The following is a 234,198-nucleotide window of genomic DNA, read 5'->3' as shown; positions in this document are numbered from 1 at the left end:
GTCACCTCTGTTTCATCCACAGTTCCTTCAGTACAGCAGCTCAGGGGTTTAGATTGCTCTGCTTGAATGTAACTATCAAAGTCCATGTTTACTAATTTATTGAGACACCTTGTTTAGATGGCAGTACTCTTGTGATAGTAATTCACTGTTGCTGGAGGTAGGAATACTGGCAGCAGCTGCTGCTCCGTATTGGTCACACCCAAAAAATTGCCACTGTACCATAGACAAGTGAAAGGTGGTGGGGAACAAAAATATGATGTACATATAATTCTGGTTTTTTTCTAAACACTTGGGAGCAGATTTTTACTTTGGCTGTACTGCTATCCAAGCATTTGTAGACGGGATTTTTGGCTCTAATTTCCATCATGTTCCTAATAGAAGCACAATGTGTGCAAAAGTAAATAAAATAAAAAGTAAAAGCAACACCTTTTGAAATTCTCTAGGTGGCCAAAGACCCTTATTAGTCATCCATAGGAGTTCTGTAATTCAATTTGATTTATTCCACCACCTCCTCTCTAAAGGACTATACATAACATGTAGCTTCAAATTTAAATGTATGGGACTTACTGTTAAACATCTCACATTGACTGTTTAGGTCTGTCTGCTGTTTTCAGAGGCATAGTTTTTCTGGCAAACCGTGGCTTTAGAATTTGTCTAAATGCTATGAACTCAAAGTTGGTGTGTAGAAGTCATATGACAGCACTGTGTTCCATTTACTGAGGCTTTTTAAAAAAATTGTCTTTATTGAAGGATTTTCATAGACAACAAAGGTACATCATACGTTTCTGTTCTCAGTTCATAGACCCCTTTCTATAGGTCAGTTACATTCAGTGTAAGACACCATTGTAATAGACATTGTGAGGTTTGGGGCGGGGAGAGAATGAATTGGGGGGGGGGAGAGGGGATAATGATTTCCCGTTCTTTTGCTTAGTGTATGTGCAGAGTATTTGTGTCAGCATCACAAGGATAGGTTCTCTGTCTGTCGTCTGTCTTGGCAGTGTGAGAGGTCAGAGCATGGCTGGTTGCATCCAGTTGATTGCAGTGAGTTTTGCTTGTGTGTGTAAGGTAGTAAGGGGTTGTTGGGTGAAGTTAGCCGTATTGATTTGTATGCTATTGGGTTTGGTTCCAGTGGTCCATGTTTACTCCTGACAGATCCCACCAGTGTCTAGTTATGGCACTCCTAACTACTTGAGAGTAAGTGGCTTATGAGGTCTTTGTAATGTGAATGTGCATTGTTGATGTGGAAGAAGTTTAATAGGGCCAGTTCTAGAATTGCTTCTAGTACCCATTTTGTTATTTTGCAGGTTTCTTGTGGGACTTGATGTCCAAAAGGTTTGGATTTGGGGGCATTCCCATCACATGTGGAGGTATTTGCCTGTAGTGATACAACCTCTCTAACATTTAGTTGAGGTTCCTTGGTGTATCAGCACCAGCTTCTGAGTTCTTAGGTAAGTGTGGTTGACCATCGGGTAGGATTTTGCAACCTATACCATGTTCCCATTAGTCTTTGATTTTGGTGAGGGATTTTGTCGGGTCTTGGAATAGTATTTTGTATATTGTGGATACCATCACCTTGCTGTGTCCCTCTCTTGTCAGCAGAAGTTTTTCAAAGGTGGCCAGAGGCCTGGTGGCTGCTGATTTGATTACTGGGTTATTTAAGAAGGTGTGTTGTTGGTGATGGGTCAGCCAGGATATTTGGGTGTCCTCTAGTTTTGTCTTGTGTTGCCATTCTTGTGGCAGTATAAGCCTTTGGGCTTGCCAAGTTTCCGTTCGGGAGCTTTGGGCTGCATGATGGGGCAGGAGAATTAGTGGGCATGAGGTTGGGACTGTTTTCCTGCTTTAAGCGTGGACTGTGCTTAGCTTAACCTGTGGTGGGGGTATTTCTGATTGTGTCTATTGCCTTGTGCAGCCATTGTTTCGTTTTGTCCTCTAGAATGTAAGGGATTATGTGGCACACTTGGTTGGCAATGTAGTAGAGTTCTATCTTAGGCATTCCCCAGCCTCCTCCTGGGGGTGGTGTGGGAACTTGGAGCTTACTCCTGGCTTTTTCTGTGAGAGGGTAAATGAGTGTTACTGTGGCATTTTTAAAGTGTGGTAATCAAAACATCACCATTTTCTTGGCTAAGAGATGGGTGAGCTGCTTACAGTAGGGATGGGAGACAAATGTTACCTGTCTAGGCCTCTTTGCCTGCCTGGAGGGAGGATAGAGATGGCTGTGTTAAGAAACTTGCTAACTGTACAAACACAGAAGTCACATTAGTTGTTCTGCCCACCCCTGGCATGTGGGGACTGATCAACACAATTGCAATGTAGAGTCCTGCCTCTGGAGGGCACTATGTACATACAGCTGTGTTGTTGTTTTTTGCTCTGCCAGTAAGGCATTTACTTTCTGTTTATGACAAATGATTCCACTACCAAGCCCTATGACTAAACATAAACAAACAATAGTCTTTTCTGGATTTAAGTCCTGACCTTCCTTCCCCCTTAGCTAATTTTTTTAAAACTCTTGGAGTTAAATTGGGTTTCCTTAATGTTAGCTTCCTACTGGCTGCTTGTTTGAGGTGAAGGGGCCTTGTGGGGATTAGAGGTGAATTTGCAAGCCATGAGTATTAAGCTTTGTAGAACATCCAATCTGATTATGACTTTGCATTCCATTCAGGTTCAAATTGTTTTTCAGCATTTTGCTTTGAACCTCAGTTAACTGAACAGGCTCTTTTCTTGATTTACTCTCACAATATGATCCTGGTGAACAGCAGGTGTGTTGGTGTAGGTTCCACAAAGCCTGTTTTTGAACAGTTTAAAATTTGTACTATCATTATTAAAAGACAGTCAATACCAGTTACTATTTCAGTTCTTCCATGCTTTATATGGGCAGTATTAAATTGCTTTAATTAACAAAAGGAAGGAAAGTGCTAGCGGCCTTATAAAAACAACAAAAGCCCATGATTTTGCAAACATATACAAATCTTTACAAATACTTTTATGTAAACAGAAATTGCAAGGTTTATACTGAAAATGAACACACTAGTATGCTTTAGGTTTAAATTTCTTAAATAAGGCTGCCAGCTATGGTAAGAGTGAATATATATATTTTATGTTAACAATTCAGATAGAAAAAACTTCAAGCTGTTAATTTCTCTCAAAACACCTTTATAATAGTGAATTGATAGTGAACATACGGATTATGTTTCCTGAATGTACTTCTCATTATAATGCTTATCTTCTCTAAACAGAGATACATATAATTTTCTGTAAAGCAAGGCATGATAAATACATTATACAGTGGCACATACCTTAGAATATTAAAATAAATAATCATTTTTTAAAAAACAAAAACTAGAATACATTGCATGAAGAAATGTTGCTCCTAATCAGTATCACTATTAAAATAGGTATACTTACAGCTGTACACTGATAAATCATAACTTTTATATTCACCATACTGAAATCTATGAATTACAATGTACTTTTATCTGCCTACCAGCACCTAAAAGTGTGTTTAGAAGCAGCTTTTAAAAAGTGCATTATTGTTATGTAACGCACTACAGAACATCCTCAACTTTCATTTTCCCTTAAGATGCCTAATTATTATTATTTTTAAAGGCAGATTTCTGCTTGCAATGGACAATATAAGTTGCTTACTTTACCTCTTGTCCAAAGGTAGTGAATATGAAGACAAAAAGGAGGAAACAGTTTCCAATGCTTCCAGGGTATTCTTCCAAAGCCTCAAAAACATAACTTCCTTCACTGTTCACAGAATTGGCTCTTGCCAGGAGAAGTAGCAACTAGATTGCACCTGCACTGGTAGCAGAGATTCAGCTGGGCCAGCCAGTTCCTTAGCAGTGACTTGCTCCACTGTACGAAGGTTTGTCTCTTATTTAGACACTTTCCAGTTACACCCCCTGTCTCCCCCCAAAGCAAGACTGCGCAAAGAAGCTGAGGGAGTGAATCCATCGTCATTTTCTATCAACTTCACTGCAGCTTTTGTCTCTTGTATTTAAGGCCTTTGTAATTTCCTAGAATCAGGAAGAAATGCCAAGAGGTTTAAATTCATTTTAAAACTGAGTTACTTCAATATTTTTTATAAAAAGATTTTGAGCAATTAATCACTTAAATACTGCTGCCATATGTTGAATGAACAAAATCTAGTGAAATGTAAGTACAGTGGTGCCTCGCTAGACGAATGCCCTGTAAGACGAATTTTCCGCTATACGAATAGGTTTTGCGATCGGAGGTTGCCTCGCAAGACGATGAGTTTTTTTATGGCCACCGCTTCGTCTTGCCAAGTGTGGCCATAAAAACCTCCGATTGCAAAACCTAGCGAAAGGGGCATTCGTCTAGCAAAGGGGAACGAGCTGCAGCACAGGAAGAAGGCAAAGGAAGATCAGCTGAGAAGCGCTGACAGCTGTCACCGCCTCTCAGCTGATCTTCCTTTGCCTTCTTCCGGTGCTGCAGTTCGTTCCCCTTTGTGTTCCGCTGGTCTCTGCCGGTGAGGGGCAACCAGCAGAGACCAGCGGAACACAAAGGGCTGTAGCGTGGGAAGAAGGGGGGGAACAGATCAGTTCCCCCACTACTCCTCCCACCACCACGCCATGGACACCAGGGAGCATCGGACGGGGCTTCGGAAAAGCGCTGCGCCTCTCTGAAGCCCCGTCCGATGTCGGCTTTGTGCCAGGCGGCAGTGGGAGAAGCGGAGGAGCCGCTTCTTCCACGCCGCCTGGCACACAGCTGCTTGCCTCAGGCGGCGGCGGCAGGAGAAGCGGCTCCTCTGCTTCTCCCGCGGCAGCCGCCATCTGAAGCCAGGCGGCGGCTGCCGAGGGAAGCGAAATCGGGTGGCGATAGCGGCAAGAAGGGGAGGACCCCTTCTTGACGCTGTCGTCAAGCCAGACCCCAAGCCAAAGGCAGTCAGAGCGGGGTTTTTTCGTCGTTTGCCTCCCCCTTGGGGGAACGCAAGCGCCGAAACCCCCCCGCTCTGTAGGTGTCCCCCGCTTGCCTTCGCCGAGAAAGCCGGGCGCCTTCTTGGGGAAGGGAAGTGCCCTACGATCCCCCGTTGTGTGTTGGGCAGGATGGGGGGGGAAACGCAGGATCTTTCCTGTCTTTCCCCCCCAACCTGCCTGTCACACAGCGGGGGATCATAGCGGGCTTCTAGATCTCCACTGTGTGACAGGCGGGATCCCCCGGCATTGAAGGAGGCAGTGCCTTCAGTGCTGGGGGAGGCAGGCAAGACGCGGCGGCGGGGAAAGACCTTCCCCCGCCGCCGCTTCTCGCCGGCATGGGGCTTGGCAGCGGTGGGGGGAAGGCACAGGATCGTTCCTTCGCCTTTCCCCCACCCCGCCCGACAAGAGTCGGATCCGACAAAGCTTCTGAAGCTTTGTCCAATCCGGCTCTGTTGTTGGCAGCAGCGGCGCTTGCTCTCTTGGCTCGGGGAAGCGCCTGCCTGCCTTCCCCGAGCCAAGAGAACAAGCGCCGCTGCCGCCACCAGTTCCCCCGGAGCCCATAGGAACGCATTAATTGACTTTTAATGCATTCCTATGGGAAACGGTGCCTCGCTAGACGAAATTTTCGTAGGACGAATTGAGTCCTGGAACGAATTAATTTCGTCTAGCAAGGAACCACTGTACTGAGGTTCCATTGCTTAAATTTATCCCCTTAGACTTAAATGGGAAGCTCTTATGCTGTTGTCATTAAATTAGTTCAGAAAATGGCATTTCCTTGGAATTACTGATTAACTGGAAAGAGAACCTCTCATGCATTTCATATCTGGTTGCCCCATTTTAATGTCACAAGCCTAACCTGATGGTTTAGTGTGAATAATGCACACTGCTCAAAAGTTCCCAACTCTGCATCTTCCAAACCTAGGCTCATTGTTTGTTTCTTCCATGAGCAATAAGGGAAGAGCAAACCAAGGTTAACAATTGTTGCTTGTTTGGAGAAAGCAGCCTGGCTTGCTTTATTCACCGAGCACCAGAAGTGGGGGGAAAGTGCCATGAGAACTTTTAATCAGCCTGCATCAGCACAGCTTGTTCACAATAAACCATCTTTCAGCTCTTCTACAAGTAAACCTAGTAAACAGCATTGGTGGTACAAGATGCTACTGTTACAGGTGTAGGAAACTCACTCACCAACCACAGTGACCTGCACAGTAAAGTTCCTGTGACAATCACAAACTACACTGTACACTAGCAGATCTGTCCTTGAACCAGAAGCACTTGCTCAACGGAAAGTATCTTGATCCCATGCAACAAATTAGAAGCAAGCACACATATACTGCTCTATATTCTGATTGTCTGGAAAAGCCGTTTTTGGGGATTATGCTCGGCTGGGAGCGTGAGAAGTTGCCATCTGGATGCATCCTAAATTTAACTCAATGGCAATAAAAGTCTACCAGTTTTTTCCTCCTTCTCTCTTATAGGGTAACTAGCTGGAACAGCAAAAATGAAAGGGAAATCTGTATTATCACTTAATTTGTTAACTAAACCATTCCCCTACTTCATCACTGATTATAAAAGACAAGGCTATTTCAAGGAAGGCTTCTCAGCATTAAAAAATTAGCAGGAGTTTATTACTTGGGTAATTGCAAGCTTAGCAATGTTTATGTAGTTTAATATGTACACTACGTTATTTAGATCACTGCCAACATGTCCTACCTGAATACAAATCTCTGGAGGTTATTCCATCGTGTCGCTGTAAGTCAAACTGCATGCAGTCTTGTCATCTTTACTTTGCAGACCCTCTGAAGACGTTTGCAGAGATGTGGTTATAAAGCCCCTGTATTGCTTACTTGATTTAGTTAATTTCTTAAACTCATTAGCAAATGAAATACCTTTTCTTTTATCATCTCGGCCTGCCTATGAAAAGAGAAAAAGTCAGGCAAACCAAAATGACCAAGCTGCAAAAACACTGTCTATGTTAGCTTGGCTTGTGGGGTGAACAGTTCTACAAAAAAGAACAGTTCCATATTAAACCTCTATTATCATTTATGGCAGGAAAACGTCACCACATGGTGACTTTGCCCTACCTCCCCCCCCCCCTTTCCTTCCATAGTGAAACTTTCTCATGGGTAAACTTCCACAGAATGAGATGAATATTCAACCACACCCTGAAGAATGCTTAAAAAAGGAATTGAAAAAGCAAGCTGAGTCACCTTTAATTCTAACAAATGTCTTGATAATCCAAAGCTATTACCATATATTCTTGAGTATAAGCCGACCCAAATATAAGCCAAGGCACCTAATTTTACCTCAAAAAAACTGGGAAAACTTATTGACTCGAGTATAAGCCGAGGGTGGGAAATGCAGCAGCTACTGGTAAATTTCTAAAATAAATAACATCCTATGCTTTTCCCAGCTGTTGGCGGCAGGGTGGGGGGAGAAGCGACGAGGAAGGATCCCTTCCTTACCTCTTCTCCCTCCCTGCCTCGCACAGAGCAGGCATAGGACGGGGGTTCGGAGAGGCGCAGCGCTTCTCCGAACTCCCGGTCCTGTGCCTTTCTCCGCCGCTGCCCGCCTCACTCAAATATAAGCCGAGGGCGGGTTTTTCAGCATATTTTGGTGCTGAAAAAGTAGGCTTATACTCAAGTATATATGGTAAATGCCAATTTAAAGGTTTTGTTATGAATCTTCTGCCCATAGAATGAATATAAAACTCCTTTTGCCATTTTTGCTAGAGGTGATAGTGTGTTCATTTTCTAAATTTGCAGAGCTTTATTAAACAGCAAAGTTTATACAATTTTTTTAGAACTATTTACTTACTTGGACTTGTTCTTTAAGCTTAAGGATAAATTTCCCAGCTCCCTTCCACCTGTTTTGAGCCTGAAACACACATTCTTGGTCGGCAAGGATCCTCCGAGACGTTTTGGGTGTAGAAGACTTCTTGTTTGCTGCCTCCTTTGTCACTTCCTCCAAGAGAACATAATCACTTGGGTTGGGGTGGTTCAGAATACTGTAGGAATACTTAGCCTTACATAAAGCCTGTTAAAGAAAATTAAAATGCAAAACCAAATGCTATTTAGTTACCATTCACTTCTAAGGCAGATCTCACCTCACAGAAGGGATAAATCATTCATTTGCTGGATGTACATTTCGTCTAACCTATGGGTAGGCAAACTAAGGATCCGGCCCAATTTCCACCTTAATCTGGCCCGTGGATGGTCCGGGAATCAGCGTGTTGTTTTTTTACATGAGTAGAATGTGTGCTTTTATTTAAAATGCATCTCTGGGTTATTTGTGGGGCATAGGAATTCGTTCAAACCCCCCCCCCAATAGTCCGGCCCCCGACAAGGTCTGAGGGACAATGGACCGGCTCCCTGCTGAAAACGTTTGCTGAACCCTGGTCTAACCTAAATCATTTACAGACCAAAACACATTTAAAACCTAGTCCTGTGGGCAGAAGTGTGTTAGCAATGACAGCCAGTAGGGACAATCCGTCTTTTTGACATGATATTCTGCTGCTCTTTCTACAAGAGACAGGTGTAACTCTCAGCAAGTGAGGGGGAAATGAATTAGGACATCCTACCTGTTGGATGACATCCTGGGCAGTACTGAAGCGAGATGCTTTGATGACTGTACGAGGTTGCTCTGGGGAAACGTCATGAACTTGAACAAAAAAGCTGTCGTCCTCAGAGCTAGCAGTTGCATCATCTTTCTCCTCCAGAAAAAGATTTTTGTTGTTTAAGCTCTATAGAAAAACATCAGAAGCATGCAAAAATATAGGTTTCCCTGACTCTGAAAAGGAGACCTGTTGCTTAAGGAAATGTGGAGGTAGCTTCTTTGAAAACTAAAATTGTGGTATTCATTCCTTGTTTTCAGACTTGATGTGTTGTTTCAGACTTAATGTGTTGTGATGGGTGGGGCTACTGGGAGTTAGAGCCCAGCATCATCTGGTGGGGGCCGCACAGGTTCTCCTTAGCTGAACTGATACATCTAGGATTCAGTATTGGTGAGTTCAGTAGGTTCGTTGATTCACAATGCTATTAAAATATGTTTGGACGGCCAGACAGCATGACTTGTGGCTGATGTTTCACACCCTTGCCCTCTGCCTACACTCTCCAGTTCCTTATCCATCTCCCCTCATTAGAGCACCTTAAAGGGTAATAAATTTCATTATGGCTCATGGACTAGAATGTGCTTCATCAGGCATTATTTAAAAGGCACACAGTATTTTCTCAAGCCCTCGGCTAAACCAAGGTTAACACATGTAAAGTCTGTGAGCTGAGCTGCACTCATCCTGCCAAAGCTTCCAAGTCCACACAGATTGACAACGTTGACATTTGAGGAGCTCTTCTTTTCACATTGTATAATTTGGATAAATCTCAGTTGTTTAATCAAGCTGTGATGGCACTTTGGGCACGGCCCAATCAAAATTCATCATGCCTAAGCACCACTGCTAGCACAAATACAGTATGTGCAACTATTCACAGGGCTTTTTTTTTTTTTTTGCTGCTGCTGCTGCTGATCCCTTTCTATACATCGTCTTTCCTACTTAAGCATACATATAGTTTACTGTATAGATCTATCTATAAATAAATTTTGTAAAATAATTGCCCTTAGGATGAGTTCATGTATTTAAGTGCTTCAACAAGCCATCTTTTCAGTGGTGCGTTGTAAAATAATAATAATACACCATTAAACACTGCTGGGCTTCTCTGTATTACTTCCTTTTCTAATGCTCTATGTCAACACGAACAAGTTCCAGGAAGCCAAGCAATGAATATGTTCTTTTTGTCACCTTCTTGATACTATCAGCAAGCAATATATGTCAAGGCAAATAGACTCACTTCCTCGCGGGTTTTAAAGATAATTCTGCCGACGTAGCCTTCTTCTGGGAACCAGCTGTTCAAAAGCTGGACAATCTCTTCCTCGGGACTGAGCACTCTTTGGAATGGTGGCTTCCTGTACTCATTTCTTTCTTTAGATATAAAGCATTTCTCCTCCATCAAAAAATAGTCTGTGGGATACTGTCCAATACCTTTTGTAGTCACCAAAATCTAAAGCAAAAACATGTTAATAATTAGAATGGCAGAAGGTTGCATGTTCAGTAAGCTGATTGTATTGACAACAAAAAACCCTTTATGATCGATTTATCTTGTGTACAAAATATGCTTTTGCTGTATTGCTAGCCATTCAAAATGTCTTTCCTGGGGCTATGTACTATCTGGGTAGCTGACTATTTCAGCGGAGGCAACTGCTGCTTAATCTTATTTCTGTCCAGCTTGGCTTGCCAGACAGTTTATTCAAATTCCCAAGACAGTAGAGCATTTTCCCACTGCTGGAAAACAGCCTCCGCTGAGATAATCAGCTGGAGGCTTTTCCACTCATGAACTTAGCCCTTTTAACTTTTATTCTGCATTTCAATGATGTTTGAGAAAAAGACATTCTGCAGAAAAGCCTGGCCCCTGTGACAAGGGCAACCAGCTTGGCCCATCGTTCAGAAAGCAGCCCCCTTCCTCCTTAATAGACATACTTCTAATACAGAACATGCTGTCCAAGCAAAACTTCATAATAATAACAGCAAAAGCTTTATGACTGTCAGTGCAATCCACTTTCAGCCTGTGCTTGAGGGATCTGGATCATTCTGTACCTGAAATGCTTTAGCTTTACAAATGGTTTTGGCAACAAAACAAGCCTCTTTGCCTGCAAAGCTCCAGTAACTAAGGAAGTTAGGATAGGATCTGTATTTGTTAGTAGGCTTTTGCATCAGTCCCCATAACAGTAAATTGGGTTTAGTTATTTTGGGGCTTAGGCTGCCCAATTCCAACAGAATTCTTAGGGAGCGAGTTGCACAGCACATGGTTGGTTACTATAGATTTGAGTCTTGAACACATGAACATTTCAAAAGTGCAGGCTTACTTGATGCAAAAGCTGAGCTGCTGTGGTTCCTTGCCTTATCGTAAAAAGCGTGAAAGGTTCTGGTCCTGGAACTCCGTGTATAGTGACTTTGTACACTGCAGCCTCTCTCCTCTCTGCAGTACTGAACCGCTGTTTAAAATAAACACGTATCTTTAACATTTATTTACTATTTTATGATTTAACCAATAAGTAACAAGTTCATCCACCACAAACATGGCCAGAGGGTATTTGAAACAGTAGGAAGAATAAGAAAGATAGCAAATGGATGCAGAAAACGTTGAACTGAAATAAGTTATGAAAAATGATCACAGATGGCCATTAGCTAGCTTCCTTGTGGTCTAATAGCCTGTCTTCAAATAATATCAATTTAAAGACACAGCCAGGAAAAGCTTGAGGGTAAGCCTCTGCGCCAAGCTTCTGAAACAATGTGCTGGACTGAATGGAGAAAGAGTGGGCAAAAGGAAGCGAGACACACAACAGCTACTTTGATTTTGTCTATATAAATAAAATAAGGGATGACTCAGTAGCAGTAATAAAAATAAATGAGGATGAACAAAGGACAGAACAGCTAAATAAACTTAATTAATTCAAATTAGAGATGAATACATTTCTCATATCAATAACTCATGGAGATAAACAAATAGAACTGTCTGCTTAACAGTAAGGGCTAGAGGAAAGCAGACAGACCACAGTCATTGGAGTTTCCGTAAGAACTTGTGTCATGATCCAGACAAAGTTATGCTTATCTAAATCCCATTGATTTCACCATTAGAATAAAAGAAGATGCTGAACTCTTCAACTGAACTGAACTTACAAGTGCTTTCCTTTGCTAGACTGCATTTCTCACTTCTTTTGCTGAAGTGGAAACATTAGGATTAAATACAACACACCTGCTATAGCTAGATTTCAGTCAGGGGTGTTGCAAAGAACATCCTTTTAAGAAAGAGCATGATATGTGTGTGGACCAGAATATGGTCTTGTAGGCTGGGCTAAACCTGATTCAGAAGATGGTTCACCACCATATTGCCAGTTCAGAGGTACCTTGTAATGCTCTACAGGTCAATGTCTGGGTCCAGCTCTTTCATGTTTTCATTAACTTCCTTGAATTAAAGTGGAGAATGAAGGCATGCTCCAACCTTGCAGATGTGCAAGTAGGGAAAACCAAGGGAGGATTAAATGGCATAACAGGCGCTAGGAGTCAAGTAACTTTGGGGCTGTAGCTCCATAAAGGATAGCAACAGTGGTCCGACTGTAGGGGAGGCGCTTACAGACTTGGCAGTCTAGGCAACAATTAGTGCAATGCAGTGTGCAGATGATGGTCAGTTCACAAAGGGAAGAGATGTCCATTGGGCTCATGCCATTGCAAAGCTGCATGTGTGTCTTTGCCCATAACTGAGCCCTTAACTATCAAGCAGACATCATAATGAGTACAACTGTCCAACCTGACCACAGTGGAATCCACTGTTCTTTAAACATAAATTTCAAGTTAAGCTTACAAAGGTTTCTTACACCCAACAGAATAAATAAATATAAAGCCTAAGGCTGAATATAAATATACCTGAAAAAGGGGTGGCTGTACAGCTCTGGTTCCCCCACCATTGTTCCTGAACTGATCATCACATCATAGAATTGTAGAGCTAGAGGGTATTCCCGGGAGAAGGAGTTTCCTCTGTGACTGATATTGAACCAGGGCTGTGTACAGCCCCTCTCGAAAACAAGGAGGGGCTTCCTGACTGACGTAAAGACTGGCCAGTCAGAGCACTGTAAATCCAGCTTCTGCTCCAACCCAAAAGAACAGTATGAGAGTGAAAAATGCAGCCAGTTTCCATATCTCTTGTGGGTTTTGGACTTGCTTATCTAAACGATATCATTCTTATGCAGGCTTCCTCAACCTCGGCCCTCCATATGTTTTTGGCCTACAACTCCCATGATCCCTAGCTAGCAGGACCAGTGGTCAGGGATGATGGGAATTGTAGTCTCAAAACATCTGGAGGGCCGAGGTTGAGGAAGCCTGTTCTTATGCTTATACAGTGGTACCTCGCAAGACGAATTCGTTTTGCAAAAAATTCATCTTGTGAATTGCGGTTTCCCATAGGAATGCATTGAAATTTAATTAATGTGTTCCTATGGGCAAAAAAAGAAATTTCAATGCATTCCTATGGGAAACCGCGATTCGCAAGGCGAATTTTTCGCAAAACGAATTGACTCGCGGAACGAATTAAATTTGTCTTGCGAGCAACCACTGTAGTATAGCTGTACAATTATATTCAGCTCCTATGCACAGTATAGGTGGTGATTTATTCTGATAGTTTTTACTCAATTGGCGCAACATTATTGAACATTCAAAGACACATGGAAATTCAGCACTGGAGTTGATTTACTGTCCCTCAGGAGATACTCCCCACCACCACCACCACCAGAGCATTCTCATTTCTCACAATGCAGGAACCAAAGGCATCCTTTGCCTCCTTGGAAGAATCTTCTACACTGACCAGGAGAGCATGCTGACAAATCTATTAGAAATAAATTACCAAAGAAGCAGGCACCATGTTTCCAGAAGGATGCTCTTCCATTCTTCGACTGTTAATAAACAAACTCGAGATTTCTAGTGCTTCATTGTGCAGGCTCCGTAGCTGCAGGTGCCTGTATCCTTAAACGACATAGTAACACATAATTGGAAGGTGGGAGAATAAACCAGTCAAATAGACTACATGTTCCTAGGTTATGTACGTTGCAAAGACAAATGTAACAGTAGTAGCCACTTAACTGTCCCTGAAGTCTAAGGAAGCTTGTCATTTCCTCTTTCATAAAATATCTATTGGCTACAATCCAGAGAAGCTCTGGGAGTAGACAAGGGCTGGTGAGTGCATACCAGGACATTGCGCTATTTTGTTTTGAAACACAGCTCCCCAAGCCACATTGAGGGCTACTGTAGAAGTTCCTGTGAGAATTATTTCTCACGTAGCATATAGGGGCCTGCTTGCTATAATGTACTATCACCCTGCTCAAAACATGCTGTATTAGGTGGGCGAAAAACTGAAATAAATAAACACAGGTCTCCTGGTCTATTAAAAGTTGTTTTGAGTGATTTACCTTCATAAGACTGATTTTAAAACATTTGCCCCCTTACATTACAGAAGCACCAAGGTATTTAGACTGGCCATTGCAATTGACGCTGCTTCACGTGAATGGCTGCACTGAAAATTATGAGATTGACACCAGCTTATATACATGCTAAAACTTGCCTAAAGATTGCACAAATATTGTAGACACCTGCCTGTGCTGTAGAGGGTCCACTTGCACAAAGGTCTGGTGAAAGACGACAAGGGGCAGCTGTTAGGATATTTTGGAACTAATTGCCTGTTAGCTAAGATTTCAACATACACATACTGAGGTTCAGCATGTTCTGTCTATACACATACACCAACAGGTGTAATGCCAGAAAAGTCTGGAGCCTGAGAAGTCCATTCACAAACAGACACCATGTCCCTCCTAAAACATTAGTGTTCGAAATGCTTAAGTTCTCTTTTTTTAACAATACACTTCTGCTGAAGCAGGGGTGGGGGTTCATTTCCTTAACCACCTGTTCCATCGGTTAGAATCTCAGGGCAGCGTACACACAAAATAGTTAAAACAGTACATTTAATAAAAGTAATTTACAACCTCAATCAATGCTTTCAACAATCATCTCAGAGTAGCAAAACACAGCACTAGTGTATCTGACCTAGAAACAATTAGGCTCTCCTGAAGGTCTGAGTTAATATATGTGTCTTGAGACTTACAGAAACACAATGGAAAACCGTAATAGATCCTGGCACCTCTTTCTGAGGTGTAGGCAATTGTTAACAAAACAAAACCCAACATAAATATTTAAACATCACATGTTAAGATGTTTAGAAAGGTGAGTTAATTTTTAATCTGTTTTGGTATTCTAACTTTTGTATGTTTTAAAGTACTGGTTATTATTTCCCCCTCATTTTCTTGTTTTATCCTTTTGTAAACCGCTTTGAAGGTTTTTCTTTTTTTACTATCAACCAGTATATAAATTTTATGAAATAAATTATTTAAAGAAGAGTCAGTTTTAGCAAGTTGTGTATGCATGCAGCCCAAGCAGCCCCTGCTTCATCCCTCCCTCCCTAGAGCGAGGAAGCAAAACACATGAGCAGCTCATTAAGCATTATATATGATCCAGCGCTTGTTGGGTTGCTTCTATCAAACAAGCTATGAACTACGAGCACGACACCCAAGAACAAACCCGGGCTTCTGACTGTGGTTTGCTTGCAGGAAAAACAAACCACACACATTGGTTCGCACATAAGCAAGTCACTCAGTGGTTTGTTTCCCTGCTGTAGGAAGGGAGGAGCAAAGGAGGGAGTGCTGCGGTTAACAGTGCTCAGATGGTGCACACACTAATTCTCCTAACCACAATGTACGGTCAGTCCTACATGCAAAAATGTTTGTTGCATAACAGAGCCCTAAGTATTCAGCAGCTCTGCCTGGGCCCTGCATGCAAACTTCAATTTACCTCTTTTTAAAGCCTTCAGCGGAATGATTCTTTGAGCCATCACAGCTGAAGAATTGTTTTCAACAACTGCAAAACGAAGGAAGACTAGATCTTCAAAGTGAATCCGGAAAAGGAACTGCTCATTCCACATGGGGTTGAGAGTATTGCGATGAATGGGCTTAGTGCGGAAATGGCAGCTATCCAGCGGAATCCCAAGCACATCAACTTCAATGCAGGGGCTTCCTGTGCTGTTGCTAGGACAAACATTCTGTCCAGACACAATCTGAAAAACAAAGGCACAGAATGAAAACAGTGTTGTTCTTGTTTTAATAAACTCTCAGACTGAAGAGTGATTATGCTTTAAAGAACAAATTAATTAAAAACTGGTTTCAGAAGTAATAATAAGTAGTAACATATCTATACATAACTAAAACTGAAATGGCAGTCTGGTAATTGCTACTTGCTTATTCTTATGCAGAAAAGCAGCTGCATCTGGGCAAGGAATCAAGTGGAAAACTGCCACACTCTTTGAGGCCAGATGTCCCCCATCCAGCATCAAATTCAAAAATATGCTTCTAAAAACTGTCATGCACTTTCTGTGCTGCATCAAGTTGAAAGTTTTGTAACAACTGATGATTGTCTCCTTCCCTCTCCTTGGTCCCACATTTAATTGTAGCAATCTTACTAGCAATAATAATAATAATAATAATAATAATAATAATAATATGCTACATGTTAAACAAAATTATGTCATGTATAGAGTTGACTGGTTGTGTTAGGCTTATTAAAAAAAGATTAATATGAGTTTTCACTTACTGTCAATGAATAAATAGCTGGCTCCATATTGTCCAAATCTCGCTCTAAAGGACAAAAGTGTTGATACATTGGACAGTTCTTATCCCACAAAACAGGTGGTTTCATAACATACCCACAGCCACCATTTGCTTCAAACATTGCTGCATTTAGGTGAAGAGGGAGATCTATAGGTAAAGCATTCAAAGTGTTAACATTGCCAAAACTTGATTGTAAGATAATGCATTTTTAAAAGAACATGGTGATTTTAAAGTGTACCATTTCATTCTGGGCATGTACAGTTGGCTTCGATTAACTGCCAAAAGGCAACGGTAAAACTGAAACTCGAACTAATCAAACTATAAGAGCTTTGAAGAAATAGAAATAGTTCACAAAAACAGATTACTATGCAGTTAAGGGCTCTTTCACACAATTAGGTTTTCACAATAACATCAAGCGAAACCATGGCTTAGTGAAAGCATGCAAGCATTCCCAAAAAGGAGATTGCTGCTGCTGCATTCCTCCACCAGTCCTGCTGCTGCTGTGAGCTAAGCAGAAGTTTGGCTTAACACAGCATCTGAATTTGGGATCCTGGTTTGTCTCCTTCAGGCAAACCACAAGCTGCAAACCCATTGGTAGCAGCACATGGTTTGTCTGAAGTAAGACAAAATATAAGTCCAGTTCATAGCTGTCAACTTTCAGATTTGAAAATAAGGGATCAGCAGCCTCACTTGTCCCGGGGACAGTCTATGGTATATCTAACAATCTAGGATAGCAGCGGGAAACGGCGCTGGAATAACGGAATTTCCAGCAAAAGGAAGGTTGACAGCTGTGGCTTGGAATAAGGGAGTTTCCCACAAAAAAAGGGAGGGTTGACAGCTATGGTCCAGTTTTGGATAACACACGAAACCAAACCATGGCTTAGCTCACAGCAGCAAGAGGAATGCAGTAGCCACAATCTGTTCTCTGGGCACTCACAAATAAACGTGTTCACTAAGCCACATTTGGCCTAGTGTTATGGGTGAACCAGCTTATATCACTCACATGGCCCAGAAGCTGTAGTAATACACAAGATAGAAATGACAGTATCTAAAGCCAGCAATGGCCGCTCCTAAATCTAGAAACGTTTGGGGTTACAGAATGACACATGCATTTGTGTGGATGCATGTATTGTTTGAAGCCACCATTATTTTTTGCGAAACTTGAGTACCTCAACGTATATTCATTTTACATCTATAATGACGCCAAGCAAGGAAATGCAAGATATAACCAAAAAGGGAATGGGTTTCTTGTAATGTTTCAAGCGCACATATCTTTTAAAGGAATGAGTGTGCCCCTACCATCCGTTTGGTAGTTGAGTGCCACCAGCTGTACCCCATGTAACCAGAACAAAAGGGGATGAGGATTGGATGAGTCAATGCGGGTAGCAGCCGGGTATGTCCTCAGCAGCTGGCAGGTGGTATGTTGTATCAGCTTCTGAGAATATCGCCTGCACAAGCGCTTGGCAGCATTTTCATTCAAAGAGGAGATATGGTAACACCGAGGTGTCCTTATTATAGAACTGAGAGAAGTTGTCGGGCTAAGAGCAGGTGAAAAGGGCTCTTCCCAGATCTGCCGTGCACTATCAAAGGCACCTAAAAAAACCAAAAACATACAAGTTACAGATGCACAATCTGGTAACACCACCTTGTCTTCCCCCCTCATCGCCAAGAAGAATATACTGGTACTAATAGGAAACAAATGCATGGTTCTCAAGGAACCATGGCCACAATAGTAAGGAAATCTTATGCATCACCAGAACTCTAAAGACTTCTCTGCAGGGAATTCTGTTCCTCAGAGCTATGGCTTCATAATTTGGAAATACTGCAGATGAATCTTCAAATAAACTACAACAGGATGTCTAGTTTTCTTCTCTGTGACTTAACTTTGAAAAAAATATATTCCCCCCCCCATTCCTATATTTTGGTAACGGTAATGAGGTAAACATTAGTAGAAGATAACTACCAACATGATCTGAAGGAATAGTGTAGCAACCTTGTGGAAGCTAAGCAGGTCTCGAGGCAAGATTTTCTGAAAACCCCATATAAACTGCCCTGAGTTCAATGATGGAAGGAAGGTGTAATATAAACCTAATAATTTAAAATAAATAAATCTGCACATACATACTAAAAATAATAATAAAGCAGTGCAATGATGAATGAATCTCAGTGCAGACACAGAATTCAGACAGATGTGAAGTTGCAAATTTCTTGACCGTGATTTAGAAATTTGGAGCGGGCTGCGGGATTGCGTACTTCCTATTCTACTCTTACCTCCTACCTAGAGCAAACATACCACTCTGTTTGCCTTAAACTCAATTTTTAGTGTAACATTGACCATGGTCAATGTTGATGAGGTTCTTCCACTTAATTTGTAATGGATTTGAAAAACGTGGTGGGTGTTAGTGTAGACATGATGGCTCCATTGTCTGGAGTGAGAAAAACCACAAGCCTGGATTTTGACAGCATGCAAAGCCAAGCCATGGCTTCGCTAGCAGCAGCAGCAGCAGCAACTGGGCTATATAAAACATTGGTTTCTTTCTTTGGCAATTGAAATATTTTCATTTTACCATTCCCTTTCTGAAAAGGGGGGGGAACACCTTAAAAGTGATGAAGGGCAACATTTATCTTGCTTTTCTATTGACATCTCAGAACTAAATGGAGAATATCACTCCCCTTTAGTCAGAAATCACAACTGAAATTGATGGACTATGCTGAAATGGCTAAACTCACAGAAAAGATCAGAGACAATGATAATGAGAAATTTAAAAAAGAATGGGGAACGTTTATTGTATATGTACAAAAATACTGTAAACAAGTAGAAACATTGGCAGGCTTTGATTAAACATTTGCAAGCAGTTAAAAATGAGATAAAGAAAGGAAATTTGAATTGAGATATTAAGGTTTGGTAGTAATCAGTTAAATATTGATAAAATAATGAGAATAAGAATAAGAGGTTTAATTATGCAGAAAATGTATACATTCAATGAACCAGAAAAGGAAATGGAAGGAAGTCAGGAGGTTAAAGAGAAGCTTCAAAAAGAAAAAGATGATGTTTATATATTGAAAAAGTGTTAAAGTCTTATGTTTATATTGTTTGTGTGTGTGTGTGTGTGTGTGTGTGTGTGTGTGTGTGTGTGTGTGTGTTACTGTTTTCTTTTTCAAGAAGAAGTTAAAACTGTAAAATTAATAAAAAGTTATTCATAAAGAAGAAGAAAAAAGAAAAATGGTTTGCCAATCAGTAAAATTTAAATTACAATGATTACATTTATATTTCTTGCAATTAAACACTGTCCCAACAGTTTATTGCTTTACAGTAGGTCTTTTATTTACAATGAAGTCATTTTAATTGTTGCACTGCTAATGGAAAATTATTTCAAACCCTGCGTGCTGCATGTGCAGAGCAATACGTTTGATCTTTAACTAGTAGGTCTGCTATATGTGTTGGATTACACAGTCAGTCCCTGTGATTGGTAAAGGAAGATGCTGACTTTACCTTTTCCAGATGCTTTGGCAAGCATTGCTGTCTCCCCTGGGCTCAGCCTTCCAGGATTGTTGCCAAAAATGGACTTCCTGCTCTTTCTTTCCTTTCCTCTACTAGAGCCAGATGGATTTAGAGTTGACAGACCTAATTCCATACAAAATAAAATAAATGGACTGAAAAACACAAGCGAGTGGGCATGATCCCCCCTTTCAAATTTTCAGTTTATTCTGAAGGCTTTATAATCTAATGCTAATGTCTTTTGCAGGAAAACGCTAGTTTGTACTGCATACGTAGACAAGGCGACGTATAAAATCGTACACCAACGTTCCAATATGGATGTCTTTCAAAGGCATGTGAGCTTCAACTCACACGCTAAACTCCCTCGCTTTCAAGAGCTTTCTCATTCCCTTCTGTTTGCAAGCTGAAAAAATGTGTTTGTGTATGAACCGCCTTGCTTGTGTCTTGGAGCAACACAGGGATCTTGATTAGGGCAAGAGAACACCGGGGCTTGGATCCTAACTTCCCAGAGTTTGACTTGTGGAAATGGACTTTCTCATTCCCCTCCTGCCTTGTGGACCTTCTACAATAGAACTGCGTACAGCAAGGGGAAAACTTTGCATGATGGGAAAAGCCTTCCCACTCACGGGTATCTTTGGACCCAAGCGTATAGGAACAGCAATTGTCTCAGATTTATTTCTGAAACAGGACGACAGGTTACCTTGTGCTTTCATCCCCAACGCACCATATGGAAGTAACCCTGCCCCTGTAACTGCAACTGCATAAGGACATGCATGTGTGAAACAGGCTGTATACAAATACAGTCAGCAGCAATACCTATTTATCAATATACTTACGTTGGGGTCAGCTTCTTCAATGAAAAGAAAATGGACAAAAATGCATTACAGCAGGGGGGAAATTGTTGCTTGTAAGCCTTATGCAGCATTTCACTATAACACAGCAGCTAAATAATGGAGTATTTCATTCCTCCACAGTGGCGAAGCTGCATGCTCCAGCCTCCGGCACCGGGGGCAGAGAGCAGGCGGGGGCGTGACTGGCGCGTGTCTTAGGGGGGTGGCATGTCGCCTACGGGGGTGGTGGTGTGCATCCTGGGGGCGTGGCACACCCTCGCGGGGGCATGGCACCCAGCACAGTGGGGGGGTGCGTGTCCGGGGCGGCCGGGCCGTGATGGAACCCCTCCCTGATGGTGCTGGGGGCGGTGTGCTCCCCCCCGCCCCCTGTTCCTCTGCCAGTGTTCCTCCATACAACAAAATCAAGACATGTCTGTTCTATCTACAGTGGTACCTCTAGTTACGAACTTAACTCGTTCCGGAGGTCCATTCTTAACCGGAAACTGTTCTTAACTAGAGGTGTGCTTTCACTAATGGGGCTTTTTGCGGCTGCTGCACTGCCGACACACGATTTCCATTCTCATCCTGGGGCAAAGTTCTCAACTCAGGGTAACTCTTCCAGGTTAGCGGAGTTTGTAACCTGAAGCGTTTGTAACTTGAGGTACCACTGTATTTCTCTAGTACTTGTGCAAATCAATCCTCCTTGCCATGGGTTTTTCCTATAACCAGTCCACTGTAGTATGGTTGGTTCTCTACACATTGTCTATACTTGCTCCATTCCAATTTACTGTTTGTGCTCCTATCCCAATGTAACCCACTCCTTCGGTTCCCTAGTTGGACTGTAGCCCAACCTGCACAGAAATTATTAGGGGTGTGTGTAAGAGATAAATGGAGACCCAAGTTTGATTTTCCACAGGGCATTTCTTATTCCTATTCAAGACATCCCTTCTAGGGAGAAAACACTCAGAATCAAAGCTAGTTCTCAGCCGCCATAAAATGGGAAGATAGAACCCAGTTTTTTCCCTTTATCATAGCTTGTTTCGAAACTTACCAGGAAATTTCACAGCTTGGCAGTAGATGACAAGATCTGACAATTCTGGTGCTATTTGTCGGCTTTCTTTTTTATTTTGAGAAAGATAAAATTCTTCCCCTAATTCCATGTCATAAACCTATATATCAAGTCAAGTGAAAAAGAGAGGATTTCATCATATTTAATATATGTGCACAATGCAGTTTAATTATAAGCAACATCACTTATATGGTAGAACACTGTTAATTTGCAATAACAGTATAGATGTCCCCAGTCTTTTAACATTTCTTCTTCCCCACATTCAGCCACCAACCCTTCCTCTAGATTCTAAATCTACTTTCCACCAGCCAGCAGGGAGAGATTACATAGGAACTCTACTGCCTCTAACCTCTTAGCAGCCGGAGACAGGATGAAATTACCTTAGTGGAACAGGGACACTCTGCCTGATCCTACAGTTCCCTTCTCACATGCTATACCTCCCTTTCCACTGGCCTGGTGAATTATATGTACTTTCCCCATTGCAGCAACTAAATATTACTACACAAACATATGCCCGAGATCTAAAAACAAATCAGAAAAGGATAGGCTCACTTTATTAAAACAAATTCAAAAATATTTAACAGCAGTATTCCCATCTTGCCTATATATATATATATATATATATATATATATATATATATATATATATATATATATTCCTATATGCATATGACCCCTGTTTAAAACAACAGGGCAGTGTTGTGCAGTGCAGTGCAGCACACTCACAGAAAACAGCATGAAGTCAAACCATCTGGCTTAAATGGTGAGTTTATTCTGGCAGACAAACCACAGTACTATTATAATTCTCCCCTGGAAAAAGGGTCTGCTAGTTCCAACATTCTGTACACTTGTGTACACAAACGGGTCTCTGTGGTGGAATTCATAGACGTCAACAACATCCACTAAACTGTATTCCAAATACTATTGTACAGGAAAATGCAGCTATTTTTTTTTAAAAAAATGCATACATGCAGTGGATAAGCCTCGCAACCTGAAAATGCACAGTATTTTAAAAATACATGGCATTAGAAATAGCTTGTAATCACCCACATTACTTTTTAAAAAATAAACAAAGGTCCAAGGTGAAGACACAGAGGAAGGCAAGGTAGCTTTAGCCCATTTATCAGCACAGCTCTTTCCAGGAGAATCTCTCTCTCTCTCTCTCTCTCTCTCTCTCTCTCTCTCTCTCTCTCTCTCTCTCTCTCTCTCTCTCCCCCCTCCTCTTAGTGCATTCTGTAGCTGTTCTTTGCAATCGCAGGTCTGCACCATCCATCTAAAGCACATGACTTCCCCCAAAGAATCCTGGGAACTGTAGTCTTCTCCTTACATAGCTACAATTCGCAGCACACTTCACAAACTATGCTTCCCAGGGTTCTTGGGGGAGGGAAACCCTATGCTTTAAATTCAGCTCAGCCCAGTGTTCTATACACATTAGTGTATTATCACGCCAATGGAAAGCAGCTGGCTTGTAAGGAGAGGGGTTTCACTGGCTGAGGTCAATAGAAATGCTGTAAAACAGTAACGATGCCTCAATGGATAAAACACTAAACAGACTGGGGAAAACAGCAGCTTAGGATGCAAGCAAAGCCAGTCCCACTATCAGCTTTCCTAGGCAAGAATCTACTTCATCATACATATAAAGTAAATTGGGAGGGTAATAGGTGTGTGTGTGTGTGTGTGTGTGTGTGTGTGTACACATACACGCTGAGCAAAGTGAAGACAAAGTAGTATTTGACAAAGTGAGACTGAAAAACTTTTGTTAGGAAGGCAAAGAAGCTGTCCAATATTCAGCCTAAACAAAATTACATCTGTTGAGCCATCGAAACACTACTAAAAGAACAGCTGGACATCAAATGAGGTACGATTTATTTCTGAGGTGAGAGAACCACCCTTATTTAAACTATGAGGTATCTTTTATGAAACAAAAGAGAGGAAAAACCTCAGAGGGGCACAAGAAACAATAAAGTTTATTGTGGAACAAAGCACTAAAAACACTCAATGGTGCAAACGTAACACATGTCTACTCAGAGGTACGTTCCACGGGGCTTTGCAGCCTAACACATCCTTTCTTCCTCAGGGGCAAGTGAATGGCACACCAGACATGAAGGGAGTAGATCAGGGCATTTAAACGTGGATCTCTGATGCTGCAAGAGGCTGGTGTGTTTTTAAATTTCTTTGTAAGTTTCCGTTCTAGACTGCAAGCCACTCCCTGTATGGAAGCTTGGGGAAACAGATATGAACAAGTACTACCTTTCCTTTGTTGTTGTATATAGCGCTTTCTGTTTTCTTTATTCTCTTTGCAGTTTCTTCGCTATATTCAAATTGAAGCTTATCTATGGTTAACTTATTCTCAGGTCGGTCTTCCAAAATGTTATCTGGAAAGTAAGCATTATCTGACTGAAGAGTTGAAAAGGCAAATTTTATTTCAACTTAATGCTTTGAGTAAAAGCAGCCAATATTATTATGAATAATCAAAATATTAAACAGGCAAATAATTTCTCCTTCAATGCAATGCTCTTATAAGTGCGAGTCAGTTTTCATCCTACCTTTTTGAGCTTAGCCAGTATTCTCTCAAGATGCAAAGCAGAAGCTGATTTTCCACTTTAAACCATTTGTGGAATGATATAATAAATTAAGCTGCATCATCATTATTTTTTAATTACAAATGTTTTAAAAGTTTGCTGCCTCAAATTTTGTACTCAGCCCTGTACATGAGACATTACTTTGCAGATAAGGGAGTGGGGTGTGACAGGGGACTGAAGTGCTTACTAAAAAGTTATTCTCATTGTTCTACCCAAAATTATAACCAAAACAGAAAACTATATTTGTGTATTTTAAGTCAATGTACATAAACGTGATTCACCAATCTATATAGCTATAACCAAAGTGTATAAATAAGAAACTAGTGTGGAACATGCAAACATTGCGATCCTCAAAAGTAAGTAATGGAAAATTATAGAAATGCAAAATTGTGTTTTTACTAAAATGTGAAATTCAAAGAATGCATCTAAGTTGGGAAATGCAGTGCTGAAATTCATGCAGTTGTTATGCTTGACCAAGTGGCCTTTTACCTTCCTGGCTGTTAGGAGCAGGAGAAGCATTAAGGACATCAGCTACAGGAAAACAGAGTCAGAAAGGGAATAAGAGTAAAGGAAATTAAGAAATAAAGCCAGAGAAATGGAAATTACATTCAAACTGTGTAGAAGCATCATCTTCGACACAAAAACTTGAAGAAATGCTGCAGGGATATAAAACTGAAAATGCTAACTATTAGAACACAGAGTGTAAAGATGATGTCAGACTTTATATAAACACATCTGAATCTAGGTTAACCCAGAATGGAGGTGATTTCATAGCGTGAGAATTTAGAAAACCCATGGAAACAGGCAACATACTAAGTATGCTCAAGATCTGGCAGAGAATTTCATATTATAGATATATGCTCAATGTACGTATCATGAAACTAGCTGAAAAAGGCCCCAACTTGAATGAGCCAATCGACACATACTATGATTCAAGTCGGCAGGAATCCAATAATACAACAAAATGTGCCTTCTGTTAATCTGTTTTGCGCTGTGTGTCTACCTATTCAGATAGATTATCAAGTATAAGACGGGCACTATTTTCCTGGACAGTATAAAACATGCTTCCTAGCCACGGTGTTTTTATTTATGGTACTGAGTAGACTTTCTGAAAAGCTAAGTCCTTAGAACAAAAGCTGCTTTGTGTTGCTGGAATACAGTTCAGAACAGACACAGTACATATAGAAACCCAACTTTAAAATATCCTTATTTTAGTACACATATCCAAACAACCACCTTATGCAATAACAGAAATGATTGCTATGTTTCCTAATAACATTCTCACAGCTACGTCACTATGATGATAAAACATAATTCCTTTCCCATCCCTTCCCAGAAATCATAACCTTTTCTTATTATTTAGAATGGATATGAAAGACAAGTTAAAAATGAGTCGTGTAGTGACAAATGCTTAAAGGTTGTAACTGAGTAGGGGTTTTTTTTTGGAGGGGAGGGGAGGTAACTTTAAGTGTGGTTATGGTTGAAACTGTGCCCATGCCATAAATCCAAAAAATGCAACCCTATAATAAGTACGTTTGTTTACCATCCGACAGAGACTCATAGTCATAGTCATATTCATCTTCCTCATCTTCTTCTTCTTCGTTAGCAGTGGAGGGGTTCCCCACATTACCACCATTGCTTGCCTGAGCCTGCATGTATGCCAGCTGATGAGCCTATTATATTAAAATAACATTGAAAAATACAATGGGAAATTCATTTAGCAAATGAATTGGGTAGCCAAGGGTGCAATTGACAATCCAAAAAAAGGACTGAGTGTGGCAACTCTCAAATATTTTTCCAAAGAAAATTCGCACCTTCTGTTTTAATATATCCACTGGAGTCTGATGAGCTTTGAGCTTTTTGTTTTTAAGCAGAATCTTTCTTCGCAGTTGGTGGGGAGAAGGTAACATTGGGTCGTCGGAAAAATCGCTTTCAAACAAAAATTTAGTCACCAGCTTTTCTTCAAACGTATTCTGAAACATCAGTTAAGATATAAAGTTAAGATATAAAATCATATAAACATTAGTTAAGATATAAACTGGATCAAAATTCCTATGCCATGCTGAATGGCATTATTCTCTCTCTCAACCTACCTTGAAAATGTCAGCCATCTTTCGCTGCTGTGGCAAGGAACAGTGGTTCTCAATCGATATGATAACGGGCATGTCTGAGGTGGTGAAAGCATTGCGGCCGATAGCTTCGACAACTTCCTGTAAGAATGAAAACCAAAACAGGATTACCTAATTATTCTATGCCATTCTGCCCCACAAATTATTGAAGGAAATATAGCATTAAATATGCTACCCCCAGACAGAAGGAGGAAAAGTGATGTGCAAGTGGGTGACAATGCCCACTTGTCAAACTTGGCCTGTGGAAGGTGGAGGGAGGGAACTTGTTCTCCACCCCTGTTCCAGACAGAGATAGCCTGACATATTGGCAACCTCTGATTTAGGCCACTTTAGTACACTGTATATGTTGGGTCATCTCTGAAGTCTATTCAGAAACTTCAATAGGCACAAAATATTGTTGCTAGATTGGGAGTAGGCTATACACCTCACCAGTCTTGAAACAACTGCACTGGCTCTGGGTCCATTTCCTAGCTTAATTCAGAATGCTTATTCTAACCATAAACAGCTGGATATTTAAGAGACTATGAATTATTGGATGTCCCCAGTCTGAATATTCTCCTTGGAGGAAATTCTGTCCCCACTACAACAGAAGTGAGGGGAGAAGGGACTGAGGACTGGGCCTCTTCAGCTCTGGCATTTTGATTGTGCGATGCTTTCCCAGTGGTGACTCTTCCTGCCATCATGCCATACATTTTTGGTGGTGCCGAACGGAGAGAGGGGAGAAAGAGGGTGGACAAATCTCACATTAGAAATATTTCCATAAGAAATGATGGAAATTGTGTACTCGTTATGTGAACGCTTGCCTAAGGAACATTTCCCAAGGAACGCACAGTAAGCAGGACCTGAGTGTCTTTTTCCACAAGAATAATTTCTACTACAATAGACATTAGTATGAATATACATCTACCTTAAAAGGAATCTTCGTAGTTAGTGTGTGGCCATGATAAATCACAGGCATTCCATCATCACCGTCCCAGCAGTCTAATTCCACACTCCGACAGCCTTGCAACAGAACCTGAAACAAAACAACAACAACATGGTGTTACATTGCTTCTACAGAACCATACATTAATTTAAAGGGCTGAAGTTTCAAACTTTTCAGTGAGCATACTATAAATGACATACAAAGGATAGGGAGATGGAATACAGTGAAGTGCTGTAAAAACACCTGATCAAATTCCTGCACCACTGACAAGTGTTGCTGAGATGGCTAGAGCACCAGTGGCGGAAAACTCACTCTGAATCGGACCAGATACGGGTTAGAGCTCAATGTTGAGCCTACTAAGCGGTGACAGCAAAGAGGACCTTCTTCGCCGCTTCTATTGCATCTGTAGAAAACAGCAGCAGGAGACTCTTTCAGGTGGTTCGCAATCTATCGGAACCACCTTCATCATCGGGGCCTGGTAGGGACCCCAAGATCTCCTGCAATGCTTTTGCAAAGTTTTTTTTTGCAGATAAAGTTGCTCAGATTCGGAAGGAGGTAGACTCCACCGTGGGAGAGTGCCGGAGCCCTGTCTAGTCATGTTATATGGGATCAATTTCAATCTGTTACATTCGAGGATGTGGACAGGCTACTTGGATGAGTGAAACCAACCACCTGTCTTCTTGATCCTTGTCCATCCTGGCTGATAAAAGCAAGCCGGGAAGGGCTGGGCGATGGGCTCTGTGGGGTGCTGAATGCTTCCCTCTGTGAGGGAGCCTTCCCAGGCCCACTGAAAGAGGCAGTTATTAAACCGCTTCTTAAAAAAAAAAAACATCTTTAGACCGAGCCAATATGGCCAACTATCGCCCAGTCTCAAATCTTCCATTCTTAGGCAATGTGATTGAGCAGGTGGTTGCTGAACAACTCCAAGCACGCCTGGAGGATGTGGACCATTTGGATCCCTTCCAATCAGGATTCAGGCATCACCATGGGACTGAAACTGCCTTGGTCGCACTGGTCGATGATCTCCGGTGGGATAGGGACAAAAGTGAGAGCTGTTTCCTAGTTCTGCTGGATCTCTCAGCGGCTTTTGATACCATCGACCATAACATCCTTCTGGACCATCTTGGGCTGGGAGCTGGGGGCACTGTTATACAGTGGTTCCGCTTCTTCCTCCTGGGCCATGTCCATAAAGTGGGGGAGGATGAGTGTTCAGACCCCAGGGCTCTCACTTGTGGGGTGCCTCAGGATTCCGTCCTTTCCCCCATGCTTTTTAACATCTACATAAAGCCGCTGGGAGAGATAATCAGGGGGTTTGGGTTGGGTGTTCATCAAAATGTGGATGATACCTAGCTCTACCTCTCTTTTAAATCAGAACCAGTGAAGGTGGTGAAGGTCCTGTGTGAGTGTCTGGAGGCGGTTGGAGGCTAACGGATTGAGGTTGAATCCTGACAAGACAGAAGTACTGTTCTTGGGGGACAGGGGGCGGGCTGGTATGGAGAACTCCCGGCAGCTAGACTGGTGACTGGGAGCGGCTGCCGAGACCATATAACACCAGTCCTGAAAGATCTTCATTGGCTCCCAGTACGTTTCCGAGCACAATTCAAAGTGTTGGTGCTGACCTTTAAAGCCCTAAATGGCCTTGGTCCTGTATACCCGAAGGAGCGTCTCCACCCCCATCGTCCAGCCCGGCCGGACATTGAGGTCCAGCGCCGAGGGCCTTCTGGTGGTTCCCTCGCTGTGAGAAACCAAGTTAAAGGGAACCAGGCAGAGGGCCTTCTCAGTAGTGGCACCTGCCCTGTGGAACACCCTCTCACCAGATGTCAAAGAGAAAAACAACTACCAGACTTTTATAAGACATCTGAAGGCAGCCCTGTTTAGGGAAGCTTTTAATGTTTAATAGATTATTGTATTTTGATATTCTGTTGGAAGCCGCCCAGAGTGGCTGGGGTATAAATATTATTATTATTATTATTATTATTATTATTATTATCATTATACACAAGATATAACTCAAACTATGGAAAGGAACACTTATCTTCATGTGGGTTACTGCCCAGAAACAAAGTCTAAAATATTATGTAATATTCCTAGAAGCAACAAACACTTTTCTGAGTAATGGTGCTGCTTCAAAGTCATACTTTCAGCAGAACTTGCATTATTCTGAATGGTGCTTTGACATTTAAATGAACCAACGTATTAGCTCAAGTCTTTCCTGTGGGAAAGTCTAATTTTAGCAGGTTAGATCAGACTGGCTAGTGTCTAAAGCTGTGACTCTCAAACCAACCCACCCTTTTTTGTGCCTTAAGAACAAAGCTTAAATATATTATTTAAAAAAGCATCCGAGCACAACTGTGCACACAAGCAGTTTTTCCCACAGATCTTGTTTTTCCTATGCTTTACAAGCAAGTATTCAGGACATTTAGGTTTAGAAAGCAGGGGGAAGGTCATGCTTTTTTTGACATTCCAAACAAACAAACAAATTCTTGGAAAAAAGGGGAAAAGGCACCTGGCTGTAAAGTTCTACTGAGGATTCTCCTTTAAGCTGGTGTCCCGTGAGATACGTATTGTGTGAAGACTCAATGTAATAATATGACAGAGGGAATAGCAAATCTTCAGCATTCTCTTGAGACTCGTTGTTCATGGACGCAAAATTATCTTTGTCCATCAAAAACCTAGAGATACAGAAGGCTAAAATTCATAAAAAGAAATGCAAGGTAAGTTAAGAAAATATCAAAGCGATCTTACAGGTGATTACCGTGCAAATCCTTCAAAAGACATCAGTCCCTGCTGGCACATGCTGATGCTGGGTTCAAACTTCTGTAAGAGGCAGAAATGTCGATAAATGGACTAAAATAAATTGGCATTACAAAAATAAAATGCATTTAGAATGATGCTATACACAGTTTTGGCAACGTAATTTATTTGTATCCAGCTAATGCATTACTGAGGGCAGAATTAGGCATGATGGTGTCAAATTCAGGTCTTCAAATGCAGGTCATGCCCAACACCTGTAAAGCAAGGCATGGACCTGGGAAAAATGACAAATAGTAGACAGGACGGAATACTGAAACTTTCTTCCATTTGCCGGCCCCAGACAAAAGTGACTGTCAGAGAGGCAACCAGCACACAACACAGTCACTAATGATTCGTGCCACATGCCCCTTACCTGGCCTGCCCCACTTCTAACACCATAACTCCAAAAACTATGGCAATGCCTCCGCCCTGCTCTCTCCTGGCTGCCAATTTATAACTAGGCAAAGACCACTCTCACATGAGAAAGGAAGATACAGCAAGCACAGCTAATATCGGTGGGGGGAGACGCTACCCACATTGGTCCAGAAGTCAAGCCCAGGAGGTTTCTCGGCCAATCAGCCAGCAAGGGTGAGCCAGCTTCTCTCTGCTAGCGAGCGGTGGGGAAAGGCCAGCTTCTTAAGGAAGCTTGCATACATCAACTTGCGCAGAAACACTCCACAAATTTATCGCAGGTCTCCCATTAATGCTTATAGTGATCCCTTAGTAAAAACTCCAGATTCAGCTTAGATGTCTTTAAGAGCAACATCTGTGTGATGTCTGCATCCTCCTGGAGCTTTCAGGGAGTGAGCTGACCGAAAAGGTTATGTTAAATTGGTACACTGGTGAGATGTCACCAGTTCTTCCCTTCCTAACAGGCTTGCTTGCAGCTGTTTATTTCAGTGCCCAGTATGAGTTTTGGCCATATTCAGCTACACTCCCAACTTTTTACTGCTGAAAACAATTGGATTTAACAACATTGAACTTTAATTGGACTGGGGAAGGGCCATAGTTCACTCTCCAGTATCTCGGGGTACAGCTGGGATTGTCCCATTCTGAAACCCTAGAAAACACTGCCAGCCAGAGTCAACAATACTGATGGGCCAATAAATATTCCTCAGTACAAGACAGCTGTGTGTGTTCCATATTCCCTATGTTACTGATGCTGCCACACCAGTTTAAATATGGTGGCTGCTCCTGGTTCTAAGAGAGGAATTAAGAAGCCCTGTGATTAGCATCCCAATAGCTTAGCATTACACACCTGAATAATACTGAGGATTTCATCATATGTGTAGTGTTCTCCTTGGCAATTTACTAAGAAGTCATTGAGTTGCTGGATGCCCACTCCAAATATACCCAGAGATGTGCTCTCTACTCCAGTGCCATTAGTAACAATGCTTGCGGCAGCAATAGCGTCAGAAATTTGTCTCTGGTTGTCCGATAGCTGCTGTCTGCTCTTAATGAACAAGCCCAAATCAGATATGTTCCTAGTCAGTAAATCTGAAAGATAAAAATATGAACACAAATGCTTTATACGATGGTCAAGCTGCTAGTTTTAACTTTTAAGTCCTAAATGGTCAAAGAACTTTGAAGGAACACAGCTGTAGATTTATTCTCTCTCTTTTTTTCTGGAGACGCATGTGGTGCTGTGGTCCAAACCATTGGGCCTCTTGGGCTTGCCAATCGTAAGGTTGGCAGTTGGAGTCCATGCAATGGGGTGAGCTCCCGTTGCTCTGTCCCAGCTCCTGCCAACCTAGCAGTTCAAAAGCATACCAATGCCAGTTGATAAATAGGTGCCGCTGTGGTGGGAAGATTAAATTGTGTTTCTGTGCGCTCTGGCACTTGTCACAGTGTTCTGTTGCACCAGAAGTGGTTTAGTCATGCTGGCCACATGACCCGGAAAGCTGTCTGTGGTCAAACGCAGGCTCTCTCAGTTTGAAAGTGAGATGGGCACCACACCCCATAGTCAAATTTGACTGGACTTAACCATCCAGGGGGTCCTTTACCTTTTTATTTATTCATTATTTGTAGAACATTTTTTTAAATCTGTGAAGCGCTTTATAAAACTTAAAAATATTTTTCTTTCAACAACTGTTCAACGAGGCATGCCACTGTTCATATCTTACAGAAATGGAATTGAGAAGGTGACCTGACCAGTACTAAACGCTTAGCTCCCAGGTTCAACTCCAACACACGAGCAAGTCAAATTAATTTATCTTACCTAAATCTGGCTGAAGTCCATTTGTGTTCTCATCAATCTTCAGAGAGGTATACAGTGGAACGGAATCAGAACCCAATCGATTGCAGGGCACAGCGTATACGTCAAAAAGATCCTTCAGATCCTTGCGGCTTCGAACGCTGTTCATATATGATGCATTGTATTATCAATTATTGTTAAAACATTGGGGGGGTGTGAGGGACAGGGGATATCGCGAAGTCCCTCCCCTCCTGAGTTCAAGCCCGTCCCCGAGCAAAGGGGAAAGCAGGGAGAGTTCCGATTCCAGTGGGGAAGCAGGAAGTCGTGTCCGAGGCTCAGGCAAGGTAGAGGAGCCAGGGTCCCAGGTGGGACAGGAAGGGGCAAGCAAGGGGGGAAGACCCATCCCTCCAACTCCAGAATTACGCAGGAAGAGGAGGGGCAAGAGGATGGGTCTGCCAAAGCTTTTGTGTTGGAGAAAGACGCGCCAAAAGCCATTAGGAGGTTCTGAAACCGACTGACAACATCGCTCCGTGTAAATAGCAATGACTTGAGCACTGTAAATACGCAGCACCAATAAAAGAATAAAATGCAGAGCTGCGTAGCGTCGTTACTCTGAAGTAGTCCACTCCGGCCACTGTGACAGCAACCTCCTAATCATTTTTGGGCTACTTCGGAGTTGCCGGGATGAGCGTGTCCGAGGCGGAGAAGTGGCGGCAGATCGCTGAGCAAGCCCAGCTAGAACTGCAACAGCTGTCGCTGCAGGCGCAGGGAGAATTGAAGGCAGCTAAAGAGGAGACTAAGAAGGTCCAGGACGACCGGCTACAACTTGCGGAACAGGTGAGAGAGCTCCAGGAAAAAGAGCAGCATTTAAGGGCGGTGGCGGTAGACCTCCAAAACAAGCTGGATGCAGAGAAAAACAAGGCGGGAGGGGCTCCCCAAGTCCAAGTGCTGCCAGGAAGGAGAGCAGGGACCCTTGTAAGCAAGTTCAATGGAGACCCGAAGGAGTTTCAGGGCTTTGAGACTGAGATCGTGTATGCTCTTGAGCTGCACCAGAATGAGTTCCCCGATGATGAGCACAGAGTAGCGTTTATTGTGGAACATCTCACCGGAGCAGCCAGGGAGTGGCTAAGACCATTAATCGCAACCAAGAATCCTTGCATGAAAAATGTCCAACAATTTCTAGAAGGTTTGAGGACGATGTATTCGTCCGATAGTCATTTGGACCAGACTAAGGAGGAACTGCATAATTTACGCCAAGGAAATATGACAGTTCGCGCATATTGGGCGAAATTCACCATGCTGGTGCACAGACTGGGGTGGGTTTTGGATTCGCCTCCCATGCAAGCTGCGTTTTACTTGGGTTTGAGCGAGGAGGTGAAGGATGAACTCTCGAGAGGTCCAAAGCCCAGTACTATGGATCAGCTGAGCAAAGCAGCTCTGGCGGTGGGGGTGAGGCAGGAATCCCGGTGGAACGACAAGCAAGCGACGCGCGCAAAGCGGGCTTGGTTCCCACGGTCGCAGGAGAAGCCACTCCCTCAACAACCCTTTCAGGCCACGCCTGGAGCCAGCCAGGACCAGGAGCCCATGCAGATTGATAGCGCGCGCGCGCGCGGGCTTTTCAAACCCCAGCGGCGCCAAGACGCAAGGAGGGAAGGGGCGGGAATTGCTTTCTCTGCAACTCACCCCAGCATCTCGTCAGAGACTGCCCACATCGCAGGGAGTGGCAAGGAAAGGCGGGAACGGTGGTGCCCTCCCCCACTGACGCAGCACCACAGCAGGGAAACGGGAAAGCCTGGCTGCAGGAGACAAGGGGCAGCAGCCAGGCACAGTCAGCAGACAACAGCCCCAGCCCGCCCACCCGCACAGAGAGGTGCAGAGCCAGCCCACCCCTCCCAGAGCAGGAGTGGTTCTAGAAGTGACGCTAACGCTCCCAAATGGCTATCCCCTGACGGTCCTCGCCTTAATTGACAGTGGGGCGTCCGCCAACTTCTTCTCGAGAAGCTTTGCAGAAGAGCACCAAATCCAGCTTTTGCAGTTGGATTTTCCTCTGCACGTAGCAACCATTGACGGCAGGGAGCTGCTGGGAGGGGCCATCACACATCAAACCCCCCCCATGAGAATGACGGTGGGAAGGCACTCAGAGACACTGGCGTTCAACGTCACCACCATCTCAGACCCCCCCATCGTCTTGGGCATGAGCTGGCTGGCGCGCCACGACCCCTCCATCAGTTGGCACCAGAGGTGCATCACGTTTGGGTCAGACTTTTGTCTGGAACATTGCATGCAGCACCAACCAGGGGAGGGGCCTCCGATAGCCACGGTGGCCACCATGCATATCAAAGGGGGTGAGGCAATACCCAAGCAGTACTGGGACCTGCAGGAGGTCTTCAGCGAAGCGGAGTCCGACCACCTACCCCCGCACAGGCCTTTTGACTGCCAGATCAACCTGGTGCCAGGGGCGACGATACCCCCAGCCAAGCTGTACGCCATGTCAGACCAGGAGCTGGAGGATCTGCGCGCTTTCATCGACAAGAACCTCAAGCGGGGGTTCATAAGGGAAAGCAAGGCAGCAGGGGGCAGCCCGGTCTTCTGGGTGGACAAGAAAGACACGCAACAGCGCCGTCTTGTGGTGGACTTTAGACGGCTGAATTCGGTGACAGAGCCCGTGGCTTTCCCCATGCCCAGAGTGGATGATCTCCTGACAGCGGCACGCAGGGGCAAGATTTTCACCAAGCTGGACCTAAGGGGGGCGTACAACTTGATCAGGATCCGGGAAGGAGATGAATGGCAAACCACGATGTTCACGCCTCTGGGCTCTTTTGAATATCTGGTGATGCCCTTCGGTTTGCAAGGGGGCTCAGCATGCTTCCAGGCCTTCATGCACCACGTCCTGGGGTCCCTCCTCTTCAGGAAATGCTTGGTCTTCCTAGATGACATCCTTATCTACTCGAATGACCCAGTGCAGCATGTGAAAGATGTCAGAGAGGTGTTGCAACGCCTGAAGGAGAACCACCTGTATGTGAAGCTGGAGAAGTGCAAGTTTCACACCAAAGAGGTGGACTTCCTGGGCTACAAGCTGTCAGACAAGGGGCTGGCGATGGACAAGGACAAGGTGCAGGCCATCCTGGACTGGCACAGCCCCAGGACGCGCAAAGATGCCCAACGCCTACTAGGCTTCGCTAACTTCTACAGGAAGTTCATCAAGAACTTCTCTCGCGTTACGGCTCCCATCACGGACTGCCTGAGAGGCAAGCAGAAGTTCAAGTGGACACCAGAGGCGCAAGCAGCGTTCGAAAGCCTCAAGAGAGTGTTCGCCTCAGACCAAAACCTGTTCCATGTGGTGCAGGACGCGCCCCTACGCATTGAGACAGATGCTGCTGAAAAAGCTGTGGGCGCAATTTTGTTGCAACTGGACGCCAACAGGGAGTGGAGACCCTGTGCCTTCTTCTCCAGGAAGCTGACACAGCCTGAACGCAACTACACAGTGTTTGATAGGGAACTTCTTGCGATCTACGCTGCGTTCCAGCACTGGCGACACTTCCTGGTGGGCGCGAAGCACCCCATCCAGGTGTGCACAGACCACAAGAACCTGGAGTTCTGGAGAACTGCCAGGGTGCTCAACCAGCGGCAGATACGGTGGGCAGAGTTCTTCTCGAACTTCAACTTCTCCATCCACTACATCCCGGGGGAGCAGAATGTCAGGGCGGATGCCCTCTCCCGCAAGCCAGAGTACATGGAGGAGGAGGCGCCACCAGCCCCAAGGCACATTTTCCCCCCGTCGGCATGGTCCTGCGGAGCAGCTGTGGTGAGCGAGGCAGAACTCACAGCACTGACGGCAGCGGATGAATTTGCCAACCGCATCTTCAGAGAACTGAGAGGGGGGAGGGAGCAGGCAAAAGACTTTGCAGAACGCAGAGGGCTGCTTTTCTACAAGGGTGCGCTGTACCTACCCACCACCCAGCTTCGACGTACGGTCCTCAAGCAGATGCACGACAACCCTACAGCGGGGCATTTTGGAAGGGACAAAACCGCTCACCTAGTCATGAGACACTTCTGGTGGCCAGGGGTGCGGGAAGATGTTCGAGACTATGTAAGGGGCTGTACCACCTGCCAGCGGGCGAAGGTGGTCAGAGCAGCGCCACCAGGGTTGCTGGAGCCCTTAGCCACACCACACAGGCCGTGGGAAGTGGTGTCCATGGACTTCATCACAGATCTGCCTTCGTCCAGGGGTAAGACTGCAGTGTTGGTGGTGGTGGACCTTATGTCCAAAATGTGTCACTTTATACCGTGTGCCAGGGCAGTCTCGGCAGAAGAGACAGCCAAATTGTTTGTTGATCACATTTTCAGACTGCATGGATTACCTTTAAGGGTTATTTCGGATCGTGGCCGCCAATTTGTTTCCAGGTTCTGGCGGCGGCTCATGAACCTCCTGCAGGTGGAGGTCAGCTTGTCGACGGCTAGACACCCGCAGACCAACGGACAAGCGGAGAGGGTCAACGCCATTCTGCAGCAGTACCTGAGATGCTACGTCAGCCAGCGGCAAACGGACTGGGTGGATCGCTTGCCACTAGCAGAATTTGCCTACAACAATGCAGTGCACGTCTCCACAGGGGTGTCGCCCTTTAAGGCCAATTACGGGCGCGACCTCAGATCTTTCCCAGAGAGGGAGAGGGAGGAGGAGGAGGAGGAGGGCCCACAGGCTGAGGATTGGGCAGAGGAACTGGAGACGGTGCACCAGCAGCTCAGAGAACACTTGGAGAGGGCCAAGGAAGCGTACAAAAAGGGGGCAGATCGCCACAGGCGACAAGGGGAGGTCATCAGGGTGGGGGACAAGGTGTGGTTGTCCTCGGAGGGCCTTCCCACCAGAGGGAGGTGCAAAAAGCTGGCACCCAAAAGGCTGGGCCCCTTCACGGTCACGCAACAGGTAAACCCGGTGGCATACAGGCTGGCACTGCCAGAGGACATGAGGGTGCATCCGGTGTTTCATAGATCGCTGCTGTCGCCGTACAGGGAAAGCAGCAGGCTCCGAGACGGCGAACAAACCCCCGAGGGAGGGGGGGAGAGGGAAGGCAGGGAGCAACTCAATGAGGCCACGGCCATCCTGGATTCAAGGTGGGGGGTGGGGGGACTGGAGTACCTCATGGCATGGGAGGATGCTCCACCGTCCCAGAATGAATGGGTCCCAGCCACTCAGATACAGGAGGAATTCTTGGTGGAAGAATTTCACGCCCTCTTTCCCCACAGACCCAAGCCCTGGCACATGGAAAGGGAGGGGGAGGAGGAGGAGGCACGGGAGAGCAGCTCACCATGGCGCTGGGAAGCGGAGTTTGAGGAACCAGAGGATGAGGTATGGGTGTCACCGAGATCCACCCAGTCAGAGGAAGGAGCAGATTGGCAGAACGTTTTTACCCCCACCAGCTCTGACGCCACGGACTTTTTGGGATTCCCGTCCGCCCAGGCGGAAGGGGGGGGCTCGCAGGACTGGGGGGAGGTATTCACACCAACGGGCTCGGAGAGCACTGAGTTCTTAGGCTTCCAGTCGTCACCGACACATGGGGGGGGCCTGGGGAGGGGTGAAGGAGAGCTTGGGAGGGGGGTGGATGTGAGGGACAGGGGATATCGCGAAGTCCCTCCCCTCCTGAGTTCAAGCCCGTCCCCGAGCAAAGGGGAAAGCAGGGAGAGTTCCGATTCCAGTGGGGAAGCAGGAAGTCGTGTCCGAGGCTCAGGCAAGGTAGAGGAGCCAGGGTCCCAGGTGGGACAGGAAGGGGCAAGCAAGGGGGGAAGACCCATCCCTCCAACTCCAGAATTACGCAGGAAGAGGAGGGGCAAGAGGATGGGTCTGCCAAAGCTTTTGTGTTGGAGAAAGACGCGCCAAAAGCCATTAGGAGGTTCTGAAACCGACTGACAACATCGCTCCGTGTAAATAGCAATGACTTGAGCACTGTAAATACGCAGCACCAATAAAAGAATAAAATGCAGAGCTGCGTAGCGTCGTTACTCTGAAGTAGTCCACTCCGGCCACTGTGACAGGGGGTATTTAAAAAAAACCTCTCAGGTAAGAATCAATAAAAGAGATCTCACCTGAAAGACTTGAAGAGCTCTACAAACTCAACAAAACTCATGTTGCTATCGGAAACCATACAGGTTTGGAAGCCCTTCAGCCCCCCTTTTCCTCTTCCATGCCAGCTGCTGCTGCTCCACGTGCTAAAGAAATAAAGGTATGTAATGGAAACTAACACTGTGTCTACACACACACACAACTAAAAAAGAAGTCCATTGGTTTGCCAGCTAAAAGTAAGTCACTTATCGACTGCTAATGGGAAAAACTATAAAGGCATTCCAGATGAATCTGTGGGTTTCAGGCACCTCAATCTCAACTTCGCAGCCAACCCTCAACATGGACTAAGGAGATATCTCGGTATAGGTTTTAGAATTTCAGCACACAAAAAAACCCCACATGTTCAGTGATGCTTTCTCTTACCTGGGTTGACCTTTTATTGATGATGACATCACAGGAGAAGACATCGGCCTGACAGGTGACGAGACCCCGGGTGTTACATTAGGTGGTACTGAGCTAATCAGGGATTGTGTTCTTCTGGAAGGCAGAGTGTTGGTAGCAGGAAAAGTAACCAGAAGAGTTGGTTCTAAGGAGGAAAGGAAATTTGTATCACAGCATTTACATGTCAATAATACCCCTTTTTTAAAAATAATAATTAATAAGAGCCCTCTTAGAGCAGCAAAAATGAAACTCTCAAGAAATAAAATATAGCTAAATGAATATATTTTACTACAGTTATCACCAGTTTATGATAACGTGGCCAAGTTTTCATGTTGCACAAAGTCATTCGTCAGATATGAAATACTGAAGAAGAAGGCAAATGATTTTTTAATTTATTTTTTGCAACTCCTACGCTTTCACCCAGGACTGGGTACAGAGGGTAGTGATGTTGCTGGCCAGCAGCCAGCAGGACTCTAGACTGAGTTTTCTTTTCTTTTCTTTTTTCAAAAAAGCAAAATTATAGTCTTCCTAGAAAGAAAGCTATACACACACATCAATGCTTCGACCCCCCCTCCCAAAATACTGTAGTCTCCTACATTGCCCCCAAAGCTGTTCCTAAACACTGGAAGCAGCTTGAGAAGCCACAATCAAACAACAAATAAGGGATAACTCACTGCTTGCAGATCCCCAAAGGATTATTTGAGGTCCTTTGCAAAAGGAACACAAACAAACGAAAGCACTTACCTGCTTCTTCCTGCTCATCAATATCCTGAGGGTCTGAACCACTTCTACTCCGATTTTCCTTAAAAGGTCTTGCTTTTCGGGTTGCCATTTCATCATCAGTGCCATCTCCACTTTCACCCTTAAAACAGTGACCTTCGTAATGAACATCTTTAGAAACAGTGCATATTTAAAACCAACATCCATTTTGTAAGTTACAAAGCTGTATGATGAACATTTATTCAAGAAAGCTATCATCAGTTTGCTGAGACAAAAGGGATACAGGCAGCACATCAATGAAAATTATCATTAGGTATTCATTTGAGGTCTAAACAAGGTGTTTCATCCATGGATGAAACCATCCAGAGATCCATGGATGAGAGCCCATGGGGTTTTTAAATGTAACTTGAAGGAGGGAAGGGCAATGATCTAGACTGGAGATGCAATACTTGTGGGATGGGGAGATTAAGCCTTTCCTCTGTGCACTTTGCCATGGAAATTAATCCTCAAAGCTGCTGTTTGCCTCTCAGAGCAAAACAGACATGTACCAATTTGATACCTGTATATTCTTCCTCACCCTTACAGGGCAAAGTGTAGTTTGGGTGGGCTTCTCCCTAAGAAAGGGGAGAAATGGAAAAAAATGGCTTTTTAAAAGCCTCCCCTCCCTGCAAAAATGCCATAGTCCTGATCCAAAATGAAGGGCTCCATGTTTGCTACTGACCGTTTTAAAACACAAACAAGCCAACCCACAGGCAATGCCCCTGAATGGATACAGGAACGGACCATTTTATGAAGCCCTTCAGCTGGCTGGCTTGCCCTGTCCCATTGTCATAAACCAGCTGAATAGGTTATCAATTTGATAAGGAATTTCACTAAATCTTACTCTTTGCCCACAGGTTCAAGCCTTGATTAAGAGTCTTGCAAAAACTTAGAAACCGAATTTTCTACATATTATCCATGTTTAGATGTAATGCTAAATAAACCATGGCTTAGTTCTATATGAATGAACCAAGCCTTCTCCTGGGCTTCTATGTTCCTCTGTCCTCCACTGGAGGCATTCAAGGGTGGGGAACCTCCAGCCAGTGGGCCATTTGGGACAAGCCACACTCACCCTCCCTACACGTGACAGCATACAGGTGAGTATGGGGTTTGACCATATGGCTGACCAGCTGGTTGTTGAGAGTCTTGGAAGCCCTATGCAAAGCAGGAGCCCAGTACTAAGCATGAGCACGCTCTCTTCACCAACAGCCAATGTAAAGGGAGAACAATCCTACTTAGTGCCGAGTTTGGGAGCACAAGAGCGCTCCAGCCCCCTGAACCCAACACTAAGTGGGACCCAGCTGCCCATTGGCTGATGCAAAGGGAGACCAATCTTGCTTGGTGTGCCAAAGAGCTCCATGCTGGTGGGGCTGATCCTGCTTAGCATGGAGTTTGGGTGCGCCAGAGCTCCCCGAAGGAACTTCCTCTGTATGTCCTCAAAGTGTTACAATCTATTAAGAAAACGCTTTTGAACTTAAAATTTTTCCACTGCCTCCTGTTTCAACCTTCTTCTTTTTTTGCAACTCCAGTACAGAATGTTCATTGGCAGGTGACCTTGATTTTGCCTTTCCTACAAGTGCTTTTCTCATTGAGTTATATTTTCTGGATAGGCAAAAATACTACACATGCTTCAGATGTAAGATACTTCCCTTCTCTTTGCTTTCCATAATAAAAAGTCTCTACTCAGATGTAAAAAAGATACCACCCATAATATTCTATTTCAGTTTAAACATAGGCAAACCTCTGTATTATTATGCAACAAAAAAACCCACTGTTTGGAAGTAAATTATATGCAAAGAACCTGAAATAGAGGGACAATCCCCCACCCCACTTTCTGTTCTGGAGGTTCTCCTGACTCCCCCCCCCCAACAAGCCCTGTACAATAAACCTTCAATCATGCCTCCAACAACATTAAATAACAAGCGTCCTACCCTCATGAGCACTTTCTTCTTTTTCTTAGCTGTGCTGATTCCTAGTGTGTTGTTTCTCTGCACACTTGGCTTCTCTACGTTTTTTGTCAGGCTTCCTGGGCTTGTATTTCTTGTACTCCAGCGCCTCCCTCCAAACAATTCAACGGCCTGAGCCAACGTTGGGCCTTCATATCGACCGTCCTCCTAATAAAAGTCCTCAGCTTTATTAAAATGCACAAGATACGGGATTTTAAAAGAAATATAATGGTGTGTGGTGTTTTTTTAACTGCACAGAGCAGTTAAAACTGCACAGGGACTAACATGAGCAGCTAATAGAATTATGGAGTGAGTAGTGATGAGAATGGAAAAGAGATTGCTCTAGGGAAGGGTCCCCAAACTAAGGCCTGGGGGCCGGATGCGGCCCAATCGCCTTCTAAATCCGGCCCACGGATGGTCCGGGAATCAACATGTTTTTATATGAGTAGAATGTGTTCCTTTTATTTAAAATGCATCTCTGGGTTATTTGTGGGGCTACCTGGTGTTTTTACATGAGTAGAATGTGTCCTTTTATTTAAAATGCATCTCTGGGTTATTTGTGGGGCATAGGAATTCATTCATATTTTTTCCCAAAATATAGTCCGGCTCCCCACAAGATCTGAGGTACAGTGGACTGGCCCCCTGCTGAAAAAGTTTGCTGACCCCTGCTCTAGGGGTTCAGTGGGCGAATTATGGCATGTGTTCTGCCTGCTAGGGAACAAGGAAAATCAACAGTTTACCTGGTAGAGGCTGACATATTGTTTCCGCAGCCACTGCAATCTCTGATCAGGAAATCTCTTCATCTTTCTGATAGCATTCATTAATTCCAGCAATCCATCAAAGAGCATTTTAGCAGTATATTTTGGAGCAACGAAGTGCAACAACTTATTTTCAGTCGTTTGAAGACCGTATAATAGTGTCACACCATTTTCTTTAAGGGACATGTTGCAAAGTTTGTTCTGAACACACACAGCATGCATATCGATGCCAGAATGCCCCATATACACAGCCTTTGTGGAGAACAAGTCTAAGCAACCCTCCACAAGTCCATTTAATCCAGTATTGCCGAGAAACTGAAACTTCCCAAGGTCAGCTGTGCTACCCAGCATGCTCAGCTTCACTTTAGAATTTGCAGCGCAAGCAGTGGTGGGTTTCACCCACGTCAACGTACTACTGTCAGGCTGAAGCTGAAGGAAGCACCGTGCTGAGATGTGTGTCTCTTGGTCATAATGTATGACTGTTGCGCCTTGCAGCATGAACTGGTGGATGTCTGCTCTGATTGACAGCACATACCAGGGGATAAGTTCTATTCCATGACTAAAAGCTTGCTGCTGCTCCTCAGCTGCCTGGGTAGTCCATTCTTTGAATTGCTCAAATATGTCGCTTTCAGAATCTGACAGATCTCCTGTTAGAAACCTGAATAGAAGCAAAGATACAACAAGTCTTTCTTTAGCATACGTGATCACAGAACAAGCTATTTCATCATGGAATCTCTGTGAGCACACAACTGCATTCCTTCACATATGCGAATGAAGGTAAACCATTCCTAACCTGAATCTCAACAATGACTTTGTTCTGTCAGGAGGAGGAAGGACTGGAGTAAACATGCCACACAGGTGGACGGTATTGTTCAACTAGATGGCATAAGTTACCCTTATTCCAGGCAAATGAATATTAAATCCATGGAGGCAAAACTGCTCCAATAACACATTCGTGCCCAAGGCTATGGAGGTCTTCCTTCCTCTTCCCTGCTTATGCCCTACTGGTCTCCCTCTAAGTTTCCAAAATAGGGCTAGAAAACTCCCACCCTGTGAGCCTAATTAGACACAGCAGGAGTCATAATTTGGCCCCTGATGCCATTTCTGTCCAACTACAACCTATTTCCCCACACCTGATGTCCCAGGTTATTGTTCTATACATTGTTCCTTTGCAAGTAGGGCCTCCTCTATCAGTATTTCCTCAAACTTTGATCTCCAGCTGTTGTTGGACTACAACTCCCATCATCCCTAACCAGCAGTACCACTGGTCAGGGATGATGGGAATGGTAGTCCAACAGCAGCTGGAGACCCAAGTTTTTAGAAACGGTGCCTAAGTGTTAATGGGGAGCTCCACTGGGATCAGCTGCATTAGGGAGTTCCTGGTGGGACTGTTTGTAAATGGTCACTGGCAAGCAGACTTTAAACGGCCAGCTCTCTGCACCCATCAACTGATCAGCACGGAAAGCCAGCTCTTTGAACTCTGCTGGCATTTACAAACATGCTCCAGAGAGGATGGCTCTTCCTGCTGATTAATGCAGGAAACCAACCCTGTGATCTGAGTTTTCAAGTGGTTTGGACAAAAGGATTTCAGAGGGGATGGCTTTCCCTGCCTATCAGCTGATGGGTACAGAGAGCCAGCCCTGTGAATTCTTTTTTTGTGGGTGGTTTGTATTCAAAATGCTTGCAAAGGGATCTTAGAGGAGAGGGTTCTCTACACCCTAAACGACCTCGGTCCTATACCTGAAGGAGCGTCTCCACACCCATCGTTCAGCCCGGACACTGAGATCCAGCGCCGAGGGCCTTCTGGTGGTTCCCTCATTGCGAGAAGTGAGGTTACAGGGAACCAGACAGAGGGCCTTCTCGGTAGTGGCCCTGTGGAATGCCCTCCCAGCAGAAGTCAAGGCAATAAGCAACTATTTTACTTTTAAAAGACAACTGAAGGCAGTCCTGTTTAGGGAAGTTTTTAATGTTTGATGCTGTATTGGTTTTAATATTCGGTTGGAAGCCGCCCAGAGTGGCTGGGGAAACCCAGCCAGATGGGTGAGGTATAAATAAATTATTATTATTATTATTATTATTATTATTATTATTATTATTACACCAATCAGCTGACTGGTGCAAAAAGCAATCCCCTCGAAAGTGAGCTCTCGGAGCCAGACTCTTTGAAGTTATCACCTGACGTCATGATGGTGGTCTTCCCCTCCCGTCAAAGTTGGCCCATGAAGGGTGGGGAAAGGATCAAAAATGAAAGCACAAGAGGTGGGTATGCAAAAGCAAGAGGAGAGGGGTAGCCCCTGCGACAGCTTCCAGAATGGGCAGACTGAAAAGGTTTGACAACTATCTGTTCCCAGCTCCTAAACTAGACAATAACTGCATGCACATTACAAATTGTTCAGTACATTCCTAAACCAAAATTACTGTGTAGCAATATGCCAATCTGTAATATGGTTTTTCAGCAATAAAATAAGAACAAAGAATGGAGTCCTATTCTTCTGTTGATATCACTCACTGTGTACATCCACACACACAATAATTATCAGCACACTCTCTCTATATGCCTGGATGCAAGTCTGTCAAGGAAAAAGAGTGGCTTCACAGAGGTCTAGTCCCCTTTCAACTGCAAGTACAAAAAATACTGCAAGATTCTTTGGAATGAAACAGCATAAATTCTTCCAAGTGTTAAAGCTACCCCCCAAAAAATGCTATCGTATAAATCAAGTTGCTTGATGAAAAGCTCTGATCAAAAGTGAAAGAATGTGAAATTTAGCCTGAGAAAAAAACATGACATGGAAAACATTATGTCACTAAAACTCCCCACTGTCATATTAGAGAAGTTTCATTTACCATAAAAGGGTATTACTATCACTAAAGAATGAACTATAGGCAGTTTACAGATAATAGTTCCTTGGCACAATCAATTGTCAGTATATTCTTTAGAAACTTATTACAAAGGCCAAGATATATGAGTGGTGTCTCTCCCCACCCCACCCCATGGCACCCACTGCTCACAACGCAGAAGGCAGCTGTCACTGAATGCTCCTTACAGACTAGTTCTCACAACCCCATAGCTAAGCAAACTCTTAAGTTACTTGTGTTAAGTACCATATTTTCTTGAATATAATGCTCATCTTTTTTGGCCAAATTACATTGTGAAAATTAAGATGAAGATAGATTTGATGGCACATTTACATTCACGGGCAAACACTTCCTTTGGTTTCAAGGTTCTGAAAATTGAGGTGTGCATTAGATTCAATGGTGCATTAGACTCGAGTAAATACGTGTGAGATTATCCATAAAAAAGTACCCCTGTGTTTCCTTTGGGCCCTGATGGGTACAGTATAATCATTATATATGAATCACATAACTTGAGATAAATAAAAGCTTATGTTTACTTTAAAACAGCAATATTTACATTACTGCAAGATATAGTACAGGTAACGACCAATTTAAAAAGGTAAAGGGACCCCTGACCATTAGGTCCAGTCGCAGACGACTCTGGGTTGCGGTGCTCATCTCGCTTTACTGGCCAAGGGAGCCGATGTACAGCTTCCAGGTCATGTGGCCAGCATGACTAAGCCGCTTCTGGCGAACCAGAGCAGCACATGGAAACGCCGTTTACCTTCCCGCAGGAGCAGTACCTATTTATCTACTTGCACTTTTGGCGTGCTTTCAAACTGCTACGTTGGCAGGAGCTGGGACTGAGCAATGGGAGCTCATCCCGTCGCGGGGATTCGAACTGCCAACCTTCTGATCGGCAAGCCCTAGGCTCAGTGGTTTAACCCACAGCGCCACCTGCGTCCCAGCGATCGATTTAGGCGCATCTAAATGACGTGTGATTGCACACACACACACACACACACAATGACACCAAACCTCAAAGTAGCCCCAAAACGTCATAACAATGGCACAAAAAGAGTTGCAACGGGGCAGAATGGGCAGGGTAGAACAGGAACATGGGTGGAATAGGGCAGAGTGGGCTTACACATGCTCCGCTGACATGGGGGACTGGAACATAACCCCTGCACAAAACAAGTATGGCCTGTATGGGAGCACAGAACACAACCAAAAACACAATAGTGGCAATTGTAATAAGCAAAAAAAAAAAACCCTTTCAAAAACTTTCTAAGGATTCTTTAGGACTAGCCTTCCTTTACCCAAGTGATCTCCTAAAGGAGGAGGCAAAAAGCCACCTCTTTATTTCTAATCCTCACTTGTCAAATAATCAAGCAAACCAGCACTCTCAATGGTTGGTTGTTTTTTTTAAGGTGGAGATTTGACAGATCAAACTAAAAACTCCATCTGCTTCAGCAGTCTGCTTCTGATATTGGTCAGTCAGATATCTTTGGAAAGGTCACAAGCAAGTCACAAATGCAACAATCTTCCTTTGGTATTCAGTTGCGTATTAGCCCTGCTTTTCTGTTCTACTAACAAATGGAAGATTTATACTCATTCAGTTATTATATTATAGAGGAAAGGTTTAAAGTTTAGGATCTGATTTTTTTTAAAAAAATAAATAAATGTAAAGACGTTAAAGATTGAAGAAAAGAAATGAAAAGATATGAATCATTAAAATAATGGTATAATGAGGCTTTCTAAATACTTTTCAGTTGTCAAAAGGTGAAGTGAAAGGCTTGCTCAGCATCAGATGTTGCTCAACCACCGAGAATGAAATAATGCCAGATGATAATAATGCTATTAGAAACTATTTTGTCAGGAAGCAAAGATGACTTCATGCACATATTAAGGAAATAAGAAAATTTAGAACATGATGCTGGTGCTACGTGCGGAAAAAGGCATTTACTGGATGTGTTGTCTTAGTGGTTCAGGAAGTCTTAGGATCGGACTGTTAAGAAAAGTCATGATACATAATTGAACAACTGTGATTCTTTCCCCTCCGACCAGCATTGTGAAGTCTAAGGGCCAAAGTACTCATTACATTGCAGCTCCTACCTCCTTGGGATGGTGTTTTGCAATGATATTGCAAAGCAATTTCCATCATCCCTGACCATTGGTCATGTTAGCTAGGGATGATGGGAGTTGTAGTCTCAAAACATCTGGAGGCCTGAGTTTGCCTATGCCTGATTTAGGAGCAAGTTCTTGAGTATACTTAATCCTTCTCCTGTCAGCTGCTCCTGTCCCTAACAATTTTTATTCTCTCCAGTGTCGCAGAACCAAGTTTACCCTGCAAACATGGATCCATATGCCAGGAAGAGATGAATTATCCAGGGGGAAGTATCTGGCATGGATATCTTTACCCTTCCAACTTTCTGCTCCAAGTGGTTTTGCAACAGAAAAGGAGCTACGCTACATATAGCTGCAGTATAATATATAATCAATATACCCAATAGCCTCTGTTAAGATAATTGCGGTGCTCCATGTAACCAGAACAAATTTACGCCTTGGATTTAATGTATACTGGGCAAGAAAGCAAAATTAATTTAATATGTATTTCCTTCTTAGGGAAGATGGCAATATATCCAAACCAAATTATAACACCTTCTCAAACAGCTTAGACAGAGAAACAGTGACCTTCCCCAGGACCACCCACTGAACTTTACAGATGAGCATGATTTTGGACCTGGGACTTCTTGTGTGGCCAACTGCAAAATGCTATTCATTATACATCACAGCTGCCGACCTTTAAGAAGTATCCTTCATGAAGAGCCACAAACAGATATTATAATTCTTCTTGCGAGTACAGATCTAATAAAATCTTTCAAGCATTGCCCAATAAAGTCTCCACTGCTCTTATATAATTTGCATTTAAGTGCACCGTGTTCTGGACTTTTAAGTGGTTTTCTCACAACACAGAGAGAAATTGGGGATCTGAGGTCAGAGAACATGAGCTTTCATAATTAAAACAACACCTGTGCTGAATGGCTGCACTCTATTGTGAATATTCAAAGAGTTTATTCGTCTGATAAGCTTTCCCCAAGATAATTTATGAGCCTCAGATAACTTGCCCTTAAAAGTAGTGGGATTACGAACAATAATAAATAACCTTTATTTTGACTGGGTCAGAATGCTGTTCCAACAGGATATAATGTTCTGAGCTAAGATCAACAGAGATGCCATAGTGCTATTCCTGGCATCACTGAACAAGCCCTAGTTGCATCTGTAGCTTTCTAAAAGCTTCATGCACAAGATGAAACAGCTTTGTCTGGAAGTAATTACATCATGCGGGAAGATAAAATTTAATGAGAAGGATTCTAAACGTCTGAGTGACATGATTCCATGCATAACTGAGAAATATCTGGAACTGGAAGCAGTCCAATATAGCAGATATTTGCTTTAAAGAAGCCCTCCCCAACTTGGTGCCCTTCAGATGGTTTGGACCTCAGCTTCCATGGCTGCCAGCAAGCGTGGTCAGTGATCAGGAATGGTGGGAGTTAAGAGGACACTAGATTGAGGAAGGCTGCATTAAAATGACTTATTTCCAAAATTACCGTAATTACTTTTATATAGCAAGCACATTAAAATAGGAAAACACATATAAAACTGACACGTCAGGGTGGTTTACACATAGTCTTGGGCCTACACGCTACACTTGTCCTCCTCTGGTCTGGTTGTGAGGAGGAGTTCAGAAGCTTCTGCTTTCATTTAAGATCAACCACAGTGTAAAGTTTACAATGTCATCTCACCTCCAACAAACTCCAGTCAACTTTTAACTATGAGATTAGTTGGGGGTGGGGGTGGGGAATCAACTTCAGATCATAGTTTATGAAGCAATTTTGCTTCATTTTAGTACTTAAGTACATTTAAGTACTTAAGTAACATTTAAGAAGTACATAAATTGCATGGTTAGATGCAAAAAGCCTTTTAATTTACTGTAATAGGCAATTTGATTAGACTGTTCCCTTCTAAATATTGTTATTGGAATTTTTAGTAGATGTGTTATAACAGAATATATACAGAATACTGTAAATAGTGTTGTTGTTTTTTGTTTAGCAATTTGAAATGTTTTGGGTTTTTTTTTTGTTTTTTTTTAAAAAAACCCAACCCCAAACCATAAAGCCTTACTGATAGCGGTTTCTGTCCTTCAAAGAATTTTTTCTGGAATTTCCATTTTCATAGTCGATGAAATTATCTTCTCCATCTTCAGATTCCAAGCTACGGTTACAACTCCGAATGGTTTGAAAGATGTAGTTAGCCGTTGATTCTTTTTCTGTATTATGTAAGCCGTCTGGACCTATCCGTTGTAAATAGTTATCTTGCCCATTGTACTCTGCAACAAACTAAAAGAAAATCCATGCACATCAGCATTGTTTCAGTAAGCATAATTACTTCAGATGGGCATTTCAGTCCAAAAGATAACAACAACAGCATCTTGTATGTGGGAGGTGATTCAGGTCATGCTGTAGTGCCCTGCCAGCTGGAATCCTGTTAGATCTACTTGCATACAGTAGAAGTCTACACATGCCTGCTCACCAGCAAGTCTCATTGAGTTCCATAGGGTTTGCTCTCAGGAAAATGGATATAGGATTGCAACCTTAATTACTACCATGTTTTAAGACACATGCTGGCTCTATGTGACCAAAGCACTGTTTGCATGGCACACGTAGTAGGAACTTTGAATTATTCTGTCTCCGTCTCTGTCTCTCTCTCAACAATTTTGCCCTGGAATGACTGAATTTATTGCCTCCAATTCCATGCACATATTTGCTGGCACAATACGCAACAGATTGTTTTACAAGACAGGGAGGATTTATATTTGCATTTAATATCTTATACCATAATTCTCTATATATTTTAGGCCCTAATTATGAGCACACGTATTTGGAAGCGAGTTTAATTAACCAAAACAAAGGCCCGTTCCAATTACATGCCCAAGGCCCACATCATTTTCAAATTAACGCTACGATAGTAAGTGTCTACCTTTATATTTAAGATAAAAGCTGAGGTCTTTAGAGTACTTCATTTAAGCCGCAAGCTGTGCGTTATTTCATAGGTACATATTGCATGCCAGTTATTACCGAAATCAGCCTGCATGCTTACGGTGTCAAACATTAATTTTGCTTTAACTGCTTCACCACATCCACCTCACTGCAGAGTAGCTATCTATACTTGATAATAGTGATAGTAAAAATGTTAACAATGAAATCTCTGTGTAATATGTGAATTTGAAGGCATAAAACCTGAATATTTAACAGAGGCAATATTGGGAATTTAATCCTCAGACAAGATCCAAGGCATGATAGACTCAGTTCCATGAGCCTCAGGGAGCTTTGTCCTTTGTCTCTCCCCATCCCAAATGGGTGCCAGCTTTTCAAAGAACAAGAGTAACAATGATGACGACGACAACAACAACAAAAGCAGGTCACAAGCCTCTTGAATACGTTTTGGATCTTAGTCTAGATTCCCAACACTGAACACATACACACCACTGTTGGATAACAAGATTATGATTAACAGTAGTAATCTTAATTAATTAATTGTAATTTGGCATTGGGAATTTACAGACTTTGTGGAGGAAAAAGGCAGCAAACAGCACTATAAAGTGGGATCGGTAATTCTCTAATCACCTAATCCGGAATAGTCCAATTCAGCTGCTAGACAAGAGAACGCTATTGGAAGACTAGGGGCTTCTACGTTACAGATCTATTTACTTTAGAAAAGGGACAGAAGGATCTGTCATATAATCATTGAACTGTAGAGTTGGAAGGTCCAATTTCACTTCCATTTTTCCAATCATAAATTCTCCATATTTCTGCATCAGTTTCCATTTTAAAAAAAAGTTTTTATGAAAATTCACCAGCATATTAATGTTCATTTCTCCTAACGCATCCAAAATCCACCCCCATCATTCCTGTAGGATTGCATGTATGCATATACATTTTCATATTTGGACAATTATTAATAAAAGCAGGGATTATTGCTGGTCTTTTAGTGATCAATGCTCTCTCTCATTAGTTTACCTCCAGTGTTTCATCCTGAGAGTTATACTGAGGACAAAGTCTGATGAGGCTTGCAGTCCCATCCAAAACTTCACAGAGTTCTTTTAAAAATACACCACAGAAAGGAACGACTTTACAGCCTGGGATATTCAGAGCTCTGTTGACAACTTTTCTATATTCAGATGATGATTCGTGTTGCGCCATTGCATCTTTCAAACTTCTCATTGTTTCAATATCAGACTGGTCCATGAATTGCCACATTTTTAAAACTTTTCTTGACCTATTTGAGAAAAAAGCAAGCAAATCATATACTGAAGTTTATTAATTCAAATCAGACTGCTGCATGCGAAAAAGCTTTCCTTCACAGTACATTTACACTGTTGCAGTTTTTTGAAAAATGAAACTCACATCTACTTATGTTACTTATATATGCAAAAATGGATAAAAAAGCAGGATTCCTTTAAAAATCCTAACTAGAACAATTTGTATAAAAAAGCTACACACCTCTTGTAACCACAGGATTTGAGATTATCAAATGCTATGCAATGTAGTTAATAATAAAAATAAAAAGTATCACTGCTTTTGCGTGATGGGTCTTTTAAATTGTCAGCAAGACAAGCTGCTTTGAAAGCAGAGGAGTGGCTTGCCCTGTTGGCTGCAAGAACTGTGGCTGTACTGAAAAATCCAAATAAAGCCTTGGTTACATGTGCAGTTTCTTTACACACACACACACACACACACACACACACACACACACACACATGTTGGAATATTGGGGTGTAAATCACCAATATTCTTACTACTGCCACTGGCTTCGGTAAAGAAGACAGCAAACAATCGTAGGTGCTAATCTACGTTTATTCAGAGAGTGTGTGTTCAGCCATCACTCTCCAGTTCAGAAGAAAGTGAAAGTAGAAAAAAAACAAAGAACATCACATGACAGGAGATCAGGTTACAGCTTGAGCTCCTGTGTGGGAAAGTTACAGCAATCACATAAAGTAAACATTCATCCACATGCAGCATCTGTGCCATGCAGAGGATTTATGCTAACATCTCCCCTGAATCCTGAAATGGAAAAAGATGCAAATGTGAGAGCATCATTAAGAGAAGTGAACAGACAGTTGTCATAAACAAAGTAGGACTTTCCTGCTGTGGAACTCTCTGAGACTGGATTGACCAGCTTTGGCTTCCAGGGGACCAGAGCAGTTGCTCTGTTGACAGAAACAGTGTTGCGTTTGACAACCTGTTGTTGTGGCTTAGCCTGTGTGACTGCTGCCTGTTTTGGAGTTCGAAGCACAGCTAAATTTGCAATTGCTGTGTTGGCAAACTCCTGAGAATACCTCTTGGGTCCTCTTCTAATCCTCTCAGACCTGCGTGAGAGGTGCAAATCCTGTTTACTGAGATTCTCCCCCTCAGGACTTTTGGGAGAACTCATACCAATGGTAAACAGTGGATCTAGTGCTTCAAGCACTTTTTCATCATCCGATGAAGGTCTGTTAAAAACAGCATGAGTTCCTTTGTGTATGACTGTCTCCCCTGTGTCAGAGCTACTCGGGGTAGAGCCTTCAGCAAAGGAATCATTATCACTACCACTTGTGTCAGTGTAGGAAGCATCAAAATCATTGGCACCTATGGGAAATTCATCAAGAACATATGTTTCTTGTGGCGTAGGAGTGTGTTCTACCTCTTGAGTAAGAATCACCTCATTGGAAGAAGACAACATAACTCTGTATTGACCTTCCTCAAAACCCAATAGAATGCCTTGGACTGGCTTGCCCTCAAGCGAAGCCACCCACATTTTGGTTCCAAAAACCTTAGTGTTGCTCACATCAGGCTTATGTTGGAACAGAATCTCATAAGGAGAACGCTTCTGTCCTTTAGGAACCTGTCTGAGCCACTGGTAAAGGAAAAATGAGATGCTTTCAGCCCACAGTTGTTCAGACAATCCTGAACTCAGCAGTTGCGCCTGCATGCCTGCTTCTAACTCAGTGTTAACCTTAACACATAAGCTTTTGTCCCAAGCTGCCTGGGTTTTGGCAAACTTGTGGTGAATGCCTTTGTCATCAAAAAAAGCTTGAAACTCCTGTGAAGTAAAAAGAGGAATGTCATTGGTCAATAAACATTCAATTTTACAACCATGTTTCAGTTCAACCTTAGCATGAAATTCAGAAAATTTCACAATAGCCTGCTGAGGCTTTTGCAGAGGATAAAACCACGTATACTTAGAGAAGTGGTCAGTTATCAGAAGATAGTATTTGGCCTTGCCAAGGGACTTCGGCATAGGACCAAAAACATGAGCAGAAACGATCTGGAAACAACGTGTTAGACCTTTCTTGCTTGGTTGCTTCTTTGCCACCTTAGGCTCCTCTGGACCTGTTAAACAATCATCAACAACATTAAAACATGCATCACTTTTATCATAAGATAATCTGAAAAGGTTATCTTTGTCTCTGTGTCCCGTCAAAAGAACTTCTCCATCTTTAGAAATCACACAGGTGCCCTTGTGAAAACACAGCTCAAACCCCTTTTCATCAATTTGAGAAACACTGAAAAGGTTTTGCTTCAGCTCTGGAACAAGATACACATTACTGATACTCAAATTTAGAGATTTCAGAAAAATAGTTCCTTTTCCAACGGATTTCAAAGAATTGCCATCTGCCTGTGACACGATGGAGTCCAGCTTCTCGAAAGTCTGGAACAGTCTCTTGTCGTTGACCAGATGGTGCGAAGATCCCGAATCTATGATCAGATAAGACCCGTCGTCGTCTTGGTCATCAAGCTGAGTGAGCATTACAAGCATTTTGCGTGCTGTAGGGCCCTTGCTGCTGCTGCCGCTGCTGCTGCTGCTGCTGCCGCTACCGCCGCTGCCTCGCCCCTTAGGCCCAGAAGCCTGTTGTTGACTTCCTGAGTCCTTCTGGGGTCGTCTACATGTCTTGGCTGTGTGCCCAGGAATATTGCATAACTGGCATCTGACCACAGTTTTAAGGGCTTGTGCAGTCTCTGCAGATGCACTAGGTGAGGGTGAGTAGCGCTCCCCGTTGGCCTCCGCCTGTGCGCGGGTCCTGTCCTCCTCATTAAGCAATGAAGCATAAATTCCTGCTGCAGTCATTTGCTGAGGGTCTTGAGCCCCCAGCTGGGCTGCAATAGCATTATAGGACTTGGGAAGGCTATTTAGCACTGTAAAGCAATAAATGTCGTCATCCAAATTGACGTTTCTGTCAGCTAGCTCCTGGCGTAGTTGACGCATCTGATGCAAATGGGCTCTCAAGTCTCCTCCCTCCTTCAGACGCAAATTAATTAATCTCTGAAAGAATAATGTTGTTGATCCGGCGCGCAACCTAAGGTGCTCGTCCCGAAGATGAGTCCAAACATCATAAGCATTATCTAAGTTCCGAATATGAACCAGCTGTGATGGGTCCAAATGCAGAACTATTGTTGCCCTTGCCTGTGCGTTGCGATTCAACCACCTGTGGCCTGGCAAAACGGGCGGTGCGTTCTGAATCAACTCAATAAGTCCTTGCCGGATAAGAACACATTCCATTTTAACACTCCACGTTGCATAATTTGAGTCATTTAACAGAGGACACAAACTCTTGGGTGTTTGATCTGAATCCCCGGCTTTAGCCATCTTGCTACTGTAAGCGTACTGCTAGCTTCTGACTTCAAAGTACAAAGAAGCTGCAAATTAGGCTTTCGGCAGGCATCTGCAATTAAGCTGCAACTTTAGAGGTTTTATTGCCGCTATAAATCAGTCCCGGTTACTCACTGCTCCATTGATAAGGAACGCAGACGTCCGTGCTCTTCCTCCCCTGGAACGCAGGAACCGGTGACTCCCAAGCAGGCTAAATTCCTCAGGATCAGCTGCTGCAGATTGAGGCCTGATTACGTGCCTGTTTTCACGCTTTTCAGAGGTCCGTGGATCGGAACCAGAGCTCTGCCAGAACTCTGCTACCACTGTTGGAATATTGGGGTGTAAATCACCAATATTCTTACTACTGCCACTGGCTTCGGTAAAGAAGACAGCAAACAATCGTAGGTGCTAATCTACGTTTATTCAGAGAGTGTGTGTTCAGCCATCACTCTCCAGTTCAGAAGAAAGTGAAAGTAGAAAAAAAACAAAGAACATCACATGACAGGAGATCAGGTTACAGCTTGAGCTCCTGTGTGGGAAAGTTACAGCAATCACATAAAGTAAACATTCATCCACATGCAGCATCTGTGCCATGCAGAGGATTTATGCTAACAACACACACACACCTTTTTTGCTATAGTTTAACAATTTATTCATAAGAACATAATAAGAGCTTGTTTGAGCAGGCGAAAGGCTGGATCCGGCCCAATCGCATTCTAAATCCGGCCGGCGGATGGTCCAGGAACCAGCGTATTTTTTTACATGAGTTGAATGTGCCCTTCTATTTAAAAATGCATCTCTGGGTTATTTGTGGAGCATAGGAATTCGTTCATTCCCCCACCCCCAAATATAGTCCGGCCCCCCATAAGATCTAAGGGACAGTGGACCGCCCCCCTGCTGAAAAAGTTTGCTGACCGCTGGCTAATCTAGCCCAACACCCTGTTTTCACAGTAGCCACAGTGCAATAAGACCTGTACCAGCAGTTGGCATTTCCAGGACGCTAGGGAAGAGACTCATAATTACCTTTAATTCTTGCTTTGTATTTACCGGTATGTACTTTTGATTTTCAATAACATCAATAAAATGTTAATGAAAAATGGTGTATGAAGGGTTTTTAACATTTTTGAGTTGGGTAAGAAACAATTTCTATAAAAAGTTTTGTAGTCTTCCTTTTAGTCTCTAGAATGGCTTTTTCTGTAATCCATGCTCTTAGAAAGCTGGTATTTTATTTTATTTTTAACTTTCCATGTTTATTGTTTAGAAAGATAAATGATGTGGTCTCTGGAGAATTGTGAGAAAAGACCTGTCTTTCGCCAATTTTAACCTCTGTCATCCATCTTAGTGAATTTTCCCAAAACAGCCTGTCATAAACTCCCTGGACAAGATAAACGAAGCAACTTAGCAACAGAATACTATTTAGCACAGTGACTGACGGAGTGTAGTCCACTGTTTATTTTTCTAAAAGGACAGCTGCAAGTAACAGAAGCTCTAGTTTAATCTATGATGAGTCTCCATCATTTGAAGAATGAGCTGCAAGTACCTTAGGCCTGCCAGGAACTCCATGACAGCGTTGTAGTTGCCCATGTTCCAGCAGCATTTTGCCACGTGTACCACATAGGAGAAGACTTCTCGCTTTTCCTCCATAGACCCAGCAGTCAGAATCAGCCATGTCACCCAAGAACTCACCTTAAAAAAATACAATACAATACAATAAACAAATCACTCATATTTGTATCATATTCTTTATATTCACATAACCTATTTAATCCCCCCCCCCAATTCAATAAGTTATCTCAGTTTTCAAGCAACTGACTTGAAAGGGCTGCATGACTAAGCTAACTTACTTGGAAGTACCTCTCAAATCAATAAGACTTTCTTTAGAGTAAACATGGGCAGGATGAAACTGAACTCCTGCAGAAGTAAATCACTTTAAGTCCACATCAGGCATAGCCAACATGATACGATATGATAATCTTTATTGTCATTGTCCCATACAGAACAACGAAATTGAGAATCTACATCAAACTTACAACAACCATCAGCCTACTATCCAAAAAATGCATGTCGACTTGCTACCCATCCCGCCTATACATAATTAACCCCTTAAAAACTCCAATACCCCTCCTGATTTGCCCCCTAAAACTGATGCCCAACAACTGAATACAGACCCTCCATCACAGACTGCCTTTTGCTGCGTTCAAAACCGAAATCACTCTTGGATAGCAGCTATTTCTCAGGCTGCTTGTTCTGGTCTTTATGACCCTACATCTCCTTCCAGAAGGCAGAAGCTGAAAGAGATCATTTCTGGGGTGCACACTATCCTGCACAATATCTGCAGCTTTCTTATAGCACCTGGAGGCATAGATTTGCTCCAAAGTGGGAAGAGTGCACCCAATTATCCTCTCCGTAGTCTTTATGACCCTGGACAGTGCTGTTCTTTCCCCAACCGTGCAACTCCCAAAGCACACACAGAGACCATAGGTTAATACACTTTCTACAGTACTGTACAGTGGTAAAATGCCCTCAACAGGTCCTTTGAGAGATTGTTTTCTCCGGAGGATTCTCAGAAAGTATAGTCTCTGCTGTGCTCTCTTTATCAGGTCTTTGCTATTTGCTCCCAATATTAGATCATCTCTCAACTCCATTCCCAGAAATTGAAACACCGAGACCTGTTCCACACACTTCCCCTCGATAATAAGTGGTTGAATATTCAATTTACATTTCCTAAAGTCCACAATTATCTCTTTTGTTTTCTTTAAATTAAGGAATAGATTATTTTCCCTGCACCACTGCACCAACTGCTCATCTTCCTTCCTATAGGCCGCCTCCCCCTCTCCAGCCGTAATTAGACCAACCACCGTTGTATTGTCTGCAGACTTAATGATCTTGTTACTAGGGTACTTGGGAGAACAATCAGGTGTATAGAGCGTATATAGAAGCGGGCTCAACACGCACTCCTGTGGCGTCCCCGTATTCATACTGAGATCCGCAGAGACATGAGAACCCATCCTGACCCATTGGGAACGGTTTGGTAGAAAATCTAATATCCACCTGCATAAGCTTGGCGGAAGTCCCAGGTCTAATAGTTTGGGCACCAGTCTATGCTGAAGAATAGTATTAAATGCAGAACTATAAAAAACAGTCTCACATAGTTCCCTTGTTTCTCCAGATGAGCCAGGACAGCATGTAGTGCCATTGCCACAGCATCCTCCATGGATCTCTTCCCCTTATATGCAAACGGGTAAGGGTCATGTCCCACTGGCAAACATGATATAATGAGATTCCCACACCAGTTTTTCAAAGCATTTCATTATGACGGGTGTAAGTGCCACAGGGTGAAAATCATTCAGGCTGACTATCTTTTATTTTGTTTGGCAGGGGTATTATGGAAGCAGATTTCAGACAGGATGGAACAGTGGCTTGGGCTAGAGACTGATTAAAAATCTTTGTAAAGATTCCTGACAGCTGGTCCGAGCAGTCTCTCAGCACCCTGCCAGTTACACCATCAGGGCCCATGGCTTTCCTCGTATTTACCTTCTTTAGTACTCGCCTCACTTCTCCCTCTTCCACTCTTAACTACATTCCCTATGGGGAGTGACAACAATATCTCTGGCATCACTACTGGAGCCACTGCTTGTGTCACCTCAAATCGAGCAAAGAAGGTATTCAACTCCCCCCCCCCTGAGAAGCAGTACTCTCTACAGCTGATGGACTGCTAGGTTTGTAACCAGTCAGATGTTGAACTCCCTGCCACATTTGTCTGGTATCATAATTTCTCAGGTGGTCCTCAATTTTTTTCTCTATACGCCACTTTTGCCTTCCTGATACCCCTCTTCAAATTCACTCTTTCTATCCCATACTGTAAGGGTGACTCCCTACAGGGAGCCAGCCCCCATCATCCTAACGTCCACCTTGCCAAGCACAGAGAGCAGCAGTGGGTCTGAAGCAGCCAGGGGGGAAGGGAGAGAGCAGCCAGCATGCAGAACAATGGGAAAGCTCAGGGGAGGAGAGATGTAGGCAAGGGCTCCAGGATGCTGAAGAGCCATTACACCGCCCTGACCAGGAGGAGGCTGAGAGGGCATCGCTCCTTCCGGCGCAAGAGTTAAGGAGAGCACCACGACACAGGTCAAGGGGGAGGCGTTTTGGGGTGCCCCGACTACTTTGCTGGCGTAGGAACAGACGTACGCCATTGCCGGATTCTGGTTCGGACTGAGAGGTCATATTTTAAGCTATCTCTGCACTGTAAATACTACTGTATATTCCTGCGTATAAGACTACTTTTTAAGCCAGGAAAATCTTCTCAAAAGTTGGGAGTAGTCTTATACGCTGGGTCGTATTTCTTATACGGCGAGTATATCCCAAACTCTGTATTTTAACTGGAAAAGTTGGGGGTCGTCTTATATGCCCAGTCGTATTATACGCTGGAATATACGGGTATGCACAAAAAAAGTCTTTAAAGACAAACTGGACTCAAGCGGAGTTACTCTAGAGTAGCCACGACTACCCTGATCTCCAGTTCTAAAAGCAGAGTTCCTGGCCTTCAACAGTCTCCTAACCTCCCCCGTTATCCAGGGTTTCCTGTTCAGGTATAACCTAACATGCTTTTCCCTGATGACGTTTGCTGTGCAAAATCTAATATAATCTAGGACCGTTGATGTGTATGTTTCCATGGTAGCACATGGTATCCTCCAGATATTGTGCATGATTTGGTGCTTCTAAATAGTGAAGAGAAGGGCAGATCTTCCCCGAGATCTTGCAGGGCCTCGCAATCTCACATGGCCCCGTGGCATCTTTGGGAAGGGAGTGTGGCATCAGACACATTAAAATGCCAGGCCACCTGCCACTACAGCCTCCTTCTCCAATGGCCAGGTTTCCCACCCCTCCCTACTTTTATACTACAGTGGTACCTCAAAATTGAATGGAATCTGTTCCAGAAGTCCATTCAACTTCCAAAACATTTGGAAACCAAAGCGCAGCTTCCGATTGGCTGCAGGAAGCTCCAGCAGCCAATCAGAAGCCGAGGAAGCCCCATCGGACGTTCAGTTTCCAAAGAATGTTTGCAAACTGGGACACTTACTTCCGGGTTTGCAGCGCTTGGGAGCCAAAATGTTTGAGTTGCAAGGCGTTCGTGGTTCAAGGTACGACTGTAGAGTCAGGAAGAAATTTTAATTTCCATCACAGTTGGCCCTTGGGTTAAGAGGTTTTTGCCTTTTTCTCAGTCGGTAGCCATTTATTTAACCTATTTACCTGTCACAAATTAGGCAGGTATGACACTGGGGTTTTGAGAGGATGCACCAGCTCCTGGCCTGAGCTCAGGTGGCCAGGCATGGTGTCATTCACCTCTGGTTGATAGTGAGGTTCCACTTGCATTGATCTCTGCGGCGCTGGGTCCTTTATGCCCACTAACTCCCACAGAATTCCCCAGCGGGTGTGCTAGGATGGTGTATTGAACTTCATATCAGAAGTCTTATTGGGCAAACAGATCCTGGCTCCAATGCCATACCAACCTCACTTACTGCACTGTCAATAAATCTGTGGTCTGTTCCAACCCACACTCATGTCCAATCAATTGGGCACCCTCATTTTGGCTCGGGTGAGGAGTGTTCAATATGCCTACCACACAAACGAACTCTAGCTCCCATTAACCTTGACGACTGGCCATACTGGCTGGGGCTGATGAGAAGTGGAAACCAACAGCATCTAGAAGGCGCATTGACCAACCCTCGTCTGCATAGTTTGGGGGTTGGAAAACCCCAGTAGCAAATATTTTATAATGAGATCTTCTCAATCACACTGTCCTGAGGATGCAATAACTGTAAAGAAAAAATTAACAAACCCTCTTGTTTTTGAGGAACAAAGAGCAGCATTCTTTCCAAAAGGAAATTTAAAATCATGTCACTTGTAAAAATGTATAATGATGCTCCTCCATCTATACCTTTTTGATATACTTCACTAAAAAAAAAATCTTGTTCAATATCGGAAATAATTTAAAATAAATAGATTTTGTCTACAGGTTGAGTTCTCAGAGCTTCTTCTTCTTCTTCTTCTTCTTCTTCTTCTTCTTCTTCTTCTTCTTCTTCTTCTTCTTCTTCTTCTTCTTCTTCTGTGATCACTAGAGCTATACTAATATTAACATGCAAAAAACCCCAGCTTCAGATTGATCTAAAATCCCATTATCCCACTGTAGACTACTTGCAATTCTCATATTTCATTAGGCTCAGTGAGAACAACCATCTTCATATATATAGATTTTTGTGTGTTCAAACCCTGATCACATATAGATGGCTACTATTTATCACTCAGAATACGTTCCATTTACTTTCCCACAACTTTTATTAAAGGGGGGGAAGTAAGTAAGTAAGTAAAAGCTATATTTCACATGGAAATCTAATTCAAACCAACTGGACTATTTTACAACGAAATTCCCTAGGGTTTGTTTTCCCCCCATTGTGTAAACACTTATCAACATGAGATAAAAATGTGATCCCCCCTACATTTAGTTTCCTTCTTGAGTCCTGAAGGATTTGTAATTTATATTTGCAGACATATCTTCAGTGATGAGAGCTTCGCATAAAAGATAAAAACGCATTTCCCTTCAAAGAAAGAAAACTATTTTATCTTCTACTGACAGCTAAATATAAAGACACAAACCAACCTTGTAAACTCAACCACAAGAATGCGTTGAACTAATTTAAAATTATCTACAAAAAACAGATGGATTATACACTATATTATTTTACTGTAATTTAGGTAACATCTCCTGAACATCTGATTGTTGACTGCTAGAACAGCAAATCAAATACTGTACAGCAAAGTCCAAGAGAGAGGCAATTTTATCTGCTTTTACTCAGAGCTTCAATTTAATCCAGCATAGGCAACCCTGCAACTTTATTTCTTTAAAATAATATAATTTGGGGGGGGGGCAGAATGCAATGAGGCCAACAATAAAAGCAATCCACAGTTCAATCAAACCATAATTCAAAATATCACCATAAAAATCTATAGCACAGTGACAATTACAAAGCAGCTATCAGAATTTTTTTAAGGGTTCAAATTTTCCAGTAGCAATGAATTACAAGGCTAACTGCATAAAAATGGCAGTACAATGGCAATGGAACTCATTGAATAATAAAATGATGAACAAGAGGGGATGCAATAAATGCTGGATGTGCCATGATGGGGATAATTCTTTTTCCACATGTGGTGGAGGTGCAGGAAGTCTAAAGCCCCACAGATCCCTCAAGGGGCCTGTTCCTCGAGTCCCTGAGTTGTGCCAGTCTTTGCATAAAAAAATAAACTTCCTCACTTCCTATCCTGGCTGATGCAAGCCAGCTACGGTCTGGATGCAGTGACTGTCCTACTGCTCCACCCTACTACTTCCTGGGTAAAGATTGCTCTGCTTAGCACTATGGGGAATGTAGCCTGCCATTTACCAATGCCAATGCTGAACTATACTTTAAGCACTGATAAAATACTATTGCACCGTTATATCTTATAATATATTTATGTAAATGAGCCAGCACTTCCTTGGTTTTTAAACCTGTGGAAGTCGAGAGAACAAAATGAGCGCAACATATAACACAGCAGATCCTTGAGTAGAGCATAACGGGACAGTTCACATGTAGCACAAAGTCAAGCAGTGGGTGAGCAAGGAGGAGAAAATGTGCAAGTTTCCAGAAAAAAGATCATGCTGCAATGTCCCTCCTTCTGCTCCTGCTGCTGTCATGCTAGCCAAGGGTAAGCCAAGGTTAGGCTTAACATTATGTATGCACTCAAACTTGCGGTTGTGTCCTTCAGGCAAATGGTTTGGAGGTGAAGATTAGGCAATAATATTTGAGTTTAGGGGTGTTGCTTGTTGTTATTTAGTTGTGTCGGACTCTTCGTGACCCCGTGGACCAGAGCACGCCAGGCACTCCTGTCTTCCACTGCCTCCCGCAGTTTGGTCAGACTCAGGATGGTGGCTTCGAGAACACTGTCCAACCATCTTGTCCTCTGTCGTCCCCTTCTAGTGCCCTCAATCTTTCCCAACATCAGGGTCTTTCCCAGGGAGTCTTCTCTTCTCATGAGGGATGTTGCTAGCATGCCCTTATTTTTTATTTTTGAAGATATGTATCTGGCCCTTAATTTTAACATACAAAGGAAAATGCTACTGGCTAATAAATAAATTCCCTTATGATAGTCCATTAAATGCTTTGGAAAAAATCCAAAAACATGTGTATCTTATTCACAGTTTCAGCTGTGCACAACACTGCTGAGGATGTAAGCTGCAAAGTTCTCTTTGTCTCAAACAGAACAAAAAAGGGACACTGCAAGGCTAGCGAATCACCCAATTAACTACTATGCTTTCAGAATCTCCAGTTACAACTCAAGTAAATAAATCACACTTAGGCAGCTATCCTATGCTCATCTGCAGAGGAGCAAGCTCCATTGGACACAATAAGATTTACTTCTGAGCAGACTGGCATAGGACTGTGTTGCTATGCATATGCCCTATGAATAACCCATAAAGGAAAAACAAGACAAGCAAACTGGTTGATAAGTGAATTAGGAAATTAATAGACCTTTCAGACGGTTTACTTATTATATTACATTTGTTGTAAGTGAACAAAGTAAGATGGAAATTGCATAACCTAGAACTAGATCACATTTACCCATAGCAGAAAGAATACATAACTCCAGTTGGAATTATTCATAGAGCCTCCTTTAAACACTACACTAAGCACAGCATAGCTTTGGCCAGTTGTCCTGGTAATGAAAACAGAAGCTTGGAAAGCCTCAAGCACAAAAGAGAATATGGAACTATAAAAAGGGTTTTAGATTTCTTTAGAAGTGCTACTGCTTAACTATTTAACCTGTAAACAACTTGGCAATACAAATGTTTCATACTTTTACATCTAAAGCGGTAGGCAATATTCAGAGGTACATTTTGAGAAGCATCTTCATAAGACAAAAATAAAATAAAAAGAATAAATTGTAAGACTACAGAATCTCCCCCTCAAAACATTTTAAATACTTGTGATTATTATAAAGGAGCTTCGGTTCTATCCAACAGTGTCCCTCAGGTGACAGAAAGATGTATTTCAGCGGAACAAGGAGAAAAAACCATTTCAGCTCCCCCCCCTCTAATCCAGAACTAACATGCTCATGAGAGAAGCACTGATAGTCTTTTGTCACATTTTTCTTCCTATGAGGGGGGGAAATGCACAACCCTAACTAGAACTACAGTGGACTCTCGAGTTACGTACCACTATGGATACGTAACTTTCGGGTTGCAAACGCGGCAAACCCGGAAGTGTATACTTCTGGGTTTCGCCGTGCGCGCATGCACAGAAGCGCTCTATCACACCGCGCACATGCAGAAGTGGCGCCTCCAGTTGCAGACTTTTCAGGTTAAGTACGGTCGTCCGGAATGAATTTAATTCGTATCCGGAGGGTCCACTGTATTCACAGAGCTCCCCTTTCAACCTTTTACTAAGCACAATACAGCTTTCACTGGTGGTTCTAGGTTACTCTGTCTTTCCACTAAATGTGCTCTACAAGGTGGGGGGCACCAGAGCCATTGCCATGCCTACCTGCCACTGTGACTGCCTCCATGCCCGTCTGTGCAGCGGAACTGGGGCAGGCAGCATTCTCTGTTTTGCTTGAAGCTGCAAAATGTCCTGGGCTGGCCTTGATGGGCATGTTAGATTTTGTCAACCTATAAAGGCACTGTGAGGCAAGTAAGGCCAAGACAGAGTTATCTCCCCTTGACCACTTTGCTCTGGAGAAGCTTGACCATTGCTCTGCATAGCACCTTGTTCAAATACACTTAACAATTTACAAAGAAACAACAAAGGAATATAGTTGTAACCAGTGCTGAGGACACCGAGTGACAAGCCAACAACAACAGGCCATACAGTGTTTGTAGAACAGCTGCTGAGACCAGTTCCCTCCTTACTTCTTTGGTCAATAACATGCTACAACAGTTTGGGGGTGAAAATAATATGCTGGACAGACTTGAACAAGCATAGCAACAACTGCATGCACATTAGTAAAGCCAAGCTTTTATAGTGCAATGGCAAACGTGCAGTCAAACCCCAAGCTTAAGCTATTACAGCTTTTATAAAGTCACATTAAGCCCAATGATGTTATCTAGTGGATCAAAGTGTTACACCTTTTAATTTGCACCTTAAAGACCAACTAAGTTTTTGTTTTGGTATGAGCTTTCGTGTGCATGCACACTTCTTCAGATACACACACGAAAGCTCATACCAAAATAAAAACTTAGTTGGTCTTTAAGGTGCTGCTGGAAGGTTTTTTGTTTGTTTGTTTCGACTATGTCAGACCAACACGGCTACCTACCTGTAACTAGAACCTTTTAATTTATATCTTAGGCAGGAAACGTGCTTTGAAGGATTACCATGAAATAACTTGAGTGCTCTAAAATTATGCATGTGTTTTTAATTAATTATGAATATAATTGTGAGCATATTGGAACAAGTAATAGTTTTTAATAATATTACTATTACTGGCAAGTTCTTAAAGAAATGGGAGTGCCTGATCACCTCATCTGTCTCCTGAGAAATCTCTATGTGGGACAAGAAGCTACAGTTAGAACTGGATATGGAACAACTGATTGGTTCAAAATTGGGAAAGGAGTACGACAAGGTTGTATATTGTCTCCCTGCTTATTTAACTTATATGCAGAATTCATCATGCGAAAGGCTGGACTAGATGAATCCCAAGCCGGAATTAAGATTGCCGGAAGAAATATCAACAACCTCAGATATGCAGATGACACAACCTTGATGGCAGAAAGCGAGGAGGAATTAAAGAACCTTTTAATGAGGGTGAAAGAGGAGAGCGCAAAATGTGGTCTGAAGCTCAACATCAAAAAAACCAAGATCATGGCCACTGGTCCCATCACCTCCTGGCAAATAGAAGGGGAAGAAATGGAGGCAGTGAGAGATTTTACTTTCTTGGGCTCCTTGATCACTGCAGATGGTGACAGCAGTCACAAAATTAAAAGACGCCTGCTTCTTGGGAGAAAAGCAATGACAAACCTAGACAGCATCTTAAAAAGCAGAGACATCACCTTGCCGACAAAGGTCCGTATAGTTAAAGCTATGGTTTTCCCAGTAGTGATGTATGGAAGTGAGAGCTGGACCATAAAGAAGGCTGATCGCCGAAGAATTGATGCTTTTGAATTATGGTGCTGGAGGAGACTCTTGAGAGTCCCGTGGACTGCAAGAAGATCAAACCTATCCATTCTTAAGGAAATCAGCCCTGAGTGCTCCCTGGAAGGACAGATCGTGAAGCTGAGGCTCCAATACTTTGGCCACCTCATGAGAAGAGAAGAATCCTTGGAAAAGACCCTGATGTTGGGAAAGATTGAGGGCACTAGGAGAAGGGGACGACAGAGGACAAGATGGTTGGACAGTGTTCTCGAAGCTACCAACATGAGTTTGACCAAACTGCGGGAGGCAGTGCAAGACAGGAGTGCCTGGCGTGCTATGGTCCATGGGGTCACGAAGAGTCGGACACGACTAAACGACTAAACAACAACAACAATAGTTTTTTTCAATTACTAGACATAATTTTAAAGCTGCTGTTTTTGAACTGAGTAGACACATCAGTAAAAGAAAACTTTTTTATCTGAGAAAAGATATGGCACAAGCAGGAGGAAAAATTCTTTACAGAGCCATGAAGACAGAAATAAAGCTCTAAACTGTGGATGAGATTAGCGACCCGCAGAGACTAGTACAGCAAAAAGTACATATATTTCTAAACCTTACAGTGTAAACAGATAAATATAAACTTGGACTGGAATGCAAACAAAGCCTTTGAAAAGTGAAGCAACATGTCCTAGACAAAAAAACAAAAAACAAAAACTATTACAAGTAGAAATAAATGTGGTTCAAGAGATAAAACCTGAGGATCCCGAGTTATGGGGTGGTATTCAGCTAATCTTTTGGGCTAGTGCAATAATTATTGGTAGTGCAAGGGGATTTCTCCCTCTTCTCCCTCTGCACTGTCCCCAAATCTGCTCTGGAGGACTGGGGGAAACTGCAGACCAGATCTAGGAGACACACAGGAGAAATCTTTGCACTGATGGAACACTTACTTCAGTGCCACAATGAATACAAACCATGGTATTTTGTCAACTGATTCACTTTCTTATATACACCTTTTCTACCTATAATACAAAAGTAATTTTCAAAAGTGAAGATGCTGTAATAAACCACATTCTAGGGGAGTGGTGGGGCAGGGCGAGGAGAGACTTGCACCTATTCCAAATCCCATTCAGCTCAGTCATTGGACCTAGGTCTTAATCTTCAAAACTCAGGCCCAAACATAAATATTTTATAAACAATAAATAAATAAATTCATTGCATCTCTGGTTCTAATATATTATTCTATATCAGCTGGGTAGGAAATAATATGCTCTGACCTATTTGAATGTGAAAAAGACGTCAATAGGACACAGCCTGTTCCTCTTCTGAGATAATCACATGAAAATATCTCGACTTAAGCAAAATTAGCACATAAGGTACATAGCTTAGCTAAAGGCTGCTATATGAGCTGTACCTTGGTTTCTAGTGAACATTTTCACCAGCTATACTCGTGCTTTTATTAGTTACAGGTAGGTAGCCGTGTTGGTCTGACGCAGTCAAAACAAAATTAAAAAATCCTTCCAGTAGCACCTTAGAGACCAACTAAGTTTGTCATAGGTATGAGCTTTCATGTGCATGCATCTGAAGAAGTGTGCATGCACACGAAAGTTCATACCTATGACAAACTTTGTTGGTCTCTGAGGTGCTACTGGAAGGATTTTTTATTTTGTTCATGCTTTTATTGTCACTCAGTATACAGAGATGAACAGTGGATATGATTCTGTAAGTAGAACACATCTGGTTGAATGCAGTGGAGCCAGCAAAGAAAAATAATTTCAAAGAAAGAACTAAAACACCAGAAGTACGGTTTGATACTAAAAACAAACAAACAAACAAACAAACAAAAACTAGATTTGCTCTTGTAATTCAAAAGATTAAATCCCAGTTGTATACAGTAGGGGTAGACAATACCATGCCCCACAGGTGTTCCTGGACTACAACTCCCATGCTGGCTGGAGACCTGATAAGAGTTGGAGTCCAAAGCATTTGGTTCCATCATTTATACCAGGGGTAGTCAGTCTGTTGCTGATGACATTGCCCCCCTTCCAAAGCCTAAGTAGGTCAGTTCCCAGGTACACCTGTGTATTTGTAAAGCTGGTCCCCTGCTCTCTCTGCATGATTGTGTGGACAGGTGGAGTCCCCCCAACCCCAGGCGACCACCGAGCAGAATAATGACACAAGACAACGTGCTATGGGATTAAAATTGGCCACAACTTTATTAAGTTTCAGATGTAGGGAGACCTTGGCTCAGGCATTGGGCGTTTATCCTTCCCAGTCCCCAGCCGGAGATCTGGGAGACTTCAGGGTTATCCAGAATGATGTGTGGGGATTGGGCTGGCTCTGGAGAACATATGTTCAAGCAGAGAGCCCGCCCGCCCCCCGTTTCCCCACCATTGGAGGGGAGAGCAATGACAACCTCTCAGCATATGGCCCTTGCCTCCCCTCAAGACCCATTTAATGGGGGAACCCTGAGATCACTGCTGCAAATGGGGTGTGGGTCACCGCTTCACGCCTCCCCTCCATTTAGGAAGATAGGCTAAAGCAGGCATCCCCAAACTGCGGCCCTCCAGATGTTTTGGCCTACAACTCCCATGATCCCTAGCTAACAGGACCAGTGGTTGGGGAAGATGGGAATTGTAGTCCAAAACATCTGGAGGGCCGAAATCTGGGGATGCCTGGACTAAAGGATTCTGCCCAAGGCCTGAAACCGCCAAAGTCGTGACGTTTTGCTGCGGGAAAGGCAAAACCTGCCAATGCAGGAAAATTCTTTTCCGGCCCTTCAACAGCGACCGTGACGTAGCAGCACCTGCGTACCTGTGGAGAAGAGGTTAACCTGCAAAAGAAGACTTAACTGAGGGAGGGCAGGGTGGGAGAAGCTCTGGAGCCAACTGCTGCTTCGCAGGTAAGGTTCACCTTCTGTTGTGTGGGCAAGGTGGTCCCTCCCCTTACCTGGCCAATCCTCTGGCAACGCTTCCCCAGGTGGGATTGGGTATTGGCTGAGGTAGACGGAGACCTCCAGGTATCCAGCCTGGGGAGTATGAAGCCAGCCCGAACTACCAGGAGCCGCACTGGGATCTGGGGGACTGTGTGCGATCACATAAAAGGCGCCCCCCATTTGATGTGGGGAGTCATCATTTTGGCCATATGTCAGAAATGGGACCTCAAGCCTAGGGCCCAAACACAGCTTGCCAGCCTTCCCCATCTAGCCCTCTGAAGTCTCCCCAGGCCACCTCCCTCACTAACCCTGCTTTGCCCCCCACTTTATTTTTCCTAGCTGGAACATGTCCCTGAGAAGGGTTAGTACAGTCAGAATCTAGCCTAAGGCAAAATGTCCAGTAGTTGTCCTGCCCCTTTTGCTTCTGGCCCTGCCCACTAATGGCAAGAAGCCCTCAAAATGGTTGTCCAGAAGACAATGTGGCCTTCGGGCCAAAAAGGGTTACCCAATCCTGCCCTAATGACACATCTCATGCTCAAACAGAGGCAATGCTTCTACATATTAAATTATATAGGACATTCCTGGGTATAAGAACACTACAAAAGCTATGGGCAGGGGAAAAAATAGTGAAAGGCAACGCAGCACTCAGGTGTAAAAAGATTCTCTGCTCCTGTCATTGGTGAACCATGAACACAGCCATCTATTGCTTGGGAATATCCTGCACCATTGCTTTTAGCCTGAATATTCCTTAATGGATTTGACTATTCCTTATTATGGCTCTCCTGCAGTTTCCTCATGCTTTCATGCTGTTGCTACATATTATGAGTTTGATACAATGCTGTAGTGAATGAAGATTATTTTGCCAAGATTATCTAGGACATGTATCCAGTACAAACACCTAACTAGGAATATTACAACATTTTGATACATGGATTTTTGTAAGAGCTGTAATTGTCCCTGTACTAGAATAAGATCGACTGGCTAATTTGCTTGGAAGGAAAGGGATACCCTAACAAAGAACCTTCGCCGTTTTAATAGGATTATACATCACTTTAAATGTACTGTTCCAAAGAAGGGCTGGAAACAGTTTGATACTTGTACAAACATAATCTTTTCAAAAGGTTTCTGCAAAGCCAGCTAGGCATTCTAAAAATCCTGAACTAGCAGAGAGAAATATTTATTTACATTCCACTGCTGAAGCACAATGATAGTTTTTAAGACATCTCTATTTTCTGTTAAAAGACTAAAGTGGCAATTCTACCAGTCTACTCAGAAGTAAGTCCCACTGAGCTGACTGGGACTAATTCCCAATTAAGGGGGTACAGAACTGCAACCTATGGAACATACCCAAGATGGAAAGCAATAAAGATTGGGGGTGGGAGGGGGTGGAGGCCAAGCACCATGAGAAATGGTTGAAGGAGTTGTGTGTGCTTAGCCTGAAGAAGAGATGATTAAGAGGTGATACGATAGCCACCTTCAAATATTTGAAAAGAAATTACTTAGGCAATGGTCCAAATTTGTTTACTACTGTTTCAAAGAATAGGACCCAAACCAACACGTTCAAATTACAAGAAAAAGGAAGGTTTTTCTTTAATTCTTAGCACCTTTTATGCATGTTTCCCCCCCCCCCCCAATTTTCTCGGTTATTCAAATAAGGATAGAATTGAACTTACAATCTGCTAAGGGAAAAAGCACCGATTTTTCACTAAATTAATGTGGGGAGAGCTAAAACATTAAACCAATTCTCAACTGAGGACTACATGGAATAATGGAAGGCCGACACAAAAAGTATAATTTTTACAGTGCTGCTGGACAGCATTGAACCTTATCTGCCAGCTGAGAGCTAAAATGTATTTAAACTAGTCTAGAATTGGTAACAGCAGGGACCCAGGTGGCGCTGTGGTTAAACCACTGAGCCTAGGGCTTGCTGATCAGAAGGTCGGCGGTTCGAATCCCTGTGACAGGGTGAGCTCCTGTTGCTTGGTCCCAGCTCCTGCCAACCTAGCAGTTTGAAAGCACGTCAAAATGCAAGTAGATAAATAGGAACCGCTACAGCGGGAAGGTAAACGGTGTTTCCATGTGCTGCTCTGGTTTGCCAGAAGCGGCTTTGTCACACTGGCCACATGACCTGGAAGCTATACGCCGGCTCCCTCGGCCAATAATGCGAGATGAGCGCGCAACCCCAGAGTCGGTCACGACTGGACCTAATGGTCAGGGGTCCCTTTACCTTTACCTTTACCTAGAATTGGTAACGTGTACTGTCTGAATGGTTAGCCTTCAGGTTTCTAGTAGTTAACTATATGTAAAGGTAAAGGTAAAGGGACCCCTGACCATTAGGTCCAGTCGTGACTGACTCTGGAGTTGCAGCGCTCATCTCGCATTATTGGCCGAGGGAGCCAGCGTACAGCTTCCAGGTCAGCATGACAAAGCCGCTTCTGGAGAACCAGAGCAGCGCATGGAAATGCCTTTTACCTTCCTACTTGGAGCGGTACCTATTTATCTACTTGCACTTTGACGTGCTTTCGAACTGCTAGGTTGGCAGGAGCTGGGACCGAGCAACGGGAGCTCACCCCATTGCGGGGATTTGAACCGCCAACCTTCTGATCGGCAAGCCCTAGGCTCAGTGGTTCAACCCACAGCGCCACCTGCGTCCCTAAAATACTTGTACTGAGTAGCAGAATGTTTCCAGTTATCTGCACATTTCACCATTTACCTTCCTGCTGTAGCGGTACCTATTTATCTACTTGCACTTTGACGTGCTTTCGAACTGCTAGGTTGGCAGGAGCTATATGTAGCTATCAGTAAAAACTAGAAAGAAATGTATGCCATTTGCTCCTGGATATAACCAGTTATCCTTTTTTTCTGTACAAAAGCATACAATTTGTAAGACAGCTGCACAAGATATAAAAAAGTCATGCAGTATTTTCCTTCTGAATTTCTTGGTCAGCCATTTAGAGCATTATACTGACTTGATTTGATTAAAAATTCTACCCCAAGGGACAGCCCTCTGAAACATGAAGTGCCTTTGTCAGGAAGCAAAAACTATTAAGTAATATCAATTAGCACTAGCAATTATCAAAAATTTATGAAAAAAGCAGTGTTACATGATATGCCATTTGCATGCAATAATTGCGCAGTGGAAAAAAAGGACAATGGTATGAAATAGTTGTCTCCCATTAAGTATCAAGAGTCTGTCATCTAAACATTCATTCTGGCTCCCACAATATAAATATAGTGAATTATTTTTGCAGGCAATGCCAGAAGCCAGCAAGCAGTTACTGGTTTTCGCCAACCAAAGCATGACTCTTTCTGTAGGAATTTTCTTTCAAATAGATAAACAGTGATGGACAGAAAATCCCTGTTGCTAATGGAGTATGTATGACAGACATGTTGAACATGCAGCTAATATTGTAAATAATGTAAAGAATTGATATATCAAATTTCCCCCAAAATTGGAAATTACATTTAGCAAAAGCACATTTCACTATCTAGTATAGGCATCCCCAAACGTCAGCCCTCCAGATGTTTTGGACTACAATTCCCATCTTCCCCAACCACTAGTCCTGTTAGCTAGGGATCATGGGAGTTGTAGGCCAAAACACCTGGAGGGCCGCAGTTTGGGGATGCCTGATCTAGTACATAAACAGAAATAAAAAGTTTCTAATTTCTACTGCATTAACTGAAGTCTCAATGTACCATAATAAGCTTAGAATCTCAGCTAAAGCATCCGTGACAGACGGCCATCTAAACACTGCTTATAAACCTCCAAGGAAGGAGAGCAGACAAATTCCTGAGGGAGACCGTTCCACTGTCAAGCAGCTCTCACTGTCAGAATTTTTCTCTGTATGTTTAGTTGAAATGTCCTTTCTTGTAACTTGAAGCCATTGGTTTGAGTCTTACCCTTACCTTAGGTAAGTACGGTATTATGTGAAGCAACAAATGAGTAGCACCTCCAGGGTTCTTAGGGTTGAATCCAACTAAGTCATTGTGTGAACGGAATAACTTCTGTCTGAGCAACAGAACTTTGCCTCCTCTCCCCCTCAACATGTCTCTCACAACACCCCCAAATCTGATCCAGAGGATCCAGTTGCATGAGGAGAGGAGACAGAGGGGAAGTTTCACTATATGAATGGACAACCCTTAGATATTGCAAACCGTATAGGGGAGGTCCATACCTCAGTAAGAAAGGACCACGGCTCAGTAGCAGAGTACCTGCTTTTCATGCAGAAGGTCACTTGTTCAATCGCTGGCCTCTCCAAGTAGGACCAACCATTTTCCCAGTCTGAAACTCTTCGAGAGCAGCTGTTTTTCAGTACACAGTCTAAATAATACTGATATAAATGGTCTGACTTTGTATAAGGCACCTTCCTTTTTTCCTATGAAAATTACCTTATCTCAAAAGTAATATGTGAAAACAAAGGCTTAATATAGCAGAACCTTTAAAAATCAAATTTCTACACCCCTATGAACTGTTAAAAGTGGTGGAGTTTTCAAGTCAACGTTCGCCAACATACAGCATTGCTGCTGCTGCTACTACTACTACTATTTAATATATCTATACCCCACCTTTTTCCCAAGTTCAAAAGTGTCCCATATTTTAAAAGAATCACAGGTTGTTAAGAAGAAAAGGAATGCCTTATTTCAGAATAGTACCCGAAGCTCTACTGAACTCTGAACACATTAGCATGTATCTTTTACTTCAGAGTACAAGGCTACGAAAGCCAAAAACAAAAACAAACAAAAACAAAACACAAAGACTTCAAAGAAAAGATCTATAGTGTTTCTGGTTTTATGGTTTTAACATGTTCCCATCGTATAATTGACCGACTGGCTTTTGTGATGAATGGATCATCTCCTTTGAACAAACCAGAGACAGTGGTATGAGATTGCCTTTGATTGTGGAAACAATGCAATAGAAAAATGGGGGAGATCACAAAACAGACGAAACAAGCAGGGAGTGGAGGGAGGGAGGAAGGAAAAAAAGAGGCAAAGTCTCAAAAATATACAGAAAAAATATGAAATTTAATCAAATGGTAAAATGCCAAATGCATTTCAATAAAGACTTTCTTCAGGATTTTCCAGTAAAGCAACATCTCTCCCACATGTTGCCTTATAAGGAAAAATGTTGCCTTGCTAGGAAAGGTGTATTTTTGTGCCCTCAAAAGTCTTTAAAGAACTACTTTGGGCATTTTACTACAGTGTTGCTATTGTTACAGTATTAAATTTCATTTCCCTCCCAATGTCATTTTGATGCTTTGTCCCTTCTTATTTTGCTCTGCTTAATCTTCTCATGGAAAATTACAGTAGCTGCTGTGGCTGATGAGAGGTAACATAAATGTCTCACCAAAAAAAAAAAGGTCGTGCATACAAAACTGAACATGTCTCCCATGCAAGTATCCCTTTAGACACTCTTCAAAAGAATATTGCCAGCTGGAAATGCAGATGACTCACACACATACCGTATATTCCGGCGTATAAGATGACTGGGCGTATAAGACGACCCCCAACTTTCCCAGTTAAAATATAGAGTTTGGGATATACTTGCCGTATAAGAAATACGACCCGGCGTATAAGACGACCCCCGACTTTTGAGAAGATTTTCCTGGGTTAAAAAGTAGTCTTATACGCAGGAATATACAGTAAATGATGGGAACTCCTGCAATGTCTGAAGGTGACTTATCATCCTTCAAGGGCTTTGTGTTCTACCCTCATCTCTTACTCTCCTCTCTCACTCTAAGCTTTTCTCATTAAAACTGGGGAAAGTGACTACAAAATAACAAATCAATGGTTAAAATGTATGTTATTCACAAAACTTTATCTAGTACAGTGGCTCTCGCTACTGTTGACTTAGCAAAGCAAAGAGTCTCTGTTGCAACAGAATGCCACCCCGAGTCAGTTCAGGACACCTGCTCAACACAATTAAGTTATACCACTGTAATGGTCACACTCAAAGCAATTAAGCATCTCCTTGAAAAATAATTGAGAAAAAGAAACTGGGCTAAGGTTTGCTGCACCAGAAAACTACTTAGAAAAACAGTGCAGCTTCTTGAAGAACAATCACAGCATATGAAAGTGCTTAATTAGTTTTCTCCGGATTATGGATAAATACATGTGAGCTGTTAATGTAATCTAGATACCCTCGTTTCATAATGCTGCATGCAAGACCACTAAGAAGATCATGTTTAGCCTGCGACAAAACAGTTCAGAGAATTAAGCAATGTGGCTGCTTTCCACAAGAGCATGAGTTTACAAGAAACCAAATAAACTAATTTCTTTAAACCACCAGGCTCCGATGGCAGCACCCAACAGGTCCCTAGTTCTAGACCAGCACTCAGCACGGTGGTGGCAGCTGCATCTAACCAACGTTTAAATTTCTCATAATGCCCATCACATAGCGTTGCTGTAGGGCACTGTGGAAAACAACAATGGCACCCTCAGTGCTACAATACATTAGGAGCGTTGTAGGAAATTGAAATCGCTGCTAAACCCAGCCACTGCTGCCATCTGCTACCACCAGCTAGTAAACCCGCCAGGTTAAGGGCCCCATCAGTAGGCCCTATGCCCAGGTTCCTCTCAAATACTGAAACAATGCACCTTTTACCCACTCCACAAACAAAGGATAAAATAAAACAACCATGTACATATGTAATCAAAATCCTCACCCTACCTCGTTGAATCTTGCCACCAAATCTTCAACAGCATTGTGTTCCTCATTTGGGGAAGAAAGAAGAGTTGCAGAAATAGAAGCCTTAAGAGTTGATAGTTTGCTCTGGCATTCAGCATTCCCCAAATCTCTGGTTAAGAAGCAGAGGTAGTCAATGGGCAGTACTTTTCTGTAGAGAGCCTGCTCCTGCTCAGTCAGAATACTAGCAACCTCCTCTGGAAACTGAATGAGATGCTGAAGTTCTACGAGTTCTTTGCTGACACCAGCTACAGTGGAAGCAAGGGCATTTGATCCAGCCATAGAGGAACTCAATTTTCGTTCTAAAAATAAACAAAATACAAAATTTTAAAAGAGGTAGATTTTCTCCTTCCACCTATTAACCAGAATTTCACAATAAATGCATGACATACTATGGGTTTTTTTTTAAAAAAAAACCACACTTAAATATTCTATTATTACAAGTGGATAGCACCTGAAGTTCCCTTTTCAATATCTATACTTCATTGTCCTCCAACACAGCTGCATAAAATTTCCTGTGACACAGGCAAATTACACTTTCAAGCAGACAGCATCAGTCTATGGATGATGAACCACTTTATCATCCGCTAATGTAGCAATCATGGCAGCTCACCAATTGATGACTGTTGCCAACTATTTCATATATCAGGCATAGGCAAATTCTGGCCCTCCAGATGTTTTGGGACTACAACTCCCATCATCCCTAGCTAACAGGACCAGTGGTCAGGGATGATGGGAATTGTAGTCCCAAAACTTCTGGAGGGCCGGAGTTTGCCTATGCTTGCCATATATGAAGGCTGTCAAACAGTAAGTTCAACTATGATGTCTACAACAGCAATATGAACTTACTTTCAGATGGGCAGTAAAATAATTGTATTTGCTTCAGAAATGGAAGGTTTTTTTGTTTTTGTTTTGCTCCAGGGTAACTCCCAAGTGGTATAAATAATTGATATTTACTCAGTCACTCTGCAGCACCAAGTGAAGATTCCCCCACTTCTGTGTCAAGGAAACTCACAAACACACCACAATATGACATCATCAAAATAATAGGGGGATGTGAGTAAAATTCCAATGTGAACAGGAAACTACAGTGAAGAATACTAAGTAAATAGTTGGGGTTCTGTGTGCCCAACCAAAAAAAATAGGCTTGGTGAACTGAGCTGGCTGAATTTTTCCTTAGTAAATATGCATAGTGAAACTAACAGAATTTTTGTACAGCAGTGTATGAGACTGTGGCTCTGAGAAGCTAAGTCAATCATTCTTCCTTTTACAATTTATTTGCTTGTGTACCTACAAAGCTACTACGATGAAACATACTACCATAAGACATAACTCTCCACTCCTAGATGCACAGAATCATGAAATGGAAAGCAATATAGGTAGGGAGACAGGATAGGAAACATAACAATGAATTTTAATGGCTACCACCATCCTCTCAATAAGACAGAGTTCAATGGAATAAACAACTCAGCACATCTGATCTAATGGAAACTCCAAATCAATGACAACAGAGTAACATTAGTTTAGGAAGATACAGGTAGGTAGCCATGTTGGTCTGCCATAGTCGAAACAAAATAATAATAAAAAATCCTTCCAGTAGCACCTTAGAGACCAACTAAGTTTGTTATTGGTAGGAACTTTCGTGTGCATGCACAAAGTGTATGCTCCTGCCAACCTAGCAGTTCGAAAGCACGAAGTGCAAGTAGATAAATAGGTACCGCTCCGGTGGAAAGGTAAACAGCATTTCCGTATGCTGCTCTGGTTCGCTGGAAGCAGCTTAGTCATGCTGGCCACATGACCCGGAAGCTGTACACCAGCTCCCTCTGCCAATAAAGCAAGATGAGTGCTGCAACCCCAGAGTCGTCCACGGCTGGACCTAATGGTCAGGGGTCCCTTTACTTTTACCTCTAGCTTGTTCCAAAGTCTTCCTCTGTAACAAACCTATTGAAATCCTTCCTCCAGAGCAAATCACCCTCTCTCTCTCAGCCTCTCTTACCTCACACGTTGTGAGGACAAAATCAAAACGCTACAGTTTGAGAACAAACAGGCCAAAGAATTCTGAAGATCTTTGAAAACAAAGCTTTTATCTTGGTCTCCAAATGGTACTCTTTGTCCTCATATGACTGCACCTTCAATTCATTCCTGTGATGAAAATCATAACATTGGAAGTGGTTATATGCCTGTCTTGTTGCAAGTTTAGACAAGAGCTTGCATAGCAGCTCACAGAAGCAAGTACTGGTGTCAGGCCACATCTGAACTTGACTAGAATCCTCTGCCCTCATTTAGACCACTAGACAGACCTAGAACACTAGTCTGTTCCCCAGAGGTTTTTATTTTATAATAGGCCTTTTAATCTGTATTATGGCAGCTTCCATTTAAAGGATTAGAGTTTGGTTTTCTAATAGGAACATTTCTGCTTGAAAAACTAAATTGGAGGCAACTGAGGTCCTACACCAAAGTGGTACCCATACAACTAACCGGCACCACTTGTGCCACAGGCTCAAGATAAATGCTCACAGTCACTTAAAAACCATTAGCATGCTTAAATGATACCACCACCACCCCCTAGGGTATCTAGAGGAGCTAATCTAATGACATTTTCATAACTAATTACTTCTGCTCTCCATTTTGGCAACCACATCATCCATAGCTTTTTCTACATTGTTGCTCAACATCTTGCTCCCAACTTTGTGAAATCTTGGTTGGTCTTGATAAAGGCTAGATACAATTTCTGTGCTCTTTAGCTACTACGGTATGACTTTTTCTGCCTCTCTTATTTTTCAAATCTCACCTGCCTCCTGACACTGCTTATAATTTTTGCCTTACATACTTTTATATCTGCATGTCAAGCTGCAAAGCCCTTCATTTTGCTTTTAAGGTAATTTTATAAATAAGCATTCAGCTTATACAAACTGTGTGACTTTTGTTAATTCTCCAAACCAAGCACACTCATATTGACCTTTCTGGGTCATTGCTGAATTCCACAACACCAATAAGGTAATTTGGTTCACTGCAGTCAGTCTATCTTACAAAACTATCCAGTAAAGATCCCAATACTAGTGATATACCTGTAAGATATGGGTTCATGGCCTTGTAACACTGTTCTTCCCTGAAATGTTCTATGCTACATCTGATTTGTCTGCCTAAATTTTCCAGTAAGATCTTCCTTTATACAGCGGAACCTTGGTTTACGACTACCTCCATTTACGAAAACCTCCGTTTACAAACACCGCGGACCCGGAGGTGTTTACATCCAGGTTCCGCGGCGTCGGATGCACAGATGGGACCTGCACAGTGCTTGCATGCGCAGAAGCGCTCTATCGGCGCTTCGCGCACGCGCATACATTTGCCCTCGGTGAGCAAACGCCTCCGCGGAACGGATTGTGTTCGCAAACCGAGGTACCACTGTACTTCTCACAATCTGCAATGTTTATCATTAACAAGACACTGTATTCATCTGTTGAAAATATGAGAAAAGCAAGCTTTGTTGCTGGAACCCAGTGGTACAGCTCTACTGGTACAATGGACTTCTGCGCATGCTATAGACCAGGGGTCCTCAAACTACGGCCCGCGGGCCAGATGCAGCCCAATTGGCCTCCCAATCCGGCCTGCCCGCTCTTACAGCGCGCCACTTCCAGATCGGAAAAAAGTGCCGAAAATCATTTGTGTGCATGTGTATGGGCCTCTCCCAACCCAGAAGAGGTCATTTCCGGTGCACTTCCAGGTCGGGGGGAGGCACTTCCGGGTCGGGGGGAGGCCCATACGCATGCGCACAAACGATTTTCGGCGATTTTTCCGACCTGGAAGCGCGCCACCGTGCCAGTAAGTGTGTGTGCGCATGCGCATGGGCGCACACTCCCCCACCCTGCGGCCTGCCGTGCGATTGGCGCGACGGGCACCGGTCCAAAGCCGGGTAAGTCTGGGGACCCCTGCTATAGACTCTCATCTCCTCCAACCAACAACATGCCCTCCAAATCAGTTCCACAGTTGCCAAAGGAGAGGACATGGAAGTCCTGGCATGCCAGCAGAACTGAGGGTGCACCAACTTTCGTTTTCATGCTTTAAAGTTATGTTTCTTCAAGATGCTGCTGCCAATTTTTTTTATAAAAAAAATCCTTATGCTTTGCAGGCTGTGCAAATATTTTAAAAGACTAATTCTGAATGAAATGCATAAGAAAGTAATCTCTCCAAGAACAGCCTACTGTTAGATAGATAGATAGATAGATAGATAGATAGATAGATAGATAGATAGATAGATAGGTAGATAATTTATTACGGTCAGAGACCAGCATATAAAACACACTTGGGGGTACAATCCCAAAAGGAACACAAACATTTAAAACATTGAACAACAGGTAAATTTAATATTTATAAATGCGATAAGTGTAGACACACTAAAAACTTTGAGATAAGCTACCGCAGAGACATGACCCAGAATCACCCGAGGGACCGAGTTTGGGGATTTTCTTGATGAACTAGTTTGGATCAGGGGATGGTCTGTGCCTACAGATCTGTACACAGAATCTGGCGACCATCGGATCGTCTTTTGATCTTTGCCTAACAGGAGACGATCAATTTTTTGCTTTTCTGGGAGGTCAGCGAGCCTCACTAGCAGGGGGTCAATGGTCTCACTATGTGCCTTTTCATAAAAGGGACATCTAAAAATTAAGTGCTCTGGGCTTCCTATCTCCCCCAATGAACAGGCACAAATTCTCTGAGCATATGGGATTTTTTAAAAGGATCCTTCCAGGACCAGCGAGGGCAAAGCCGAGCGTCTAGCCTACTGTTTTGTATTAAGAAAGCCAGGATTTTGCTTGTTTTTAATGTTAGTCAAGTCTGCATGGACATACTGGGGACAAACAGGTTGTTCCAGTCTGATACACTATAAAATAACTTCTCTCAAGTGAGGACTGTAGGAGGGAGGGAGGGAGGGATATTTGCTCTCATAACTAACTCTTAGGTCTAATCATGCCATCTAAAAACAAAGAAAAATTACCTCAAGTTGTCGCTTGGACTGTTCTGAATCAGTCGGCCAGCAAGTTGCAATTAGTCCATGCTTGCCTAACCCTCAGTCAGAAAGCAATAGTTTAATGTCCTTGCCTTTTTAAAGTATCCACATAACTTACACATTATTATGTTATCTGAGAAATCCCATGGGATGAATGTGTCTCAGGCTTATAATTGCTAGTTACCCCCCCCCCCAAAAAAAGGCACAATGAAGGATTAAAAAAACCCTTTTTTGGCTGGCCTCATTCTCTAGTTCAGCTCTAATGTCATTTTTGTGGCTGGAGAATTTGTATGTAATTTATATAAGTTTCCCTCTGTATGAAAGCCTGGGAATTTTTTAAAAACACATGAGAGTGTGTGAGCCAAGATTTTTTTTTATTTTTCTTGTAAGCTAGGTTCTCAATACTGCATCTCTGCTCTGTCATTTCCCCTCCTACACACTGTCTGTGTTCGCTAATAATGACTGCATATCAGGGTTTTATTTATTCCTATACCTTAGCCTTCATAAACTTGGCTGATGGCCTCCAGTTGCTGGCTGGCGCTGATGTAGAGTTGTAGTCCAAAACATCTGGTGAACACCAGCCAGTTTGGCAAAGGCTGCTCTATATATCAACAGAGGAATTCACTATTTCTTACAATCTTTACATTAAAAAATCTAGTTCATCAATGGTTGTTTTTTCTTTTCTTTTTACCCTGCACACATCACCATGTTTTACCGTTCTATTTAGTGAAGTACATTGGTCACATGTTTCAGATCATGAGAGTTGGACATTTCAAGAAATTGTAATAAAATTTTCAGAAAGCTAGTATATTTAACCTGAACTTTGGTTTCAGCATTGTTGCCTGCTATAATAACTCCAACCTAGATGGTCTCGGCATAATTGCTTCTCATATTAAACCAAAGCAGTGCAGAAGAAGCTTGTAGAATTGTGACCCAGATTTAACATTTTTTTTCAATTATTTAAAAATTGCTCCATACAACAGTCAGAGATAATGAGGCACAGCAGTGTGGTAATAGCAATTCACACACTAAAAAAAGAAGTAATGGTGAAAGTCAAGCTCTTCCTGCAGAGTTGAAAATTGCTTTGCCTAATTGTTTTGTGACCCCATTTTATAAATGATGTGATATAGTGCCTATTATATGAACAAAACGTCTTGGGAAAACTGAGCAATATAATACAAAGGTGGAAAGGCAACCCAGCACTTTCTTTGAAGGTCACTTGGCATTGCCTTACGGTTATGGCCCCTAAACGGGAGATTAGTCAACTCTGATCTATAGGGTGTTTCTGAAAGGTGCTGCAACAACTTACCTCACCAAAAATTAATTTTAATAATCAAGACTGTATCTGTTTCAGCGGTGTCTCCTTTTCTATGGGGCTCTAGGATGCAGAAAGCTGAACACCCCACCCTCCAGCAACTTCATCCTTATATCCTAAATTTTTTTGTTCATCTCCTAACAGGATACAGAGAGTACATCAGTCCAGGGGCTCACCGGGGCTAGAATTCAAGATCTGGTCCCACAGCCAGGCAATATATGTCACTCAAAAAGAACTAACTAGATGAATATGTGTTCTACCTGCTTCAAGTCTTTGAACATACTCATAAAACAAATTTAGGAACTGAAGTCTCCCTTCCCAAAAAAACCTATTTCCGCTAGCTTCTTCTACTAACCTCTGCTGCCTTTTCTCCACCACTTATTTCCTTTGTCATGGCACCAATTTGGAACAACCACAAATGTGTGCCTACTCTGCAGGTGCATGGTGTATTTTAAGAGGCTGTTGTACAGAAACCAAACAGTGTAGCTTCCTTTTGTTAATTTTACTGACTTCATCAATGCCAAAAAAAAGGTAATTTTCAATACTTGGTGATTTTCTTTGATCTTCTGTCATTTGCAAGGTGTTCCAGAAAATAGAATGGGTGGGAAGGGAGAGTTACAGCTTCCTTATTAATTCAGCAGCGCTTCTGTTCACAGAGCCTCTCCTCTTCCCAGAGGGGAGGGGTTGTGAGCAGGAATAACTTCCCACGCTTGCAGGGGTGTGTGGCCGGTCCCCCTGCATCACTGGAGTCCTGGGCCTACGTCATGCCCCCTAGCCAGCCAATCCAGCTGGGTGAGGGGCATGGTTTAGCCGCATTGAAACAGCCGCTGGCCCACAAGGTCTTCCTTGTTTTGTTCCTGCTTCCTCGGATCTGTTCACAGCTGATTTAGGTTTATTCCTTGAATGGAATCAAAACTTTTATACTGAAGAAGTTTGACTACTACGGTACTCATCCTGAATCCTGCAAGGGTAAATAAATGCTTGTTGTATGCGGCACTTGAAGCAGAGAAACAGTGGGTTTGGACAGACTCCTCTACCACATTTCTCCTGTAAATCCTCTTCTCATAATGTTATTTTACTTTGAGAAAAATGTTGGGGCACCATTACAAGCAATGTAATGTGCAATGTGAGCTTGCCTCCACTGAGTAAAGTAGAATATTATAATGGCATTTCAACTGATGTGGGGACTATTTTACTGGAAAACAAAATGCTTTAGTTTTGTTTTATCAATCAGATTTTTATACTGCCTTCCAATATAAAATTATCAAGGAAATTCACAAAGTTTAAATAGAGTAAACATACAATAAAATGTTTTCAAATGTTTCTAATGGAGTTATGTTTCTACTAAGGTTATTATTGCACTAGTGAAAAGAAAATAATAAATAGCATTTAGCTTTCCCATTTAAGATGACGTTTCCTGTGCACACAAATGTGAAAAACTATCACAAACCATAGGGCAATTAAAATTAGCCTAACTTTTATGATCTCTTGTCACAATGACATCTGTTGGTGATATTATATAAGTATTATATCATGCCATTCAAGTCTTAAAACCGGACAGCTATTATTAGCCATCTTTCTGGAATCCCAAAGACAGTGCCAGTAATTCTGTAACACAACAGCTATGTAATTGAGCTTAGTGACTCAATACAGTCATCTTGATCCTGATCCTCCAGGGCATGGTTTGGATGTTCAAGAACATGCTGCAGGATCAGATATTCCCCCATTCACTCCTGCTTCCCTTCCCTTCCCCCTTCCGCAGCTTACATAACCAATGATGTCCAAATGGAGCAAATTATGGTTAGAGCCAAACAGAAATTATCTGGCATGTGAGAGAATTCGTGAGACTACCTTGAAACATGACTTGAAGGACCGGAAACATATGAACTGGGCAGTGATTGTAACAGAAGGAATGCTTCAAGTGATATCTAAACCCATTATTCTTAAGGCTTGCATTACCTACAAATGTTAACATTTGTGCCCACACCGCAACAAACAAGATATTAAGGGAGTGAAAATGTGTCACTAAGAATTGTAGCAGTGTGAAATGGAGAGAAATTTGATTCAGTTCATACTTAAGGCAAATATATCCAAATTATCATTCCTGAAACAATATGTGGACTGAAACTGAAGCTTTCAAATTTGCAGTTCTCTGAATTTTGCAATGTTGTTCTCCAACCAAGTAATATGTACCAAAATGTATATACAAAGTAAAGTGTGCATAAAATGCATTATATGAGAGAAAATTGCTTGCAAATGTATACGCTGGGCAAAATTGCATAGGAAAAAAATGTGCATATTAGGAGAAATTCATGCTAAAATGGTGAAGGGTTTATATGAGAACTTATTAGAAAAAGAATTTGCAAATTAATATGGAAACATAGAGAACTGAACTTAAGGTTAGAAAAATGAGAAACTGAAATTGACAGTATCACCCACCCCTAGTTTTGAAGTCAACTGCAACTGTATAAGTCAGCCCTTGTGATTAAATACTTGCAAATTATTCCAAATAACATTTGTTTGTTAGCAAAGAAAACATGTTTTATCAGTTAACTTGATTTTCTGAACGAAACATCCAATGAGAGTTAGCAACACCTGTAGAAAATGGCTAAACAACATTACACTTACAGTAGAGGAATGTTGAGGCTCATGCATTTCAATGTTTACCTATATTAGGTGCAAGTGTCACCTGTTTGCTTATTTTTAAGCATCAAGGCTGTGATCTGAAAACCATGAATTCACTAACAGACGACTAAGAAAAAGCAAATACTGTATCTATATGTCAGGTGTTCCTTTCCATGGAATGGAAACCTGTACACAGGTCACAGTACATGACAGTAAAAACAACCTCTTCTTATCTCCATCTCAGAAACATATTTTTTTTTCATTTTAAATTTAAAAGTCAGTGGCATATAGGCCATAGGAACATTAATCTTACCAGTAAACAGAGTTGCTCTTTTGATTTCCTACTTAAATTCCAGAAGGGCCGATAATTTCAAAAGCAGAAGAATATCACATACTGCACTTGTTTGTCCTAGCTGTCAGGAACAGCTGCTCAGTCTGAAAGTACGAACTGTCAAAATGCACAACTAGCATGCTTTCTTTAAGCCACAAAGAAGACATGCAAAAAGGTCAGGTTACCCACTTCTCAGATAAAAACTGAAACGCTAAGAATTCAACGGGAGTTATTTTACATTTAAGGACAGGTAGACATTCCTACTAAGAGAAGCAATCCAATCTACATGAAATCCAAGTCTAAGTATTTGTAAACGTGTTTGACAGTGCAATTGTATATACCGTACATGCCCAATCAGAAGCATGCCCCTGTGACTACAATGAGACTACTCCCAAGTATGGGTGTGTCGGATTAAAGTCTTAGTCACACACACAAAATGAAAACACTGACACCTCATGGAAATCAATGGGACTTAGGCTGCAATCTTATACAGTACCCACTTACCTGGGAGAAAGTCACTGAATTGAATGGGACGTACTTCTGAGTAAACATGTAGGATTGCGCTCCAAGAGCATATCTTGGAACTGCACACCTTGTAATCAATAATACTAAATTGATCTTAACATACAGGCAATAAAATATTTTAAAGCAGGGGGTGTCCTAACCTGTAGACTTCAATATGTTGTTTAATTATAGCTTCCACCATCTCTGGTTGTTCACCACTGGACACAACTTATCCAACCCTCAGTAAAAGATGCATTATAATTATTTCATGTCTAATTCATACTGGTAAATTGATTTAAATCAGCATTCATAATGTTATTTCTGTGTTTGAAAAAAAGGCATCTAGTTTCCATGAGTACAGAGTTGTTTTATCAAGTATTCCAAAATGTCTTTTGAACTCATTATTGGTTTATGAAAAAAGCTTTAAAGACATATGAAGATGAAAATACAGTCTCATAAAGGAGAGTTGCAGAGATTCACACAGAATACATCATTAATTTTAGGGCTTGTTCACATAGGATATTATTTAACTGTTAATGCGTAAAGGAGTGCACATCTGCACATATTTGAATTTGTATATAAGAAGCAACTTCAGTCTTTTCCATTCATACTAGTAGGTATCCCCTTTCTAATTTGTTGATTCTATTACACCAATTAAGTACCGACAGAGCATTCATGCAAATAGTTTTGTGAATATATCCGTTCCTCCATTCAGGAGCACACCAGAAATAGTTATGAGCATGGCTGGAAAACAAATGAGAACACTAAGGAATTAGTAGCCATTAAAATGGAAGTAACAGAAAGTGATGATTGAAGCCAGCTGCCCCAAAATACCGAAATAAATGATATGCAGCCCTGAGTGCAGCACTTTGGAGCCTGATTCCCCACCTTATCAGGTTATCCCCATATCTAGAAAGAGATAATCACCTCCTTTGATCATAGGGTTAGGAAACAGCAAACAAGGATATCACTACATAAGAAATATTTATTAAGTTATATCTTAATACGCTTAACAAGTGCATGATAGATGTTTGAGGTTGTAGAATCATTGATTTGTAGATCCAATATTAAGAAAGGCGATTTGAGTATGGAAATTGAAATGGAAGGACAGAGAGAAGCTCAGAAACAGATGACAGTCATGTTGCCAGAGCCCAGATCCTGCTTATCTGCCACAAAAATGCTGTCAGAAGGGGGCAAGTTGTGTGCAATAAACAGCAGAAAAGGATTGCTTAACTGCGGCCTCCCTTGCACTTCCAGGGTTCTAGACCTGTGTTTCTATTGCAAAATCGTGGCAGGGGGGGGAGAGAGAAGGTGCAGGAGGAGAGGATGGAGAAGCTGTAGCAAATTGGTGAATAATGTAAGAAGCATTATTCACCCACTAGTTTTCCCCCACAGATTGCCTCCTTACAACCTCCTTTGCAGTGCAAAAGCTGCAGTCAAGGTATGGAAACATAGCTTAGCCATGTAATATGTAGTTCAAGCCTTAGTAATCTACATATTTCTTTCACAAAACAAAGAGTAAAGAGCAAAGTATATCTAGGTCATTTTGTACATCAATGCATTCAGCCATCTACCACGGAGGTACTTAAATATAACAATATTCATCCATCACAGCTTCCTGTTAACAATCTATGTACTAAAAATGGAAAATGTATTTATTTGATCCCTGTTTTTAGAAATCTTTTGACAAAAGACCCGCTAACATTCAGGAACATAAACAATCTTGGCTATCTGATACAGAGACAGAAATATATTTTGAGTGTATCCAAAACAGTTATGACCTGCTCTGTTCTTTAACTCCAAACTCATTAGGGCCTGCTCTAACCCCCGCTACTTCCCCTAATGTAAGCATATTTGAAACACAGTATCTTTATATGGTGGTGTGTTGACATTATAATCTAAAGTGTTTTACAATCCTTAAAAGCAAGAAATTCTAGATGTACACCTACACACTTCTAACCTACTCAACAATGCAATGGCATGACTTGCCCTACATAGAAACCAGGATAGTTCACCCATGGACTTTTAGCTTTAGTGTATGTGCAATACGTTTGGGGTCATTAAGGAAAAGACTGCAGAGCATAAAAGCATAAAAGCAAAATCAAGCTGCCTGCTGAACGGTAATCAATGGACATTATCTGATTATGTCATCTCAGCCTTTGCATGTGATGCTTATGCTAGTGTTCTGAGCATTTCTTGTCCCCCCACAAAAAACCCCACTTCCAAGTCTCCAATTAAAATAAAACTACAAAAAACAGTAGAATCTCCTTTGTAAGCAGAGAATTATACAATCTTAATTCTGGAATGTGAAAGCCTTTGGCTCCCATGTAAGCGAATTAAAAACGTTGGGTCTACTGCTTAAGAGTAGACTCATTGAAATCAATGGGACTACTCTAAGCATGACTTAAGTCTGGATCTGACCCACTGATTTAACACACATGTAATTATTTAAATATATACAATGTTATTTTGAATTCTTAGAACTCGGGGATAGCATACAATCAATCCAATAAGTTTATCGTCTCCAACTTGGAGAAAAACTTGAGGCCGTAGGAGCCCCCCATTGCCACACTGTCAAAGATTATTAAACTTCCCTTAATTACCTTTTAGCATGGTCTTTCCAGTTGATCCTCCTAAAATATTTAGAGTACCACTTCTAGCTCCCAGTGACGTGGTTGCTTCTAGTAGAGCCCCAGTGATGAAATTGGAAAGGGAAGTCCTGCGTAAAGTAGCACAGTATTCAGGAGCTCCTTGAAAACATGGTGTTACGCAAGGGCCGTTGCCTCTGCACCGCCAATCTGCATGGTGTTGAGGTGTTAGTGGTTCCCTCACAGGGTTGCAAAAGTATTCCGAAGAATCTTCTGTTCCTTTTACTGACCTGAAGATCTGTGAAACACAAAGAGAGAGAGAGAAAATTAATTTAATACATAGTAGAAGAACAAATAATCTATTAAAATGCTGGCCTTACGTATTGCACTAAAACATTATTTGAATCAAAGGTTATTTGATCACGGCTGTAAATGAAATGAAATGAAAATCATTATTGCAAGAACAATAGACTGAGGTGGTCTCTCTGTAGCAAAAGGGGGGTTTTAAAGGAGGATTTGAAGAAAGTGAGAGGTGGCTGAAGGAAAAAAAATCCCAGCATAAACAAACATCAGGAGAGAACAGATAGAGTTGTTTGAGGAAGTAGTCTCTCTGAATGTACCTGTGAGATGCTGAGGAGTCGAGTAGGAGGAGTGGAGGTTACAGGAGGTAAGAACAGAAAAACAGGATGTGACAAACCTGAGGAGACTTTTGAAAGTAGCGACAAGGAGTTTGGAAGCATGCAGGAGGGAACAGGAAACCTGTGCAGGGATCTGAGGAAGGGCTTCACATTGGCTAAGTAACAAGCCAGGTAAATGATTTTAGCGACAGGATTCTGGAGACTTGAATTAATGACCACTTGTTTTATGCTTTTTAACACAGCTACCATAGCTGCCAAGTTTTTCCTTTTCTCGCGAGGAAGCCTATTCAGCATAAAGGAAAATCCCTTTAAAAAAGGGATAACTTGGCAGCTATGAGCTACCGGTAGGACTTAATGGCACTAGGCATTTTTATGGGCGTAGTCTCTAAAATGACACATCACGCTCTTGTTGAACATAGAGGCCTGAACTCCTCCTAGTGTCTCAAAAACCCTAGGCTTAAAAAACAACAACACTAAAATCCTAAATTGCTTCCAATAGAAGGGTTTTCACAACAGAGGAGTGCTACTCCTTCAACTTGTGCATTTCAACATACTCGTTTATATAAAATATCACTGTCTTATGGTATATTTCAAGAACTGATCATTAGTGCATTTGTTAATGTATAAAGTCAACAGTTTCTGTAAGTCCTGCTTTCTTCCATTGTCTGATGGACAGAATTGATCTGCCAACTGAGGATAGCAGTGTCTGTATTTTGTTGAAATGGACTGCGGCCCACTAAAGCCCACAGTGTGTGTGTGTGTGTGTGTGTGTGTGTGTGTGTGTGTGTGTGTATAGTCTTCAAGGAGCCACAAGTCCCTTCATTCTTTATAAAATAAATAATTCAGAATGTATTTGCAAAGTCACCCCTAGATACTGTACTGTTATTTAGTAAGCTGGAAGACAGCATTTGTGACACATAAGGTTGAGACAACCTGACTTTTAAAGATTATCTTTTTACTGCAGAGCAGAAAGTAAGGTCTCTGGTCAACCAGCAGAATTAATCATATTCTTAATTATTGCAAGATAATATATAGGGGTGGACTAGCCACATGGATTTGGAAACCTTTGAATAACAGAATGCTGAAAAGCCACATCAGAACTCATCTACTTTCTGAAATTTACACTACTGTATTTTCATAATATTTAATTTTGTTCTGTAAGTCAATTGTAGAGCAACAATATTTTCCCATGGTGGCTTTCATCATTTTAAATAATTTAGAACTATATACTGTACAAAGTAATCAGAATAATAACAAAAGTAGTTCTAAACACTTTTATTTCACTTACTTCTTTTCAATATAGCACAGTCATACTGGTACAGTCATACCTCGTGTTGCGTCCGCTGCGGGTTGTGTTTTTTCATGTTACGAACGCGGCAGACCCAAAAGTGTTTACTTCTGGGCTCCGCCACATGTGCAGAAGCGCTGTATTGTGCTTTCACGCATGCGCAAAAGCTCAGCTTGGGTTGTGGACATTTCTGGGTGCAAACGGCACCCTGGAACGGATTGGGTCCGCAACCCGAGGTACCACTGTATAAGAAAAAGACAGGATGCAGAGCAGAAGTCTCCTACTAGATCACTGATGGCGAACCTATGACACGCGTGTCACCACTGACACGCATAGCCATTTTAGGTGACACGCGGCCACGTGCCGAGGTGAAACAGGTATAGGGCAAGTGAGAGCAACTTAAGGGCAGCACAGCTTCAGCCGCTGCCAGCGAACATGCTCGGCAGCTCCGTGACGCTCTCTCTTTCCTCCCAGCACCAAGAAGGGCGGCGCATGCCTTGGGCGCGTCAGCAACCTCGCCTAGCCAATCCCCCTCCGTGTTTTTCAAGGCGGCGGCTGGATTGGTTGATGCGACCGCTTTGCACAGGTGCTGGGGATTGGCTGCCCAAGAGCAGGCTGCGGAAGGCGGCACCGTCAAGCGCTTCGTGGAGGGAGAGATCGGACTTTGGCGCGTGTGCCCCTGCTGCTGCTGCTGGCCGCACTGTGGGGCAGGGAAGCGCTCCCAGCTCAGGGGGTCCTGAGGCCGCCGCCACTGCCATCGTCGCCAGCAGCACCGCTGCCACCGTCCTCTGCCTCCACTGCGCCCAGTGCCCAGCGGCCACGACGCCGCACCCGCCCTGGGCAGCAGCGGTTCCCCTGACGGCGAGGAGGCGCGGAGCAGCAATGCGAGTGGGGTGGGCAGCGTGGCCACCACCGTGCCCGCCCTGCCTGAGCGCAACCAGCTCATGACCCAGTGCGCCCTCTCGGTTCTGGTCCTGGCCAGCACCGCGCTCATCGTCTCTATTTCATCATCCAGACCGTGCGACTTCGTCCCCAGAAATAGGTAGTTTTCATTTCCCCTTATTTTCAAGCCTAAGATTTTTGTCAAATAGCTTTTAAAATAATCTGTAGACTTGTGCACCCTGAAGATGCAAACCCCCCCCATCTGAGCCATTTTGGACTTTCCTCACAGAAGAGCTGTTTTATTGCCTCAATCTTTTTGGTGACCCTTTTCTGAGCCATACATATTTGGGCAAGGGAATAGGACAGGCATGTCCAACAGGTAAATCATAATCTACCAGTAGAACACTGGACTCCCCCCAAAGAAGCTGAACAGATGTGGCTTCCCTTGAAAAAAAACTCAAAAGTTTACCTCCTCCCTGAAAACACTCAACAACTTTGACCCAAAGCCCCCGAAAATGGGCCTTTTTAAAAAAAAGTTACCTGGTTCTTCTATTCCAGGGGTAGCAAACTCCCAAGAGACTGCGATCTACTCACATAGTTAAAAACTGGCAGTGATCTACCCCCTTTTGGGGGGTTCAGGTCAAAAGTTGTTGAACTTTTTTGAGGAAGACCCGTTGGAGGAAGGCCTGAGCCCAGAGTCCCACTGGGAAAGACCTCTGGGTTTTGCCTTATTTTTTTCCTTTTTAAATATTTTTTTATTTTAAAAAAAACTTTAATAATTTTTTTACCTCCCCTTTTCCCTTTTTAAAGGGGAAACAATTATAATTTTTTTTGTTATTTAAGCTATAAATATCGTGAAATTGTGGTTTCTTTCTTGAAGTGACACACCACCCGAGTTATGCTCGGGTTTTTTTTGGCGAATTTTGACACACCAAGCTCCAAAGGTTGCCCATCACTGTACTAGATCGTTCCCATTAGGAAGGATCGGAGCCAACACTGACTTGCAGCCTCCAGGCTCAATTGAACAAGACAATACAGAAGACAATTGTGGTCAATGGTACTGAAATCTGCTGAGAGGTGCAAGGGAATCTATAGGATGTGACTCCCTCCCTCCCTCCCTCCCCCCCACCCCACCCCCCCGGAATTCTGCAGCCTATTATCTGCCCAGAGCACTCATGATTGGTCCCAAACGACAACCAGATTGAAACAGAACTAAATACTTAGGATTCCTCCAATACTGCCTGGAGTTGGGTTACCACCCTCGTATCACCTTGCTCAAGAATGGTTCATCATCATCATCAACAACAACAATGGAAATAGGATCAAAGTTCAATTTCTTCAGTAATGACCTGACAACCCCTCTTTTCAAGACAGCAGGGAGCATACCCTTCCTCAAGGAAACATTTACTATTTCTGTGGTCCATACAGCAGGCCCAGTTCTGGCATATTTCACAAGCCAAGATGGGGAAGGATAAGAACTAAGAGAACAAGATGAAGGCTCCAAGCAGCTTGTCCACACCGTAAAGCTGTACAAACTATATCCATGTCCTGGCTACATCCATCTCTGACTCTGCCAAAAAACTGTGGCATCCAAGTTGGAGCCAATATGAGTGATTTATCTGCAAAATGCAATGAAAACTGGTCTCAGTGATCCTCTGAGGACTCTTAACACTTGGTTATCTCTAGACCTTTATACAAAAAGGTCTTCATTGCTCAAAAGTGTTCTGCTGGCAGTGAAGTAAGTTTCTTTTTCATTGCCACGATCACCACAGAATCCCTATAATTGTTTTCTATTTGTCTCTGGTAGCACTCATTACAAGTTTTCCCTATTCCTTTTCCACTCCCTGCACTGTAGCCCAGTTGTCGTCAGCTTTCCAGAATATCGGGCAGCTGACTTTACAATTGGGTCAAATATGTTTCAGAAGGATTGCACTAACAGACTAAGCCAGGCACCCCCAAACTTCGGCCCTCCAGATGTTTTGGACTACAATTCCCATCTTCCCCGACCACTGGTCCTGTTAGCTAGGGATCATGGGAGTTGTAGGCCAAACCATCTGGAGGGCCGCAGTTTGGAGATGCCTGGACTAAGCCTATCCCTGACTGTGACTAGAGCTTCCACAAAATGGCCAGCTAAACCTGTAGGAAAAGCCCCCAGAGACCTCGGGGAACCTTCTGGATCCACCAGCCTTTAAGGGCAGACCATAGCAACTGGCCCTCCACCCCTGCAAGCACTGTGACATCAGGTGTGACGTAGCTCCTACAGTGTTTGCAGGGCCTGCCAATCAGCTGATAGGTGGCTCCCGCAAAGCTCTGTGACTTGCAACAAGGCCCAAAGTGCTGTGACTGTTGGTGCTTCCAAACCCATGCCCTATGCAAGCATCGATGACCACAGCAGCACTTACAAAGGGTCTTGGCTTTGCAAGTATGACAACCAGCTCATTCTTGTTGGTGGTGCCTGAAAAATGCTGAGCCTTTCCCACTATAGTTTGAAACCATGTGGGCAAAAGAAAACAGAGTCACATGACAACCCCACAATGACCTGTGGAGAGAGATAAAGATCCAGCACATGGACTGTATTCAATTCCTCACCTCTGATCTAGCTCTTGCTCTTGTTCCAGCCCCATTCAAATGAGGAGGAATGACTGCTGGGAGGAGCACAGAGAGAAGAAACGCCATGGTGTATCTGCTGCAGCATGACTGGACGCCTTCATCTGCCCCAGCTGCAACAAAAAATGTCTCTCCCTTATCGGTCTCTACAGCCACAGCTGGCGCTGCAAGCTTCCAACAGTTTGACTTCACCTCCACAGGTGCACTCCATTGTCTCCCAAGACAGACGCCAACCAATCTGAATGCTCAAAGCGGCAAATGGTTTTAAAAGAAAACAGAACAAATCATAAAATCATCATTTTAAAAGATAAAACTGTAGAAATAAAATCAGAATACAGTGGTACCTTGGTTTGCGACCGCAATCCATTCCGCGGAGGCGGTCGCTCGCCGAAGCGGTCGCTCCCCGAAGGTACGCTTCTGTGCATGCATGAAGCACCAACAGAGCGCTTCTGGGCACGCGCGAGCTGCGCAGATTGCATCTGCGCATCCAAGGCTGCGGAACCTGGATGTAAACACTTCCAGGTCCGCGGCGGTCGCTCGCCGAAGCGGTTGCAAACAGAGGTAGGTGCAAACCAAGGTTTGACTGTAGAACCAAACTAAACACCTCAATAAAACAAAAGACCCAGAGAAATAAAAGTATGTAGTTCAGCTGGGGTTGAAAAGACAACAGACTCAGGACCAGGAAAGCCATCCTGGGAAGGGCATTCCAAAGCTGGTGTGCCACTACCAAAAAAAGACCACTAAATTCAGTCACATTCCACCTCACTTTCAGGGGTATAGAAGGCAGAGGAAGATATTAATACGTGTCAGGAAAAGGCACCAAGGTTCCTAAGAGAAAGCAAACAAACAAAAACACCAGCACTCCGGATTATGCTCAGAAAGAAGAAGCAGTGCAGCTGTTTTAAAACTGACAAGTATGTTTTTTAAAAATCTGAAATACATGGGGGGGGTTGTATATTTTCTGTTATTAGTAACAAAGCTGCACAATGGCACAGTGGTGAAAGTATGTAAAATGCCCCAGCATTTAACTATGCAGCAGTCTTCATCTCACCATCCTTTTTGCTGTATTTATATTCAATCAATCATCCCTAGTATACCTCTGTTACTTGCATAAGAAGTCTTCTTTTCTCAGAAAGTATTTGGCTAGCAAAAATACTTTCAAACGGCGGTAGTTGCTTTCCAAAACATTTTAAATGAAGTTGATAACTGTTGCTTATGCTGTATTCAAGTTTGTCTTAACTGCGAAAACAAAGAAACCTTTTGTTTGTAGAGAGAGGCGACAGTGGCTTGCTGCAAAGATGATATAAAGAATAATAATGTTAATCTCTAGGGCACGAAAGGAGACATCGGGGCACTTAACGGTCTCCAAAAAATGCGCATTTCACCAACTGTTTTCAAAATAGTGTCTGGTTTACTGCAGTGTACAAGAACTCCACTCAATTATATGCAGAGATGTAGGTTAGAGACAGGTAAATGAAGCACGTGCCAATTTTTTTGGATACCAGGTTCCAGAAGGGCAAGTGTAAGTAAAGAAAGAAAAGTATATTTTACTTGACAGAGTGTTTAACCATATAGCCCTGTGAATTTCAGAGGAGAGATTATATATATTTTAATAGATTGTTGCCTGGCATGTATCCAGTCCAACTTCAGCACACATGCCATCATCACTCTCCGTTAATGTAAGAAAAGCTATAAGGAACTGGGACAGAATAGTGGCTGGCAGTGTCAGCTATGAGCCAAGAATCTAAAGTGCTACATAAATGCCAAGAATAAAGATAAGAGTCACCAGAGGAGAGTCAATGCTAGAATTCCGGAAGGAATTGCAAACGATGGGCAAGGGGGCTACTTTCACCAGAAAGAAAATTACAAATTATTTCCATACAGTATCTGGCTAGGGAGCTGAGTGGGGAAACTCAGGGGAGCAAAAGATATAGAACAACGATATAGGGTTCTCCAAAGATCTAGCTGCACATTTCATGCAGATATGTTTAAACAAAATGAAACCCACCTTCACCACAAAACACACACTTTCAAATGGGATTATCATACAAAACAACAGCCAAAAAATTCATTCTCTCCTTGCTTCAAGACATTTCCTCAAATCCCTTCCTCTCCCAAACATGTGTTTTGTACCCCATGCAGGAGGAAGGTAGGTTGAAGCGGATTTGGAAAAGGAATAGCATCAAGTCCCCACTATCACTATTGCTGCTTATCTTCAAATTGCTCGGCCCCATGAAATGTTTTCCTGGAATAAAAGAGGGACAATGGTTTTAACTACCATGCATTCACATGCAACATGTAGTTCTGGTTACAGGTAGGTAGCCGTGTTGGTCTGGATCGAAGTAAAATAAAAAAATTCCTTCAGTAGCACCTTAAAGACCAACTAAGTTTTTATTTTGGTATGAGCTTTCGTGTGCATGCACACTTCTTCTGAAGAAGTGTGCATGCACACGAAAGCTCATACCAAAATAAAAACTTAGTTGGTCTTTAAGGTGCTACTGAAGGAATTTTTTTATTTAACATGTAGTTCGTTAGGCTCCATTCAAGTCAACCTGAATGTCATTATTCTTAAGGAACTTTATTTCATCTTTAAACAAAACAAAAATTTTAAAAAACCTTTCTTATAAGGTATTGCAAATGAAAATATTGTTATAAGTTTGTGGGTGCCAGATTCCCCTAAATTCCTGGGTCCAGTAAGCGTTAGAATTTAATTAAGGTTTGGAGTATTAAGCAGGGTGCCAGAACACTGAACCTGTGGATTTAGCAAGTGTTAAATATAAGCCAGGCTGGCTCCAGTAAGTGTTGGAAGCGTAAAGAAAAAGAAGGCACTTTTTATTTCATATGTGGTGGAATCGTAAAATAATTAAAAATTATTGGGAAATGATTTATAATGAAATGAAATGAATGTTAAAGGCAAGCTTTGTTAAAAGACCAGAAGCCCTTTTGCTAGGCATTACAGGTCAAGATCTGCCAAAAAAGCAAAGGAAGCTTTTTATGTATGCTACAACAGCAGCTAGGATATTGCTAGCCCCCAAATGGAAAGACGGCGAGATACCAACTAAAGAAGAATGGCAAGAAAAACTGGTGGAATATGCTGAAATGGTGAAGTTAACTGAAAGACTTAAAGACAAGGACAATAGAGACTTTAAAAAAGACTGGGAAACATTTATGTTGTACCTACAGAAACATTGTAAAGAAATGGACTCACTAGCAGGGTTTGAGTAAACACTTACAATTAACAAAATAAATATAGAGATTAAGATACAGTATAGTAATTGGAAAATAAGAAAGGATAAGAGATAATTTGAAAACAAATATGGTGTTAAAACGATAAGAACATAACAATATTCAATTTAAGGAATGCAATATTTAGGTATAATAAAATATGCAGGAGAAGTTAATACATAAAAAACCAGAAGAGGAAGTTGAGGGAAGTCGGGGGTGGGGGAAGCTGGCAAATTGTATTTTTCTTTTTATTTGAGATGATGTTACTGTGATGAATATAAAATTGTAAAACTCAATAAAAACTATTTAAAAAAGAATATAAGCCAGGCTAGTTTCCTGATGAGCTAATCAGATGATGAGCCATTAAGAAAACAAAGGAATTGTGCTGGCCTTATTAAGAAAGCTAAGGAAAAGGGGTTCTGTGCAAGGCAACAAATGAACGGGGCTCCTCTTTCAGCTCTTAGAAAAAGCCAGAGTTTAGTGTTTAGAGTAGGCTGTGATGTGACCTAGATTGGAAAAAGGTTTGAGGCTGGTAAAGACAGCAAGCTGGATGGTTCATTTCTGGTTGAATCTAAGGCTGCGGTGATGGGAGAAACTAGACCATCTTGGGATGTTAATGCTATGAACTCCTCCATAATAGGATCGGGTTGTATATATGTGTAAATATACCATACATCTTAAAGAAACCACAGTCTCCGCTGTGCCTCATTTCCAAAACACAGACCCTGGATGAGCGTCTGGAACCCCTGGAATCTCACACAGTTCAGAAATTGGGGGGGGGGAGGTTTTGAAACTAATTTTTACCCATACATTTTCAGCAGTATCACATTTACTGTCAAATGTTTTGCAGTGATAGGTTTCAAAGATGACACACTCAAGGCGATGGACAAGCCATTCTTGGCTCTATAAACTATCTCAGTTGTAAAAGGTAAACAATCATAAATAACTTGTGGAAGAAGAAGACTGGAGATATATCTGGCCTATAACTCTATATAAACAGGCCATAACTCAGGAAGGTGTTGCAAATCACCCACATATATACCTACAACTCAGAACAAAACCTTTATGTCACAATTATACAATGGAGGTTTCAGTGTTCTGACTGAACTATGGTGGTTGGAAACAGAATGGTCCTGAAAATTTAATTACTGAAGCCCTTTTCCAGGTGTAAAGATTAAAAATCTTCCTGAGTTGTCAAAAGTGGCTTGGCATTATAATACCTTAAAAACTAACACCATAAACACTGCAATGGAAAGCAGATTTTTTTCCCCTCTCATACTGTGCCAATACGCAGATTGGAACCATAATATTAATATAAGCAATAATATGAAACCTGGCTGGTTTCTTTTTATCCCTGTTTTCCTCCTATGAAGGAACCTGTGTGTTTCACCTGAAGACACAGACAGACTGAATAACAGCTGGTTTTTATGTTCTCAGAGAATCATGTCATGTTCCTTCTTCCCAGCAGCCATTTGATGGAACCCAAACCCACATGGCACTTAACACAGCCTATTTAAATGCCTGCTACATCTCAGTTTACCTCTTGAGACTGTGTGTAATCAGATGGAGACTCCATGGCTTCACTCACAGCCAATTTCCCCCTCTCCAACCTTCGTTTACCATTCTGCAGAACTCAAAAGCATGCACACTATTTTGTGATATTTTAGTCAGGCTCACAAAGGTATTGCCAGAAAATGGATTTTGGAATGATATTTATGGAGCAGAAGTTGAGTTTCTACATATGTAATAAGCAAAAACGTGAGATAATAAAAATCCATTGTCCTGGGAGCACCCTGTGTTCTTCATAATACTTGAAAACAGCAAGTCTTGTTTCTGAATGACACATAGGTATGTTCTGGAAACTCTCATCTCACACAAACAAGAATATTCTCTCCCTATGAAGTGTGTCAGAACTTCAAGACATACTTTTTGTCCAATGAGCAGTAAATCCAAGCAAAGCTGTTCTTTCTCCTCAAAGCGCTCTATGGCTCACATGCAGACTTTGAAAACATACAAATATGACTGGAAAAATGAATCTAGATTCAGGTAGGTAGCCGTGTTGGTCTGACACAGTCGAAATATAAAAAAGTAAGAAATTAAAAAATTGTCCAGTAGCACCTTAGAGACCAACTAAGTTTGTTCTGGGTATAAGCTTTTGTGTGCATGCACACTTGGTTTATAATGCATTTCGTGTGCATGCATTACTTCATGGGAAAATGAAGTAATTGTCTTATCCCAAAAGCTGTGAAAAGAATTCTAGCACATATATATATTGCAGTATGTTTTCCTGATTTGCCAGATAGTTTCTATAATCTGTTACAGCACTGGGAGGTGGTAAAAAGGATTTGTGAAACTGTTGCATGTACCTTTAAAGTACTAGATAGGAATGCTATACAGTATATGGGCACAATCCTATATATGTCTATTCAGGAGGAAATTCCATCAAGCTCAATGATGGTGTTATGTACTGAGCTGAATCCTAGAACAATAGGATTCAGAATCAGCGGGAGCTACCCAATCCAACTCCAGGTGGAAGTGAATCCGCAACCTGATTGGCCTGCTGGAGCAGCCAATCAGGCGGCTGGCAGAAGTGAATCTGCTACCTGATTGGCCTGTAGGAGCAGCCAATCAGGCTGCAGGCAGAAGTCAATCCACAATATAATTGGCCCACAGGTGTAGCCCTGAAGTAGCCAATCACGCAAGGCCCATTGTGTAAATAATGTATATAAGCAGATGGTTTTGGGAAAAGAGCCATTCGTCTTCTCTTCTTCTCCTTGATGAATATGAGCTGAATAAAGAGCATGAAATTCACTCTCGACTCCGAGTATATTTCAGATACTTACTCCCAGGTATGTAGGTCTAAGACTGCAGCCTTAAAATGTGAAGTTTAATCAGCCCTGATTGAATTTATTTAGCATGGGGGAGGGGAAGAATGGGAAGAAGAAGCCAACTAATCTTGCCCATCTAGTAGATAAATCTGTAACTCAAACCAGGCCAAGTAAGAGTCAGTAAAGGAAGATCATTTTCACAAGTAACACTAAACTATGGTTCAGTACTACATGGACACGTCTGGATTAGCCCGAGCAAATAACTGGGTTCACACATTCCCCACTCCTCTTGCAGTGCAACTGGGAGATTTTAGTTTCATTTTGTAAAGACTCCTGCTGCCTTAGCACTATGTTTGAACCAGGGATATTGGTTTAAGAAGCCAGGTGCATAACCCATCATTTTAAATTGGCTTGTTATGAAATTTACTAATGCAAAACAAGTTTTCTTTAGAAGCGAAACAAAACTCAGTCAAAGTCCTGCTCCTGGCTTGTTCAGCTCATCCATGTAGCACTAAACCATTAGGATGATGTGAGAACATGGTCACTGTGTAAAAGTCTACTTAAGCCAGTAATATATTAAAGGTCTAGGATAAAGCTTTTCTGTCTTCTCCTGCTGGAGTTCAATGTCATATGAGACATATGAATATAAAACATTTGGCTTAGGACCAGAAAAACAAAAATACTTTATATTAACTTCTCTTATCCTCTGGAGGGTAACGCAGAGCCAGGAACTGCAGTTCAGGCATCCATTAGATTTATTTTGTTATACTGTATATTTGTTAGTTTCAACTGAAATTCTTTGTATATTACAACTTGCTTGCAAAAATTCATGGGCAGTTGTGCTCCTTTAATTTGTAATGTTATGGTCAGTGCTATATGCCACTACTATGATAACTCCTCAAAAATATGAAGTGATTGAGTTGAACTGCCATGAGATACAAGAGAAGGGGTTAAGCCTTCTTTAGAATTAATTACGTGATATAAAAACTGGTTGACTGCCTTATATTATACATCTGAATGAGCAAACAAAGTCTGGTGGCTTGCAAAGACCCACAACTGCAGCTCACCACAATCTACCACTACACACACATAAATTGTCCCTAAAACATTTGGAGGACTATAAAGCCAACATACTTAAGTGGGGAAAAGGAGATGATCTATCAAGGATGACCACCGAATGCCTTACATCAGCTTCTTCTATTTAAATTAGAAGAATGGGCAATGTATTGCCGGGTTAGCCAAGGTGGTGTCTTCTGCATGTTGTGGACTACAAGACCCATCCATCTTGATCATAGGCCATACTGGCTGGGGCTGTTGAGAGCTGTAGCTGATAGCCATGTTAGTGACCTCTGCTTTAACATGTGAGTAGATTTTTAAGGGCAAGGCAAAGAATTTCTAAGGCAGTCTCAGATGGCGGGCAGAAGGAGGGAGCAGGAAAGTGGGATAGTGCTGCTGCTAAAACAGTGACACGGATCCAGCAGCACTCCATATGGTGTTGAATTTACATCTGGCCCCAGCCAGTGTGGCCAACAGTCAAGGATTGTGGGAATTGTAGTCCAGCAACCTCTAGAAGGGACCACCGGCTCCCCCCACCCGCATGCTAAAGGAATGTTGGCAAGCAAGATGTAGATGGGTTGCAAACTGAATTTGAATCATGTAGGGAATCAAAACTGGTGATTCAATTAGAGATTCTGGGTGTTGCCCCTTGTGCCTCCACTGGGCACACAATTCAGTCCTCCAACACATTTGAGTTTGGCACCTTGCTTTATATATTACTGCCAAATATTTATATAGTGCTGCCAAATATTATCTGCGCAACCCAAGGAGACAAGGCGAATTGTTTTTCTGAGTGCTGAAGCCGGAGGAGCACACTGAACCACAAAATAAACCCCAAATTGCTGTTGAGTGCTTTAACTGTTCCCCTAATGTTGACACTTCTTACTATTTCCCATCACATATGCTTGCCCAAACATGGACACCACCTCCTATAGTCCCCAGGGAGACAACTCTCAGTGTTTAAGCCAACAGATCACCAATATTTGCTAATATTGGACTGCCAATCAGAGGCATTTTTTTTTTACTTCCCTCATTTCAAATGGACAAAAGTATGAAAGAAAACTAAACATTTCAAGCATGTTTTGTTATTTGTATGGAGGTGGTAAATCTGTGTACAATTTCAGATTGGGACAATTTCAGATTGGGAGTTCACATGAGCTCACATCTTTTACAAAGAGGCAATTGCATACAGAAAACGAGCATGTCAGAGAGAAGCTTTTCTCCTGACATACTAGTTCTCCATGTGCAGATGTGTTTGCATGGAACAGTATTTAATCAATCAGTCAATCAATCAATCACTTGAACCTGCAGTCTGAAGCAGTACATATTAATCACCTCAACAATATATCAGATTTGATAGTTGAAGAGGACTGTTAGGGTGAGTGTATGAAATCAATATTCACAGAGGAGGAGAAATTCAGTATTAGTGCTGGGTACTGACATTAATCCTCGGTCTCTGCCTTTCCTTCTCTTACTACAGCAACAGCTTATGCCTGATACTAAAGCAGTACAGTTCATCTCTGATCCTCCTTCTTAACATATAAGGATTCATACAGTCCCAAGTACTGGGGAGTGAGGAAAACTGGCAGAATCCACCAGTTAGGGACCCTCAAACCTCTGTGTGAAGAACGGGTCTCATTCAGTCTAGTGCTGTAACAGCCAAATAGTTTACAGAACACAAAAAAACACAATAAAGGCAGATGTTTAGAAACTCCAATACTATATATTAGCTCCTTATCACCAGCTTTAAGATTCCCCCCTCCTCCTTTCTAGGCAACGTAAAATAGTCACTGATGAAAAAGTAGCTATAGAAATATTATATTACTACCAGTATATTTACTACCAGTTTAGGATGATATTTTTCAATAAGTTTACCTGTTCTTAATTCATATCATAAATATCAGTCTGTGAAACCATAGCAATGTAAACAGTCTCTTCCATGTAGATCTTCAACAATACAAGTTAAGTTACAGATTCTGGCAATCCTTTGCAATGTAATAGTAAAAAAAAATTTTTTTTAATTGTATAAAGTGATAAAAATAAATGTAGAAATATAGCAAAATGCTCCTTTAGGGATACACTTGCCTTGTATGATAGAGAACAGGGATAAGAGAGAAAGTATACTATCAAACCAACTCTGAAGTGAGTAGATTCAGTAAAGCTGTCATTCACGTTTGAGTCACAGTGTAAGAACTTTGCTTACACTACATAGAATAGGACAACTTCTCACAGTTACGGTAATTTTTCAGAACTGCCATAATGTTTAAGATAGTAAACAGTTCAATTTATCAGAATGGGTAAGTTACTATGTTAGTCATGTAGTCTTGATTACTTAAATTCCTAAAATACAGTACATATTGTAAGTTCCAGTAAAGTACACTGACATAACCATTAAAAAAAAAATCAAACTGAGCTATTTTAACTACAACAGTATGCAACATAAAGTAAGCAGATAACTTTATTAGGATTTCTATCATATATATAACAGAAAGTGCCTAGACATTTTATGCGGAATACACAAATGTTTGATGAGGCAAACATGAACAAAATATTTCAAAAGTAATCTAAATCTGATTCTGTAAAAATGTTTCAATACAACTGCAGTATGAAACCTCAAAATCATACAGAGATTTTCAGCTATCATGTTAGACTCACAGCAGAAATCCATTTCATTCTCCAAGAAACACAAGTCTATTATTACATGCAGCTTACTTAATATTAAATTTTAATGAATAGATTGGTTGTTTGAATTGCTAGCATTTTAAAACCATACCTCATTAAAAAGGTCTCTAATGCAAGAAGTTTAATTCTGCAATTGTACTATGGTTATACAGCCAGAATGAGAACCAGTAACCAGAGACTTGCAGCAAACATATTTAAAATTGGCAACAAACGACATAAATATAAACTCAAACACAAACTGGATTTAAGGCCAGCAATGAACTAGGAAACATAAAAGCATTTCTGTGTACAGAGTTTAGCAATTAGTTAGAAAGAAAGAACCTTATTTTAGAAAAATCCGTTTATCACTTTTGCACACATTAATAAATCTTGATATAAACACAAAGCATGTTTCAATGAAAACAGCATCCTGCTTATTACTGCAAAAGGTCTTTGAAAAACATACTCTTCTGCTGTTTAAAGGCAGTTCTGTAATTCATACTATGAAACAAAACCTTCAGTTACAATGAATGAACCGTACCTTCTGCAGTGTAAGTATCCACAGCCTGCTTAACCAAATCACATCCACTTGAAGCAAAAGCTACATTGGATATGGAATGCAAGAGCAAACACACACACACCAAGCAGCCCAAACAAGCCAACTGTATTCGGCTATACAGGATGACAGTCTGCTCTCGTCTCAAGAGGCTATGTCTAAGAGCCTGTACAGAAACTAATGTGTAGTGCCAAATCTAATCCTTTTGCTAAATTTCACATGCTGCTGCTTCACCTCTTCAGTTCCTAGTTTCTCAACAGTCCCATTTAAAAAAAACAACCCCACAAACAAACCTGTAAAAGCCACACAGAGAAAGAAAATCTGGATCATATCACTTGCTGAGACGTTTCTGGACCTTGCATATCTGGTGCTATTTTAATTTTTGCAAATTGAATAAGTTTTAAAAATAAAACTGAAAATGCCAATTCAGATATAATTATAGTATAGCATGAATTCCTGCAAAGCACAATTTTCTCAAGAGGCTTAATACTTGATCTCATTGGGTTATTTTAATTAGTAATTGTTTACAAGACCTATACCTGATATGTTTTTAGGTGTCCTCAAGGGAAGTAATGGTTTAAAATTAAACAGCGGAGGCTATCCCCAGTACCCAAGTCCCCCAAATCCTAAAAATATAGTGACACTTCTGCCTACTACCGTACTGAGGACAAACTTCCTCAGCACAAGCAATGCGAAGAATAGTGACAAAAGGCAGTGACTCTCCAAGACCCATGAAAGCATAGAATCGTAGAATTGTAAGAAGGAAGGGACCTAGGGGGTCATCTAGTCCAAGGCCCTGCAATGTAGAAATCCTGCCCACAGCCATCCCTGGGTGGCCTTGAACCACCAACCTTTAACAGCCAGATGGACATGAATTTGGGCAGGTCAGAAAGGGAAGTGGGACTCTGCTTAACACACAACACTGCCAAGTTCAGGGTTTCTGTTTAGGCAGAAACGTATGAACAACCTCACTCATCAGTCCATAATTCAGAGGACACAAGAATTGCACAAGTTCACCTTTACGATGTTATCTTCCTTTGCTTCTTCAACCAATGCCACTTTTTACCCCATGAGAGAAATCTAAACTGCGCCCCTGTTCCAAAATATTTAGCAATATGAAGCTACTTCATTAAAACTGACCTTGCAGTCAGCGACTTTGGCTAGTTACAGTGGAATGACTAAGAGAGAGACTGATATGCATGAGTAATAACTGCTGCTTGTATCAAAAGAAACTAAGTAGAGTTACAGAGAGAAGCAGCACAGATAAGCCTTTTGAATGGTATCCAATAAATGTCAGGCATTGTTTGGGGGTGAGGGTGGGGCTAGACCAGGGGGGGACTAAGCTCTTTTGTGGTGGGTCCTGGGCCTCCTGCCCCCTTCTCCCCTTTTAAAACCTAAATAAAACTTTGTTTATTCTAGGGCAGCTGGGAGCACTGCAAAGCGCCATGCTATTGAGATCCCACCCAGCCGCCACCTTAATTTGCCAGAAGCATCTTCTATACATATACATTAGTAGAGGCAAATCTTATATAAATTTGTGTCATGGTACTATGCTCCAAGTCTTTTAATTACTTAGCAATGACCCTATTCATCATATGTAAGTTTAGAGTTAATACTGCAATCCTAGACATGTTTACTCAGAAGTAAGTCCATTGAGCTTAATGGGACTAAATCTCAGGAAAATGTGCAAAGGACTGCAGCCAAACTGTAAGGGAAAAAAGGTGGTCTGCAATGCTCTATTAGCTGCAATAAATAAAGGATGAAAAATTTGGGAACATGCAATCAAACACTTCTTAAATGGCTAGTCTGTAAAGATACAGGATATCTTTTGTAAACCACTTAGAGGTTTTCCTACAATCAAACAGTATATAAATTTTGCTACATAAATAAACAAATCTGCACTTGAAGGGATACAGTGTCAGGTGCCGCAACATACAAAGGCATATTGGAGTACAAACCTTCTAATCGAGAGAGACTAAGGTTTCTTTATAAAAAAAAACATGTTTGAGGAATTATACTGAAGCATTGTTGAAGCTAAGTGAGTGTGGATTCAAGTACATGACTGGTAGCCCCAAGATTTTACAAATATGCTTTTTTATTTTTTCAAAAGGTGGGATATAATAAACACTTTAAAACCTATTAAAAGGTAAAGGACCCCGACAGTTAAGTCCAGTAGCGAACAAGTCGGAGGTTGCGGCACTCATCTCGCTTTACTGGCCGAGGGAGCCAGCATTTCTCCGCAGAAAGTTTTTCCGGGTCATGTGGCTAGCATGACTAAGCCGCTTCTGGCGAAACCAGAGCAGCACACGGAAATGCTGTTTACCTTCCTGCCGGAGTGGTACCTATTTATCTACTTGCACTTTGATATGCTTTCAAACTGCTAGGTTGGCAGGAGCTGGGACCAAGCAACGGGAGCTCACCCCATCCCGGGGATTCGAACTGCTGACCTTCCTATTGGCAAGCCCTAGGCTCAGTGGTTTAGACCACAGCGCCACCCACGTCCCTTTAAAACCTATTATGTGTTAGTAAAATTAGAACTGAGATCTATAAGAACAATCCATTATCATAGAATTGTAGAGTTGGAAGGGATTCCAAGGGTCATAATCCAACCCCCTGCAATGCAAGAATCTCAACTAGATCATACATGACAAAAGGTCATCCAACCTCTGCTTTAAAACCTCCAAGAAAGGAGAGTCCACCACCTCTTGTGGGAGTCTGTTTCACTCTGACACAGCTCTTACTGTCAGAAAATTCTTCTTGATGTTTAGCTGGAATCTCCTTTTCTTGTAACTTGAATCCATTGGTTCCAGTCCTAGCCTCTAGAGCAGGAGAAAACAAGTTTCCTCCAACCTCCATGTGACAGCCCTTGAGAGATTTAGAGATGGCTATCATACCTCTTCTCAGTCACCTCTTTACCAGGCTAAGCATGCTCAGTTCCCTCAACCGTTCCTCATAAGACTTGGTTTCAAGACCATTGATTGCCCTCTTCTACACAAACGGTATTCCAGCTTGTCGATATCTTTCTTAAATATTGGTGTCCAGAACTGGACACAGTACTCCAAGTTTTAAGACACTGTACAAACTAATAAGAAACCGAGAAGAGACTTTCATGGTATTAGTCACTTTTTTTGACCATTAGTACCTCCCGGAGTACTGCCAACCTAGCAGTTCAAAAGCACGTCAAAGTGCAAGTAGATAAATAGGAACCGCTACAGCGGGAAGGTAAACGACGTTTCCATGTGCTGCTCTGGTTTGCCAGAAGCGGCTTTGTCATGCTGGCCACATGACCTGGAAGCTATACGCCGGCTCCCTCGGCCAATAATGCGAGATGAGCGCGCAACCCCAGAGTCGGTCACGACTGCACCTAATGGTCAGGGGTCCCTTTACCTTTACCTTTACCTCCCGGAGTGCTTGTATGCAGCCATGTGCCTGGTGGGAAGGGCGTCCAGGCAACTATGCAGCGGTATTGTATCCAAACCTAGAGAAGTCTTTTTTTGGTGACAAAGGGTGGAATAATCTATGCCTGTGTACACATTACCATTGATCCTGGCTCCAATGCACTCCCCAACCCTGGTGTTTGAAGCACATGACATTAACCACAATCAGGAAGACTGCCAATAGACTTTCCCTCAAAACAACTTTCATCTGGTTTGAAAAACAAGCCACACTCATTTTGCAGTTAAGCTGAGGTGTGCACACTAGAGACAGCTGTGGCACATGCGCAAATAACAGCTTCATTAATATGAGTTGGAGATGCTACGGACACAGGAAAACTACACAGGTGAAGCCATCCTGGCTCCCTTCTCTGGTGTGTACAGAAGCATGCAAATACATGAAATGCAGCGCTGTGTTTTAAGCCGCTAATGTTGATAGCCTATGTTAGTGGGGAAATGTGCTAGCAATTTGTATCGACTTATGTATACTGTCTATAGCAGCTGCCCTGTGCTGCAAGCTGAACAAGGTTAGGTGTGAAGTTTTCCAGGAGCAAGCAAATATGTTTTTAGATAGGTAACATGCATACAGTCCTAAGCTATTTTCCCTATGCCCCAAATATACAGTGGTACCTTGGTTCTCAAACTTAATCCGTTCTGGAAGTCCGTTCCAAAACTAAAGCATTCCAAAACCAAGGTGCGCTTTCCCATAGAAAGCAATGCAAAATGGATCAATCCGTTCCAGACTTTTAAAAACAACCCCTAAAACAGCAATTTCACATGAATTTTACTATCTAACGAGACCATTGATCCATAAAATGAAAGCAATAAACAATGTACTGCACCCACACAATCAATCAATCAATCTGTAGTAGCTGAACTTGGTTCCCCCCCCCACACACACACAGAGAGAAGAGCTGCAAAAACAAAAAATAAAAGAACAGACAGATCTCAGAGTAACACTCAAAACAATAATGTGGCACTCAAATTGGAAGTGCAATCCTCAAAACAGCATGTTTGTCTTCCAAAAAAAGTTTGCAGACCAGAACACTTCCGGGTTTGCAGTGTTTGGGTTCCAAGTTGTTTGAGTACCAAGGCGTTTGAGAACCAAGGAACCACTATATGAGGGAGGAATTATTCATCATGCAACTGGCACAGCAACAACAACCTACCCTTCGCAGCCCACTTTTTATGTCCTCTCTTCTCTCAGCAATATGAGGCAGAGGAGACATGATCGGCAACTCACCAGCCCCAGAGCAAGAAAATTACTGCAGCTGTGGGAGAGCAAATCAGGGGTGCAGGTGGCTTAGCAGCAGTGCCTAGATGGCCCCATTAAGTCTGATAGCTTTCACATGAAGGGGAGGCGAAGCAAGGAAAGTATCTCTCAGGATTCTTGCCCTATTCCTGTAGTTCTGAAAAGCCTTCAGCTTGCTACATTAATACTTTAAAAGGCAACTGGGCAGAGTTGTTTGCTTGTGTTGGGTGAGTGGGGGGTTAAGACAAATACCATTGACAGGGAGTTACATTAAGAAAATGAAGTGGGGAACTCTGAACCACAATTCCAGAAACTAAGAGATTTCACTCCACTCCTATCTCCAGCTCACCAAAGACACTAATTGTAAGAAAAGATGGAAGCAATTTTTTTGTTATTGTAACTCCCTGCCACTTTCCAAAACCATTTTAAGCCTAAAATATTCAAGGAATTAATGAATACATAGTATTCTGAGATAAGGACATGGTAAAAAAAAAAGTTGAAGGGTATGAAGATTCTTGCTGGCATTCCTAACTTAAAAGTTTTACTACACCACTTATTTTTTTCCTTCTAACCAGCTGGACACTTCCTTCTGGATGTAGGTTATTTCGGCCTTGGCAGATGAATAAAGAGAGTTCATTTTATGAGCAGTCAGACGAATGATTCAGGCTGAAAAACAATGATGGTCTTGGAAAGGCTCTTTTTTGCCACAGTTTTGTAAGCAGCTCATAGTTTCTTGTTATTTTGATTAAGCAGTGTATAAATCTTGCTAAATAAATAAACATTCTGGAGATGTAAGGCACAAGAGGTCTCATATTAGGACTCCCAACAGTGGTACTCAAGTAAGCTTCGTTTCTGTGGCATGAATCAGTGTTGATGTTGGCACAATGCAACAGCAATGGCAGGAGGGCTGGATTGGCTCTGCCAGTGCATTTGTACCATGCTGAGCTTGTTACCACCTTCCCCCCCCCGGCTCCCCAGTAAGCAGCAGGGGTGTGCACGACTGGAGGACTGTCAGGTGAGAGGGAGTGACATGCCATACATGAGTGTGAGTGTAGCGGGGGGGGGGGGAGAGGCTGCCCCCCCATCAAGTAAATAAATAAAAATACTTAACTGACCAACTGCATCACAAATAACTCGGTTCTGCCCCCCTAATACAATGCCTGTCCCCTTAAAATAAATCCTGGCTACGCCCATGCTTACCAGAGAGTGGAACTGCTAGCTTGCTTCATTCTGTGCGACAGTTTGTAGATCTGAGGCAATCAGGTGACACAAGGATTCTGCCTAGTCCAATAAAGACTTCTTTTCACTCTGGCACAGACTAAATTCTCACCCCACCTATCTGCTTTCTGGTTCACTTGCATAATGCCACATCTAAAAGTAAAGGAACTGGAAGTTTAAGAAGTTTAATTTGCTTTGCTTTGCCAGATTTCCAGTTCCTATCCATAAGCCTTCAGCTCACATATGCTAGAGCAAGTCTGGGGAATGTCAGCCCTCCAGGCCTCTCCCAAGCCTAGGGTTGCCAGACTCAACAGAGGACAGGACTTCTGTGCCTTTAATTGCCCTGCTCTCTTTTGAGTCTGGAAACCTTAAAGAGAAACCAGCAGACCCTTTGCTTGGAAATTAAACGAGGGGCCTGCTGGTTTCTCTTTAAGGTTTCCAAACTCAAAAGAGAGCAGGGCAATTGAAGGCACAGAAGTCCTGCTCTCTATTGAGTCTGGCAACCCTACCCAAGCTACACACAAACCTCAGCCACAACCTTAAGCAGACTAGCATACATACTATTCTTGAGTGTTTTTATCAGGCTAGCTGAAGGATAAAGACAGGTGTGTCAGTGTATGCTGAAAGCTGCCTACTTGCACAAAGGTAAAAGCTGTATTTGCCACTTTGGTTACTTTTGCCTCTGGCTTGTGAGCTCTGGAAGGTTGCCCAGAAGGGGGGGAAAGTTCCCCATCTCTGCATTAAAGGCAGAAGGTGACCCAACTATCAGTGACAATGGCCAGGGTTTAATGCTGGTGCACAAACAAGCTTAACAAGGCGAACACAAACAATAATTTCTGATTCTGGTGTAACAACAAACTATGGTTTGCCAAAAAAACCTAGCAAGTAACTAAATACTTTGAGCACACGGGAAGGACAGTGTGCAAGCCCAAGGCTGTTTCCTAGGTCATTTCTGTCGTGTGAACTGAGCCGGCGCATGAACGTTTAAAAGGTTTACCTTCAAAATCTAACATGATATGGTTTAAATGCTTCACATATGGGCCAACTACCATAACTGCAGCCTTTAAAGACTGGTAATAAGGAAACTGGCCTATGATACCACAGTTTTGCCCTGGTGGAAGGAACCCTGATACCATCTAGCACAAGGACTGCTTTAGTCTCTTAAGCTCCTTTAATATGCTATGATCCACCTTACAATACAGCCAATCTGTTCTTGGCAGCTCTAGTGAAACCAAAAGTATATCAGGTTTGTTCAAACACAGTTTAAGTGCTTTCCTGGCATATAAACAATGACATTCCCTTTCTTCTTTGCGAACTTGCAGCTTGGGCAGGAGGATAGTAACAGGCTATTTAGACATTATGAAATTTGATGTTTGCTGTGGGAGTGACCTCGTGACTTGTACTCAAGATCATCTAGTCCCTAAAGATACAGCTCTGAACACGCTATTCTTTCAATGAACCTGCCTATCATCCTAATTAAATACAGGAGCCAGAATCCAAAGAGCTGTGCACCTATTACTGTGTGTCAAAGAGGGATCCAGGGCTGTGTTTTCCCCAAGGGGATATTCATACACAGTTTGTGATATGGTGTTGGTTGTGGTGAGGTCAGCTGGACAGAATGAATAAAAATCAATGGCTCCGATCTTTAGCGCCATGTCCTCTTGAGGACATTTGCCCTGCTGTATATGACACTGGGCTGTAATAATGCCTCATTTTGGGGATTTAGGATGGAGAGATATGGGTGGGTATAGCAACCTTTGACTTAATTGGAATATAGCCTACTGATTGAGCCATATCTATATTGCCACCCACTTGCTCCTCTAACCCAGTCCATGCAACCCCCCTGAAGACTGCCCACCAGAGAAAGTGGCCCTTAACCCCAGTGCTTTAGGTTCCTACCTTCTCCCACCCCCCACATGCACGCCAGTTCCCTCCTTTATTTAATGTAGTAACCAAGGGGTTAATCTTGAACTCGGCAGAATATGTAGCAGGCTGTTGCAGGTACAGTTCCAGCGTAAGGCTGTGCTTGGTTTGTGCTATGTATCTTCTTTGCAAGCTAAGCCCACATATCCCAGCTTGATCACTGAGGTCCTCGGCAGGAACATCATTTGTTGTTGCTCGAGTTGGTGAGGCTCATTTGACGACAACAACAAGAAACCAAGCCTTTAGTGTCATCTGCTTGGTCCTGTAGACTACAGTACTCTGCCAACAGAGATTCAACAGGCACCTTCTGTGCCAAGTTTTTAATGCTTGCTGAAAACCTTTCTATTCCACCAGACCTATGGAAACAATTAACCAATAAACAATGGTTAATCAGTGTGTATTTTTTATTTCTTTAATGGTTTTATTGCTGTAAACCACTTTGATTCTAACTGGTGTATCCTTCAAGGGTATTGCTATTTCAACTGCAAAGCAAAGGTTATGAGCCCTCTCTCATGGGAAAATACTGGCTTAGATCAGACAGTCCTCCAAACCATGATTTGGAGCCCTCTGCGTCTCTTGATTTCTACTCTCCTAATTGATTATTTTATCTCCTGAAGCTACTGTAGCCAATTACTCTCTGTCTTTCCCATCAACACTGGATACAAATGAAATCTTGCCACCAAAGTGAAAGAAACATAGATCCAATAGTTAAATAAATAAAGTGAAGTGTTTTAAAGAAACTTGCAAATGCATAGAAAGCTGGAGCCATATCTTAAGGTTGCTATACACTAGAACCTGGATACTCAAACAGCTTAATTGATGAACAAATTGGCTCTCGAACGCCACAAACCCGGAAGTAAGTGTTCCAGTTTGCGAACGTTTTTCGGAAGCCGGACATCCGATGTCGCTTCCGCACGAGTGCAGGAAACCCTTGCCAATCGGAAGCCACGCCTTGGTTTTTGAATGTTTTGGGAGTGGAACGGACTTTCGCAACGGATTAAGTTCGCAAACCAGAGTATTTCAAAAAGTAAAAACTAGGAGTTGTTTTTTGTTTTTTACAAAAACTCCCGCAGTTTTTCGATTTTAAGATCCAAGACAAAGTGCCACATTTTGGAAATCCCCCCCCCCCACAGGCCGGATGTCAACTCTGCCTTTGAAATCCCTGTAATGTCTGGGAAATGGCAGCCCTACCATACTTTGAATACAGAATGTTCAATGCTTAGCTTCTCCACTTTAAAAGATCCTTTTCATTATCATATCTTTGAAAACGCTCGGGTTGTTTGAGGTTTGCTTCCCTTGCTCAGAATAAATCCAGCTACAAAATAAATGCTGAAAGTTTTATTCAGTCTCCACCTGCTGGCCAGAAATTCAAATTCCAACAACCCAAGATTGAGAACAAAAATTATAAAAAGCGTATATGGCTAAAGGAAAGCAAAAAAATTATAACTCAGGATTCCAGTACTGCAGCCGCAACTGCAGTCAGCTATTTTCAAAATACTAATAAAAATCCCCTAAGCTGAAGAGGTATTTGAATATTGGTTCATAACTTTTAGTGAGAATATTTAGGCATCCAGAAGGAAGGAAATACATGTGTAACATACATATAGTACCGTATATATGGTGTTGAGTGTTAAGTATTTTTATATTACCTCAAACTTAGTTTTATAATTTAAGCCATTGTTGTTAAATCTGGACATAGTGTTTGTATCACCATGGGATCCTAAGAAAAAGTCACTATTCTCTTTTGGCTAGCTAGTTACATTCTAGTTGTTTCCTCAAATAACCAGGAAAAGAGCATAAAAACAGAAATGCAATTCAGTGTAGAGAACTGGAGGATTAGGCAACAACCTAACCCTAGCATCCTTTCAGAAGCTACAATAATAATAATAATAATGAAAAAGTGAGCTATTATTATGCCCAGTGCACTTTTTTTTGTTACAGAACTCACTAGCAAAGAGAATTGTCACCTATTTATGTATTTATTCCTTCCTGTAACCACCAATTTGTGCTGAAATGGCACCCATATCACTTTTATCAAGATACGAGTGCTAGCACCTTGGTTTTTTTTAGCCAACAAGATTACTGGTTATATCTTTAATAACAGAATGTTGTGGGTCACAACTGTTCAGCCATTAAGATAAAAGGCATTTAGTGGTATGCTTATTTACTACAACTTTTGAGTTTTACAGCTTCCACTTTTTCAAAATATATGAAACATGAAACATTTCATGTGGTTATAATTTTTAGTTTTTTTAGAAGCAGGTATCAGAGGCAAGATTTTGCCTCATACATTTGTATCCTTTTATTAACCTTTGTCTTGTGATTGGCTGATGCTGCATTTGTTTTGAGAATAGGACAAAGTTCAGAAGTAGTCCATATCATATTTATTTGACCAAAATTCAGAAAACAGTTATTGTCTATATGTGTAATTTTTTGTTGTTGTTCAATTCAAGTGTGCTTGTCTCACATATTTTGTGCTGTGTTAAGTCCCTTACAGTAAACCAACAACACAGCTATCTCTCAGGAATATTTTATATATAACTCACCATTTTTAATATGCAAAAAATTAGGAAAATCTTAGGCTAAACAAGGCTGCAATCTGAAGTCCTCAGTCATCACCAAATTAAACAAAAGTCTAATACCTGGTGTTTGTAAAAATCCAGAACATTAAACATTATGCAGAACAATTAGTCACATGCTCTAACAAACACAATGGCTTTGTTTTACAATCTCTTTTCACAATCCACATACTACTGAAAATAAAATCTCTCTCTAAATCTACCAAGACCACAGCATATCAGAAAATGTCAATGCTAAGAAAACAAGCTATTTATTATCCCAGTATAGCAAGGGATCTGTATTAATAATTTTCTCCACCAGAGGGTATATCCATCTCACTTTCAAATGAAAAGATTTAATAGGAGTCATACAACATACACATTTTATGTTTTACCCATTAGACAATTTTATCTCATTGGCTAGACAGTAGGGCTGGGCTATCACCAGTTAAACATCACAGTATTTGGGCACCCACAGTAGTGGCACCCACCCTGTGGAATGCCCTCCCACCAGAGGTCAAAGAGAACAACAACTACCAGACCTTTAGAAGGCATCTCAGGGCAGCCCTGTTTAGGGAAGATTTTAATGTTAGATGGATTTCTGTATTTAAATATTTTGTTGGAAGCCGCCCAGAGTGGCTGGGGCCAGATGGGCGGGGTATAAATAAATTATTATTATTATTATTATTATTATTATTATTATTATTATTATTATTATATCACAATATCTGAAATAAGGTTGGAGTTATGTAGAGGTGAACATGCTAATGTCCTGGCAACTGCTACTACTTATGCGTCTAACTCTAAAACTGATAATTTTTACTTACCTTTAACATATTGTTACAACTGTTATGTTATAGTACTACTGTACCAATAATAGCACATTTTCTCTAAAATTAAATCTGCATAAGCAATTAGTAGCATAGATATCATAGGTTCCCTAAAAATAGAAATAGATTAGGTATTCTTCCCCCCCCTTTAAAAAATTCAGTATGTTCTGCTCTGAAAGGGTCTAGTGCAGGCACCCCCAAACTGCGGCCCTCCAGATGTTTTGGCCTACAACTCCCATGATCCCTAGCTAACAGGACCAGTGGTTGGGGAAGATGGGAATTGTAGTCCAAAACATCTGGAGGGCTGAAGTTTGGGGATGCCAGGTCTAGTGTTTGCTGGGGAAGTGATAGCAGTTACCTGAGTCATGGAAAGCAAGGCAAATCAGGACCCTGGGCAGCTCCTAGATGACCCTCCTTAAATGGTCCATAGTAGATTTGATGCTCCTGTATGGCTGTGGGACAGGAGAAGCTATAAGGGAGTCATCCTCAGAATAGGAGGGTGATGGGAGAGCCTTACCTCCAGACAGACTGGAGGGTTGTGTGTCAAGGGCTCCCCCTCCCCTAAGTGTGGTGACTTACAAATCACATGAATCGGAGTCCTTGGGGCAACAACTGGGGCTTGGGGCAGGTCCCCCACTCCTCCACAGCTTTTGAGGCTCCTGGGAGGCCTGGAACATCAGTGCTGCTGTGAGTACTGGAAGGACTGCTCCCCCTGAGGCCCACTTCCACCTGGGGCTTGGGGCGGGTCCCCCACTCCACCACAGCTTTTAAGGCTCCTGGGAGGCCTGGAACATTGGTGCTGCTGCTGCTCTGCCAGGGAGTGTTTGGGAGGACTGCTCCCCCTGAAGCCCACTCCCAAACACTCCCTGGCAGAGCAGCAGCAGCAGCAGCAATGTTCCAGGCCTCCCAGGAGCCTTAAAAGCTGTGGTGGAGTGGGGGACCCGCCCCAAGCCCCAGGTGGAAGTGGGCCTCAGGGGGAGCAGTCCTTCCAGTACTCACAGCAGCACTGATGGTGCATGCTCTAGTTATCTCTCGCTTGGACTACTGCAATGCGCTCTACGTGGGGCTACCTTTGAAGGTGACCCGGAAACTACAACTAATCCAGAATGCGGCAGCTAGACTGGTGACTGGGAGCGGCCGCCGAGACCACATAACACCGGTCCTGAAAGACCTACATTGGCTCCCAGTACGTTTCCGAGCACAATTCAAAGTGTTGGTGTTGACCTTTAAAGCCCTAAACGGCCTCGGTCCGGTATACCTGAAGGAGCGTCTCCACCCCCATCGTACTGCCCGGACACTGAGGTCCAGCTCCGAGGGCCTTCTGGCGGTACCCTCACTACGAGAAGCCAAGTTACAGGGAACCAGGCAGAGGGCCTTCTCGGTAGTGGCACCCACCCTGTGGAATGCCCTCCCACTAGAGGTCAAAGAGAACAACAATTACCAGACCTTTAGAAGGCATCTCAAGGCAGCCCTGTTTAGGGAAGCTTTTAATGTTTGATGGATTTCTGTATTTTAATGTTTGATGGATTTTTGTATTTTAGAATTTCTGTTTTGTTGGAAGCTGCCCAGAGTGGCTGGGGGAACCCGGCCAGATGGGCGGGGTATAAATAATAAATTATTATTATTATTATTATTATTATTATTATTATTATTATTATTATTATTAGCTGCACTGGTTGTAACAGGCCTTTGAGTTGATGGAGGTCTCTACTACCTGATGCTGTTTGACACTTTCTAGGCCTGCAAATGGACCCAGGTGGCGCTGTGGTTAAACCACTGAGCCTAGGGCTTGCCGATCAGAAGGTCGGCGGTTCGAATCCCTGTGACGGGGTGAGCTCCCGTTGCTTGGTCCCAGCTCCTGCCAACCTAGCAGTACGAAAGCACGTCAAAATGCAAGTAGATAAATAGGAACCGCTACAGCGGGAAGGTAAACGGCGTTTCCATGTGCTGCTCTGGTTTGCCAGAAGCGGCTTTGTCATGCTGGCCACATGACCTGGAAGCTATATGCCGGCTCCCTCGGCCAATAATGCGAGATGAGCGCGCAACCCCAGAGTCGGTCACGACTGGACCTAATGGTCAGGGGTCCCTTCACCCTTTACCTTTAGGCCTGCAAATAACCTGTAAAAAGGCACTTAATTAGGCCCCAGTAAGGTTGTAGGGCCAGCCAGCTCACTCATCCTGAACAGGATCCATCTGCACCCACTAAAACTGTTGTGATCCACAGAGATGCCCATCACTAAGGAGTGATGGTCCAAGCAAGGGAAGATCAATTCCTGATTCCAAAGACAACTGCACCTTGAAGGTAGTCCAAGGTGTGGGTTCAAGACCACCAATATTGCTCCTGGAGCTGAAGCCTCATGTAATCTCAGCAAGATCCTAGAGCAAGCGGGTGAATTTTATAGCTAGGTGCTTACCAGAATCAGCTCCTTCTGAGGCTGGGTTAACTCTCTCAGAAGCTTTATTCTTTTTCTGTCTTTCAATGATGATAACCTACCTTTCAATAACAACAACAACAACAACAACAACAACAACAACAACAACAACAACAACAAATTATTTATACCCCGCAACAACAACAACAACAACAACAACAAATTATTTATACCCCGCCCATCTGACCGGGTTCCCCCAGCCACTCTGGGCGGTTTCCAACAAAACATTAAAATACAGAAATCCATCAAACATTAAAAGCTTCCCTAAACAGGGCTGCCTTAAGATGCCTTCTAAAGGTCTGGTAATTGTTGTTTTCTTTGACCTCTGGTGGGAGGGCATTCCACAGGGTGGGTGCCACTACCGAGAAGTCCCTATAATTCTATAATTAATTAAAACACAAGCTGTCTTAATGAGAAAAAACATAAACCACAACTAAAATTAACCAAACAGAAATAGCATCATAAAAACTATATCAGCAACAGCAGAATATCAGACTAGCCTTTTGACTGCCATCATCTCAATATAGGAACAACTATGTGTACACAAATAGGGCAGCTGCGATGTGTGTTAACTAATATTTGCATTTGTGGCAAAATAAGCTTGCTCTGCATTTTAAAACTATTAGTATGCACTTCCCCTGCCCATGTAGAAAGATTATATCAGTGTTACTGCATATGACATTGCCTCCAAGTACTCAATTACTTAAACTAAATTTTGATGTCAATGTGTTCAGCCACTAAGAAATATTTTTTTAAAGCATGCATTTAATTTTTTTTTAAAAAAAGACATAAAAGTAATCTATTTGAATCTGGTCACAAACATGGTTCATAACAAGATTTGAAAATGAAGTATTTTCATATCATGAAAGTGTGCCAGAACCAGAATTAACATACAGATAAATGTATTTTCACAGAATCACACAGTTCCTCACATATTAATCCACATAAAGTAAGACAATAATAATAAATAATAATAAAGAAGACAGAAGAAGCATATAAGAGCACAGGAACAGCCAGGGCCGTCTTAAGCATACCCGGCGCCCTGGTGTGATCCCTCTGGTGCCCCCCCTTTCCCAGAGTTGGCCCCCCCCACTGGCGGTGGCAGTGGGAGCTGTGTGGGGCTCGGCGTGATGTCTTCATTGCCTTGTGCTGCCGCCGCGGCACCGCTGGCCGAGCTGCTGGGTGAGGCGCTAGGGCGCCTGACGGCTCGGTGGTGCCCGTGGCCTCGCTCGTGGGGCTCTACTGCGGCGCCGGCAGCAGCGCAGCCAGAGCTGCCGCCGCGGCAGACGCCAGAGCCGGAGCTGAGCTGGGCGCGCAGCTGGCCGCTAGCCTGGCCGCTAGCCTGGCCGCCTTCTACACGTGCTTCCAGCCGGCCCGAGGCAAAGCTGGAGCCGGAGCGGCACCGGAGCAGCGCCAGCGGCAGCAGCGCCTGAAGATCAGCGCTGGCAAGAAGCCATACGGGCCATGTTGACAAGCGCCAGAAGGTGGGCTCTGCAGACGGAACAGGGTCCTAGTGCCTCTGCTCCGCTTGCTTTGCTCCCTGCTCTCCCGTGAGCGGCGCGGCTGGCGGAGGAAAAAGGGAGGCCGCCGCGCATCTCCCCCACTTGCTGGGGCGCCCCTCAGCACCCCTCAGCGCCCCCTGAGCACCCAGGCGCCATGGTGCACTGCGCCACTGGAGGTCTACCTAGAGCCGGCCCTGGGAACAGCCTGGCTGAATCTGACCAAAGTCCTATTTAGTCCAGCATTCTGTTCTCACAGCCTGGTTCACACATAATTCTAAACAATGGTTTATTAAGCTATGGCCTATTAAACCATGGCTTAGCATTGTATGTAAATGCTGCCTGCAGTTTAACTATGGCATGTTTACTGCTAACAAACCACAATCTGAAGTTGTGGTTTGTTGCTGAGAATAGTTGAGATAGTTAATAACCAACAACATGCACTAAAGTGCCTGCAGAGCAGTCAACTCTAGACGGTTTTGATAGCAATATATACTTTATCCACACATACAAAAAAGAAAATCAATTTTTAAATAATAAAGCTATTGCCACATTTATTTTAAAAGAACTGATAGAGATGGATTGTAATTTCTTGTTTTAATTTAGAGACAAGCTAGGTCATTAAACATAATGCAATTTTTCAGTTTTGAATTTCTCAAGCACAGGTGTGACAGGCATTGGGGGGGGAGGGGATGCTGCAAAGCTGCCCTCCTAACACCTGCCAGGCATAGCTGCCAAGTTTTCCCTTTTCTCGCGAGGAAGCCTATTCAGCATAAGGGAAAATCCCTTTAAAAAAGGGATAACTTGGCAGCTATGCTGCCAGGAGGAGGATGCCTGGATAGTGGTGGGGCAGGGAAGGGCTGCAATGTGGCAGGAGTGCTACATTGGTTCCACTGGTGCACCCCTGCAACTCCAATCTTGCCAGAACCCTGACCCAACTCCTGGCACTGTCCAGGTACATAGTAGCAACAGCAGCATCATGAAGATGGCTCCACAGAAGCACTCAACCAGCTGCTCTTGCTCAAGCACTAAGTTTAGAAAGGCATCTGAAAGTTATAAAAAGACACTTACCCCATGCCATATGGACTGCAGAAGGCAAGAACTTAATGCTTGGCTCACTGAAATCTGAAAGGCAATTAATTCTTCTGATATAATCCTAGAGTGCCTTAATTCATCGTGGGTTCTCTTCCGGTCAAGACAACTCCCGGCGACAGCTCCTATGTGTCCCGATGGTAAAGTTTTAACAATAGCTCTTGTTCCAGTATAGACCGATTTCTTAACCTCCTTATCATTTTTGCAAAATCTTCTGACTAATAAAGTGGAGCGCTCTTTCTTAGTACGAGAAAAATCTTCATCCATTTCTTCTCCGTGGCCTTCGTTGCAGTTTTGATAATGGCTCAAACTGGGCTTTGAAAGCAGTCTTCCAGTAATATTACCGCTAGAAAAATTGTGACCTGAGCATGCCATGTTGAGTTTTGGGGTTGTTCTTTCCAAATACAAATAGTTATCCACTGTAGTGTCACAGGAACCACACAACTGTTGTCCAGTTTTATTCCCACAGGTAGCTGGTAGCTCCATTGTTTTACAAGCGCAAGCTGCAGAATTATTGGTGCAATCATTATAAGCCTGTACTGGCTGTAAGCATTTGTTCCAAATGAAGCTGTTGTGCAAGGTACCCAAACTTTTTGAGATGTTCTTTCTCTCTTTAACATAATTGAAATCAGCACTCTCAGTTTCATTTTCATTTTCATTTACTGAGGACTGGCTTCTTAGTGGCTTCAACTCAACTTGAGATCCATCCATTTGTAACTGAATTTCAGCATACACAGTTCTTTCCAGTGAAGAAGGAATCCCAGTTTCTAAACATTTGTCTTTATTTGCCAAAGAGTTACATGCTTTATATAAGTGGTTATGTATAGTGTTGTTTTTGTAGCTTTTCTGTATAAGGTCATAATTTATGTTAAGAAACTCCACAGAAGCAGGGATACATATGCTTCTCTCCCAGGGTTTTCTGCTATCAGTCATTTCTTTCTCATGTGGTAAATAAAAACACTGAGCAGCTTTTCTTCACGTTTTTGGAAGAGAGAGTTGCGTGCATCCAATTTCTTTGTACTTTCATAACTGGCATCTAGGGTGCTTTATCTTTATCGCCATTTCCTTTCTGGTGGACTGAAAACTCCGCCAAAGACCAAATGCAGACACTGCTGTTTCTCTTCAGAGAGCATCTTGAAACACAGGCCTCAGACACTACCCTGCTTTCCCTCAAATACCATTAATTACATCATAGCATTGGAAGAAAAGCAAAACACTGCTATATCTTCACAGCAGACTTACAGCGTACAACACAGCTGTATTATTAATGGCCTTCAGAATGCTATTTATGGTGGATTGCCACATAATGCTTGAGTATTTGTTTGTAATAGCACAGTTTTCTTCTCTCACAAGCAAACACTTCCATCATAGGATACACCTATACCCCGCCTTGCAGCTTGCTGTATGTCTTGGAAGAGTAAGTTGGGGAGATGTAATTATTCCTTAGGCCATGGAACTTCCAGTTCATCAGCAGCCTGCAAAACAAAACAAAAACAAAACCATATTTAATACACAATGCCAGGTGTAGCCTGCATATCCATAATGAAAGAGCATGGAGTGTATTAACAGATCCTCAATGGAACTGCAGGTCATCCTTAAGAACACATTCAATAGTGCTTTTGTTTATAGCTGAAGTTTTCCCTCCAAGCTCCCTTTGAGAGATTCAGAATATGTGGGATGAACAGACATGCAACATACCACCCCAACCTTACCTCTTCAGACAGAATCTGATCAGGCTCCATTCCATCCATTTATTTGTAGATAAATTGCAGTCCCACAAGGTAGCCAAGACCTTCGACTTTCCACCGACCTTATCTCCCTCCCCCTCGAACGCTTCCCTTTTAGGAAACCCTTCTCTACAATATTATTTCTGAGACAAGTGTGGAGGAAACAAAATGGGAATTAAAACTGCATTATCCAAAACTCTGTCAGCAGATGGGACATTTGGATTAAAAAGCAACATCTTTCACCATCTAAACCAGAAGTGGTTAGCCTATGTACCTTCTAGTGTTGTTCATATCAGGTCCAGACAGCATGGCCAAAACTTAGGCAGTCCAGCAACATCCTCCCCAATCTCCACTCCACAGGAAAGCTGTGGGGGCAGACCCAGAATCCCTGCTCCCCCTTTGAAAGTGGCTGAACTTGGGTTGAACAGGAGAGATTATCCCCTCCTCCAACTCAAATTCCCACCATTCAGGGTCCTGCTCTGTTTCATACTTTTCCTTTTGCACCAAAGCCTGCCAATCAAAGCCCAATCCCAATCCTGATAGCACTGCAGGACTCATGGCAGATTAAACATTTTCATTACTTCTATCAAACAATTCACAGAAGCCCAAGACTACAAAATAAGGTGAGAATCCTTTAGCCATCCAGCCAGCTCCTCCAAGTCCTTCTTAACTCGCTTGCTTTAGCCTAGCTCAATGCAGACACATTTATTGTAGATGCCCAGGAAGAGAATGCTTCGGCCAGCACTGCCCTCTCATGGAGCTATCAAAGATCCTTTTCTTTCTTTCTGTCTGCTTGGATTTAACTCAGACCAGACACCACTACCCACTTCTCAGCTGCCTCAAGCTCTCACAGTTGGACAGAGGCTGTTATTTTAAGGGCTGGAATGCAAAGCAGAGAGCAAACACTACCAGGTATGGACAGAAGACTGGATCAAATTGATCACTCTACTTGCCTAAAAATCAATATAAAACCAGGGTGGGGCATGAATGTTTGCTTTGTAAGCAACAACCATAGACGCTAAGTCTAGTTTTGTCAACAGACTAGAAGAGTTTGTGTCAGATTGTAATAAGAACCAAGAGGAAAACCAGGTGCACTCTGACTCTATTACTTTGTTTATTTGTGGTAATCAAGCCAGCTTTCTATGTGCAAAGTAACAATGATATTCTACCAAATCAATGCATTGGTTTGATTTTTTTTTTTCTGGATCATGGTACTCACTAGAGAGGTGAAACCATGAACCAGGCCAAATCAAAATAAGTATTATATTGAACAGAGGTAGAAGTTAGTGGAGTCTGGTCTCTCTGTATGCATTTAGTACACACACAGATCTCTACCAACATAAATGGAGTGTTTTGCTACACATATATCACAGCCTGTGTTAATTAATCTCAAGTAAATACCGTACTCTGGCTCTGCAGTCCTAATCACTAACACATTGGAATTCTGATTTCATATTAGAATCCGGATTTTCTTTTTTTAAAGCATTATTAACATTTTAAACTGCTTATATTATAACTGTCATAAGCACAAAAAGGAGGTTTATCACTAATGGAACTTGGAGCTACATAACAACCCTTTTGATATAGGCATGGACATGCATTTGTTTACAAGTACAGTGGTACCTCGGTTTAAGTACTCAATTGGTTCCGGAAGTCTGTACTCAACCTGAAGCGTACTTAACCTGAAGCGAACTTTCCCATTGAAAGTAATTGAAAGTGGATTAATCCGTTCCAGACGGTCCGCGGAGTACTTAAACTGAAGCGTACTTAACCCGAAGTATGAGTGTAATTGGTTCTGGAAGTCCGTACTTAACCTGAAGCGTACTTAACCTGAAGTGAACTTTCCCATAGAAAGTAATGGAAAGTGGATTAATCCGTTCCAGACGGGTCCGCGGAGTACTTAAACTGAAAGTACTCAAACTGAAGCATACTTAAACCGAGGTATGACTGTACCTCTGTCTATCTCTTTCACATGGATATCAACATCTATTTTAGTGCAGTACCTGCTATCAACATTCCCAAGGACTCAGTTCAGTCCACTGCAGTAACTACATGCAGAGGGATCACTACAGGGTATGTATAACAAAGCTCTCTTTCTTCCCCTACAATGTGGACACCAAGCCACTGTGAGGAATCAGGCACCTCTGCTCACGCAACAAATGCAAAGCTTGGAGACTTGCCATCAGACCTAAACGTCAGGTGCACTGAATGTCTGCTCACAAAGGATGTAAGGGAGAACTGGCTCTGTTATGCCTTATGCTCCACAAGCAAGCACTGCACCCACCATGACCTGAATCAAGCCCCATGATTTCACAATGAAAGATTCCAAAGATATAATCTGGATTTGTTTAGCGCTGAAAGCACAATATCCAGTTAGTACATGGGAAACGAATGTGAAGCAATGTGCAGGCAAAGGCTCCTTTCATTAATACCATCACTAATCCAGTAAATAACAAAAAAGGCTAATTTTGATACATCAGAGAAATGCAACGCGTTCCATGCATCAGCAAAGCAAAATAAGTCTGAGAGGAAACAGATTCAGCACGGATAAATCACATTAGATCAGAGGTCAAACAGCAGAAACAATATAAAAATGATACATCATGGCAAATTGTCAGTATTCATGGTCACAACATGTTACTCTTTACAGTGAAAATTATATTTGTTGAAGCGTTGTTGTTGGATTTTAAATAACATACAGCAATAAGGTGAATTTAAAATATCTAGAGTAATATTCAATATGGCATTTCTAAAACAGAATTGGATTAAAGGTGGAAATAAATCAACATAAGCTGAAACAGGCAAGGTGCTTTTGGGGTGGCATGTGCTGCCAGTGCTGCTTCAAAGAAGGGGAAAACAGGAAACTTATTGGAGTAAGATTACACCAATGATGGTGTGTAACAGCTGTTAATATAATGGCACTTCTCTCAGGATGGGGGAAGTGGGGACAGCTACAGCTTGGAAAGCTTGTTGCCCAATTTACCGTACTTTTAAAGAAGCTCTCCATGCATCAATGTGTGAAACAACCAGGTCACATAATCTGACCCACACGTTTATTGAAATTGGGAAGAACTAGACTCCTGCCAACCTAGCAGTTCAGAAGCACATCAAAATGCAAGTAGATAAATAGGAACCGCTACAGCGGGAAGGTAAACTGCGTTTCCATGTGCTGCTCTGGTTCGCCAGAAGTGGCTTTGTCATGCTGGCCACATGACCTGGAAGCTATACGCCGGCTCCCTCGGCCAATAATGCGAGATGAGCGCGCAACCCCAGAGTCAGTCACGACTGGACCTAATGGTCAGGGGTCCCTTTACCTTTACCTTTAGACTACAGTTGTCAACACAATTCACACAAATACTCCATCAATGATGGAGTGGTGGTGAGTTGCTTACTTAGAGGTTTCGATTTCAAGCTTAGATTGTGAGTCCCATTTACCTCATTGGAGTTTACTTGTATGTAGACATACATAGGATTGCCTTGTAAGAGACTGAACTAACTTGCTGGCCTTAGGCAAGTCATTCTCTGTCAACCCGAAAAAGAAAACAACTTCCCTTCCATTGCCCAGTAATGGCATTAAGATCTGCAAATGAAACCTATGCAGTTTTGCCATGGCTGAATGCTTATTGGTTTGTGGTTTTTTGGCTTTTACACTGGTGGCATCAGTATTGTGGAACGCTCTCCCCGCTGAAATAAGAAGGGCCCCATCTATACTGGCATTCTGTTGGCCCTTGAACACATACCTGTTTAGGCAAGCATTCACCTGATCTCCTGACCTGAACTTTGTGTCTTACCTAAGCACTACATTCTAGGTGTCTTTGCTGAAGGATGTTAATATCCCCAATATTCTCCATTGATTTCAGAGTGTGTAGATAATATAATAGAGAGCAACAGCAGGGAAACCCTGATCCCCAAAATAGAACTGGAGCTGAAGGGTGGGGGGACTATCAGCTGGCTCGTGTTAAGGAATGATAGACTATAAAGTCCAGAGACTAGCATCTTGGTAGAGAGAATCTAAGTATTAAATGTCAGGGGTCTATTGATAGAGTTGAAGAGTTATTTGCATGGCTGCATATTGAACAGTGAAACACTCGGACTTAAGCAGGGCACTGAATAAATACCCAAACTCACTGAGTTCAAGCCAGATGATGTTAGTTTAACTTACCAGTATATCCATTAGAAATCAGTGGGAGTTAATGTCAACTAACTTTAGTCAGGATCCAACCCATAAAGTGTAAAGAATCTGAATATTGATTTGGATTGTGCTGTCCTTGCTAATGAAAAAACAACACTTTGGCTTTTCCACAAATTGGTCATAATAATGAATGCTGATTAGTAAGCAGTTCGGGCAGCAGATCACCTCCACCACCCTTTAAGATAGCCGGCTTGCAGTCACCTGCAGAGCAGGAGAATGCTGTGAAACTGGCTTCCCCAGTTTCTTGGGCTGAAGGGTCATGAAATCTCCAATGGAGGTAATTCAAACTAAAGGGGGGGGGGGTTAGCTCTCAAAGTCCACCTTTGTGTCTAGCCTGCAAAAACCTCTTATTGTTTGGGATCTGATGTTGCTGTCTATTACAGTCTACTGGTTCTTGTTTCCATATCCCAGCAGTACCTGGTCTATTGAAGGTAGAATAGAAATAATATTTCAATAATGATTCAAGTCTCTGTTACTCTGTTACAAATTAAATTGACCACAAGTGCTCCATCTCAAGCAAGTAGGGAGTATTATCCCCACCAGAAAAGGGCAAATGGATATCCAGTTACCAACAAAAATATCATCTTATTTTTTATTCTCTATTTTCATATTCCCACAAAGAGTCTATCTACATGCAGAGCTCATCCTACTGCATATTCAAAACTGATTAAATATCTGTTACGGAATATTTATTCAACAGCATTCTTCTTCATTTATAAAGTAAGTAAAGCTGAACTTCTGAATCACACACATAAAAGACAACTTCATTCTTTTTAATATGGTCAGAATCTGCTACTTTTTTCATGTATTTTAGTATTAATGGGAACCCTATTTAGAATGCCACAAATAATATTTGGTCAGCAAACAAGAACTGTGCTTGCTTTAGCTTTGCCAATTACATCAGTCTCTGGGAAGAAGCCTACCTCAATAACTGACTCGTTCAGAGTGTGAAATCATTTGAGAGCTCTGTTACATTAAAGCAGGGGGAAAGTCAAAACAGATTTTTTTTTCAAAAAAAAAATCATTCTTACTGCCTGATATTTTCTGGTTACTCATCAATATGGGTAATTAGACAGTTTTCCTTAATTTTTTTTTAAGTCCTTGTTTTCAAGCATATTGTTTTATACTTGTCCTTAAATATCAGCTTAAGAACAGATTTTTAAAGTTAGTGACTACATTTCAATCCAATATAATCAATTCAGAGGTGTAATTTGTAGCTCCCAGTTCAAAAGTGAAACATACCTAATCAATGAAACAAAAACAGCTGAAAGTTGTAAATTTTATTTAAAAAACCTGATTTGGGGGTTGAATAATTTCAATTGCAACTGTAGAAACAAGATATGAATAAACTATACATGCTATTTAGTTTCTTTACTGCCATTTCATAGTGGTTCATGTTTGTTTTAATACTGTGTTACTATGTCAGGAGTTTTGAGGACAATGCACGAAAATGTCACTAATTTTTCTTCATCCAAGATTCTAGCTAAAGCCCACCTTTGAATTCTGTCCTCGGAATTCTGTTTTTCCGAATTCTCATAGGAATTCTGCTTCACAACCACCTGACCACCTGGTAGGTTGAGTACCTTGGGGGGGGGGATCAGCCAGTAAACAACTAACAATTCAGCGGTTCCTAGACTGCGGCTAGCAAAAACAAAGAAGCCCACAGTCTGGTGACATTTTTGGACTATGCCCCATCTACATGATTGCAAAACACCATGTTTAGAACAGTTTTGTAACTGTACTTTTCACAAAGAAAATACCACTCACTGTGAGCTGTGCTCTGGACATTTTGGATTTTTCCAGCCTTCAAGTTGCCATAGAACTCTTGTTTTTGTTCTAAACAAACCAACACAGCTATCCCCTCCCAGATTTTCCAGAATGCATATTAGAAGGGACTGGGGAAATCAATCAAAGGGCAAAGAGTGCTAGAGAGAGCTGAGGGTTTCTGAAGTGCAGAGAGAAAGTGTCTAGGCAACTGGGGATGGGAATTGGTTTCTCTCTATAAATCTTGTAGGGCGGGGACAGGGGGGGTTAATAATACAAGCCTGGCGCAAAGGAGGAGTCAGCGCTACAGTGAAAATATTTATTCAGGAAAAAAACATGTCACAGCTTTCTAATTAGGACCGAAACTATAGATCAGAACACATCACTACAGATTTTTTAGAATAATTCTCACAGCAAAATTCAGTCGGCCTCTCAAGCGGCAGTCAAACAGAGTCTTCATGGCAATAAGTCAGTGCCAATGTCTACTTTATCTGAGAAACAATTGGATCACAATTACTTGCAAGTAAAGAACCACTACTCCCGTCAACTTTTGAAATGGCAGTCTCATTAATATATTGATTAGCTGCTAAGAGTGGGCAATAAAGTGACCAACTGCACAGATCAATAACAAAATTAGCTGGTATTGTAAAAATAATATTGGCTGAGAGGCAATGACATAAAAGTTGAAACTTGGCTTAAAGATAGGATGATGAAGAAGAAAATGGAAACAGTTTTATTATTTAAGAAATAGCAAGGTCTCAACCATACCCAAAATTAATTAATATCACAATATGGGCAGAGTCCTATTTCTAACTAGTTGAGAAGTATAGCAACAGAGATAAATTGTAGCACACAGAATTTCTAAAACAAGGAATTTACTTACAAGAGGGCTGGTGTGTTTTGCCTACAGTGGTACCTCGGGTTACAAATTTAATTCGTTCCGGAGGTCCGTTCTTAACCTGCACTTTTGCTAATGGGGCCTCCCGCTGCCGCCGTGCGATTTCCGTTCTCATCCTGGGGCAAAGTTCTCAACCCAAGATACTACTTCTGGGTTAGTGGAGTTTGTAACCCAAAGCGTTTGTAACCCGAGGTACCACTGTATTTACTAGCATCAGCCTAGGTGGAAATTAGAAGGCAGGAGGGAGGGAAGGATTACCCTTCCCACTAATTCTTCTCTACACTAGATGTATCAAGTTAATTTCCCCTTCAGGCAAATCTCAAGGCTGACTGGGGGAAATGGGGTGGGGAAGTGTTGCAAAGGAGAATCAGCTGGCAGGGCAGATTTAAAATGCCCCTTCCCATGTGCTATTTGTCTTCTGTGAATGACCCTTGCATTACAGGGCAAACATGAGTCTCTCTGTGCAACATTCCTCAGGTATTATTATTCCAAACATTTGCATAAACCTGTCTTCAGCAAATATATAATCTCTATAATATCAACTGAACAGGGTTTACAGCATACAGCACAGAAGTAATGTTATACTCCACCCAAAGTAGTTGTTAAACAAACAAACTTAGATGTGGTGCAAATAGGACTAGATGTCTACTTTAAAGTACCACTGGGTTCAAAAGTACTTACTCCTTGCTAGGTGTTTATAATATTGCAGCCTAACTGGCTCAATTTCATTTTAGACAAAATAAAAGGTGTGCTTTATATCACTGAAATGTAAATGAAGCACCATGTAAAAAAATGAGTCCATACTATGCGTATCTACATTTCAGTCCATCAGTCAAGTGTGTTATCTCAAGCACATTAGATGTTTTTGTCATAAGATATATATGCAAACCTAAATTTGGCAAAGCTATATATTTGCAGCTTAGTATGTCAGTTGTTATTTTATCTGTCTCTTCTGTCCTAAATATCTATGTTCACATTATTTCCACTTTTCTTTTAAGATAAAAACTTTTTACAGAAAAATGCATCAATACAGAAACAATTACTGTTTTGTGAATGAAAGTTTCCCCTGACCTACTGAATTTCAAGTCCAAGTCCATGTATTTTATGTGACTTTATGAAATGTCAGCATTCCACAAGGATGGCAACCCACTTGCCAAGAGAAGAACAATAAGTGACCACTCAAATTTCCTATACTGATCTCCTACAGCTACTAGAACAGACATAGGCAACCTTGGCTCTCCTGATGTTTTGGAACTACAACTCCCATGATCCCTAGCTAACAGGGCCAGTGATCAGGGAGTTGTAGTTCCAAAAATATCTGGAGAGCCAAGGTTGCCTATGCCTGTACTAGAAAATCATCTGGGTGGAAGTATATATGGGAAACATGAGGACTAGTAATAAAACAACCACTACCAAGATAAGGGCATACAAAGTCTATAACAAGCATTCATTATATGAATTTACAGCGCACTTTCAAAGGACTTTGGCTTTCCAAACAAGAGAACAGATTTTACTCTACTGAAAGTGCACTTCTACATCTATTGTCAAGGCTACCCTCTCACGCCATAAAGGCTCAGTTTTACACTTTCTTCATTTAACTACTACAATGGAAACATTAGAGTAATCAGGGGAAGGGGCATACTGTAGCTCATTTTGCAGACTGAGTGGCTGGCCTCTCCAAATATAACTTCTCATCAGGAGATGAAGGGTGGGGAACCTATGGCTCTTGAGCTGTTGTTTGACAACACCAGCTGACGAGTGGTGATTAAATCCTGATACCTAAACTGTGGAATCCTGTTCCCAGTTCTCCAAGAATTCTCCAGGATTATAGACAGAGGCTCTGAGATTACATCTGCAAGTTCCTTAGTAGCCTTGTAGTTCCTCAGACCTTGGCTATCTCATTTAAAGTTGCTAGCCTCTTTTCCTATCGGGCTGTAAGCTCTCTCTCTATACATCATTTATTCTATTATCACCAGGTTGAGCACTATTTTCCTTTTGAGTGAAGACACAAGCAAAATAGGTGTTGAGCTGTTCCTCCTTCTCTCTATATGTCACCCTATATGTCACCAAATACCATTACTCTGTCTTCTACACACATAAGTCTGACTACTTTCTTGTTCTTCCTCTTGCTTCAAACATAGTAAAACAAGAACAACACCCATTTTATTATTTCTAACCTCTCTTGCAAGCCTGACCTTCTTCTGAACTTTAGCCCACCTGACCTTCTCTGCAAATATTGGGTGGTTTTTTATATTCCTCATTCATGATTTGCCCCTTTTTCATTTTTTATATCCGCCTCTTTTAAATCTCAGCTCAAGGCACAAAAACTTATTTAGATGCCTCCCACTTTTCTTTCTTATTGGAATTGTTTGCAAATTTCAATTGTGCCTTCTCACCTTTAAGAAACTCCCATCTATCTGGACTCCCTTCTCTGAGTATTTCTGACCATGGGATCTCACCCAGATTTTCCTTAAGCTTTTTGAAAACAGCTTTTTAAAAGTCCAGAGTACGCATCCGACTCATACAACCAGCTTTTTCACATCCAGCCTTTTGTTCTACTGAACAAGATTCTCTACACCGTAAAATGATATCCAAGCAGAAAATTATTTAAATGCTGTCTGTTAATGCCCTGTCCTGGTATGAAGGGGAAGTTAGCCAACTAAGCCACTAAAGTGCTGTTCTGTAGCAGAACTCTGAAGATTACTATACATAATTCACTTCAACAGCATTTTTGCTGTCCACAGTAGCACAGATGAAGACAAACATCGTGGGAGGAAACATCACACATCAGAGTACTGCTCCTGTCTGAAACAAATAGCAAAGTCCTCCAGCATTAAGCAAGGTCACAGGCAACTGGAGAATCATCTGTTAAAAAACGATGCTATTATTAGAGGCAAGTTATGCAGCAGTTGTGCACAGGAGTAGAATTAAAACATTCTTCCAAGATAGATGCTTGAAATACTATTCAAATATACACCTCTATGTCACCACAGGAACAATTCATGTTTTACTATCAAAATAAATAAATGAACTTGGTCCATTAACTACATAATAATTGGCAACTCTGTTAACAGAGGCGTAGCATGCCCAGGTGGTACCCGGTGCAGACTTTTTTTGTCACACCTCCCCCCAACATGGCTCTGGCTCTGGCGAAAAGTGAAAAACATGAATTGCAAAAAAAATCTAGAGCTTACAGAACAAAACCGGCTTCAGATATGAAATCAGCATTGAAAGAACATATAAGAACAGTTGAAAAATCTCATGCAACAGAAAATTAAAAAAAGTTCCCCAGTGGGGGGGGGCGAGTGTCACCCCCCCTCCAGGGTGGCACCCAGGGCAACCCGCCCCCATCACCCCCCCTTGCTACACCACTGTCTGTTAAGGTAAACTGCACAGCTTTGGATCCTAAGAAAAGTCAGCTTAAGGCATTGCGGAGGGGAGGGGGAGAGGAGGGCTTCCTTCTGCAAACCCCCTTAAGTTGATTTATCTTGGAATCCAAGTCGTTATATGTAAACTACTTCAGTTCTGTGGAAGTCAGTTAGATGCATAATCCAACACACGAGTTACATCTGTGAATACATGATCTCCCCAGCACAGGCGGGCAGGCACCGCAACGTGGACCTGCTTGGCTCCAGTGGCGAGGGCTGGGCTGGCACGGTGGGCTTCAGTCACACTCTGCGATCCACCCCTGCCCGTGTGCGTGTGCCCGGCTGGCGATGACAAACTGCTTCCCTGCATAAAGTTAAAAGGTACTAGCCCACCTCTTTGCTATCAAAGCTTCTAATTGCATTAACCGGGGGGGGGGGGGAGGTTTACAAAGAAAAAAGAGAGACTTGTTCAAAACGTAACCTGCAGCCTAAAGTGGTACAGTACACCCTAGTGCAGGGGTCAGCAAACTTTTTCAGCAGGGGGCCGGTCCACTGTTCCTCAGACCTTGTGGGGGGGGGCCCCGGACCATATTTTTTTTTGGGGGGGAGAACAAATTCCTATGCCCCACAAATAAACACAGAGATGCATTTGAAATAAAAACACACATTCTACTCATGTAAAAGCACACTGATTCCCGGACTGTCCGCAGACTGATTTAGAAGGCGATTGGGCCGGATCCGGACCCCGGACCTTAGTTTGCCTACCCATGCCCTAGTAGTGCAATGCATTGTACTTATTTTTAATGGTAATGAGGTAATAAAAGAAATTATGCTCAGAAAAGACGGTTAACACAGTCAGGGGCAGAGGAAGTGGGTGCGGGCCGTCCCAGGTGTCACTACTGAGAGGGGTGACAAAATATTGAGTGGCACTCACTGCGGGGCCTGCAGCGTGCCTGAGCCACACATCTCCCCTGGGTGGCTCCGCGCTGCCCAAACGATCCGCTACCTCCCTGCCCAGGTGTAGGGCGGCTGAGTGGGAGGAGGCAGGCAGACTCCAGAGGCCCTGTGGCGCGCCTCGCCCCTATGGCAGCTCGCTCCTCCCTCATCCCGCCCCTATGGGTGCGCCACCCCAGGCGCCCGAGCAGCTTCCTCCACCGCTGAACACACTCTATGTTGGGCAGAAGTAGTATTGTGAATTCCCAACCTAGGAAATATTTGCACAAGCTTTTTGCAGCAAACACCACATGACACCAACTCTTGTGCTTGTATACAGAGTACTCAGTCAGTCACACCCTTAGCATACGTAAGTACAAGTACAGAACAGAACTAAACTTGAAATGAAAGTAGAATTTCTCTCTGCAACGATAAAAAGTGTTCTAGGCCCAACACTTTTCATATAGCAATGTGAAAACCATAGAAACCATTGCAGATTTTTTTAAAATGTGAAAAAAACATACACATTACTGCCTACCGGTATTTTGTGCCTAGAAAAACTTTCAGTCTTCATGGGCTAACTGTTTATTTAAAACATTAGGCTACATACTCTTTAGTGAAACAAAGGGCACAATCCAGATAAAGTTATTAAAGGGATTTAAATAAGCTCACATTTCTCTGAGTTGCAGCCAAATATAGTAAGTAAACAATCGTAGTACTGTAGAGTTGGAAGGGGCCACGAGGGTCATCTAGCCCCAACTGCCAGAAATGCAGAAATCTTTTGCCCATATTTCATATTTATGATGGACCACCATCTTTGGGGGGGATTATGTTAGCTTTTGAGGCATATGTCCAGTAGAACAGGAATGCTAAAGATGAGTATATGGGAAATAAAAAAATTCCTTCAGTAGCACCTTAAAGACCAACTAAGTTTATATTTTGGTATGAGCTTTCGTGTGCATGCACGAAAGCTCATACCAAAATATAAACTTAGTTGGTCTTTAAGGTGCTACTGAAGGAATTTTTTTATTTTGCTTCGACTCAGACCAACACGGCTACCTACCTGTAACTATGAGTACAGTGGTACCTCGGTTTATGAACACAATTGGTTCCGGAAGTCTGTTCATAAACTGAAGCGTTCATAAACTGAAGCGAACTTTCCCATTGAAAGTAATGGAAAGTGGATTAATCCGTTCCAGACGGTTCACGGAGTAACCGTTCATAAACTGAAGCGAACTTTCCCATTGAAAGTAATGGAAAGTGGATTAATCCGTTCCAGACGGGTCCGTGGAGTACTTAAACTGAAGCGTTCATAAACTGAAACATGGGTGTAATTGGTTCCGGAAGTCTGTTCATAAACTGAAGCGTTCATAAACTGAAGCGAACTTTCCCATTAAAAGTAATGGAAAGTGAATTAATCCATTCCAGATGGGTCTGCGGTGTTCATAAACCGAAAATTCCTAAACCGAGGTGTTCATAAACCGAGGTTCCACTGTATATGGAGTTTTTGTTGTTCTTTTAATAGCATATATTTACTGAATGTGTGAAGTACTAATTCCTCCTTGTGTATAGTAATGTGGAAAGGCGGTATACAAATTGAAAGTGAAATGAAATGATGTTCCACCCAGGGATGTAGGAAGATAGGGGCGGTGGGGGCAGGCCGCCATCGCGGTGGCCCGGCCCGCCCCCAAAACACGTGCCCTGCCCCTGCATACGGCACATCCCGCCCCCAAAATGCATGCCCCGCCCCTGCCCGTGGCACATCCCGTCCCCAAAACGCGCGCCCTGCCCCGGCGCACGGCGCGTCCCACCCCAAAACACGCATTCCGCCCCTGCACACGGCACTCCCCGCCCCCAGAACGCGTGCCACGTCCCTGGGGGCAGCGCGCCTGCTCTCCGCCCCGGTGGCAGAGCATGAAGCTCCGCCGCTGGTTCCACCAGAATCTTGTCTGGTGAAATTAAATAGCAGTTTTTCTGAAGCATTATTACAAAGCAGTTTACCAACAAGGAAGGGCAAGGGGGGGGGAATCTGTCCAGAAAACGACAGGACAAAGTGGTGGTGAAACAACACTAGTCCCGTAAAATAGCCTCTTATGTTGTGGTAGCCACAAGTTTGAGAAAATACCCAAACTATAGCCACGATTTTTCCATACTTTAGAATTTTTTTTAAAAAAGCAGATTAGCTACATTTTTAATACACTCCAACTACCCTTTCAGACTTAGCGTGTAGTTTTCCACCCTTGCAACATATGGGTGAAGTGAGGTTACTAATCTACTTTAATTACTGTGAACATGGAACAGATTTACCATCATAAAATTCATGCGTATATGACCTTGTGTTGGGGTTCAACAACCTCCTATGATGAAGAGCAAGGGCACCAGTCCAGGACTCTCCAGCAGATCTCCAAAACTCCTAATGACCTCAGTGAGCCATCAAAACTGAATATCCCTTTCCCAGTACCAAAGGCCCCCACACCAGCTACCTAGGTTCCTAGCCAATTCTCATACACTCTCCTATCTCCCCCAGGGCCATAAAAGCAGAGGTGATGGCAAGTCAGGCAGGAACTTCAGAGATACCACTGTGAGGCTACTCACAAGGAGCACATAGAAACCCCTGATCAGATCAGGGCCTGACTGAGAGCCAGGAAACATGGAGTCTTCAGCTCCTATAGCCCTTACAGTCTGTGCTCCTTCATTGCTGAAGCAAAAGTTGCTTCACATAAATTCCAGCTCCAATGTGAAAACTGACACTTTGTTTGTCATGTCAATTCACTTTTACCTTGTTTATTTTGTTTTCGTTCTTATGTTTCTTGTCTTTTGTTCTTGTGTTTATCTTGTATTTTTATGCTGCAAACTGCCCTGAGATCTACAAATGAAGGGTGGAATACAAATAAATACTACTCATAAAAAAACAATTAACTACCATCATACCATCTTCTCTACAAGGCATTTAAGTTGGCATGTTCAAAATCATTGTATTGCGGGCTGATAATAGATTTATGAAATGAAATAAAGTCTCAATGCCTATACTGTGAGGAGAGAAGAAGGGTTGTGGGAACACAGGTGGTTGTGTGTTTCATTTTTAGCTTTGAGTGAATAGGTGCAAGTATTGTAAAACTGAAAACTGTCTTGGGTACCTTGGCAAAAAGTCTGTACTGTATATAAAGCCTAATGATGCATTTCACATCCAAGTCGCGATCTGAACCCAAGGTCTCTCTACTCCAGTCCAAATCCAAAAGAGAAAAGTTCCTTCCTTTTCCTGAAAAAGCCTAAAGGAAAGCTTTTTTTGAAACTTTTTACTCATTCTTTGTGATCAGTAGGACAAAAAAAGCATCATCCATACAGAAATGAAGAAAAAGTTTAGTCAGGCCACGAATTTAGAGGCGGTGTGAGGAAGAGATGGCAGCCAACCCCGCAACAACTAGCTCTCAAAAGGGCTAGGCCTGGGAACTTCGTAGAGCTGAGGGTGGTTTTCAGCATGGGAAGAAAGGGAACATTTTTCGGGAAACTAGAAGCAGGCAACGGCCTAGTTTAAAACCAGTTTAAAACTACCTCTTCCTGTGTGTCTGTGCGCGCGCATGCACGCATATGTGGTGACAAATTCAAGTGGGGGTCTTAACTTCGCAGCAAAAAACAAACAAATGTTGATTATTGAGAACCTTAATCACAACAAAGCTGTTAGTGCCCCAAATCCTATTCTAAAGTGAAGGCTATTCAGGGTCACAATGGGTTTTACTTCTTTTTTTCTCACGTGTATGTGGGTGCAGAATATGACATTTTGACACAACTGCTTGCTAGCTGAGGCCCTAGGGGCATTCAGTTGTGCTTGCTTGCTTCTAAGTAAACACAGGACCATAGAACCATAAGAGTTGGAAGGGACCCTGAGGACCATCTAGTCCAACCCCCCGTAATGCAGGAATCTCAACTAGATCATATATCACAAACAGCCATCCAACCTCTGCTTAGATTAAACCTGCAACCTTGATGTTATCAGCACCATGCTGAGTCTAACCAAGTGAGCTATCCAGACTGACAGTGTAAAGCATGGGTAGGCAAACTAAGGCCCGGGGGCCGGATCTGGCCCAATCACCTTCTAAATCCAGCCCGTGGACGGTCCGAGAATCAGTGTGTTTTAAATGAGTAGAATGTGTGCTTTTATTTAAAATGCATCTCTGGGTTATTTGTGGGGCATAGGAATTCGTCCCCCCCCCAAAAAAAATAGTCCAGGGCCTCCCCCACAAGGTCTGAGGGACAGTGGACCGGCCCCCTGCTGAAAAAGTTTGCTGACACCTGGTGTAAAGAGTCACCAAGCATGCTTAGTTGTATACTTGGGGGGGTGGGGGTGCCATTTTGTGTGCACTTTTTGCCTTATTAGCACCAAAATGATCTCAAACACCACACCCGTTTAGGTAACTTATTCATAAGTCTGGAGGGAAATCTGGAGTGTATTCACATCAGTGTATTCAAGTAGATTTATGCAAGAGATGCTCCTTCAGGAATCCTAGGCCAAAGCAGCATTTCTACTTAACAAGTCCCATGAGCAGAGCACTAATATATTTACATACCCAATATAGAATTGGTGTTTCTAGGGCAGTTGTTCTGATTTCTAGGACGTGTAGAACCAATACACTTTTCATATAGAAGCTAAACATTAATTGTTAACACCAGTAAGGGCATTGCTGCACAAAAGGTGCCCCAAGCTTGTATTGGTTGCACACTAAAGACACCAAAAAGAGCAGCAATTTTTTTAGTTATTTAGCAATTTTATTTTCAGGGGGGGGGCATTTGGATCTTCAATCTTAGTCTAATCAGAACAAGATAACATTTAAAGGTAAATAACTTTTACGGTTTTATTTTTCTTGTGCATCCATTCACAGGAAGGGTTTTGTGCAACTCACAAACCAGTAAGACTTTAGCTGAGGGGTTGGAAATGTGTGGGCAGAGGCATACCCTAGGGCAGTGATGGCGAACCTATGACACGCGTGTCAGATGTGACATGCAGAGCCCTCACTGCTGGCACATGCGTCACACTGTTGTTGTTGTCTCCCCCCCCCCCAATTTGTTCTCCCGCTCCTCCTCACGCTACTTAAAACCAGGATCCTTTTGTTGTTGTTGTTGTTCCTGGTAGCCAGGGATTGTGTCCAGCGATTGGTCTGTTTTTCAATTTGCTGAGTCAGTGGCTGTTTCTGATTGGGTGCAACAGGTTCATTTTTAACCCTTTCTGTGCTGTTTTTATTTGGCACTTTTTAACCCTTTCTGTGCTTTTTTTGGCGCTTTGGCAAACTGTCAGTGCTGTGTGTTAGTTCCAGCAAAGGTATTACAGTATTCGTCATTTATTTCTGTTCTCCCCCCCCCAAAAAGCACAGCAGCTTTGGGGCACCCCCCAAAAAAGCAAAGCAACTTTTGTCCCCCCCCAAAAAAACCTCCAAAACTTTGGTCAGCAGCTCCCCCCAAAAAGCTCAACAACTCTGGGCACTTTGTGATAAATAAGGGGTTTTTGGTTTGGTTTGGTTAAATAATTAGTTTTGGGTTTATTAAATACACTTATATATTACAATTATACATTTTTGTTATTTGAACTATAAATATCGCAAAATTATGGTTTTTTTCTTGAAGTGACACACCACCCTTGTTATGCTTGGTTTTTTGGCGAATTTTGACACACCAAGCTCAAAAGTTTGCCCATCACTGCCCTAGGGTCCCTTGCACCCTTGGAAGGGAGATGTATCAGCATGCGCCCCCCCAAAAAAATCACTTTACTGCACTAGCCACATTAGAAATTACTACATTTTACGAGGTCCAAGCACTCAAAGCATCCGGAGTCAAGGCAAAGTGAGGAAGAGGAAGGGCAAAAAATACACACCTTTATGCCGCGGTGCAAGGATGGAAAGATTATCCCATGTTTGATCTCACAATAACGGTGGCATGTCACCACACACATATACAGTACATAATACACTCCATAGTCTCCAGTGGTCTACCTTCATACCGTCTTGCTTTTCTCCTATCGCTCAGCTCCCAGCTCTTGTCTAAATTCAGGACCTTACACAGATAACTAGAGACATTTTGGGGGTGATTTTTGCACCCCTTCTGGGCCTGCACTCCCAACAAGGGCCAATTTTGCCAAACCCTAGATATGCACTGGGTGGCGGGGCTATCCGATCTAATATGAACAATCACCTTTCATGAGCACTGAACACCTACATTAGGCTATCAAAGTACAGGCCAGACATTTGCTTTTTAATAATTACAAAGTGCTTCAGTATTGGAGTTCTAACAGTGGGAAAGATCAGTAGAGTTTTCAAATAATTCTCAAGACTCACACTTTCCATTTTCAAGGCTGAAACAATATGCAACTAAAATGACTTAATACCATGACCTCACTCGGAACTATCCAATTTTTTAAAAAATAAATTTATTTCTTCTGTTTAAAAATCTTCTTTTTTTGAACATCCAGCCACAGGAAAAGTTCTGTACAATTCAAAACAGAAATCAATACTCCATTGGGAACGTTGGCTTTAATGACTGAGCTTGTTAATTTTGTTATGGCAGACCACAGGAGTTTGAACTCCCTGGTTATACTGAAAATTAGCGGAAAATAAGTGAGCAAGATGGGAAGACCTGAGCATCTCTCATAGCCAACGACATCACTCACATTTTAAAACACTGCACATCCTACCCTAGTACAAACCCCAACAGTATCAACTAATGTAGAAGGAGAGTACCACATCTTCCAATGAGCAAAATATTGCCCACTGGAACATCCCTGAAGGACAACTTTGAGGAAAGAGATGAGGGTTGTATGCAACACATGGGATTCACGAATGTATTGTGCAAGAAATTGATGCTGAGAAATCATACCAGCAGCCAAACGTCTTCATCCTTTCGTCCCGCATTCATAATTTCCCCTTTTCCTACACAGCGCAGGAAGAGGTGGGAGAAGAAGAAGAAGAAGAAGAAGAAGAAGAAGAAGAAGAAGAAGAAGAAGAAGAAGAAGAAGAAGAAGAAGAAGAAGAAGAAGAAGAAGAAGAAGAAGAAGAAGAAGAAGAAGAAGAAGAAAGTAGCGATGCCAAAGGAACCCTTTTCTGCTCCCTGTAGGAAATCTTCAAAGACTATCACACCACGTGGGGAAAGATTAGCATCCTTACCCTGAGACAGCCGGTCCTCCTCCCTCTCCCCCTTTTTGCAGGCGACGATTCCACATCCATTGAAAGGTGACAAAACCTTTCAAGCAGACAAACAGAGCTGCCCTTGAAGCGACCCTGCAGGCCAAAGGGTGGAAAGGAGTCGGCTTCCTTCCTCTTGTTCTCGACTTTGGTCACTGAATAATCGGGGGTGTGGGAAGCCCTTTCTAAAGGGAGTTCATTCATTCATTCTTTCCTCCCACCTCCGCCTCCCCAGCAGGGACCGCCTGGGAGCGAGCCCTTTTCATTGTGAGATCAAGTGCCTTCCCACGGGACGGCAGGGATTTCCCTTCTCCGCCCAACCGCACACCTGCCAGGTGGTGGTGGAGATTAGTATCTGCCACGGCAAGCAGAGCCAGGCCAGGCAGCTAAGCACTTGCGCAAAGCTTTCCTTCTTTGGGAACTTTTACACGTGCGCACGCACATACACGTGTACTCCCCTCGTTTGACTGCAGAGACAGGACCTCCGCCGCTGTCTCTGTTGCCTTTTCTTCCGACGCATCAGCATCCAGCAGCCAGTCTGCACTGTGCAGGCTTGTCTCGTATTTCCCTCGGTCCATCTAGGTGTTTACTGTACAATGCGCCCCTCTAAGGTTTCAGTTCCGGGAGGCAACTCTCCCCCGCCCCCTCCGGCTCGAAAAGAGCGGCGGGGATACCTTTGGAGAAGGGCTCACAGCTCAGCACCTCGATACACTCATCGGATTTTGCCCGGGATCTTGCAAACTGGGTCTCACGTGTGCGTTTGCACGCGCGCGGGGAGTCCCGACCCGAGTTCGTTAATGCCCTGGATCTGTAATAAGCAGAGTGGTCGAGATAACTCACAAAATATCTGGTGTCTTTTGTGTGTTAAATCAATCCAATAATCAACACTTGCAGAACAGGGGAGGGTCAGATTTTTTGTTTTGGAGCGGGGCGCTAAAAACTAACCAGAAAAGAAACAGCTGATTCTCCTCCAAGTTTCCAATTCATCCTCTTACCTTCCAGGAGCGGGAGGCTTGCCTTTCGCAGTCCCGATCCGTCGTTCTCAGTGAACGGCGAGCAGATCCCCACATCTTTGCAGGCAAGGACCTGGTCCCGAGCCATCGCGTCCACCTTTCATTTCCACCCTCCCACCCCCAACCCACCTCGTCCCCCGATTGTGTATGCGGACTCAGGAGAGGAGAGGAGAGGAGGAGACCGGCGGATCTGCAGCTTCTGGACGAGGAATTGGCTGCCTTGCTCTCTCGTGTGTGTGTCGAGTGAGTCCCCGCTGCTGCCTCACTGCATTGGAATGTCTGAGCTGACTGGGCTTCCAGGGCTCAATGAGCGAGCCGAGCTGCCGCGCTCAGACCTTGTGGAGCTCTTAATTCACTTCCAAGCCCTGCCAACAGTTTTACACAAGGTGCCTTTTTTACACCCTGCTTTCTCTGTCCAGTGAAAAAATGCAGGCTATCGCAGTGGAAACAATGGCTCGATTCAGGACTTTGTTCAGAAGTGGAGCGCACAGCCTCGGCACTGAACCCTGCTGCCAGCTATTATCTATGGGAAGAAAGGCAGTAAACTAAAAGGGCTCTTTGGGGAGGGGGCAGTGTGTGTGTGTTTGCGGGGGGGGGGGAAGAAGTTTCCATCTGTTTTTTTGGAAAACCACAATTTGACTGGACTGGACATCTTTGCATGCAAAAGATCACACACACACCCAAAACCAAACAAGGAATTTTTTTGGAACATTACTTTCTCAAGTTGAGAAGCAAAAGTTGGCCGAAGGCAGCAGACCATTTTATTCTGGACTTTTATATATGAAGAGCATGGCAATTTTCATAATTATGGTATGTGGAGACCATATCCCAGAATTGGGCTGTAAAACTTGCAGTTAATTTACCACATTCTCTTCCAGTACAGTATCAGGAACACATTCTCACTTTAAAAAAAAACTGGGGTGGGTCTGAACTTTTACAATTCACTTTTACTGCTGTACATCAGCCATATACCAAAACATATTCTGAATACACTAGGCATGGTTACTTTATTCAGAAGCCATACTGCAATTAATGCATCTCTCTACACTGCAGTTTGAGCAAAACTATTTTCTGTCTTATGAAGCCCATTTAGTTTGAGATGGGTTGGGAATAGTTTTTAAATGTTGTACAGATGGGATACAAATCAAAGGTTAGTAGCATTTTATTAGTGCTGTGGCAATAACATTTACAAGTTAATATAATATTTAAGTGGAGGAAAATAAAGGGCAGTGCCCAGCTTTTAACAGTTAGAGCACTTTTAAAGTTGTGTTGACTTTAACAGGATAAATTTAAGCACATGCTTAACTCCCACTGAAACCAAAGGAAACGATAATTTCCATATGGGCTACTAACTAGCAGGGGACTTAAGTGTGTCCAGACCATCGCAAAGAGCTGCTCATACGTAATACCAGAAGAGCATTGCTATGCTCCTTTCTTGATATTTTTATTAAAGGGTTACCGCTTTTGCATTACCGGTAACACTGCTGTTGATTTGGTGTTTTGCATGTTTCCAGAAGCAAGTCCTACTGTGCCCAGCAGGGCTTACTCCCAGTTGTGCATAGGATTGCTGCCTTAATTTTTTAATTTATGCTTTGACTGGTCTATGCTTCTGTTTTAGGAAATTTCCATGTGCCACAGTTTTATTTCCTACTTTCCATGACCATACAATGGTCAGTTGGGCAGCTGTCAGCTAGCATACTTAAGGCAGCACACTTGCTATCTCCCTCCAAAGAGACTTTGGCAGCATCAGTTCTGGATCTTGGACTCCCAATCAACCTGTGACATACCTTACTCAGATATGAGAGCTTGATTTGTATATGTGTTACCGTAGGTGGGTCCAGATATCAGTGGCCAATGCAATTCCCTTCATTATGGTACATCAATAAATAGCTGTGTCACTAGATAAACCTTTAACACAAGTTCATCCTGAAAGTAAGCATGACAAGATCCAGTTTCATGCTTCAATTTTTTAAAAAAAATTGAAGCAACTATATCCACATGCTCTTGAGGCATTATTTTCAGAATGGCAAACCCTGTTTCAAGTTCCATCTAGCAAAAGTTTGATTGATACTCGGAGAGTCCAAACAGACACCATACTTCTGTAGCAACTGCAGATGTGTTCCTTGCTCCAGGCACAAATGCCCCCTTTGTCCAATAGATGAGCTGGCCCTACTCCAACTTCCACTGTCAATTTTAAAAGCAGACCTGTGGAGCTTGCAATTTTTCTAGCAGATTGAAATCCTATAAAGGCATTTTATGTCCATTTTCTCTGGGACTATTTAAAATAAGCTGAGCTAGTTCAGATAGTGTGCCTATATGAATAAGCCCATTTGTATAATTCCATTAGTCTCTTCACTAATCTTGTTAGGCAGTATTCTTATGTTATTTTTAGGTCCCTTTTTCATGACAGACATTTCTAAAGAACACTTATTGATCAATATGCTGCTCCAAAGTTGTAAGTCCTCATTGTCCATGTTATTTATCAGCTTGCTGTTCAGCTTACCACTTGAGACTTGCTACAGCACAAGGCTCACTTCAACTATATTATGACCATCTGTCAACACAGCAGGATCTCTGCCTGCTGGTGTGAGGCAGGCCGACTGATTCTATGCATCTTTACAATGAAGTCACCATCAAGTAAAGGTGCTAAAGGGCTGATTTGGACTTTGAAGCTGATCACCTGACATGTAGTCCCAAAGCCTTACTTTATATTGACATTACGATTACATGCATGGTACGTAAGTTGCACGTGTTTGTGTGTTTTTAATGTTAAAAGACACTGCCAATGCATTGTGGAGGTGAGGCCAACATGAATGAATGTCTTGTATACAAAGCAATTCCTTTGTGTGACTAGGGACAGAGTGGGAGGCGGGAATACACAGCAATACGGAAAGGTGGAACTACTGTCCTGTTCCCAACTTATAGGTTGCAACTTGCAGGCAAGGAGCTGAAACCTTAAGGCAAAGTGAGGAACTACGTCAGAAATATGTTGTACCAGCACTGTGTAACTAGAGGCTGTTGGATCTTTGAGGGCCTGGAACTGCTCAGGGCCAGGATCAAGAACATGTGTGGAAATTGCTGCCTTTCACTCCTGAGTAGACTACAGGGCCGTCTCGGGTAGGTCGGGCGCCCTGGCGCTGAGGCACGGAGATCGCTCCGGCGCCCCCGCCCTTGCAGCACAGCTTCTGCGCAGCTTTGCCGTGCAGAACCCCCCCTGCCGGCCCCGCACCACCGGGACTGCACCTAGAGCCGGGCCTGGTAGACTACATACGGTAGTTGAGAGACCAGATAGATGAATTTCAGAGGAGGCCCTTTTGGAGATCTTCTTGGGAGGTGAGCTTCAGCCTGGGTCCTTCAGAGCCACTGCGCCTGGAATCCTGATGGAGGGCGGGTTCCAGAGCTGAAGTGGGGGTCCTGATAAGGAGAAGTGGAGCCCCTGCCATTGGAGCTCCATCATGTAGTAGGGTATCATCTGTGGATGCAGCCTCTGGCTGTTGCTCAAGAGGTAAAGAGTATCCTGGGTCCTTTGTGCTAGGGGACACTGTACTATCTCTTAAGAGAAGGCTCTGCTAAATGTTCTGCCAACCTCAGATGGTTGGAATATGGTTGGAAGAGACATGGAAGAGGGCATCACCCCCCATTTGTGGAGTCCAAGCTGTCTGTGGAATTTCTTGCACTAAGAGATTAGATTAGTCCCTTGGCTCATGACCTTTAAGTATGAGACCAAATACCTTTCCAAGCACTTTCATTCCAGCAGACTTATGGTTTGGCTCATGAACCCTGCTGCTGTATATTAAGCTGCTGACTGCCTGCTGCAAAATCTGCCTATACCTTGTTATTAGCTTCTCCTCGTGTGCCTGGTTTGCAATTGCTGACAACCAACTTGGATGCCTCCTTCTATATGAAATGCAGAATAAAAATATTGAAATGGGTAAATAAATCGAGCATATAAGTCTAACCGCAGAACACTATGAGCCAGCACCCAGGGAAGGTAAAGTGCACACAGTGGGGTGGGGGGTGGGGGTCCTTCCAAAATACATTCGGAGGTGTGCAGTGATATTTAAATTGGGAACAGCGTAACTTGTGAAAAGTGATATTATGCAATAACTGGGTCATTCCCAAATGACAATAAAAACACTTTGAATTGCCCCTGCACCAGTGAGGCACCAACTGCAGTACAGTAGAAAACACAGAATTCAGACCATTGGTCCAACTCTGAGGTCTGGAAAGTTTGTGTAAAACAGTTTCTCTAGAACCTATTAAACTGCTTGCTCATACAAGAGTATTTGTGCAAGTGTTAAAAAAAACACTGTTGTTTTGAAGTATGAATATAAATGAACAGGTTTTTGGAGTTCCCACTCCCCTTACACAATTTAGAACTGGAAAAAACACAAGGCCGCTTTAGCTATGTCGTCTAATGGATGAACAAGAACTTAATGCTGTGCTTTTCTAATTAAAACTGCTGAACTGATGTGGTTTTCCAAGATTTATTATAATTGAAAGGGTTATTACGACTTAGTAATAATAAAAATCCAGGCAGACTTTATTAAGGAAGCATAAAAATTGCTGGTGCCATATTCCAGATAAAACTGAAAGAGCTGTAGCTTGCTCTCATTAATACAAGCTAAACCCTCTGCAGGGTTAACTAGATTGTTTGCACAAAAGTGTTGGAATGAAAAAGAGCAGATGTGGGAATATGGATTTTGAGCAGAGATGTTGCATAGATCAAGGTAGGATGGGGAAATCAACTAGTAGAGAGCATCCTCAGATTCTGACCAGCTCTTCACTCCTGGTCCGCAACAAGGCCAAATCCTTGAAGTTTTACCCTTGCAAAGTTTTAGAAGGCAACATCTACCTGGCATGATTGTCAGAGCAATCCTATCACCCACTTACTCAGAACATGGGGTGAGACAGATGCAACCTCTGCATTTGTGCGATGGCCAACATATCCTATACATGATCAGTTGGAAATCACAATCCAAGCTCACCAATCAGGAGCTATACCAGCAAAGGCACCCACCAAGTCTTGCCCACACACACAGGGAGCCGGTGAACTCGCAATGGTGGGAATATCCCTGCAGAAGGTCACCTTCTTGCATTCACAATACACACAATGACCCCATAGCATCTCCCACTCTTGTGGTGCAGATGGCAATCAGTCCATTGACCCCCATTGCTGCAAGTCTTCTGCAGGCAGAGGTTCAAATGTCCTAATGCCGTAAACAGGTCACATGCATTATTTTTTAACACAACATTCAGGAAGGAAAGATCACATGACAGCACACAGTTTCACTCAAATAAAACTGGGAACTGTCGTTCACGCTTCATAGAGCTACGATCCCCTGTACCCTGAACAAACGACAGTTCCTGGGATTTTGGGGTGAAAGCTATCGGCTTTAAACGTATGATCTTCCTCGGCCCCCTGCCCCCAATTGTCTTGAAGGAGATCACCCTTCAAAAGGAAGCCTCATTTCAAAACCCTGCACCGACCCAATAAATCCCCATGTTATTCCTATTCACGCATTAGTTGTTTAATTTGGGCCAACTCATAATCTAGAAATAGGTATGGGAAACTACTGTTTGTCTACCTATACAAAGTCTTTTTGTTCAGCCTAATGCTCTTCCCTCTGGAATAGAAGTTTTCCAGTTTTCTTTGCCAACTCCAAATGCTTTCCTTACTTTGTTGAACAGGCAAAGGCTAAAAGCCTAAACAAGACTTTAAGCAGAATCACCATTTTAAAACATCCCCAATAATGACAAGCTTCAACTGTTCCTACCTTGTAAACCATTTTTTTTGCCTGCTTTATTTGCGGACCAAAATTCCTCCTCCTAAGCTGTCTTACATCTTTAGTCTATATAATGCCAGAATATTTATATACTTTCGTGCCCAATCTTTATCTTCATTTTTATCTTGGATTAAATAAACATGGCTCCCGAATGGGGCTATTTGAACACATCACCTCCAACTTTGCAAACGGTCAAACCTGCCATCTCCTGGAACTCATTTGGTCTGTGTATCAGTCCATCCATCATGCAGTGCATCCAACAGTTTTCTCAGTGCTAGTGATATGTCATCAGCAGTAAGCTGATAGCATGAGTCTCTTAGTTTCAGTTTTAAATAAATAATAAAGCAAAGAGCATTCCAAGCCTTCGCAGAGAGAGCATGTCTATCACAGGAAGCAACCACAGCTGGCCCCCAGACTGCCACAGAGGAGAGACTAGATATTCCATTACATGGGGAAAGTTTTCCAAACACAGGAATTAAGCAGTGACAACTATTTATTACACACACACACACACACACACACACACACACACACACACACACACACACCCCAACATATATAGTAGTGACTGCATACACAGTAGTGACTTAGTAATAAATCAAATATTATTTATAGAATAGCACATGCTGGCATGCAGATTTCAAAGGTCAGCAGCCCATTCCTGAACCTGTTTTACTCAGAAGTAAGCGCCACCATGTTCAATGAGTAAGTTCCTTCCAAGAAACTGTGCGCAGAACTGCAGCCCAAGTTACATGTAGAATGAAAGTCAAACATCCCACATGATAACCTGTAAAATATTGTTGGATATCAGTTGTAAAATGTGAAACTTCAAAAGCTGACAGCGATCAGATGTCCCCCTGAGGGGTTTTCTTCTATTATTTATTGAGCAGAAATGGTCATTCATCCTATCCTCCAGCACTGGGCTGTATCTGATACTGCAACTCTACTAGTGCAAGAGACTTCAGTCCATGCAAGGGAGCTTCCTCTCCTTCTACTGTCTTCTCCAGCCCCGCACCCCCATTCAGATCTGGGTGGTTGGGTTTGGAGCTGTGCAAAGGGAGGAGAGAAAAGAGAAGAGAAGAGAAAAGAGAAGTGGAACTACATGCACAGATTACAGGTAGGTAGCAGTGTTGGTCTGACGTAGTCGAAACAAAAAATAAAAAAAATTCCTTCCAGTAGCACCTTAGAGGCCAACTTTGTCATAGGTATGAGCTTTCGTGTGCATGCACACTTCTTCAGCACAGCATCTATACTCAAAGTGTGACATTATATGATGTGAGCCCTCAAACCTATATGTCAACAGTGATGGTCAGTTTGATAAGAGAATTTCATCCTGATATGCAGTTAACTCCATCTTCTATGTTTAAAACTCCTGTAGAAAAAGTAAGCGAAGCATCCTACGGAACACAATAACGCTGAGTTTTTATTTTCCAGGAGGCAGTGACACATTTAATTCAGATTCCAATACATTATTGCTTTTCTCAGATTCAGGCAGCCTGATTAGGTGTTTTGAATGTAAGAGTACTTACACAGCTTTCCACGAAGCTTGCCAACCAATCCCTGTGCAAGGAAATAAAAATGAAATTGGCTGTACTGTATTGGGCTAGTACAATAAAAAAGAGAAGGAATGTTTAAACACCACATGTGTTATTTAATTATTGGGGATTATTAAGCATTGCTATTTTTTTTTTAAAAAAAAGTTTCATCACCGTGGGCCTGCATAGGTATCTTTTGCTCTAGGCAGCCTACTAAATTTAAAGTTTTGAGCAATCCTGCATTCTATTATTAGTTTCTGGATACTATTGAATTGTCGTCTTCTTTCTTTGTCTTTTAGAATAGAGCCACTTAGAGATTTTATTTTGATAAAGTGGTTTATAACATTTCATAAATATGAATAAAATATTGATTAAAAGCAGCAGATAACAGCAGATGTTAACATCCAGTAAAAATGTACCATAATAAGAAGCAACAGAGCAATGTATAGGGCACTAAGCAGAAAGAGGCTTTAATATAAAATCATGGAGATACAGGCCACTTTATTTTTCCAACCCTGCATGGAATTAGAAATCCAGCCAGATGGGCAGGGTATTATTATTATTATTATTATTATTATTATTATTATTATTATTGCTACAGTCTGGAATTGATTGAGTTAGTCACCATGACTTCAAGATCTTTTTCCTGGTTAATCCCAACCAGTTCAGATCCCATAAGAATGGATGTTAAATTAATCTAAACCAATATAGCCAATATAGCATGGGGTCCAGATGAATATTAAGGGATCTCCAAAGCCTAGGTGCTGCTATGGCAAGAGATCAGTTCCTAAGAGATGCAGAAAACACACTTTCAAAGTGGTTGAGTAGGCTCCTAGAGGAGAGTTAACCCTTCAAATTAACTGGCTCCAATGTGCCAAGGTCTTTATATACTAGTAAAATCTTGAACTTGGCCCAATAACAAGTCAGCAGCCAGCAGAGATCTTTAAGCAGAGGTGTAATATTTTGACAGAACCTCACTGCCGCCAGTAATCATGCTGCAGCATTCGACACCAATTGCCATTTCCAAACCAACTGCAAGGGTGCCCCATGTAGAGTCCACTGCAGTAGTCCAGCCTTAAAGTGACCAACGCCTTGACTACTGTGATCATGCTCAGGTCAAGATGAATATACAGTACCTAAGGGTGACTAAGTTATTTTACTTCCTGAAACAGAAAATCCCACAAGCGCCTCTCCCCGGTAGTGAAAATAAAAAGATAATACAATTTGCTGCCCTTTCATGACATGCTAAACAAGCTGTCTAGTGAAGTAGTCTCATTCTACCTAATGGGGGGCTTGCCTTGGTTTAAAACCAGCCCTAGACGTGCTTTTAGCTGAACTGGCTTGTGAATATCCAGAAGAGGATTTGATAGTTGTTGTACAAAATGGTTATGCATGTGGCATGTGGAGAGAGATACACTTTTTCCACCAGTGGTTTGCCGTTAAGAAAGCATCTTTATCAAGAAGTTCTTACCACAAACAACACTGTGATTTAAGACAAATCTCCAAATGGTTTTTTTTTATATAAAAAAAATTCTAGTAAAACCCCACTGCTGTCTCTTGGGAAATTATCAGTATTTTCCAGCAGTTTATAGCAGCAAAATTAGGAGAGACTCAGAATCATGAGTGATTCATAGGAAGGGTGTGCAGACAACTTGTGCTTTACCAGGAAAGCTTGTAGTGTGCCATATGGATGGAGGAGTCAGGTTGAGATCCCAGAATATGTTTTGCTTCAGAAGTTCAAAGGAGTTGTCATGAAGACAACCTTTGTGGCATCAGAGGTGCAGCTAATGTTTGATGTTTTAATTTTCTGGAAGCCACTCAGGGTGACCGGGGCAACCCAGGCAGATGGGAGGCATATACATTTATTATTATTATTATTATTACTACTACTACTACTACAGAAATAAGCTGAGGGCAGGAATGCATAGCTGTCAAGTTTTCCCTTTTCTCACGAGGAAGCCTATTCAGCATAAGGGAATTTCCCTTAAAAAAGGGAGAACTTAACAGCTATGGGGATGGGCAGGAAAAGATTCCTGTTCCGAGGGATCTTTTAACCATGTTGAATTATAATATAAACCAGAAATTCAAAAATAGAAGGAGGCATTCTCAGGGTACAATTCAGGGAGGCAGAATACTTTGCCTTTTTGAGATAATGGCAAAATGTGTTGCAGTCTCAAAAACATATGGATCGTGGACAATAAATGCAAAATTTTCTGTGCAGTCCGATCACATTTACCAACAAATTAATAACCCTACAGCAGTCAGCTTTTATGACTACGTATAAAAGTCCAGTCCTAGTAATTTAAGAGGGCCCTCGCAAGAGTTATGAAAAGCAGCCTGATATTTTAAAGGAGGAAACTCACAGTTGGAGAAAGTTTTGAAACTCTGCTTGTCACCAGAATGTGCGCTCCCCACAGGTCATGACTCAGCAATCCCTTCCCCTCTGCCCACACTGATTTGCTTGCTACTTTTACATCTGAAGAACAGCTGAAAGTGGGGCGAGATGGTCAGGAAATGTGATCACTTGCGCAACATTTCGAGCTGGCAACCAATCTGGGTCTCCCTACTGCTAAAGCCATGCATACTGAATAGACCAAAACACCATCTGAGGGAGGCGAATCAGCAGTTTAAGATGCCGGGTGCTGGAGTAGTGAAGGAGGTGTATCCACTTCACTTTACAATGAAGTTCCACAACAGAGGGAGGGAAGCCCTGACCACCCTAATTCTGACTAACAAATTGACTCACCATGTGGCTAGCAGACGGCCTTATGAAATGTGCACCACTCTCTCCTAGTATGCCTGCCTTAGCCCAGCAAAGCCAGCCAGCTCTCAAGTCCCATGGGTAGCCGTTTCAGAGCAAAGGCAAAGACAGATGGAGGTGGAATGGAGTGTGGACTGTGAGAGAAAGGCTAAGCAAAAGCAAGTTGCCATATTGGAGCAGTAGAATCTATAAACTGAGCACAAACGAGTCAGGAACTATAATCAAAGGAACTTGGATGTTGTGGATATATGGTATTGTGTGAGCCGCTGAGTTAGGATGAAGTGGGCAGTGGAAAACACTATTGTCAGACTCAGGAGTATTTTTGGCAATGGCAGTTGGATATCATTTACATCAGGGGTGGGGCACCACTGGCCTGCAGGCCAATCCTGTCCCACAAAGTCGTTTTTTTAAAAAAATGTCCACCTGCCAATCAGCTGAAATCACTCTGATGACATCCTCTGATGGGCAGCAGAGGGGTTACATTCTGCATTGGCAGCACATGCCAGTTCCCATTGGTTACATGTGCCAGTCACGTGTGATGACGCAGTATTGCTTCAGAGCTGCCAATAAAATTTATGGCTTCTGCTAAAGGGTCTTGCATTGTCTCCCCCTCTCTTAGACTCTGGCTCTGTACTCATTGGGTCATCTCTGGACCAGGAATAAGCTTTCCTGTTATGTTACAAAGACATGTTCTCAGCTGAATGAAATTTATAGTGCTTGAGTCTGTTAAATCTTATCTAATTTTGGATATCTAATTTTAGTATTTTATATTGCATAATCCTTTTATTTTTTGTTGTTTTATATTGCAAGCTGCTTTGGGTGTTATTTTAACAGAAGAGTGGGGTATAAATATTAAATCTAAATCTGAACAATTTTGATTTGATTTTATACCTTGTGAGTCGATTGATAGAGAATGTTATTTCAACATATGTCCATGCCAATAGGCTGGCTGAAGGAATGTACATATTCGTTGTTTAGGATCAATGAACTTTGCATTCAACATCCAGTCTACTATTTCCTTTCAGTTAAAAAAAGATTAGATTCTCAGAGACTGAAAACATTGTTTTGGCAAACCTATTATGGAGAGGGCCAATCCACAGGCAAAATAATTCAGTCAGAAACTAAAAGAACAAACTTGATGTAGAACAAATTCATGTGAAGTGAAGTTGACTTACATTGAGGGAGGAATGGACAAGGATAAGTGAGATACAGACTGGGAAAGAATAAATAAGGTACATTGTAGCGGTAAGAGTTTCGGATTTGGACCAGGAAGACCTGATTCCAGTCCCTGCTTAGCCAAGAAGCTCATTGTGTGTGGCCTTAGCTTAGACAAACTAGTAAGATACATGCTGCCCAAAACTCTTAATGCATCACTTGTAACTGTGTCCACAATTTTGTAGTGGTAAATAGCAAGTGCAGAGGGTATGATGGGCAACCTGAAGAGGGGATTGTAATTCTTTCTTCTACCCTTGTTGTCCTAATAGAAATTGTTTTCCATTCGAAGTTGCTGTTAGCCCTAGAAAGGAAGCTCTGTTTGGTACCAACTAGTAACTAGTAACTCTAACCTAGAGCTAGCAGTAACTTGGAGAAGGGGTTTTTTCACAGAAACTGTTGCAGAGGGAAAGGGGTGAAACTCCCCTTTCATCATATCCTATTTCATGTCATATGTAATTTGGCCCTATCTCACAGCGGTCATGGGAATCAAGTTGGGGAAGTGCACGAATGCTGCCTTGATGGCCTTGGAATGCCATAACCAGTACATAATTTCTCTATCCAATATGCTGCAAACTTCTTAGAGCTGCCTGCTTTGATTTCCCTTTGCTTATCAGAGACTCGGTTTGAACAAGGCATTTACTCATTTGCAAGACTGGTCTTTTTGCTCCACATTTCTGATATTTGCAGAAACAATAACGATGCAAAGAAAGACCTGGAAATAAGGCAGCATTTCTTTAAATTAAGAGAGTCCTTCCTACCATTCATTAGAATTTTAATCCCATCATTGCTCTGTCTTATGGTTTTCTGACAAAAAACAAACACACCCAATGAGCCAATAAGCGCGGTCAAAGTCTAGTCAAACAAAACCAAGCACCACATTTCAAAGGTAAAAGAAAACAGAGGAAAGCATTACTTTTCTCTAGGAGCACATGCGCATGTGCACTCTCAGTCTAAAAGCAACACATTTCATTCCGCATTAACACAATTGTACTTTTTAGCAAGTATTTTCACCATTTCACCATATATCCAGATGAGATAGATGATAACTGATAGATAGACAATAGATAGATAGATAGATAGATAGATAGATAGATAGATAGATGATAGATAGATAGATAGATAGATAGATATAGATAGATAGATAGATAGATAGATGATAGACAGATGATAGATAGATGATAGATAGATAGATAGATAGATAGATAGATAGATAGATAGATAGATAGATGATAGATGATAGATAGATAGATAGATAGATAGATAGATAGATAGATAGATAGATAATTTAGATCTTCTTGAATGGTAAGGTATAGGGAGCTCAGTGTGCTGCTGGCCTGGTGCCAACATCAGTCTGTTGCTCCTCCCACTGTGCACTGCTGCTTTCCCTTTCAGTAACCAGCAGAAACAAATAGACATCGGGAAGCCCTGTTACCTGATGCTGCATCAAGGAGCTCAAGGTGCATGTGGTTCCACCTCCCTCTCCATTTTATCCTTGCAACCCTGTGAGGTATGCTGGGTTGAGAGCTGGTAACTGGCCAAAGGTCACCCAGTGAGCTTCACGACTGACTGGGGATTTGAAACCCAGCCTCCCAGGTTCTAGTATGGAACTCTATATAACCACTATACCACCCTGGCTCTCTTCACTGCTCTGCTGTGAAGTTACTCTGCTCTAGGTAACTAGTTAGATAAGTAGATAGAAAGTCTATGCCTTCTGAGATAATTTTAAAAAATTATAACCAGACTTGTTTCAACTGCTGCTGTGATGCTTGATTTGCATAGCTTCAACCAAGGCCAAAATATTGTCTAATCCAGGGGCCAGCAAACTTTTTTCAGCAGGGGGCTGGTCCACTGTCCCTCAGACCTTGTGGGGGGCCGGACTATATTTTGAAGAAGAAAAAAGAACAAATTCCTATGCCCCACAAATAACCCATAGATGCATTTTAAATAAAAGCACACATTCTACTCATGTAAAAACACACTGATTCCCAGACTGTCCCCGGGCCAGATTTAGAAGGCGATTGGGCCGAATCCGGCCCCCAGGCCTTAGTTTGCCTACACATGGTCTAATCTAACAGGAGTGAGTTAGTTCTGCCCCATATATATGGAGCAGTTTTCTAATTTGTGCTCATTGTGGGATGAGTGATCCACTGTGTCCAGGACCTCCACAAGGGGAAAGGGGCACATCAAGGCAGCAGAAAGTGGGCACTTGAGATCCTGTCACTGCAGCACATGTCCCTTTGCAAAGCACCTTTGTGTTACAAAGTAGGTGTGAAAAATCACTGTCACAAGTTCCCCAATGGCAGGTGGTGGGCGAGCAGGTCATGGTTCCTTTTTTGCCTTTGCCAGTACAAAGCAGAGAATCAAGGCCCTTGCTCCACATCATGGAATTGCTGTGTGCCTCCTAACCAAACCTATTTTGGCCTCTTTATTTAAAATATTTGTAGGCTATCATTAATGGAAAAGCTCTCCCAAGGCAGTATACAATAAAAAATACAATACAGAACAACAGCAATAAATTAAGTCAGTAAAAGTAAGTCGAGCCATTTCAAAGAAGTTCCAAAAAGCCATCACATAACTACCACAAAAAACATCAGCAGGACACAACTCAAGATAAAACAGATTAAAAACAAATGAGGGAGCCATTGCTCTTCCAGAAACCTGGACGTGGTTTAGACTGAAACACTGTGAAATGATTTCAATATATGGCTTGAAGAAAAGAGTCCTTCCCTCCCCACAAATCTTTTTTTTTTAAAGGCCTATTGTGCTGCATTAAATGCAACTGGGCTGGAAATTGTATAATAATATCAGAGCAGTGCAGGCCTAGCCTACAGGCAAGTTAATAGAGATTAAGGAATAACTTTTACAACTGTCCCATATAGCTGGGTTACATCTGATAGGAAGAGGAGAATTGAAAGCACATGAGAACAAACAGCCTGGAGTCACACTGGCCCTCCGGGAAAACATCACTTCCTCCTCTCGGAAAGATAGAATCGTCACATATTAAAATGACCACGTGCATGTCTCTTGGGAACATTTGTCTCTCAGGAACTTTTAACAACGTCTTGTACAGCTACGGCAACTGATGCAGGAGAGCCAAAATGAGATGGTCTCTGCAGTTGCCATTTTCCACAGCCTTGACTAAAATATTTCAAAGTTGGATGAAATTTGATAGATGCTGCTCTCCTCTCATCACTGCATATCCATCACGGGATGAATGTTTACCTACCTTGCTACTGTTAAAAAGATACAAGCAACCTAATGTATAATCATTCCATAGACTGAAAGTGTAAAGAATCTCACCTATGAGGAAATGGAAGTACAGTATGGGTTTAACCAAGACAAGCTTATCTCTCTGTGAAGAAAGACCAGTCTGTGAAGAAAACACACTCATAAAAACATCTCTGTATAAAGGTGTTGTCACATCCTTCCTCTCTTTCATAACTAAACAAGGTCCTATGTAGTAAGCAAAAATACCATTATTTCCACTGAAATATCAAGGAATGGGTGACTCTCACCTTTTACACGCAGACACTCAAATTTGACTATTTGACAGGTCTCGGGATTCTTCAAAAAGGAAGTTCCCTCTTTTGATTGCATTCAGAGAAATAAAACTACATTGTAAACATATCATCCAATCATCCCCAGACTGGTGAAAGAAAATATCCAAAGACTATATGTAATGTCAACCACCATGAAGCAGGACTTTGATATGGAGCAAGATAATAGCAGTGAATAGTGGGTGGGCCAATTCTGAACAATAGTTTCTTGTGAGTGTCTTTCATTCTGTGTTTATCTTCTTAATTCCTTATAAAATTTGACATCCCACCCTCCAGTCCAAGTAGCACTTACAATTTCAATAGAAAAGTAAACAAACTAAAGAGCCAAACCAAGCTTAACATTAAATGCATCGTTTCAAGTGCTGTAGTTATTCTTTTATTGTTAAAAGCTGCCTGCAGGGCTCTCTAAGGTTTATCTTCTCTCAGACTAATTGTGCCTTGATGGGGGAAGAGAAATGGGATGAGAGAGTATGGGACTCATTCCTGGAGAAGAGCCCAATGGCCTGGGACGTGCTGATCTGGATTCTGGAGAGAAGTTCAGCTTATTGTCAAGAGATAGCCCCAGCTCAGTGACAGCAGTCATCCCAAGCATGGTAAAAGAGGTGTCTGATTCTGTCTCGGTTCTACCTCCTGTTACCGTAGTGAGACCTTCTCTACTCTGGAAAGGTGCCTGAGCTTATGTTGGACAGTGAACTGGCTGTGTTCACTCCATCTCCAATCACATGGCATCAGTTGTGCCAGCATGAGCAGACCCAGCCCACAGAAGTTTCTCCTAGTTTGGCCAGTCATTTGGCTCAGAACATGACCCACATGACTGACTCTGTCCACCCTGCTTTTCAAAGGGGGAGCTTGGGATGGCAAGTGTTGAGACAACATCTTAGCTCACAGCTAGCCATAAACCTTGGAACTCTGCTTTCAATGCTTGTTTGCGCACCGAACGATGTTTGTGCTTTGGAATAAGGCATTTGAAAATAATCATACCAAGAGTCCAAGTATTGTGTCTACAAGTGGGACTCAGGACATGAATGAGGGCCCACAAGGTGCCACAATTTGACAGAATCCGGCGGCTGTCAAATTCCTTTTGGGGAAGGGCTTTCTTCTGGAGTTAGAATTCCTCCCCTGCCCCCCCCCCCAGGACTCCCAAAGAACAGATGCCTCTTTCTGGGAACAAAAAAGTGTCCCTAAACCTTTTTTTAAAGTAGTAGAATGAATGAATGAATGAATGAATGAGGAAACAAACACACAAACACCCAGCACCTGTAGATGGGATTTGATCTCAGAGCAGAATGTGACAACCTACCATACTTTTCTTGTGTTTCAAGCTGGACCTGATCCCATAAGAGTAGCTACATTTCATAGAAGAGAATGTGAGCCAACCAAAAAAACTCTAGCAAACAAAGAAGAATGCGACCTTGAAAGCTAACAAGGCAACAAGGACTTGTGAAACCTCAATCTCATTCTCCCAGTTATAAAAATGAATTTATTTAATTACTAGCCGAAGGAGTTTCCTGCTGAGCAGCAATATTGTGAGTTGTTGCCTAACTGTGGTTTGATATTATTGTGCAAGAGAATTACTGATTAACTGTATGGGAAGAAAACATTCTTATCTTCCATAGGTATGCTATGTAATTCTCATACAATGCAGATGCAATCTTCATTTATGAGTTTTCTCTTTTAAGCAAACATCATGAGCGAGCCCATAGTTTTAATTCCACCAAATATGTACTCTGAATACAGAGAAACAGCAGCTTCTACTATTCCCCCACCCTTAAATGATCCAGTAATAAAAATTTAGCAGTTTTTTTAAACACACATGCACACACAAAATTAATAAAGCTGCCAGTATGTTTAGAAAATGTAAGAGTTATTTTCTTGCCTGCAGATCAAAATGTGGTTGTGGCTGGGGAAGTATAACGTAGTAGTATCCTAACTGGAAGATTTAGTTCTCCCCATTATCTTTCTTGGAAAATACAACATAAAACTAGTTAGACACTATGTGGTCAGATCAAAACAGGAATGACAAGAAAACACCTATTTTAATAATAAATATTGCAAAACTCCTCTCTGCCCCCTTTTAGAGTGGTGGGAGAATTACTGGAACTTAATAATAAACTCTAAGAACTGAGCATAATGTGTGTCACCCACCACTAATAAATTTTCAAAACCCTGAAACATAGAAACAATATTAGGGGAGTGCCTCTGAGAACACACAGAGCGTATTTGTCTAGCCATCAAGAAAATACACCTATCACCATGCAAGATTATTTCTCAAGACGGTTTCTTAGTACAGTATCTCCCTGTTTAGAACTGAAGGACTGGCACTGCGCTATTGAACAATAGTGACACCTGCTGGATAAAATAAGCTATCTTTCCCTTGGCATTCATTTTCAATTTAATAGCTCCGTTTCTCACTTCACATGACAAAATGCTGACAATGAGCCCATAAGTTATTCTGTCTATTCTCTTTCCTCCTAAACTGAAAATATGAGATTTTCTCCAAAGCTCATAAACATTTTTGGAAATCTTTGGCAGATTTCCCAAGTGGCTTTGGAATTCTAAACCACATAAACATTGGTGGAAATATTTGGCAGATTCCTCAAGTGGTTTGAGAGTTTTAATGCCCTAAGTGCTGTGCCAATAGCTCAACAACTCCTTGTGAGACATGAAAAAGTGATGGTTACACTGGAAAGAAACAGATACACAGATTGTGTTTTTGTTGTTGTCTTCAGCAGTTCTTCAAAAATCAAGTTCTTTTGGGCTTTCTTTTCAGGGAAGAGATGGTGGGAGTTATAGTCAAAGGAATTCCAAAGAAGAGAGATTTCCGAAATAAATCCCTGGTTCTGTTCTTACCACAGACCACTGAAGAATAAATCTGCATGTCATTCATGTTACAAATTTTTCAGACAAGCAATTGCCAATGTCATGGACTGGCCGGATGCAGAGGAATGGTGTGTGTGTGTGTGTGTGTTTTAATTGCAAATCTCAAAACACGAAACATAACATTTCAAAGTACCAGGGTAGAACATTATAGATGACAATCAAAGGCTGCCGTTTTTTATGTATAAAAAACCCCATCATAATCATCATCATTCATCACAACAAAAGATCATGGTGAATATACGAATATTAGAACACTGAAATTCAAGTAAGAGAAAATACTCAATAAAACTCTGTACATGTGCTGTACGTGAGGTATCTTTACAAACAAGAATATTGGGGGTGGGGGTTAAGTATTTGGGAACTATCTCCACAGCAACAGATTTTATCCCTTTGGCAAAAATGCCATACTTTTTGGAAGCAATGGCAGGAGATGAGGTCATTTTACCCGTCCAAGGAAATTCATCACATCATTGCTTTTCAGGAGAAAATTGATTTGATCGTTTCTGTAACGATTCGAAACTATTTAAAAGTGAAGCAAGCAGGGATTTTCTATTGCCAACACCAACAAAAGCTGCTTCCTGGAGCAATCTTATGTAATGCTATGCCACTCCTGTTTCAGAGTCTTAATGCACACAAAACTCCCTAAAGGCCCCCACTGAGTGGATCTATGGCTCAATCACATTCCCTGTTCCCAGTTGCATTTAATTAGAAGCCTGCCACTCAAGAAGTGGCGGGTTGGTCCAAAATTGGTGTGTGAAATTCAGCCCACACCCATATTGTTTCTTGTTCCTCAGTGCCCACCCAAAAACCAACAACTTCAAAGTGTCTCTAGGAAAGTCGGCATTTCCCCCCTCGGGGCAGGCTTTGAGAAGCCAGCTGAAGAGCGGGTGTTGTTGATTTTTTGCTGGGTCCTGTCAAGAGCCAGAAGAGGCCTGTTTGGGCTGGAACATGACATATATTTACAGAATAAGTTAAATTAAATTGTGGAACTCCTTGCCAATAGAAGTTTGATAAGCCTTTGGAACAGGTGTGGGGAAATTTGGTCCTCAAGATGTGCTGAAGCACCGCTCCCATCATCCCTGGCCATTGACCATGCTTGCTGAGGCTGATGGGAATTGTAGTTCAGCAACACTGGGAGAACCAGCTTGATTTTTAGAGCATGGCATTTTGTACCAACCGGTCTTCACTGATACATTGTTGATGTTTTTACTGTTGCTGTAGTGTTGTTTTTATGTTGTTCACCGCCTTATTATATAATTTATGGAAGTGCAGCTTATAAATATTCCAATAAACAAGGTAAATTCATATATAGACCCCCCCATAACTAAAAAAAGAAAAGAAGAACCTGTTTAATTTAAAAACAAGAGACTTACAGTGAATTCCATGGTGCTTGCTCACGCAAAAAGGCTGGTCAGGAAAGGGAAAGCGAACAGCAAGGCTATTCAGGAAGCAAATGCACTCCTGAGGCCTGGCTGTGTTGGTGTGGCCTTCAAGGAAACATCTGTGCACACCCTTGGAACTATTGCTGGTGATTCTGATAGGCTAATAGGTGCACCACAGCTGCAGCCCTACTTATGTGGTAATGAGGCAGTTTGTTAATCCCTGTATCCTGATTGGCTGGATTGCCATAATGACAAGAATGGGAGGGGAATTTGCAAAACAGGTAAAGTTAAGGTGCCTTAAGACAATACAGTAGTAAAATGCAGTTTTTCCACATGGTTTTTCTGTCTGGAGATGGATGGGAGGGATCTCCTGGCCACAGCTATATAGTTTTAGGCTGGGATTTGCTGAGTGCTGCAACAGATTGGCCAGAGACTGGAAGATACACTGAAATTATCTCCAGGAATCTCTCTAAATTCAGATTGAAGGATACAGAGTAATAATAATAATTTTATTATTTATACCCCGCCCATCTGGCTGGTAGGGTTGCCAGACTCAATAGAGGACAGGACTTCTGTGCCTTTAATTGCCCTGCTCTCTTTCGAGTCTGGAAACCTTAAAGAGAAACCAGCAGACCCTTTGTTTAATTTCCAAGCAAAGGGCCTGCTGGTTTCTCTTTAAGGTTTCCAGACTCAAAAGAGAGCAGGGCAATTAAAGTCACAGAAGTCCTGTCCTCTATTGAGTCTGGCAACCCTACTGGCTGGGTTTGATATCCCCACCCCACCCCCAGAAAAGAATAATGGGAACTGAAGTTTAAGGAAGCTAGGAATTGTAGCTTTGTGAGGGATAAACTGCAGGGTACAGTGTAGTTTCCAGGGTACAATGGGGAAAGCCGTATACTTCAAATGTATGGCATGGATCTTATCATAGTATCTGTATAAGCCTCCGAACGGCCTTGTGTGGGTTCCAGTCCTTGTTGGAGCGTAGGTTTAAGGTATTTGTTGTTTTCTGTTGTTGTATGTGATCTTAATACAGTATATGATCTATGATTTTTGGGTAATGGTGGATACCTCAATGAAAATGTCGGCCCAGTGTGTGGCAGCCATTTTTTTTTATTAAAAAAAGCAAATTGCATATTAGGAAAAAGATTGAACATGAAACTGCTAATATCATAATGCTGTCATGCAGCCAGCTCTATGATGGGGCTGTATTCACAGTGCATAGTTCTGGTTGCCACATCTAAAAAAGAATATTGAAAAGGTTCAAAAGGGGGAGGGGCAACTAAAATGATAACAGGGCTGGACCAATTCCCCCATGAGGGAAAGTTACAAAATATAGGGCTTTTAGTTGGAGAAAAGCTGTGTGAGGGACATGGTATACAAATTTAATTATTATTATTATTAATAATAAAGATGTATAGCATTTTGCATGGTGTGGGGAAAGTAGATAGGGAGATATTGTTCTCTCAGAAGAACGGAACCCAGGAATATTCAGTGAAGCTGCATGTTGGAAGATTCAGGGCAGACAAAAAGAAGTGCTTCACAAGATGTAGTAATGGCCCCCAACTTGGATGACTTTAAAGGGGTTTAGAAAAATTATTGGAGGATAAGCATCTAGTTGTAAAATGTGAGAACTGAATGCTGGACTTAGATACATCTTTGGATAGATTCGGGAAGGGTCTTCTAAGGAAACCACAGCTTATTGTTTATTCCTTCACGTCAGCTTGAATAGCTGCGAGACTCTTCTGATATCAATGAAACCAAGCGTGTATTTTTCATTGTATTTATTAGAATTTATGAAATCATATAAACTTCTTATTAAAATATACTTTACATTTCAAAATCCAGGAAATTAAAAAGTTGCCTATAAAAAAATAAGCATCTGCTACAAAACAGCAGCCGCTACAAAAACAGCTTAACAAGGTGCAATAAAGGAGATGAAAGTAGTGCAAGGGCCATCCAGCTTAGCTCCCTGATATTTTGCAAAAATAGAGATTGCATATACGGTATTCAAAAGCATTTTTGCATTGGTGGTTCTTTAACATCAGAGACACTTCTTGAAGAACCGGATTCAAGAGTTCCTGCTTCACCATGATGACTGTCTACTGGCAATATAGCAACATATTGGCATTAGGTACATCAAGCAGGACCTCCAAAAGACAAAAAAGATACACCATCTTTTCTATGTATATTTGTATTATTAGATCTATCTTATGTTGAACAGGCCCTAAACAATCTACTGTGCTGCTCATTCTGATATGTTCTCTTTGGACAAGCCACCACAGTTGATGGTCACTATACTGTGACTAACCCATAACACCTTGGTAATTGCTGAGGAAAACTGGAAAGAGACACAGGAATAGTACAATTCAAATCTACTTCCCCCTTTGCAAAGTATAATAGGTTAAAGATAATCCATTGGCATTTGTATGCATTAATGAAAGCTACATAGGATTAAAAATTATGATAGCTTAAAAAGGCTGGAGAGACTTCTACAAGACTAGCACAGTGCTACATATGGAGTGTGCATATCTGGCAGTTGAAAGCTACCCTAAACTATTTTTTTTATTTAGTTTGAAGTATTTTAATGCCGCCCCTCAATTAATCCCAGGGTGGTTTGAAAAGAAAAAAGAAAACGTAATTTAAAAACTAATTTCTCAGGAGCTTAGCACCATCCTAAATAGATCTTTTCCAAGTAATGCCAGTTTTGCATTAGGTCAGGCATAGGCAACCTTCGGCCCTCCAGTTGTTTTGGCCTACAATTCCCATCATCCCTGACCACTGGTCCTGTTAGCTAGGGATCATGGGAGTTGTAGGCCAAAACATCTGGAAGGCTGAAGGTTGCCTATGCCTGGATTAGGTAATTTAGGATTAGCTAGATTTAATTTCCCACAGCAGCACTGGGGAACTTGTCCCCACTCACCCCCCAGATGTTACTGGACTTCACCTCCCATTAGACCCAATGAGCACAACCAATGGCCAGGAATGATGGGAGCTGCAGCCCACCAATATCTAGAGAGTCACAGGTTCCCCACTCACCCTAGAGAAATATTGGAAATATGTTTGCAATGGAATAATAACCATATGCCATTTAACCAATGAGAAGGGAGCTTTACAGAGGAATCCTATTCATTACTCCCTGGCAAGTGTGTACAATACTGCAGCCTCAACAGACCAGTTCACTAAAGAAATGCACACCTCCGTGGGACAAACACATTCCGACAATTGAACTGGTATCCATTCATAGCTTTGTGCAAGGGGGTCACCAACCTTTGGGGGCCAGTGGATACCTTTGGAATTTAGAGCAAGTACTATGGAGGCACCAGCCGCAAAATGGCTGCCATGGGGATGTGAAGTAACACAAAATTCCTTCCACATCAAAAAGGGCAGGAAATGAGACAAGACCACAGAATGGTGTGGTCATGCCCATCGATGGAAAGGAAGCACCTAGGTCAGCCACTGTGGCGTTCACTCAGAGAGCTCTTTACACCTCTCCTCTGTTCAGAACAGAAAGGAATGTGGATGCCCAAAGATGGCATCCAATGAATACGGACCTGTTTGTAAGAGGGCGTGTTCAATATAGGAGAGGCCAAAGCAGTATAAACAGGAGCAATAAACAGTTTCTTATGCACTGTAGATTTTTGAAGGGATATTTGCTTGAGACCTGCTGTAGGTGCCATAGGAGGTAGTTGGGCACACTGGTGCCAGCCCAGGGCAGTGCACTGGTGACCCCAGGCTTACGCCAAGAAACATTCAACTTTTTAGCATGATGCTAAACCTCATGAGTTGTTCTGGGTAGTTATTTTATCCTTTTAGAATTTCACAATTGCTCTAATATAGTTCTGTTCTTCTACTTCTGGGACTTTTATTACTTCTATTGCTGTCCTTGTTGCTTTGCTATAGTACAGTGAGCCTGCAACTTATGTGCACATTCTGCTTTATGCGCTTGGCATAACAGTAAATAATTTTTAAGGGGGGTGGGAATGAGGTGATGTCTGGGGAAATGACTTTAGCAATCCCACCTGCCATTGGACCCAATGTGTTTTGTCTTTGGGTGCAATTGTGAAATGTAATCCTGCATATGTTGCGGTCTCACTGCACTATTCTTCCTGTTGGTTATTTGGTTCCCTTTTATGACTGTTACTCTTATGAGAATCATGAAATATAATTAAAAGCCAAAGAGTAACTAATAATGCAGTACCAGAGATAAATCTGCATTACGGTAGCACCCTGATTCTAAATAAATCAACTTAAAAGTTCCATTTGTCTAAATACAGCCAAACCTCCATTGTCAAACGTAATCCGTTCAGGAAGCCTGTTCAGCTTCTGAAACGTTCGACAACCAAATCACGGCTTCCAATTGGTTGCAAGAGCTTCCTGCACTCAACAGAAGCTGCGTCGGACATTCGGCTTCTGAAAAACGTTTGAAAACCAGAACATTTACTTCCAGTTTTTTGGCGTTCGGGAGCCGAATCATTAAAAAACGGAGCCGTTCAGGAACTGAGGTTTGACTGTATGTAGTACTTATTGTCAAGTAAAAGTGACTATGTGCACTTACTTGGCAATTAAGTCCCACTAAATATAGTGGGCCTTGCTTCTAAATTAGCATGCATATAATTGGGTTATTCAGTTAGCAAGGACATTTTCAAATCACATCAATGGGATGAAATGCTGGGTTCATGAAATCAAAACAAATATGAACCAAAAACCAGACCAACCCTTTACAGAACAAAACAGAACCCAAACTTTACCTGAAGGGATCTGTTAAACCTGAACAGGACTCTAAATTAAGCACAGAGGTTCGAGATAAGGGATCCATTCATTCATTTTTAGTGTGATAACACTCACAGGTCAAGACTTTCAGGTCCAAAGGAATCATGAGCACGTGAAATCTGTATTGGGAAGATTTTTACACATCTTGGGCTTGTCCTGAGATTTGTCCTCTTAAAAGATTAGGATGTTCAATAGTATAACAGTCTAGTGCTCTACATGTTCTATTTCTATTAAAGGCATACTTCATAATACTTAATAATGGCTGATGCTTAAGGTACAATAAACTAATTTTCTGTATAGTCCATGAACTGAAACAATTCCAGAGGTGTGCTGAACTGTTTTACAGAACTTTTTTTTTTTACTTAAACTGAATCAATTTCAGCCATAACTGGGATTAAACAAAAACAGTGAGATTGATTCAAGTTACCCGTATTGTTTAAATAATTGTCAGCTTGCAGGAGAATTTGGGAGGAGCAGAGGACAACATGGACATGTATTTTCTTTTCTTTTCCATTTTTACATGAAAATAAATGTCTATCCTGCCCAATGGATTTCTATCACCTGAAACAAGAATAGCATATGCATGCTATGAGGAGTATGAGGCTGCCATGTACCCATGTCTCTTCCCTCTGTCTCCAGGTACTATTAAGGCTGCAATCCTATGCACACTTACTTGGAAGTAAGTCCAGTAAGGCTTGTTTCCATGTGGACATGTATAGGCACACACAGTTAACTAAGTCAAAAAAACAGCATTGGTAACTAGATGGGCAACTTGTCTGAACTGATGTCAAGGCAGTTTCCTGGCTTCCTATGCCTCAAGGACCCCAATTCCCAAGAAGATCAGCTGCAGCATATATATATGCTTCTCTTTTTCTACCCTCTCAGGATGGAGAACGAGCTCTAGGGGAAAATAAGCAAGAACAGTTCCTTATTGGAGGGAAGAAGTTATATAATTTTAAAACCTAGCTAGGCTCACAGTGACTGTCTTTTTGGAAAGAAGTGGTTTCTCATACTGGAAATATTTCCAGGCTCATTGGTCAGACTTCCCCACAGTTGCAAGTGAGGAAGCCCTGCAATGCAAGTGACTAAGCTGTTTTTTTATAGACTAACAACAACTTTGTGCAATATTCTTACTGTACAGTCGTACCTTGGAAGTCAACCAGATTTTGTTCCGGGAGTCTGTTCGACTTCCAAAATGTTCGGAAACGAAAGCACAGCTTCTGATTGGCTGTAGGAACCAATCGGAAGCCCCGTCAGATGTTTGGAACTATTCCAAAAATAGTTCACAAACTGGAACAGTCACTTCCGGGTTTGCAGTGTTTGGGAGCCAGAACGTTCGGGAACTAAGCTGTTCCAAAACCAAGGTACGACTGTACAGTATATTCAGAGAGTACTGACATGTAATGACATGTTTTTATTCTGAATATTGAATATGCATTAGTAATTTTATTTATCACAATTATCTGTGCAATCAGAGTGATGTCTGGTGCTCTCACATTGATTCCACTTACTAAAGTACATTGACACCAGGAAGTTCTGGGGTGACTGGATTTGTGTTTCAATGAATGCTTCATGATATGCTTTTCACATTAGCTAGCTGAAAATAAGGTGCATACAGGGAAATGCTAGCCTAATCTGTTGCATATTGTAGTTTGTTTTAATGATGTTTTCACCTTGACTTTTCTATAACAGAATTCTAAATGAAAATAGAAATGGGGTAGCATCCAGTTTCAGGGGTCAACTACATGAAAACAAAGCCATTTGTGTTTTAATGAAAAACCAGCTCTGAGGGATGGGATTTGGAATCTCCTGAGCATTGTTCTATTTTTATATCTGGTGATGAAGACACCAATGTAACTATGGATGGGAACTTGGCTTGGGTTACACCAAACAGGAAATGTTAGCAATGAACAAGCAGTGAGGAGAAAGAAAGATACAAAACGCTGATCACACTGATACCATCTCCGTGGTTTAGCTGACCATTATTATACACTGACATGCTGCTCTCATAAATGCAACTATAACACAGTCAAATGTGAGTGCGGGCAACATCTGCAGAACAAGTTTTGTTGGTTGTAAAACCAGATTCTAGTTCATGTGTACATTTGTGGTTAAACATACATTTCAGACATTTTCATGTTATGTTGTACACGTCCATCACAACAAATGCAATACAATGTCATTTCATGTCTGAACAAGGCTTGGCTTTCTGTTTTTGCACCAATACAGTGGTACCTCGGAAGTCGAACGGAATCCGTTCTGGAAGTCCATTCAACTTCCGAACATTCAGAAACCAAGGCATGGCTTCCAATTGGCTGCAGGAAGCTCCTGCAGCCAACTGGAAGTGGCAGAAGCCACATCAGACATTTGGGTTCCAAGGAACGTTCGCAAACTGGAACACCTACTTCCGGGTTTGCGGCGTTCAGGAGCCAAAACGTTCAAGTCGCAAGGCGTTTGTCCACCAAGGTACGACTGTACCAAGAAAGACATGCAAAGACCTGCTGCCTCTGTCTTCTCCACTATAGTGAATGGGATGTCTATGACAAGCTCACAAATTCAGGGCAATAGATCAAGCCGCTTGTTGTTTTGTGTTGCTACAGTATATGGACTAATGCAAACACTATTCCAGAATTATTATGATAGGCAAAACCCACTTATGCCAAAATGCTTGGATTTAAGTTGATAGACACGTCAATCCTGAGAATGCATACTAGCATAATTTGCAATGGCATGTGGCAGTGTTGATGCATCATCAGCGTACCAGCTTATTGTGGGTCTTTGGAATGCAGTAGCTTCTGGTGCATCCCCCTCTTAGTACACAGGGGCTTAAACTGTCCACCATCCTTAAATCCAAAATTCTGGCAAAACTGACAAGTAGGTGCTACTTTAATTGCATAGTTAAACAGACAGACATTCAAAACATTTTGCATAGTACTGAGCATGGGTACAGCTGCAATACGTTCCACTGAAAAGAAATGCCCCCCTGGACAACTGGCCATTGTCTTTTCTTTTCCTTGAATCGTAGCAGCTGAATAGTAGTAGCCAATATGGCCTTTGCTCCGTCTATTCAGGCACAATGTAATAATAAAAAAGAGGGATATGTACATATATATATCTCAGTTTATATTGCTATAAATACATTTTAAGATCTGCGTCACCAAAATATAGAAAAATAACTATGCCAAAGCAACAACTAGTAGAAATAACAAAACAAAACAGAAACATTACCAAATTGAAACATTGAACTAGGAACACACTTCAGCCCTACCTGTGCAGGCGGAAGTCTCGCTCTTTGGCAGAGAGAAGTGCCTGGAAAGGTGGTGGTGAATTATTTAAAATAAATACTCATGTGATTTGCCCTGTTTCAGAAGTGAAATAACACCCCACTTCTCAAATTTCATTTCCGGTGCTCTTTTTCGAGCTTTGATACCACTTTCGAATGACAGTTCCGGAACTGCTAGCTACTACGCAAAGGGCACCTCCGACTGTCCACCACGTAGGCAAATGATTGAGGAAAAGAATTTGGAAGATAAAAGCAAACACCACGTCCATTGTTTTCATTATAGCAACAGGACCAGCTTTCTCTATCTGTAGTGCTTTTGTAAGGAATATTTGGCCACCAAGACCAAACACTCCAATTAATACCAAGAGAAATCTATCTATGCCACAGTTGGGCAAACTCCACTCACCCATTACAAAAAGCACTATTAGGCAAACTATTAACCCAATTACTGCATAATACCAAATGGACAAAAAATAATGCACCGATTTCCCCACCTTCCTTAATATAACAAAAGTTGACGCGGCAGCTATGGCACTTGCAACAGCTGCTAGTGTTCCTTTCAGGCGATCTTTGTACTCTTCTTCTATTCCAGCAACTCTGGATCCAAATAAAAAAGGTGGTCTTGCAATAAGCACCACTCCGGTGATTGTAAACAGAGTGAAAAGAATATCCCAAGGACTATACTTCTCCTTAAGGAATATCCAGGCCAACAGCGATGTAAAAACTGGGCTGCTGAAAGTAATGACTGTAGCGTCAGCAAGAGGCATCACTTGGAAAGCATAATAGAGAAGAATCATTGCACTAGAGCCGAGCAATCCTCGAAAGAAAAGAACTAGTCGTTTGCCTTCTGGTCCCAGAAATCCTGTTCTAAAATGAAAGAAGGAGAGATGTGTATAATTTAACTCATGGCTTAAGGTTTCCATATTCATGCATCAATAGGACTTGCAGTGAATTTCAGATCACTGAATGTTAAATAACACTATGATTTTTCCAACGCTGACACTACTAGGACTCATGTTCCAATAGTGTCCCCAACTTTGATGCATTTTGATCAAATGGTTATAGAGCGCGACCTCGGGTTACAAACGCTTCAGGTTACAAACTCCGCTACCCCAGAAATAGTACCTCAGGTTAATAACTTTGCTTCAGGATGAGAACAGAAATCGGCAGCAGGGCGGCAGCAGGAGGCCCCATTAGCTAAAGTGGTGCTTCAGGTTAAGAACAGTTTCAGGTTAAGAACGGACCTCCGGAACGAATTAAGTTCCTAACCAGAGGTACCACTGTAAAGGCTCTTTGGCCTTCAGCTCTTAGTTTGTAGCTTGCAGCCTGAGATGCAGCAACTGGGTGACTTGAGGAACAACTCTTTATTTCCAGGACATATGGAGATGAGCCAGCCAGCATGTGAAAGGGCACCAGCAGACATCAGGGAGGGTTGTTATCAAAGGATCCTTTGGGTCATTTTGCTGGGTGGCAGGAAGGCTGTGGATTTTAAGCTTGTACAGTACTTGCATGGGGCAGGGTGTTGGGCTTTTCATTTTTGGAGCAACTATCAGTATTATAAATATTACTATTTTTATTATACTTTCTAGAATGTTTTTGGCAGTTTCAGTGGTCTTCAACTAGTCCAGACCCAAGATTCACCTCTGACTTCTAACCTGTACCATAGGACCCACTTTCACATATAGTATTCACTTTTGACTTATACTAATAGTGCTAAAAAGGTACATTATTAATCCTAAAAATGACAATTCATAGAGCAATATACATAGTGTTACCTTAGCATTAGAAATCTATGAGAACCAGTGATTTTTACACTTGTTCTGAGCCAAAAGGCTGAGAAGCTACTGAAAACCAATAGGTTTTTTTTTTAAAAAAAAAAGACTCACAATTTACGTGAAGCACCTGGCATGTTTGTTTTTCTAGATATCGTGATAATAGATATACCAGTGACTCTACAGTAGATGACGACTGTATTTACTGTATACTCTCACACCCTTAAAATCTGCTTATTAGCTTGTTTTCCGGTGAACTATAAAAGTGAAGAATGCTGTGCTGAGCACTATGTTTGTGTTTTGTAGGCTAGATTTTAGGGTATTTGAGGGAATCACTGCGGCTTCTGCTCTGGAGAATTGAAGACACGTCTGCATTCTAATCATTGCAACAGACACTTCTGCATTCTGGTCCCCAGCAAACATCCATTGTGCAAGAAGTCTAGAAAGCCACAGGAATAGATCAGAACGTGGATGGAGCTTCCCACTCCATAGAGAAGGCTTCCTCAAACTCGGCCCTCCAGATGTTTTTGGCCTACAACTCCCATGATCCCTAGCTAGCAGGACCAGTGGTTAGGGATGATGGGAACTGTAGTCTCTGGAGGGCCAAGTTTGAGGAAGCCTGCCATAGAGTGTTCCCTTACTATGGACATAGCTACACGAAGGCAGGGCATACAGTTGGCTAGAAATATCTTTCTCTTGCTACTTTGCAGCACTCATTGAAATTGATAAAATGAGTGTCCCATCATAATGATGTGCTCTAGCCCAAACACTGCATGCAGTGCTCCTTTGGTTTGGTCAGCTGTAGCTGGAGTCCAAAATGGCAGAAGCGGCACTGTGACCCACAGATTGAAGGCCTACTTGCTTGCCTTGAATCCCTGAATAATTGCGAGAGCAGCCTTAATTCTTGTTGGCATAAGCCTCGTCTCTTCAGGCCTCTAGCCTCACAGAGTGTGGGATGCAAGGTTGGTGAGCTCATTAGTCTTCCGCCCAGGGAAGGCTTTTCTCTGCCCCTCCATTTATTGTTTCCTTTGCCGATTTATGGCATTTTGTAGAATTTTTACTGTATGTTGTTGTTGCTTAGTCGTTTAGTCATGTCCGACTCTTCATGACCCCATGGACCAGAGCATGCCAGGCACTCCTGTCTTCCACTGCCTCCCGCAGTTTGGTCAAACTCATGTTTGTAGCTTCGAGAACACTGTCCAACCATCTCATCCTCTGTCGTCCTCTTCTCCTTGTGCCCTCAATCTTTCCCAACATCAGGGTCTTTTCCAGGGAGTCTTCTCTTCTCATGAGGTGGCCAAAGTACTGGAGCCTCAGCTTCACGATCTGTCCTTCCAGGGAGCACTCAGGGCTGATTTCCTTCAGAATGGATAGGTTTGATCTTCTTGCAGTCCATGGGACTCTCAAGAGTCTCCTCCAGCACCATAATTCAAAAGCATCAATTCTTCGGCGATAAGCCTTCTTTATGGTCCAGCTCTCACTTCCATATATCACTACTGGGAAAACCATAGCTTTTTACTGTATACTTTGGCCCAAAAAGCGGAATATAAATAAATGGTAATAATAATAAATCCAAAGAGCATTTTTTTCTTAGCCTTGCCTTATACAAAGGAGGCATAATACTCACCTGAAGTATATTAAACCAGGAAGGACAAATGTCATTTGAAAAACACATCTAATGGCACTGACTTCCACTGAGTGCACACCTTCAATTTTCTTGAGGAATAAAGATGCCACAGAGAAGAGAAAGGCAGACAGCAGCGTATAGAACAGGCCAAGCCCTGGACAGGTAATTTCCCCCTTTATTCCTGAAACAAAACAGTTTCCAGTTAGCAATTAACAATTTAGCTGTAATTTCTTCAACTGAATTTGAAACGTATGTCTACTTTGAGGAGGGAAAGAAACAATTGCAATTGAAAGTATACGGTTGGTGTTTTTTTAAAAAAAGTTAACAGCAATTTTTGACATTATGGTATATGGACTGTAATTTTACAAAATGTCTGTTTATCTGCATGTTGCATTTTTGCAACTTTTTTAAAAAAAAAAGTAGTCTAAGAATGGGATGTATAAATCCATGCACCATGTTTGCAAAATAGGTCCATCTGCCACATTCATTACAGAGATCACCAACCATTGTGATAACTTTTGGCATCAAGAAATATTAACCTGCATTACCGAGGCTATGTGAATGAAAATTACTGCAGGCTCATGCATCTTTCCCAGTGTTTTCCCAAGTATTGTTGGGTAACACTTAAGAAACCAACCTTACATCATATTTGTATTAGGAAAAATCTTGAGTTTTTAAAGCAAGTGTAAAATATTAGTTTTCTTATCTACTTGTAATGAATAAAGATACAACTTACACCCACTAAATATGGTTATTTCTACTTGTTACAGTATATATACAGTGTGATACCCTATTATTTTACAATGAGCTGGCTACTTAGAGGAAGTTATCCTGCTGTGCAAATATCTTAACTCTAGTATCCCCGAAAGCACATCAAAGTGCAAGTAGATAAATAGGGACCGCTCTGGCAGGAAGGTAAACGGCGTTTCCGTGCGCTGCTCTGGTTCGCCAGAAGCAGCTTTGTCATGCTGGCCACATGACCCGGAAGCTGTCTGCGGACAAACGGCGGCTCCCTTGGCTTATAGAGCGAGATGAGCGCCGCAACCCCAGAGTCGGACACGACTGGACCTAATGGTCAGGGGCCCCTTTACCTTTAATTCTGGGTAGAGGTGGTAGAATGCCACCGCAGTTTCTTTCCCACAACTTATTTATATCCAGAACAAATATAATGCTGTTTTGTTAAAAAATAATATAAAAAAGAACCTTGAATCCTGGAACTGTTAGCTGTGTAGGGATACCATCTAAGAAGATTAGAGAGGCAACAGAGTTATCTTCAGAAGAAAGCAGTGGTTTGACAGGGCATTTCTGTCGGTTGCTAAGCAACTTGGAATCACAACCTGGAAGCTGATAAGCAACCTTGAAGCTGAGAACCAATGTTTTCTAACATTCAGCAGCTGTGAATCCAAGGTGACAGAATATGCAGAGAGATGCTTTGCCTGCCTTGGTCCCAGGATTTCAACTGCTAAAGTCAACTTTTGAGCAGCAGCTGTCTCTCTGTTTTGAAAGGGCTGAAATCTCCAAGCATTGGACACAACGAAGTTAGGCTTAATGTGAGAATGTACTTGGTATGAGGAGTTGGACATGGGTTTTACCACGGTTAAGTAGACAGGGTCCTTCTATCAGCCTTCATGCAAAAAGGTGCAAACAACTCTCTTCTAGATAAAATCAATTCCTGGAAATAAAATCTGAGCACTGCTACTCTTAGCCTATCCAAATCTAAAAGTCATTTGGTTACGTTTCCCATTCATAATATGGCATACTAACACAACACTTTCCTCGTTTTGTCCTAAAAGAGGCATCTACTTATGGAATTCTCTGGAGGCATTCCCTGGAGCAAAAGGGGAGAAATGTGATTCAATTTGCATCTAAAGGCAAATTGTATCAAATTTGCACCTTCTGAAACAATATGAGAATCAAAACATTGGCATCCTCCAAAATTCACGCTCACCCAGAATTTGCTGTGTAGTTCTCCAACCAAAGAATGCTTGTGCATATATGGGGGGGGGGAGTGTGCATACAAATGAATATATTAGTGAACATATAATGCAAAAATTCATTACATTAGGAGAAATTGATTGGGAAAATGTGCTCACTAGTCAAAACCGCACATAAAAATGTGTTAGGGGGGAAAAATCACACTAAAATGCTGAAGAATTTTCAAGAAGATTTTAAAAAAGAATTTTCACAAATTGCTATAGAAATGTAGATAACTGAGAGAACTGAAACCAACACTCCTTCCATCCTTATGCACAATAGGTCTGTTATGGAACAGCTTTTGATATATTCTTACATACTAAAGCAGTCTTCACCTAATTGGTGCCATTGAGATGCTTTGGATTACAACTCCCATCAGCCCCAGGCAGCTGTGTTGATGGGAGTTGCAGTCCAAAACATTTGGAGGACACCAGGTTGGTGAAGGCTGTACTAAGGCATATTTAAAATTCCAGTTTACTCAGAAGTGGTGCTAAAGATTTGTGGAGACTTGGCCACAAGATTACAACACTGGATCATGTAGCAACAGGATGTAAAAAAAGGATCCAACCAAGCTATTTTTAAAAAATCCACTGAAACCAATACAGATAGCTTGGGGCTCATCCTATGACGTTGCATATTCCCATCTTGCGAAATCCACCATCTCCTCTCGCAATCTCCCTATCTCAGATTCTCTTCCTATTTTCCTAATCTCTCTTGAAAACCCCTTTCATTTTCTAGTCCTTTTTCTTCCTGTTTATCTGTGGAGATGTCCTCCTTCACCTCCATATATTCCTAAACGTCAGTTCTAGCTCATGTTCAGAACTTTCTCTTTGTTTTCTGTCTACTCCTAAATTCTAGACTGCCATGGACAAACTTGGCACAACGAATAGGTTCTTCACAACACATTTGTCTTCAAAATCCCCAGAGGTTCTTAAGATGGTGATTTAATGTGACCACATACTGTTGAGATAGAAAGGCAACCAATAAATGAAAAGAAATGAAAGTTACATCCACATGGGTTTAACTTCCACAGAATTTCACTGGCTTTCTATCAGACCAGTACTTGAAGCACCAGGGCAGTAGTGAGTAACAAAGAACACCTGGGCCTCTAATTTGTGCATAATCTTATGCATGTCTATTCAGATATAAATCCCACTGTAAGTGTGTGTAATAATAAGACTGCAGCCTTAATACAGGAGAATCCCCAGTTATGTGAGGGGCCGCCGCACACATCATCGGGATATGTGTACGTGAGGATTCCCCCGTTCTGCCCCCACCCAACCCCCTTTCGGCACTGCAAATGGTGTGCGTGTCAGTGGGAAAGCACGTGCTGATTGTGTGTGAGTGGGGAGACACCTGTACAGGAATAGGCAAAATCTGAAGAACACATTTGGGGAGGGGGTTGGTTTAAAAAGATCATCTATGGCAGGTATATAAGAAAACTCCAATAACAATGAACTAAATAGGGCTGCCCACTCTCTTTCAGAAAAGCTCCAGAGCAGGAGCCTCTGTGACATATTGGAACAGAAAATAATAGATTTCAAAGGATGCTAAATCTCAAGGCATATTACTGCTTGAGGTAAAGCACACACATCTCTGTTTAATCATAATGGGTTTTAATCTAAAGTGTTATTAGAAGAACAAACGTGCCATTCTCTCTCCAAACCTACAGTGTAGCTTTTGGCAGAGCTTCACAACGTTAGCCAATACAGAGCAATATAGATTTGATCCCTTAATTATATTATTGCCCCAATTTGCTCTTGTTGTCCAATACAGACCCACATTAATGGAAATTTTTGTCTGAAATATTAGATTAAAATAAGGAGACTCAGAATGGACTGAAGCTGAAGAAGGGGAAAAAAGCCATGCTGATCTACAGAGTGAAGAACAAAATATCAAGTTTCGGTGTAGTAGTCTACTTTGGTTGGTACCTAAAAGATAAAAGTGCCAGACTTCTGCACAGACTATGTGACACTAATTCTCTGAAGTTGTTGCTGTATAAAAGGATCTTTAGGGATGCTGGAAAAGCGAACCTCTGCATTATTAACAAAACACCAAATTTTCATATTATAAAGGGAAGGTATCATAGTCAGAAAGGTATCTTTCTTTCTCTTTCTTTTTTAATAAAAAAAGCTGGGCTGGTATTCCAGACTAGCAAAGCAAACACTGTAGAAACGAATGACCTTCTTACTGCAATTAAAAAGAAAGAAAAATATTATAGGTTTTAGAGCATCTGTCCTTTCAATGTAAACTTTAAGAACGGAATAAGATAACATTCCTCTCTTCTTCAAACACTATCCCTCGTCACACAATGGCTCTCTTGGGGAATGGCCCCAACTCAGCGGCAGAGCACATATCTTGCATGCAAAGTTGCCTCCAAGTAGATCTGGGAAATATGCCTCCCGAAACCCCAGGGAACTGCTGCCAGTCAGTGTCAACAATACTGAGCTAGATGGATCAATGATCTGACTTTGTATAAAGCAGCTTCCCACGTCCCTATGTTCTCAAAGCACACTAGGTTTCCATTCAGCACTGACAAAAGTGACACCCACAATTTCTCTGCTGGGTATATCAAGTTTTAAGAAACATTGTTATTCTATCAGTATTCCATTTACCTAATGCTGTTATATGGCTAGCTCCGCTCTCAAGAGAAGGATCAAAATGGAGAACTGAAATTACAATAAATAGGTACAGTATTCTATATGGAGGAGCATTCAACCACACAAATCCTCATCCACCTGATGTTTGTAGTGACACAATCCAGACAAAGGTTTACAACATCCAAAATAAGTACTATACTGTAGGTCCCCAAAATGGGATGATCCTACAACCTACTCAACGGCTTCCAGAATGTAGCAACGCCCATACTGGATCAGGCCAGTGGCCCATTTAGTCCAGCATCCTGTTTTCACAGTGGCCAACCTGATTCCTATGGGAAACCTGCAAGTGGGACCTAAACACAACAGCACTCTCCTCTCCTGCAGTTTCCAGCAACAGGTATTCAAAAACATATTGCCTCCAACTATGGAAAAAGAGTATAGTCATCCTGACTTATAGCCACTGATAGCCTTTATCTCCCTGAATTTGTCTAATCCTTTACATTATTGACAGACGCTTCAAAAGACTGTGTGTGAGACTAGTGCCTCTGACCATCACAGGAACTTACCACTAGAAATGCAAAATAATATTAAAGACCCTCTTGATTTGGAAAAGCGGTTGTGACAGCAGCAAGGGGAAAACAAAATAGTTCATGTGTTATCCAGGCCTCTGTACAAACTCATATAAACTTGGATTAAAACTTCTACATAACAGATTTCTCCGCAAGCTTAATCCTACACACTGTGATTGCTCTTGCTGAAAGCACTGTTTCTAGCAGCTCACAAAATGCTAGGTTGACAAATCACCGCTCTTTAAAACAAAAATGGTTATGGCTCCAAGGGGTAGATGATTAGATAATTAAATATTAACATAGCTTTTCAATGTATGATTAAAATAAACAATATTAGATTGCTTTTCCATTGCCAGCCTGATTAAACATGATAGTTACATATGTTGATGTAATTGTATGTTAGCAAGAGAGGGTGCAAGCACAAATTATGATGTAGAACAAAATGTCTTTTGTTGCAGAATATATTTCATACTACAGTACTTCAGGTCAAGAGAGACGCATAGTATAGGACCATCAACAGTTTAGTTTACCCCTTTACAAAATATAACCACCCTTGTGTTTTCATATACAAGCTACACATCTTCCTATATACATAAAAAAAGCGCACCCCCCCCCATTGGTGGATTTGTTGTACCCCATCACAATCCTGGAATTACATGAAGTCAGGATGCAGTAGGGGAGCTAAAGAGAAGGCAGATTGCACAACAGCGGTGGCCATGGCATGGGAGCGAGAAGAGAGGGACACTGAGAGGGGAGAAGTGGTGGTTTCAAATAGTGGCAGAAGTCAGACTAAAGCAGGGATGGAAGGAAGAGGGAAATTGTGGTTTTAAACAACAGCAGAGGTTTGAATGAAGTACCTTCATACAATGGAATATTTGAGGGTTCCGCATCCTTTATCTCTCTCACATGAGGCAGCTGAGAAATGGAAGAGGGAGAAGTCTAAGTACAGCCAGAAGGAAGAAATGGAGTTGGGAAGGTGAAAAGCAAGTTTGTCTTTGCATGGAGAAGGGGAAGTTCTCGGGAAGTTCTCTCTTAAAGTGTGGGGGGACTAATAATAAGAATAATAAATTTATTTATACCCCACCCTCCCCAGCTAGGACTGGGCTCAGGGTGGCTAACACCAAATACAGTATATAATACCGTATTTTTCCGTGTATAGACGCCCACTATTTTTTGGGACTCAAAATCAAGAAAATGCACGATGCACTATCCGTGTATAAGACGACCCCTTATTTTAAACTTCAAAAATTTAGGAAAAAATATACTGTAGTCTTATACACAGAAAAATATGTACATTAAAAGACAAAATCAAATGATGGAGGAGTTGCGACCAGAGAAAACAGAAACACAGGCCCTACCGTGTTTCTTCAAAAATAAGACACCGTCTTCTATTTATTTTTCCTCAAAAAACAAAAAAAAACAACCACTATGGTTTATTTTCAGGGGATGTCTTATTTTTTCCCTCCTCCTCCTGCCTTGGCTGGCATTGCTGCTGCGCCTATCACTATGTCTTATTTTCGGGGTATGGCTTATATTCCTTGACCTTGAATGCTTAAAAATCCTGCTATGGCTTATTTTATGACTACGCCTATAAAATAGGGGAAACAGGGTGGTAAAGGTAAAGGGACCCCTGACCATTAGGTCCAGTCACGGACGATTCTGGGATTGCAGCGCTCATCTCGCTTTACTGGCCGAGGGACCTGGCGTACAGCTTCCGGGGTACAGCTTCCAGGTCATGTGGCTAGCATGACTAAGCCGCTTCTGGCGAACCAGAGCAGCGCACGGAAACGCCATTTACCTTCCTGCCGGAGCGGTCCCTATTTATCTACTTGCACTTTGAGGTGCTTTCGAACTGCTAGGTTGGCAGGAGCAAGGACCAAGCAATGGGAGTTTACCCCATCGCGGGGATTCCAACCGCCAACCTTCTGATCGGCAAGCCCTAGGCTCTGTGGTTTAACCCACAGCGCCACCTGCCTCCACAGCCCCTAGTACTCTATAATAATTAAAATGCAATTCCCCAATTCCTTACTCAATATCATACACATCGATTTTTACACATAAGCACAGGATTTTAAAAATTGGAAGAAAATTAAAGCTTACAGTATTAAGGAATAGATAACCTGTGCTAAGTGATCTTAGGAGGGCAAAGATGTTAGAGACCAGGGATGGGAAAGGTTTCTCTTTACCTTTTCAACTTGACACCATGATGTGTTTGGTAAAGGCACTAACCTGCCTTGACAGGGCGCTGGGAAATTCTGAAGCCCATGCGTCCTCTTAAAAGTTTTAGAACAAAGGTGAAACTTAATCCCTAAAAATGAAAATGCACCTTTTTTTTGAAAGAGAGCCGCACGTGCATGGCACTTTATATAAACAGAACCACAAATCAAAGAACCAAGGAGGACCGAGAGAGAACAATAATTGTTGTTGTTGTTGTTGTTATGACTACCTTAAGCGGATGTATTCAAGGTTGGCAAGGATTTGAGCAGAGCCTAAAAGGCGCAGCTCGCGGGCACCTCGCATGGAAAGAGGCAAGATGCAGCCGGCCTTGCCACGAGGCCAAGCGGCGAGGGCGCAGCAGGGCACTGAGACGCCCGCTGGTCGGAGCCTCCGCCCGACTCCGAGGCCGAGGAGCGCAACCCGCGCGGTGTTGCGCCTCCTCGCCCTGCCTGCTGCCAGCTCGCCACCCTCCTCTCTCCCCGCCCCGCGTCCTCCTGGGCGGCGGGGCAATGCCCTCCCGCCTGCCCTCACCCACCGGGCGTCCCGCGTCTCCAAGGGAAACTTCCTCGGAAACAGCCGCCGTCGCGCTCGCCGAGCCTCGCAGCGCCTGCTGCCGCTTCCAGTTCGTGCACCTGGCAGAGCCCGCCATCCTCGCCGTTCCCCTCGTGGCTCCCGGGAGGAGGGGGATCTTCTGCCTCCCACCGCCCTCCTCCTCCGGCGGCGGCATCGGCGGCGCCCTCCTCGCCGCCCTGGCGCTGCACCATGAGGACCGCTCCTCCGGCTCCGGCTTTGCCACAAACTGCTCGCCGGCTCCGTCCGGCGAGGAGCCGGCAACTTCGGTGCGCGTGCGCGGCATGCCGGCCGTGACGCCGCCCCCCGCCTGCTTGCTTGCCTGCCTGCTTGCTCTGCGCCGGCCGGGCGGCCTGCTTCCCTGCCGAGGGCGATGTTTACATGTCCCGGCGTGAACTGCTACGACCTCCGCGGGGGGAGGTGGGAGCCGCGGAGGGTCCGTCAGGCCGCGGCGCGAAGCCCCCTCCCCCATTTCCCCCGCTCTACCCATAAATACAGCTCTTTCCAAGTTTCCCTCAAATAATATTTTGGTGGAGGGAGGAACTCATGCCAGAAAACATGTGTTGAGGTTGTTCCTGGATTACCGAAATATTCCTTCGTGTGGTTAGCCAAGAGAAGCTAGGCTTCCTGCGGTTTAAGTCTCGCTTCTGCCCTTGTCTAAGTAGGTGACCTTCGGCAAGCCACCTCGTTCTCTTAAGACCTCCAGGTATAGGGCGGTATATAAATTCAATAAAAAAATAAAATAAGTAATGAGATACTAATAGCCAACTTGCTTTAAAAAGAATTGTACGGAGGTCTGAAATAACGTGTCAAGCGCTTTGAACACCATGTGTGGTGTGCATGTATATGTTGTTATTTATTATTATTTCAAGTATTTGTTGTTCCCGGGAAGCAATGGGTGGGGCATTTGCATCAGCTACAGCTGAAAATAGTACTTTTAGGCATGTGCCTGAATGGAAGGGCTTGAGCAGTGCCGGATTTACATACAGTATAAGCTAAACAAGCTATAGCTTAGGGACCCACTCTCTTGGCGGGGCGGGGGGGGGGGATTAAAGGAAAAAACCTGGATGCACATTTCCAAAATATAAGATAAAAACAAATAAAATAAAACCTACATACAGCAACAGTGGCAAATGGCTTTAGTTATCTATTAGATCCATAAATTACCTACCATATAGCATATATTCAACACAAAAAACAGCAACAATTTGTTGTTGACAAAGGACAGCTAAGCATATAAAGAGCCCCATTACCTTCAGTAGCTTAGGGCCTCATCAAATCTAAATCTGGCCCTGGGTTTCAGCATGCTCAGTGATGCATTTTGAAAAGCGCGCGCGCACACACACACACACACACACACACACACACACACACACCCCAAGTATATAAGCCATTTTTCAAACTCTTCAAACCCCGGTTCTCACAATATAGGCCTGGAAACTGTTTCTGGCTGGCCTTGGTTCTGTGCAGCAGCTATATCACGAAAGCTGCTCATCAGAAATATGCAGTAATAGAAACCGGGGGAGGGGGGATTCATAGGAATCGACCACCTCTTAGGAGCGCTTATATTCTTGTCCCGTAGTCCCTGCATTTTGGCACAACAAAAAGATTTGTTGTGGAACAGCCAAGTATGTAGCTGATCTTTGGGAAGTTAGCTCTTGAGGTTTGCAACACAGGGACGGGGCATACCTAGGGGTTAGCTAGGCTGGCCTCTGCCAAGGACAGAGGTCCTGGGGAGCACAAAAGTCAGGCTCCTCCACTCAGGCTTCGAGTGGCTAGGATCTCACCTGCCCATTTGCAAACTCCCCAAGCCACTCCTCTGCTGCTCTGGGCAGCCAGGCTCCTCTGTGCGCCTCAACAGAGGAATCCAAAATAAAAAAAATCCTTCCAGTAGCACTTTAGAGACCAACTAAGTCTGTCATTGGTATGGAATCCAGTCACGTAAGGGACGGTGTGTGTGTGTGCTGATATAGCTCCTTGCACGGGGATGGAAACCCAAATGGTAAATGGTAAAATGTTAGGTGCACTAATCCAATTACTGGGGAAACAAAAGTTCTTGTGGGAGGCAATCAGCTATTTATCAGTACTTCATTGTGCTGTTTGCTAAACAGTAGGTCTGATTGCTCGGTATTATGAGTATACATAAAAACTAGTTGTATTATTTATGTAGTTTAAGCAGGGCCAAATTTAGATGGAGAGAGGCCTTAGGCTACTCTTCTCCACTTGTGAGGCCCCTCCCCATCCCCCACCCTCACAACTAGAAGAAAATGGAAGAGTGTTATAAACAAAACTGAGTGAAGCCAAGGATGATGACATGCATTTAAAATTCTACAATTCACAATTTCTCCTCTAAAGGACATAAGATATTATTGTTAAATACCATGGTGATTTTAAAAAATGCATAAAATTAACACTGAGGAACTTTTTGCAATAACTGAAACCTTTTGTGGCCTGGGCAGGCCTGAAACTAGGTCCCATGTCCTGTTCCTTTCTAAGGAATCAAGTTCAGCCCTCATGGCATTTAACCATGGCTCAGAATCCTCTGGGGTTAAACTTTGGACCTCTTGGAAGCTTGAAGGTTCCCAAACCTTCTCTGAGTTACTAACAACAGCTGTATCTGCTATGACTGTTTTAGCAAACTCTTCAGCATACCTTTTGGGTGGTTTACCCTTTGTGGCCCTTTCAGATCTGCATACTGTACACAAGTCCTCCATGCCAGGCTTCTCCTCTTTAGGAGAATGGTGGGCAGGCCGCAAGTTGTCCTGCCCTCACATGAAGTATTGGGTTTGCAATTTTGGGAGAGGGGAGGCTGCGGCACTGGGGAGAGGGCAGGCTGGTGAGGCCCCCTAGATTTAGAGGCCCAAGTTGCCCTGCCCTCGCAGGAAGTCTTGGGTTTACAATTTTGGGAGAGGGGAGACAGCCTGCTGGGGAGCGGGAGGGCTGGCGAGGCCACCTAGATTTAGAGGCCCTAGGCTTCAGCCTACTTAACCTATACATAAATCCAGTACTGAGTTTAAGTGATGTTGTCAACCACTTTCTCAACTGTCACCTAGCCATTCCATCAAACTGCCTCAGTGGCAGAGGCAAGAAGCATGGCTCATTCCATCAGCTTTGCCAAAAGACCAGCTCCTCATAGCCCTGAACCATTTCCATGCCAGCTGGTCATTATAAGAACTTTTCTTTAATAAATGGCCCTTGAGTTTGCATTTTTTCCTCTTCCCTCCTTTCCCTTTTTGCCTCGTGTCACATTTTTTAGACACGTGGGCTGTGACCATCTCATTTTAATTGATTATATGTCAGCGGTTGCCTTTCTCATTTTAAAGACAAAGCAAAAGTACAATTTCAACTAGCTGAATAGTGAACAGCTGAATAGTGTTACCTCAGTACATCCCTCAGTGGTGAGAGGTTTCAGGGGTCCCCCACATACCTTAGGTTTGGGTTTCTTGGAATGATGGTTATTGGAAACTTCTGTCATTTAAGACTTATTTACACATACATACATTGAACATAATACAAAAGGCTTGCAGCATTAACACTTCAACAGATCCTGTTCTCTTATTTAGCTTTGCAGGTGGGCCCAGGTTCAAGAAAGACCACAAGATCTCTCCTCTTCCGGGAGGGGAGACTTTGCGGGCGGGACCTGCTCCTCGCGGCAAACGGGGGCGTGTATCAGCCCCCTGCTGCAGCCTATCCCTGCTGCCGTGCCAAGCCTCTGGCTGGACAATAGGGCTGGCCTGAGGGCGGGGCTTACAGCCATTTAAAAAGTGGCGCGGCAGCATGGGAATCTCCTCTCTCTGCTGCATCCCGTCGGATCTCCCACCCACCCTCCCTTTAGGTCTTCCCTTTGTGTGTGTGCTTTGACCTTGCCAAGGGGCCTGGTAGGAGTTTTTTTATCCAATTGGCTAATTGGCACTGGCCTCTTGGTTTTTTCACCTACCTCGTAGCAATTCGTCACAACCTCTTTTGGTATTTGGCAGTTAGGCATTGGAATATGTAGTTGTCTGGTGTGTTTGAGGACTGGTTGTGGCCATCATCCAACCCTCCTCTTATAGGGGTATCCCCTTAAGGGATCTGGCGTTCGTGGATCCCGTCTGATGCACTGCTGGGGCTAGGGCCATGGCACGACCCCCGGTGACATCAGGGGGAGCTTTCAGTTGTATTTGCATCAACAGGCTCCTCCCTCACGGTGTTAACCTTATATGACCCCCCGCTGAGCGGGGTGGAGTCATGCCTGCTAGGGAGTCCAATGACTAAGCCAATACCTCTCACTTGCTCTAACCAATAAAGTTGTGGCCTTATTTTACCCATTAACTCAAATCCATGTGTCACTGTGTCTTTACTTCTCGTGGGGGGGGGGGGCGGGTCCTTGAACCGCAAAAGCAAGTTACCATAGCTTTCCTTCTCCCCCTGCCCAGGCAGAGAACAAAAAGATGGGTCATCCTCCACCTTCTTGCCTATTCATGAAGGTCCTATCTGAGCTGATAACAAAAGGGCATGCACAAGTAAATAATTTGCCAGGCCAGTTCTTTGCTAATCCTCCAATCCTCTGGTTTTTTTTTAGTCCATGGAGGGTGTCCTTGAGAAATTTTTCAAACTACCCCCACAAACACATTACAATAGTCTGCCACTTCCTAGGGAAGTCTGAGATGATAACTATGAGGGTGGACTAGGGATCATTAACAGAGTACTCTCAACACTCTCATCAAATTACAGGATTCTTTGGGGCAGGAGGAATGCCATGAGAGGGAAACTGGTTTAAAACTAATGGGAATTTGTATTTTTGGTATATGTTACTCCCATCTACATGTTTGTTGACAAACTCAGGGGAATTGAAATGTTTAATGAAGCAGGACACCCCTCAGGAGAAATTGTGCTGATTTTTTTTGTCAGCAAGGCATATTTGTTTAATAATTCTTTCTTAATAATGTTGCCTCAAAACTATCCAAGGGCATACATTAGGTATTTATAATTTCATGCACTGCCCTCTAGATCACTTTTAAAGAAATGGTATTACATTAGTAGGGTTGCTGTATCCCAGTTCCCCAAACCTAGGCAGCCTAAAGTTGCATATCCATTGCAAACTTTCAACGCAAAATAAGACATGAGTTAGAAAGCACATTAATTCCTATCTTTGATGCTATGGGGTTGTTTTTTTTGTAAAGGGGGCATACTGCTGCCTAATCACACTCTAAAATACTAGATCTCTTAATTTTTAAGGGTAGGTCTCCATTTTGCTCTGACAGAGAGAGAGAAATAGTTTCAAAGAAACCAGAAAGTTCTACCACACAATCAATTTGTGGTTCATATATTTCCTAATGATATCTCTGCTTCCCTTTTATTTTATCTCTGTTTCTGTATTTATTTTATTTACATACCACCCAACTGTGAGGGTGGTGGGGAGGGGGCTATTGGTTTGCCCCCCCCGGGTTTTATTATGTATTTTGTGTTTTTATCTAGCATTTTAATGCTGTGAACTGTCCTGAAATCTTCAGATAAATGGCGGTATACAATTTTTTCTCAAAGAATACCAAGCACAGTACAATAGTTCGTTAAGGGTTGCTGGAAATTGTAACACTGTGAGAGGAAAACTACAGTGCCCAGAATTCTTTGAGGGAAACAATCTGTTCTGAATATGTTTTGTGTACACACGAAGACTCTCAGAAGCATGCCAGCCAGACTCATTAACTTTTTCATTTGCATTTTGTTGACAAGTCCTAGAACGTCTCTCTGTCTCTGCTTGACTTGTCTCATCAGATGCTCCCCTAGAAAAGTGGTTCAGGTGTGAACATCTGTCAAACAACTTCCACAGTGAGGAGCAAAGCAAATAGGCTAATTCTTGTAGCTTCTTTGTGGTCTCCCTATCTTCCTTCAACAATCATCCTACACATTCACTAACGATTCAGCAGCCTTCCTGGATTTTCTGCTTGTGATGTAAAGGAATCTGTATTGTTTGTTTGTTTTAAACTTTTCACGGTCTTGTTAGGAACGCAGGAAGCTGCCTTATGCTGAATTAGACCATAGGTCAGGCATCCCCAAACTGCGGCCCTCCAGATTTTTTGGCCTACAACTCCCATGATCCCTAGCTAAGAGGACCAGTGGTCAGGGATGATGGGAATTGTAGTCCAAAACATCTGGAGGGCCGAAGTTTGGGGATGCCTGCCATAGGTCCATATTCCTCAATATTGTCTATGCCGAACCACAACCCTTCTCCCATTTATTGGCAACAAAAACTTCCATTTTCTAGATATCGTAATTTTAATTATGCACACCTATAAAAAGACAACAACATATTTACTTTATAACCTTGTTATTACTTAGGAGGTAATATCCAGCACATCTACTCAGAAATAAGCCCCAATGGAGTTTACTCCCAGGTAAGTGTCTATCGAACTGCAGTCTTCAAAAAATTATTGGATTGCTTCTGCTGATACCAGGTACTGTGCTCTTGAGGAATAGAATCTGTTTCATAAGCCTAGGCTAATGTGAAAAGGGCTGAGCCATTTCAGGGCTGTGCTTGTTTTTGCCAAGATATACAAAGCATCCAATTTCATACTAGCCAAGCAGCCAATAAAACTGCCAAAGATGTGTCATGTCACAAGGTTCAGAAACACTTGTCCACTTGAGCCTATGTTTTGGACAATATGTTTAGACCTTCAGAAAATGTAGGTGTGCTTTTTACAAACAAATATTTACTCTAATGACAAATTAAAATATATTTTATAATAAAAAGGGGGGGAAGTGCTGCACCCAACCAATTTTACAAGTTGGACCTGTAACAAAATGTTGCTGTGTGGATTCCAACCACTCCATTCCCCCTCCCTCTGTTTTTCTGGTCGTCGTTTCGCCCCCCCCCCCAAAAAAAGAATCAGCAATACATGCCCACTGAGCTTACCAATTATCACTGGGCTCATTTGATATTTTTTTTCCTTGGGAAGTTTTCCCCAATCCCCGTAAATACTTTTGTAGTTCTGAAAAACCTCATGGTTCCCCTAAGTCTGCTGATAACTCATGTTTTGTCATATTGTCATATTCCTGCAGCCAATGGGAAGCCGGCCAGCGTCGCAGAAGACGGTCCACGCTCTGCTCCGCACCGGTTTAGCACAGCATGGGAGCCAACCGAGTGGGCAGCGGAGTTCCCCGAGCAGGCGGCGGGGGTCCATGAGCCGGTTAAATGCCTGCCTGTTAATCACATGTACACCACCCTGGGTTCCATGATGAAAGAAAGGTGGGATTTATTTTAAGAAAATAAATGTGTATTTGTAGTTCTGAAAATCTTGCACCCCTCATTTGTGCGAGGGAGTGGCATTGTGGCTACATAAGCACTGGCACAGCCTGAGCATCAAAAGCACAGCAAATAATGAGGAAATGCCGTGGCTTGGTGGTAAAGAATCTGCTTTGCATGCAGAAGGTCCCAGGTTCAAACTTGGCTTCTCCAGGTAGGGAAAGACTCCTACTTGAAATGCTGGAGAGCTGCTGCCAATCTGTGTAGAGTAGACAATACTAAGCTTGATAGACCAATGCTCTGACTCAGTATAAGGCAGCTTCCTATGTTCTTCATGTCTTCCTGCCATGGCCTTCCACAAAAGATCCTGGTAATTTATAGACACTGCAAATTCACTGTTGTTGTTGTTGTTGTTGTTTAGTCGTTTAGTTGTGTCCAACTCTTCGTGACCCCATGGACCAGAGCATGCCAGGCACTCCTGTCTTCCACTGCCTCCCGCAGTTTGGTCAGACTCATGTTCGTAGCTTCAAGAACACTGTCCAACCATCTCGTCCTCTGTCGTTCCCTTCTCCTTGTGCCCTCAATCTTTCCCAACATCAGGGTCTTTTCCAGGGAGTCTTCTCATGAGGTGGCTCTTTCATGGATCACCATGAAGCAAAGGGTCTTGAATAACTCAGAGAAGCTATGAGCTATGCCGTGCAGGGCCACCCAAGATGGACAGGTCATAGTGGGGAGTTTTGACTAAACGTGATCCACCTGGAGCAGGAACTGGCAAGCCACTCCAGTATCCCTGCCAAGAAAACTCCATGGACAAAGACAACAGGCATATCAAATTCAATGTTAGCCACCCCTAATTCCCCTTACATAAATACAATTCACAGGATTCCTTGAACAAGTTTATGGCAGTAAGGTACCAATGTTTCTGAGTTTCTTCACAGAAATACAGTACAGTACTGTACATATATTTGCATTTGCCTACACTTGAATATTTTTTCTGTGGCAATAGGCTTTTGACAGTGAAAGTGAAGGTAGGTTTTTATGAGGAGGTAATGCTCTCTCCCCCCCCTCCCCTTTGCCCTATACCCTGCAATAATGGATTGAATCTGAGTCAATATTTTCAGGGTGCCTGTTGCTCGGAATGTGGCAAGGCAACAGTTCAGGATTTGGACTTTGGATTGGAAATACAAACCTCTGATCACATTTAATATCTGACTGCATCAGCAGCTTTAAGAAATTGTGAAAAGCTGCCCAGCTCATTAACATGTGAAAAACAAATGCCAGCATTGTCCATTTCCACTTATTTACAAGGTGAGTTATCCTGGGATACCAGCCCCTGAACTGCTTTATTCCAGGAATGAATCAAAGTTTAAAATGAGTTTTAAAAGAATCAACACATCCTGGCTAGAAAAGAGGCTTTAGAGCTGCTTCTCTTTTACCCTGGATTACATGAACATATAAACAATCGTACTGAGAAGTTCGTGGTACAACTAAGTAGTTAGTTGGGAAGTCAATTGTATAGCTAGTTATAAGTACATTGCGGCAAATTTGATCTAGTTTTTATGGCACAATGTGTAGTTCCAATATTTCTTGAAGCAAACACACACACTCATACACTCATATATGTACATAATATGCCACATGGAATGCAACTCCTGATACCCCCATTTGAAATGAAAGCACAACAGGAGACGGGAGGAGCCTCTTTCCACTAAAAACACCTCAACCATCCCATGCGCACAATTTACAGTTACATTAATGGTTTTAAAAAAGTAAACAGTACTTCTGAACTGGGCGGCTCACACTTGTGAGTCCCCCCCCCCCCCACTGTGGTTTCAGACCCAACTGAGGGTTTACACTTGCTGTTTACATTGGAAGATAACTTTTCTTCCAGTGCAAACATCAGGCACAAGAGCCGGACAGTATCAGGACTGCAGCAGGAGGGCCAATGGTTAAACCCCACTGCTTCCCCTGAGTCTTAATCTTGATTAGTTTGGGGGGCCCACACCACCTATGTACTATTTAAAAGCCATTCATGCGCACATTAATCTCATCTAGTTTGGCCATGGCCGATTGCAATGTTTGATGTGGGCAGATTTCCCCATCTGACCTATCAACCTATCAGGTCAGATTCACAATGACTCAGGTTTCTCTCCCCCCCCCCCTCACAACTCCTATTGTGTGCCACTTGGCCCACTTTGTGAGTCATCTTCAGCTGGCTTGCATTCTCTTTATCAGTAGTGCAGTATCAACCGGAGGTTAGATGCTGTCTTGATATTTCCAGCTCTGGAAGTATAATTCTATCCTCTCCCATCCCTCTTTCCTGTTGTAATAGAAACCCTTCTGTGTGCCTTAGGGGCGGCCGGGGAGTGGGGCAGCAATGCATCTCAAGCCACTAAGTCTCCCTCCCTCTCTAAGTTTGAGATGCTGTTTCTTCCCCTACCTCCCCACTTTCCTGTTCTTCCTGGGCTGCCTCTTTCCCCCTAGCCCAGGCATCCCCAAACTGCGGCCCTCCAGATGTTTTGGCCTACAACTCCCATGATCCCTAGCTAACAGGACCAGTGGTCAGGGAAGATGGGAATTGTAGTCCAAAACATCTGGAGGGCCGAAGTTTGGGGGTGCCTGCCCTAGCCCCACCCCAACTCACCTCTGTGGCTCAGTGGCCTTGAAGCAGGAATGAAAATGGAATATCTCTGCCTTTCCTCTGTATATCTCTGCCTTCTCCACCCCCACCACCCACCACTCCCCTGCCTTGAGGGCTGCCCTCCCCAAACCCTTAAGCTGGTCTTAGCTATGAGGGAAGACTACAACATTTGGGATTTCTTAGTTTAGGGGACACAGGTGAGTAGGAGAGGCATAACAGATGTGTGCAAAGTTGTACATGGTGTGGCTGGGGAGAAATTTTCTCCCTTTCTCATTATTCTAGGACCTCAGACCATCCAATGGAGCTGAATGTTGGAAGGAGGGAGCTGGGGGCACTGTCATACAGTGGTTCCGCTCCTTCCTCCTGGGCTTTGTTCAGAAAGTGGTGGTGGGGGATGAATGTTCAGACCCCTGGGCTCTCACTTGTGGGGTACCTCAGGGTTCCGTCCTCTCCCCCATGCTTTTTAACATCTACATGTAGCCGCTGGGAGAGATCATCAGGGGGTTTGGGCTGGGTGTTCATCAGTATGCGGATGATACCCAGCTTTACCTCTCTTTCAAATCAGAACCAGTGAAGGCGGTGAAGGTCCTATGTGAGTGCCTGGAGGCGGTTGGAGGATGGATGGTGGCTAACAGTTTGAGATTGAATCCCGACAAGACAGAAGTACTGTTTGTGGGGGACAGGAGGCGGGCAGGTGTGGAGGATTTCCTGGTCCTGAATGGGGTAACTGTGCCCCTGAAGGACCAGGTGCGCAGCATGGGAGTCATTTTGAACTCACAGCTGTCCATGGAGGCGCAGGTCAATTCTGTGTCCAGGGCAGCTGTTTATCAGCTCCATCTGGTATGCAGGCTGAGACCCTACCTGCCCGCGGACTGTCTCGCCAGAGTGGTGCATGCTCTAGTTATCTCTCGCTTGGACTACTGCAATGCGCTCTACGTGGGGCTACCTTTGAAGGTGACCCAGAAACTACAACTAACCCAGAATGCAGCAGCTAGACTGGTGACTGGGAGCGGCCACCGAGACCATATAACACCGGTCCTGAAAGACCTACATTGGCTCCCAGTATGTTTCCAAGCACAATTCAAAGTGTTGGTGCTGTCCTTTAAAGCCCTAAACGCCCTCGGTCCAGTATACCTGAAGGAGCGTCTCCTCCCCCATTGTTCTGCCCGGACACTGAGGTCCAGCGCCGAGGGCCTTCTGGTGGTTCCCTCGCTACGAGAAGCCAAGTTACAGGGAACCAGGCAGAGGGCCTTCTCGGTAGTGGCAGCCACCCTGTGGAATGCCCTCCCACCAGAGGTCAAAGAGAACAACAATTACCAGACCTTTAGAAGGCATCTCAAGGCAGCCCTGTTTAGGGAAGCTTTTAATGTTTGATGGATTTCTGTATTTTAATATTTTGTTGAAAGCTGCCCAGAGTGGCTGGGGGAACCCGGCCAGATGGGCGAGGTATAAATAATAATAATAATAATAATAATAATAATAATAATAATATATTATTATTATTATTATTATTATTATTAACAGAAGTCATGTTGTACCAGTAGATCTCCTATATGCGAAACAATGAACTATCACGTTACCAGGTGTTGGTAAGGTGCTCTTTGTACCTACTTCTGCCACCCAGTTTCCTGTTTACAGCAGTTTCAAACATATTTCCTGCTGTGACTTGGCAGAATCCCAGTCAGGTGGGTGGGCACACCTGAGCTTGAAGCGTAGTTGTTCTCACACATAACTGTTCTTATCACTTTGTCATGTAATGCCCTCGATGACCTTTAACTATTGAAATTATAATTCTGTACTATTGAAAGGACATTAAAAGAAACTGGTGCAATCTTGGAACTGTTTATGACCTGAACAAATGTACATTATTGAACTTGGGGCATGTTAATGGACCTACCATTGCATACTTTGTTTATATGTATGGATAGAGGAAATATTTAACTGACTGAGCATAAACCGGGGAAGAAATCTGATTAGAACTAGACACGGATCGGATAGGCACATGAATTTTCGCATCCCACTATCCTTTGCCCTTCTTGTAGCAATTTAGTGAATGCTGCTTCGACAATTTGCACACATGCACTAGAGACTTATTTATAGAACCAATAAATAACACCATGAAAGGAGATGTATGTTGTTTATTTATCTCACACTTCCTCTCACAACAACCACACAATAACCCTGTGAGGTTGGATAGACTGAGAGAGTGTCTAGACCAGCCTTTTTCAACCTTGGGTCAACAGATGCTGTTGGACTACAATTCCCATCATCCCTGACCACAAGTCCTGATAGCTGGGGATGATGGAAGCTGTAGTCCAACAGCAGCTGAAGTGTAACTTTTGAATACAGTAAATGTATTATTATTATTTTTTTTATAAAGCAACTACACAAAAATGAACAGTGTTCACGTTTAGCATATGTAATTACAAATCAGAACATGTAGATGCCGTGCTCATATTCACAGTACATGTTCACATGGATGAGAGCATAGAAATGTGGATATTCTCTACTGAAATGCCAACTCTACTAAATATGTGACTCAGCTCTCAAGATGTCAAGATCATATGACTGAGATTTTGGGTGTAGGAGTCACAAGAGCAATGAGATAATCCAGTTTGTTATAGTTGAAAGCTCCATACAAAAAAAGTTAAAGCGCTTATGACTAAACGAGTGCAAGCCAATTTAAGCAAAGGAAATTGTGGAGCCCTGGAAAAGTTGGCACATGATACTGTATGTCCTGATAGTATCGGAGAGACATTGAGGTACAAAGCCTACTTTCCAGCAAAGACTGCCACATTCTTTTATTTGATTTTTGATGACATATGTGGTATAAATCTCCCAGGGACATTGTTCAGGCAATTGCTTTGCTTATTTATTTCACTATTAACCTTGACCTGGTGTACAATTACATAAGGAGAGTAATTATATTTTCTGGCACAAGAAATATGGGAAGTGTTTTATGGAGAGACTTTGCTCACTCTGGTTGGCTGTGGATATCTTAAACCTTCATAAGGAGTTTTATGAAATCAGTTTTTAATGATTAGGGTTCCTTGCCTTCTGCTGTAACAACTGTCTCTCAGAAACAATTTCCCTATCTTTGTTTATAGGGGTTAATTAAATGGATAGCCACGCACAGTGCTGTTCCTCTTCTACTTACATGTGGGTACAATTTCTCTTTATTATTGATTGGGTCACGATGACACTGTGAAGTTTGTTACATGCTTATTGAACAGCTTAGTTTCAGTAGTCTGGAGCCTCAAATAAGTTAAGGAAGTCCATGGGAGGTTTCTCATCCTGTACCTGTTCCCTCCAGTCACAAGCACCTTCAGCAAACCTTCTTTGGAGTTTGGGATATGGTTCCTTAAGGCATGGGTGAGGGAGGGCTTCTGGGGAAGGGGGAAATCGCTCCAAATCAGACTTAGATCCTAAGAGATGCATATGTTCTGAGTAAGGGACTCCCAACCCTTCATAGGGACTTTGGGGTGGGCGTGCAGATGTCCATAAAGATGGGGGGGAGGGAATGGGGAACTTCTGTGAACTGCCTGAAGTCAACTATCTAAGGTTCTAATCCAGTGCATCAAGTAGGGTTGAGAACCTTTGGCCCTCCAGAGATTATTGGACTCCAGCACCTATTGGCTTCAACCACCATGCCCAATGACCAGGGATGGCATAATCCAACAACATCTGGAGGTCAACAGGTCCCCCTCCATTGATCTGCAGCATATCATCACATACGAATGGGCAAAACAAAGGTATTTGTCAAACATAAACATTTAAGAAGATTCCTGCTGGACTGGCCAAGGTCCATCTAGTCCAGAATTTGGTTTCCTTTGGTAGTACCCAGATAGCTGCTTCAAGGGGACTTACAAGTATGACACTTCGTTGCCCCTTTCATCTGATATTGAGAGTAAGAACATTCAAAGAGCCCTGTTGGATCAGACCAAAGGCTCATCCAGTGCAGTATTCTGTTCTCACAGTGGCCAACCAGAGGTTGGGCGCCTTCATTTGCTGAAGCGTGTTAAACTTGCACAGAGGGCATTTTTCTGTAGTGTGGCACTAACTTTGGAACACCCTCCCTATTGAAGCAGAACAGGATGTCAATGTTACATATTTTCAGTGCCAGGTTAAAACCTGTTTGCTCAGGCATTTAAAATATTCGATTTTGGTCTGCTTATGCTTTGCTCCTTCACCCCACCCTATTATTTGGGTTTTATAAGAGAGAGAAAATAAACTGATTGCCTAATAATGCATATAATTTCATGTAGACTGCATCAGATTTTGTGCTCAGAGGCTGCAGTGGGCTATGCCACACATACAGATTATGGCTAGAAAGGGCCGTAGCTTAGCGACGTATCAGAGTATGTGATTTTTTGTGTGCAGAAGGTCCCAAATTTAATCCTCAGCATATCCAGATCGGACTGGGGAAGACTCCCGTTTGAAACCCTTGAAAGGCTCAAACAGCAGCCAGGGTATATGATGTCTGGATACACATCCACTCCAGCTGCATCTGAGAGCCACTTTTTCAATTTACTGGCATTGCTGTCTCATAATGTTGATCAAAGTGCTTCTGTTGTTACCAATAGAGAAGCCCTGAGGAGAAATCACCAACTGTCACTGTAGACAATACCGAGGTAGATGGACTCTTAGAGCAATGTTCTTACAGAGTGGAAGATAGCTTCCTATGTCCATGTGCTGCCCATGTGAACTATCAGCAATCAGCATAGGAACCAGCATTGCTCTGGTGTGGGTTGTGAGTTTCAGATGTGCTCATTCAGCATGCTTGATACTTGACAAATGTTCTGGGTGGTATTCAATGCTACTCGGAATAGGCTCATTGGGTGGTATTAAACTAAATAAATGCATGAGTGGAAAAACTTGTTTGTGCAAAACGACTTTCCCTCCCCCTCTCCTCCCTCCATGCACATCCCACTACCCCCAGATTTGCTCCAAAGGGTAGCAAGAACTCCCAGAAGAGATTTAAGGAGCACACAGAGAGAAAAGGGGTGGGGGGTGGGGAAGTCCTACAAAGTGCTACTTACGTAGCGCAGCATTGAAGACGGCTCATTTAAATTAATAAACATGACTAACTTAAGTTCATTCATTTGAATGGGTCTACTCTGAGTAGATGACTACAGACCTTTATCTGGAAACACTAGTAGTCTAGAACAGATCTGCATGGGAACATACAAAACTCATGGGTTGGTGCTTTGCCACACCAGAACTGTGGGGAAAGTCCACTGGAAAAGATGGTACGACCAACACAGGGCTATTGTACACTGGCAACACACTTTGGAAAGTTCCAGTTCAGTGACTGGTAGGTATTAGGCATTGCCTTCACTCTAGGGTTGGGGTCATGGTGAGTCTTGATAGGAAAGAAGAAAATCATTATCATGATTTCTTTCTTTAAATCCTTGATGAGGTCTATAGTACTAGACAGCCTTCAGTTGTAGAAAGGGCTTTCTAGAAGATAGATCGATTTGAATACTACACTGCAGAGCAAAAACAAGGTCCGGAAGGCATTGGTTATATAAAAAGTATACCGAAAGGGAGTTTAAACAGCTGCCTGGCTCTGCCCTTTTACCAGAAATCAAATGTTTTGACTACGAATGAATACCTAATGAAACAACTGAAGTAAACCCCACAGGCTATGTCTACAAAAAGGCTATTATATCTGATGCAATATGATATACTGTATGATATTTGATGAGATCTAACGTTCCAAAGTGTGGTGTACCACAGAATTTTAATTGTGCTTTGAGGACGACCATATGCACGAGATAAACTGCCATGCTAGGTAACTGTGATGCTACAAACCTTTAATATGTAACTGGAGATGGATGGGATATAAATTTAGTTGGCATTCTTAACCTGCAGGCTTTTGCACAGAGAACAATCATGTGGAAAAACAGGGATCAGCCATCGCCATCTGCTGTTTACAAGTAGGAGCTACAAACTAACAATGGAATTAAGAACAGGCCGTTAAAGAAAAGAGAGCTTCTGCCTCCTTCCCCACTGTTGCATTTTAAGTGTGTTGCAAAGATCTGTGTGACAAATGTGCACTTTTCCAGAAAAGCAACAAATTTACACTATTTGTCAACTAATACATAGCAACTGGGGGATTTGGTATTACATGTGTGTGCAAACACAGCTAACTGATTCTATGTGAACATGGCATAAGTCACAGTAACTTATATATGAAAAGATATGGTCATCCTTCATAAAATCCTCAAAACCACCAAGACAACCTTGAAACAATTGTAATTTCGAAGGGCTGCATCTATACCAGGAAACTGACAGGACTAACCTCATGTAGATGGCAACACATGAGAGTTATCCAGCTTTCCCTCAAAGGGACTTTGTTGTTGTTTAGTCGTTTAGTCGTGTCCGACTCTTCGTGACCCCATGGACCATAGCACGCCAGGCACTCCTGTCTTGCACTGCCTCCCGCAGTTTGGTCAAACTCATGTTCGTAGCTTCGAGAACACCATCTCATCCTCTGTCGTCCCCTTCTCCTTGTGCCCTCAATCTTTCCCAACATCAGGGTCTTTTCCAAGGATTCTTCTCTTCTCATGAGGTGGCCAAAGTATTGGAGCCTCAGCTTCACGATCTGTCCTTCCAGGGAGCACTCAGGGCTGATTTCCTTAAGAATGGACAAAGGGACTTATCTAGCCATTTAATGAGGCAAACAAAAAACTTGTCACAAAAGAGAAGCAAGTACTTAGTGCAACGCGTCACAATGGGAATTTCCCTGACTTTGCTCATGGCCCATGAAGATGTAGGCACACAATTGTATAATTGATATAAAACAAGCAAGGAAAACATGATAGTAACAATAGACTCACATGCAGTGTTGACACTGGTGTGATGTTGCTATCTGTAAGGGTGGCACAGACGCTTCCAGCTGGTGATGAATTATAGTTGGTTCTTGGATCAAGGAATCATTCCCACTAAACGTTTACTGCTTACTCATGAAATATCTGAGAAAATGAACATTATTCCAGTGTTCCATGTACTTAGAAGACGTGGCACGGTGTTGTTGTGAGTTTGCAGGCATCCTGCAGGCAACTGGTTGGCCACTGTGAGAACAGGATGCTGTGTTAGATGTGCCATTGGCCTGACTCTGCCTTCTTATGCTTTTATCATTTGGAAAGATAACAGCCTGGGTAAGTTATTATAGCAACGTTGCATGTGATATTTAAAGTTGTATCCCTTTCTCTCCAGCAGAGATCCAAATGCAAAGAGCCCCCTCTGAGCTGCATTTATCAAAATGAAAACTTGTCATTGCATACTGTTCAACTGTCCTGATTCTGCCGGGGCAGCCCTGGAATTAGAAAAGTCACCACGGTTTCTGAGCTAATCCTGGCGTGCTCAGATTTCTCCCTGCCAGCGGACAGGGGCGGCAGCAGTGTTGGGAAGGCGGTATGCTGTTTCTTTTCACCCACTCAGGCCAAGCATGGCGAGCTGACTTCACATCTGTGATGGCACTTTTCACAGGGATGAGGAATTGCCTCCCACGCTGCCGGTTTCCAGCTATCCTAGCCCCAGTGGACTAGGCCACAATGGCTATTAGTATTGGCAGGAAGCGCTACTGAGGGAATTCCCACCTCAGGGGCTTAAAGTAAGGGATGTGCACTTGGGAATAAACAGCCTGGGTGTTGCAAGTGGGACTTAGAGATATGTCTCCTTATCTGGGTGCTGGGAAGGGACTTCCCTTGTGGTACCAGGGTTAATTGAGGGCCCTGCGAGAGGTGTGGACATGTAGCCAAGCCGCGAAATGTTTATTCCCCTCTCTCTTTCCATCATCTTTCTCCAACCGTGGTAAACAGTGGGAGTTTGGTGCACATTTCTTTACAAGCTACCTGACCCATGCAGCAACGCAGCACCAAAAGACAGTGTCCCAGTTTTCTTCTCAGAAGTGTTGGAGGGTATGCCATTGCCGCCAATTGATCAGTAACTTGACCAGTCAATGGTCCCTCCAGCCTAATTTGTAGTAAGCAGCTTAATCTATTGGACAGTGGATGCCGGTCCATATGGGCAAATCGGGGCCTGCCCCACCAGCGTCGGTCTGCCCTCAGCCACACAAGTTTTCCTATAACTTGATATTGCTGGATAGTTTTGATGAACTGCAAAACCATTTTTAGTTTGATTTCTGTTGCCACCCTGGAACTTTTCTTTATTAGTGCCACTTGGTTTTTCACGATTCCTTGCAAATGAAGGAAAACAACTTTTCTGCTTGTATATGTTGATAATATAACTTTGGTTACTGAGGACAAACAAGATTGTACAAAAGCAAGATTGGGTGCAGGCCTGGACAGGACATAGGTGTCCTGACTGTGACAAAGGTGACCTGTGTGCTTGCTTGTTTGATTAACAGCTGTTGGGAACTTCAAGATCCCTGCTCTCCCTTCTTATGGTCTTTGTACTGGACCTGGAGACTCTAATAGAGAGCATTCCATGTCAAGAAGGAGGGCAAGTGGACACTCTATCAAATGACAGAGCAGGAGTTACACGGAGCAGGGCCTTTGCACTGGGGTGCCCATTGTATGCCTCACTCTTCCCAGATCTGCTCTCTTTTGGCCTGTATTTTGGAGCTTTATCATTTAGGAAGACTTTGGATGAACTGGTTGACAAGTCTTATCAGTTGCTGACGTATGAGCGGATTTTATTTGCTGCTATTCTGGGCTTCTGGTGCACCAGGGTTTACACCAGCGTAATAAAGTTGGCCAGGATGCCAGAAGGGATACAATTTACAAACTTTCTCCATTATTGTGGCTGGTCTGTGACCGTAAGAATAAAATTCATTCATTATCTGCACAGCAAGGGGTGTTCAGTCAACAGTGCAAAGGCTGAGCTGAAGCATTCCCTGCTGGTTACCTGCTTTCAGCAATAGGGGGTCACTCTTTGGTAGTACCCAATTGGTTAGCTGTCAGATTCTAGAGCTCCCTATTGGTGACTCTTAGGTAATTCACAAAATACAGAGTCCATTCATAAAACACAGTGAATATTCATAAAGCAGTAGCCTAACATAAATCTCCATTGCTGCATATTGGGTGTATATTTCAGCGGTTGAACGTACGAGTTTATGTCCATGCTGTAGTGTAGTGCTTATGCGACTGTGAATAAAAGGCAGCTGGGCTCTTTGTCTCGAGGTTTGGGGGGGAAGAGGTGACAAAACTGATTTCCAATAAGTGCCCTCCTTTATTTCCATAACATGTCCTTGAGTCTGTACTCTGAATGGTGACACCAGGGACCTAGAAGGTGCAGGGCTAGTCAGTCCAACCCTTGCACAGTTTCATTGCAAGAATGACCTTAAGGCAATTGGAGCAATTTGGCCAAATTAGACCCCGCGGGCCGCTCCTAAAGGTGCCATAGCTGCCAAGTTTTCCCTTTTCTCGCGAGGAAGCCTATTCAGCATAAGGGAAAATCCCTTTAAAAAAGGGATAACTTGGCAGCTATGAAAGGTGCCCCTGCAGCAGGGCAATCTAGATGGATTTTATTTATATCTATAAGATTTTGCAGACTTTGGCTATGAACTGGGGCCCTACAAAAAAAAAATTCAAGTTGCACCCCACTGCTTCAAATTGGACCCCACTTTGAGTCTCATGGTTGCTGGTCCTGAGTTGCCCTGTGTCACGGTCCGGTCGACGGGCGGTTGAAGCCCTGGCTGAGGACGTCAGGACCAGAGGCAAGATGGTGGTGTAGAAGCAGGAACAGGTGCAGGGCTGAGGGTCCAGCAGCAGGCAGTCGCAGGGTCAAGGAGCAAGGCAGAGGCGAAGGTCTGGGAGTCAAGGAGCAAGGCGTCGGCAAAGCGAAGGTCCAAGGAGCAAGGAGCAAGGCGAAGGCTCAAGGAACAAGAAGCAAGGCGAAGGTTCAAGGAACAAGAAGCAAGGCGAAGGTTCAAGGAACAAGAGGCAAGGCGTCGGCAAGGCGAAGGTCCAAGGGTTGAGGATCAAGGTGTCGGCAAGGCGAGGGTCCAAGGAACCCGGAGCAAGAGGCCAGATGCAACCAGGCAGGGATAGCGTTGCTGTGGCCAAGAGCTGAAGGGAAATGCTGAGCTTTTATCCCTCCCAGCTCCTGCCACCAGGTGCAGTGAGGTATCAAGTGGCCTCACCTGAGTGACCACTCCTTGCCTCTCCAGCACAAGCTGAGGTCTTCACCTGTGTGGCCACTCCTTGCTTCTCCAGCACAAGCTGAGGCAGACCCCAGTCCTGCAAAGCACTACAGGCCCCAGAGCCTGACTCCTGCCCATACTCCTGAATTGCATGAAGTCTTGGGTTTACAATTTTGGGAGAGGGGAGACTGCGGCACTGGGGAGCGGGTGGGCTGGTGAGGCCCCCTAGATTTAGAGGCCCAAGTTGTCCTGCCCTCACATGAAGTATTGGGTTAGCAATTTACATTAGTTATTACAGAATGACAAGAGTTGGAGCCAAGTCCCGCAGGTTCCTAAAGCTCCAGCTGGCACAGCAATTAGGTACTTGCTGACCTATCAGAACCTCCCTGCTTGCATTCTCCTCTTGTGCACCTCGGTTGTCGAACGTTTCGGAAGTCGTACGGTCTTCAAGAACCGATTACGTTCAGCAACCAAGATTCCATTGTATACATACACTCACATACATACACTCACACACATATGTGTGTTTGGAGCAAATGCTCCCCGTCTCACTTAAAGGATAAGCACAACAAGCACAACAAGAGGCTGCATATGACTAGATACCCTCCAAATTAAGGATCAAACTTCTGGGTAAAGAAAAACGTTTTTACCTGTCACCTAAAAGCAATTGATGGCACCAGACATTCTTCCCTGGAGATAATGTTCCACAGACAGGGAGCTGAAATGGCCAGATTTCTTTGTGGTCACCTCTCACACCTCCTGGAGAAAGCACATGGAGAGGGGCCCGTGCAGTCATACTAAGACTGGTGATGCTCGGATTGTCTTGCCCCAGTGAGCTACTGAAATCGGAGCTGCAGTTTCCAACCATCTTCAGAAATTCATTGAGGTAATCTAACCTGGAGGTTTTCTGTCAGCCACAACTGCACTTTACACTGTTCAGTTTGTGTAAAGTCATGCTTACGTATTTAACATCACACACACACACACACACACACACACACACACACACCACATAAGGTAGTCAGATTGTCTGTGTGGACTTTGAGAGAGCTACTGTGTTGCATGTGTAATTCTTCAGTAAGCCAAATATCTGTATTGTCTGAAAGTACTGTAAGGAGAATTTCCCCAAATATCATGTGTGGCAAAATGTATCCACTTATGAACCAAAATATTACATGTACACTTTTGTAATGCTGCTACACTACGCAAATGTCTATAACATACCCTCCAGCATTTCTCTGGTGAAAATAGGGACATCCCATTCCATAATAATAATTCTACTATTTATACCCCACAGATCATACTAGGTTGCCTCAGACACTCTGGGCAGCTTCCAACATATACAAAAACATAATAAAACTTTTTTTTTTATAAAAAAACCTTCCCTATACAGGATTGCTTTCAGATGGCTCAGGGTTGGATAACTCCATACCCTCCAACAAAAATAGGGATGCCCTAAGGAAAAGTGGGACATTCCAGGATCACATCAGGAAAATAGGGACACTTGAGCCAAAAGTTCCTGTTTCAATTAACTGATAGTGTAGTAGTGTTGTATTGTTTTTAATATTGGGTTGGAAGCCGCCCAGAAGGGGAAACCCAGCCAGATGGGCAGGGTATAAATAATATATTATTATTATTATTATTATTATTATTATTATTATTATTTAGTGCATATTGAAGGGAAACAGGTGCTACGATCCATAGCAAGTACAAAAAAGTTTTCCCATATTTTTATGAAGGTGAAACTGCATGACTAAACTTAAGCCAGGCCTGCCTTTAGTTTAAAAGGGGGGGTGTTGAAGGGAAATCTTACTTGGTTTTCCACACATGGTTAATGGACCCTCCCAAAGGCAGATGAGATCAACTGTGAAATGTCATACACTGTGGAAAAACAACTCGGTTGGTATTCAACCAAGTTTTATCCAGAGTGGTCTTATTGAAATTAATGGAAATTAGTCGTGTTCATTGATTTCTTTGTTTTGTTTATACTTTTCAAGTATATACATTTCATTAGTTTTACAATCAATTTAACATTTCAAAGTTTGACTTTCCCCTCTTTCTCCGGTTCCTTAAATTTATTTTTTAATATCTTCTGCATATCCAGAACTATTTAATTTGCTCATTTAATTATCTGGCCCCCAGCTGCCTGCCTTCTTGCTTACTACAAGTCTAATGCCTACCATCTTCCTCCTCCTTAGTCTCCATGTTGTCCCTTGTAGAATTCAGCACGGAGGAGGATGGAGACAAACTAGAATTAGCTGGCCTTGCCAGTCATTGTCTCTGCCTCTACTTACTGTTGGTCTCCCTGCCTTTCGCCCTGCAATTCCATCAGTGGGCACCATTCCATATTCTGAATACTGAAGATTATATTAATTAGAATTTTTTCAGGCCCTGCCAACCTTCCAGCAGCATGAAAGTAACTCATTGTACAGAAACTAGCTTTGTACTGGACATAGCAAGAGATATTTAAGGTATCCTGCTGCTGTCTTCTGTCCTTGGGATTTTTACTGGACTGGTAACCTGCATTTCAACCTTTGCTACTGACTTTCCCTCTCCCTTGTTAATGTCACCCTAACTTTTCTTCCCGCGACTCTTTTGCCTGCTTGCTTCTGCCAGTTCCATTCTGCATCTGGCATGTGCTGGGTGCATGTCCCACGGCACCTTGAAATGAGTTGCATGCTGCTTGCTGTTGTTGTCAAAGATGCCTTGTACACAGTGGACATTGTGTGCGATTGCATCAAGAACAGGGCGATCTAAAATGTTCTTGGCGACTTCTCTGGCCTGCTCCCCGAATGTCTTGTTACCACTTCCCATAGTTCAGCTAGTCACTTTGTCCCTTGTAATTCTATCTGTCAGCATAGTAGGCAAGGGGGAAACTGCAGGAGGTCGGGAGCTTCTAGATTAAACCATGCTCAGTTCCCTGGTCTGTTTCCCCTCCCTGTGCTGCTGTTGGACTGATTTCAAAAGAAAACTTTCAATGTGTTTCAGATTTCACAAGAGGCAACTGGAAGAAAAAAACCTTCCCATTCCCAGGGATCTATAGGTGTGCAAAGGTGTTCCTTGACAATACACATCTCATTCTAATATCTTTGTTAGCGTTGGGACATGACAATGTCCGCATCTTGTTCTTCTCAACACACAAGAAATAACAGGTTTTCATTTCCCCATTTTTTTATTTTTTTATTGTGTTTTATTTGTTTGTTTGTAGCAAGCAGAAATGGAGTAGATTATTCATTCATTCATTTAAAGTAATAATAAACTGCTGAATCAAAAAACTCTCTAAGTGGTATACAAGTAAAACGATAGATAATTTAGATTAAACCATGCACATTTCTGCTATGTCATTATGAAAAACATTCTTTTAAAAGCTTGTAACTCTATTTGGCGTTTCATTGGATTTTCACCCTCTTTCACCATTTGTTCTCATCTTGATCAGCCCATTAACTCTGCTACTGCTGCTTGTTGAGACGAAAGAGTGTTTTTGACAGCCTGGTCCTCCTAAGTTACTAAGCCATGGCAGTGATGAGAGAGGATTCCTCTCAGGTTGCAAATACTCTCCCCTGTTATGCAAAGATGACTTCTGGGATCCTCTGATTTACTTGGTTGACCAGGGGAAAACCTGTGCAAATCTTTTAAGGGCAGGGTTAGGGTTCTCAACCCTCTGCAGCAATGTTGATGTTTCTGCCAGGAGAGAGGGATTTAAAAATGATCCTGCTCAAAAATCTCTTTCCCACTGTAAAAATGACATTGGCTGCGATTCTTACTCATCTTGTAAATGTCAGCCACCCTCATTTTATTTCATGTATTATGATGAATGAGGCACTCACTTAAATAGCATGAAACTGGCTCCAAGGTAATTTAAGCCTCATGTATTGGCCAAGATGAGAAGAAGAAGAGGCTGAGTAAAGCTTGCTTTGAATCGGGTTACTCTAAAGAGTTTACACAAGGGAGAGACAGAGAGGGACTTATTATGGTTTCCTAATTCCTGGTGCAACGGCTGGCACAAGTAGATGTTTGCCAAACAGCCTACAATATTGTGCTTTCCCTGTGTGTTTGGGAATGGGTTTGGGTTTAGGGTTATGCATTCCATGCTCCGCAAATGAGTTCACCAGTATGATGATGTCAACTTTCCACTTAATGATTTCCTCCAGAGACAAGATCTTGGTGTCTTTTGAGCAGCTGAGAATAATTATCCATAGCTAACAGCACCAGAAAAGATGCCTTATTCATCTCTTCCAGTGGAGTTACTTGTCTGTCAAAACTTCTGTAGCTGAATTCAGCTGAAGTTCTTGTTTAACTTGGTTTGCAGGATGTTTGAATGCGTTAGCCAAAATGTTAGAATCATTGGCATCTCTAAAACCATTTCCTAGCACCTCCCAGACTCCTCTGGGTGTTTTCTTTCAAAACTTGAATCTGCCTCTGGATTGTGCAACATTTGACAAATACAGGCATTAGTAGAGAAGACCTGTCCTCTACACCAACAAGTACAAAATAACCCCTCTGCAGTGCCACAAATCCTAGGCAGTTATCTTTCCACAAGGTCCAACATTGATGCTGAAATCCAGCTTCGCCTGAGCTCTGCGAGTGTGGCTTTCTCCTGATTGAAGTGCAGAGTGTTTGAGGACTGGGACATTTGCAGGGAAACCAAAATGCTTGTTTACAAAGCTATTGTACTACCAACCTTACTATATGCCTGTGAAACATAGACCACTTATGAACGCCATCTCCAACTCCTCGAAAGATTCCATCAATGGTGTCTCCAAAAATGTTTACACATCACTTGGGAAGACAGGCGAACTAATATTGGTGTACAGGAAGCAGCAAAGATCACCAGTGTTGAAGCAATGATTCTTCAACATCAACTTCGTTGGACTGGTCATGTTGTGCAGATGCCTGATGATCGTCTTCCAAAGCAACTACTCTATTCCGAACTTTAAAATGGAAAGTGTAATGCTGGTGGTCAACGAAAGAGGGTTAAAGACTGTCTCAAGGCAAATCTAAAAAAAATGTAGTATAAACACTGACAAGTGGGAAACACTGGCCTGCAAGTGCTCCAGTTGGAGAACAGCCTTTACCAAAGGTGTCTTGGGCTTTGAAGACACTCGAACTCAGGATGCAAGGGAGTAACGTGCTAAGAGGAAGGCACCCTTGGAAAATCCACACCGTGATCAACTCCCACCCGGAAACCAATGTCCCCACTGTGGAAGGAAGTGTGGATCCAGAACTGGCCTCCACAGTCTCTTATGGACTCATTGTTAAAACCGTGTTTATGGAAGACAATCTTACTCGGCTACGAGTGATTGCCAAAGAAGAATTCAGAACATTGCAGCATCAATTAGGGGTCAGTTTAAAACTCTGCTGTTCCTGCAAGCTGGATTGGAGTGGTGGCAGATCTTTGAAGCTTGTTCTTTACCAGATCTATCTTAGTAACTTTTAGGGAAATTATCATTTTTTTCTTATGATATTTTATGTCCTTGATATCAAAGATCAGTATGAAGAAGAACCTGTGGAAACAGAAGGCAGTCAGATAAGAGAAGCATTTTGAAGAGCCAACTGGTCATGTAGTCAGTAGAGTATTGAACTTGGCAGAGGCTATGTGAGTTCAGATCCCTCTCCAGCCACTAAGCTCACTATGTAGCCCTCGCCAAGTCACTGGTTATTTCCATGATATATCCGTATCGCAGATTCTTTTTGGAGCACCTGCTGGGTCTCCATGTTTTAAGTTTTAACTTAGAAGGAGTTCAGTCCTGTTTTGTTAGATTTATATTTGGCACATCTAGATGTGTTGCCGATGCTGCTTTTGGAAACTGAACTAAATTCTTTGACCTTAGCTTGGATGTATTCCATTCACTTTTGGCTCCACTGCTCTTTTGCTTCCTCCCAGTTCCTTTGTATTCCAGGTGATGAGAGACTCTCGTAAGGCTAACTAGATGAAGGAATTGCTGCAAAATGTTGTTACAGTGGTACCTTGGTTCTCAAACTTAATCCATTTCAGAAGTCCATTCCAAAACCAAAGCTTTCCAAAACCAAGGCTCGCTTTCCCACAGAAAGTAATGCAAAATGGATTAATTTGTTCCAGGCTTTTAAAAACAACCCCTAAAACAGTAAATTAACATGAATTTTTACTAAACCGAGGTTTGACTGTAGCAAAAACAGACAGACCTCAGCATAACACTCAAAACAGAAGTGTGGCACTCACATCGGAAGTGTAATACTCAAAACAGAGCACATTCAGCTTCTGAAAAAGTTCACAGACTGGAACACTTCTGGGTTTGCAGTGTTTGGGTTCCAAGTTGTTTGATTACCAAGGCGTTTGAGAACCAAGGTACCACTGTACTTGAGTTTTCACCTTCTTTTTATAGTCTATAAGCAAGCCAGATGTGGCTTTAATGCTTCCTTCCATCCCAAGTAAAGTGGTATATCAAACTTTCTGTGGCTCCCTGGTTTTTGTTTAAAAAGACGTATATAAACACCTTTTGGCACCGACTCCACCTTCTTGTAATGACAAGGGCAGAATTCGTTTTTTATAGGAACTTGGATACATGTTCCCCATAAAAGCTTTTGAGGGTTAGGCATTTAAGGGTGCCAGATAAAAGGCTTTCCTGTACAGTATTTAGGAACAGATAACCATTTCAGATAAGGCATCCCATTCTTAGAAGTGGAGTTTGGCAAACCCAGCAACTGAGAGGAACAAGGCTTCTTGGCCCCACGCCATACACTCTTGTAGGTCAATTGCCATTAGTCTCTGTTTGACAATACATTTGGCTCATTTCTAGGCTATAGATGAGTGTGGATTTTTGAAGAATGGCTGTTATTTGGTTCAATTCACTTTGCATTTAATTCACATTTCAAAGCAGACTGAATCAAATTGCCTTCCCATCCCTAGGGAGGGGTCGTGACGGCATTGGAATTGCACTACCTCTGTTCCAAACCTTCACAAAAATACCTGGAGGCACATGTTGCCCTTCTCTACTCTCTCATCCTTAGGTAATGGTATAAAGACTGTGAGTACATGATGAGTTATAATAACCTTTGGTGTAGCTTCAGGTAAATTAACAGTATCTCACCAGGGATGAATTTGTCCTGTGTTACTTAATTTGTGTTTCAGATTAAAAGAGCATCATAAATTACCATAGCACAATGGAGCAAATCTCAATTAACACAATTAATTTAGGGAAGGCTCTCTTTTATGGAGGTAGCATACTTAAGTTGATTGGATTCACAGGCTGTAGGAAAGGACAACTCAGATGATGAAAAGACTGGACCATCTTCCTCGTAAGAAAAAGCAAAAAAAAAGTATTTTTATAGCTTAGATAAAAAAAAGATGACATAGGGAAGGGAAGCAGATGGAAGTTATGTGAGGTTTGGGGAAAGTGGACAGAAAGATACAACATTCTCCATCCCTCACAACACCAGCAGAACCGATCAACAGGGGAGACAAAATAAAATACTTCTTCAGACACATAATTAATGCATGAAATTTACAACCCCAAGATGTGTTGTTTTTTAATTTCTTTTTGCTTTTAACTTTTTACAATTTTATTGTTGGTTTTTATGTTTTCATATTGCTGCAAAACACTGTAATACATCTTTGTGATACAGCGGCATATAACTATTTTTTATAAATAAAATAATTATGCACGGGCTCACATTGTTTTAAAAGGTGATTAGACAAATTCAGAGAGCATAGGTCAACCAATGGCTATTGGACGCAACAAAATGTGGCACTGTTGAGTCTGGGTTGAAGTTTCTAGATATTCTACCCACCCTCCCCCAAACAGGTTTGCAGAGGCATCTGACACTGGGAATTGGATGCAAGACTAGATGGACCTTTTGTTGGGAGATTGAGATGGAGAGAGGAGACCTTGCTTAACACCATCTATTTGAGCTTAGGAACTGCCTGACTCATCATAGCTCATGGTTGGGAAGCCACTATCCCTTAACTACAATGACCGTTCCCCATATAAAAGGGGTGCACATTTTGCGCGGTCGCACACAGCCCCCTGGGATCCCCAGGACGGCACTCAGCAGTTCAGAGGCTGGCACCACCTTCCCGGGCTGGATACCTGTGGTCTCCGCCCACACAGCCAGCCGTCCAATCCAGCTGGGGGAGGTGTTGCCGGGGGGATTGGCCAGGTAGGAGGAGGTCACCATACAGTGCACACAGCAGAAGGAGAGTAATACCTGGGAAGCAGCCAACGGCTCCAGAGCTTCCATTAACTATCCCTTAACTACAAATTGATGCAAATGTATTGAATATCTCCAGAAAAAGTTGAATGGGGTTCTGTGTTTCGTCTCTCCTCTCCTGTGAAAAATTCATTTCTTAAATACACTGATATCAAATTATTTGGAACAGATGGGTAAAATCTTAGCTCCTTTATGGGAGTAAACAAAGGCATGTGGAATTCACTAACCTTATGCACACATATCATTTAAAAATTAATACAGCAAAAGATAAGAGAGCTATGGGTATATGATAAAATTCCATCAATAGGACTATTATGGCTAAGACATTAAAGTGAGGCATATCAAAGTGAAGTTGCTACATTAAAAAAAATTGATCTGCAGTTTGCATCCATTAATAACTTTCTGCATTGCTTATCATTTCAGGAACATTTGGTCCTTGCATGTGATCTGTCAATCAAAAGCAAAACCATCAGGGAGCACCAAAAAGCCATTACAGCTTCAAACATCAGTGTGGAAGCAAAAAAATAACATATACTGCACTAGCAGAAAAATCTGTTGTTGCTTCTCTTAAGTATTACTTTGGAGGAAATTATTAACATAATAATGATTAACCATGTTATACTTAACCACGATCCAGTCCATAAAAATAAGCGATGCTTCTCGAGAGGCCTATGAAAGAATGTGGTTCAGTATCCATAATGAACAGTGAAATTATTATCTTTCTCAAAGTCAATGTAGAAAGCTGCCTATTCAACCTTTACTCTCCTGCACTTTAAAGATAGCTCACCTATCATGAATCCTGTGCTAAAAATATCCCCTTCCCTGTGTTGCTCACTGAAAAGCTATTTCTATGTGGTATTTTCTGAACTGGGAATATCCGTAGAGATCTTTTAATGCTGAAAATTTCAGTTTGAATTTTGCACTATATCTGGAGATCACTGGAAATTCTTCGTTATAACACAATAGCCCAATTTTTAGCTTCTGATTAAAACTGCTTGAGGCTGAGAAACCCCTTTGAAGATACAATTTGATGTCCAATTTGTGTATACATTCAAAACTGATCCCAAGAATCCCAGGAACATGTTGAATCAGTAACCACAGTGGAACCCAGGGAATAGCAAACAGGCAGAGAAAATTGTAGTCACAGCTGTGTCATTCCATCACCCCTATAATCCCTATATATTTTCTTCAGTGTTCAAGGGTAGCATCCAGCTAAATAGTGCAAGGACGTTTTGGCTGTGCAAAGCCATTTCTCCTCCCTCTCCTCTCACTGCAGCCCTCTTGTGTCCCCCTACTTATGTTCTGGGATTTCCAACCCTCTGGAGCAGGGCCCCTCACAAGGTCCCATTAAACCCTTCAGCCTTGTGCAAGATCTCACAAGGGGCTACAGTAAGTAGGGAAGCAGAGGCTCCACCCCCACTTAACCATTCTGGAACCCCTGTGTCGCCAAAGGCACCCCATTTACAGGACACGTGGAGCGGCAGGGAAAGTCAGCCAGAAACCAGCCATCTAGAGGAAATGTTGCCTATCATGGCTATGATCCAGCTGTAAGAATAGGGACGCTGATTTTTGGCCTCATGGTTTTCTAAAAACCACAGGAAAGGCTCAGCAACGAATCAAGGGTCAGAACAGAAAAGTTAGAATGATATTCCGCTTTTGTTTCCTAAATTTCCTGCATTTATCTCTGCATCTTAATTTGTGTGCTCTAACAATAAACATTTATGGGAGTGGGGTGAGTTAAAGACTCATATGGCTGTAAGCTCAAATATAACTGCACGTCTAGGTGCTTGTGTGATGTTACTCTTAATGGTGCTGAGATGACAACATCCACAGAGACTGGTGGTAACAGACCTTGAACCCGAATTTGATGGGGGTCCAATTAGGGGCCATTTGTAGCAACTAGTTATTCCAGACTTTTTTTAGTCTAGAGACCCTTCAAGAATCTGCCCCCAAAGGAGGTGCTCAATTCTTTTTTAGGTGATGAAATTAATGGCATTGCTGCCTGTTGAAAAACAGTCAGGGAAAGCACAATTGGGGGGGGGCAGTCTTGAGGTGGTAAAATCATTCGATTGTACTGTATTTTCCCCAACAGATACACTTAAACAGTGAGCAAGAGTGTTATTCTGTACCCACTTACCAAGCAGTAAGCCCCACTGAATTTAGTGGGACTTACTTCCTAATAGATGGGCATAGTATTATACTGAATACATCTGTGGCTGTGTGCAAAACTATACCCTTGCTGGTTCTTAATTCCTTTTTTTTTGAAACTGCAGCAAGTAAGCAAGTGTATACTGTACAGTACTTGTAAATTGACATCCAAGAGTCTCCATTTTATAACCAGGATTCGGTGTTGTGTGTCCTGTGTCTGCTTTCTGATTTTCTCATGACTTAAACACAGCGGGGGGGGGGGAGCGCGCTCTACGAGACCCTGTAATGTCTGTCATGTTATTCCAGGAACTATCCGCTTGAGAATACGTTTTGCATCAATACCGTGCCAGGAATCTGGAGGGCTGCCTTTGAAGCACATTTCTGTGAAAAGGACTGTCGCAGTGACAGCACTGTGGGATAAAACATCTGATAACTGTTTAGTGAATGGCTCATGCTGCATTCCTGCTAATTAGCAAGGTGACAGGTTTTCTTCTCCAGAACTGTGTATGTCGCTCTACTTTAATTCAGGGTGCATCAGACATTCCCAACTGTAGTTGGCTTATCGTCAAGTTTAGTCCTTCTCGGTACATGACGGGGGACATTTCATTTCATGTTGGATTCATGATTTTTCTTTCTCTTTGTTGAAAGAAGAGTTGCATCCCCAGCATGTTGATTAAAGACTGTGTTAACTAGCCACGTAAATAGGAACGGCATCTCAGGATATCCCAAAATAACATCCCAGTATATTCTGAAATAGTATCACTGAGTGCTGCTGTTTGGAAGGAAGGGAGGGCAGTTTATATAGGGTTGCCAGACCTTTAGGGTTAACCCAAAGTCTCCAGGTTTGCCTGGCTCCCTCCAGGGAGCAGAGGGAAGTCTTGAATCTCCAGGTGTGTGAGAGTGCCTTAATTTATTATTATTATTTAATTAAGACATTTCTGCATGCAGCGTGCACATTTCAGCCTGGCAGGAGCTGGCTGCAAATTATTGCATATACTTTTTTTTTGCATATACTTTTTTTTGCTCTTCTCTGCTGTCTCCCAGTTAACCTCCATCTCCAGGGTTCAATAGAGGGAGGGAGCACAGAGGAAGAAAGATCAGGGCCCACTCCTATGACATCACCAGGGGCTGTCCCTAAGCCTCAGGTTTAGGCCCAGAAATTTCAGGGTCTGCGATGCCCCTGACCTGGCAATCCTATGACAGCGGGACTTGCTTCTGAGTAAACACTGCATATTTTTCATTAAAATGAAAAGCCTTAGAAATACTGATTAATCCTATATAATAAAGTGCAAGTGTCTCTGCGTCCAGATTCCCTGTGTCCTGTTTTCCGCGCTACTGAGCATGTGCCCCAGGGACACAGGGATTGGACGCAGAGACTGCACACACACACACACACACACACACACACACACTCTCTCTCTCTCTCTCCCCACCCCACCCCCTACCCCTCTGCCCTGCACTGGTTCAATAAGCAGTTAAAACAGAGGCCACCAGGTGGAAGGCAGGAGCAGGCAGCAAGGCCCCTAAGCAGGGCAGGCCCTCTCTCAATGTGCCCAAGGGTCTGAGGAGGAAGCCGGGACGACCAAAAAATCGAGGCCCCGGCTTCTCCTCACTAACAAGCCCGAAATTGAGGCCCAAACAGCGCAAGCAAACGGGAAACCTCCGCTGGGCCGGAACGGCCAGGAAAGGCGCGGGGAGGCCACCGAATGCTCAGCGCCAACCGCGGGACCCTCAGAAAGTGCCGGGGTGGGCGCAAGCAAAGCTCCCTCCCGGATGCAGCAGGCGACTGAAAAACAGCAGCGGAGGCCAACAAAAGTAGCGGGAGCCACCCCCACCCCACCCCCGAAAAACTGGGTGTACACCCTGGAGCAGCCGCCTGGGCCGTCCAGGAGCCAGAATTCGGCCACTGGGCCCTGGCAGCAGCAGCGCTATTGATGGGGAAGAATTAGGAACCAAACGGCAGGCGCAAAAAGTGCGCGAAAACAGGGTGGGGAGGGATCCGCACTCCAAACACAAGCTTCGGAGGGGGTAAAGGAAGAAATACCCCCCGCACCCCCCAGCCGAGCCCGGGCTGTAAAGGTAAAAAAAGGGGGGACTTTGGCTTGGGGTTTGGGAACGGGGGGGGGATTAGGGATAAATTAAGGATCAAAGGGAGGGGGGAGGAACAATCAATTAGACAAGGAATAAAAGCCCCCCACGCGCTGCTGCTACCGAAAAAGGCCGAATGTTCTAGCGCCCGTTTATTAAACGGGCTGAATGGCACTAGTGAAAAATATTTAACTAGTAATTTACCAAGAAGTTCTGTGCAAAAGTAATATTTGCTTGAGCTTCACCCACAGTATCTTGAATTTCACCCACAGTGTAGATATGTAAGGAATTATTGGAAGCAAAAAGAGCACAATTCAACAGGATATTTTTTTCCCTATGGAAAGAGGGGGGCCACACACTCATTTCCTCCATTTCCATGGAGCTGTGTTGTACCCAAAGATATGCATATTTAGAGTTTGGGAGCTCTGTACTTCAAGTGGCTAGAAAAGCCAAACAGTGTCATAACATAGCTCCAGGTTCATTTCCAGCTACTTCACGAGTCAAAGGCAGTTGTTCTTCGCAGCCCTCCACAAGCTGCAAGGAAGTTCAGGCAGGGGAAAGTGAGGACTTATGAGGCATAAATCCTCGCAATGCTCTACAGTAGGGTCTGGTGAGTTCACTGCATCCCACAGTACCATGAAATCCTGTGTCTGCCAATTTGAAAGGCAGAGTGGGAATGACCTGGAAGTGTGTCCCTGCCATGGACGAGCCTCTGTTACCAGCGTTATTTGTGGTTGGCTCCTCCTTAATCTGGACAATTGGCTTTAATCAAGAAGTGCTCCTAGATCAACATATGCTAATGGGCTGCAATCAATCAGCTGCCAAAAGGACTGGGCTTGGCAGAATAACTGCTTTGTTATTCTGTCTGATACTTTGAAAAAGAAGGGAGAGGCTTTTAATTTATGCTAAGGAATTTAATAAGGTTTTGGTATGCCCTCCCCCCTTGGTCGAGACTGAATGGACTTTATCTACAACTATTTTTGGGTTGGAGTGTTGTCGGAGGAATGCGGGGGGGAATGAACTGCAGCTGAACAGAGGAAGAGACTGAATTTGAGGGAAGATCTTGCTCTTAACTGTGTGCCGAGAAAGAACTCCAGAGCGGAATTTAATGGCTCTCCCAGCACACCAGGTCTGGAATGAAAATATACCGTATATAGAATCATAGAGTTGGAAGAGACCACAAGGGCCATCCAGTCCAACCCCCTGCCAAGCAGGAAACACCATCAAAGTATTCTTGACATATGCCTGTCAAGCCTCTGCTTAAAGACATCCAAAGAAGGAGACTCCACCACACTCCTTGGTAGCAAATTCCGCTGCCGAACAGCTCTTACTGTCAGGAAGTTCTTCCTAATGTTTACACACGTGAACTGGATTTTATATTTATAAGATGTAGCAGAGACGCTGTTTGTAAGGGGGGAAAGCAGTCAGCTGGAAGAATGGTTTAACGTAAGTGAAGGATGACAACTGGACACTAAATAAGAAATGATGCATCAACGGGAGGAAATGATTGACATATGTTTGAAACAGGAGCGGGGAACCTGATTTTAAGAAATTGTATCAAATTAATGTAATTAGACCTGATTTGTAATAATTTAGAAAAATAATAAAAATAATTATAAAAAAGAAAACAGCTCTTCAAACTTAATAATAATAATAATAACCCACATAGGTCCAGGTCCAGTGTTACATTTACGGCATTCTCACGGTGGACCTCAATGTCCCTTGGAAACTGCTGAATTGGTGCAAAAGTACATTAAAAAATTACTTACTTCTGAAACAAAAAACCATTTGGAATATGAAAGAAAATGTAAACGTTTTATTTGGCAGTTTTCAAATAGGTGAACAATGGAAAATTACATCTTATTGGATCCCCCACCCCCCAAGATAGATGGAGTTTCACTACATATTTACAGAGCACTGGATCCAGACTACCTGCATACACACAATATAAGGACCCCCGGGCAAAGAATCCTGTGAACTGTAGTTTGTTAAGGATGCTGGGAATTGTAGCTCTGTGAAAGATAAACTGCAGTTCTCAGGATTCTTGGGCGAGGGGAATGTGCTTTAAATGTGCTCTAAATATATGGTGTGTATACAGCCTTAGTCATGCTAAGGATAGACCCACTGGAATCAGTGGGACTTGAGTTACTCATCACTGTACTGTGTACCATTGATATAAATGGGTCTATTTTAAGCGTGACTAAATTTGGATCCAAGCCATTGTGACTGCAAAGAATAATTAATGATTTAATTTGTCTTTTCTTTAAAAAAAAAAGCAATTCCCAACAGCACTAGACGTGACATTTACGTATGAAGATACTTGTAGTATTTGATTCTAGCAATCTGATCCGTTAAAGGCATTCCGCAGACTGGAAGTAAAGAGAATCATCATCATGCATTTAGTTCATTAGGTCCTTGTTATCACTGGAGGAAGCCTCAAAACAGATTCCAAAAATCTCTGTGTGTCACGCACTTAGGTCCACTATGATATGTTTATAAATCACTGTATTCCCTTTAAAGCTTGAGGCAAAGAGAAAATCTTGCTTGTCGACAAAAACATGTGTGAAAGATCTCGGAGCTTGTATATTTAATTCCTGAAACTTCACAAATTTGGCCTTTCCTGCCTCCCAGAAATAGACTTGAGTAAATGAATAATCACTTCCAAGAATAGCATATTGATAATTCTTTATCTGAAGAGGCTGGAATACCATTGACCCTCTTGACGGCATCCTTTGTAAATCCAGAAATTTCGAACCTCCCCATTTCATTACTTTGGAATCGCCAATGAATCTTGTTAGACAAACATAAATGTCCTCTTTCACAGTGAAGTGCTTTACGGCATAAACATCCTCCATATCTGGAATATCAACAGGGTCAACAAATTTGTTTGTTCCTTTGTTCCACTGATATATGACAGGGTGCTGAGAACTACTGGACAGGATCAAGTGAGGTTTGCCAGCTATTTCAAGGTACTCCACATCAGTATCTCTATACCACTCATGCAAAGACTGGTCAGAATAAAATCCGATTCCATTCCATTTGTAAACAGTGGTGATTCCAGCTTTTGAACTGTCTGCAATTGCAAAATACCATTCTTTCGCCATTGTGAATATTTCAATGTCATTAGGCTTTCTGATTTTGAGAATCTCAATATCCTGAATTTTAGTGAATTTATTTGCATTAACGTCTCTTTTGTATATATGGGAGCCGCCAAAGAGTTGGGCAACTATGATGTACAGGTTTCTCTCGACAATGACAGGCTTGCATACAACCACTGACGTCCCTGGATAAAAAAAAGGATAAAAGAGATACGAAATTGCTTCATCACCCACTGGCATTTAGATCAGGTAGCAACAAAATGTCTGTGGAGACGAATCATTCATACCTGTAATGTTGTCAAAATTTCTAAAAGTCCCTTCCACGTGGTCCCATTGAAGGAAGATACACTTTCCAATAAAAGGCTGGGCAATGACAACAAATTCATCATTCTCAAACGAGAATGTGTCCACCGATAGTGACTGATAAGGCAGCTTCCGAAAAACAACAAATTCTGCAAAAAAGGCAAACCAAAAGGAGACATGCTCATTATGTGTGTGTGTGTGTGTGTGTGTGTGTGTGTGTGTGTGTGTGTGTGTTCCCAGGCATAGGTGCCAGCTCTCTGGGGCCCTGGGTGCTCCAGCACCCACAAAATTCTCCATGAAGGGGTTGGGCACCAACAAATTTTCACGCCAGAGCCATGCACACTGCTTGGCACCCACAGTCATGGGGCCAAGCTGGTACTCCTGTTCCCAGACAGTGGTTACTTTCTAAAGTCCATTATTTCTGTTAGCCTGGTCAAATTACCTAACACAGGAAGTTTCAATGCTGTTACTCAGTTCTGTACTGGAATGAATGGTTGTTGAGTGGAAGCAAAGCTTCATGGGTGTTTGGTTGTTGTTGTTGCTTTTTAAAAAAGCTCAAGAATTACCAGAGTAATCCAAAGTATCACCTGGGAGGAGCTGGCAGTTAAGAGGCAGTCTGATGGACAAGGTGTCACGCCAGCAGAAAACCTGCATGCTAGCAGAACCATGTGCACATGCCAGTGGGCAGCTCAGCAGGCATGTGATATGTCCACCAACATATGACCCCAAATGGGGTGTTCTAAAGGCACGGAATGGGCATGGGGAGAGAAGGAATCATTCTAGCTACAGTGGTACCTTGGTTCCTAAATGGCATAGTTGTCAAATAAATCAGCTCCCGAACACCGCAAACCTGGAAGTGTTTGCAAACATTTTTTGCAAGCCGAACATTCAATTCAACGCGGCTTCCGCTTGAGTATAGGGAGCTCCTGCAGCCAATCAGAAGTTGTGCCTTGGTTTCGAACAGTTTCGGGAGTCAAAACGGACTCAGTTCGAGAACCGAGGTACCACTGTACATCCAATCCCCTATTTAGGTGCTAGGCGTGCCCCAGGACCTAAAGGCGAGGCTTGAATAGGGTTAGCAGAGCTGGCAGTAGAGCTGGGACACGTGTCCCATGGGGTGTGCCATACATCCCCATTCTATAGCATATGGCGAGAGTGACTTGAAAAATATGCCATCAGTGCAGTAAATGGAAGGCAGTTAGAACACTCACCTGTAATAATGCAATCGAATTCATTGGGAGAGAGGCTGTTGATTTTTCGCTTCTTATATTCCGGAGGACTTTCACAATAAATGTCCTCTACTGTTGCATTTGTTCTGCTCACCCACGCAACCAACCACTTCAATTTGCAGTCACATTTGAATGCATTACCTCTAAGGTCCCTGTCGGGAGGAGAAAGGAGGAGCAGGGGTTGTAGGTGCTGTACAAGTGCTTTTGAAACATAAATTTTCCATTTCTTACTTATCAATCAATCAACACTTTATTACGGTCGTAGAGCAGCGTAAGGAGGGAGCATTTCTTACTTATTTGCAGATATGGTTGTAAGTGTGTTCAAATATTGCAACCGCCTTTTCATCCAGTTAAGTCTCACTGCTCTCAGTATGGGCTCTTGATGCTTTACTTTCCCATTTTATTCCACTCATAACTATTATTTTATTTAATCCATAAAATTTATATACAGCTTGATTGCAAAAAGAAATCTTCAAAGTGGCTTACAAAAGGAATAAAAGAATTAATTAAAAGAATTAAAACATTCAAAAAATTAAAACCAGCAATAAACTAATAAACTTGAACCCTGGGTGGGCTTGTCTAAACAAAAATGCTTTTAGCAGGTGCCGAAAATAGTATAGTGAAGGCGTCTGCTTGATATCAACAGGCAAGGAGTTCCAAAGTGTAGGTGCCACCACATATAGATCCTAGTAAACATAGCTTATACTCTACAAGCACAGGGGTGCTCCTGGCCGCCACTGAAAATGTCCTCCCCTCTCCAAGCCTCCCCTCTACTGCAGGTATACCTTGGTTTGCTCTCACTGGTGACTATGCCCTCCTAAGAGTGCAGCAATAAAACTGCTAGCACATTTGCAAAGTTAAGCAGGGTGTGGTATGGTTTCAAATTGGATGGGAAACAGTGTAAGCCAACCTCACAATGCCTAGGACAGTAATGTCTCACACTGAATGTAACGGACGTGTAGAAAGGACTTCATTAACTGAAAATGGATGTTATATATGTACCTTTGTTACACATGAAAATCTTTTAATAAAAATGAACTTTTTAAAAAAATGGATGGAGGACTGCATGTTGGGATTCCGGCATTGCAGGGGGTTGGACTACATCAGGGTCCCTTCCAACTCTATATGAATTTATTATTCTCTGACAAGGGAGACTTGGTGCACACAGTCTATCCCATTTTTCAACTTCCCCTGTACATAATCAGGGTGTTTTCGACTGTGTCTCAAATGTCAACTTTCTGCTGTGGAATTACACAAACAATGTTAATGCCCTTGACAGTGTTCCAATCACTGTCTTCATCAATTGGAAAGGTTTGGTTCAAAACAAAGTAATTTGCTTGCTATGCAGTCAATTGAACAATTAGGCAGCAGCCTCGTCCTTGCTGGTGCTTACTGCGTTTCTATCCTGTTATACATTTTTGAAGCTTTAAAAAATTGGTAGGTTGGAGAGATGTTTGGTAACAGGCAAAATATATCTCCTAATGGAACCAGTTGGTGCCTAAATGTAAATTGACAAAGCAACTGGCAGCAATGGTTTTAATGCATCTGTCACACCAAGCCCACCTAATGAGTGGCCAGACCTGTTAATTACTAGTGAGCATTGATCTCTTGTCTTTCAAATCATAGTGTTAAAATGAAGAAGCTTTCTTACACATTTGTTAAAGAATCCAAGCCTTTGAATATGTCTTTTGGGAGGGTTTGGAGATTATTGTTTGCAAGACTCCTGCAAAAGAAAATGTTTCATTCTTAGCACAAGATCATCCTTTCAGTCATTTCTAATCTGTTTCATCAAATACTTCTATGGCAAACAATTAAGGAGTGCTATGCAAATGCCAAGAAGTGTTTTTCTTTAAAGGATTATTTGTCAGAGCAACTTATTTAACAGTTTTTTGTTAACATAACATGTCTGCACTTCTGATTGCTCTCCCAAACAATTGCTGAATGTGAAGATTTCCCATGCCTTGTCAAGATTTTGACAAACTCTATGACTTTTTGCTTTCTTTTAATTGTTCTTAAGACTTTCAAAGATGCAAAGTTATCTTAGTTATCTTATTTAATATATCCCACCCCTCAAATGAGAAACAACAACAACCCAAAACAAGTCAGGGTGACTTAAGCAAAAGCCATCAACAACCAATGTCAAGAGTTTTCATCCCATGCATAAATACAAATTTCTGCCCCCTTTCTGCCCGCCAAATGATATTCAACAAATCAAAGCTGCTACACTTTTAAAAAAATCCATTTCTGTTGAAAACAAATTGTCTGAAGCATATTTAGCATTAAATGGCTCTCTGCTGTCAAGAAGCCAATTTATAATTATATTTTTAATAGCTGCTTGAATCATTATACTTCTATGTAAAAGTTCATTTGAATGAAACTAGTGTATCAGGAACTAAATTAATCAGCTGCTGTAATTTCACAGAACACTTTAATAGGCATCATTATCACAAATTTATTTGCTGTGTTGTAGATGAATATAATGGCCCAGTTCAGACCTAATGCTAAACTATGGATTAGTGTTACATGCACAAACTGCATTGAGCCTGAAACTCATGTGCTTCTCCCTCCTCTCATGGTGCATTGAAGAAGAGATCAGCAGTCTCTGCTTCTACTTTTAAATTAGCTAGAGTTATTCTTTATGTCTGAAATGGATGAAGATACTTGTTAAACTATGGTTTGTTTAATCTTGGCTTCTTTGAACACACCATAGTTTTATTCAACGTAATAAGGAACCTCGTTTGGTGGAAGTGAAAGCTTCTGATCTGTTTGTGGTGCAAAAGAAGGAAAGGAGGGGCCCAGGGATTCCACCTCCTGCTTATTTAATTCAAAGACAGGGATGGAGAATATATGGCTTCCAGATGTTTTTCTTCTACAATGTCCATTGTCCAAGCTGATTGGCTATGCTGGCTGGGACTGATAAGAACTGGGGGCCGACAACATCTGGAGGACCACAGGATTACTGATTACATCTATATACATTGTACTTGAACATGATATATTTGATAATACAGTATATTTATGGGATGAGGCAGGGATTGAACTGACCACAAGTCCTGTTCCATAGTCAAATGCCATCCCATTGGAAATGTGATTCCCCCCCCTCTTCAATACTGTCGTTCTTAGATCTTTTAAAGATCCCCCCCCTCCCCTGGACCTTTGGAAGAAGATGAGGCATCAGGATGTGCCTATTCCTTTAGCTTCTTGGACTGTGCCAATTAGTTTCATTGAGTAATATGAGCCTAATTTTATGATGTTTACACACACACACACACACACACACACACACACACACACTCTTATTGTTGTTGTTGGATTTAAATCATACACTACCCTGTGATCATTGAATGTATGTATGTGATGTAGATATAAATTTAACAACAACAATGTTGTTGTTTAGTCGTTTAGTCGTGTCCGACTCTTCGTGACCCCATGGACCATAGCACGCCAGGCACTCCTGTCTTGCACTGCCTCCCGCAGTTTGGTCAAACTCATGTTCGTAGCTTCGAGAACACTGTCCAACCATCTCGTCCTCTGCCGTCCCCTTCTCCTAGTGCCCTCAATCTTTCCCAACATCAGGGTCTTTTCCAAGGATTCTTCTCTTCTCATGAGGTGGCCAAGGTACTGGAGCCTCAGCTTCACGATCTGTCCTTCCAGTGAGCACTCAGGGCTGATTTCCTTAATAATTGATAGGTTTGATCTTCTTGCAATCCATGGGACTCTCAAGAGTCTCCTCCAGCACCATAACTCAAAAGCATCAATTCTTTGGCGATCAGCCTTCTTTATGGTCCAGCTCTCACTTCCATACATCACTACTGGGAAAACCATAGCTTTAACTATACGGACCTTTGTAGGCAAGGTGATGTCTCTGCTTTTTAAGATGCTGTCTAGGTTTGTCATTGCTTTTCTCCCAAGAAGCAGGCGTCTTTTAATTTCATGACTGCTGTCACCATCTGCAGTGATCAAGGAGCCCAAGAAAGTAAAATCTCTCACTGCCTCCATTTCTTCCCCTTCTATTTGCCAGGAGGTGATGGGACCAGTGGCCATGATCTTGGTTTTTTTGATGTTGAGCTTCAGACCATATTTTGCGCTCTCCTCTTTCACCCTCATTAAAAGGTTCTTTAATTCCTCCTCACTTTCTGCCATCAAGGTTGTGTCATCTGCATATCTGAGGTTGTTGATATTTCTTCTGGCAATCTTAATTCCGGCTTGGGATTCATCTAGTCCAGCCTTTCGCATGATGAATTCTGCATATAAGTTAAATAAGCAGGGAGACAATATACAACCTTGTCGTACTCCTTTCCCAATTTTGAACCAATCAGTTGTTCCATATCCAGTTCTAACTGTAGCTTCTTGTCCCACATAGAGATTTCTCAGGAGACAGATGAGGTGATCAGGCACTCCCATTTCTTTAAGAACTTGCCATAGTTTGCTGTGGTCGACACAGTCAAAGGCTTTTGCATAGTCAATGAAGCAGAAGTAGACGTTTTTCTGGAACTCTCTAGCTTTCTCCATAATCCAGCGCATGTTTGCTATTTGGTCTCTGGTTCCTCTGCCCTTTCAAAATCCAGCTTGCACTTCTGGGAGTTCTCGGTCCACATACTGCCTAAGCCTGCCTTGTAGAATTTTAAGCATAACCTTGCTAGCGGTATATAAATGTTTTAAATAAATAATATTGTTTTCACATCAAAAATTTCCATTATTTTATATCATTTATGATTGATTCAATTTTTTTAAAAAGACTTTGAACTACATATGCCAGGGGCAGGGGTGGTAGTTCTAGTGCATTCCCATATTCTGAAAGTAACCTTATTTGGAGAAAGCATTTTTTACATATAATTTACAGTATAGATAAATTTGGTTTCTGCTAATGGTAGTAATTTGACTGTGAAATATCGCTTTGAATCGGTACTAGCACTTCTCCCTTTAGATTCAATCCAAGAGATACGAACCCCATGCACAACATCTCACGCTTGATGATTTGCACAATTTTCAGTTTAGGGTGAAGACGTTTTAAAAGTATTTCTGTGGCTAAGTTGCTGGTGGATGGAGAAGAAGAAAATGTGCTATTTTATAGTGTGTTATTTACTTTTCTCTAAATTGCAAACCATGGGGCATGCCAAGAGATTTATAGTTTCATTCATGTATGCAAAAGACGTTATGCATAAAATTTAATGCCTGGATCAGACTGGCTAAGATCCAAAGAGTTACTTTAGGATTACCCAAGGACTTAGGCATACCCAGTGGAATTGTTTAATTTTCCCCACTGCATGGCACACCTCCACAATATCACAAATTGGTTTTGAACCTTCTTTAAGTTTAAAATCTTGCCATGAAGGGCAGTTCAGGGGTGAAACAAAAGTCAAGCTCAAAGCTTCCTTGGATATGCAAAACAGTTTCTTGATTGCTTGGATCCAAGCTGCAGATACTAACACTACTCACAGAACAGGGTTTGAATTATTAAATGATACATTAGGCAATTGCCTGTTTAATTGTATAATCAATTGATTAATGGCAAAACAGGTAATCAACCCCCGAAACCTTTAGCTGGTTAACAGCTTCAAAAAAAATATGTCATTGACATAGTTCTGTAAAGATGGCAAGGAATCAAACGAATACTTTTACTTACAGGTGAATTAAAGATTTCAGTCCTCGGAAGGAAGTGTTTGAAAGAGACTTGATGTTGTTGTTCTCTATAAACCTGCAATAGGTCATAAAGGCAGCTTGGTCAAAGGAATATCTCTATCTCAAGCATGCAACACTCTCAAGAAATCTTTCACATTATTTTTTCAACTCACAAATATTCTAGATGAGAAAGGCCCATGAAGGCATCACCACTAATGACATCAAATGTGTTTGCTGTAAATAACCTGTATAAAGAAATATAAAGCAAAAAATAACTAAACAGTGACATGCTGCTAGAACAGATGAAGAAACACAGATCTCAGGAGGCATATTCCATGCCCTGCATAAGAACAACCCAAGGGAAATATTGTAATACAAAAACAGACAACACCCAGATCCTAAGCAGGAAAACTGACATAAGTTCATTAGAACCTTTGGGAAATAGGCTAGTACAGTGGTGCCTCGCTTAACGAATGCCCTGCTTAACGAAATTTCTGCTTAACAAAAGGATTTTTCGAGCAGAGGTTGCATTGAAATTCAATTAATGTGTTCCTATGGGCAAAAAAAAATTCAATGCATTCCTATGAGATTCGCTAGACGAATTTTTCGTTATAAGAAAAGACCCGTGGAACGAATTAAATTCGTCTAGCGATGCACCACTGTATAAGTATATGTATAGGGACCCCTGACCATTAGGTCCAGTCGCGGACGACTCTGGGGTTGCGGCACTCGTCTTGCTTTACTGGCCAAGGAAGCCAGCTTCCGGGTCATGTGACCAGCATGACTAAGCCGCTTCTGGCAAACCAGAGCAGCACACGGAAACGCCGTTTACCTTTCCGCCGGAGCAGTACCTATTTATCTACTTGCACTTTGACGTGCTTTCAAACTGCTAGGTTGGCAGGAGCAGGGACCAAGCAACAGGAGCTGTGATGGAGTTTCCCAATGGTTTCTCACTACTGCTCAATGTGCATTTGATATCATTACCTGTGCATTCAAAAATATACTCTGGCCTTGCTGGGATGTTTTGTTTCTGGCATCTGAAGTCTGCATAAGTGGCCCCAATTCCAGAGCTTCACCTGCATATGGGAGCTTATGAATGGACAGGCTTTCCAATGTACTTGCCATATTCCTCAAAGAACAACATCTCCCCCAGAAAAATTATCACCCTGCTTGTCATATGTCCGCTTTGAGGGCATGTTTTGTTTATTTGTTCCTTTTCCTATTTCTATACCTTTAAAACACATTCTTTCCCTCAAAGAATTCTGGGCACTGTAGCTAGTTAAGGGATAGAATAGAATAGAATAATTTATTGGCCAAGTATCAACCATACTTGGAATTTTGCTTTGACTACATTGCAATGTAAAGAAAAATGTGGGAATTGTAACTTTGATGAGTAAACTACAGTACCCATAATTCTTTGAAGGAAAGAATATGCACAGCCTATGATTCTGTAGCCCTGTTCAGGCACTGCCACACATGCAATCTGAATTGTGAAGCAGAGGCATGCTCCCTGGCCCCATGCCTTCTGCCTCGTTGCTATGGCTAAATTTGTCAGCCACCATGGGTTGGGGTCAGAACTTCTGCAGTAGGGAGCCTTCTCTACTCAGGTAGGCTCATCGCATGATCTAGAACACTGACCTTCTGGGGTTCTCAATCACACAGTGAGCCCCTACACAAGTTGAAAAGGGACCTCACTGCAGACATTCAGCCCTCTGTGTGTGAGAGGCAAAGAAGCCGGTGACAGGAAGGGCTATGGAGCACAGTCCTCCTCCCTCCCCCCAACACACAACTGGATTTGCATGTGAGGAACACAGGAATAGGGCTCATGATTCAATAGATTAGATAGTAAGGGACATTCTGTATAGGGATTTGTATATATTCTAGGCTCACAATGGGTCAAAATTATTTATCGTGTGTGAGTAATTTCCATAATGCATTCTGACTGAGGAGTCCCATAGAAATAATTATTATGATTTCTCTACAGATGCTGGAGCAGAAAAAAGCAAGGTGAATAGACCTCTTGAGGGCAGTAGAACCAGAGGGGCAAGGAAACAAGTAAAAAAAAGAGGGAAATGTCCATTTTTCCAGCTGGAATGATTCATATGCCTATATCCTAAGAGTAATGAATGCCTGACTCAGTGCTTTTTTCCCATGTGGAAAGCCTCGTTGGGACTGAAAGACCACTATTCATGTGCCCAAACCCTTCTATGGGTGCACTGGCTGGGGCTTCTCTTGTTTCCTGTTTGCTTCCAGATTATTGGTATATTGGGGTGGGATTCAATCACATTCCAGCAAGTTCAGGTTGCACAGTTAAAAGTGATTTGTACCTCTTGTGTGACAAGCCTGGCTCCCCCACAAAACTGGACTTTGCACAATAAGGAAAGTGTGGGATAACACTAGCTTGATGCAACATCATCTAGCGTCCCAGCAAACTGTTCAGGATCAATTATCAATAAACAGGTCAGCTGGAAGTGACCACAGATCCTTGCTCTGCATTGGAGACCACACCAAAAGGCCTCCTACATTTCATGAGCAGCTAATTGAGCAATGCAAAGTGGTGCAAGTGGAAGAGGAATGGGCTCAGTAAAGCTCCACTGTGCACTAAGAAACTCCCTGAATCCTTGTCACCATTTCTGTTCTGAACATGTTGCAGGAGAAGCCGTGTTCTGCCTACCAGTTTAGCTTGATTGTAGCCAGGGCTCACTGTTTGGATCACATTCTGGAGCTACCGTACGTGTTCTGTGGGGGCCCTTCTGTGTTCACCCGTGGGTTGTGTGGGGTGATCTGTGCAGTGTTGGTATGCAGATGGTCTAATCTTACAATGGGAGGTTAGTCCTGACAATCTTTTGGAATCCTTCCAACTCTACGTGTCCTTTGGGCTCTGTCAGGAGATCATAGAGCAAATGCTACTAAGCATGCAGATTTGGTTGTCTATGCATGTTGCATTACGTACTTCCAGCACAGCCCTTAGCATTGTGCTTCCTACCCTCCTGGCTATATCTTCTACCTATTACTCAGGAAATGCATCCCACTTGGCAGACTTCAAGCTACAATCTCTGCAAGGTATCATGACATTTCTCTATACTGTATACTATAGGATTTGAAAGCCACAATGTTTATGTTACCTGTAAAGGACCTAAACCTATTCTCTTTTGACCAGTGAGCTGGCCTTCCAAAATATCTCCAACAGGTAATGGTCTAACTGAACGGAAATAATTTTAGTCAAGAAGACCTATATGTCATTAGCTCCAGAAGAAGAAAAAATAGTTAAGATGAGAATTTATGTTTAGCTGGGGGTCACATGTTTGGCCTTCTCTGGTACCGACCTGGTTCCCTCCCCAGCTGAAATTAGACGCGAAATAAACATTCTGAACTAGGTTGTGGTGTGGTGCCCAGAACAGTTTCTCCGGTATGCAAATATGCTCATTAGCCAAAAAGGTTGGTGACTCCTAGAATCCTAGAACTGTAGAGTTGGAAGGGACCATGAGGGTCATCTCATCCAATCCCCTGCAATGCAGGAATCATTTGCCCAACGCAGGGCTTGAACCCAGGGCCCTGAGATTAAGAGTGTTACAGTTATCTTGCGTTGCTCTAGCACAGGCACCCCCAAACTGCGGCCCTCCAGATGTTTTGGCCAACAACTCCCATGATCCCTAGCTAAGAGGACCAGTGGTCAGGGATGATGGGAATTGTAGTCCAAAACATCTGGAGGGCCGAAGTTTGGGGATGCCTGCTCTAGCACCACTGTTATTACAATGCACATACACCTGGAGCTGAAATCTGTGGTTCTAGGATTGTAAGTGAGCTTCCGGACTCTCGGTGTTTCAAAAGCATGGAGTAGGTTTGTTTATACTGAAATGTATATGCTGCTTTTCCATCTGCAAAAGGGCCTTCAGAGCAGTACACTGTGAGTCAATGAAACATGCCACCTCACTGAAAAGCCTGCTGAGGTGGGCCATCTCGCATGTTCTTTGCCCCACATAGCCGGATGGCAGTGCAGGTGGTGTCTCACAGCTACCGTGTTTCCCCTTTTTTAAGACACCGTCTTATAACTTTTTTTCCTCAAAAAAACACACGGTGGCTTATTTTCAGGGGGTGTCTTTTTTTTTAAGTGCTGGTACAACTGGGTCCCACTGGCTCAGGACACTCGGTGCTCTCTTCCGCGCACATTATAAACACCACACTCTAGCCTACTGTGCTATCCAGGTTTTACTGTCAACCAGGCTGGCAGCAGCTCTCCAGAATTTCAAACTTGGGGGTACCTGGGGGTTAAACCTGGGATCCTTCTGCTCCCCGGGCTCTCTCACGCCGGCCGAGGAATGAGGAGGGAGGCCGTGACCCGTCCCGCTCTGAGATGCTTGTGAGGGAAGCGCGAGGGGGACGAGGCTTGGGCCCATGCCCCTGGCGCGCGCGCGCGGCTGAATGACGAGCCGAAGCGGAACCTTTTCTCTGTGGGGGGGGGAGACGCGCGCGCGCGCAAACACACACACACACACACACACACACACACACACACACACACACTGAGAGAGACACGCACAGGGAGAGAAAGAAAGAGACGCGCGCACACACACACACACACACACAGAGAGACGCACGGGGGAGAGAGAGAAAGAGACGCGCGCACACACACACAGAGAGAGACGGACGCACGGGGGAGAGAAAGAAAGAGACGCGCACAAACACACACACAGAGAGAGACGGATGCACGGGGAGAGAAAGAAAGAGACGCGCACAAACACACACACAGAGAGAGACGGATGCACGGGGAGAGAAAGAAAGAGACGCGCACAAACACACACACAGAGAGAGACGGACGCACGGGGGAGAGAAAGAAAGAGACGCGCACAAACACACACACAGAGAGAGACGGATGCACGGGGAGAGAAAGAAAGAGACGCGCACAAACACACACACAGAGAGAGACGGATGCACGGGGAGAGAAAGAAAGAGACGCGCACAAACACACACACAGAGAGAGACGGATGCACGGGGAGAGAAAGAAAGAGACGCGCACAAACACACACACAGAGAGAGACGGATGCACGGGGAGAGAAAGAAAGAGACGCGCACAAACACACACACAGAGAGAGACGGATGCACGGGGAGAGAAAGAAAGAGACGCGCACAAACACACACACAGAGAGAGACGGATGCACGGGGAGAGAAAGAAAGAGACGCGCACAAACACACACACAGAGAGAGACGGATGCACGGGGAGAGAAAGAAAGAGATGCGCACAAACACACACACAGAGAGACGCACGGGGGGGAGAGAGAGAGACGCGCGCGCGCACACACACACACACACACACACACACAGAGAGAGAGACGGACGCACAGGAAGAGAAAGAAAGAGACGCGCGCACACAGAGAGAGAGACGCACGGGGGAGAGAGAGAAAGAGACGCGCGCACACACACACACAGAGAGAGACGGACGCACGGGGGAGAGAAAGAAAGAGACGCGCGCGCGCACACACACACACAGAGACGCACGGGGGAGAGAGAGAAAGAGACGCGCGCGCGCACACACACACACAGAGACGGATGCACGGGGAGAGAAAGAAAGAGACGCGCACAAACACACACACAGAGAGAGACGGACGCACAGGGAGAGAAAGAAAGAGACACGCGCACACACAGAGAGCGTGCGGCTGCAGCACACACAGAGAGCGTGCGGCTGCAGCGCTCACGAAGCAGCGCTGCACTTAGGGGAAGATGGCCAGGGAGGGGGGCTGCGGGGTCAAGGCAATGCGTGAAAGGGAGGGATGGCGAGGAAGAAGTGGGGAGTGAAGTGATCGGGGCTTTAACATGCCCGCACGCGCAAAAGGGAGGCTCGGAATGTGGAGATCGGTTCTGGCTGCTTCTCTTAAAGTGCCGCAAGTAACGAGCCTCTCTCTCTTTCCTCCTGCCGCTCGTGCCCTTGGTGCTTCGTGCGGCGCTGCTTCACGCTTTGTCAGCGCTGCAGCCGCCACCGCTTCTGGGCACCCACCCGACCCCGCAGGCTTCCTCCTCCTGCCGCGGCCGGCATTGCAGGAGCTGGGTCCTGCTGGCTGGTGCTCCGTGCGGCACTGCTGCACGCTTTATTGGCACTAAAGCAGCCACCGCCGCTTCCGGGCACTGACCCGACCCGGCAGGCTTCCTCCTCCTGTCGCGGCCGGCATGCTGGGTCCTGCTAGCTGGTGCGGAAGTATGGCTTATTTTCGGGGTATGTCTTATAGCTCTCAAATGGTTAAAAACCCTGCCATGGCTTACTTTCTGACTACGTATTAAAAAAGGGGAAACACGGTAAATGGCAAACTCATGATGTGCCTTTCCCTTTATGGGCACACAAACGACCAAATACAAAAACTGTAACCGTCTCTTTTCCCTAGCACAGATGATGTGTGAATTTTGCCTCTCTCTCTCTCTTTTTTTTTTTTTTGGTAATATGCTCTTACTCCAAAAAAGCTTGTGTGGGATAATGTGTACAGGGACAACAGAAAGGTTTCCATGGTAACTATATTTACTCATTTGTCCTGGATTCAAAACCTTACTTGCTGTGCGCATGCCTTCTTATCAGCTCCCTTGACAGTAGACAAGAACAGGAAGGGTCATAGCGTCAACTATCAGGGCATCAGCATTTAAACTAAATAGATGTAATGTTCCAACAGAAGGTAATGCTTAGTAGCCAAGGAAAATTATGCCCTGGACTGACTCATCTCGTTTATGTACACATACCTAATTTTCTTTTTTTAAAAAAATGAGTTAAAATACTTCTCGACAGGTTTCTGAACCAAATCAGTCATATGTAAGGGCCATCCTTTATAGGTGTCTATTTTACAAAGTATACATTCAAAACAGACATATTTCTGAGCTATCCCTACTGCACAAAACAACTGACTTCCGTTTTTCTCCAGGTCTCTGTTGTGATGGAGAACAGGGGACAAATCCAGTCCCTACCTAAAGAAAAGTCTGTGGGAAATGCTAAACCTCTACCCAAGCAAACGTTACGGGTTTTGCTTGCAGAATTGTCCCATTGAAATTCAGGTCTCGATTTCAAAAACAGCCAGTCTATTTAGTCAGCAACAACTCTTAGACTTTAACATCCACCAGTACCAAATTTTAAAAGTGTGGGGAATTAATAATGACAACCCATTAGTATAGTCAGGCCTTTGAAGTACAATACATGTGATTTAGGAACGCAATGTGGGAACGTAATTATAACCAGGCATCTAAATTTAGCCTAGCCAAATAATATTGCCAAGTAAGCACAATGAAGATAATAATGATAAAGATAACAGCAATTAACAAAGATTAAAGAGGCAGATAAAGTTATATACCCTATATATATAAAACCAAACTAGGCATGACACACCTTTAATTACCTTTACTGGAATCGCTAGGGTGCATTTTGTTACATAACTGATCTGCACTATTTCTTATAAAACAAGTACTAAAGCCCCGTTACTTTAGATACACGTTTCATAACAAGTAACCATGATATAAATCTTTCTCACAGAAGTTGCAGAGATGGTGAGAAGACAAAACTCCTTTCTGGGATTTTAGTAAAAGCCGATCTCACAAAGGAACTAGAAGGAAAAGAAAACAGACCTTATGTTAACGTGAGCTCCCGGAATAGTTATTTACTACCTCAAAGGACCATTTCTTGTCATCATCACTAGGATTTACATTATTTCCACACACAAAAAGGGAAATGGATGCTACAAGTTTCAGAAAAAGAAATAAATTAGATGTTCTAGCTGCATTCAGAAAGAAGAACATTAAGCACAACCCCCCCTCAACGCCCGGCTCCCGGGTTTTGAATGCTGTAGGTATTCACGACTGCAGACACCCCTCCGTCTGCACTGAAAACACCACACATGCTGGCTCAATTTTTAAACAGAAATTAAAAGAACCAAATGCTTACAGCCCTTACAGTGAGGTAACGTCAGGTGGAACGCTGCGTGGAATAGCTCTGGCATTTTCACATAAAGCATTATCTTTGGTACAAATACACCAAGCTGGACATGTTGTCTTCCCTGTCTTGCTCCCTTCAGTCAGCAACAGTACAGAGAAAAAGCATAGGAAAGAAGCAGTTCTTCTAAAGGGTTTGCTGGCATTTCCCATTCTTTTGATCCACTCTGGTTCCAGCCAGTTGAAAGAATGATATCCCAAAACATGAACAGGGTTTCCCCCCCGCACCTTTTTATTCAGCCGTTGAATGTCTTTCTTGTTAAGACACAGCAATATTTTCTCTCTCTCTCTTTCTCCAGCCCTTTTCTGTCTTTTTCCCTCTGAATGTTCTCTCCCTCTCTCTCTCTCCCTCTCTCTCTTGTAGCTGGAAAACCTGCAGCTGAGCTGTATGTTTCTTTCTATTCACTCAAGCAGCGTAGTGCTCTCAGAGAGGGAACCTGCGAGGTGCTGTGAAGGCAGGGAGGAGGAAAATCCAACCAGCTGTAGAAGCAGAAGAGGGCTTGCATCACCGCAAAGAAACACTGAGCACAACACAGCTTTAGGTTGCAAAGTGACGCAACTGAGAAAATACACGGCACTCTCTCTTTCTCTCTCGTCTGAGGGGAGGCCCTCTTCTTGTTACCAAAAATAGCACAACATTATGCTTTGCTGGTGGGTGGGTGCGTGGGCGTGAAGTGGATTGTGTGTGTGCGTGTGTGTGGTGGGGAGATTGGTCATCTTTGACTGGATCCCTCCACCTGTGTAAAAATGTCCTTTGGGAATTGGGGCTCCCTCCCCTCTTTTCTTCTTTGCATATGCCAAGTGACAGGAAAAAGAGGAAAGCCACTCTCGGCTGCGAGAAGAATTTGAGTGACACGGTCCAAAGCCATCACAGCAAAAGGAACAGTTGTCTTATGGGTTTGCTTTTCTCGCACAAGCTCGGGTCACTGCTAGACAAACAGGCACACATGGAGCCTATTACCAAGAATGCCTACAACTGTCATTTGAGAAATAAAATGCTCTTTTGCTCTCAGACAAAATCCTTTTTTAAGCCTCCCTTGCATCTTTGTCTTGCTAATGTACAGCAGCCAGCATTTGAAGCAAACCAATTTGCATATCATTTTGAAAACTTGTTTATTTGCTGCGGTAGGCTGTGTCATCCTTAGAAAGAGGCAAAGGAGTGGGGCTTAGTCTACGTAAAGTCGCTGCCTCAGCATCTGTTTCTGAAGCCAAGGCTTCACCCTAGGACATCTGAATATATGCAAGTGCCCCTGAGCATGTTGGGTGTGCATTTGCCTAACCACTAAAGAAGGAGCCTTCAGCATTGGGAATTGGAGAGGTTTCTCGAGGATGTTGGCGCTGTGGGCTTGCTGATCAGAAGGTCGGCGGTTCGAATCCCTGTGACGGGGTGAGCTCCCGTTGCTTGGTCCCAGCTCCTGCCAACCTAGCAGTTTGAAAGCACGTCAAAGTGCAAGTAGATAAATAGATACAGCGGGAAGGTAAACGGCGTTTCCGTGTGCTGCTCTGGTTCACCAGAAGCGGCTTTGTAATGCTGGCCACCAGGGGCGTAGCCAGGATCAAAACTAGGGGGGGGCAAGCCATGGTCGCTCAGGGGCGGGGCCAAGGCACGGGAGGGGAGGGGCCACGAAGTGGGAATGTGGGCGGGGCTACAGGGCCAGCAGGCCCGATGACATTGTGGCGGCGGCGGCAGCGGCCACCTTGTGCTTCTGGGGCTGGCGAGAGGGGGTGGCTACCCTGCTTGGCTGGAGAGGATGGGAGGGTTGGGCAGACGAGAGGGGGTGGCAGGGCAGGCGAGGGCGAGGCAAGGCACGGCCGCAGCCACGGCGGCTCCGAGGCGTTGCTGCATATCAGCATAATATTTCAACCATGTCATGGGTTCAAGCCCCACCTTAGGAAAAAATTCCTGCATTGCAGGGGGTTGGACTAGATGACCCTTGTGGTCCCTTCCGACTACAATTCTATGATTCTATTGATATATTGCCATAGCATATGCATCATTCTGCTTTCTTTAATTGTCCTAGACATAGCAGCCAACTCCTAGAGGCCTAGGTGCCTCCCCCCCCCCAATTACTGGTAAATACCGTATTTGAAAGAGTCACCCCCCCATGTTGATGGGCATTCTATGTGGGGCTTATCTCCCCCCCCCGTATTTTATTAAGGATGGAAGAGGGAGGGAAGGAAGGAAGGAAGAAATAGAGAGAAGGATAACTCATATTTGTGGGTGTCTCTGGGTGACGCTGTGATGCTGGAACTCTGCAGCAAGAGGACGGGAGGGTCGGGCAGGCGAGAGGGGGTGGCAGGGCGGGCGAGGGCGAGGCAAGGCACGGCTGCAGTCACGACAGCTCCGAGGCATTGCTGCATATCAGCATAATATTTCAACCATGTCGTGGGTTCAAGCCCCACCTTAGGAAAAAAATCCTGCATTGCAGGGGTTGGACTAGATGACCCTTGTGGTCCCTCCCGACTACAATTCTATGATTCTATTGATATATTACCATAGCATATGCATCATTCTGCTTTCTTGAATTGTCCTACTCCTAGACATAGCAGCCAACTCCTAGAGGCCTAGGTGCCTCTCCCACCCCCACCCCCAATTACTGGTAAATACCATATTTGAAAGAATCATCCCCCCATGTTGATGGGCTTTCTGTGTGGGGCTTATCTGCCCCCCCCAGTATTTTATTAAGGATGGAAGAGGGAGGGAAGGAAGGAAGAAATAGAGAGAGGGATAACTCATATTTGTGGGTGCCTCTGGGTGACGCTGTGATGCTGGAACTCTGCAGCAAGAGGAAGATACCGGTACGCCTGTACAGGAGCCTTGTAAGCAGCTTTCTCTCTGCTTGATTTACAGCAGCCACGTCCAACAGGTAGATTGTGATCTACCAGTAGATCACTGGATGTCTGTGGTAGATCACTGGTAGGTCACTGGCACCCCTAAAAAAAGCTCACCCAAAATTTTCCTCCTCCCTAAAAAAAGTTGAACTATGACCTGAAGCCCTAAACAAAAATGGGCCTCCCTCCCTCCTAAAAGAAGCTCAACAAGTTTGACCTAAACCCCCCAAAACAGGGGTTCCCTTCCTTAAAAAAACTCAACAGCTTTGACCTGAACCCCCCAAAAGGGGGTAGATCACTCCCAGTTTTAAACTCTGTGAGTAGATCAGAGTCTCTTGGGAGGTGGCCACCCCTGATTTACAGTATACAGATGCAGGAGGAGGGGCAGACTGGAACACCTGTGCTTTTTATAAACATCACTGTGTCTGTCAAAGCTACAGCCCCCCCTTTCTTATTCACTTCCTTTTAGCCTTGCAGAGCCACCTTAGTCAAATTGAATCCTCTGCACCCTCATTAAATCGTCAATAGAACTCTTAATGTGATTCCTGAATGCTCATTAACAACTTCCACTGAAGAACAATAGGGTGAAGTGGTCAGCTATCGAAACTTGCCTGGAGATATCTGCTCCATTGTCTTAACTGCTTAACTCCTGGTAGCCACTTTGCTTTATTTATTTGATGTGTTTTTGTTACAGCTGTTTCCCCCCCCCCCCCCCAGCAAGCGGAGACTTAGCTACTCTTGCTAAAGCAAAGCCCTTTCCACTTCAGTTTTTGGAGGGGAAAAGTGCTGGTTATGGTCTGTAAAATACATTAATTTTTTGCTTCTAGGGGGGGCAACTGCCCCCTCCTGCCCCCCCCTGTCTACACCCATGCTGGCCACATGACCTGGAAGCTGTACGCCGGCTCCCTCGGCCAATAATCCGAGATGAGCACGCAACCCCAGAGTCGGTCACGACTGGACCTAATGGTCAGGGGTCCCTTTACCTTTACCTGAGCCCTTGTCTTACTTTTACCAGGAATTAAGCACTGTGACGTTGGCTGCTTAAAACTTACATTTGCCACATCACAGTTTAAGAAAAGGCAATGTCCACCCCCCCCCCAATTAGGACTAAGTTCTTATCTTTGGCATTATCCTATCATTGCTCTTATAAGTAGAAGATATTTAAAGCACTATTGGACTTTAGAACATTCTATGTGCAAGAAGCTGCAGATCAATAATAAATGTACTTAAACTTAACATCCCTTAATTTAAAATTCAAAACCAAAAAAGCAGAACATCAGTCCTTTGGAGATGGTTCTTTGCCTGGGCACTGCATCATTCATTAGAAGGATTCTTGATCTTTTGACACAGGGATCATTTTTACAGATTAGGCAAGCGGAGCATAGCTAAC

General features: G+C 42.8%; 3 protein-coding genes and 1 long non-coding RNA gene across 12 annotated transcripts; all 4 read right to left on the bottom strand.

Annotated features, from left to right (window-relative positions):
* Positions 1-2,845: 2,845 nt before the first annotated feature.
* On the bottom strand, positions 2,846-153,623 carry PLCE1 (phospholipase C epsilon 1). 9 transcript variants are annotated; one of them, XM_060274859.1, is made up of 35 exons: positions 139,843-140,798; positions 135,474-135,560; positions 119,792-121,287; positions 87,849-88,131; positions 75,448-75,764; positions 56,233-56,378; positions 51,083-51,341; positions 49,188-49,402; positions 42,150-42,825; positions 41,395-41,577; positions 39,449-39,566; positions 38,687-38,849; positions 38,287-38,409; positions 32,230-32,366; positions 31,270-31,508; positions 29,974-30,035; positions 29,725-29,890; positions 27,201-27,308; positions 26,258-26,374; positions 25,979-26,137; positions 25,708-25,837; positions 24,771-24,836; positions 23,833-23,957; positions 21,565-21,682; positions 19,678-19,809; positions 17,484-17,777; positions 16,168-16,331; positions 15,373-15,634; positions 13,379-13,497; positions 10,848-10,976; positions 9,776-9,985; positions 8,515-8,676; positions 7,752-7,970; positions 6,648-6,848; positions 2,846-4,016 (listed from the first exon to the last, which is right to left on the bottom strand). In XM_060274859.1, exons 3-34 carry the CDS (start codon positions 120,743-120,745, stop codon positions 6,669-6,671), a joined length of 6,735 nt encoding a protein of 2,244 aa, XP_060130842.1. In that variant the 5' UTR covers positions 120,746-121,287; positions 135,474-135,560; positions 139,843-140,798; the 3' UTR covers positions 2,846-4,016; positions 6,648-6,668. The 9 variants fall into 9 exon arrangements, with proteins under 9 accessions (XP_060130842.1, XP_060130844.1, XP_034993795.2 ...); XM_060274861.1 differs by lacking the exons at positions 135,474-135,560; positions 139,843-140,798 and adding an exon at positions 153,603-153,623; XM_035137904.2 differs by lacking the exons at positions 135,474-135,560; positions 139,843-140,798 and adding an exon at positions 140,856-141,306.
* Positions 147,284-150,802, bottom strand: LOC118096662 (uncharacterized). Its single transcript, XR_004693946.2, has 3 exons — positions 150,558-150,802; positions 148,189-148,219; positions 147,284-147,446 (listed from the first exon to the last, which is right to left on the bottom strand). It is a non-coding gene; the product is annotated as an uncharacterized LOC118096662 (long non-coding RNA).
* A 7,550-nt stretch (positions 153,624-161,173) lies between the features above and the next one.
* SLC35G1 (solute carrier family 35 member G1) lies at positions 161,174-179,616 on the bottom strand. Its single transcript, XM_035138524.2, has 3 exons — positions 179,337-179,616; positions 171,442-171,622; positions 161,174-168,909 (listed from the first exon to the last, which is right to left on the bottom strand). The coding sequence occupies exons 1-3, from the start codon at positions 179,563-179,565 to the stop codon at positions 168,150-168,152; spliced, it is 1,170 nt and encodes a 389-aa protein (XP_034994415.2). The 5' UTR covers positions 179,566-179,616; the 3' UTR covers positions 161,174-168,149.
* Positions 179,617-213,587: 33,971 nt separating this feature from the next.
* On the bottom strand, positions 213,588-230,369 carry LGI1 (leucine rich glioma inactivated 1). The gene is made up of 8 exons (XM_035137940.2): positions 229,939-230,369; positions 229,520-229,591; positions 222,194-222,265; positions 222,025-222,096; positions 218,050-218,121; positions 216,381-216,550; positions 215,154-215,318; positions 213,588-215,051 (listed from the first exon to the last, which is right to left on the bottom strand). The coding sequence occupies exons 1-8, from the start codon at positions 230,127-230,129 to the stop codon at positions 214,234-214,236; spliced, it is 1,632 nt and encodes a 543-aa protein (XP_034993831.1). The 5' UTR covers positions 230,130-230,369; the 3' UTR covers positions 213,588-214,233.
* Positions 230,370-234,198: the final 3,829 nt, after the last annotated feature.

The sequence above is a fragment of the Zootoca vivipara genome, chromosome 5 (genome assembly GCF_963506605.1).
Source record: "Zootoca vivipara chromosome 5, rZooViv1.1, whole genome shotgun sequence".
NCBI lineage: Eukaryota > Metazoa > Chordata > Lepidosauria > Squamata > Lacertidae > Zootoca > Zootoca vivipara.
Note: the sequence above shows the minus strand (reverse complement) of the source record. Positions and strands in the feature narration are given on the sequence as shown.

Coding starts and splice junctions, on each gene's coding strand:
- PLCE1 (XM_060274861.1), bottom strand. CDS start 120,745: ATGACTGATAGCAGAAAACCCTGGGAGAGAAGCATATGTATCCCTGCT. Junction 38,850..39,448: donor TGATGAGCAGGAAGAAGCAG/GTAAGTGCTTTC, acceptor TTTCCTCCTTAG/AACCAACTCTTCTGGTTACT. Junction 32,367..38,286: donor GAGCTCTTCAAGTCTTTCAG/GTGAGATCTCTT, acceptor ATATATGAACAG/CGTTCGAAGCCGCAAGGATC.
- SLC35G1 (XM_035138524.2), bottom strand. CDS start 179,565: ATGGTGCAGCGCCAGGGCGGCGAGGAGGGCGCCGCCGATGCCGCCGCC. Junction 171,623..179,336: donor TTGGAGACGCGGGACGCCCG/GTGGGTGAGGGC, acceptor GTTTTGTTTCAG/GAATAAAGGGGGAAATTACC. Junction 168,910..171,441: donor CCTGGTTTAATATACTTCAG/GTGAGTATTATG, acceptor CTTTCATTTTAG/AACAGGATTTCTGGGACCAG.
- LGI1 (XM_035137940.2), bottom strand. CDS start 230,129: ATGGGAAATGCCAGCAAACCCTTTAGAAGAACTGCTTCTTTCCTATGC. Junction 218,122..222,024: donor CTGAAATCTTTAATTCACCT/GTAAGTAAAAGT, acceptor TTTCTTTTGCAG/GAGTCTTGCAAACAATAATC. Junction 215,052..215,153: donor AAATTTTGACAACATTACAG/GTATGAATGATT, acceptor TTTTTTATCCAG/GGACGTCAGTGGTTGTATGC.